Here is a 288,358-nt window from a genome sequence, read left to right as displayed (position 1 = left end):
CCACCAGACTGGGGGAGGCACATGGGGCCTCAGGACCCAGGCCCCAGGGTCCTGCCCGAGCAGCCCTCAGTACAAGCATAAGCCAGCCACGTTCAAACCGCCAGGCCTCACTCTTGGAGGGGGTGGTGGGTGGGCAGATGGTTTCTAGGGAATTCCACTCCATCTCTTTATCCCAGTGGGGTAAATTAGCTTATTTCTAACTGCTATTTAGTACTACAACTACATTATTTAGATTATTAATTTCAGTGTGAATGTTTTATTTCGTTTTTTCCACCAAGCGTTCTTCAAGATTATTGATTCTCTCTTCCAACGATTTCTTTAGTTCCATGAGCATCAAGAGGATTATTACTCTTAAGGAGTCCTTGGGCAACATAGTTTTGACATAGCTGAGGACTTTCCTGGACCTTGGTCCCCATATATTGATATCACTGAATTCCTTCACTTCTTTTTAGTTTTTCCTGGCACTTCTGGTTGCTAAAGTTGAAGCTCTGATTTCCAGCCAGCCAGAACAGTGATGCCTGAAACAACTCTATCATAAATAACTTTAAAACCACTCTCATAATTAAAATTGACTTAAAAAATAAATAAAAACAGAGATTCAAAGTAGATATATGATTTGACAGTTGTTTCAGGCATGTAATATTTCAATTCTAATCCCACCACCAGCGTCCCCTTCCCTCCCTCAAATATCCCTGGTTTCCTCCTACCCCCTACCCTGCTTTCTTGTTAGGCATATAGCAAATTGATTTCATATTACTTGCTCTAACAAAACTTAAAGGAATAGCAAGTAAAATTATCAGAAAATAGGGCTGGAACAATAGTCCAATGGGTAAGGTGTTTGCCTTGTATGCAGCTCACCTGGGTTTGATTCCCTGGCATTCCCTATGGTCCCTGAGCCAGCCAGAAATAATTCCCAAGTGCAGAGCAAGGAGTAACCACTGAACACCACCAGGTGTGTCCCCAACACAAACAAAACATTATCATAAAATAAAACAATAAAAGTCAATTTTTAATGATTGATAGATATTTGATTTTTTAAAGTATATAAATACAAAGTTTTTTATACTAAGAAAGGTAATATTTGTTTTATATTATAGGTTACTGCTTAAGTGTCTGCATTAATAAATAAAAGATTGTAATAAAAATCTCTGGATATAAAAACTGATGAGATAGAATAATCAATATCAATGAGATTTTTTTATTATTAAAAATGTATAAAATCTCTTAGCAAGTTAGGAGTAGACATACCTTTCTTAATCTACTAGAGGGCAAACATGTACAACATTAGTAAGTGTCATGCTCAATGTCCCATGTTGGGAAGTTTGTCATTTCCTTTAGATAACTTTTTTTTTTTGTTTTTTTGGGTCATACCCAGCGATACTCAGGGTTTACTAGTGGCTCTGCACTCAGGAATCACTCCTGGCTGTGCTCGGGGGACCATATGGGATACTGAGGATTGAACAGGGGTCAGCTGCATGCAAGGTAAGTGCCCTATCTGCTGTACTATTGCTCCGGCCCCTACGGAAGTTCTTTTAATGGTTCTTGCAAAACTGGCTTTAAGGTTATGCATTCCCTAAGCTGTTGCCTGTCCACAAAGCTCTCATTCCTTCAAAGCTGAATAGCAAGCTAGCTGGATAGAGTGATCTTGATGAGGTGTTTATTTTATTGAATTTTCGTTCTATATTCCTCCATTTTCTTCTGACTCATAGAGTCTCATTTGATAGATCTGCTATAATCATATGGGATTTCTTTTGCTTATAAGTTCTTTTTTGATCTTTCCACTTTCAATATTCTGTCTTTATCATTGACTTTTGTCATTTTGAGTACAATGTGTTTTGGAGTTTTCCTAGTTAAATCTATTTCACTGGGATTCTTCAGACCTCTTGGTGCGCTTGTATTCTTCAACTCTGAGAAATACTTATTGAGAATTTCTTCAACTATTGTTTCTTCATCCCCTTTGCCTTCCTATTCTTCAGGGACTCTGGTCACGATCACGATCACGAAATCCTGTTAATCACTGATTTCAGTAACCTTTCAGTTTGTCCTTTCCCTGAGATCTTAGAAGTCTCTCTCGACTCGGCCCTCCCAACGCTGTCACACTGGGATCTCTCAGGGTCAGGGGAATGAGATCCAGCTTGTTACTGGATTTAGCATATGAATACACCATGGGAAGCTTGCAAGGCTGTCCCACGTGGTCAGGAAACTCTCAGAAGATTGCCAATTTCTCCCAGAGGCAGAAGTAGCCTACAAGATATCGCGCGGCCGCTTTGCAGCTGCACACTTCTGAGAGCTTGCTTTTAAGTCTCTCTCTGGATGTTGGCTATTGGTGGGATTACACACACCTGGGTTCCTCTGACGGTACCTTCATGCATGAGGCCTGTCCGAACGTGTGGAGAGGGGCCTCGAGCATGGCTGTAGCTAGGTTCTGGTGGTCTTCGGCTGCTGGGAGCTCTGCTCAGGGTGGGGAGGGAAGCTGGAGCCCATCCCCTCCGAGGGGCTCCGGGGAAGACTCTCCAGCCCTAGAGACAAATAGATTGAAAAACTATTATGGATGATAATTCTGAGCTAAGACATTTATAGTTTACTTAGAAATAGGTAAATTCTACAAATGTAACATTTAATAGAGTGAAGAGAATTAAATAAATTTGAAGGGGTTTAAAAAAGTTAAAGGCTAAAATCTGAAGAGGCCTATGAAAGTATTAGTTGTGTTTTATACTATGAAAGGAAAGATTAGAAATTATTATATTGTAGATACTGTTTAGATCTAGAATAGGATTGGACCTAAAATTTAGGACTCGAGTGATAGCACAATGGGTAGGGTGTTTGCCTTGCACGCGGTGGACCCGGGTTTTCCTCCGTCCCTCTTGGAGAGCCTGCCAAGCATACTGAGAGAATCCTGCCTGCAGGGACTCTGGTATTTCTTATATTGTTTGTCTTAAATTCATCAATAGTTCTTTGGTATATTATTCATTTCTTTTCAGACTATTTTCCACCTTCTGTTGTTTCCTGGTAGTTTCTTCCTTCTTATCTTGGAGCTCCATGATCTTTTGCTCAGCTGCTATAATTATATTGCTCAGAGGTGTCTATTGAATTTTGTTATGTCACCTACATGCTCTTCATATTTCTGTCATTTCTGATTGTAGTATTTTTCTCATTTTGACTCTTGTGTATTTCCTGTGTTTTGCTGTCTATATATGCCATACTTTCTTTGACTTTCTTAAGTGCCCTTGCCATGGTATCACTAAAGTCATTGAGGATTTACTGAACTGGTTGGTGTTTGTGTCTTTCGTGATATTGTTTTTGTTCATTGAACTTGGTAGGCTTCTATGTGTGTTACTCATTGGTTTTCTGGTGTTCTTGCTGTGTTGATGGTGAGTTTTGTAGTTTGACCCCTGTAAGATGCTGTCAGATTAGGCTGGTGGCTGCTTTCTTTATTCTCTGCCTATCGTCACTGAATGACAAACAGCACGTAATTTGCTGTGTGGATCTGTTTCGTGGCCACATATATGGCCACGTGTTTTAGGAACTGTGAGTGGGCTGGTTAATCTGAATCTCTTTTTAACTTAAGCTTTGCAAGTAATAAAATAACATTAAGAGCCAATCCTATAATCTTTTCCCTTTTGCTCACTTGAAACTGCCTTTTCCCCACCCTTTCCTGTAATGTTCCTTTGACTGCATACGACATTTATCTCATGCTCCTCTTTCTGAACTTGATCTGCTGACTTGTTTGCTTATGTTTTGTGTCACATCTGGCAATGCTTAGGAATTACTCCAGGCTTTGTCCTCAGGGATCACTCCTGGCAGTGCTTTTTTGGGGGACATACTTGGTAACTGAAATCAAGCTGGGTTCGGCTTCTTGCATGCAAGTGCCTTACACACTGTACTATCTCTCTGTTCCTGACGCACTGAATTCTTTTCTGTTGTCTCAAAAATAGATTTGGTCCTTTCCCTTAACTACCTTCTCACCCTCTCTTATGGGGAATCTATACACATTTAAATTTTCATTCATTTTTATTTTAATACAAGTGGTTTTAGACTTTGTAGGTTTTACAATTCTCACATGAGGTGGTTGCTTCTAAAAGTCTTTCTGAGTGGGGCTGGAGTGATAGCACAGCGGGTAGGGCATTTGCCTTGCACGCGGCTGACCCAGGTTCAAATCCCAGCATCCCATATGGTCCCCTGAGCACCGCCAGGAGTAATTCCTGAGTGCAGAGCCAGGAGTAAACCCTGTGCATAGTCAGGTGTGACCCAAAAAGCAAAATAAATAAATCAATAAATAAATAAAAATAAAAGTCTTTCCAAGTGCCCGGAAAGAGGATGGATAATATTCTTGGATTCCAGCTAAAGTCCTAGTAATCCTTGGGACACTGAAATATTACTAAACATTGTCCTCATCCCTTTTGGTCAGTAGAAATATCCCTCTTCTAGCTGAATTCTATATCTTCTAAGAATCATTTCAGATTCCCACAGCCAGAAGTGATTTCCTCTATCCTGAAATCCAAGCGGGTATGCTTTCTAAACCACCTAAACATCCCTGTCACAGACCTATAAGGAATATTAGAGCTGCTGATAGGAGAAGTTGTGTATATGTGTTCAGAAAAGCATTAATTAGGCATAGGACCTTATAGGTCAGGGTCAGACATAGGGAAGAAAGAGATGATCAAAAAAAGGTTTTTTTCTTCATGAAGTATTATAGTATTGAACAGAAATCACACATTTAACTTAAAATCCCTGATTGAATTGGATGATTGGAAGTATTACTATTATGTAATTGGTCTTTTTGGGGTCATTATACCTAATTCCCAAATTACTCCATCTGATTCAGGGCCTTTGATAGGATAATGCGCACATAATAATTTAATCAGGATTTAATCACAATTTTTAGATTCATTCCTAGAAGCAATTGGTTTCATAGCATAATTTTTCATTGGTATATTTTCCTACATTCTTTTCTTAGTATTACAGGAAATATTAGATAACCACACAAAATCATACTAAATACATATTTAAGAAGAATGACAAATAATAAGCATTTTGCATTAAAAAATGCAAACCCATTAAACACCGAGAATTGAGTGACCCCAGATTAGCTTTCCTTACTAAAACACTACCCAAGGACTCATAACAAAGTCATTTACAAAACATCAGATTTTCAATTTTCTTAGCTTCCCTAATTCTATTATATTTGCTGATTTACATTCTATGCAAACCTGCTCTGGAAGCTGCTATTTTTGTTTAATGTTGTTGTGCCCACAAGAAACTCCAAATATTCAGGCTGAGCAGGAAGTAATCTCTAAGCTTATAAACACTATTTCTCTGTATCACCTAGATGTTACGAGCAGATTTTAAGATTTTTACTTTACCACAGAACTTCCTTTTTTTCTTTGTTCAGGCACCATTATTTATAATATTTACAATAATGTGCATATTAACAATAATGCTAATATTTAAATGTTCAGGAATACTATGTGGCTATATCACAAAAGTGTGGCCACCCGGGTCAAATCTCGGCGGAGTGTGCACTGGTATCGGCCCCGGCCCAAGACTGCCCAAGTGTCCCGCTGTTCCAAGTACATAATTTTTTTCCCCCTTCCTGCACCACCAAGTTTGTGCCTGCTTAAAAGACCTTATAATATGGCGGACACCATGCCACGTTTCTCCCCGAAAAGGGAAAAGAAGCGAGAAAGAAGAATATTTCCTCTCCTCAGCTGGCATGGGGCTATAGCTTAGTTCACAGTCTAGAAAAATGGCTGCTACTTGATTACCTTCAATATTTCAACAAAAAGCTCACTATTATTGTTTGGAGTTTCCCCCCAAAGTCAGACCTGCTAAAAAGGAACCATTTCACATTGCTGACAATTAAGAGATATTAGGTCGTGCGGCCCCTGTTGTGGCCACGCAGTTTTTGATTTCTGTATAAAGTCCAGGGAAAATTCTGCCAGAAATTGCATCACTGTAAGCTTTCACTTCCCTTTTGTGGTGCTCATAAGATGGAAAAGCCTGGAGAGAGAAACCCTTGCCCGCTGGCTGCACGCGTGTGACTGCTGCACTTAAATATCAGCAGGGGGCGGGGGTACCCGCATGCGTCCTGCTGCAGCCGGGCTGGTACCTCCATTTTGTGCTCAAAAAGCTGCGATCACCATGCTGTGCCCAGGAAGGACGGGTTGAGAGGGAGAAACCCTTGCCCACTGGCACCGCATGGGGCAGTGGCTCAGTTCACAGTCTGGAGGCATTTTTTCGAGCTGCTCGTGTCCAGAGTAGTTCAGTTGGCCTCGGGATCGTGCTCGTGCAGCAGCGGAGAGCCGTTTGGTTTTATCCTTTTCCTTGGACTGACTTAACTAGGCATAATACCCTCTACCAGACTATCCGTGGCGTATTTGATATGCCAAAAACAGTAACAAGTCTCAAAATGGAGACATTACTGGTGCCCGCTCAAGCAAATCCATGAGCTCAGGGACGGCAGTGAGACAGTGACAGTGCAATACCCTCTAACTCCATCCAAGTTGCAGCAAACCACAGAATTTCATCTTTCCTTTATGTTGAATAGCATTCTATTATATATATTTACCAATTTCCTTATCTACACATCTATCCCATGATACAGAGTCCTAATCTTGGCTATGGTGAACAGTACTACAACTAACATAGGAGTGCATATAACTTTTTGAATTAATGTTCTTGTGATCATGGCATAAGTTCCAAGAAGTGGAATCTCTGGATCATATGGAAGCTCAATTCTTAATTTTTGGGGTTGTCTCCATATTGTTTTTCATAGTGGCTGAACCAGACTGCATCTCCCCACCAACAGTGGATGAGAATTCCCTTTTCACCGCATTCACAACAGCACAGGTTTATGCCAAAAACAGAAGTCTCACAATGGAGACGTTACTGGTGCCCACTCTAGCAAATCGATGAACAACGGGACCACAGTGCTACAATGCAGTGCAGTGCTACCCTTTGGTTATTCAAACCATAAGAATTCAGCACTAGACAATCAACAGCCAAATGCTAGCTGCCCCAGAGACTGGTCATCTCCTTTGAATTCCTACCACTATCTTGTTCTTGTCCCTGTCCTCTCCTATTGGGAGCATAGTTAAAACTAGCTCCAAGTTTTCTCTCTGATGTACTAGGACAGGGGAAGTTCTTTCCACAAAAGGGTCTCAAAGACTCCCAGTTGTCACCTGAACGTAATCAAAATTCTTGCCCTGGCATTAAAGATCCTCTGTGATCTAAGTCTAGCTTCCAGCTTTTCTTCTCTTCCTCTCATAGAATCTGCATTTCCACTAAACCACATATAGGTCCAAAACATGCCTTGACTCTGCCATTCCAACTTCTGATGACTTGACTTTCTCTTAAAAAAACGTCTTCTAGCACCATGATTTAAAGCGTTATTCATACTGGGTTTTAGACACACTATGTTCCAGCACCAATAGCACTCCCAGTTTCTTCTTCCCTTCACCAGTCATCCCTTATATTCTTCCCCCCCACCCCCCGCCATCCCCACTAGCCTGCCACCTTGACTGGCACATTTTAAAATTTGGTTGTTGAAATTTCTTTCTATTTTTTTGTGTGTTGCTCGTTATGGATATAATAAGATTTTAACAATTATGGTCTGAAAAAATCGTGGCCGCAAGTTGCTCTGGTTCGAGATTCCTATGTGTGTCTCTGGATCCTGGTCACGTGGGAGCTGGTGTTTCTTGCTGGCTTCTAGAAAATGGTGACCGCTGGAACTCTTAGAGGTCACGTGGTGGGACGACTCCTGCCCCTATGTGGAGTGGCCCAGCAGAGAAGGCCTATTGCAAAGTCCCGGGCCATCTCTACCATAAGCTGCTCGGGTCCGAGATTTCTGTGTGTGTCGGTTGTTGAAATTTAATTCTATTGCTTTCAGTGTTGTTGACTCTGTAGTTTGGATACTTAGCAATAACACTCCTTTACACCACCAATGTACTTGGATCCCCTTGACCTCTGCTCCCTGTTGCTTCCCAACTATCTCTTCTCCATTCAATTTCTTTATTCTTCTCCCCACCTCCTTATACCTGGGACCAGGGGTGATCTAGATATCCCCACTTTAAAACATTGCATTCCCTAGACCAGTTATTCTCTATACCACCTATAAGTGAGATCATTGTGTGTTTGTCCTTCTTTGGGCTTACTTCATTTAACTCAATATATTTTGGTTTCATCCATGTTGCAATGAATTGCATGAAACCATTATTTCTTATAGCTATGTAGTAATCCACTGTGTATATCTATCACATCTTCATGATCCATTTATATATTATTGGGCACCTGCATTAATTCCATATCTTAAATATTTTACTAAGTGTGGCAATGAATAATGGTGTGCACATGTCCTTTTGAATGAGTGTTTTTGTGTACTGGAGGTAGATTCTGTAGCACTGTCACACTGTTGTCCCGTTGCTCATCGATTTTTTGTTATTCTTTTTGGCATGGGTAGCTTGCCAGGCTCTGCCATGTGGGCAGGATACTCTCGGTAGCTTGCCGGGCTCTCCGAGAGGGACAAAGGAATTGAAGCTGGGTTGGCTGCGTGCAAGGCAACTGCCCTACCCGCTGTGATATCTCCCAGTGATACACAGAAGTGGAATCACTGGTTCATGTGTCAATTCAATTCTTAGTTTACTTAGATATTCCATATGGTTTTCTATAAAGGTTGAACCAGACAACATACCTAGCAGTAGATGAGAGTTCCTTTTTCACAATACCCCCACCAACATAGATTGTTCCCAGTATTTTTGATATGTGCCATCCTCACTGGTGTGAGATAGCATATCATTGTCATCTTAATTTGTATTTCCTTGATAACAAATGGTGATGAGTGAGTTTTTCAATGAATGGTTTAAACTTTTTTTTTCTGTGTGTGTGTGTGTAAAAAACAACTCTATCATTCACTTGTGGTTCAAATGCCACATTCTTTTCCCTAGCTCCCCTGTAAGTCCTAAATTAATTTCCAGTGACACTGCTAGCTGCTGTTGGACTTTACACAGGTCATTACAGGTCAATTCCACTTAACATCTGTAGCACTATAACACTGTCATCCCATTGTTTATCGATTTGCTCGAGCGGGCACCAGTAGCATCTCCATTGTGAGACTTGTTACTGTTTTTGGCATATTGAATATGCCAAAAGATGTATTTAAGAATACATCTAATTCTTAAATATCTGGTTGCATCAGCCACACCTGCTGTTGGCTGTAATGATTTTTAGAGAGTGGTGGAGAAAGAATGGAGTGAGTGAGGCAGGGAATAGACATCTCTGAATTGGTGAAGTCCCCAGAAGAGGAAGGAAGTAAACTTTTATTTTTGTGGGTTTCAAAAGTGAACTTGGAGATTGAGAGGAAGGGAACAAGTGCAGGAGACAAATGATGAAAATTGAAAAAAAGAAAAATCTCCATTTCTTTCTTCTGGGTTCTAAACAGCACTGAATTTATTATATATACTGAGCACGTGGTGGGTGGTTGGACCCAGAAAAAATGAAAAATCTGCATCTCCAAAACTCCAGGACTTTGTCTGAGAAGTGACATGGAAAGCACTCTGGAGATCAGAAATTCAGCAGCCTGGGTAAAAGGCTTGACAAATACTTTACTCTGTTTCCTGACTTGTTGTCTTTAATTATTTTAGGTTAATGAGATTTTGTAATACAACCATATGTCAAGATTGTGTCCCAGATGTTCTGCTCTGGGAGAAAGAGCCCTATATGATTATATGTAATAGATGGTCCCGGCTGTGTAACAAAACCAGAAAATACTGTTCACATCGCCCCTTGCGTGGGATTCAGAAACTTTAGACAGTGCCATTTGTCCTCAAGTGGCACCGCCCTACCTTTCCCCACGCTTGAGTTTATTATATTAGTTCTGTACAGATCTAATTAATCTATTTGCTCTACAAAGACAGGCACCCCAGTGGGACCACTTTGGTGTTCACACAGAGAGTGCTTTTTCCACTCATTTCTGGGAGTTATTGTGGTGACTGTGCATGGTCTTTGTTTCAGCTTCCCCGTTATTAGTGGCTGGTTCTTATAGAGCTCTCACTGGGACAAAGCTGCCAGTTTGAGCCAGGTGTGAGGACATTGGCATCATGCTGCTCCAGGTAAAAATTTGGTGTGGTGATCAAATATTGGTATCAGAGCAAGGGGGTGGTGATGTACATGGTATCCAGGGAAGGCTCCCACTCAAGGATTGTAAAAACTCAAGTGTGGAAAACCTACTGAGTGTCTATGTAGGATTTGTCACATGGCAAGGTAGGTTTTCATAAGACCTGGTAGCTCAAGCTCCATTGAGTTACAAAAAGAGAATGGTGTCCATGGAATGTTCAAGTTGCGTGACAAAAGAAGTGGGATGTGTGGCAGTGAGGTTACAATTATAACTACAGTTATAAAAGTCCTCAGCTTGGGGGTAGAATTGGAAGAATTCCTCTTTTCATGGTGTGGGTAACAAGATCTGAACATGAACCCTGGAGGCTTGCTAGCTGGAGTGTGCAGCTCCATCTTATACATGTCAGGGAGGCCACTTTGATGACATTTCCAGTGAAGTCTTGTGTCTGCAGACTAGCTTTGCTACTCTGGTTTTGTGCCTCTGAGTAGTTCTTTAGTGACCATACTGTTTGCACATTGAAGGCACTTGATGGCCAAGTTTGGCTCTAAAACTTTTGATCTAGCACTATTATATTCTGGGCTGGAGCGATAGCACAGTGGGTAGGGTGTTTTCCTTGTATGCGGCCGACCTGGGTTCGATTCCTCTGCCCCTCTGGGAGAGCCCAGCAAGCTACTGAGAGTATCTCGCCCACACGGCAGAGCCTGGCAAGCTACCAGTGGTGTATTTTTATGCCAAAAAAACAGTAACAAGTCTTACAGTGGAGATGTTACTGGTGCCTGCTCAAGCAAATCAATGAGCAATGGGATGACAGTGACGGTGACAGTGACTATTATATTCTAGGTAGGAGGACCTTCCTAAACAATTCTCATCTGGGTAAATGATCGTGAATGTCTCAGTCAGTTCTTTTGGTCACTCGAACAGAGAGGCCACTTGTTAGAAAGGTAGATTTCCTTGGATGCACCAAAAGACACCTGAATTTAGCCTATATGTCCTCATTCAGCTCCATTCCTGAAATGCTCTTCCTTGACCACCCTGTGAAACTCATACTTTCATCTGCTGCTATAGATGCTTACTTTACTCTCAAAATGATAACTTTTATGCATTTGTATGTGCATGTATAACTTATTTATTAATACATTTATAAACTTCTTATTGTTAGAATCTAGTTTTTAGAACAATGCTGGGGAATAGTAAGTATTTACTAAATGCCTGTTTAATGAATACATTACTATGTATTCTGGTATAAGCATTGCAGAGAATGATTTGCCACAGTCTTGCACAAATAAGTAGAAGCATACTCTTCCAACTAGGACCACTCCATTCGTGTGCCTATTGTGTTCACCATCTTTTTATTCATTTTCTCCTTCTGGAGAGCATCCCCCTGTAAGGAGAATTTCTTGCTGGTCATAAGAATTCCCAAATAATGGGAGTCATTTCTCACCCTCCATTGCAAGCAGCTATGGCCCAGGTAATCTTTGGGCAATGGAATGGAAGTTAAAACATTTTCTACCATTGTTTAGGAACCATCTCCTGTGGGATCTGCACCTTCTTTTTCTTCATTCTCCCTTCACCTTTTGAGTGGAAATACAGAATGCCATCACTGAACTGTAGGAAACAAGGCTTACACAGGAGGAGCGGCATCAGATGCTGGGAAAATTCTGGGTCTCAAGGGACTTTGGAGTGCAGAAGCCTACTCTGGCATGTCACCTCTACCCCCATGTCACTTAGAGAGTGATCTTTTCTTGATTGTGGAGATGGTGACACCTACACCCCCCCCCCACACACAAGTATAGATAATGCTAAACCACTGAAATTCCACAAAATTTTAAATCAGTGATAAGTTGATTAAAATTAATTATGTTAATTAAAAATTAATAGTATGAATAAATCTATGCTGTATCACTGTATCACTGTCATCCCGTTGCTCATTGATTTGCTCGAGCGGGCACCAGTAACATCCCCACTGTGAGACTTGTTACTGTTTTTGGCATACCGAGTACATCACAGTTAGCTTGCCAGGCTCTGCCCTGCGGGCGGGATACTCTTGGTAGCTTGCCGGGCTCTCTGAGAGGGATGGAGGAATCGAACCCAGGTCGGCCACGTGAATAGCAAATGCCCTACCCGCTGTGCTATTGCTACAGCCCAAACATTTTAATATTTACATGAAATGGATAAATCCTACATATACATAATTTAGCCAGAGTGAGAAAAGAAAAATATTTTTAATTTAAGAAAATATGACTATGCCTATAAAAGTATGTGTCATCCTAAAAAGATAATGTTGGTTTTATGTTAGGAAATATTATAGTGTAGATAATGTGTAAGTGTCTGCATTAAGTAAAGATGAAAATCTCTGTAGATGAAAAAGAAATCACCAGAATAGGCATAGGAAGAATATTAACAATGAATTAAACACTAAATCATTGTGTAAAAAGAAAAAGTCTCTTTAGCTAGCTAGAAATAATCATTTCTTATTCTAGTAGAAGATAATCAGTCAACCTTAAGAAAATTCCATACTCAATAGTAAAATGCTGAAAAACATATCTTTTAAAGAAGCTCCTTTAATGTTTCTTATAAAATTGGCTTCAGGGTTATGAATTCCCCAAGCTGTTGCTTGTCTATGAAGCTTTGTTTGTTCCTTCACATTTGAGTGATAACCTACCTGGATAGAGTTTTCTTGGTGAGGTGTTTATGTCATTAAATTATATATTTTTTTGCATCACATCCAGCGATGCTCAGGGGTTACTCCTGCCTCTGCACTCAGGAATTACTCCTGGCAGTGCTTGGGGAACCCTAGGGGATGTCGGGGATTGAACTCAGAGCAGCATACATACGGTTCTCTGCACCAGAGTACCCTACCCACTGTACTATCGCTCTGGCCCCTGTCATTGGATTTTTTTTCACTCTGTGCCACCATTCTCTTCTGATTCATGGGGCCTCATCTGATAGACCTGCTGTAAATCTTATGGGCTTTTCTTTGTATGTAAGTTCCTTTTTTGATCTTGCTGCTTTCAATACTCCATATTCTTTGGCTCTTCTTGTTCTGATTATAGTTTGTCTCAGAGTTTTTCTGTTTGGGTCTCTAGGATGTTTTTGGTTTCTTGAATCTAGGTGCCTGCACTTCTGAGGTCTGAGAAATTCTTATGTATGATCTCCTTGACTAGAGTTTCATCATCAAATTCCTCTTCCTTTTCCTTAGGAACTCTGATGATTCTTATATTGTTCCTCTTGAACTAAACCTGTAGTTCTCCTGTGCGCTGTTCATTACTTCCCAGACATTACCCACATATGTTTTCTAGAGGGTTCCAGCATTTTCTTGAAGCTCACTGATCTTTTCCTCAATTGCTGTTATTTTTCTTCTCAGGCCTTCTCTTGAGTATGTTTCACCTATCATACTCTTTGGGCTGGAGCGATAGCACAGTGGGTAGAGCGTTTGTCTTGCCCACGGCTGACCCAGGTTCGGTTCCTTTGTCACTCTTGGAGAGCCCAGCAATCTATCAAAAGTTTCCCGTCTGCATGCAGAGCCTGGCAAGCTACCTGTGACGTATTTGATATGGCAAAAACAGTAACAACAAGTCTCACAATGGAGATGTTACTGGTGCCCACTCAAGCAAATCAATGAACAACAGGACAACAGTGCTACAGTGCTACTCTTTATCTTTGTCACTTCTGATTGTAGTTTTCTCTTTTTTTTTGCTTTCATACTTTCTTGTGCTCTTCTGGCTACCTGTATCACAATTTATTTTAGTTCAATTAAAAATCCTCGTCATGGTCTCTAGAGTCATTTTCTGTGAAGTTAGAGTTGGTTGGTACTGATAAGGTCTTCCATGCTATTATTTTATTTTTTATTTATTTTTGAAATTAACTAAAGAGATACAATTTACAAAGTTATTGATAGATGAGTCTTAGGTATATAATATTTCAACACCAATCCCATCACCAGTGTCAGTTTCTCTGCACCAGAGTTCCAATGCTCCCTCTTGCTCTTGACCCCCATCCTACTGCCAGTCACCTTGATAGGCACATGTCAAAATTGGGTGATTCCAGTTTAGGTTTCATGATTACAGTGTTGTTGAATCTGTGTTTACTCTCATCCACTTCTGGTAAGAATGTTTTCTGTCCAACCACCATGGAAAACAGTATGGTGAATTCTCAGCAATCTTAAAAATCAAGCTGTCCTGTGATCCAGCAATTCCACTTCTGGGCATCTATCCAAAAGACAAAAAAAACATTCAAAAAGACATATGAACATCATTATTTGTGGCAACACTTAGTATAACAGATAAGGTAGATGATCTACCTATGAATACAAAAGATGAATAAATTATGGAGATGTGGTAGGTATAACACATTGGAATGCTATGCAGTTGCAAGAGACAATAAAATCATGCAATTTGATGCAACCTGGTTGATCTTATAAACTGGAAAATATTATGTTGAGTGAAGTAAGCCAGAAGAAAGATAAACACAGGATGATCTTATTTGTAGTATATAGGGTAACTGGATGAGGAAATGTAATATAGTATAGGATATATCCCTAGATCATCCTTGACCCTAGAATATAGAAGGGGAAGAACAGACAAAGAAAGAAATCAAGTAGGGAAGCAGTAAGAGGAGAAAGGGAAATGATAAGGGAACAGAAGTCAGGGGTTTAGGGTCTATCAGCAATGTGGGAGACTGGTATTGCTATATATGCATGCTATTATTTTCAGTCATTGAGGTCTTCTTTGGCAGCCACACCCACAAACTGCCCCCAGTGCCATGTAATCCCACCCACAGCCAACATCCAGAGACTATAAGACCAAGCTCCTGGGCTTCTAATGGCCTTGTTCACACTCTTAGAGAACCTGATAAGCTTCCAAGAGTCTATTGCCCCACGGGAGAGCCTTGCAAGCTCTCCATGGCGAATTCATATTCCAAATACAGTAAAAGATATATACATACCTCTCTGAGAGCCCAGCAAGCTACCGAGAATAATCCGCCTGCACGGCAGAGCCTGGCAAGTTACCCGTGGCGTATTCGAAATGCCAAAAACAGTAACGATAGGTCTCATTCCCCTGACCCTGAAAGAGCCTCCAATCATTGGGAAAGACAAGTAAGGAGAGGCTGCTAAGTTCTCAGGGCTGAGTGTAATAGAGACGTTACTGGTGCCCACTTGAGTAAATCAACGAGCAACGGGATGGCAGTGATAACGTGATACAGTGAAATCTTCTTTACAGCTTCTCCATTGTCCTTGTTTTCCTCTGACGTTGAATCTTTGTAGCTTGTCCCACTGTAAGTTCCCAAGGGATTAGTCTGGATCTCACTATTTTCCTTTCCCTGCTGGTCTTTGCCCAGTGATATAAATGTGAGCAATGCGAGGAGTTATGAATAGAGCCGTCACACAGCCACATAAGGGACCTCGTGGTTCGGGGTACAAACAACGGTGAGTGGAGTATGGGCATGAGGTATGGACGTGGGCCTGGAACGTTGAATGAGCAAACAGAGTGTCTGATGTGAATGTGGGTCTGTTGAGATGGCAGAGGTTGGATGTGGAGGTTGCGGGGAGCCAGGTGGAAGGGATGAGTCCACTTCCTGTTCCAAAGAGAACCTGGGATGTCAGCCAACAGCACAATTTTTTCAAGTTTTTTTTTCCATTTAGTTATCATTGGTTGACAATATTATGGAATTGCAGCAATCTAGCTCCACACGTTTTTATGTGAGTAACTGTCTTCACTCGCACTACCAAAGTTTCAGCTCCTACTCTCATACTTTTCCACCCTTTTCTTCTGGGAGCCACCAGTTTCCACCAAGTCTAGGAGTTGGTTTCGTTGTTACCTGCCAGTTCATCAGTTTTAGTGATTCCTATTGCACGTATGGGAGAAACCGTGCAGCAACTGCCCTTCATATCAACTCTTATTTCACTTGCATGCTCAAGGAAGTACAGTAGCATAAGAAAAAGGAAATGATTAACACAAAATTCAGGAGTATGGCCATTTCTGGGTGGAGGAGGGTGTCCACTGGGTGGGGCCCATGGGGGATATGGGAGAGACTGGAATTCCTGTGAGACTCTGTCTGGGTACCTGGTATATGCGGTTTTTTTAATTACTCATTCAACTAGACAAGTCAATGTAATACACCTTTGAACTTAGTGTTTCTTCAAGAAAAAAATTATACTGTGCCTTCTTCATTTTTTCACCTTGCCTCTCCAGTGGAAGTTTCTAACTCCTAGGAAAACCATCCAGGATTGAAATAGAAAATATTTAATGTATTGATTGAGAATGGCAATTTCTAGAAAAAAGTAAATTTTTCAGAGAAAACAAATGCCAGATGAAATGAGCTATCTGACTCTTTTAACATTAATATTTATCAGTAAATCAAATTCTAGTTTTTTTAAATGCCTAAATCCTTTCTGTTTTCTGTTTGTTTTCTGGTTTTTGTTTATTTATTTAGGTTTTTGGTTTTAGGGTAACACACTTGGTAGTGCTCAGGACTTTCTCCTGACTCTGTGCTCAGGGATCACTCCTGGTGGGCTTAGGGGACCATATGAGATGCCAGGGATTGAGCCCAGGTTAGTGTGCAAAGAAGCAGCTCTATCCTATGCACTGTCTCTCCTGCCCCCAAAACTCCTTTCCAAGAGGAAACAGCATAATAAATTCAAATGTCCATGCCCACTGTGTGTTATTTACCTTGTTCTTGGCACCATGGACACCTGCATAAACAATATAGATTTGGTGCCTCAGATCAGAAGCTATTTATGTGGTGTCTGGCACCCAGTCAGCACTGGTGACAGTCAGATTATGATGAATTATGTTGCCAAATCTATTTTGTCTAAATGCTCTTGCAGTTTAGCATCAAATTTATCTGAGGTCATTTCCCCCCCTTTTAAGAGTTTAGTCCAGGATGTTATGTTAGTGAGACCATATTTAAGTCTATGAAATAACACCTCCCTTCCCCACTCCCTGGATGTTAGAGATTTTAGGAAGAAATCAACTTTTATTCAGATCCACTCTACATTGCCTTCTGTGACATAGACATAGACTTTCAGGCATTTTTAAATTTTTTATCTTATTTAATTACTGTGAGATAGATCCTTACAAAGCTATTCATGATTAGACTTCAATCACACAGTATTCCAAGACGCATCCCTCCTACAGTGTACATTTCCCAGCACTGGTGTCTCCAGGTCCCCTTCCATCAACCCCCATACCCTCAAGCCGGCCTCTACAGCAAGAGCTTTTCTTCTCTGTCTGTCTGCCTCTCTCTCTCTCCTCTCCTTTTGGGCATTGTGACTTGCAACATTGACACTGAGACTTTCAGGCATTTTGTACTAGGGGCATTTGATGTCAATGTTTATCCATTAGGGAGAGAAGTGGTGCTTGAGAGTCTTCCACCATATCTTCTTGGTTAAAGCAAATCCTATGGCTCTTTCTCCTTCTAAGGGGTGTAAGAGGAGGGAAGCTCTTGATTGGAAGGGGAAGTTAATAAGGATAGGTCAACAACACAGTCATAGCTAGCTTACTCTAGTTCAATTACAAAACATCCTGATTCCCTAATCTCCCTGATTAAACTCCAAGCAGTCCTATAAGAAAGTTATTTACAATTTTTTAATTAATTAAAAAGTTTTCAATTGAAGTGCCCTTGTATTATATATAATATTATCTAAGTTTTAGGTGTGAGTAATTTTTATGGTACTTAAATGTTTCTGATAATGAATATACACTATGTTTATGATAATGTTATGATAATGACAATTTATATATATGTATATCTCTACACATTCGTATACTGCGTCAAATACACCACCCAATCTTATTCTAATCTACTCCTACATTTGTCTCCTCTGTCCCAATTTACCACATCTCCTTCATTGATGTATCTATCTTATTTCTTCATGTAAGAAGGTACAGATGCTTGCTCACAATGGCTTTTTCTCTAAGAGTGCAGGAAGCATCTGTGCCCTGGACTGAGTTCAGTGATTGTTCCTCTCTCTGACAGTCTCTACAACTGTCATTCCCTTTCATCATTCTTTACTTAGTAACTTAATTTAGAACTTGGGGGTAAAAGAAATTTTGACTCACATTTGAAAGTGCTCTTTAATTAATTTTAGAAGAAGAAAGAATGTAAAGTTTGAATAAAGGTAGACATGGTATTAAAAAAGAATTCTGTTGGTTGGGAATCACACAGATTTGAACCTAAATGTGAGCACCTCCAGGTAACAGCCACACACGGCTACTGAGGACAGGATGTTCTATCTTCCCAAGTGTTTGTATCTTTATGTGTTGAAGTTCTGATCTTCAATGTGATGGTTTGGGGAGGAGGGAGACTTTGAGTGGAAATTTGGGTTGTATGAGATCATTATGGTATAAATGTCTTATAAGAAGAAGAAGAGACATATGATCTCACTGCCATGCAAAGGTAAATCACTTAGGAGAAAGGTATCTACCAGACATAAAATCTGATGGCACTTGATCTTGGACTCTCCAGATCAGGAATTGTGTGAAATCAATCTGAATCATTGTTCAAACCAGCGATTTCCAACTATCTGACGTTCTGTGGGCCCCCAGTATATTCCAAGAGGGCTCCAGTGAATAACTCATCAAAGGTGAAAGGATTCATGACTAGAGGTCAAGGAACAAGACCAAAACCAGAAGGACAGGGAGGCCACAACAAAGGAAGTCAGGAGAGGACTGTGTTTGGGAAAAGGGTGAGATCACTGGATAAAACACTCAGTGTAGAACCAGGTAAAGCAGAACTTTGTGATGTTGGACTCTAGATTCAATGGGACCTGGGAACAGAGATCGTCTGCCTGCTTCCCCCAATCTGCAGTGAAATTCTACTTCACAGAGTGGGGAGAAAGGGCTGCAAAGTTTAAGAAGAGAACTCCCAGAACAACTACCAACTGGGAGCTCTTTGGCACTATTGCAGCAATACGGGAAGATGCTGTCATTGGCCACATTGACAAGAAATACAATCGACTGGTTCAGAACCTCCATGATTGTGCAAGGAATGCAGAGAGAGACATGAAGCCACAAAAAGTCACCTGTCTTCGAAAACTCTTGAGCTCACTCGCCAACATGGTCTGGCGAGAGCCAAAGCAATCACAAGCTAAGATTCGAGCTCGCAAAGCTGTGCAGAGAAACAATAAAGGAAGGACTCAAAGAGAGAAGAGCAACAGTGTTGGCCAGTGCAGCAGAAACCTAGAAAAGTATTCACATCCCCCGCCTGTCCTTCACCAACTATAGGACTAAGATGATTGCCCTTCAGCGTCCTGATGGATCTGTCACATCTTTCAGAAGGGCAATGGAAAAGGTTATCCACGGCTTCTACTCGGATCTCTTTGATAGCCATGTCCACCTGCCACATACCAAATTCCTCAGGATGGATATGTCATTCCCAGCATTCTCCCTTCCAAAATCTGACATGCCATTTCGTCAGTAAAGAAGCATACAATACCGACACGAACGGCTCCTCTGCTCCTAAAAGACCACGATCTGGGAGGCCTACTAACTACTTTCGGCACCCAGCAGCTTCTTACAGAAATGCCTCTAGACTGTGAATTTAGCTATGACCCCATGTGCCCTGAGAAGGGAAAGGTTTTTTTCTCTCAGTCTTTTCTTTCTGTGGTGGTGGCGACAGCGGTGGCCGTGTGGCGACCGCCATCTTATAGAGTCCATTAACCGGAAGTACGAGCTTGCAGTGACGCAACTTCTGGCAGAAATTTCTCTGGACTTAATTACTAAAATACCAGAAATCCAAAACTGTGCAGCCGCTCATATACTCTTTATTCTCTGCAATGGAAAACAAATTATCAAATGATGCCTTTACAGCAGGTTTGATTGTTGGGGGAAAATTTCACATAACAATAGTGAGTTTTCTGTTGAAATATTGAATGTAATCAAAGTATAGAGAGAATAAAGTGAAGATTATTAGCTACATAGATGGGGAAGGGGGTGGGATGAGAGGTATACTGGGGTTCTTGGTGGTGGAATCTGTGCACTGGTGAAGGGATGGGGGTTTGATCATTGTATGACTGAGACTTAAGCCTGAAAGCTTTGCAACTTTTTTCATGGTGATTCGAGGGTGGCACTGAAGAGTTTCGGTAAAATAGTGTCACTCTGCCAAACCCCTCTCTTTATGCAATGATTACTTCCTTGTAGAATGGTGAGATCCTGGTGGTGAATCCATAATGCAGCTTGCACAAGATCTTGCTGTATTGAGTTTGAACGCCTTGTTTGGCTAGGGCTTCGATGACCGCTTCAGTCTCAACAGAACCAAAGGCTTTCTTTAAATTGATGAACTTTAGACAGAGAGGCATCTTGAGCTCTCGCGAAACTTCAATGAGCTTCGTCACTGTGTGGATATGGTTGATTGTGCTGAATCCTTGTTTGGAACCCAGCTTACTTGCATGGTTGTCCTTCATCTAGTGTTCTGCCTATTCTATTCAGGATGACTCGAGTGAATGAACAACTTGTAGAAGACAGACAACAGGCAGATTGGGCAATAGTTGCCAATGTCGTGGATATCTCTTCTTGTACAACAGAACGGTCCTGCTGGTTTTCCACTGGGATGGAATCTTGCATTCAGACAGGTAGCATGTGAAGAGCCAAGCCAGTGTATTGATGAGTACTGGTGGCAGATTCTTCAGGTGTTTGAGTCTGACCTTGTCTGGACCGGGTGCTGTATGCATCTTTACTGATGAAACGGTGTGTCAGATTTCGAAAGGGAGAACATTGGGAACAACATATCCATCCTGCAGAATTTGGTATGTGGGCAGGTGTATGTGGCTATCGAAGAGATCCGAGTAGAAGTTATTCATGAGGTTGCCTGAGGCTTGTACCAAACCATGTTGATGAATGAGCTCAAGACTTTCTGAAGACAGGCTTCTGTTTGTTGCTTTCCCACTGTCAGCATTCCTCGCGTGTCATGGAGGTGCTGAACCAGTCGATCGTATTCCTCGTCGATGTTGTCAACAATGGCATCTTCCCACATTGCTACAATAGTGCCAAAGAGCTCCCAGTTGGTGGTCATTCTGGGAGTTCTCTTCTTAAAGTTAAATTTTGCAGACCTTTCTCCCTGCTTTGTGAAGTAGAATTTTGCACGAAGAAGATGGTGGTCTGATCCCATTTGGAATTTTGGGACAACAGCGACATCGGTCAGAAAAAAACATTGATTGAATATGATGTGCTCAATTTCATTGTGGACCTGTTCACCGGGAGACTCCCATGTCCAACGTTTAGATTTGGCCTTCTGGAACTGTGAGTTACCATGGATGGTCTTGGTCAACATGATGAACTCAGACAGTCTCTCATCCTGTTCGTTCCATTAATCTAGGCTGTGGGTCCCAATGGAGAGTTCTTCGAGTGACAGTCTTGGTTCTATATTGGCATTAAAATCACTGACAGTGATCTTGTAGAAGGTGTGGTCTTCTTTATAGAACTTCCCCAGCTTCATGTAGAACTTCTCAATTTCTTCTTCATTATAGTTGGATTGGATGTTGGTACATAGACAATGAAGATAGAAACTACTGGCAGTGACCCACATCCATTCAAGCATAATCGTCTGATTTTGGTTGTTAGGCATTCAAATGAATCAATGTTCATGGCCAAGTTCGTGTTGACAGGGACACCAACGCCACCAAAGCCTCTATTTTCATGTGTTCAGAGGAACAGTTCTTCTCCAGTGTTGAAAATGGTGTGATGTGATGGATGCCTTCTTGGTCAGACCAATGATGTCGTACTTGATCTTCTGCGCTTGCGCCATCAGGTCCTCAATGGATGCTTCCAATGCCAGCGTATGTGCATTGAAAGTACAGTCATTTTTGTCCTTTTTCATTTTGGCAGTCTAGTTCATCCCTGAGATTTTATCAGCCTCTCCTTGTTCGTCCTTCTTAACGCTGCCATATTGGGGGCTCTTTCAGTTCAGGGAAATGAAGCCCATTGTTGTTACTGTTTTTGGCATATTCAATATGCCACGGGTAGCTTGCTAGACTCTGCTGTGCAGGCGGGGGACTCTCGGGGCTCTCCGAGAGAGATGGAGGCTTTAGGATGGCCTCTATCACCCTTACAGGTGTTCCCATGGTTCACACATATTTGAACCCCATCAAATATGGTGCGGTAATTATGGAAAATGGGTAGCAAGTGCCTTATGATGTCCGGAAAGTGGCCTGGAGGGTGGCAGTGACTGGGTAATGGAGGTAGTGGAGGTCAGCCAATGAGGTATTTATCTGGCACTAGTAGGGTGGGTCATCTGGGTGTGATTCCTGGGGCACCAGAGATTGGGGGAGGCAGACAGAGGATCTCTGTTTCCAGGTCTCGTTGAGCCTGGAGTCCAAGGTCACAAAGTTCAACCTTGTTCTGTGGGGCTTCACTCTTGCGTGAGGCTCGGCCCAAGTGTCCGGAAAGCTGCATGGAGCGTGGCGGTGGCTGGGTTGTGCAGGAACTACTTTATGAAAATTAAGTTTCATAAATAACTACTTTTTGAAAATAAAATATATTAAAATTGAAAAAAATTAAAGGGTACTTATGTAAAATGATGCGATCACTTAGAACATGACCCAACCCCAACATTATATCTCTAAGAAGAGATCAAGGCACAGAGGTTCAGAGGGAAGGCCATGTGAGGACCCAGAGTGAAGACAACTCTCTGGAAGCAAAGAGGACAGACCCCAGAAGACACCAAGCCAATCAAGAATTTATATTAAAATAGTAGCCTCTAGAATTAATTGTTAATGGATTCACTTCTGAGAGAATAGATTTCTGTTGTTATAAAAAATTTAGTCCTTGATACTTATTGCAGCCTTAGCAGTACAGTTAGAATTTGGAAGATAGAAATAAAACTGTGTCTATTTATTAAAGGACTGGAGCAATAGCACAGCAGATTGAGCGTTTGCCTTGCATGATGCAGCCAACCCGGGTTCGATTCTTTTGTCCCTCTCGGAGAGCCCAACAAGCTACCTAAGTATCCCGCCTGCACAGCAGAGCCTGGCAAGCTACCCATGGAGTATTTGATATGCCCAAAACAGTAACAACAAGTCTCACAATGGAGATGTTACTGGTGCCTGCTTGAGCAAATCGATGAACAACGGGACGACAGTGCTACAGTGCTACAGTACAGTGCTACTTATTAAAATTTAATAACAATTATGCTTAATTGCATGGTGAATTTCACTTCCATTTTTTAAATTTGTCAAAACAACACTACCTTGCAATTTTAAATGACGTGAATTTTGATGTAGTCTTTCTATTCTTTTTTTCCCCTTCTTTTTAGTATGGGGGGTAGCCCAAGTGGTGTTCAAAAGGCCTGAGGAGGGGCACTGCTGATTATTGGCCAACCAGAGCAACGGTTCAATTCAAGGATTCCTGAGTGTCATTTACTCAGTCCTCACAGTGCCAGTGCCACAGAGCCACCCCAGCAATGCTAGGCCCTCCCAGGCCACACCACACAGTGTTGGGGTCCTCCAGGGTGTACCTGGTGGTGCTTAGGGGATCATGTGCTGCCAGGAATTGAACCTGGTTTAGATGCACGCTAGTAAGGAAATCTTGCATTGTCATTGTGTTTTCTACTCTCTAACCCATTTTTCTTTTTCTTTTATTTTTTTTAATTTTATTGAATCACCGTGAGATAGTTACAAGCTTTCATGTTTGGGTGACAATCACACAATGATCAAACACCCATCCTTCCACCAGTGCACATTCCCCACCACCGATATCCCTGGTATACCCCCCCTTTCCTACCCTCCCCCTGCCTCCATGGCAAACAATACTCCCCATACTCTCTCTCTACTTTTGGGCATTATGGCTTGCAACACAGACACTGAGAGGTCATCATGTTTGGTCCATTATCTACTTTCGGCATGCATCTCCCATCCCAACTGATTCCTCCAGCCATCATTTTCTTAGTGATCCCTTCTCTATTCCATCTACCTTCTCCCTCTAACCCATTTTTCATACACTATCCCTCTACTCCCTCACAGCAGAGCCTGGAAAGCTACCCGTGGCATATTCGATATGCCAAAAACAGTAACAAGTCTCACAAATGGAGACATTACTGGTGCCTGCTCAAGCAAATCGATGAACAGCGAGATGACAGAGACAGTGATAGTGACCCCTCTACTATCCAACTTAAACAATCATTTGTTGTCTTTGAGTCTGTTTTAATATTACCGTGTATTTTTTTCAGCATCACCAGGGCCACACCTGGTTGGTACTTGGGGACACCATATGGAACTAAGGGATCAGACTCAGGGTCTAACATATATACAAAGCATGCACTTCAGACCTTCAAGCTATTTCTCTAGTAACTACACAAAGTTATTGTTTTTGGTTTTTGGATCATACCTGGTGGTGTGTGGTTCTGTGCTCAGCAGTAATAACCCCTGGTGGTGCTCAGGATATTTTAATGTGCTGCTGTAGATCCAAACCAGAGGTTCCAAGATGTGAAACAGAGCACCTTAACTCTGTGTTATCTCTCTGTTCTTCCTATTCAGTCTTTTGAGTTGAAAATAAAGCAGTTATTCCTTTGAGTATAGCTGAACATGAATAAATTAATTGGCATGTTGTGGCATCCCTTTTTTTTACAGACTTAAAAATCTCCAGTGCCCATTCTCCACCACCAATGTTCCCAGTGTGGCGTCCATTTTTACAATGGTATATGGTTGCATATACTATAGGTATGATTAACTTCATTCACTATATATACAATTGTTTTTTTTTTTAAATTTTTTATTGTGGAAAGTTACAAAGTTACAAAGTTTTCAGGTTTAAATCTCAGTTATACAATGCTCGATTACCCATCCCTTCACCAGTGCTCATATTCCACCACCAAGAATCCCAGTATAGCTCCACCCCGCCCCCTCACACCCCAAACACCCCCACGCCCCTAGCCCCCCCACCCTAAGCCCCCCCCCCGCCTGTGTAACTAATAAATTTCACTTTACTTTCACTTTGATTGCATACAATATTTCAACAAAACTCACTATTATTGTTTGGAGAGTCTCTCCCCTAAAGTCAGACCTGCTGAAAAGGAAGCATTAGGTAATTTGTTTTCCATTGCTGAGGATGAAGAAGTGTGAGGTCGAGTGACCACACTTAGCGGCCTCTCAGTTTTGGGTTTCTGTAATTTAGTATTTTAGTAACTAAGTCCAGAGAGATATCTGCCAGAAGTTGCATCATTGCCAACTTGTACTTCTCAGTTACATTATATTCCACATATGAGTGCAATCTTTCTATGTCTGTCTCTTTCTTTCTGACTCATTTCACTCAACATGATACTTTCCATGTTGATCCACTTGTATGCAAATTTCATGACTTCATGTTTCCTGACAGCTACATAGTATTCCATTGTGTAAATATACCAGAGTTTCTTTAGCCAATCATCTGTTTTCGGGCACTCTGGTTTTTTCCATATTGTGGCTATTGTGAACAGAGCGGCAATGAACATGGAAATGCAGATGTCATCTCTACTATACCTTTTTGTCTCTCCGGGATATATTCCCAGGAGTGGTATTGCTGGGTCAAATGGGAGCTCAATTTCTAACTTTTTGAGAATCGTCCATATTGTTTTCCAAAAGGGCTGAACCAGTCGGCATTCCCACCAGCAGTGAAGGAGAGTCCCTTTCTCCCCACATCCACGCCAACACCGGTTGCTTTTGTTTTTGGGGATGTGGGCCAGACTCTGTGGTGTGAGATGGTATCTCATTGTTGTTTTGATCTGCATTTCCCTGATGATTAGTGATGCTGAACATTTTCTCATGTGCCTCTGAGCCATTCGGATTTCTTCTTTGGAAAAGTTTCTGTTCATTTCATCAGCCCATTTTTTGATCGGGTTGGCAGTTTTCTTCTTGTGGAGTTCAACCAGTGCATTGTATATCCTTGTTATCAACCCTTTATCGGATGGGTACTGCATAAATATCCTTTCCCATTCTGTAGACTGTCTTTGTATTTTGGTCACTGTTTCTTTTGAGTTGCAGAAGCTTCTTAGTTTGAGATAGTCCCATTTATTTATCTTTGTTTTCACTAGCTTAGCCAGTGGCGTGTCAGCTTTGAAGATACCTTTGGCTTCAATGTCGTGGAGGGTTTTGCCGACCTTATCTTCAATGTACCTTAGGGATTCTGGTCTGATGTTGAGGTCTTTAATCCATTTTGATCTGATTTTTGTACATGGTGATAGATGGAGGTCTAAACCCATTTTTTTGCATGTAGCTGTCCAGTTTTGCCAGCACAATTTGTTAAACATGCTTTCCTTGCTCCACTTCACATTTCTTGCTCCCTTATCAAAGATTAGATGATCATATATTTGGGGGTGTATGTCAGAGTATTCAACCCTGTTCCATTGGTCTGCCACTCTGCCTTTGTTCCAGTACCATGCTGTTTTAATGACTACCGCTTTGTAGTAGAGTTGGAAGTTGGGGAGGTTGATTCCTCCCATTTTCTTTTTCCCAAGGATTGCTTTAGCTATTCGTGGGGGCTTATTGTTCCATATGAATTTCAGGAGCGCTTGCTCCATTTCTTTGAAGAATGTCAAGGGTATCCCTATAGGGATCGCATTGAATTTGTACAATGCTTTGGGGAGAATTGCCATTTTGACAATATTAATTCTTCCAATCCATGAGCAGGGGATGTCTTTCCATTTCCTCGTGTCCTCTTTTATTTCCTGAAGTAGTGTTTTATAGTTTTCATTATACAAGTCCTTTACCTCCTTTGTTAAGCTGATTCCGAGGTATTTGATTTTTTGAGGCGCAATTGTGAATGGGATTGCTTTTCTCAGGTCACTTTCTTCTCTCTCATTATTTGCATATAGGAAAGCCATGGACTTTTGGGTATTGATTCTATAGCCTGCAACTTTACTGTACGAGTCTATTGTTTCTAGGAGTTTTTTGGTAGAGGCTTTAGGGTTCTCTAAGTATAGTATCATATCATCTGCGAATAGTGAGAGCTTGATTTCTTCCTTTCCTACCTGAATGCCCTTAATGTCTTTTTCTTGCCTAATCGCTATTGCAAGTACTTCCAGTACTATATTGAACAGAAGTGGAGAGAGTGGGCATCCTTGTCTCGTCCCTGTTCTCAGAGGGAAGGCTCTTAGTTTTTCCCCATTGAGGACAATGCTTGCCATAGGCTTGTGATAAATGGCTTTGACTATATTGAGGAAGGTCCCTTCTATACCTATTTTGGCTAGTGTTTTCATCATAAACGGATGCTGGATCTTGTCAAATGCTTTCTCTGCATCTATTGATATGATTATATGATTTTTATCTTTTCTTTTGTTGATATGGTGGATTATGTTGATTGATTTCCGGATGTTAAACCATCCTTGCATCCCCGGGATGAATCCCACTTGGTCGTGGTGTATGATCTTTTTGATAAGTTGTTGAATTCTATTTGCTAATATTTTGTTGAGAATTTTTGCATCTGTGTTCATCAGGGATATTGGCCTGTAGTTTTCTTTTTTTGTGGTGTCTTTGTTTCCTTTTGGTATTAGGGAGATATGAGCCTCATAGAAACTGTTAGGGAGGGTTTCTGTTTCTTCAATTTCCTGGAAGAGCTTGAGAAGGACTGGCAAAAGGTCCTCTTTAAATGTTTGGAAGAACTCACAAGTGAATCCGTCTGGACCTGGGCTTTTGTTTTTGGGGAGACTTTTGATTACCATTTCAATTTCCTTGATGTTAATTGGACTATTCAGGTACTCCAGGTCTTCTTGGTTCAGCCTTGGGAGATTATAGGAGTCGAGGAATTTATCCATTTCTTCTAGATTCTCTTGTTTCGTGGCATAGAGATTTTCAAAGTAGTCTCTGATGATCTTTTGAATTTCATTGGTTTCTGTTGTGATGTCCCCCTTTTCATTTCTGATTCGGCTTATAAGGGTTCTCTCTCTCTCTTTCTTTGTGAGTCTTGCTAGTGGTTTATCAATCTTGTTTATTTTCTCGAAGAACCAGCTCTTGGTTTCATTGATCTTCCGGATTGTCTTTTGGGTTTCCATGTCATTAATTTCTGCTCTAAGTTTTATTATCTCTTTCCTTCTGCCTGGTTTTGGCTCCTTTTGTTGGTCCTTTTCTAAGGTCTTGAGCTGTGAAGTCAAGTTATTTATGTGGGCCCTTTCTTCCTTCCTGAGATATGCTTGCAGAGCTATAAATTTTCCCCTTAAAACGGCTTTAGCTGCGTCCCACAGGTTCTGGTAGCTCGTGTCTTCATTCTCATTTGTTTCTAGGTACCTTTTGATTTCTTCCTTGATTTCCTTCCTGACCCACTCATTGTTCAATATCGAGCTATTTAATTTCCAGGTGTTTGATTTGGTTTTCTGCATCTGTCCACAGTTAAGTTTTATCTTCAGTGCATCATGGTCTGAAAAGATAGCTGGTACAATGTCTATCTTGTTGATTCTGTTGAGGTATGTTGTGTGGCCCAGCGCATGGTCTATTCTGGAAAATGTTCCATGTGCACTGGAAAAGAATGTGTATTCCTTTTTTTGGGGATATAAAGCCCTGTATAGATCTATTAGCCCTCTCTCTTCTATTTCTTCCTTCAAAGCCAGTATTTCATTGGTGATTTTTAATCTTCTAGATCTGTCCAGAGGAGACAGTGCAGTGTTGAAGTCTCCAACTACTATTGTGTTGCTCGAGATGTCCTTCTCGAGGTCTCTTAGCAGCTGTTGTAGGTATTTAGCTGGTCCCTCATTGGGTGCGTAGACATTTAGGAGTGTGATTTCTTCCTGATGTACACATCCCTTGATTAATAAAAAGTGGCCTTCACTATCCCTTCTAATCTTTTTCAACCTGAAGTCTATGTTGTCCGATACTAGTAAAGCCACTCCGGCTTTCTTGAGGGAGTTGTTTGCTTGCAGGATTGTTTTCCATCCTTTGACTTTGAGTCTGTGTTTGTTCTGGCTATTCAGATGTGTTTCTTGCAGGCAACAGAAGGTTGGGTTGAGTCTCTGAATCCATTTTGCCAGTCTGTGTCTCTTAATTGGTGAATTCAGACCATTGACATTAAGGGAGATTATTGTTATGGGATTTTGTGCCGTCTTTGTGCAAGGGTTTGTTGTGCTTGTAGAGGTTGTTCTTGTCTTACAATAGCCCCTTTAGTGCTTCTTTTAGGTTTGGTTTTGAGTCTATGAAGTTCCTGAGCTGTTGTTTATCCCCAAAGTAGTGTATGATTCCTTCTAGTTTGAATGAGAGTTTAGCCGGATAAAGTATTCTTGGTGAAGCGTTGATTTCATTGAGTTTTTTCACTATATCCCACCATTGCCTTCGAGCTTGGAGGGTTTCCTCTGATAGATCTGCTGTGAGCCTAAGGGGTGCTCCTTTGTATGCGATTTCCTTCTTGGACCTTGCTGCTTGGAGTATTGTGTCTCTCTGGAAGATGTCCATCATTGTAACTATGATATGTCTTGGGGTTTTTCTGTTAGGATCTCTTTTAGCTGGCACTCTCCGGGCGCCTTGAATCTGGATGCCCGCATTATCCAGCTGTGGGAAGTTTTCCGCAATGATTTGTTTGACTGTGTCTTTTTCGTTGGGGTTGGTTCCCTGTGGTTCTGGTAGTCCAATGATTCTAATGTTGTTCCTCTTGAATTCATCCCCTAGGACTCTGATTCTGGCTAGAGCTATTTTGAGGTCTCTTGCCATGGTTTGATGTTGCCTGTAGGCCTCTTGCAGCTCATCTTCAAGCATACTGATTCTGTCTTCGGCTGCAGTCATCCTATTGTTGAGGGCAGTCAGAGAGTTTTTGATTTCATGTACGGAATCCTTCATTTCTTTTTGAAGGTTTTTTATTTCTGCTCTCATTTCTTCCCGTATTTTGTCGGCTGTCTGTTGTATTGTTTCCGCCAGGTCTTCCTTGAAGTTGTCCATCTTTGCATTGAGTTGATTGAACATGTTGAGGATTTCAAGTCTGAATTCTTTCTCAGAGAGGTCAAGTTTGTAGGAGGCGCCCATTGAGGTTTCCGGACTCCTTTGATCGTCCTCTGGTTGCAATGGGGATTTTCGCTGTTTCTTCATGTTGTTTGTGGTGATATGAAAGAGGGCTCTTGATGATGAGTGTCCCTGTTTCCTTTTGTTGCGAAAAAGGATTGTGGATAGGCTCAGTTAATAGTGGTTGGCTTTTTACTTTCCGGTGTAGAACCTGGTCTCCTACTGAGATGTTCTTATGTGAAGTCTTGTGTTTTATTGTCCTACTGCTTGCGAATAGCTAGGATGTTAGTCTTGGATAGGATGTTGAGAAAACTACTTTCCGCCGCGTGAGCTTTGGCCGCCGGCAATGAGGCCACGCCCACTTTTCTTAGGCCACGCCCCTTTCCCACAGACCTTTGCGGGAAGACAGGACGGCGGCGGCGCTTGGGGTCGGCGTGCCGGCCACTCGGCCGGCAGTCCGGAGGGGAGGGAAGCCCGGGGTGCTCAGGGCCGCACAATTGTTAATTACAATGTTTTAACCAAGTTAGCTAAACTACAGTTTAAAGTATGGTAATAATAATAACAAAAACAATAATAATAAAAGATCCAGGATTACTAGGCTAAGAGGAGCTGCTTCCTTCCTGTCCAGGTAAATTTTTAAAATTTATTATAATTAAGGAGACATGATTGCAGCAGTGCTACTTTTTATAGTTTTTATATACAGTTGCTTTATCTTGACCAGAACCAAAGTATCCAAGACACTCCATCACTGTCCCATCAGCTGCCGGGGCTGGGTCCCTGGGTTCTGGGGAGGGCACCAGAACCCAACCACCGCCATGCTCCAGGCAGCTTTCAACACACTCGGGCTGAGCTTCACATATGAGTGAACATATTCCTAAACCATCATAAGACACATCGTAAGACACTCCCTACTCGTTTTTCATAATGACCACACCATATTTAGTTGGAGGCAGGATGGCGCCAAGGCCTTCTTGAGTCCCTCGCGCTCTCCTGAACCCAGCTCACCATCTCGCCTTGGACAACGTGTGGTTCAGCACTCCAGGCGTGGAACTTTATGCATGATTCTTGCTGGAACTCTATGAGTTATTCCTGATGGACACAGCTGGCTGTTTTGCAAGATTTGAACAGAATGGTGTCTGGGGGCATGGAGAAATCACAGCGCCCATTGCAGCTTTGCTGCCTGCCTTGGCCGGGCCAAGTCGCAGGGCCGTGGGACATTGTGCTGTGGCAGCAGTGCGCACAGTGGCTCATACACTGTGGGGTGCTGTCAGCCAACCACCGGGTGACCTGGGACTCAGCACATGTGTTCGACCTGGCATAGACCCTCCGTGATAGGGTCCTGCTCTGCCAGCTGCTCAACAACCTCCGGGCTCACTCCATCAACCTCAAGGAGATCAACCTGAGGCTCAGATGTCCCAGGTGCTGCCCAGAGATGCAGGCAGGTGCGTGTTTGTCAGTGTGCAGATCCTAACAACATGCCAGGCGACCAAAAGCTTACATTCGGTAGACTGGGAACACCTTAAAGACGATTAGAGGGGCCGGAGCGATAGCACAGCGGGTAGGGTGTTTGCCTTGCACGCGGCCGACCTGGGTTCGATCCCCGGCATCCCATATGGTCCCCCAAGCACCGCCAGGAGTAATTCCTGAGTGCAGAGCCAGGAGTAACCGCTGAGCATCGCTGGGTGTGACCCAAAAAGAAAAAAAAAAGACGATTAGAGGCTGCCCCCAAAGCTTCTGTCCTACCGAGATTATCCTGCCCTCACAGCAGAGCCTGACAAGCTACCTGTGGTGTACTCGATATGCCAAAAACAGTAACAATGATGGTCCTCATTCCCCTGATCCTGAAAGAGCCCCCAATACGCCATCGAGCTACACTAGCACACAACAGGGATGAATGGAGATGTTATTGGCGCCCACTCGAGCAAATTGATGAACAACGGGATGACAGTGATGATGACAGTGATGACAACATAAATTAATTACATCACCAAGTATTTATCATTTTCTCCAGTGGTGTATTTTGTTTAACATGATATCCTCCAGTTCCATCCAAGTTACAACAAATTGCAATATTTCATCTTTTTTATAGCTTATTAGTGCAAATATGTGTGTGTGAGAGAGAGAGAAAGAGAGAGAGAGAGAACTGGATAAACTCTCTTTATCCAGTAATCAATTGTTACCTATTTAAAATATTTACAGGACAAGAGGGATAGTACAGCAGGTAGGGCGTTTGCCTTGCAAGTGGCTGACATAGGTTCGATCCCCAGCATCCCATATGGTCCCCCCCAGCACTGCCAGGAGTGATTCCTAAGTTCAGAGCCAGGAGTAACCCCTGAGCATCGCTGGGTGTGACCCAAAAAGATAAATAAATAAATAGATAACTAAATAAATAAACAAAGTCTGGAGTGATAGCACAGCGGTAGGTCATTCGCCTTTCACGTGGCCGACCCATGTTTGATTCCTCCGCCCCTCTTGGAGAGCCTGGCAAGCTACTGAGATTATCGCACCTGCACAGCAGAGCATGGCAAGCTACCCGTGGTGTATAGGATATGCCCAAAACAGTAACAATAAGTCTCACAATGAAAGATGTTACTGGTGCCCACTCGAACAAATCGATGAGCAACGGGATGACAGTGACAGTGACAGTGACAGCATGTTTGCATTTAGTGCTGCAATGAACACAGGTGTGAGTACATATTTTTAATTAAATTTGGTGTAAATGAGATATAGATATCAAGAAGAATCACTAGATCATATCACCCTCTATTCTTACTTTTAAAATTTTTTTGGACATGTCCAGCAGTGCCTGGGAGTTTCTCCTGGTTCTGTGCTCAGGGATTACGCCTTGTGAGCGACTACATGGAGTGGTGGGGATCCAACTCGGATCAGCCTCATGCAAGGCAGGTGGCTTATCCACTGTTCTATCACTCTGGCCCCATATTCTTACTTTAAAAAAATTATGAAATCACCATGAGATAAACAGTTACAAATTTGTCCATGATTGGGTTTCAGTCATACAATGTTCCAACAACTGTCCCGTCACCAGTGTGCATTTTCCACTACCAATATCCGCAATTACTCTACTTCCACCCCCCCACCCACACTCTCCTCCTTTCTCCTTTTGGTCATTATGACTTGCAGTACAGGTACTGAAGGGTTCTCATGTATACCCCTTTACCTCCTTTCAGCACTCAGTTCTTGTCCAGAGTGATCATTTCCAACAGTCATTGTCATAGCGGTTCCTTTTCTATCCTGATTGCCCTCTTCCCCTCCCCCCCACTTGTGACAAGCTTCCAACTGTGGACCAGTCCTCCTGGCCCTCATTTCTATTGTCCTTGGGTCATAGTCTCATACTGTGTTTTTAATATCCCACAAAAGAGTGCAATCATTCTATGTCTGTCCCTCTCCTGGCGCATTTCACACCGCATGATACTTTTCATGTCCATCCATTTATAAGCAAATTTAATGACTTTGTTTTTCCTGGTGGCTAGGTAGTATTCCATTGTGTAGATGCATTATTCTTTATCCAGTTGTCTGTTCTTGGGCACTCAGGTTGTTTTCAGACTCTGGCTGTTGTGAATAGTGCTACAATGAATATAGAAGTGCAGTTAGCTATTCTGCTGTGTATTTTTTGGGCCCTCAGGGTTTATTCCCAGAAGTGGTATTGCTAGGTCATATGCAAGCTCAATTTCTAGCTTTTTGAGGAATGCCCATATTGTTTTCCAAAAAGACTGGACCAGTTGGCATTCCCACTAACAATGAATGAGAGTCCCTTTTCCGCTGTACCCGCACCAGCACTTGTTCTTAGATGTTTTGTTGTTGTTGTTTTGTTTTGTTTTTGTTTTGTGATTTGTGCCAGATTTTATAGTGTGAGACAATAGCTCGTTGTTATTTTGATTTGCTTCTCCCTGATAATTAGTATGCGCAGCATCTTTTCATGTGCCTTTTGGCCATTTGTATTTCTTTGGGGAAGTTTCTGTTCATTTCTTCTCCCCATTTTTTGAGTTAGATTTTTTTTTCTTGTAATATTTTACCAGTGACTTATATTGATATTAACCCTTATCAGATGGGTATTGGGTAAATAGTTTTTCCCATTTTGTGGGCTCTCTTTGTATGTTGGTCACTGTTTCTTTTGAGGAGTTGCAGAAGCTTCTTAGTTTAATGTAGTCCCATTTGTTTATCTCTGCTTCCACTTTCTTCGTCAGTGGTATTTCATCTTTGAAGATACCTTTAGCTTCAATGTCATGTAGGGTTCTGCCAATGTTTTCCTCCATGAACCTTTTCGATTCAGGTCTGATATTGAGGTCTTTGATTCATTTTGATCTGAAACTTTTGTGCATGGAATAAGAAAGAGGTCTGAGTTCTTTTTTTTTTTCTTTTGCTAGCTAGCTGGCCAGTTTTCCCAGCAACACTTGTTGAAGAGGATTTTCTTTATTCACTTCATATTACATGCTCCTGTACCAAAGATTAAATTATCATATATTTGATGTCTGTGCCAGGATATTCAACTCTATTCCCTTGGTCTTTATTCCAATACAATGCTGTTTCAATTACTACTGCTTTGTAATACAATTTTAAGTTGGGGAAGGTGATGCCTCCCCTCCTCTTTCTCCCAAAGATTGCTTTAGCTATTCATGGGCCTAATGGACTGGAGCGATAGCACAGAGGGCAGGGCGTTTGCCTTGCACACAGCCAACCCGGGTTCGATCCCTCCGTCCTTCTCAGAGAGTTTGGCAAGTTATCGAGAATATCTTGCACACATGGCACAGCCTGGCAAGTTACCCGTGGCACATTCAATATGCCAAAAACAGTTACAAGTCTCGCAATGGAGATGTTACTGGTGCCCGCTCGAACAAATTGATGAGCAATGGGATGACAGTGATACAATGACAGTGATACATTGATATAATGATTCATGGGCCTTAATGTTCCATATGAATTCCGAGAGTGTCTGATCTATTTTGCTGGGAAAAAAAGTCATAGTACTTTGGGGAGAACTGCCATTTTGATGATGGTGATAATTCTCCTAATCTATGAGCAGGGGATGTGTCTCCACTTCCTTGTGTCCTCTTTTATTTCTTGAAGTAGTGTTTTGTGGGCTGGAGCGATAGCACAGCGGTAGGGCATTCGCCTTTCATGAAGCGGACCCGTGTTCCATTCCTCCACCCCTCTCGGAGAGCCCGGCAAGCTACAGAGAGTATTGCACCCGCACGGCAGAGCCTGGCAAGCTCCCCGTGGTGTATTCGATATGCCAAAAACAGTAACAATAATAAGATGAGAGATGTTACTGGTACCCGCTCGAACGAATCGATGAGCAATGGGATGACAGTGACAGTGTTTTGTAATTTTCTTTGAACAGATCCTTCACCTCCTAAGTTAAGCTGATTCTGAGATACTTGATTTTCTAAGGCATAATTGTAAATGAAACTTATTAAAAATATATATCTCTTTCTTCTCTTTCATTATTTGTATATAGGAAAACCATAGATTTGGGGGTGTTGATCCTGTATTCAGCTACTTTGCTATACAAATCTATTATTTCTAGGATCTTTTTTGTAGATTCTTTAGAATTTTTTAAGTATATTATCATGTCATCTGCAAATAGTGAAAGCTTGACTTCTTCCTTTACTATCTGGATGCCCTTGATATCCTTCTCTTACCTGATTGCTAGGGTAAACACTTCCAATACTCTATTTGAATAGGCATGGCAAGAGTGAGCAACCTTTTCTTGTCCCTGATCTTAGAGGGAAGGCTTTTAATTTTTCCCCATTGAGGATAATGCTTGCTGTGGGCTTGTGTGGTAGATGGCTTTGACTATATTATGGAAAATTCCTTCAGCTCCCATTTTGTTCAGAGTTTTTGTCATGAATGGGTGCTGGATCTTGTCAAATACTTTCTCTGCATCTGTTGATATTATCATATGGTTTTTATTTTTTATTTTATTGATATGATGCATTATATAGGTTGACTTGTGAATGTTAAACCATACTTGCATCCTTGGTGAATCCTACTTGGTCATAATGTAGTCTTTTTGATGGAGTTGTTAGATTCTAATTCTTAGTATTTTGTTAAAGATCTTTGCATATATGTTCAAGGGTTTGGACCTGTAATTTTCTTTCTTTTTTGTGTGTGTGATGTCTCTTTTGCTTTTGGTATCAGGATGATATTTGCCTCATAGAAACTGGGAATGTTTCTGTTTCTTCAATTTCTAGAAAACATTTATAAAGAATGGGAGTTTTGTTTTGGGGGACACTTTTGATCACCATTTCAGTTTCCTCAATAGTGATAGGTTTGTTCAGGTATTCCAAGTCTTCTTGGTTCAGCCTTGAGAGGTTATAGGAATCCAGGAATCCATCTATTTTTTTAAGTTTCTATTCTGTTTTCCTTAGAGATTGAACCAAATAACATTCCCACCTGTAGCCAATCAGAGTTCCCTTTTCACTTCCCTACCAATTCTGGCTGTTTCCAGTATTTTTGATACACTCAATTCTTACTTGTATAAGATGACATATGTTGTTATTTTTATTTACATAACAATGAATATGATGATACTCGACAATAAATACTTTTCCATACGACTACTGACGTCTGCATATCCTCTTTAAGGAAGTGTCTATTTATCTTCTCTCCATGTTTTGTGATGAGGCTATTTTTGTTCTTGGTTGAGAGCTCTGTTAGTGCTTTCTATATTTTGGATATTAGTCTTTGTATCAGATGTATGGTGTGCAAATATTTTATCGCATTCAATAGGTTCTCTTCTTATTTTAACCAGTTTCTTTTGCTTGCAAGAACTTTATAATTTGATGTAGTGCCATTATTTATTTTTGCTTCTATTTCCTTGGATAACAGAGTCAAATAATTAAAGATAGTTCTGATGTCCATATTCTAGAAATTTTTGTATGTTTGCTTTGATGTATTTTATGGATTCTGGACTAATCTCTACTTAATCTATATTGAATTGATATTTATATGCACTGCAAGGTAGAGATCTTGCTTCAATTTTTTTTTTAGTTTTTGTTATTTTACATGTGGCTATCCAGTTTTCCTAGTTTTCCCAGCATCCTTTGTTGAAGAGACTTTTTTTGATCCTCTTCATCAAATCAAGAAAAATTTTTCTTGATCCTCTTTTTTGCTGTAGTTTAGAGTCTGCCTTTATTCCAGAACTACACCATTTTAATTACTATATATATATATATATAACATAATTTAAGATCAGTAAATGAAATACTACCCATATTTTTCTCAGAATAGTTCTGGTGGTTTAGGATATTTTGTGGTTTCATATAAATTGTAATGTTTGTTCTAAGTCTTTGGTGCATAATATCAGAATTTTAATGGAGATTGCATTAAGCCTGTATTTGGGGAAGATGGTCTTTTTGATAATATTTTTTCTTCCAGTTCATGAGCAAGTAATATTTTTGCATTTTATATACTTTTCTATTTTTTTAGTAGCAACTTGCAGTTTCCATTGTGTACTTCTTCCATATCCTTTATTAAGTTAAATTCTCAATGTTTCAGACACTTTTAAGTGGGGCTGTATTGTTTATTTATTTATTTACTTCTAGTCTAATGCTTGCTTATAAAAGAAAAGCAACAGACTTTCTTTGGCCATAGCTTTGTAGACTGCTGCATTGCGTTATTGATTTATTTTGTTGTTCTTTCAAGTTTTTATTTTTGATTCCATATGGTCCCCCAAGCTCTGCCAGGAGTGATCCCCATCACAGAGCCAGGAGGAAGCCCTGAGCACCACCAGGTGTTCCCACGCCTCCAAAATTTACCATTTTAGTCACTTACTGCAGTAACAATCCAGTGGTATTGATATTCTTGTTTTATACTTGCAGTGCTATTATACTGCCCACCCCCGGTGTGTCTGGGTCCCATCACCATTGTCCCAGGGCCCCTCCTTGCCCCCCATACCCTCAGGTCCCAGCTCTGTGTCTATCTCAGAGCCTGGGCCCCTGTTTCTTTACACTCTGTACCTGACGAGACAATCCAGTGTTCGTTTCGTTCCTTCTGGCCCACCTCAGTCAGCACAGCACCCTCCAACCCCATGCATGCTGCAGTCGGCTGCAAGATTTCATTGTTTCTCATCACTGAGTTATAGTCCTTTATTTTAGCTTTGTTTCTGTGGTGCCGGGGATTGAACCTCACGCGTGCAAGGCCAGCGCTCTACCCCTGAGCCCCAGCACAGCAGGGCTGGCTCATCAGATGGGACTGGAGGCGTCTCAGAGCACGTGGGAAGTGGGGCGGGCGGCTGGCACTGCCCACTCGGGGTGGCTCTCCAGCCCTGCAAGCAGGTCACTCCTGGAGCTGCATGTCCTGGGCGAGTGCCCAAGGACCCCCGTCTGCACCCAGAGACATGGCGGCTTCGGGTTCCCTAGCTCAGTCCTAATCCCCCGAGGTGTGAGTGGGTAAGGTCTGAGGAAATTCATCTCCGCTCTCTCCCCCTTCAGAAGGTGTTAGTAAGCACTTCTCTGAGAGCGAGGGGAAGCAGGAAAGAAGAAGGGAGAAGAAAAATGAAACTATCACAAAATGCGGGGCTGGAGTGATAGCAGAGCGGGTAGGGCGTTTGCCTTGCAAGCAGCCGACCCGGGTTCGAATCCCAGCATCCCATATGATCCCCTGAGCACCGCCAGGGGTAATTCCTGAGTGCATGAACCAGGAATGACACCTGTGCATTGCCGGGTGTGACCCAAAAAGCAAAAAAAAATGCAACATTTCGGTTTGCCAATGCTTTCCCTGGTTCTGGTCCTGCTGGCTGGCCTTAGGCCCATATGTATAGAATAATCCGCAGCTTCTTTCACGTTCATAGTCACATTTGTCTGGTTGCTTGTGAATGTCTTAAGAAACAGTATCTCTGAGCTCCCTTTGCCATGAAGAACCAATGAGGCAGCACCTCCTTCATCAAAACTTTATCCAGCACCTTCTTAATTTCCTTTAGGGTCAGATTATTGTCCTAAATTGGTTATTCTGTATTGACTTGGGGTGGGGGTCACACCCAGCAGTGCTCTGGTTTTCTCCTGGCTCTGGGCTCAGGGATCTCTCCTGGCAGGGTCTGGGGAGTCTATGCCATGCCAGGGATTGAACCTGGGTGGGCCACGTGCAAGGCAAATGCTTTATGCCCTAGATTATCTTTCCGGCCCCTGAACTCTACTCTTGAGTAATTTTTAGGAATACTGAATGTGTCCTTGGAGAGCCCGGCAAGCTACTGAGAATATCTCGCCTGCAGGAAGAGTCTGGCAAGCTCCACATGGCTTATTTGATATGCAAATACAGTAACAATAACAGGTCTCATTTCCTTGACCCTGAAAAAAGCCTCCAATCATTGGGAAAGACGAGTAAGGAGAGGCTTATAACATCTCAGTCTGGGACGAATGGAGATGTTACTGGTGCCCGTTCAAGCAAATCAATGAACAACAGGATAGCAGTGATACAGTGATTTCTAAGAGGGTTTTTGTGTGTGGAATACTTAGGGTCTTCTATGCGTATTATCATTTTATATGCACATAGTGATAATTTAATTTACTTTTTTTGTGTGTTCGTTTTTTGACTACACCTGTCAGTGCTCCGGGTTTATTCCTGGATCTGACCCTGTGCTCAGGGATCGATAATTTCTGGTAGTGCCTAGGGGACTGTATATGGTGCTGGGAATCAGATTCAGGTTGATCATGTTGGTCGCATACAAAAGCAAGTACCTTAGCAATTGTACTATCTCGCCAGCCCTTAAATGTCCTTTAAAAAAATATATTAGTGAATCACGGTGAGGTACAGTTACAGACTTACAAACTTTCATGTTTACATTTCAGTCATATAGTGGTCGAGTGCCCATCCCTCCACCAGTGCCCATTTTCCACCACCAATGGTTCTAGCATCCCTTTCACCACCCTCACCTCATCCTCCCCCAACCCGGTCCCACCTCTGTGGCAGGGCATTCCCTTTTGCTTCCTCTCTCCTTTTGGGCGTTGTGGTTTGAAGTAGAGTAATTAAGTGGCCATCACGTTCGGTCTATAGTCTACTTTCAACTCGAATCTCCCATTCCAAACGGGCCCTCCTAGCACCCTTTACTTGGTGGTCCCTTCTCTATCTGAGATGCCTTTTCCCCCAGCATGCGAGGGAGGAACTTATATCTACTATTCTTGGGTCTCCCAATCTTTATATTCCACAAATGAGTGCAATCTTTCTATGTCAGTCCCTCTCTTACTCATTTCACTTAACATGATATTTTCTGTGTTGATCCACCTATATGCAAATTTCATGACTTCATCTTTTCTAACATCTACATAGTATTCCATTGTGTAGATGTACCAAAGTTTCTTTAACCAGTCATCTATTCTCGGGCACTTGGGTTTTCTTTTTCCAGATTCTGGCTATTGTAAACAGTGCTGCAATAACAACATAAATGCAGATGTCATTTCTACCATACTTTTTTGCATCTCCAGAGTATATTCCCAAAAGTGATATTGCTGGGTCAAATGGGAGCTCAATTTCTAATTTTTTGAGAAGTGTCCATACTGTTTTCAAAAAGGGCTGAATCAGTTGGTGTTCCCACCAACAGTGAAGGAGAGTCCCTTTCTCCCCACATCCACACCAACACCAGTTTCTTTTGTTCTTTTGGATGTGAGCCAGTCTCTCTAGTGTGAGATGGTATCTCATTATTGCTTAAACGTCCTTTTTTCCAATTTTTATCCCTTGGATTTTTTTGTCTTATTGTTGTAGCAAGGTCTTGCAAAAATTGTATTTACTATAAGTATAGAAAGTGGACATCCTTGCCTTGTGCTTGATCTCTAAGATGACACTTTCAGATTTTGGTGGGGTTTATTGGGGTTTTTTTCTTTTTTTGCTATGATAAGACAGTGAGTTTGTTATATTTGGCCATTATTATGTTGACATATATTCCTTCCATTTTGATCTTGTTGAGGTTTTAAAACTATGAATGGATGTTGATTCTGTCAAAAGCTGAATTGATATGATCGTATGATTTTTAAAATATTTCTTTTGTTGATACAATGTGTTACATTAATTGATTTACACATGCTTAACATCCTTGCATCCTTGGAATAAATCCTACTTGATCATTTTGCAGGTAAGGTCTTCAAAACACTGTAGAGTCATGTATCTTGCTACCCCATTTGCTAACTGAGTAAGAAGGGAATGTTTCCCTTTCCTTTGGGAAAATTATAATTACTTTCTCCCTCAAAGTAAGCACTAGAACTTACCAAGTATATACTAAGAAGTTTGACGACATACAAGCACTGGTATGATTTCGGTACCATAACTAGGTCAGGATCAATATGTCTGTTTTTCTTTCTTTCCACTTTTTTTTCCCTATGCTAATAAAGTGTGGGTGAGCAATAGCACAGCAGGTAGGGCATTTACTTTGCACGAGGCCGACCTGGGTTCTATTCCTCTGTCCCTCTGAGAGAGCCCGCAAACTACCAAAGAGTATTCTGCCCGCATGGCAGATCCTGACAAGCTACCCATGGCGTATTTGATATGCCAAAAACAGTAACAACGAGTCTCACAATGGAGATGTGACTGGTGCCCGCTCAAGCAAATTGATGAGCAATGGGACAACAGTGCTACAGTGTTACAGTGATACAGTTTATAAAGTGATTCCTCAGACTCCAGATTTTAAATCAATGCTCATGGCAATAAGATTGAGGGAATCTTTCATCTGATCTCATCACCTTCGTTGTTTCACTTCTTCAGTCCACCGTGTCTGGATTTCTCCTGAGCTGGGTTTCGTGCACACTATATTCTAATCTCACATCCTCCACCACTATTCCCAGCTCAATCCACACTACACCTCACACTGTTCTGTAAACTGGTTCTCAGGTTCTGTTGCCTTGGGAGCTCCATCCCTGATCTTCTTGCTACTTCTCTATTCTTGCCACACACATACTCATTTTCTCTCTCTTCTCATAGATTCTATAATCAGTCCCACGTGCTCCTAATGGATGATCTGTTTCTGACCTTTAGTCTCTTTTCTGTAACCGTCAACTATAAATAATTCTCTGGGATATCTCTTATACCTTTCAAAGGGATGCCATAAATCATAGTTCCTTATCTCTCCTTCATGTAACACCCCTGTAACTTATTTTCATGGTACACATTATTGCCTTCCTACTAAACTCCCATTCTAGACCTTTCCAGTGTCCGTTCACTGCTTTGCTTCCTCTGCTCTCCTCCACCTTCACCAGTATCTAATAGGAAACCACATCCTATCAGGTAACCTTAGAAGAGCCACAATCTCTTCTCAAACTAACCCCTTTAGTTTGGGTTCACATGAACAATTATATACACCCCCTCAAAACCTTCCCTTATCTCCACCTGAGATTAGATTCAGTGCTCTGGGGTGGGGCATCCCAGCAGAAAGCAGTTTCAGAGAAAGGAGGGTTCAAGCCCAAGTTCATGTCCTGGTTGGACCACATGACTTAGGGGAAAAGCTTTCTCTGCATCATTTTCTCACCTGAGAAATGGGGATTATATCACCTCCTTCTCAGGTAAAGTTATTGTGAAAAATTAAATTATTTTATGCAAAATATCTGGAGAGTACTATAATCCTATCTATCCAAGAGGCTCAAATTGTAGACTTTTTTTTGCTTCTTTTATCATGATAGACATGTATATGCAGTTTTTAGCATCATACTAAGCTCATGGTAAGAGCTTAGTAAATGTTTGTTACTATTATTTTTAACCGAAACCTGTCTTTGTGACACTACATTCAGGTTCCTGTTTAAGTCCTTCCTATCGTGTGTTTTAATATCTCTCTTAGCACCTGTCTCCCTCGGTCAACTCTCTGTTCTCTAAATCAGAATTAAAGCTGTGTTGCAGTCATCATGGTAAGGGCAGCACTTAGCACAGTGCTGGTCTAACGAGGACGTTGACATATGTTTGTCCATGAATAAGTATGAAAGGTAACAGTTCCCAGAGATCCTGGGGCTCACCAGCTCCTGACAGTACATGAGCTCTTGATCTAATTCTATCTTCTGCCAGGCCTCTGCCACTCTCCACTGGAACCCCCTTAATGGCAGGTGCCTCCCAGTGCTTCCAGAACATACTTCATCTAATTTCTCCTGCTTTTTTACCCTGTGTGGTAATGTTTCTTCTTTTCTCACTTGAGGGATTGTCCCCTATCTATCTACCACTCAAGAAAGAGTGTCTTCTTCAACACTATATACCTAGAAAACCAATGACAGTTACTATTTGGTGTAAAGTAATAGTTACATAGTATATATATATCTGTTGCATCATATATCAGGTATTTCACTAAATGTGTGCATTTATTAATTATATGTCTATAAGATAGATATTAGATGTAATTCGCTAAACAGTGGAAAAACACAGATTTAGTGAGCTAAAATATCTTCTCAAAAGTACAGGAACTGGGCTGGAGTGATAGTATAGCGGGTAGGTGCTGACTTGCATGTGGCTGACCCTTGTTCGATTCCCAGCATCCTACATGGTCCCTCAAGCGCCACCAGGAGTAATTCCTGAGTGCAAAGCCAGAGTAACCCCTGAGTATCGCCAGGTGTGACCCCCTAAAAATTGTACAGGAACAGAAAATTAGGTTGAAAACATACGGCATCCAGGTATTTATTGATGTGTAATTATTGATTTATAGCTGCACTGACAAAGTCTCAAAGTAATAGTGGCTAATGCGAGACAGAAATTTATCTGTTGTGAAAAGTCTTAACTGGAAAGACATCTCTGTTCATGAGATACTAATCTCATGATTAGGGATGATTAGATTTCTAATCTTATGATTAGAGATCCTGATGGCCTTTGGCTCTGCCATTCCTGAAATCTTCTTCAGATTGTGTGGTCTTAGATGGCTTATGCCGCCTTTGTAGTTATGGCAGTCCACCCCCTGAAGAATGTCCACTCTTTGAAGGGACAGTCTGTGACTTGCAGCAGTCACTCTCACTTGTATGTGGGTGTTATACTGGGCAGTCATCAGTCTGGTTTAAAACCCCATTCCTTTGAGGAAAAAGAGAAATAGTAATAATACCTCGTGGTCTCTTCCATGGTTATTAAGACGCTGTTTTCTTGACTGGAGAGAAGATGACCGAAAAGAGAAGATATTAATGATGCATCTTTTCTTTTCAGTATCATACCTGTTCTTCAGCATGTTAATTGTATGCAAAAGCTAGGGCAAGGAAACTCCTTTTGGTTAAAAAACAAAAGACAGTTGCATTACTTTACATTCCTAACAACTGTGTGGGAATGGGTTTTCTTCCCTCACGTACTGTGCAACACTTGTTTTTGCTTTCTGGATAATAACTTTTTTCACAGGTGTGAGTTAATATCACATTGTTGTTTTGATTGGCAATTCACAAACAATTGGAGATGACATATTTTTTATGTGCCTATTGACTGTATATATTTTATTTATTTATTTTTAAAGTTGTTCCTAATGATTTATTACATTCAATATTCAACACCAATCCCACCACCATTACACATTCCCACCGCCATTATTTAGAATTTTCCCATACACCACTCAAATCTGCTCCAATAGCCAGACCTAAGTAATTTATTATGTATTACTTGTTATGAACAATTTGCTAAAAATGATCAAAAAAAGTTTTCCTTAGAAGAAAGTGTGTGAAAATTGTTATATCTCATCCTGAAGCCATTAAGCCCTTATGTAAGAGATTGCTAACATGTTGCTACAGGTTAAGCCTTGTGTATTAATAATTTCTTAATTGAGATTGTTACCATCTACTTTACATCCCACCAACATGGTGTGCTATTCCTAGTATATCAGTGGTGTAAAGTTGGAGAAGTCGTGTGGATGTGAATGCAGCTGCACACCCCAGGAATTCTAAACTTTTGAATTTTGGATGGTGCCTTTGGAATCCAGAAGCATCTCTGCAGCTTGTTGATCTCTTTCAAGATTAATTTATGAATCTCTGGATTATGGCTGGCTAATAAGCTTTTGAGGCAGTTCATGGGCATGATTGCCAGGCTCCGGAAGAACAGGGAAGATGGGGGCGGGAGAGGTTGGAGAGTTTGCCCATCCCTGACTCTGTGAGAACCTGGAGATTTCAATCACAAACCCCGAATATTTGAGTTTTTCAACAGACTCTTTTCTGGATGAGGCTCATCTTGACACTATGGAGTCCAGCTATGAGCATGGTGGCAATTGGAGTATGGAGATTTTTGGCTGCTGAGGCTCTGTTTGGGTGGGTAATGTCCCAGATGAGGTTCAGCCCGGCGCAGGGTCCAAAAGCATTTCTGCACTCTCTCTCTTTCTGTGTTTCTTTTCTTCCTTCCTTTCTTTTTATTTTTTATTAATCTTTCTTTCTTTCTTTCTTTCTTTCTTTCTTTCTTTCTTTCTTTCTTTCTTTCTTTCTTTCTTTCTTTCTTTCTTTCTTTTGTAAAACAAATGTCTTCTTTGGAATCTTAGGTCCTTAGCTCATATTCTAATACTTGGTTCTTTATTTTTCTTTTTGAGTATTATAAGTCTTTGTGCATCTTTCAAACATTAATCCATTATTTTTAATTCTTTTTCACTTTTATGACAGTTTACTTTGCTCAGCATCAGCTTTGCAGTTTCGTGTAATCTCACTTGTCAAAGAAAGAAACATAAACACCAAGGATGGCTCAGTGGTAGAGCGTCTACTTTGCAGGCTGCAAGTTTTACGTGTAGCACCACCCCACAGGCTGAGTTCAATTCCAAGAGCACTGCCGTTGCGATCCCTGGCAACCTCCCAAAGTGTGTCTCAATAGGTGTGCTCTCTCCCTCTAACACAACACAACTGCAGTATGTGACCCTTTGTGAACACTGCAACAAAACAAACAAACACACAGTGGGTGAAAAGGCATGGTGATTCCACAGCATAGGAAGAGAGAAGGAAAATGAAAGAAACTTAAGGGACATACCACAAAGTATGTCCCTATTCAGATTCTGTTTCAAGTAATTGGAAAAGTTAAATGCACCTTGATTATTTTAGTATGATTCATGATACCCTACTTTGCATAACAGAGGAATATTGGGTTGGGTCTTTAGGATTGTGTGTTCAAGTATGTAGGCATGATGTCAGGAATTGGTCTTTAGATACTTGCACAAGAAAAGAGAGTAATGAAATGTGACTTAACCCTGCTTATTATTGAATGATCTTCCTTTGGATTTCCTTAAAAATTGTTCTCACATTGAGAAAATGAAAACAATCCAAGCAATCTTTGATGGTCAGCCCTGTTTGGAGAGGTCTTAGCCAAGAGACAGAGGTCATGAGTCAAAGCACTGCTCCTTGAGAAGTTCCAGATTGTTGAGAGTGGACAGCACAAAAACCGTCAGTCTTTCCATCTCAGGCTCCTTCCCACAGCTTCAGTGGGTGCTTAGGATTTTTGTTTTTATCAATCGAAAGATGTATAAAGCTATTTAGGGGAAAGAAAAATCACCCCACAAATACATAGTGTGCTGAATTTACTGCTGCATGGGGAGAGAAGATTAGCAAGACTCTGGCATGACCTCTTTCTCTCTCTCTCTCTCTTTCTCTCTCTCTCTCTCTCTGGAATGCTCTCTTCTCCTTTTTTCCTTCAAATATGGAAACTGTCTACAATCTAATCATAAAACAATATCCTTTGGAGAACTTTGGTCCACCCAATTCCTGACAACTGAGCTTTTTTTCCTGGAGGGAGATATCAAGATACTATTAGTTTCTGGGGCAGCCTGAGTTACTCCACCCCCAGCCAGCTCACAAGGATAATGGCAGACTCTGTTTTCAGAAACTGGGATGGACACTGAGAAGTTTCAGGGCAGGCCCAGCTAGAGGGGGAGAATTTCCGCATTGAGCAGGTCGCCCGTAAGTGGCTTTCAGCAGCAGGGCTGATTTTCTGTGATTACAGTGTTATTAGCTTTCAGATAAAATTAGAACCCAAAAGTATTAGATACTCTGTGTCACTGAAAAAAAACAGCTTTTTCTCCATGCAGTGTCAGAGATAAACTATGGTGAAATGTTTGTGGTAAGAATACAGGAAATGAAGGGGCTATAGTCATTCCCACATCGAAACCTACATGCACCCAAGAAGCCTTATGCTCACACATTAGCCAACTCATCTTGGGCACCGGCATTTGCTGGAGTTTCCCCCAAACAGTGGGAATGTAGATCTAATCCTATCCTTTTGGGATCTGAAAGGTCTAACTCCTATTCTTTGAGGGTCACCGCCATCAAATTTTGTAGAATGCAAGCTGACATTCATTTCCCCTGAGGGACTCAGGTGTCCTCCCTCTCTCCCCCCACATGGTTCTGTTTATTGGCATATATTACATTCCCCCACTCCTGTGTATGTTGGCAGGTGATCATAGTCCCGACCAATGTCAGTGTCAATCTGGAAGTTTTTCATTGTCTTTCACACAAGATCGGGTTTAAGACCTGATTTCTGAAAGCACTGTCTTGTTTAACACATACTAGCCTCTTCTCTTAAAAATCATGTCCCGCATGGAACTAAGCAATCAAGTAGAAACAGAGATCAACAAATGGGACTATATTAAACTAAAAAGCTTCTGCACCGCAAAAGACACAGTGACCAGAATTTGAAGGCAATCTACAGAATGGGAAAGGATATTCACCCAATACCCATCCGGTAAAGGCTTGATATCAAGGGTATAAAAAGCACTGGTTGAACTCTACAAGAAGAAAAGATCCAACCCATCAGAAAATGGGCCAAAGAAATGAACAGAAACTTTCCCAAGGAAGTGATACGAATGGCCAAAAGGCACATGAAAAAGTGCTCTACATCACTAATCATCAGGGAGATGCAAATCAAAACAACCATGAGATACCACCTCACACCACAGAGAATGGCACACATCCAAAAGAACAAAAGCAATCGCTGTTGGAGAGGATGTGGGGAGAAGGGGACCCTTCTCCACTGATGGTGGGAATACCGACTGGTCCAGCTCCTTTGGAAAACAATATGGACGCTTCTCAAAAAATTAGAAATTGAGCTTCCATTTGATCCAGCAATACCACTTCTGGGAATATATCCTGGAGAAACAAAAAGGTATAGTCGAAATGACATCTGCACTTATATGTTCATCGCATCACTGTTTACAATAGCCAGAATCTGGAAAAAACCCGAGTGCCCGAGAACAGATGACTGGTTAAAGAAACTTTAATACATCTATACAATGAAATACTATGCAGCTGTTAGAAAGGATGAAGTCATGAACTTTGCATATAAGTGGATCAACATGGAAAGTATCATGCCAAGTGAAATGAGTCAGAAAGAGAGGGACAGACATAGAAAGATTGCACTAATACCCAAGAATAGTAGTATATAATACCAGGAGGTTGGCTCCATAGCTTGGAAGCTGGCCTCACACGCTGGGGGAAAGTCATCCCAGATAGAGAAGGGAACACCAAGTAAAATGTGATTGGAAATCCAGCGCGGGGAGGGAGATGCATGCTCAAAGTAGACTAGAGACTGAACAGGATGACCACTCAATACCCCTATTGCAAACCACAACACCCAAAAGGAAAGAGAGATATCAAATTAGAATGCCCCGCTACAGAGGCAGGGTGGGATAGGGGGATGGGACTGGGGGGTGGGAGGGATACTGGGTTCATGCGTGGTGGAGAATGGACACTGGTGGAAGGATGGGCTCTTAAACATTGCATGAGGGAAAAACAAGCACAAAAATGTGTGAATCTGTAACTGTACCCTCACTGTGACTCACTAATTAAAAAATAAATAATTTTTTAAAAAGTTATGCACAAAAGCATCTTAAAATAAATAGAACTAAAGATAAAAAAATTATGTCCCGTATTGCTACACTCATGTCTCCTAGATTTTTAAATAAGGAAACCTAGCCCACCTAGTGCTTCCAAGACTTATTTATCCTCAGAATTCTTTACTAAGTAGCCCTTTTGTATTTCATGGAAGTTATTTGTGAACTGTCAATCTAAAAGCATCTTAGACCACTAGAATCAGTGACATTGGTCTAAGCTAGACAGAATATGAATATGTCACAGTAGGCACTATGTTTGTGGTTTATTTTGCTTTTGACTGATTTAAAACTAAAATATAAAAAAACTGAAAGTCCCTATCTTTTCTTTGGTTGTTTTTTGTTTGTTTGTTTGTCTGTTATTGGATCACACCAGTAAAGCTTAGGAGTTACTTCTGGCTCTGCACTCAGGAATCACTCCTGGCAGTGCACAGGGGACCATATGAGATTCCAAGGATTGAACTGGGGTCGGCCATATACAAGGCAAGCAACTTACCCACTGTACTGTCTCTGTGACCCCTGACTTTTAACTTGTTTTTAGTCTTTACAGAGAATTGAATTGTGATATAGAGAAAAAATGATTAAGATCTGAATTTTGTGCATGAAAAGCATTAACATCACATACCTGATCAAAACAATCTGGAGAGTCTGCCAGTGAATCCTCATTTCAAATCTGAATGGGGAAAAACAGTGGTCCTTCCCTCTGAATGAGGAAAGGAGACTAACAGGTCTTTTAATTTGTTCTCACGGAGAATGTCAGACTACACGATACATAGAAAAAAAATGTATTGATGCTTGGTAACCAGGAGAGATCACTGGTCGAGACAGACTGGCAGTCAGAGGGTCAAGAAAATCCTATCTTTTCTGAGAACATAAATATTGATCAGTCTAAATGAGTCCCAGTATCAATATTTTTTAAATAGCTTAGGTTAAATCAAACTTTTAAATGGTAGGAACTGACAGTGTTTGGAAAGTAATTTAATCAATTTCCACCAAGATTAGTTGCTGGGATTTTACTTTTTATTGTATTATTATTTTGTTGTACCTTAAGTGACATATTCATAATAGAATAGTCTTAACATTTATGAGCATTTATGGTTGTGGGCTTCTTATAATTTACCTTCTGTTAAGCTAAAGATGATCTTATATTTGGGTTACCAGAGATCTTTTAACAACAATAGCAAAAATCCCATTATTTAGTAGATTTCTAAAAGTGTCCAACAGGGTTGCTATGTCACACCATTCTTTGGATGGGAGGAAATTTATGTGGTGGTTACTATTCACATGTTCATAAGGTGAATACGCTCCCTAGATTTGTTTTACAAACATCCTGAAGATTTCCCACTGTTGAAAAAGCTGGAACCATGAGTGCAGCTTTAAGGAGAACCCTACTTATTCCCCTTTTCATCCATAGCATCTAATATAGTGCCCACTGCATTATATATAGGCACTTGGCAAATCAATGGAAAAGCAACCAACTCCACTCAACATCTGTTCTTTGGGTCTGAGAAGCAAAGGTCTGGCCAAGCAGGCTGTGGTGCTGGCCAAGCCACCAAAACAAGCCTCACTGCTTGTGATGGCAACAGGTAAGCCTTAGCACTCAGATGCTGAACTGGACAGGACTCAGGGACATACTAGCTTATACACTTTTTTCAGAAGAATCTCAGAGTAAACTTGAGAGTTTCGGTCAAGAAGGATGCTCAGAGCTGATCCAATCTTCTGATCCGTGACCACGTAGATGATGTTCTAGCTAACTCGAGCAAAGAGATAAAGGGAACGGGAGTGAGAGAAGGGAGGAGGGGAAAAAATCAAAGGCTGAGAAGGACCATTTGAGCATTAGAACTTTGGTCTCTGTTCAGAGCAATGTTTCCTGCAAGAATCAGAGGGGTGGAAAGAAAAACACGAAGTAAATTCCTACCTTTGAACTCAGTCATAGCACTGAGCCATCATCCTGTTCGTTGATTTGACCAAACAAACGTAGTGATGCTACAATCACAATCACAGTCAATGTCTACCAGTGATGTGGGACCTGTACATTTGAGACTATTTTGTACAACTTTCTCCTTGATGAAAAGTGGAGACTAAAGCATACTGAAGTAAAAAAAATTTGGGACCCTCATCTGACAGCTCATGACCTCACTAGGACGAGAAAATTTTTTATAGCTCAGCTTTGTAATTGGCTTTTATTCAGTATGACATCAACCCATTCCAGAAGTATGTTAAACTTTCTCTGACAAAGCACTGGTGGGCCATATCAATGGGCTCACCATAGCTCTTGATCTTCTGCTTGCTCTTCCATCATTTCAGGTGAGTTTGCCTCACGTTGATGCCGCTGAGCCTACTCTGGAATGAAGAGCAGAATCCCTCTTTTCTGGTTTGGTGCCAGCAGCCTCTACACCTGGCCTGTATTATATTATCAGGCCCACACCACAGCTCCTAAAGACAAATCTACTCGGGAGATTCCATTCTACTCACTGTGATACTTCTGTCATTCGGTCAAGACGGGAAAAAATGGAAGTGCACAATTCCCAGATTAATCTCTCTACATCTTCCAGGAAGTCTAACTACAATGACTGATGTGCAACAGAGCAAAAAAATTCTAAGACAGATGGAGAAAAGAAGCCCACCAAATTCAATGAGCAAAAATCCTATCACCAAAAGCACAAACAACACCCACACCCACCAGCTCAGTAAATCCTCAGACAATGACTTTAGTGGCACCGTGATGAGGATGTTTAACAGACTCAAAGAAACTATGGCCCAGGTAGTTAGCAAGTACAAAAAAATACAAGCTAAAATAAAAAATGACAAGACAACTGTAATAAAAATAACAGAAATGAAGAGCCTGGTAGGTGACTTTAAAAAAACACACACACAAACACTTCAACAGAAGCACTGAATAGTAGTATAACAGCAACTCAGCATTCAAGGAGCTCCAAAATGAGAAAGAGTAAACCACTAGGAAACAACAGAAAGTAGAAAGTAATCTGAAAAGAAATGAACAGAATACCAGGGATCTCTAAGGTGAGTTCAAGAGGGAAAATATAAATATCTAAAACAACTTAATCATAAAGAACTTTGTAAATCAAAGTGTCTTCATAAAAACAGAAAAAAACCCTAAAGCCCTGGTATATGACACTTGAAAAGTTCTTATCTGGCTGGAGAGGTAGAACAGCGGATAGGGCATTTGCCTTGCACACAGCTGACCCTGGTTCAATCCTCAGCATCCCAGATGGTCCCCCAAGCATTTCCAGGAGTAATTTTTGAGTGCAGAGCCAGGAGTATCCCATGGGAATCTCTGGGTGTGACCCAAAAAGCAAAAAAAAAAAAAAATAGGAAAGAAAAGTTCATATCAGACAGTAAAGTCTTTCAGTAGGGAAGGATTTTGTCAGTGGGACATTGCTGAAATTTGTAAGTATGGAAAATACATATACTGGAGTGATAGCAGAGTGGTTAGGGAGTTTGCCTTGCACGCGGCCAACCTAGGTTTGATTCCTCCGTCTGTAATCACAAAAAAGGGGGGCAGGCGCGGAGCTCTATCTCTCTCCCGCCGCCCACGTTCGGTAGTCTCACGCCGCTTCCCCCATCTTGGGGAGGTTGATGGCGAAGGGCAGGCAAAGGAAGGAATGAGGGCCAGGGTGGTTGGTCTCAGTTGCGGTTTATTCCATTCCCTTTTCCGTTCTCTGATTTTCCTCTTGCTTCTTCCTCCCCCGTGCTACTTCATTCTCCTTCTCCTCTGGATCTGGATCTCGATCTGGCTTCTCCAGATCTGGCCCTGGAACCCCCAACTCTCTCTTACAGCCTAGCTAAATCCCCAAGCATGAGGGGTTGGTGCTTACACATAGGTGTGGTAACAATCCTTTCCTTCAGGGGATGCTGCTTCTAGGACAGATTCTCATACAGCAAGATGACCCACCCAAGAGCAGAATCCCACGGGTATGTTTCTCCTCTCCTTGTACAACTAACATATAAGCATTCATAATATTAATCATTTTGTATGGACATAGTAAGAGATACATTAAGCTTATAGAACTGCTCTCCTGGGGCCACCTTGATCTCAGACTACAGTGCTCAGGCCAGATTAGTCTTTTCTATCCCTAGCAGGGTCCTAGTCTCGTCGTTGCTTTTGGATCATGACAGCATTTGTCCATGACCAAGCTCTTAACTTATAGTTAAGAATCGTGGCACTTTGACCTGGCCCATATCAATGCCAGTGTAGCTCACAGCTTGCCCTGGGTCCCTTCAGTCCCTCATTGGGACCCTGCTTTTGGGGTGCTAGAAACTAAGGGCAATTGACACTTAGGTTGAGAAAGCAGATGCCCAGGAATGAATAATATTGAAAGCCAATTAAATCCCAAGTTACAAAAACATAAAATTAACTGTCTTCCTGTATCCATACTAAAAGGACATTGCTTTAAACTAAACTATTCAGAAGACATAAGGAGAGGAAAAAGGCAATATTTCACTCATACAGATAAAATATATTTCTCAAGAATCTGAGCTACAAGTTAACAGAGTCTGATTAGGGGGAGAAGGTGATAGACCAGATGGGGAAGAAAGCATGGAGAGGAGTTTACAGATAAATGCAGTGGAATGGAAGTGCCTCGGGACCACTGTGATAAACCTAAGCTTCCTGTGGCAAGGGGAACAGGACATACCAATGTTGTCTTAAAATGTTTAGAGATTATTACCAGATAAACCTAAACTCTTTGTGGCAAGGGAGAGAGGACAAACCAATGATATCCTACATCGTCCCTCTCAGAGAGCCCGACAAGCTACCAAGAGTATCCCGCCCGCACGGCAGAGTCTGGCAAGCTACCCGTGGCTAACTCAATATGCCAAAAACAGTAACAACAAGTCTCACAATGGAGACGTTACTAGTGCCCGCTTAAGCAAATTGATGAACAACAGGACGACAGTGCTACAGTGCATGGAAAATACAATGATCAGTCCTTCTAAACAGCAAAGGTGAGGAAATGTATAAACGCAGAGAGTGAGCACAAGGACACCAAGTGAATATAATGACATGAGTAGTACAGGTGATGGACAGAAACCCGGAGTGCTTGGTATAACATCCCAGTGTGTCCAAAGTAGAATGGAACTTATTATCACGATCATGAAATCCCGTTAATCTTTGATTTCTCGAGCGGGCTCAGTAACCTCTCATTTCGTCCTTTCCCTGACATCTTAGAAGTCTATCTTGACTCGGCCCTCCCAACGATGTCGCACTGGGGGCTATTTCAGAGTCAGGGGAATGAGATCCAGCTTGTTACTGAATTTAGCATGTGAATACACATGGGAAGCTTGCAAGGCTCTTCCATGCGGGCAGGAAACTCTCAGAAGCTTGCCAGTTTCTCCCAGAGGGAGAAGTAGGCTACAGGATATTGCGCGGCCACGCGCTTCTGAGAGCTTGCTTTTAAGTCTCTGGATGTTGACCGTTGATGGGATTACACACACCTGGGTTCCTCTGCCAGTACCTTCATGCATGAGGCCTGTCCGAATGTATGGAGAGGGGCCTTGAGCATGGCTGTAGCTAGGTTCCGGTGGTCTTCAGCAGCTGGGAACTCTGCTTGGGATGGGGAGGGAAGCTGGATCTCATCCCCTCCGAGGGGCCCCAGGGAAGACAGCAAGGCGTGCGGGCAAGAGACTCATTATAGACTTTGGTATGTATGAAATACTGAACTTCATGGAATCAAGTGACTCATGACCTTTTTATCTGCAAGTTTGGGGATCAAATGCTGTCAATTAAACTTTGGCCAGTTGTCAATAATATATACCCAACTTCAAAGGTGTTAAAATGAAAAATTAATTAAAAATGAAAAGTTGCTGGAATAACTGAAACATGAAAGAATCTCCTTAATCACCCAGTTTAATTTAAATTAAATGTCCCAATTCATTCAGCCTAACTGGTTTAAAAAGACAAAAATAACAATAACAGCAGCAACAATAACAAAATACCTTACCCCCAGTCCTTGGAATTGTGAAGGGAAATAATTAAATATCGAATCTCCTGCCAGCTCAGTGACTCCTAAGCATTAAGCCAGAGTGCGATGCTTATCACAGGCAAGCTGCTAAGGAAATTGCCGAGAAAGAAATCCCATGTCTTTCTGTAGCCAGGCAGAGGCAATGCATTTCATACATGCTGAGCATCTTTATCAAAAGGAAAAATACAACTTGTCCTATCATAGGAGAAGCAAGAATTTACATCATGGAGCCAAGTGGTTGGTTTCAATTCCTGCAGAGACAGGCACCATGTTCCTTGATGTTCACATCGTCAGAGGTGGCCGGGAGGTCTCCAGGGAAGGTGTTCTTGGGATCCGAAACTTGCAGGTGGCTTAATTAAATACATCCCAAAAAGAGAGAAAAATCATGTGCTATCGAGATTCCCCTCCACGACCAGAAAGTAGGAAGTTCCTATTTGGTATGATGAAACAGGTTATTTTGACACCTGGAAATGTTGTGAGCATAACCCCATCATACCAAATAGGAATTTTCTATTTTCCAATACTGGTGGAATCCTACATCAAGCTTTCAAAAGAAAAGATTAAATTGAGAGGAAGTGGGAGAAAGTGATTCTTTTTTCCCCTGTTGGCTATACAAATCATTTTTAATTTAAATGCTTTTGGGGGGATTTTTATTTACCCCTAGATTTTTATTTACTTGTCACTGTCACCCCATTGCTCACCGATTTGTTTGAGCGTGCACCAGTAACGTCTCTCATTGAGAGATTTATTGTTACTGTTTTTGGAAATTTTACTGATTCTTATTTACTTTTATCTAGGCGTCTATTCACTTTTACTTTGATCGCTTCTGCTCTTGGAGCATATCACAAGCTCATATCTTTTTTGTGCTGTGTTGGTTGTTTTAGGGCAGACGGAATGATGTCTTCCTAACTGTCATTGTATCACTGTCATCCATTGCTCATCGATTTTTGCTCAAGAGGGCACCAGTAGCATCTCCATTGTGAGACTTGTTGTTACTGGTTCTGGCATATAGAATACGCCACGGGGAGCTTGCCATACTCTGCCCTGTGGGCGGGATACTCTCAGTAGCTTGTCAGGCTCTCCAAGAGGGGCAGAGGAATCGAACCCAGGTGGGCTGCATGCAAGGCAAATGCCCTACCCGCTGTGCTATCGCTCCAGCCCATCCCCCTGACTAGGAGCCTTAAAATAATAGATTTATTCGCTGGATGGCTCAATGGTCAAAGATGCTTTGCACAGATAAAAGCCTGAGTTTCATTCCAAGTTCACATGTTCCAGTTTGATGCCATTCACTCACATGTTCCAAGTGTGCTCCCAATGATCCTGGATCCCCAACACTGCCACCTGCGTGTGTAAAGCCTGGTGCACAGCCAGCCTCGTGCAAGCCCAGCTACCCATGGGGGCAGACCGAGGCGTGGGGGGGAGGGGCTGGGAGGAAACCTAGTGATATTGGTGGACGGAAGGGAGCACAAGTGGGGGGATTGGTGTTGAAACATTGTCTGCCTGGCGAAGCATACACAACTAAAGGCTTGAGAGCACTGCGCCAGCAGTGTGGGCCGCAGCGAGTCCATATGTAAGTACCACAGCACCCCCGGAGCGCGTACTGCCAACTGATGTGCTCAAGCACCAAACGCAAAATGTGCGCCCCCTGGCGAGCGCCGCAGGCAAGTGTGCGAGAGTTTCAGTTCGATTTCAGCCCCTCCGCCAGCACCCCAATCAAGTGTGTGACACTCCCCCCTTCCCTCCCAGCCACCATCAGAACAACAACAACGGCAATGAGAAGAGGGGAGTATCACTTAAAATTAAAATTAAGGAACTTAAAATTAATTAAGTCAGGACTGGAGTGATAGTACAGCGGGTAGAGCGTTTCCCTTGCACACGGCCCACTGGGGTTCCATCCCCAGCATCCCATATGGCCCCCCAAGCACCACCAGGAGAAATTCCTGAATGCAGAGCCAGGAGTAACCCTGAGCATCGCTGGATGTGACCCAAGAAGAAAATAATATAATTAAGGCAGTAAAATCCTTTTCATATTTTTTTTTAATTTTATTGAATCACCATGTGGAGGGTTACATAGTTCTCAGGATTATGTCAGTTATACAATACTCAAACACCCTTCCCTTCACCAGTGCCCATCTTCCATCACCAACCCCCCCAGTATACCTGCCGCCCCCTCCCACCTCCCCAGTCCCCACCCTTGTAAGTGATAAGTTTCACTTCGTTTACGCTTTATCTCGATTACATTCCATGTTTCAACACACAACTCACTACCGTTGTTGGGGTTTCCCCCCAAAAAAGAAAAAGACAGTCCTATTGCCAAGGAGGCATTTGATAGTTCTCCATTGCTAAGAATATAGAGATATTAAGTCCCGCTGTTTGTTACATAACTTTTCTTTTTCCCCCTTGCCCCGCGCCACCGAGTTCATGCCTGTTTAGTAATCGCCACGCTGCCTGACAAAGGGAAAAAAAAACCGAAAAGGATGGTTATTTCCCGTCATCAGCAGGCGTGGGGCTCTGGCTTAGTTGATAGTCTAGTAGAGTGTCTGCAAGCAGTTTCTGGAACCAAAGGTCTTGCGCTGGTATCGGCTCCGGCTCGAGATTCCACCAGCGTCCCACTGTTCCATGTACATAATTTTTCCCCTTATATCCCATTCCCACGCCACAAGGTCTGTTTGCTTAATGGACATCATACTATGGTTGACGCCATGCTGCGTTTCTTCCCGAGAAAGAAGAAAATTTCTTCTCAGCCAGCGTGGGGATATAGCTTAGTTCAGTCTAGAGAGATGGCTACCACTTTGATTGCCTTCAATATTTCAGCAACGGACTTAATATTCTTGTTAGGATCTCCCACAAAAGTCCGACCCATTAAAAAGGAACCATTACATATTGCTGATGCTAAGATGACATTAGGTCATGCGGCCGCAGCAGCGGCTGCGCGGTTTTGGGTTTCTGTATAAAGTCCAGGGAAAGTACAACCAGAAATAACATCACTACAAACTTTTACCCTTTTATGGTGCTCATAAGATGGAGAAACCTAGAGAGAGGCTCGGCGTCTCCATTTTGTGCTCAGAAAGCCGCAGACCCTGCGCTGTGCTCGGGAGGAAGGGGTTGAGAGAGAGAGGTTAAAAGAATTGGGGGATGCCCGGTTCCCACTGTTTCAGCCCGCCGTGGGTTCTCCGATCCCGTGCCGGAATTAGTTCACTGGGCTGCTTGGAGTCCAAGGGCGCTTCCTTGGGCTCTTCCATCATGCTTCTTCCGCAGCAGGGTCCAAAGGGCCCTTTTCATAATTTTTAAAATACTTTGTTCCAAAATTTTTATCTGCCTGCCAAGTTGGGGGGGTACGGGGGAGGTGAGAGGAAATTGGTGGAGGGAAGGGGACCCTGGTGGTGGGATTGGTGTTGGGACGTTGTATGCCTGAAACGACTTGATTATGGACAACTTGTAAACCGTGGTGTCTGAAAATTGAAATAAAACGGAGGAAAAATATTCCCTCGTGGTTCTTGATGCCTCAGCCCCAAATCATGATATTATTGGTGGGTTTACGGCCTTCGGAAGTTTCCAGGGCAGAATCCTTCTTCACCCCTACAGCTTAGGGTTGCCCCAGGCATTGTTTGGCTCACGGCCACGTTGGTGAAATCACCTCCTCTGATGTTTCATGGTGCTCCTCCCTCTGTGGTCCTGCTCTCTCTTCCTTCTCTAAGAACGCCCCCACAATAAAATAGGGGTCCCATCAGGAGCACATCTCAACCTGATTCCATCTGCAAAGACCCTAGTCCTAAATAAGGTGACATTCGCCGGTTGTGGGGATGAGGGGCATCTGCAACCCCGCTCTCGAGTCACAACACAACCTGGAACTAGTAGCAAGAATCTTCTGTCTCAAGAAGGCGGAGATAGCAACACCGGGGATCCAGACGGAGGAGGTACAGCTGGCACACCTTCTCCAGATGGAGCCCTGGCGACACTGAGCAGCAACTAACACGGCTCCGGCTTGCGGGACTGGGACACATCCGATACGCGCAGCCGCTAACGCGGCCGAGCAACCTTTTCTAAAAACTGAAAACATACAATCTTTTAATGGAAAACCAATTATCAAATGCTTCCTTAGTAGGGCTGTCTTTCTTGGGGGGAAACTCTAACAACAATAGTGAGTTTTGTGTTGCAATATGGAACGTAATCAAGGTAAAGAGAAAATGAAGTGAAATTCATCAGTTATACAGTTAGGGGGGGCGGGGGCGGGGGTATACTGGGGATTTTGGTGGTGGAATATGGGCACTGGTGAAGGGATGGTGTTTGAATATTGTGAGACATAAACCTGAAAACTTTGTAACTTTCCACATGGTGATAAAATAAAAATTAAAAAAAAAAAAGAAGGCGGAGATGCTTGGAATAACTGTGTCCTTCTAGAGACACACAGAGATTTGGTACCCCATTCAGAGTCAGTGGAAAGCTGCCAGGCAATATTTGGGACATGGCTTTACCCTACTGTCCAGGATCTGGAAGATGCCCATGATTCTAATCCTGCTTCCCCACATCTCCAGGTAGCCAGGAACCCTGGAAGGTACCTGTTCCACTATGTCTAGAAACCCCTGGTTCCAGGCATCCCATATGTCTCAGTCCTCACCTTCCTCTCCATCCTTTCTGGGATGTCTCTTTCCGGCCAGGAAAGAAGTCTTCCCTTCAGTGTTCTCTATGACCAAGGAGCACCCAGATTTTAGGGTGACCGCCAGAACTAACACAGAGAATCCCATCTTGCTTTGATGTCAGAGTACTGTCAGCCCTATTTAGACATCAGACTGGAGCTGGGAAGGAAACACAGGTTGTATACCTTCCTGGCTTCCATCCTAGCACCAAAGGGTCTCTCCTGAGCACCCTTGGGTGTAATCTAGAAAACCATTTATGGCTCTTGGCATTACAGGCCTTTCACGTTGAATCATGGCCAGATGAGCTGAGTACCAGTACCAGTACCAGTCTGGGATTGGCAGACTGGTCCCCTGAGCACTGCTCGGGAGTCACCCCACCGCCACCAAACTGTACCACAATTGCAAGAATGGAGGTGCTGGTAGGAAAAATGGCCTTTTGATGGAAAGGTAAAAGTAGCAATAACCATATGAGTCACCTGTCCCTCCCCTCTCACTTAGGATGAAACAATCTCCACCTGGCACTTGAGGCTGTGTGGGGAGGCCTCACAGGAACAGGCTCAAGCTGTCTCCCTTCACCACTTCTTCATTGCTGACCCCCAGGAGCCTCATCAGTGCTTTGTTTCTGCCTCACGACGTGCAAACCTGTTGGCGTCATGGCCATCCGTCTCTCTCGCATACAGCACCCAACTCTCCTTTGTCCAGAGCCTTCTCTTTCTCTTACCTAATTATATCATGAAACCCTCTCCAGACTTTATGTGAGCTCAAAAGTGGCCCTAATTGCAAATGATGGGCATAAGGGCACTCTAAGGACACACTTCTAAGCTAGGAAAAAGCGAGTTGGAAGCGTTTGGGGGAAATGAAGACGGACAGGATAATAACAGTGCCGTCGCATGCAAAGTCCTTCAGAGCTCTCAGAAGTCTCCTTCAGAAGCTCCTGGAAAGTTTCTCCCTACCACTCTATCTTTCTCTAATCAAGGCTGTCCTTCAAGTAGCGTTGTACAAGAGAAGCAAATTCCAGTTTCCTCCCTCTGTGTGATCAGGGAAAGAGCTATGGAGACCTTTCATAGGAGGACGTGAATGCTGGGAGGAGTGATGATCCTTGCTGAAGACCACATGGTTAACAGGGGAAGGAGACCAGAGTTAGCCACTCCCAGCACCCCAGAACTTGTCACTCTGACATGAGGACTATTTTTTAGTTGGAGGTTTTTCTAATCACTTGGGAGTCTGACCAGAGATGTGTTTCGTTGTAACAATGACCGCTCTCCAAGCGTATTTGTTGGAAGTCTCCCACAAGCTGACTTGGTAACCGGATTAGGGACACTAGATTATGCAGCGTGTGTAGGGGATCCCAGAAAGAGGAATAGGGATGGGAGATGTAAATTGGACCGAAGAGACCCAAGAGAGAGAAAGAGACCTAAGAGAGAGAAAGAAGGACATGCAATATAAATGGTGTGCCCATGCCAAGGGACTTGACCAAGCCAACCTCCGCTGTGGGCACCAGGATCTTAACACCCCAGGACACCTCCGGGAGCCTTTACAGCCTGTACCCCAGCTGAAATTTAGTTATGACCTGACAAGTGTGAATAAATAAGATCTCTAGTATACACACACACACACACACACACACACACGAACGCACGCGCACACACACACACACACACACACACAGTCTATACCCCAAATCCATTCCATTTGAGAAACCCAGATTGCCTGAACCCAGAACCTGACACCTCAGGAAACAGGCTTTTCCTGACACTTCAGGTCCAGCTCTGGGTGGCAAGGACCATTCTACCAGGCAGAGAGAGCGAGCCAGGAACAGGGTAAGCGGGATGAGATCTAGATAAGGACCAGGGCAACCGGTGGAGCACATGCAGGGCACGTATGGAGTCCCTGATGAGGCACCAAGTCCTGGCACATACTAGCCTGTTCATTTCTCACTAGCCCGACCGGTTATTCTTATGCTTATGTTACAGAGGAAGGAGGAGATAGGTAACTTATATGGGACTAGGATGCAGCAAGGTTCAAGGTCAACCTCCAGCCTGTCTCATCCCAAATCATCTTCCATTGTCGGACAGTGACACCAGTGGACGGTATGTGGTGGGACAGTGACACCAGTGGACGGCATGTGGTGGGTCTATAGGACTGGCGTGAGGGATGGGGTTGAGGACCAGGAATTTAGTGAGCAGTCTTGGGGACAGACGCAGGTGAGGTCGGGAGGACAGGACACGAACTTGTCCTTCACTGAGGTACTACAGAGGGCTAGCGGGGAGAAGGGATAGTGTTTATGAGCTCTGGGGGAGGCAATAGAGAGAAGGTGACTGCGAGGGGATCCGGAAGGTAGACCCGGGAGTGATGCTTGGTGTCCTCTCCTCCTCTGGGGACGTCCCTTCACCACAAGCCCCTCCACAGAGACAAGCTTGAGTGCAAAGAATGTTGTTGGGACCACGTAGGCTACAGACAGGAGTCTGCTGGAGGCACCTGTAGAATGAGATTTTCTGGGGGCTGGGATGGAAAAGAGCTGGTGGCCTGATCTCAGGGAAAGGGCCAGGTAGGGCCAGACTTTGTGCTTGGAAATTGTCCCCTGCCTTGAGGAGCCTCCAGCTCCCCTCCCCTGCTTCTCCTGGGCCTCCTGCTGATGAGAGCTGGTTTCAAGTGGCACCTGGGAGGCACCTGGTTTGCTCCCCCTCTGTGGCATGATTAGACAAACATATCAGCTTTGGGGTGCCAATGGCACTTTTTTTTACCCTGTGATGGTGCTTGTGAGCCCAAGGAGGATGAGGGTGAATCTAGACGCTGACATAGGAGTGGAGAATGGAGAGGCCTTTGGCAGGTGGGAGGTGGGAGTGGGGCGGGGTAAAAGGTGAAAGGTCAGCCTAATGCCAAATTACCCTGGGTCACCCGCTCACCCGGAACCCATTCCTGGCATAAAGGGCATCAGCCTGAGAAGATCTGGGCTTGAATCTGAGCTTGCTCCCTCACAGGCGGATTAGGTTGGAACCCCCCCCAATCCACCACCAACCCAAACCTATAAGGATTACATTATTGGGAAGTGGATTCTTTGCAGGACTAATGAGATCAAGATGCGGACAAGCTCGATCAGGACTGGAGTGGCCCGAGTGTGGACACAGGTGTCCTTAGCAGCAGAGAGAAACATGGACACAGAGAGGCCGAGGGGAGACGTTCACGGGGCAGCTGAGAGAGACACGGAGACTGCTCCCACGATATCAGGGGTTCCATCAGAGGTGGGGGTGCTTCACTCATCAGAGCCAAATGGGGACCGTGGGGGTCTTCCCTGCAGCTTTAGACAAGACGTGGCTCTGCTCCCACCTGCCTCTCAAACTCTCAGCTCCCAGACCTATGAGAAAATTAATTTCTCTTGCTTCCGACACCCAGTTTAACCAGTGTGTGGTCTTTTAATTATTTTTTTAACTAGTAATTTAAAATAAAAGTAATGAATCCACTCGCTATACATGTGATTAAAATGGCCTCTTCTGAAGCTCAATTCAGGCTTGGTTTCTTTCTCTAAGAAAAGGGGGATTTAAAAAAAAGCAGACACGTGTGTTTGGGGGTCTCTGAGCATCCCCCCCCTTTCAGGAACTGTGTACTTGCTTCTAGAAGGTCGGCTAGGGGCATGGTCTCTGCCCTGCAGGTGCTTTGTTTTTTTTGTCTCTGCACTGACGTGCTTTCTCGGGATTTATTTTTTTGGACCAGACAGACAAAATTATCGAGGGGCACCAATTGCTCGTGGGGGCCAGGCTGGCTGGCGCTGGTGCCTACGGGGGTTCCGCTGACTGACGTCAGGGCCGGCCGGGCACTCATTAACCGCTCCTGTGTTTACGGGAAGACGGGAGAGAAGTGTCAAGCCCGCCTGCCCGTTTCACAGGGTCAGGGCCAATTATGACACCTTTAATGCGAGCGCGCAGACCCCCGCGCCGGACCCCCCGACGCTGACCTGGCGGCCACCCGCCTGGTGTCCCGGGGAGACGGTCTCGCTCCCTCTGTTCTCGCAGCCCCTCCATAGTCTTCCCCGTTTGCATTGTGTTGTGCGGGGTGGGGGGAAGGGGTGGAAAGGGGGGAAAGCAGCAGAGAAAAGGCAGGGAAATTCTGCCTCGTTAATTGGAGCATTGATAAAGAAGCCACGATTCCAATCTCCAGCCAGCGGCCCACAATCTCTGCATTCCCGCCTTTGGTGTTTGGAGCTGATAAATCGTCTTTTCTAAACAGGTCCTAGGAGGCTTCCCGGATTTAGAGTTATGGGAAATAAAAGCCTTGGATGTGTGTGTGTGTGTGTGTGTGTGTGTGTGTGTGTATGTGTTGGGGGACCGGGGAGAGGGTCCTGTCAGCCTGCATCCCACTCTCTCTGCACCCACTGAGGCTGGGGTGGGACAAAAAAAAAAAAAGCAAGTGAAGAGCAGCGCAGGGAGAGCCGGAGATATTGGCTTTCGCCGGGTCCCCAAACCTCCAGCCAGCCTCAGCCAGGACCCGGCTGCCGTTTGGGAATTGATCACCCGGAGTGTAGGCGAAGCTGGCCGCAAATCAAGACCTCACACCGCTGCCAGCATCTTAGCCAGGAGTTTAATTAGCGAGAAGGGTTGAAAGGACTGATCCCCGCTCTGGAATCAATAGCTGTGCTCCCTAACTCGGAGCGCCTTCACAGAGTTCGGGCTCCCAGGGACAGGGGGGAAAAGAAGGTGCAGAGAGAAGCAAGGAAGAGTGGAAGGGGGTGCCCAGGGGTCTCGGGTGGAGGGGGGATTTTCTAGGGAAGGGATTCTGGCTGGGAAAGCAGTGAATTCAGCTGAAATGAATGGGGGTGGAAAATGGCAGAACCATTTTCCCCAAAGCCCCGCCGCCCGTTTTGAAGGCAACAGGGTGGGAATTCAGTGAGAATGAAAGTGACATCTGTTTTCGGAGTCAGCTATTAAGTGCTATTACCTGCTTGCATACAGTGCGCCTGCTCCTTCCAATAATACTGCGGTTGGATTTTAAAGTCTCCCCCTGCCCACACAGAAGTGTAAACTGAGGCTCAGAGATGCTAGTCCAGGTGGCGAAGATCATACCGTGCGTAAGAGCAAAAGGTAGAAATCAAATTCATCCCACCTCTGTGTTTCCTACCAAGAGCTCCCTAGCAAGCACCTCAAAAGCCAACCGCATGACACAAACACCTCTCTCCCGCCCATCGCTCCAGGTAAAGAGAGATTCAGGAGAACATGCTAAGGTGACTTGCCTCTGCTCCTCCCTCATGGGGTCTCAGCTGGGGGAACCCCAACCACAGGAGGTGGCTGGGAGACCTATGTAAGAGCCAGATGTTCGGGGTCTGTGGGTTCTCTGGGGGTTTCTGGGAATTTCTCCGCCTGGCCTGCACAGTTTGCTCTCTATCTGCCTGTGCCGAATGCCTTCCTCGGGCTTGGATGAGGACGGCTGGAGAAGCTTCTTTCTCTCACTTGCCCTCTCCGAGGGCTCCTTCCTGGCGTGGTGGTCTCATAGTCAGCCTTTTTCACCTGGTCCCTGGCCCCTCCATAGCAGATGGAAAGAGGCAGGAAACGGAGGCTGCCAGTTTTTTAAGTGTTAAGTTCAGAAAGTGGAACCGTGTGACTGTCACCGCAGCATATTGGCAACATGAGTCATGGAACCTGTCTGGACTCACTATGGCCTCATTAATGCTTCGGGAACACCATCTGGACCCCTTAGCAGAGGCCGAGCCTCGGAGGCACTCTTTCCCGTCAATTACCTGGTTTTGAACCATAATGATAATGCCTCAATTTTGTTTAGCTTTTGAGGTTTACAAAGAGCTCCTAACTCAATCTCGGATTTGCGCCTCGCAATAAGACTTTGAGGCAAGCAATGTGTTGTGCTACCCTCATTTTAAGAAAACTAGATTTGCAAAAATCAAAGAGACTCACCCAAGGGGTATGGAGGGTAAATGACCAGATCAAGTCCCCACAGTTCTTGCCACCCGCCCACCCCACCCCCACGGCAGTAGAGTTTTCCTGCCATATCCCCACACTGCTGATGTGATTTGCAATAATTTCTGTAATTAAAATAAAAAACCTTTCCAGAGGGCTTTGAAAATAATAGCCTTGTCACTAAATTATAGACCTGGAAATGATCACTCATTTTATTGATTTTATTAATGAAGAAAGATGTATGTTTTACCTTGACTAAAGTCAAACATTAGGTTTTTTTATTTTTTTTTATTGAGGTGAAATTCTCATAATGTGAAAACAATGATTTTAAAGGCGACAGCCCCATAACACATCAGCGCCACCTCGTACCACCACATTTCTATCTTCCAAGAGGCTCTTGTTGCCCTTGAAGCTTTTACAATAAACATTTACAGGATAATTTTCTCTTGACTTGGAATCCAAATGCTTTTGAGGTAATTATTGATGCTGAGTTTTGTTGAAATTTGAAGGACACTGTATTTGGACTCAGATTGACCGGGGTTTAAATCATAGCCTTTCAGCATGCTTAGCCTTGTGGATTTCAGAAAGGAGAGGAACCGTCCTGCTTCCTCCTTCCTTGTAAAAGGAAAGAGCAAGGTATGTGTTCAGAGGGAAAGGGGTGAGGCAGGCGAGATAAAGGGCTTTTGGTGCCTCCTTTCAGATCACGCTTCTTGTTGGTATATAAAAGATGGTTGAACTTATATAAAGTATCAATGAGGAGCCAGGGCCATAGCACAGTGGTTAGGGTACTTACCTTGCAGGAAAATGACATGGGTTCAATCCCTGGCAGCCCATATGGTTCCTTGGACCCACTAGGAGTGACCCCAAGCTTAGAACAACCAGGAATAAGCCCTGGGAACCACCGGGTCCGGTATGGCCACAAAATAAACAAAAATATATATCAAGTATCAATGAAAAGTTATAGAGTCATAGAACCAGCACAATCCTCTGGACTTCAGATTCCCAAATGAAAAAGTCTTGGGACCGGGGAAATACCGTTCAGGCTGTAAAACACTAACCATGTATGTGACTGTGCCAGCTCATGAACCCTGGTTCATGTTCCCGCCCAGAATCACACACAGTCTCCTAAGTACTACATCCGAAACTCTTGAGCACAGAGCCAGGAAGAGCCCCAGAGCAACAGCCATGAAGGACCCAAATCTCCCTGCAGTACACAGAAAAGGGAGGAAGGTGCGTCTAACCCTCGTGTGGTTTAAGCCCTTATATTTAAGGTAATAAAATACCTCCCAGGCCTACCTCCTGCCCTCTCTAAACACTCTCCTGCATTTTCCTTCTTTTATTCCTCTATACACACAGGCCTACTCACATCTCTCACACACACATGCAAAGCACACACAGAGTTACATGCCAGACACCACATACCAACCATTTACACATGCATATGCACATTACATGCATACATACATGCCACACACATCCTTTGTATACCACATACACAAAACACATAACATACACCCGCTCACACACATCCACAAATCTCATTTTTCTCTTCTAGAAACAGAACAACTTAATTCTGTAGCTTTACTTTTACGCTTCAATAAAAGGACGGCAGGCCCAAAGGACAGGAAAGGGACGGAGACACAAGACTCAAGCATTTGGTGGCCGAGATCCACCTCCCCAGGCCGCCGGGACGACGGGCAAAGGGACGGGAGAGGGAAATGGTAAAAGGGGAACCAGGCCCCCGGCTAGTCACCGGTGGATTTATTTCTCTCTCCTCCCTGGTATTGCCCAATCTCATCTCTCTCTCTCTCTCTCTCTCTCTCTCTCTCTCTCTCTCTCTCTCTCTCTCTCTCTCTTTCTCCCTCCCCCTCTCTCTCTCTCTCCCTTTAAATTTTATTGAATCACTGTGAGATAGTTGCAAGCTTTCATGTTTGGGTTACAATCACACAATGATCAAACACTCATCCCTCCACCAGTGCACATTCCCCACCACCAATATCCCGGGTATACCCCCCCTTTCCCACTCTCCCCTGGCTCGATGGCAGACAATATTCCCCATACTCTCTCTCTACTTTTGGGCATTATGGCTTGCAACACAGACACAGAGGTCATCATGCTTGGTCCATTATTTACTTTCGGCATGCATCTCCCCCTTTACTGCGCAGTTGTAGTCATCGTTTTGGCTGTAATCCCAGCAGCCATCAGAGTTCCATCATCCTAGTCTCCTCGAAGACCTCAAAGTCCAAAGTGTCAGTTCTCCTCCTCTTCTTCAACGTCTAGTCAACATCTAGTCCTCAACATCTAGTCTTCAGCATCTAGTCTTCACTATCTCCTCAGCATCTCCTTCCCAGAGTCCAGTCTACCTCCTACAAGTTCCTCTGCCAGCCACACGTCTTTTCTCCCACAAGTCTCTTCTCCTCTCCAGTCACAAGTTTTCATCCTCCTCCCCAGCCCCTTAGAGCATAGTTATATAGCAATCATGTAGTGTGGGCATACAAGGGTAGGGTTGAATATTATCATAACAACAAAGAGGGGTAAGGCCACTCCTTCAGGAGATTAACTCAAAGACAAATTCTCATCTAAAGAGATTACTCCAGATTACTAGGAGATCCACCTAAGGGCCGAATTCCATCCAGGGTGTGTTGTTTCCTCCTTTCTTCAGCTAGTAATTCATTTAAACAGTTATAGTAAATTTACTTCTTATAATATTTCTAGCAATATCATTTTATATTCTAAACCACTTATATATTCTAAACCACAGTCCTCAGGCCAGCTTAAGCCCTTTCTTAACCCCAGCAGGGTCCTTATTCAGTTACCTCTTTTTGGGTCATGACTGAGTTTGTCCATGATGGTGCTCTTAACTTATAGTTAAGTATCATGACTTGGCCTGGCCCATTTTGATGTCAGGGTAGTTCACAGCTTGCCTTGGGTCCATCAGTCCCTCGTCAGGATCCTGCTCTTGCACTGTTAGGAACTAAGGGCAACTGAGGCTTAAGTCAAGTAAATATGGATGCCCAGGAGTAAATATCATTTTGGAGTCAATTAACTCCCACTTTATGTAACATAGCATCAACTGTCTTCTGTGTCTATACAAAAAAGGACATTGATAAATAAACCATGCCAATGACATAAAGGAAAGAGAAAAGCAGTTTAGGTTTATTAGTGCCTGGTGGAATTGGGTGTGCCTCAGTTGCACAGTTGTGGAACTGGCTCAATAAACCTTAAGCTCCCTGCAGGAACAATAAGGACAACCCAGTGTTATCCAACATCTACTGAAGTAGTTGTACCTGTAATAAACTGTAAAGTGTATGATTTGCTTGGTTCTCTATGTTTGTTTGTTTATTTGTTTGGGGGTCACACCCAGTAGTGCTCGGGGCTTAGTCCTGACTCTCTATGCTCAGGAATCACTCCTGGCAGGGTTCAGCGCCCCATATGGGGTGCTAGGGGTATAACCTGGTTTGGCCACATATAAGGCAAATGCCCTACCTCTTGTACTATCACTCCGAACCCACAATTTTCTCAGTTCCGACTCACTCATATTCATGAACTCTTACCGAACCAATTGTCATTGGGTCATCATGCCCCCAAAGTTTCCCATTGCCCCTTTGTAAGCACCTCTCTCTGGGATGTTTGAGATGCCCCCGAGGTTGACATTTTTGTTGTCCAGTTTGTGTTAGATACACAGTTCTACCGGGCAGGGCCATGTGTGTTTTCGTATTATTGAATTGCCAGTAACTGGTAGAATACAGGGAAATAGGAGAGGCTCAGCAAATATTTGTTAGATGAATGAAAAGCCTCTTTGTCCCTTTCCTCCTGGTGCGGTGGTACTTAAATCAAGGCCCAGACTAGAGAGAGTTCCGGGGCTCTGAGTGGTTGGGAGCACTTCACAAAGGGAGGAAATGGCTTTGAGGCTCTGATGATGAAAAGGTTTGTTAAGGAAGGCAGAGCTAATGGCTCGAGCCCAGGACAGGAAGCACTCTGAGAAAGATGAGAAAGGCACAGAGGCTCGCAGTCAAAGTGGGGGCTAGCTGGACTGACAGGGACAAGAATTATGGCCCCCAGAACTACGGGAAATAGGACGCTTTGTGAATTAGAGAAGCAAAAGTGGAAACAAACAGGAGAGGCTGGGACTGATTGAGAGTGGGCGATGTCAGGAAGGACAGGGACATTCAAGGTTAGACAGAATGCCTCCTCGCGCAGTGGACTGACTGACTTATTTGTTTATTGTGGTCGAGGTAGCGTGGTTCCACGAGTGCTAGCCCTCAGCATTTGGGCCTGCGAAGGTGCCGCTCCTTTACCCCCACCAAAGTGCCTGATACCCTTCACCTTGGTCCTTAGTTCGCAGCTATTTCCACCTCTTTTCCACATTCCTAAGCCCTTTCTGCCTGCTGTTTGGTGCCCTCACTTCTGTAGCCAAAAACCAAGAGTTTGTTACCATGGGATATGAAACTCTATATCCTTGCTTTGTTTCATTATTAATCATATATATATAGTGATATATAACTATATCACTATATAAAAATATATACTGATATATAACTGCATGTCATTATATATTATTATATAACTATATACTATTTCTATATTATTATATATTACTCTATATATAAGTGATAGTACTGTAGCACTGTTGTCCCGTTGTTCATCGATTTGTTCAAGCAGGCACCAGTAATGTCTCCATTGTGAGACTTGTTATTACTGTTTTTGGCATATTGAATACACCATGGGTAGCTTGCCTGGCTCTGCTGTGCAGGTGGGATACACTCGGTAGCTTGCCAGTCTCTCTGAGAAAGATGGAGTAATCAAACCCGGGTCAGCCACGTGCAAGGAAAATGCCTACCCGCTGTGGTATCCCTTAGTGCTAGTATAGTGATATATAAGTGAAATAATTTATAACTTGTCCCACCTTTCACTTATTTCACTTAACACGATTCCCTCAAGCTCCATCCATTTTATAGCAAAAGGCAAGATTTCTTTTCTAATAGCTGAGTCAGATTCCACTGCAGGTAGATAGATAGATAGATAGATAGATAGATAGATAGATAGATAGATAGATAGATAGATAGATAGATAGATAAAGACATTGTGGCATGTAATATATCACTATCACGATCATGAAATCCTGTTAATCATCGATTTCTCGAGCAGGCTCAATAACCTTTCCATTCATCCTTTCCCTGAGATCTTAGAAGCCTCTCTCTTCTCGGCCCTCCCAAGGATGTCACACTGGAGGCTCTTTCAGGGTCAGGGGAATGAGATCCAGCTTGTTACTGGATTTAGCACATGAATACACCATGGGAAGCTTGCAAGGCTGTCCCATGAGGGCAGGAAACTCTCAGAAGCTTGCCAGTTTCTCCCAGAGGGAGAAGTAGGCTACAAGATATCTGGGAGCTTGCTTTTAAGTCTCTGGATGTTGGCTGTTGATGGAATTACACACACCTGGGTTCCTCTGCCGGTACCTTCATGTGTGAGGCCTGTCCGAACGTGTGGAGAGGGGCCTTGAGCATGGCTGTGGCTAGGTTCCAGTGGTCTTTGGCTGCCCGGAGCTCTGCTCGGGGTGGGGACGGAAGCTGGAGCCCATCCCCTCCGAGGGGCCCCAGGGAAGACAGCCAGGCATGCGGGCAAGAGACTCTCAAACATCCAACAACACATGTTATATATATATCCACTCATCTGTTGTTGGATGTTTGAGTTGTTTTCAACTCTTGGCTCTAGTACCTACTATAGTGAACATAGGTGTGCCTCTGTCTTTTCAAATTAGTTTTTGTGATCTTGGGATAGATGACGAGGAGGGGAATCACTTTGTCATATAAGAGGTTTGTCTTTAATTTGTTGAGAAGTCTCCATGCTACTGATTTCCATAGAGGCTGAACCATCCGGCATTCTCTCCAACAGAAAATGAAGGCTCCTTTTCCACCATATTTCCACAAACACTGGTTGTTTCTGGTCTTTTTGATACATGCCATTCTCCCAGATATAAAATAATACCTGTGTTATTTTATTTGTATTCCCTAGTAATAATAGTCATGAAGAGCACTTTTCCCATTGGAACATCTTCTTTGAGAAAATATCTACCTGTCTCTTCTCTCCATTTTTAATGTTTTATATTTTGGGGGGAATGGCATACCCAGTGATGCTCGGGGCTTACTCCTGGCTCTGTACTCAGGGTAACTCCTGGTGGTGCTTGGGGGACCAGATGGGGTGCTGGGAATCAAACTGGAGTCAGCTGAATGCAATGCAAGCACTTTACCCACTGTACTGTCTACCTAGGCTCTGATGAGGTTATTTGTTTTTTCTTGTTAATATTTTGGGTGTTTTACATGACCTTGGATGTTAACTAGACATTTATCTGATATATGCTGTGCAAAGAGAAAAAATATCTCATATTCAATAGGGTTCTTTGAACTGTTTATTATTTATTTTTTTGTTTGCGGACCACACCCAGCTGTGCTCAGGTCTTATTCCTAACTCTTTCCCCATGACCAATTCCTGATAGTGTCAGGAGACCACATGCAGTGTTGGGATCAAACATGGGTCAGTTGTGTAGAAGGGAAACACCCTACCATCTACCAGCCCTATGTCTTTTCATTTTAATTTAACCCAGGTTTCTTTCACTATGTAAAAACATTTTAATTTGATGGACTCCTTTTGCTTGGTTTTGTTTGTGTTGTCTTTGCCAAGTAAGTCAAATCACTGAAGACACCTCTAGGTCCGTATTCTGGAGATTTAAACCTGTATCTATCCCTGTATCTTCCTCTAGGCATTTTATGGATTCTGTTCTAATTTCCAGTTCCTTAACTCATTTTGAATTAACTTTTGCATATTATATGAGATATAGGTCCAATAAAATATTTTCTGCTTGTGCCTATTCAGTTTTTCAACAAGATTTGTTGAAGACGTTTTCCTTGCTCCACTTCATGCTCCTAGCTCTTGTCATAGATTAACTGTCCAATATCTGAAGGTTTATTTCAGGACTCTCAATTCTATTCCATTGATCTGACAGTCGACATTTATCTCAGTAACCACACAGTTTTGGTTGTCAGAGAATGTAAGGTCCCTGATTGTTTTGTTTTTGTTTTTGTTTTTGCTTTTCTGGAGGATGCTAGGGATAGAGGTTTGGGACCACACCCAGCAGTATTCAGTTGCTCTGGGTTTACTTCTGGCTATGTGCTCAGGAGTAACTGCTGTGGTCTCCAGTGTTTAGGAGACCAGATGCAGTGCCAGAACCCTGTATCGACCACATGCCAAGCAAGCATCTCAACCCCTCTGCTGTGTCTTCATTCTTTCCCATCATCTTGTTTCCCAGAATTTCTTTGGTTATTAGAGAGACAGAGACAGAGACGATTGCCCGCACCCTGGGAAGTGTTCCTTAATTTTGTGTTGAACTGCAACGATAAACCTATTAGGTGGAGCTGGCCTTCAGGATCGGTGTACCCAGTCATGGTCCACCGAGACTATTTATTTTTTTTTTTTAATTTTAAATTTATTTATTTTTAATTAGAGAATCACCGTGAGGGTACAGTTACAGATTTATACACTTTTGTGCTTATACTTCCCTCATACAAAGTTTGGGAACCCATCCCTTCACCAGTGCCCATTCTCCACCACCTGTAAACCCAGTGTCCCTCCCACCCTCCCCAATCCCATCTCCCCCCCACCCCACCCTGCCACTGTGGCAAGGCATTCCCTTCTGTTTTCTCTCTCTAATTAGCTGTTTCCACCGAGACTATTTAAAAGGTGAGTTTTAGATATTGGAGCAATAGTACAACCAGTAGAGCATTTGCCATGAATGCAGCCAGCCCGGCTTCAATTCCCAGAATTCCTTATAATCCCACATGCACCACCAAGGGTAATGCCTGAGTGCAGAACCAGGAGTAACCCCTGAGCATTGCCAGGTATGGCTCAAAACTTTTTTTTTAAAAGTCAAAAACAAGGGGCTGGAGCTATAGAAAGCGGGTAGGGCGTTTGCCTTGCACGTGGCCGACCCAGGTTCAATTCCCAGCATCCCATATGGTCCCCTGAGCACCGCCAGGAGTGGTTCTTGAGTGCAGAGCCAGGAATAACCCCTGTGCATCGCCGGATATGACCCAGAAAGCAAAAAATAAATAAATAAATAAATAAAATTAAAAAGTCAAAAACAAAACCAAAAGGTGAATTTTAGAAGAGAGAAATACATGTCTCCATCCCCCATGGTAAAATCATGGGAGACCCAGAAAGAACTCGAGTTCCTTATACTTTACCTGGCTTTATGTATCTCTCTTCCAATATTTCATCTATGGAATGTATCACAGGTTAGTGTTGCTAGAAATACCCTGGATCCACGATGCAGCTAAGTTTTAGTGAATTTTTGTTCACTTCAAATTCAGAAACTTTTTACAGGTGTCAATTTTTGATGACACCCGTATTTAGTACATGACTCCAGGTGGGGTTGGAACTCACATTTTAGAAACTAGTTGCCAAGTGAAATTAGTCAGACAACTAAAAGCACTGTACAGTCTTACTTGTATGTGGAATGAAAACAAACGCCTAACTCGTAAAGAAGAGATTGGTTGCTTCTCAGGACAGAGATCAGATGGAGGTGAGAAGGATTGTGTGTGAAATGTGTTAAGGAGGTTAAAGGTGAGAAAGTCCAGCTATAAAATGAACCAGTCTTGTGGAATGGCATGCTACAACACTGTAGTTCATCATACTTTGTTTCATATTTGAAAGTTACCAAGAGAAAATAAAAACTCCAGTGGCAGGCTTTGGAAGCTCAGTGAAAGCTGCTGAAGAGCAAATCAGTAGGCTCCATGATATTTGGTGAAAATTCTAGAAAACAAAAGATGAAAAAAGCCTAAAAATAAATGGACAGAAAACTGTGGGATAGGATCAAAAGGAATAATATGAATATCAAAGGAGTCCTCCAAGGCCATAAAGACAAGAAAACTGAATTATTGGTCAAAAAAAATCAAACCTAAGAACTTCCCAATTTGAAAGTATATGCACACATATTCAAGGAATTCAAAAGGGTCCCAGGCAAAATAAATCCAAAATTGAATAACACAAGACACATTGTAATCAGAGTGACAAAAGCTAACGACAGAGAAAGAGCAGCAAAATCAAAGAAGAAACTTACTTACAGAGTAGATTCATTTTCAAAGAAAAATTCAAGATTCATACAGTTGGGTGATATGAAGGAAGGGTGGAAGAAAGGGAGGAAGGGAGGGAGAGAGGGAGGGAGGGAGGGAGGGAGGGAGGATGGAAGGAAGGAAGGGAGGGAGGGAGGAAGGAAGGAAGGAAGGAAGGAAGGAAGGAAGGAAGGAAGGAAGGAAGGAAGGAAGGAAGGAAGGAAGGAAGGAAGGAAGGAAGGAAGGAAGGAAGGAAGGGGGAGGGAGGGAGGGAGGGAGGGAGGGAGGGAGGGAGGGAGGGAAGGAAGGAAAGATAGAGAAAAAGATATGGAGGGAGGGATGAAGGAAGAGAGGAAGAAGTGAGTGAGGGAACAGGGAAAGAAAATAGATAAAGGAAGGAGGGAGGGAGAGAGGGAGGGAGAAAAGGAAAGAGGGAAAGAGAAAAAGGAAGGAGGGACAGAAGAAAACTGGAGGAAGGAAAGGAGGGAGGGAGGAAGGAAGGAAAGAAAGAAGGAAGGAAGGAAGGAAGGAAGGAAGGAAGGAAGGAAGGAAGGAAGGAAGGAAGGAAGGAAGGAAGGAAGGAAGGAAGGAAGGAAGGAAGAGAGGGAGAAAGGAAAGTAGGGAGGGATAAAGGGAGGGAGAGATAAAGGGAGGGAGGGAGAGATAGAGGGAGAGAGGGAAGTCTTATGTTATCAACCTGACAAACATGATCCCTGGTTGAACCTTAACACTCATCTGTACGTTTCAATAAAAGATAAGAAAAAAAAGGGACAGTGGGCCCAAAGGACAGGCGAGGGACGGAGACACAGGACTCCAGTGTGAGGTGGCTGAGAACTGCCTCCCCAGGCTGGACTATGGGCGAAGAACAGGCGAGGGAAATGGCGAAACAAGACCCGGGCCCCGGGCTGGTCGGCAGTCAGTTTATTTCTCTCTCCTCCCCGGCGTCCTCCCATCTCTCCCTTTACAGCGCAGTTGTAGTCGTCACTGTGGCTGTAGCCCCGGTCATCAGAGTTCCATCATCCTAGTCTCCGCGCAGACCTCAGTCTCCAAAGCCTCAGTTCCCCTCCTCGTGTTCAACGTCTCACCACCGACCTTCTCAACCTCAACATCTAGTCCCAGCGTCTTGCCTTCATCTCCTTCCCCAACAACTAGTCTCGTTCTGTTCCTGTTCTCCTGTGCTGTTCTGTTCTTCCTCTCAACATCTCCTCCTCAGCATCTCCTTCCAGAGTCCAGTCTACCTCCTACAAACTCCTCTGCCAGCCACATGTCGTTGGCACACGTCTCTTCTCTCAAGTCTTCGCCCTCAGTCTCAAGTCTTTTCTCCCCCAAGTTTCGTCTCCACCCACAAGTCTCTCTGCCAGCCCCTTACAGCTTAGTTATATAGGAATCATGTAGGGCGGGGATACAAAGGTGGGGTTGGACATTATCATAGCAAGAAAGAGGGGTAAAGGCCACTCCTTCAGGAGATTAACTCAAAGACAAAATCTCATCTAAGAAAATTCCTCCAGATTACTAGGAGATCCACCAAAGGGTGGGATTCCATCCAGGGTGTATTGCTTTCTCCTTTCCTCGGCTAGTAATCCATTTAAACAGTTATAGTAAATTTACTTCTTATAATAGTTCTAGCAATGTCATTGGATATGAGCACAGTTAGAGATATATTAAGCTTGAAGTTTGGCTCTCCCTGGGAACATCTCTCTAGATATTCCAGACCACAGTTCTCAGGCCAGGTTAGTCTTTCCTAACCCCAGCAGGGTCCTTATTCAGTTACCTCTCTTTGGGTCATGTCCATGACAGTGCTCTTAACTTATTAAGTATTATGGCGCTTAACTATATTGATGCCAGGGTAGTTCACAGCTTGCCCTGGGCCCATCAGTGCCTTGTCGGGATCCTGTCTTTGGAGTGCTAGGAACTAAGGGCAAATGAGGCTTGTGTCATTTGTATCACTTGTCATCCCTTTGATCTTCAATTTGCTCAAGCGGGCGCCAGTTACATCTCTATTCATCCCTATCACATGATAGTGTAGCCCAATGATATCTGCTTGCTCCAGGAACACAAAGAACCTCAAACCCACAAATTCAGGGTTTTGACAAAGAAGTCTGGCCATCTCGTTGGTGGGCGACCACGTGGTCTTTTGACGTCCCTTGGAATCCAGTCTGTAACAGCTCTAGTTCAGTGGTCATCTCTGAATCACACTACATGTCCAGCCCATCTGATTTTTGATGCCTTGGCAAACGAGACAGCGTCCCTGAGTCTTGACGTTTACGCAGGTCGGAACTTGAGTGAAACGTAATACTCCTAGCATGGCTCTTTCGATTCTTCTTTGAGATACCCAAATAGCGTTCTTATCCTGTTTGCGTAGGGCCCAGGTCTCTGAGGCATATGTTAGTGCAGGAAGAATGGTGGAGTCAAAAAGATATGCCCAGAGCCAGAGGTTCTTTGTCCTCTTAACAACTTCTTTGACACTCTTGAAAGCATTTCATGCTACTCTCTTCCTCCTATGCAGTTCTGGTGCCAAGTCGTTCCTCATGTTGAGTTCTCAACCCAGGTACATATAGCTGCTGCATTCAGAGATGTTCGTTCCATTGAGAACAAATGGAACATCAGGGACTAGTTTGTTTTTGATGAACATTGTTTTGCTGAGAGTCAGCTGCAGTCTGACCTTTCCACACTCATGGTCGAAGTCGGGCAGAAGTTGTGTCGCTTGGCACACATCCAAAAGAACAAAAGCAGCCGCTGTTAGAGAGGATGTGGGGAGAAAGGGACTCTTTTACACTGCTGGTCCAGCCCCTTTGGAAAACAATATGGACGATTCTCAAAAAATTAGAAATTGAGCTTCCATTTGATCCAGCAATGCCACTTCTGGGAATATATCCTGGAGAAACAAAAAAGTATAGTCAAAATGACATCTGAACTTATATGTTCATCTCAGCACTGTTTACAATAGCCAGAATCTGGAAAAAACCCGAGTGCCTGAGAACAGATGACTGGTTAAAGAAACTTTGGTACATCTATACAATGGAATACTATGCAGCAGTTAGAAAGGATGAAGTCATGAACTTTGCATATAAGTGGATCAACATGGAAAGTATCATGCTAAATGAAATGAGCCAGAAAGAGTGGGACAGACATAGAAAGATTACACTCATCTGTGGAATATAGAACAACAGAGTAGGAGACTAATACCCAAGAATAGTAGTATATAATACCAAGAGGTTGGCTCCATAGCTTAGAAGCTGGCCTCACACACTGGGCTAAAGTCATCCCAGATAGAGATGGGAACACCAAGTAATATGTGATTGGAGATCCTGCGCAGGAAGGGAGATGCATGCTCAAAGTAGACTAGAGACTGAACAGAATGACCACTCAATACCTCTATTGCAAACCACAACACCCAAAAGGAAAGAGAGATATCAAATTGGAATACCCCGCCACAGAGGCAGGGTGGGTTGGGGGGATGGGATTGAGGGGGTGGGAGGGATACTGGGTTCATTGGTGGTGGAGAATGGACACTGGTGGAGGGATGGGCTCTTAAACATTGATGGGCTCATTGCATGAGGGAAAAACAAGCACAAAAATGTGTGAATCTATAACTGTACCCTCACTGTGACTCACTAATTAAAAAATAAATTAATTAAAAAAAAAGAAGTTGCACCGCTTGGATAATGTTTGGTGTTATGAGAACAATGTCATCAGTGAAGCGGAGGCGGTGTAGTTGCCAACCGTCTATCTTCACTCCCATGCCTTTCCATACCAGTCATCGCATGATGTTCTCGAGGGTGGCACTGAAGAGTTTTGGTGAAATGGTATTACCCTGCCGAACCCCTCTCTTTACGCCAATGATCACTTCCTTGTAGAATGGTGAGATCCTGGTGGTGAATAATTCGTAATACAGCTTGCAGAGGATCCTGGTGTATTGAGTTTGAACGCCCTGTTTGGCCAGGGTTTCGATGACCGCTTCAGTCTCAACAGAATTGAAGGCCTTCTTTAAGTCAATGAATGTTAGACAGAGCAGCATCTTGAACTCTCGAGAAACTTCAATGAGCTTGGTCACTGTGTGGATATGGTCGATGGTGCTGAATACTTTTCAGAACTTGGCTTGCTCGCATGGTTGTCCTTCATCTAGTGTTCTGCCTATTCTATTCAGGATGACTCGAGTGAACAACTTGTAGACAACGGATAACAGGCAGATTGAGCAATAGTTGCCGCTGTCGTGGATGTCTCCCTTCTTGTACAACAGAATGGTCCTGCTGGTTTTCCATTGGGATGGAACCTTGCATTCAGACCTCTTTGAGGCCTTCCTTTATGGCTTCTCTGCTCAGCTTTGCGAGCTCGGATGTTAGCTTGTGGTTGCCTGAGGCTTGTGCCAAACCACGTTGGTGAATGAGCTCGAGAGTTTCTGAAGACAGGCATTTGTTTGTGGCTTTCCCACTCTCGGCATTTTTCATGCAATCATGGAGGTGCTGAACCAGTCGATCATATTCCTCGTCGATGTTGTCTACTATAACATCTTCCCACATTGCCACAATAGTACCAAAGAGCTCCCAGTTGGTGGTCATTCTGGGAGTTCTCTTCTTAAATTTAAACTTTGCAGTCCTTTCTCCCCGCTCTGGAAGAAGTATTTTGCACAAAGGAATGGTGGTCCGATCCCATTTGGAATTTTGGGACAACAGCAACAAGTAAAGTAAATAAAGTAAGTAAAAGTAAAGTAAGTCAAGTAAATATGGGTGCCAAGGAGTAAATATTTTGGAGTCAATTAGCTCTATGTTATATAGCATTGTATCAGCTGTCTTCCTGTGTCTATACAAAAATGACATTGATGAAAAAAAACAACCATACAAATGACAGAAAGGAAACAGAAAAGCAGTTTAGGATTGTAAGTGCCTGGTGGAATTGGGTGTGTCTCAGTTGCACTGTTGTCGGAGAAGCTGAATAAACCTTAAACTCCCAGCGGGAGCAGCAAGGACAACCCAGTGTTATCCAACACTCACCTGTAAACTTTTTTCCTATTGAAGAAATCCATTCAGAAAGTTTTTAAAAAAATTTTTGTGATAAGCCCTGTGCTAATGAATGGGACACAACCTTTCCCTTTTCTTCCCTCTGTAGATGTTGTGGTTATGATGACCTGGAGACCCACACATGCTTGTTTGTGGTACTCACACATTTATGGTTGTGGTGCTCACTAGGGGTCACAATCTTTTAGGTGTGGCCCTCACACTCTTGCTTGTGCTACCCGTGGTATGTTCATCAACACACATAACATTAATGCAGTGTATAGTGTTTCAAGGTGGCATACATGAACAACCCCACAAAAGTAAAGGCATCAGGTACTTAATAACAGCATATGGATCTGCACACACAGAAGGGCATGAACATAACCACCTCTGTTTACCTCTCACACTTTTGGTTAAATGGTACTTCCGTGGTCTCTCCCTCAAAAAATCAAACCAAATACTAGCTGCCCTGCTTGTCTTCCGCAGTGAGACTGTGTCCCACTCCCTAGTTTGTAACTCTAAGTGACGGGTTCTGACCCTCCTTTGTTAGGCTTTGGGAACCATTTCTATGCTCACTTTGCCCTACCTGCTTGTACGGTACATTTCATGTCTGCCTCCTGGACCCCAGCTGCCTGTGGATCCCACAGTCCTTGGCAGATCCACCTCACCCACGGAAACTAGGGCTCTCTTTGTTGGAAACCCAACTGTGTTCTCCCCTGCTACCCAGTCCTCAACTGGAGATATTCCAGTTTCTGGACAATATGCAGATCATTTGAATAGTCCGATGACATCCTCCTGCAGCAACCAGGGGTCACCTCACCCTCTGTTTACTAAAAAATCTGGCCCACAGCCCATTTCACTCTGCTCCCAAATGCAAGTTCCTATGGTCCTGCCTGACTGTGCCTCCCCTCCCCTGGGCTGTGTGTGCACTTGTGTTGAATATCTACTACCAATTTCATAGGCACAGGGTTGGGTGTCCCTGCCCAGCGGGTATGGTGTTTGCCTTGCATGCGGCCAACCCGGGTTCGATTCTTCTGCTCCTCTCGGAGAGCCTGGCAAGCTACCGAGAGTATCTCACCCACACAGCTGAGCCTGGCAAGCTACCTGTGGAGTATTCAATATGCCAAAAACAGTAACAACAAGATCTCACAATGGAGACGTTACTGGTGCCCGCTCAAGCAAATCCACGATCAACAGGATGACAGTGATGACAGTGACAGTGATACAGAACCAAGGGGGGATTTTCTCCTCACCAGTAAAGTGAATAAATAACAAAACATCCATCTTTGCTTACAGCCCCCATGTTCACTGTCCTGTTATCACACTTGTATGCAGTCACCCCAATCACACAGGTATGCACACACAACTGCACACAGTCGTGGCGAATCACACACAGAGCAACACGCACATGCCACTCCTACATCCCTACTCCCAACCCACACAGTCCCATCCAGAGACACAGGATGCTCTACCCTTTACAAAATAGGCAATGATTTTTCTTACATTTATCTGGTCATCCAACACCACTCTCAGAGTTTTGAAAGGGACCGACTCTGTGCCCCACTCCACAGCCGCAGAGTGAGAACACCAGGGGTGAGGTCACGGAGTCCCACTGGTGCTAAAGGCAGACTCCACAGCTTGGTGACTCTGTGGTGGTTGTTCAACAACCCCCTGTTGACTGATGGGCCTGGGTGGCCTTCCTGTCATCCTGAAAGAAGCCGTAGAGACACTTAGCCAGGATGGACATTCAGCCCTGCATTCAATCCACCTTTTGCTCCTGATCCCTTGGCAAACACAAGAAATAGATCCTGAGCACTTTCCTGCTACACCTGGCTTTGGCCTCAGATTCTTTCTTAGCTGCAATTATCTGGGTCCCTTTAGGGGAGACCTAGTCTGTTTTGCCCTCTGCCCCAGTCATTCCCACTCTGTGACTGGACTCTCTCTGTCAGCCCTGCCCAGTGCAATGCCCTTGCCATTGCCAGGGTTTCTCCGAGGTGAAGGTGCTTTCTCTGGCCCTCTGATGGCCTGCCTATGACAGGGCAGATCCTCAGAGCCTTGGTCATTGGTCCTCCCGACTTTTCATACTTTCATGAGATCTCAGCATGTCAAGTTCCTCTGTGTTCCTCTCTGCTGGATCAAGTTTCTGAGCAAGATACACCGGAAAACAAATACAAGAGAATTATCTGGCATGGTAGCGATTGGGAATCACGGTAGGAATCTTTGACCCAGCCTTAGTGAGCTGGGTGCTTATAAGCAAATCATCTCTGTACTTGGTTTTTTCATTGCCAAGTGAAAACAGTAATTGTATCTCTCCTTCCCACATTATGCGCATTTACATATATAACATTAATGCCGTGTATAGTGTTACAAAATGAAAGCAATGAGCAACCCTGTAAAAGTTAAGACATCAGGTACTTAATAGAAGCATATGGATACACACATATATTCTGTAGACACACACACACACACACATATATATATATATATATATATATATATATATTCAAACATATTTTGCCTCTACAAGAAAAAAATATCCCTTTTTTCTCTCTGGGATGGTTGAATACATAGGGCAGTTTTTCCAGAGATGCAGCCACCGCCATAGTCATTCCATTATGCTAATGTGGATGCACGCAACTGAATGCAGAAGGTGAGCCAATAGCCTAGAAGGGTTAATGAGTTGCCACACAGAAGGGCCCCGGCAAGCGCGTTAAGTGTATACTGCAAAAAGCATCGGGGCTGCCAGTTCTCTGCCTGACAGATCATTGAGTTGCTCAGGTTAGCGCCCTCTGCGAGCTCACCCATCAATTTGGAAACACTCATGTTGTTTCTATCCATATGAATAAGACCTGTAACTTCCCTGCATGGGGATTAGGTCTTTTTTATTGGGGGTTGGGGGACAGGGAGCTCTCTAGTGGTGCTCAAGAGACCCCAGAGGCCCCTTCTAGTGATTCTTGGCCAACAGCACCAGTGGTTTGATGCAAGAATCCAAGGCCACAGTGCTGCTGGGGCTCTGTGAGTTGTGGATTACTTGGGCCACATCCAGAACTGTTGAAGGGCCTCCAGAGCTGCATCCAATTGGGGGACCATGTCAAGCCAGGGATCAAAATAAGGTTGGCTCCATAAAAGGTGTGTGCCTTAGCCCCTGTCTGACTCTTGGATATTAGACTCTTGACTTCCTGCTATGAAAGATGAACATTTAGGTCTCTTCTTTCTGGAAAAATATGCGCACGCGCGCATACACACACACACACACACACACACACACACACACCATAAATATTTCTTTTCCAGCCTCTTGAAATAGCCATATTATAGGACTTGGTACTTGATGACATCAAAATGACCAGGTACATTTTCTTCACAGTTGAGTCTTAAGGTAAGCACTTGCCTAACTCCAACCTAACTTGTGTTTGGTTTGCTCTCAGTCATCTCATCCATTTCACTTTTGCTCCCTGACATTCTAGAGTTTACTGTTCTGTTCAGGAACACACCTCATGAAATTAACAAGCTATTCTTACTTTCAGCCCATAATGTGTCTCCTTTGTCTCTGCAGATATTCATGAGAGCTCTTCTCTGTTTAACACTTCTCCCGCACCATCAGCTCCTTTTCCCATAACCCCTCCCTCTTCCTTTTGGTGTTAGTCTGGCATCTCTCTCATGTAGATTAGAGGCTTTATTCCATTTTCTTCTGCCAATCCTGGGTACTAGCACCTACTCAAAAATAGGATACTGCAAAGGTCATGTGAAGACTTGAAAGTGGGCGGGCTTCAGTACAATGCAGGAGTTTGACTCAGGACAGGTACAGAGGTTAAAGCTTTTGCCTTACATCCCATCAACCCCAGTTCCATATCTGGCACTGCACACAATCCTGAGCACAACCAGGGGTCACACCTAATACAGAGCTAGGATTGGCTCCTAGCTACGGTGCCAGGTGTTGTTCAAAAGGATATGTTTCTAGATTGGGCATCTTCCTTCAAAAAGGCTCTCTTGATTTCCACCTAGATGCCTGGCAACATTCTGTATTGTACTCTCTCCCTCTGACTAACTTCACTCAGCATGTTAATCTGATAACATAACAGCACATTGACACCACATAACAGCAAATTGCATGGTTTTATCTTTTTTATGGCTGAGTAGTATTCCATATTCTCTGTCTTCTAAAAACCAAGTGTGGTGGAGTTAAGGATATTCAGAATTCAATGGATGGACTTTATCAAGTTTTTCACCACTCTAGTTTTAATACCTTATCCTTGACTTTGATTCCAATGACCTCCCAGCCCAATATCCCTTTGATTCATTCTTTCCAGAAAGCTAAGTTTTGTCTTCTTCTGCTGTGAAAGGGGAAACTATCAGCTATGTGAAGTTTGTGAAGTAAGGAGGAGTGGGGGCATCTCAAATCTAACTCATTGTAAATTAATTTTCTACTAGTGTTCTAGTTTCCAGCTATCAATGCCACCCCAGGCGCACACAGAAACACATACACACAGACACAGACACACACGCACACGCATACACACACACACACACACACATTTCCATAGACCCCTGGTGTCACCAATTCTCAAACCACTCTCCTGCTTAGTGGTATATATCAGTTGGCTTCCACACTTTTCCTGTCCAGGTGAGAATTCCTGAAGCTGGCCGCATTAGTTGCCTTCTACCCATGTGTTTTCCAGCTTCCAACATTTTGCTTTCTTTTCTAATCCTGCTCTCTTTGTTCTTGGGGTTTCTTAGACTTGAAAAGAAATCCCCTTATTGCTTTTTACTTTTTATTACAGAGCTGAGGGACCGGGAAGTCTCCATGTGTTCACTCTCCCATCATGAGCCAAAAGAGAGCAGATGTCAACACAAAGACAGAGAACACGTACGCCGCCTGAGTCTTGGCTTGGCAAGATGATTCCACCAGGGATTCAGGTAAAACTCAGTATTTTTATGTCATCTTTTTTCCCTAAAGGTAATTCCACTAAGTCATGTTATTTTCCCATATGGATCCCTTCTAATAACACTTTGAAAATTCAGTCACCACTTGAATCACTTCACTTATCATCCTGTTGATCTTCGATTTGCTCGGGCAGGCGCCAGTAACGTCTCCATTCGTCCCTGTCACATGTTAGTGTAGCCCAATGATATCTGCTAGCTCCAGGAACATGAAGAACCTCAAACCATTCATTCAGGGTGTTGATAAAGAAGTCAAAGAAGTGCAGGAAGAACAGTGGAGTCGAAAAGATGTGCCCAGAATTGGAGGTTCTTCGTCCTTTTAACCACTTCTTCATGCTCTTGAAGGTGTTCCGCGCTGCTCTTTTCCTCCTGTGCAGTTCTGGCGCCAAGTCATTCCTCATGTTGAGTTCTCAACCCAGGTACACATAGCTGCTGCATTCAGAGATGTTCATTCCATTGAGAGCAAATGGAACATCAGGGACTTGTTCGTTTTCATGAGCATTGTTTTGCTGAGATTCAGCTGCAGTCAGACCCTTCCACACTCTCGGTCGAAGTTGGCCAGAAGTTGTGCCGCTTGGATGTTTGGTGTCATGATGTCATCAACGAAGTGGAGGTGGTGTAGTTGTGAACCATCTATCTTCACTCCCATTCCTTCCCATACCAGTCATTGCATGACGTTCTCAACAGTGGCACTGAAGAGTTTTGGTGAAATGGTATCACCCGGCCGAACCCCTCTCTTTACGCCAATGATCACTTCCTTGTAGAATGGTGAGATCCTGGTGGTGAATCCGTAATACAGCTCATGGAGGATCGTGATGTGCTGAGTTTGAACACCCTGTTTGGCTAGGGCTTTGATGACCGCTTCAGTCTCCACAGAATCGAAGGCCTTCTTTAAGTCAATGAACGTTAGACAGAGCGGCATCTTGAACTCTCCCGAAACTTCAATGAACTTGGTCACTGTGTGGATATGGTTGATCGTGCTGAATCCTTTTCAGAACCTGGCTTGCTCGCATGGTTGTCCTTCATCTAGTGTTCTGCCTATTCTATTCAGGATGACACGAGTGAACAATTGTAGACGACGAATTACAAGGTTATTCCTGTTTGGGTTTCAGTCATATGCTCCAGCACTGATCCCTTCACCAGAGTTCACTGCCCTCCACCAATGTTCCCAATTTTCCTTCCCACCCTCAATATGCCTCTATGATCACTATCACTGTCACTGTCATCCCGTTGCTCATCAATTTGTTTGAGCGGGCACCAGTAACATCTCTCATTGAGAGATTTATTGTTACTGTTCTTGGCATATCCAATACACACAGGTAGCTTGCCAGGCTCTGCTGCATAGGCTCGATACTCTCGGTAGCTTGCCGGGCTCTCCCAGGAATCAAACTTGGGTCGGCCTCGTGAAAGGTGAATGCCCAACCGCTGTGCTATCGCTCCAGCCCATGCCTCTATGATAGGTGCATTAATTATAAATTTTTTAGCACTGTGGTCTACACTACTGTTACTGATCAGGTTCCATGCTTCACCTCTTTTCACCACCCCTCTCCTCCAGAGTGACATATTCCCTCCACCACTGTTATAATGTTGTCTTCCCTAACCGATCTCTCACCCAAAGTGCCAAGTTTCTTACTGAAGACCAGTCACCATGTTCTTCATTTCTGTTGTCTTTGGGCATTTGTTCTATCTCTACTATGTTTCATTTTTTCTTTATGTGAATCTTTTTTATTAATGTCCCTTTCCTATTTTTTATTAATTAATGAATCACTGTGAGGGTACAGTTACAGATTTACACATTTTCGTGCTTGTGTTTCCCTCATACAATGTTTGAGCACCCATCCCTCCACCAGTGTCCATTCTCCATCACCAATGAACCCAGTATCCCTCCCATCCCCCAATCCCATCTTCCCCACCCCACCCCACTCTGTGGCAGGGTATTCCCTTTTCTCTCTCTCCCTTTCTGGGTGCTGTGGTTTGTGATAGGGGTATTGAGTGGCCATCGTGTTCAGTCTCTAGTCTACTTTCATCAAGCATCTCCCTTTCCGAATGGGATCTCCATCCACATTTTACTTGGTATTCCCTTCTCTATCTGAGCTACTTTTTCCCCCAGCATGTGAGGCCAGCTTCCAAGCCATGAAGCCAACTGCCTGGTACTTATTTCTACTATTCTTGGGTGTTACTCTATTATTTTATATTCCACAGATGAGTGCAATCTTTCTATGTCTATCTCTCTCTTTCTGACTAATTTTACTTAGCATGATATTTTCCATGTTGATCCATTTATATGTAAAGTTCATGACTTCATCTTTTCTAACAGCTTCGTAGTATTTCATTGTATAGATATACCAAGGTTTCTTTAACCAGTCGTCTGTTCTCGGGCACTCAGGTTTTTTCCAGATTCTGGCTATTGTAAACAGTGCTGCAATGAACATGCAAGTGCAGAACTCAACTATGTTTCTTTATATCGCTGATCATTCTCTCATCCTGAGATCATTCTGTGTTAGACTCTCTCCCTCTGACTAACTTCACTCAGCATGTTAATCTCTAGATCCATCCACATAATCGCAAGTTGCATGGTTTTATCTTTTTATGGCTGAGTAGTATTCCATTGTGTATATGCACCATTGTTTCTTTATTCAAGTCATAAGTTCTTAGGCATTTGTTTTCAAGTTTTGGCTATTGTAGATAGTGCTGAAACGAGCATAGGAGAGCAGATGTCTTTCCTACATTGTGTTTTGGTCTCTTGGAGTATATTGAAGAAGTGGAATTGCTAGGTCAAACAGAGGCTCCATTTCTAGATTTTTTAAAAATGTCAATATTGTTTTCCAGAAAGGCTAGGTGAGTTGACTCCCAGAAGCAGTGAATAAGGGTCTTTTCCCCCAGCATCCATGTCAATACTAGTTGTTTTTGTTCTTTTTGATTGTGTGACGGTCTCTATGGTGTGAGGTGATATCCCATTGTTTTGATTTGTATTTCTTTGAAGATTAGTGATGCAAAGCATTTTTATATCCTTTTGTTCATTTGTATATCTTCTTTGTGAATGGTTTTTTGGGGGGGGCTTTTTGGGTCACATACAGCAATGCACAGGGGTTACTCCTGGCTTTGCACTCAGGAATAACTCCTGACAGTGCTCAAGGGGCCATACGAGATGCTGGGAATCAAACCCAGGTTGGCCGAATTTAAGGCAAACTCCCTACCTGCTTTACTATTGCTCCAGCCCCTGTGAATGTTTCTGTTCATCTCTTATCCCCATTTTCTGATGGGTTTGGATGTTTTACTCTTGTAGAGTTCTACTAGTGCTTTATATATCTTAGATATTAACCCTTTGTCAGATGAGTTGTGGGAAAATATTTTCTACCAATCTGTGGTGTATATTTGTGTTTTGGTCATCACCTCCTTTGTGGTGTAGATGCTTCTTAATTCAATGTAATTCCATCTGTTTATGTTTCTGTTTGCTTGGCTGTTGATATTGATCCTCCAGAAATAATAATTAATCAGAATCAACACTATTATTGCCTACATAGCCAGATACTGATAGAGTTACCATAACAAGATACCATTAACTTGGGATTTAAATGGCAGAAGGTCATTTTCTCCTTATTCTGGAGGCTGGAAATCCAAGATTAAGGTATGGACAGTGTTGGGTCTTCTTTGAAGACTCTCCTCTTTGTTACCCTATTCTACTTTTAATTGTGTCCTCACAGACCTTGCTTCTAGTAGCTTCCCCCATCTTAGGACTTTTCCCCTACATTTGGTCACCTATTATGAGTCATAAAGGGTGTAGAAGATCCTACATTTGGTCCAGAGCTCCAAGCTCTGCTCTATTCACCTGACTTCTCTGCCTTTATCATCCCTCACACTAAACCCAGTTGAGCACTATTATTATTGTGAATTGTGGAAACTTGTTCAGAGAAATAACTTGCTCTAAAGCTAAGGCTGTGCAGCAAGAGAGGAGTTGCATTCATCTTCTGTTGGCACTGTAAGAAATGACCACACCCTAGGGAGTTTAGAACAGCACACACATGCATTTCTGAAGGACACCAGCCTCAAATGGGTCTCATGAGGCTGTAGTGAAAGAGTGGGCAGGCTGCATTCTTCTCTGGTGGCTCCAGGAGAGAATGTTTCCTGACTCCAGCTAGAGACTGACTGCATTCCTTACCTTACAGACCTGGTTTCCATCTCCAAAGCACTAACAGGTCAAATTCCTCTGATATTCCATCATTCAAATCTCTTCTTTCTCTTTTAAAATTTAAGGATGTGGTGATGATATTGAACCCACTCAGATAATATAAGGTCATCTATGATCTTAATGTCAGCATTGTTTTAAATCATCTCAGACTAGATCATGTCTTACTAAGGGTTGGAGGTTTGACCCAGTGGGAAGAGGACTGAAATCAAAGTTTGGGTATCTGTGCTCTTTGCAACTCTCTGCATCTCTGGGTTAGCTATATCATCAAAACTCTGTCTCTTTTGTGTGGCGTTCTATTATCACATGATAATTGAGTAACTGTGATGATTGTGCAATGTCTGAAGACATTTTCAGTTGTTACAACTGGTGAAGGAGGAAATATGTTTGCTTAGTGATTCCAAACGGTATTATTGTATGGTAGATAATTGCAGAGACTGCAACATTTTACATCATGTGTTTAAAAAAAGAAACTGCTAGAGAAGAAATGACTGCAGAAGAAAGCTTCCTACCTCAAAGAATGATCTGGTTCCAAATGCCATTAGCACTGAGATTGAAAACCTACCTGTTAAGTAAAATATGGATTGGAGAGCTGCAAGATGGAGGGAATGAGTTAAGAATTAAAGGTAGTGGGCTGAAGAGATAGTACAATGGATACAGCACTTGCTTTGCACATGGTCAACCTATGTTTAATCCCTGGCAGCCAATATGGTTTCTCGAATAATGCCAGGAGTAATTCCTAAGTGCAGAACCAGGAGTAACTCCTGAACATCACTGGGTGAAGCCTAAAAATGAACAGAAAAGAGTTTAAGGTGAAGAGGTGATGATTCGTTAGACTTACACTGTAGCAATGGAGATAGAGTGAGATGAAAGCAATGATGCTCTGAGATGAATGGAAGTGATGCTCTCATACTTTCTGGACAAACAGAACTGCATTTACTGAACCTGAGACTTCTAGGCAAAGAGTTATAGATCTTATCTTATGTTGGATCTCAATCCAGGCAAATATATGAATTCCTCCAATCCTCACAATGACCCAGGGAGATAAGTGCTATTAACATCCCTTTTTACAAACGACAATGGAAATATGAAAAGAAGTCAAGCCTTAGATGACCCCTGAATAGTCATGAAGTTTTGAATGCATGATGCCAAAGGTGGTTATCTCTGCACTTAACTACTATACAATAATACACTTTGGAAGAGGAGATCTGGGAAGAAAGATAAAAATCTCTCTCGACGCCGAGATGTGATCCCGGGGGCCGCACGCATGTGCGGCCTCTCCGCGGCTGCAAGAGCGTGAATCCAGACCCAGCAAAACCTCTTTCAGCATGGGCAACTCCTCGCAGAATGTCTCCAGCCTGAGAATTAAGCCTCGTCCCCATGCCCACCCAGGAGGGGAAAGGTATTTCTCTCTCTCGCCTCTTTCTCTCCGGGGATGAAGGGCACGGTGTCCGCCATATTATGACGACCACAGATTGGGTTTTCAAGCCTGCAATGATCCAATACCTGGAAGAAATCTCCCTGGACTTAGTTGTTAAAGTACAGAAATTCAAAACCGCGCGACCACAGTAGCGGCTGCGCGACCTCATTTGTCTTCACAGTAGGTCTGAATCTAGTGGGGTACTCCTAACAACTATAGTGAGGTTTGTGTTGAAATATTGAATGTAACCAAAGTAAACAGAAAGTAAAATGAAACTTATCAGTTACAAGGCGGTGGGTGGGGGGCGGGATGGGAGGTGTACTGTTTGTTTTTTTTTTTTTTGGTGGTGGTATATGGGCACTGGTGAAGGGATGGTTGTTTCAGCATTGTATAACTGAGACCTAAGCCTGAAAGCATTGTAATCTTCCACATGGTGATTTAATAAAATAAAATTTTTATTTAAAAAAAATATCTCTCTCAATGTCTTCGAGACTTTGCCCCTAAGATTAGAGAAAGTGGTCAATGACTCCAACTCTCTCCCTGTGGCTCTGTTCAACCTTTTTCTATGGTGCCTCCAGTGTATTTACAAGGCAGCACTCCCACCACCTGAATCAGTTCCTGGACACATTCTACTCATGTGTATAAGACGCAGGACATGGCTCAAATCTCCACAGAGATTTGAGAATTGTCGTCATTTCAAAGTCATTGCCTCCACAATCCACAGAACTCTCATGAGCAAATCACCCCTTTATTTTCTCCAGCAAGCTCTCTGCCCCTCTCCCCATATTACTCCCTCCAGCTTCACAGTGCTCAAGTACCCCTTCTCTTGCTCCCACCCAAACCCTGGAACCTGTTTACCAAGAAAATGCAAGCTCTCATTTGATGCTTCCTCATCCTCTAACCGACATCTGACCTGTAATCCCATCCCAATTCTCATCTATCCTAGCCTTTTTCATTACCAAATTAGTAGAAAATGTATCTGTCTTTTCAGTGGTTAAGTACCCGCCCTTCCCCATGTGTTCAGGACTTGGTCCCTCAGGATCTCTTTTACAAACCTTTCTGATCCTTTTCTTCCCACACTTTGACTTCTCTGACTTGTGCAGTACTTTCTTAGCATGTGAGGGTATTCACTGCTACAGACACAAAACACCCTTTTTATCACAGCTCTCACTCTGTCAACATCATATATGGGAGATTAATATCTACTACACAATAGCAAACTAGAATTCAAACATTTGAGTTCTCTTAGGAATAAGGAAATTCTGTACTTTAAACCCCATCTTGAAAACTGTTTCTACACCAATCACATTCTGCTTATCTCTTTTCAAAGCAGAATGATTATTCAAGTCAAATCTTTTAGAAAATATCCCATCATACTTCTTTCTCAGAAATAATAATTTTCATTACCATGAAAATGGTAGAAGAAATTTTGTTAGCATGCCACCAACCACAGCCTCGAACTTGATCTACCCAGAGTATCTCTAACCTACTTCCTTAGTCTCTGGTGACTTGTAGGTGTGTAGGAGATGTGACAGAGGCGGATCTGCTCAGTTAGTGAGCAGGACGATGTAGGGATCATTCCCATGGATCTTGGGGCAGTACTAATCTTCCTTCATTTCTTCAGTCACTCAAAAACTGTTACTGAGTGTTTGCTGCAAGCTGGGCAGTAATAAAAGTATAAGTTTGACTTTCTTATCCAATGGGTATGCAATGTCTTTGAAAGTCATCCTAGCAAAAAGTCCCTGTCCCTTAGCTGTGGTTCTAAACCCTGACAGCTTTTCCAGAAGCTTACCATGCTTCGCAGAAAACCTGACCAAACTTATGAAAACCACTGACGGACTTCAATTCAAGCACTTAAACCTATGCCATGCATTCAGAAATACCATCCAAGAATACTAAAATCTTACATTGAAAGTGTGCTGCTTTGGTGCCAGTGGGCATGTGGTGAGTAGAAAGGGTTTTTTTGTTTTTTTGGTTTTGTTTGTTTGCTTGTTTTGCTTTTGGGGTCACATATGGGAGATGCACAGGGGTTACTCCTGGATCATGCACTCAGGAATTACCCCTGGCTCTGCTCGGGGGATTATATGGGATGCTAGGAATTGAACTCGGGACGGCCGCATGCAAGACAAACACCCTATCTGCTGTGCTATCACTCCAACCCCACTCTCTGATGAGTAGAAAGTTTTTAATTCTGGAAGATTCCTCATTGCAGAGTTTCTAAGCATGGGTTACCAGCCTGTAGGAAGAACCTGAGAACAAAACATTGATTGTGTACTCCATGGGGTAGCCAACATAAATACCACCAGGGCACTTGGTAGGCCAGAATCTGACCTACAAACCGGGGTGCTTCAGAGAAGTTGGCATTGGCAACCCCCCACCCCCGACATTGTAGATCAAGTTCTCCACTTCTCTCTGATTTGAATGCATACCTGTTGGTGGATCCCTGCTGATTTCTGTCTCAGACCATACAGGCGTGACTTGGAGTAAAAACTGATTTGAACAGGTTTGGTCACTAACTCAGACTGTCTCAGAAAGGATGTGGAGAGAAGAGCCACCTGGATATCTACGCACATATGTTCACAGAGTACCCTAGAGAGACACGCAGACACGTACAGCTTCAGGGCCGTAGGGGCCCGCAGCAGCGAGAGGCACTGCGTTCACTCTCGAGGCTGTCATCTTGCATGTAAGCTGGAAAGCACGTTTAGTCTTCTCTGCTTGATGGACAACAGACTCTTGGAATGTTTTCCTAGCATCTGCTCTTAAGGGAGCCTCCCCGCGGGTTTCTCCTTATGGTGAGCCGTGTGTGGAGACTGGGTTGGGGCTGATGGTTGGTTATACAAGGGCTGCCCCCTCGCCCCCCTTGGGTTTGGAGTGGACCTCTGGGCATTAAGGCCTGCAGACTGGTGTGGCTGCCCAGATTTCACAGCCTGTCATGTAGACCACGAATCAAATAGTGCTGGGAATCCTATGGGATGTATTGTCCTTGAACAAGATGCTTCTTTATGTCCGGAGTTATCCATTGAGCTCTTTCTGTGTTTAAAAAGAATGAAACACTTTCTCTTGACTTTTGAGGACTCTTGGGGACTCCACAGGGTCTAACTTTCCATAGGACTTCAGAACACTTGCTTTTTACCACTGGGACAGGAGCCATGCCTCCAACATAGGCATGTTGGTTTACCAGTGACCTGGAGAGATAGTGCAATCAAAAGATTTGGTTGGTAATCTGGTGGAACATTGGTATATCTGTGTTGGGTGGCAGTGTGAGGGGATGGAGAAATGGTGTCATCTCTCTGCTAGGTGCTGAGATGCTTAATGAAGAAAGGGGAAAAACTAAGAAAAATCTTGACTAGATCAGACTCAGGCTTAATGACTGCTGAGAATTCAAAGGTGGTTCCCCTAGCTGGTTCAGCTCTCCAAGTGTTCCTATCCAGGGTTCTACATGCTGGAGACTGTAGGATAACATAGCCTCAGGTAGTTCAGGTTTATTGGGTTACTCCCGTTACAGTGCTCCTATTCCTCTTTGTTTATTTGTAGCTTCTTTCTTAGTGTTCTGTTGACTTGTAAATAATGTTTTTCTCTTCTCCTTGAAGTCCTTTGCATAGTTTATTCAGAGCAAGTCCTTTTTGTATGGACACAGGAAGACTTAACAAATGTTATGCTTTTGTAACCTGGGAGTCATTTGACTCTACATGATATTTTCCTCCAGGGCATCTGTTCTCTTGACCTAAGCCTCAGCTGCCCTTACTTCCTAGCATCCCCAAAGCAGGGTCCCTACGTGGGATGAGAAGGACCCAGGGCAAGCGGTGAGTTGTGTACTACCCTGGCATCGAGATGGGCCTGGCCAAAGTGCCTAATGCTTAACTATAAGTTAAGAGCTTGGTCATGGACAAATGCTGTCATGATCCAAACAGTGATAACTAGATTCGGACCCTGCTAGGGTGAGGAATGATTAATCTGGCCTGAGTGCTGTAGTCTGAGCCTGTGGCAAGATGTTGCCAGGAGAGCTGCCTTGCAAACCTCAATGTATCTCTTGCTATGTCCATACAAAAATAACTAGTATTAAGATGTTAATAAGTGTCTGGACTAAGGAAAAGAAAAAACCTTAAGAGTCAGGAAGGGCTTTGGAATGCCCTGCCCTCCGGAAGGTCTTTCTTATGTTGATTTTGCTACCTGTCTGGGTGTAGCCTAGAGGGCAAGGTGGGAGAGACAAGTAGGAGGAGAGATGAGAGAAGCCAGAAAGAAGCAGCAGTTGATCCAGAGAGAGGCCGGAGCTGGGAGTGCGGGAGATGAGAAAGATGGAAGATTGAATAAACGGTAACTAATCAGCAAGTAGCTTGGTCCTCGTTCTTCCTTCGCCTGTCCTTGACCGCCGGCCATCCCGATCCAGTCGACACGCTGCGGTTCCAGGGCACCGAATGCAGGCTGTGAGACAGAGCCGCCCGGATAGCCCGCGAGTGCACTCGCCCCTCGGCAAGCTTTAGTTTTTTACTGGAGACCAAGAAGGAGGCCATTCTCGATGAATCACTAGATCTCTGAGCTTCTTATTTTCTATCTGCTGGGGCAATGCATAAGATATAAGTTTTCTGGGGTCGGAGCAATAGTACAGTGGGTAGAGCGTTTGCCTTACATGTAGCTGATCAAAGTTTGACCCCTGGTACCTGAAATGATGACCTCCAGGCTCGCCAGGAGTGATCCCTGAGTGCAGAGCCAGGAGTAGGCCCTAAACACCACTGGGTGTGCCTCCAAAGCCAAAATAAAAAATATTTCAGTTTTCTTCTGAACCCATTTTTTTTCTCTAATGATTGTAAGATTTTAATTTCACACACTTGAAATATTTAAACTATATAGCCAAGGCCATCTATTTTATATACCTAGATATGGGTAGGTAAAAATATAGTTACCAAGACAATACACAGTCAGACACACATGCCGACTTTCAGACACATCTCCACAGGTAAGAATTTGAGTGCTGGCGCTAGAATGGGTAGCAGGAGAGGGACAGCACTTGTCTTGCACACAGCTGCCCCTGATTTGCAACTTGGCGCTGCCATGGTCCCCTGAGCACAACCAGGAGTGATCCCCAAACACTGGGTCAGGAATAAGTTCCTGAGCACAGTCGGGTGTGTCGCAAAATTAGAAACTAAAAACAAGAAATCCAAGTACTGGTGAACCTTGCCTTATGCAAGTTATTCGAACAGGGGAGAGCCAGCATCCTGCTCTATAAAACGGACCGTGCAAAGCCTCCTTCCCTAAGCTCGCTGCAGGCCTGAGATTTAAGCCTGCGATTTGCATGGGCCGCACACACCGCCTTTTTTACCCTGTAAGTGGGAGACACAGAGAGGCAGTTGGGAAGAGGGTTTGTCAAAAGGATCACCAAGTGTTATGCTGTGATCAGAGAGGAGAGGGTGGGAGTGTGTTGCCCACTGCTAGCCCTTGCTCCCGGCTGACCACTCTCTGGGCAGCAGCCCTAACCTGGAATTTAATAAGCCCACGCTGGGACATGCTTGTTCCATCTGCCAGGCTGGGGCAGAGTCAGCATTAGGTGTTGGCTGCCAGCCTGAGGATTATTATCGCCTGGGCTATTGGAGGTTGGCTTCACTGTGTCACCTGTAATGGAAAAATCACTAGGCTGTCTGGCTTCACAGCTGACACCCAGTAGAGCCTTGTCCCACCTCTGACTTCTCCCATTCTCACTCCAAGTCTGGACTGTCCAATAATAAATGCTGGTTAATCACGAGACCAGAGAGTCAGCATGGGATCTACACATTCTCTCTTTCAGGCCAAGGCTCTGCAAATGTACCATCCTCTTACACAAGTGAGTGCAGGGTATGATGGGAGATGAAATTGGAAAGTGACTCTCCAAGCAAATGAGTGTGTATCACTGCATCTAACACTTCATTCAATAATCCTAAAGCAGTGTCAATCATTCCACGCTAACTTAACTGCAGCGGTTGGGCGCTGTTTGATGCTATCACAGAAGTAGCCAGTGATGCAAAGAGCACCCTTTAAGGGTTATGTACGCATTTAGCAAGTATTTATGCATTCCTCGGGGACATGCCAACCTAGCTTTGCCCTCTACCCTCGGGGGTCTCATAGAGCTCAGAATTGTGGTTCTCTTCCTTCTCTTCCTCCCTTCTCATCAGCCACTGATACTCAGTCTTTCTTAGCAGACAAATTTGTAGGATCCTCTATCAAAATTCTCCATTAGTATCACAGGGCTGAAGGACACTCTTACTCCATCTTTAAGGCAACAGTACTGTGTTTTGCCACATTGAAACGTCTCTGTGACCCATTAGTCTGGGGAACTGTTGGAGAGACTAGTCCTACCTTGAGGTCTCTTAGCAAGGCTGCTCCCTTCGATTTGAAGCACTTCACACAGTGCTTTTTTTGGTTCTGTTTTTGTTGGGGGGACAACTCAGTGGTTTTCAGGGCTTACTCCTGGCTCTGCACTCAGGGTTCATTCCTGGTAGCTTCAGGGGAACAGATGTGATGCTGGGAATTGAACCAAGGTTGACTGTGTGCAAAGCCAGCACCCTACCCGCTATACTATCCACTCCACCCCTCCCATAGTGCTTTGATATCTCGGATGAGATATATTGTATACCAATATTTATTTATTTATTTATTTTTTACTTTTTGGGTCACGCCTAGTGATGCTTAGGAGTTATTCCTGGTTCTGCACTGAGGAATTACTCTTGGCGGTGCTTGGGGACCCTGTGAGATGTTGGAAATTGAACCCTGGACAGCCATGTGCAAGGCAAATGCAAACCCGTGGTACTATCGCTCAGGCCCCATGCCTATTTTTATTTTATTTATTCTCCCCCTTGCCTCCATTGATGCAGTTGGCTTCATGGTGAAAGGATGGCATCCGTGCTTGGCTGGGTGCTGTCGTACTCCTCCAGAGGCGGAATTTGCCTGCATGCTCACAGGGGGACACATGTTAGAGGTGCTGGGGTCTTGGTGCTCCCATATCATTCTGCTGTCATGCTTTCTGGGTTGCACACCTGAGCACCCCAGGACCCCAGAAAGCACAACATACGTCCTCCAGAGGGGCTTACACACACACACACACACACACACACACACACACACACACACACCCCAGCTGCAATGCCACCGGAAGTAACCTGTGACACAGGGACACGGGCAGCAGGGCTGACAGGCACAGTACGGAAGGTGACAGCCTTATGCTTGTCTGGCAGGTGCTTTAGCCGCTGATCTATGAGTATTATTAAAAAATAAATACGTGTTTTAGAGCTTTTAGTTTACTTTTTTAATACAGTAAATATCGACAGAAACACACTCCCCCCAAGCATATAGAAAACCTTGGGGGGAGTCCTCAATAACTTTAATATGATTTCCCACCAAAAGAGATTTGAAGACCGTTGCTCCGGCGAAATGGAGCCATCATTTATGATTTCTTTTCAATGAGTGTCTCGGTTTATTGTCCCAGACTCTCTCTTACCGGAATATCTTCCCAATCACAGAACCCCGCGGCCCCTCGCCTCGTCACCCCGTCTGCCCACCTCATTGCCCGTCTCCACCTCCCCGCCAGCACAGACAAAGAGGCCCCTTCACCTCTGCCGAGCAGCCTCGGGCTGCTCTTGTACTGAAGACTTTGTTTACACCAAGCACAGTCATAATCGCTTTACCTGGATTGCCTCTTTTTCTGACTGAGACGGAGACCAGGGCAGGAAGGACCAGGCGGCGGGGTGCTCGGACGGTCATGTCCCATCCAGTTTGGAAGCCAAACTTGGGGGGGTCCCCACAAACCCTCAGCCAAAGTGCTCGTTGATATCTGTAGTCTCTCTCCACTCTCAGTGGCCCTGCACCTGAGTGTGTGCTAGTGAACCACAACCCCAAACTCCCCAGAGGACCGGCCCTGAGGTGCGGTGCTTGACAGTGTCCCCGGTGTGACTATCCCATAGCGGCCAGTTTCAAACTATACTGGGATGTCACTGACTAGGCAGTTGGCGGTTTGCAGGCACACCGGTGACAGGACATATGCCCTCTGCAGATACAATAAATGCAAAAGCACTTGAGAGCAGGGACTGGAAAGGGAGTTGAAAGGGCTGTTGCACGTGCTTTGCATACATGAGATCCTGATTTGGTTCCTGGTGCCGCCTGCACCCCTGCCAGGAGTGACCCCTGAGCACTGAGCTGGGAGTAGCCCCTGAAAATTGCTGGGTGTGGCCCTCAAACACACACACACACACACACACATGCATATAACAAAAAAGCTGGAGCGCGTCAGTCACAGTCAAGTCTAGTGAACTAAGCGGGAACCATGGTGATGGATTTTGAGCATTTTGTGCTTGGTGTAACTGTAATTGCACACAATCTACTTAATTGTGGCTTTATGTAATCTGATTTTGTTGTGTTTAACAACCAGCTCACAGAATTCCTCGATAATGAACAACGGGCTCTTGTACCTCAGAAATTAATGGCTCCACATTTGAACATTTCCACACACCCGGGCTCTCCCCAAACCTGCTTCTCTGCTGTCTCTGCAGGCTGGGGCTGAGGAATATGGATCTTCCCCGAGTTCCTCAGACACTGTTGTCATCCCACACGGAGGCCCCTGCTGATTTTTCCTTCAAGGAGCGAGTCCAGTCGACTCTTGTCATGCGAGAAGATAATACCAAGCCAAACCGAAGAGTTTCTGCTCTCCAGGGGCTGCCATTTCAGTGGAGGGGATGGGACCCACGTGGGCTTTCCAGAGGCGCTGGAAGGACCACAGAAGAGCACTCGCAGAGGTGAAGAGGAGCACTGAGAGCGAAAGGAAGGCAGGAGTGAGTCGGGAGAGCCTGGGCTGGTAGCTGAGGCGTCGGGGTCCTGCCCTTTGTCAGTGCTCCTTCTACCAGCCCCATCCGCCCCCTCCTGCAAAGTCAGGGCTTCCTCTGGCTGTGTTCAAAGTACCCGCCCCAATGCCCACAACTGCTGCAGGGCAGAATCTGCTTCCTCCAGCAGCACCTGGCCCAGTGACTGACACACTTCACGAACGTTTGTGATGAGGGAAAAGCTCAAGAGGCTCCGGCTCCGTTTGAAGCTGCCCCGAGCCCAGGCTTAGAGAGGAGAAACGCTGAGAGCCAGGGCTTCGCTGTCAGAGACTCGAGTCTGCGTTTCACTCTCTGTGGACAACGCTGGTTTATTCCCTTCCACTCACTTCCTCTGGGGGTCCCTCCTCTAGTCCCTGCTGGAGCGGAGTCATGTCGGGGTGCCATGTCAGTCAGGGTCCTGGCCCTGTTATCTGAAAATACCCCTGCCCTCTTCATCCCCTTCATCCCCCTTCATTCCCTGTTCTGCTTCCTAATACGCATCACTGTCTGATATTTATGGATTGGTTTGTGAATTGTCTCCTCTCCCTAGCATGGACTATTAGAATATATGTTCATGACGACCAGGGCTCTGCCTGGCATTCATGTACCCATCGCATCTGAAATAGTCCCCACAATCTACCAGCTCCCCTAAAGAGCGACACTTTGTGTTGGTGCATGTGTTGGTAAATAAACAGGTGGCTAATTGGAGGATGGATACTTTGGAGAAGTTGATATATTTTTTTGCATCAGTAGACAGATAGGTGCTTGTGTAGACAACTCCATACATTTTGGTGGTTTTCTAATAACTTTATGCTTCGGCTAGTATCTAGGAGAGGAAGAGAGAAAGCATACCATAGTGGTTAAGAACTTCTGAACAGGACAACTGGATTCAAATACTGGCCTTGCCACTCACTGCCTTAACGAGTAGCAAAGCCAGTATTTAATCAGCATCCCCATCTGCATAATGCATAACAGTATTCCTTTCACTCCATAGCTGAATGAAGATGAAATGAAATGGCATAGAGCAATGCCATGTAAAAAAGATTAAATAAATGTGTGTTCTAATGTGACACAGAAATATCGGCTGTAGCTATGGACACATTTGCTATAATTTTAAACTATTCTTGTTCTTTTCTAAGCATTACTTGAAATGTTGAGAACATGTCCTTTCCTTTACAAAGAGATAGTATTGGTCACCTCGTAATCCCTTTGCTCAGCTCCAAAAACAACAATGAATGAATATATTTTCAAGGAGAATTCTCCTAGAAAACATACATGAGAGATTTTTTTTTTTTCAGAAATAGAGTTACTCCATTAGGGACTTTACATAAGGACTACTTAAAAAAAAGAAAAAAGAAAAAAAGAACAGAATGCACAAAAAGCAATTTAAAAGTATTTTAAAAAATGATTAAGAGTAATTGCTTTAAAAGTGAAGAGGAAAAATCTTATAAAACAAAAACATTTAAAAGGAGCCACTGAATGGATTTTTCTAAACTCAAAACTGTATACCAGTGAAATAAAGATTCAATTCCTTCTCCACAGTGCACCTTTTCCCCAAAATTAAGCTGCAAAAGTAGGAAATACATATATATATTTATTAAGAATAATTTTCAATAAGAATTTTGCAGGGCCAAGGCCAACAGGTGAAAAGCCTCCTCACTCCCCTCAAATTGGAAAAGGAAAAAGAAAAACAGAAACAGAAAAAAAAATCAGAAATTTTTTCAATAAGTATTTTATGGGGGAAAGAGCATTAGCTCCTCACTCCCCTCTAACTGGAAAAGAAAAAAAATGATAAGCAAACACTTCAAAGCCAGGACATCTGTATTTTTGTTATTTTTAAAGTGTGCTCAAATATATAATCTCTGGGTTCAAAGTATTTTGTATTCAAATATAAATCTAAAAAAATCATTTTTTAGTTTCTCATATTTCAAAAAATCTTTTCCTTTCTTACCTTCCACCCTGTCTCCCATTCCCTGTGGCCAGTATTTCTTTGAGGGAAGACTTTTGAGGAGATCTTCCTGTCCCCCTCTAAAACAGCAGCTGAGGGAGCATCAGCTTCACAAATGTCAGTATTTCTTCTCGGTGTCAGCTCAGCAAGGCACACGGAGCAGGATTGTAAAGACCCCTGTACTGCAAATCTGTATTGAAAGGACCCCTTTCTCCACACTGCATTGCAGACCTGTATCACAAGGACCCCTTCTCCTACATCCCCCTTTGCAGGTCTGTACTGCAAGACCCCCTTTCTCCATACTCCCCTCACAGATGTGTATTGCAAGGACCCCTTTCTCCATGGCCGCAGATCTGTAAGGACCCCTTTTTCCATGAAACCCCCCGATTTGTAAGGACCCCTTTCTCCATGCCCCCAGATATATAAAGACCCCTTTCTCCATGCTCCCCCCGATCTGTAGGGACCCCTTTCTCCATGACACCCCCAGATCTGTAAGGACCCCTTTCTCCATGCCCCCCTGATCTGTAAAGACCCCTTTCTCCATGACCCCAGATCTGTAAGGACCCCTTTCTCCATGCCCCCCAGATCTGTAAGGACCCCTTTCTCCATGACACCCCCAGATCTGTAAGGACCCCTTTCTCCATGCCCCCCATCTGTAAGAAACTCTTTCTCCATGACACCCCCAGATCTGTAAGGACCCCTTTCTCCCTGCCCCCACAGACCTATAAGGACCCCTTTCTCTATGCCCCCCCAGACCTGTAAGGACCCCTTTCTCCATGGCCCCTCGATCTGTAAGGACCCCTTTCTCCATGCCCCTTCATATCTGTAAGGACCCCTTTCTCCATGGCCCCCCCATCTGTAAGGACTCCTTTCTCCATGACACTCCCAGATCTGTAAGGACCCCTTTCTCCATGCCCCCCATCTGTAAGAAACCCTTTCTCCATGACACCCCCTGATCTGTAAGAACCCCTTTCTCCATGACACCCCCAGATCTGTAAGGACCCCTTTCCATGGCCCCCCAGAACTGTAAGGACCACTTTCTCCCTGCCCCCCAGGACCTATAAGGACCCCTTTCTCTATGCCCCCCCAGACCTGTAAGGACCCCTATCTCCATGGCCCCCCGATCTGTAAGGACCCCTTTCTCCATGCCCCTTCATATCTGTAAGGACCCCTTTCTCCATGGCCACCCATCTGTAAGGACTCCTTTCTCCATGACACCCCCAGATCTGTAAGGTCCCCTTTCTCCATGAAACCCCCCGATCTGTAAGGACCGCTTTCTCCATGCCCCCCCAGATCTGTGAGGACCCCTTTCTCCATGCCACCCCCGATCTGTAAGGACCCCTTTCTCCATGCCCCCCCAGATCTGTAAGGATCCCTTTCTCCATGCCCCCCAGATCTGTAAGGACCCCTTTCTCCAGGGCCCCTCAATCTGTAAGGACCCCTTTCTCCATGCCCCTTCATATCTGTAAGGACCCCTTTCTCCATGCCCCCCAGATATATAAAGACCCCTTTCTCCATGCTCCCCCCGATCTGTAAGGTCCCCTTTCTCCATGAAACCCCCCGATCTGTAAGGATCCCTTTCTCCATGCCCCCCCAGATCTGTAAGGACCCCTTTCTCCATGGCCCCCCAGATCTGTAAGGACCCCTTTCTCCATGCCCCCCCAGATCTGTAAGGACCCCTTTCTCCATGCTGCCCCCGATCTGTAAGGACCCCTTTCTCCATGCCCCCCCAGATCTGTAAGGACCCCTTTCTCCATGCTCCCCCCGATCTGTAAGGACCCCTTTCTCCATGCTCCCCCCGATCTGTAAGGACCCCTTTCTCCATGCCCCCAGATCTGTAAGGACCCCTTTCTCCATGCGCCCCCTGATCTGTAAAAACCCCTTTCTCCATGGCCCCCCAGATCTATAAGGACTCCTTTCTCCATGCCCCCCAGATCTGTAAGGACCCCTTTCTCCATGACACCCCCAGACCTGTAAGGACCCCTTTCTCCATGCTGCCCCGATCTGTAAGGACCCCTTTCTCCATGCCCCTTCATATCTGTAAGGACCCCTTTCTCCATGCTCCCCCCGATCTGTAAGGACCCCTTTCTCCATGACAACCGCAGATCTGTAAGGACCCCTTTCTCCATGCCCCCCAGATCTGTAAGGACCCCTTTCTCCATGCCCCCCCTGATCTGTAAAAACCCCTTTCTCCATGCCCCCCAGATCTGTAAGGACCCCTTTCTCCATGACACCCCCAGATCTGTAAGGACCCCTTTCTCCATGCCCCCCATCTGTAAGAAACCCTTTCCCCATGACACCCCCAGATCTGTAAGAACCCCTTTCCCCATGCCCCCCGATCTATAAGGACCCCTTTCTCCATGACACCCCCAGATCTGTAAGGACCCCTTTCTCCATGGCCCCCCAGACCTGTAAGGACCCCTTTCTCCCTGCCCCCCAGACCTATAAGGTCCCCTTTCTCTATGCCCCCCCAGACCTGTAAGGACCCCTTTCTCCATGGCCCCCCGATCTGTAAGGACCCCTTTCTCCATGCCCCTTCATATCTGTAAGGACCCCTTTCTCCATGGCCCCCCATCTGTAAGGACTCCTTTCTCCATGACACCCCCAGATCTGTAAGGACCCCTTTCTCCATGCCCCCCCGATCTGTAAGGACTCCTTTCTCCATGCCCCCCCAGATCTGTAAGGACCCCTTTCTCCATGCTCCCCCCATCTGTAAGGACTCCTTTCTCCATGCCCCCCCAGATCTGTAAGGACCCCTTTCTCCATGGCCCCCCCAGATCTGTAAGGACCCCTTTCTACATGCCCCCCAGATCTGTAAGGACCCCTTTCTCCATGCTGCCCCCATCTGTAAGGACCCCTTTCTCCATGGCCCCCCCAGATCTGTAAGGACCCCTTTCTCCATGCTCCCCCCGATCTGTAAGGACCCCTTTCTCCATGACACCCCCAGATCTGTAAGGACCCCTTTCTCCATGCCCCCCCAGATCTGTAAGGACCCCTTTCTCCATGCCCCCCCCATCTGTATTGCACGGACCCTTTTCTTTACAGCCCCTCCCCTTGCAGATTGCAGGGCCCCCTTTCTCCACGCCCCCCCTTGCAGGTTTGTATGATAAGCCCCCCTCTCACTCTCCCCATCATGGCTCTCATAGCAGGGACCCCTCCCATCCCACCCTTATATATTGCCAGGACCCCTTTTTCCTCCCCTAGTGTCACTCTGTCTCCTGTCCCCTCCCGCCCGACCCTGATGGGTGTGTACGTCAGGGACCCCTTTATCTTCCCCCCTTTGCAAATCTGTATTTGCTTTATTCCCCCCTCCCACCTTTAGGTCCTGTGAGGACCCTTTCTCCTTTATCTTCCCCCCTTTGCAAATCTGTATTTGCTTTATTCCCCCCTCCCACCTTTAGGTCCTGTGAGGACCTTTTCTCCTTTATCTTCCCCCCTTTGCAAATCTGTATTTGCTTTATTCCCCCCTCCCACCTTTAGGTCCTGTGAGGACCCTTTCTCTTCTGTATGTGTACTGCAAAGACCCCTTTATCCTCCCCACTTATGAATTTGTGTTATAAGGACCCCCTAGCTCCTCCCCCCGACCCCCACCATTGCCTAATTTCCAAGGGTCAGGATTATTCATGTGTGAATTTCTTCTTAGAACCTTTCACCAGATGTGGTTGACATTATATTCTAATGAGTGATAATTTTTTAATTTTTTTCTGGGGCTGGCGAGAAAAATTATTACAACTAATTGCATGCAGGAAAAGCTTTATTTTAGGAGTGTCACTTTTTTTTTTGCAATGAACACAGTGATTTTCACTTTTCACACTTCCCCGTCCCATCTCCAGTTCTCCATAACAGATTTTTCCCCCCCTTACAATCATTGGTCAGAGCTTTGGTTACAAAGACACATTTCTTAGCATACAGGTGATTTCCCAAACATTTGAAATGAGTACAGCAAGTCACAAGAAGGGAAAATGCCATCTCTCAGTTCTTTCTGGCACCTTCTCTAGAGTCCGTTCGAGTCACTTTCTTGAAACGCATCCCGCACAGTTTTCCCCCCCACCACCTCTCTGAGTCTCAATTTCAAATCTGATGGATCCCGTCTCGCTAGGGGACAAAGTTCTTAGCTGACTGGGGAGGGGGCCATTTCTGCCCATCTAACGGTTCCAGTCCAAACCATCACTAGTGTCCATCGCTAGTGTGACAGGTTACAGGGACGGGGTGGGGGTCATCAGTGGGGGTGGCGCGCGTTGCGCTGATCAGCTGGGGGGGAGGCCCCATCACTCGGGGCGGCCCCGGGGGCCGGCCTTGCCGTCGTCGTGGCCGTCACCCTTGGGGTCGCGGGGGCGGTGGGCTTTCTCGGGTGACTCAGCAGCAGCTCGGCCCTCGGCGCCGGGGCGCTGCCCCAGATTCTGGGGGCGCTCGCGGGCCCGGGCGGACTCGTCTCCAGCGGCGCGGGGTCCGTGCGCTCCCTCGCGGTCAGCAGCGGCGGCGGCGGCGGTGGTGGCGGTGGCGGCGGTGGCGGTGGCGGTGGGTCCCTGGAGCAGCAGCACGGCGTAGCGGTGGCACAGGTTGTGGCTCTGGATCTCTCGGATCAGGTCGCAGATGGGCTGCATGTCCTCCATGGTGGGCTGCTTGTTGGGCGCGTAGACCATGATGATCACCGGGGAGCGGGACAGCGGGAAGCTGAAGCGGTGGCCGCCCAGGAAGCAGCGGATGCCGCCCTGGCCGTTGGCGCGCTCGGGGTTGCGCGCGAAGGCGTCCACCAGGCGGTAGACGGCCTCCAGGCTGGGCAGGCGGGAGCCGTGGAAGTTGTCTCGGATCCACTTCTTCACCAGCGTGATGCGGCTGCTGCCGCCGGAGCCCAGCACGGCCACGCGGCAACTTTTGCCGGCGGCGCCCGGCAGGAAGACGCGCAGGACCAGCAGGATGGGCAGCGGGCGGTGGTCCTTGATGCCGAAGAAGCAGTTGCCCATGGTGGCGGGCGGCGGAGCGGCTCGGGCGAGCGGCGGCCGAAGTTCTCCTGGAGAGGGAGAGCGAGCCTCGCTGCGAGAGGAGGGCGCTCTGAGCCGGACCCCGCCGCCCGGCCTCTATTTGAGCACCCACTCCGGGGGCCAGGGGTCCGCCCTGCGACGCAAATGATGACGAACATGCAAAGAACCGCTCCGGGGCACAGTTAGGAGGGGGACAGGCGGGGGGAGACGGGTGTGGGTGGCGAGGGTGGGGGGAGGCGGGAGACAGACACGGGCGGGCGGGGTGGGTCAGTGTGGGCTGATGGGGCTGCGGCAGAGAGAGAGAGAGAGAGAGAGAGAGAGAGACAGAGACAGAGAGAGCCAGAGCGGCCCCAGCGGTTTGCAAGCGCAGCCCCGGGAGTTTCGGGGCTCAGAGATGCAGCTTTGGCAAGGAGCGCCTGCTGCCGCGTTGGGGTCCACAGGGGTCGGTCCTGGTGGTCCAAGTTCGGGCAGAGGGTCATTTTAACACAGAGGGTCGCTAAAGCGACCGAATCAAAAGCTGGAGGTACACAGCCTGCCGACCCCACACACGCGCGCGCGTGAATACACCGGCGCGCGTGCACACGCGTGCACACACACACACACACACACGTCTGGCACGGCTCAGAGGGAGAGTGCGTGTCTCACATGTAGGAGGACCTGGGTTCAACTGTGTGCTGCAAAACACACACGCGGACGCGCGTATGCACACACACACACACACACACACACACACACACACACACACACACACACACCCCATGTTACTAAACCTTTCCGTCCTAAAATAAGCCCCAGTCGCTCGCTCTCCTTCCGTATTAGAAATAAATGGTCAGAGTCTAGCGGACAGCTGGACAGCGAGCAGCCAGCACTGCGGCTGACGGCGGACACACAAATCTAATCCCGCTGAGAGACCCCCGTACCCCCCGCCTATGTCCCCGGGAGGTCCAGGGAGCGGTTCCGGCTTCACCCACACACTTCCCCAACCCTACAGGTTTCCGCCCCGGCTGGCTTTCAAATTCCAGACTCGCGGCACACACCCCGCCCGGCTCCAAGGCAACACACAACTTTTCTGATGGCTCTCCAAAGCAGGACCCCAGTTCACTCTCCTAGCGGGGACCCGGGTGGCCTTGCACGGGGCGCCAGCGATGGGGCGTGGGTAGCGCCCCGGGAACACACCAGGAGACCCGCAAAGACTAGCGGTGTCCGGCTGGATCAAAGCCGCGACAAGCCAACGGGCAAGAAGCACGGGACAAGGAGGTGCTGTCCAACATGGGCGAGGGGCGGCCTGAGCTTCCCTGACCCTCCCTGTCCTCCTCCCCGCGGTTGGCGAGCCGCATTCCACTCAGGGAGACACAAGAAACAGTCCACGTTCCCCCGCGCATGGGTTTGACATCCCTGTCATTCAAAGGCCACCCGATTAATACACAGGAACAGTGACATTTGTACGAGACATTAAGACAATTTTTTTTTCTTGTCACGGCTCCCTAAACAAAACAGTATAATAACCATCACATGGCGCTTTCATTGGGCTAGATGCTATATGTAATCTAGAGGTGATTAAATGTTTATGGGAAGATGTGTCATTTATATGCAAACACCATGCCGTATTAAATCAGGGACTTGCACATCTGGGATCTTTGAAGCAGCTTAGAAACAAGGAAATAGCTCTTGTCCCAACCTAGACTAGAGTGGGGGGGAGGCACTGCCTTATTAGTGGCGGGATAGACATCCTTCAATAGTACAGAACAGCAATAGTACCGGGAACTGATCCATACAAATATGTTCAACTGGCTGTTCACAGATGCCCAAAAGCAATTCCGAGCAGGAAGACCGGTCTATTCAATTAACGGGAAACAATTGGACAACCATTGTCAAAAATCATTTTAAAAAAAGTTAACCTAAACCTCACACCTTATATAGACACTAATTGGAAATGGAGAATGATCTTTAATGTAACATTATAAAATTGTTAGGAAAGCAAACAAAATCTGGGCGATTTAAGTCTAGGCAGAGAATTGGTAAAATCTGTCTTGTCTAAAATATCCCCACCGGCTTTTTTCAAAATGACCAGAGTAGGCTGACTCCAATCCATGTCATTTTGATATGTGGAAGAAAGATCTTTAGAGGGACTGTCTGTCTCGGGATAAAACTTTACCTTGACTTAGGAAAGGCAGATGGGGGTGGTGCTGGGTGGGGGGAGTGCTGCAGGTAGGACAGTTACCTTGCACACGGCCCTCCCCGGTTCAATCCCTGGCTCATATGGTCCACAAGTGCCACCAGGACTCATTCCTAGTGCAAGCTAAAGGGTAATCCCCGAGCATCTCAGGTTGTGGAAAAAAAAAAAAAAGAAAGAAAAGGCCTCATGCAGATTGGCTAGACTGCATAATAGCTCAGTATTAGAATATAAGTGTGAGGCCCTGGGTTTGATATCTGCTACTGCAAAAATAAATTTAAAAACTAAAAAAAAAAAGAGTGAAGATTAAAGGTGAAGAATGTGAGTGAGTCCATGGTAAAGCATCTACCTTGCATACTTTAGACCTGGACACAATCCTAGACCCTCCCCCCTCCCAAAAAAAAAAAACCCTGTAGATTAGGTAAATTTAGGGATATCTCCAGGAAAGGAAGGTTTTAAATCAGAGAACCAACCCTGGACAAACTAGAGACTTGGTGTTGTTTTTTTTTTTTAGGTTTTTTTTTTTTTTTTTTGCTTTTTTTGGGTCTCACCCGGCAATGCACAGGGGTTATTCCTGGCTCATGCCAGGAATTACTCAGGAATTACTCCTGGCGGTGCTCAGGGGACCATATGGGATGCTGGGAGAATCGAACCTGGGTTGGCCATGTGCAAGGAAAACGTGCTGTGCTCCAGCCCCAAGACTTGTTTTTTTGTTTTGTCCTCAGAAGAGGACCTTTGGCCTGGGGTGATAAGAGGCCCCACCCTCTTGATGGCCCTCTCCATTCCATTCTTTAGCAAAGGGAATTAAACCCAGATTTTCCTTTTATCTGCAAATTTACAGCCAAAGTGTTGCTTTGTTATTAAATTGAGACTTCTTAGTATAAACCCTGGGACTTTGTGTAAGGAACTGCAAAGTAGGGGTGGGGTAGGGATATGGCAGGTTGGGGGTGTGAGCAAAGAGGACTAGAAGTGACATAAGGCCCCTGGTGGAGTGTCCTTGGCACTTTGATGGTGGTGAAAGTGTAGTGATGATACCCCCAAAGCATAAACATTCACACTAGTGTAGTTGTCTTGTTCCCTCCACTACAACAAAGTGGGTCTTTTTCCTACCCTCCTCCCAAGCCTGAGACAGAGAAGTGAGGAAATATCCCACTCCACCCAGCCAGGTTCTTAGACATCTGTAGCAACATGTACCCAACATATTTTAATAAATTATACTTCACAAAAATTTTAAAACCGCTGTTATGTTCCCTGGTGAGTGTGGAACCCCGGCACACCTCAAGCAAGTGTGCAAGTCTCAGACTTTGTCACAACATAAAAGGGAAGTGGGGGAATGAATAGACATGTATTGATGAACAGCTATTAAAAAAAGAAAGGAATGGTTTCTAACTTCTTAAAAACACCTACACACAATCAAAATTATTTCTCTGTGGGTCATCCTATAAAATTACTGGTAGCAGGTATACACTGGGAGGAACATGTGCAAGTCACATATCTGGTATAGGGCTAGTATACATAATACAGAAAGAATATTTAGAATATAGCAATGATGGGGCTGGAGTGATAAGACAGTAGGGCACTTGCCTTGCATGCAGCCAACCTGGGGTTTGATTCCCAGTATCCCATATGGTCCCCCAAGCACCATCAGGAGTAATTCCTGAGTGCATGAGCCAGGAGAAACCCCTGTGCGTTGCTGGGTGTGACCCAAAAAAGCAAAATATGTATATATATATATATATATATGTGTGTGTGTGTGTGTGTGTGTGTGTGTGTGTGTGTGTGTGTGTGTGTGTGTGTGTGTGTATTATATATGTATATATAGCAATGGATACTGAGAAATAGTACAAGAACTAAAGGGGTAATTTAGCATGACAATGACCCAGTTCAATTCGTAGCACTACATGATCTCCCAGACACAACCAGAAACTACCTCTGAGAACCCAAGCAGGCTATAAATTTCCTCAGAAACCTCCCAAAAGTTAACAGTCAAAAGTCCAATTAGAGAGCATGAGCTTGCTTTCAAGCCTGTGTTCTCCCTCAAACACACGTCTCGCTTGCTCGTCTCCTGTTGGTGTGCTTGCTCATTTCCACTCTGAAGCTCAATAGTACTGCTTGAACCGTGTACTCTCCCTTTCTCTCCCCCTTGTGATTGGACTTTTTACTGATCAGAATTCTCTAGAGACTCAAATTGGTACATGATGAACAATTCTTTAAAACTTAAAAAAAATTAAAAAAAAAAAAACTTAAAAAAAAATTGTTTTAATTAAAATATAATGTTTCTAAGCCACACCTAGATGTGCTCAGGAATGACTCCTGGCTCTGTGCTTGCGATCACTGTTGGTGGTGGCCGGGGAGCATCTTCCTAAATAAATTTCAATAAAAAGTTTCAGGAAGGAAGCAAGGAAGCAAGGAAGGAAGGAAGGAAGGAAGGAAGGAAGGAAGGAAGGAAGGAAGGAAGGAAGGAAGGAAGGAAGGAAGGAAGGAAGGAAGGAAGGAAAGAAGGAAGGGAGGGAGGGAGGGAGGGAGGGAGGGAGGGGGAGGGGGAGAGAGGGGGGAGGAAAGGAAGAAAAAGAAAAAAAAAGAAAAGAAAGAGAAAGAGAGAGAAAATTAAAATGACATGAATTTGGGCTGGAGAGATAATACAGCAGGTGAGGCATTTGCCTTATAAGCAGCCAACCCATGATTGATCCCTGGCAGTACATATAATTCCCTGAGCCCCAGCAGAACAACCCCTGAGCATAGAGCCAGGAGCAAGCCCCGAGCACTTCATGGGGAGGCCTCACCCCACAGAAAGGAAAAATAAAAGTGACATTAATTCTGATAGTAGACCAGTATATAGGACATATAAAGAACATTTAAAATGTAACAATGAGGGACCAGAGAATTGGTACAGTGGTTGGCTGCTTGCCTTGCACATGGATGACCCAGGTTCAATCCCTCAGCGTCCCAAATGGTCCCTAAAACATTGTCAAAAGTAACTTCTGAGTGCAGAGCCAAGAGTAAGCCCTGAGCATCACTGACTGAGTGACCCCCACAAAAAGGTAACAATGAAAAAATCCTATTAAAAAAGCCTGTGAATAGATGCTTCACTGAAGGTATACAGCTAGTAAATAACCATCTGAAAAGCTTTTCAGCACCATTGGTCACTAGATAAATGCAAATGTAAGCATGGTAATAGTACTACATGCCTATCAAAATAGCTAAAATTAAATCCGATAAAGATGCAAAACTGAATCTTTGCTGGTGGTGTGTGAAATGCTTCACCCACTCTGGAAAATAGTTATAAAAGTAAAATAAAATCCAGCAATTGCACTTGACTATGTATCCCGAATAGATAAATAATAATAAAATAATAATAATGTTTCTCTCACACAACATCACATATGGCATTTATACAAAAATTATTGTAAACTGCTTAATTCATAGCAGCCAACAACTAAAAGCACAGCCATGCTTGAAAGGGAAGTGGTTCACCTGTGGTACGCCCTTACCAGAGAATACAACTTTAAAAAAGAATTATTGTGGGGTTATTGAGTTAGTATCGAGGTTAAGGCATTTCTTCTGCATGTTGTTGACCCAGGTTCAATACCCATCATCACATACCGTCCTCCGACCACCACCAACAGTGATCTCAAGCACAGAGCCGGGAGTCATTCCTGAGCACATCTAGGTGTGGCTTAGAAACATTTTATTTTAATTAAAACATTTTTTTAAGTTTTAAAGAATTGTTCATGATGTACCAATTTGAATCTCCAGAGAATTCTGATCAGTAAAAAAAAATCAATCACAAAAAAAACCCTTTACACTATGTAATTTCATTTATGTAAGTCTCAAAAAATTATGGACATGGTATGAGTAATGAGATTTTGGGTGGGGAGGACTTAGCAAGTTGTGAGTGCTTGTAACAGGTAACCTAAGCTATTTGTGGAGATGGAGCTGTACTGTATATTGACTGTGGTTATAAGATATAGAGAACTACACCCAGGATAAAAGTCCAAAGAATCAAATACACAAGTACAACTCGGAAATCTGAATAAGAGAACTGTGGGTTGTGTCACTGTGAATACTCTAGTTGTGATATCGATGATATGTTTGGAGCTATGCGCTGGAGCGATAGCACAGCAGGTAAGGTATTTGCCTTGCATGCAGCTGACTCAGGTTCAATTCCTCTGCCCCTCTTGGAGAGCCTGGCAAGCTACCTAGAGTATCCTGCCCACATAGCAGAGCCTGGCAAGCTACCCGTGGCGTATTCGATATGCCAAAAACAGTAACAACAAGTCTCACATGGAGATGTTACTGGTACCCGCTTGAGCAAATCAATGAGCAATGGGATGACAGTTTTGAGCTATATTATCATTGATGGAAACTGAGTTAAAGTTACTTTGGTTCTCTGTACCTTTACTTATAACTGCATGTGAATTTCCACAAATCTCCAAGATTTTGAAAAGTGTATCACTTTGAAGAAGTACTTGGAAAAAAAAAAAAAAAGGACAACCCAAGTCATACAACTTTCCTGATTTCTGCTCCCTACACAATTCAAGAGTTACTTCTTTTTTTTTTTTTTTTCATTTTCATCACTGGTCACACCCAGCGATGCTCAGGGGTTACTCCTGGCTTTGCACTCAGGAATTACTCCTGGTGGTGCTCGGGGAACCATATGGGATGCTGGGAACTGAATGCAGGTCGGCTGCAGGCAAGGCAAATGCCCTACCCGTTGTGCTATTGTGTTATCCAGCCCCAAGAGTTACTTCTTCAGAACTGTGTCCCTAGTTTTTTTACCCACAGACCCAAATTCCCTTTTGCACATACCTTTCACAAGTTTGCTGTGCACAAGGTGCCATAACTGAGCATTTCTGTGAATTTCCTTGTGTGTTTCTCCCCTAAGTATGCTGGACATCCCTGACCACATACCTTTACTCCCATTCCTGAGCCTATGGGTAGCTCTTCCAACACAGAGGAACCTTCCACTTTGTCTTTGCTTGCTCCTGAAAGCTCCTACATTGGAACCACCTGGGACACTCAATAAACATAATCAGAATTCATAGGTGGGACCTGGAGCACCAAATTTGAACATCCCCCTTCCCCTTCTCCCAGGTGACTCTGATGCAAAAGAAATCTTGACAACCTTTTCTTGTTCATCTCATTTCTAATCTATTTGATCTCTCACTTACCATTCGATTATTTTGATACATTCAAATCTTTTTTACCCTAGTAACAAAAATTCCAATATCACAGGGCTGTAGTGGTGGATAATATAGATTGTTACCTATTAGACATTGTCTGATTATTATTTTGTTGTTGCTGTTGCTGGTGCTGTTTGGGGACCACATTGGAGGGACTAGCAATGCTTAGGGAACCACAGGTGCGATCATTTTTCAGACCTGACTGAGATTTCCCTCTGACACTAGGATGTGCCCACAAGGCACTCGGGTGTACTCAGAAGTGCCAAGAATGGGGTGGAGGATGAGGGTGGGCTGCAATATGAAATGTAGATCCCTTCTGTGATGGGAGACCCCCAGTTCTGTGGCCAGCCTACCTTCTCCCCAGTTCTGGGTCTGATTATCACCTCCCTTTCATCTCCTTTGCAAACATCTTCCTGGCGTGTAGCAGATGGAGGCTAAAGATTTTGCTTTCTTTCCAGTTTGTTCCCACACTGAATAAACTTAGACTAACCACTCGTTTTCCTTGCACATCACTGGCTTCTTCTGTAACTGAGGGCAAAAGTCTCTAGTCTGTAGCAAGATTAGTCCACTTATGGTGGGATTGATGCTAGACTATTATATGACTATCACTCAACCATCAAAACAACATTGTACATCACAGTTTTTAAATAAAATTTTTAAACAGGTGAGTTGACTTATTTATGTAAAGCTGAAGCAGGGTGTTGCTCATGGAAGGTGAATGAGCTGACATTCATGGGGCGTGTTTGCCAGGAGCCAGGATTGTTCTTCTGATATTACAAAGTTCACTCAAGCCGATGACCCCATGAGTGAAGGGAGTGGTGACTGTAATCTTTCCATTTTACATTTAGATTAAGTCAACGAAGTGGCAGAGACAAGAAAGTCTGGCTGGCACCAGCATTTGTCCCCTCTCTACCAGGTTGGCAAAGTTCAGGACAAATACAGCTAGCATTTAGCAGCTGAGTTTCTTGCAGCTTTCTTTTAAGCACTCCCTTTCCTCCTTTCATCTCTAGAAAATCAATGGCAGCTGCGATTTCTTCCTGCCCATCTTCTTCATCACAATTTCTGATTTATAGGATCAGGGCTGCTTCAGAATTCCTTCCTTCAGCCCAGGTCAGCACCTTCTCCCATTATCACAGTTGTCCCCAACCTAATTTCTTGTAGCATCCTTTTATCAGCTGTTGACAGTGATATTTTCTCCTACCTCATAAAGAAAGGAGACCCGAAACTAGAAATCCACCATCTCCTGGCCCAAACACTCCTACAGCACCAGTTGTTTCCTGCCTCTACGGTTAATGTCCACTTTTAACCCACTGGCCTGAGGAACTCCTATGTTGGAATCACCTGGGATACTTGTTAAATATAATCAGAATTCATAGGTGGGACCCGGAGAATTTGATTTGAATACCCCTTGCCCCTTCTCCCAGGTGACTCTGATGCAGAGGAAATCTTGACACCTTTTTCTTGATCATCTCACTTCTAATCGATTTGATCTGCCACTTACCATTTGATGATTTTGACACATTCAAATCTTTTCTACCCTAGTAACAATAAACCCGATATCATAGGGTTGTAGTGGTGGATAATATAGATTGTTACCTATTAGAAGTTGTCTGATTATTGTTTTGTTGTTGCTGTTACTGGTGCTGTTTGGGGGCCACACTTGGTGGAACTAGCAATACTCAGGGCAACTCACTGCACCAGGGATTGAACCTGGATTACTGCATGGAAAGCATGTGGTCAGCCCTTTGAGATATTTCTCTGGCCCCAGAAATTGTCTGACTTTTAAAGTAGTAATAGTGTTCCGGGTTTGGGGGAAGAAGATTTCAATTGGTCAGTACCATTTTATCATATCTAGGGTACTTACTATCAACATAGTTTTGCCACATATTGTTGCCATACTTTTAATATGTACTCATGAGTATTTCATATATCCTAATATTGCACCAAAGACAACTTAGAAAAGAATTATAAGGAGTATTGGCACAATTCAAAGAAACTTTATGCAATGATTGCACCTCATTTTCTGTTTTGCAAAAGAACAGTTGGCATAAAACTTGCAGTAATTGTGTGGTGACATGTGGCTATTGTACCCACAATTAGCGAATTAAGGTTACTTAGGAGTTTTTATAAGTTATCCTCTAAGAGAATTTTGCTTTTGCATGTCATTTTATTTTTTAACCCTAATATTCAAGCTAGATTGCAATAAAGAAAAACAAATCAAACTCAAATTCAAATCATGTTCATAAATGCAAAATTCTTCAATAAAATATTAATATCTTAAACTCAATAACATATAAAAAGAACCACATATCACAATCATGTAGGATTTATTCCAGATATAAAAACATATAAAGAATATATGATGAATCATAGCTTATTAATTTTTTTTCTTCTCTAATATGGATGTTCCATGCAAATTTTCCTCTGAACACTGCTTTCACTCTATTTGGAGAAAAATGAATTATTAGGTCTCCGAATATTGTTTTTTAACCTATGATTTTGTTAACAAATTGAAGTTTATCCCATTGTAATCTGAAACATACCTTGCATAATTTTTTTGCCTTTTGTTTTCACTCACGTGTTTCAATGGCCACAAATGTGTTATATTGGTAAATGTTCCATGTGAATTGGAGAAGAGCATGGAGTTTTCTCTTGGTGGATGAAGTGCTTGCTGTCATTTCAATATTGGGGCTCATAGTTGCAGTGCAGAGGGTAACTTGGATCCCACCAGGCAAAGTTGGGGATGACATTTGGTTGTATAGGGCATTGTCAAGAAATTGAACCTGGGGCCTCTTGGAAACATGGCAGACCACTACCACTGAGCCATATCCCTGACCCAGATAAAAGTATTGTATACATATTAACTAGATTTAACTGTATCACTGTATCACTGTCATCCCGTTGCTCATCGATTTGCTCGAGCGGGCACCAATAACGTCTCCATTTTGAGACATGTTGTTACTGTTTTTGGCATATCAAATACACCAGAGCTTGCCAGGCTCTGCCATGCGGGCGAGATACTTTCGGTAGCTTGCCGGGCTCTCCGAGAGGGGTGGAAGAATCAAACCCGGGTCAGCCATGTGCAAGGCAAATGACCTGCCGCTGTGCTATCGCTCCAGCCCAACTAGACTTAGCAGATTAATACAGATTAATATTGCTATTGAGTTCAATTACATTATTACTAACTTTTGGGCTACTAGATATTTCAGTTACTGAAAGGATATTTAGATCTCCAATTATCATCATGCATTTGTTTATTTCTCATTGTGATTTCATTAGTTTTTGCCTCATGTGTCTTAATGTTCTAATCTGAAGTCCATACATACTTACATACTAGGGATTGCTATTATTTCTTGGAGAAATGACTCCTTTGTCATTATGTGAGGATCTATTTCTTCTGATAATTTCTCTTCTTCTGAAGTCTTATTTGTTCAAAATTAACAGAGCTACTCCAGTTTTCTCTTGATTACTGTTATTATAACCCCTCTCTTTCCACCACATAGTTTTTAGCTTATCTGTGTTTTTATATTTTAAATGGACCTCTTTTTTTAATAAGAATTTTATTTTATTGAATCACCATGTGGAAAATTACAATGCTTTCAGGCTTAAGTCTTAGTCATACAATGCTGAAACAACCATCCCTTCACCAGTGACCATATCCCACCACCAAAAAAAACCACAGTACACCTCCCATCTGCACCCCCGCACCCCCCCACCCCACCTTGTAACTAATAAACTTCACTTTACTTTCTATTTACTTTGGTTACATTCAATATTTCAACACAAACCTCACCATTATTGTTAGGCGTGCCCCACTAGAGTCAGACCTGTTGTGAAGAGAAATGAGGTCACGAGGCCACGGTAGCGGGCGCACAGTTTTGGATTTCTGTACTTTAAAACTAAGTTCAGGGAGATTTCTTCCGGATATTGGACCATTGCAAGCATGTAAACCCCATCTGTGGTCATCATAATATGGCGGTCCCCACACCCTTCATCCCCGGAAAGGGAGAGGCGAGAGAGAGAGAAATACCTTTCCCCTCCTGGGCGGGCATGGGGTCTCGGCTTAGTTCTCAGGCTGGAGACATTCTGCAAGTAGCTGCCCTTAAATGGACCTCTTATCTGATCAAACCACTAGGGAGACAGGGTAGTAGAGGAAGTAGAATGGAAGGGATGGTACTGAGAAGAAGGGATGTAGACACATCTGCGAGAGGATGTGGTGTTAGCATTTTGTACCCATATAGCCCTATCATTGCCAGTATTATAAATCATGGTGCCTAAAATAAAATCTTAAAAATAAAGGGGCAGAGAGATAGTATAGCAGGTAGGACACTTGGTTCGCATGGAGCCTACCTGGGTTCCATCGCCCATATGTCCCCTCAGTACTGCCAGGAGCAATCCCCTGAAAGCAGAGCCAGGAGTCAGCCTTGAGCACCACTGCGTCACTGTCACTGTCATCCCGTTGCTCATCGATTTGTTCAGGCGGGCACCAGTAGCGTCTCTCATTGAGAGACTTATTGTCACTGTTTTTGGCATATCGAATACGCCATGGGTAGCTTGCCAGGCTCTGCCGTGTGGGCGCGATACTCTCAGTAGCTTGCCAGGCTCTCCGAGAGGGGCAGAGGAATTGAACACGGGTCGGCCACGTGAAAGGCGACCGCCCTACCGCTGTGCTATCGCTCCAGCCCCACCACTGGGTATGGCCCCCAAATAAAAACAAATAGATATTTTTTAAAAGATTAATTTTAGAAATGGTTGTTTTGGGACTGGAGAGATAATCCAAAGATCTGACGTGCATGCTTTTCACATGTTTTGCTCAAATTTGATTTCCTGTACCCTAAGAACCCCCAAGAATGACCCCCAAACACAAAGCCAGGAGTAATTCCTGAGCACTGCTGAGTATGGCTCACACATCTAAAAATAAGTTTTTTATCAAGTACATTTATTTGGCTCTTTACTCTGCTAATCTTTGCCTTTTAGTTGGTGCATTTATACCATTCATATTTAATGTGATTTTCAGTCTCTTTGGTTTAATATCTACCATATTTGTAACTCTTTTCCATTTAGTTTTAATGTTTGGTATCTTTTCCTGCTTTCTATGCCTTTAATTGAGCCTTAAATTATAATTTCATTGTCTCTCTCTCCTCTCTTCGTATATCTACGGTACTTCACAAATTACTCAGTAGTTACCCTATAAGTTGCAATGCACATTTAGCACAAATTTAACTCCAATAGTTAAATTAGTACTATACCACTAATTTCAAATAGTATTAGACTACTGTCAATGCAGGTACCCCATGTATAATTGACTCAACTCATCTCTTCCATCCTTTTTAACATTAATACAATTCATTGTTGCTATTTGATTGAAAAAGAATGTATTAGATCAATTAATAAGAAAAACAAAAGATCTTCTCTGACTCATACCATCTCTAATCCTTTTCTTTCTTTGCTTAACCATAGGTGCTAAGAGAAAGCTTTCTAGAAAACATGTTATCTAAGAAGAACCTTAAAGAGAGAAGAGAACATTGTAGGGAAAGCACTGCTTTTCCTGAAAGTCATTGCTCATTGAATGATTTCCAAAATTCACAGTCAAGAAAATATCTAAGGATGAAACAATGGTTAACTTTAATTCTGTCCCAGAGTTCCAGAAATGATTGAGATAACTAATTTCCTAGGTGAATAATTTGTCCAAGATTATACTGCTAGAAAGTACAGAACTGGAAGTCAAACCTGGGAAAAAGCATCCTCAATACAGGCTAGTGTGATAGCACAGCGGGTAGGGCAATTGCTTTGCCTGTAGCCGACCTGCGTTCAGTTCCCAGCATCCCATATGGTTCCCCAAGCACCACCAGGAGTAATTCCTGAGTGCAGAGTCAGGAGTAAGCCCTGACAATCGCTGGGTGTGACTCAAAAAGAAAAGAAAACAAAGCAAAACAAAAATCATCTTCAATACTTGTAACCTTATTCTAACCACACAAAGAAGTTAGAACCTGTACAGGATGGCCCAGACAAGCACTGCTCGAACAAGGCCATCAGTCCCTGTTTCAGAATATTCCTCTGTTCTCTCACATGCACACATCCCTGAATCTTGACTAACAAACATTTTTGTGGGTTTTAAAGTTGGAGTTAATAGTATTCTGGGATGGGGGTGGGGGTGGGAGCATCCCACTGGAATAAAAAATGACACATAGAATCCCTCACCTAACAGCATCAAGGTATTCTTGATGAAACCACAATTTTAAGTGAAATGATATATAAAGAACAAAATTTTACCATAGAAACTTGTAAAAAATTACAAACGCGGCCCGCACGGGAGAGGGAGATGCAATGATGTGTTGTGTTGTTACTTCTAATATTTCTAGCAACGTCATTCTGTATGAGCACAGTAAGAGATATATCAGACTTAAAGTTTGGTTCTTCCTGAGGACATTTGGGGTGCTAGGAACTAAGGGCAACTGAGTGGAGAAAGCAGATGCCCAGGAGTAAATATTATTGGAGTCAATCAGCTCCAAGTTACAAAGCATATTATTAACTGTCTTCCTATGTCCATACAGAAAGGACATTGCTTTAAGGTAAACTAAGTTCCCTGCGGCAAGGCTAAAAAGGCAACCCCATGTTTTCCTACAGAAATTGATATGAGTTAAGCTCCTACATCATATTTTTGATCACAAAAAAGTAACATTACTCTTCTAAATACTCAAAACACTCCTAAGGTTGAACAGCAATTTACACATATTCATTCATTCTTCTTGCGGTCTGCTACTTCAATTCTGGGATGGGTAGTCAGAACTCATTCTGCAGTTCAAGGCTAGAATCAACCCTGGACAGGACACCATTTCATCACAAGGCACATTACTCACTCAACAGTCACTCAGAGTGGAACTAGTATATAGACACAATATAGACACACCAATTCACTTAACATGCACATCTTTGGAACAAGGAAGAAAATAAAGTATCTAAGAAAACCCTCAGAGACACAGTGGGTTTATGCCAAATAGACCACACTCCCTGCTGGGAACTGGTTTTATTTTTATTTTATTTTTTCCTCATCAACATTATAATGAAGCAATATTGAACAAAATGATGTTGTTGGAGGCTCTGCTGTATTCTCAGGAGGTGGAGCAGAATTGTAAAGTAGCTACATCAAAACTTTGATTAAGCTGCTAGAATAGTTTCTTAATGAAATGAGATGGATTTCTTTGGAAACTTTCCTAGAGATCAAATCAGTGTAAGTGAAGAGTTCTATTCTAGACACAAGGGAATTCTTCAGCCCACCTAAGAAGCAGGTGGTGGGCGGACAGTGAAAGTGCCACAGGAGTGTCTTTCTCCCAGGATTCTCACCTTGGAGAGTTACACAACAATTAGAAGTCAAAGACAAGATATTCACATGATAACACGAATTTTATTAAAAGTATCGTGTTTACTGAAAAACAGCAAGAAAACAGAATGAGGCAGCTGGAGAGAGTACAAGGGTTAAGGCACTTGCTTTGCAAGTAATAGATCCTGTTTTTATCCGCATTACTTCATGGTCCCCTGAGCACTACCAAAAGTGACCCTAGCCTTGCAGGGGATAGCCCCCAAACAAAATAGAAAAAATATATATACAGAATGAGAAGCAAAGAGATAGTATTGGGATTCAGGTGCATATCTTGCATGTGGCCAACCCTGGTTCAGTCCCTGGCATCACATGGTCCCCTGTACACCATCAGTTGTGGCCACTGAACACCACTGTTGGATCCAGTCCCATTGGAATAAAATCCATTTGCCATGAGGGACCTGTATGCCTATTGATGACCTCTTGGAAGGCCCAAGATAAAGAAACAGAATGAGATGCATGACTCCTCATCATTTGCTTACAGATAAATGCTCAGAAAGCAGTAATATCATCTTTTTTCAAGAACTGATACATATAAGATACCTGTTGAAAATAGGGAAGTTTCCTATGGGAAGTGAGGAAAGACAGTGAATTGTATGTACATAAGATGATTTGCATGTTCTCTTCATCACAATATGAATAATATAAACTTATTCAGAGAAATGTAGACATTTATCAGACATAAGTGTGTGTGTGTGTGTGTGTGTGTGTGTGTGTGTGTTACAAACCTGAACAACGGTGAGATGCTCAGGGCACCATCTGGGAAGGATTCACTCAGAAGGTCTTCACTCTTCCTGGTGTATAATACGTGATTCTGAATGAGTGGTTTCCCCTTCCTTAATGTTTGAACAAGACCTATTAAGCCAAAGACCTGCCTTCGCAATACCTTCTCTGCCTCTCTTTGCTCTTGAATGATTACTAAAATGCCAGGGTAAACCTTACTAAAAATAAGAGGAATAATTATTTTTAAAAGAAATAAAATTTCCCACTAAAAGCAGAAAGTTCATGGGTGCTGAGAGGTGATAGTATGCACCCAAACCACAACTGTCAATCAAAGAATGGGGCCAAGGATGGGAGGGAAGGAAGGTGGGGTGAGAGGTGAGGTAAGGAAAAGAGTATATTAACCTTGCACTATAAACTTGAACACTATTGTAACCTTATTACCGAAACTACAAAACAAATAGAAAAATAAGAAACACACTTTCTACTTCTTTAGGGGAGAGAGTTTAGTTTTCAAGTGTATTCCCTTTTGATTGTTTCCATAGGCATAATAAAATTTTCCATATGTTAGAGCACAAAATACTCATTGGGTCAACCAATGCATTGATACAAGTCAATAAAGAAAAACAATCTTTACCCCATTTCGTCTTTCCAGCATGATACTAGATGTTGATGTGAAACATAATAGAATCTCATTTCACTGTGTTAAAACAGACTCCTATTTCTGCCAGTAAACATCTCTACACGCCCACCTTTTTATTAAAACATTTGTAATAGGTTTGGGTTTACACATTTATTGGAAAGATTGTATAGAGAATTCTCTCATATCCCACAAGTTATTTTTTTCTATTAGTGAACCTGAATTGATATATGAATATAAACTCAGGTTCATACTTTATTCCAATTTCTGCTAAGAGGACCTTGGTCTTTTATCTTAAGATCTTTGACTGCTTGAGTGAGACCCACCCATGTCATAGAGGGTAATCACCTCAACTCAAAACCTATTGACTTAAATATTCCATCTAAAAAACACCTCCACGGCAGCATAGATACAACTAGGTAGCATGGTCTTGTCTAGCTGACACACAAGTCAACCAGTACAGATAATACACAGTCCTCAACTACCCCACCCAGATGTTTCTCCTATTAGTAATATCTTACATTATTATGGTATGTATGTTGCAATAAATAAACTACTATAAGCACGTGACTCACAGAGCGATAGTGCAGTGGGTATGGCATTTGCCTTGCACACGACCAACTTGAGTCCAATTTCCAGTATCCTGTATGGTCCCCCAAGTCCATCAGGAGTAATTCCTGGGTGCAGAGCCAGGAATAAGCCCTGAGTTTGTTCAGGTGTGGCACCCAATCCAAAATATAACATAAAATAAAATAGAAAAATAAAAACACATGACTCACTGAAATCCATTATTGTTCAGGTTTCCTCTTTTTAAGTCTCCCTATTTTTTAACCTCGGGACCCCATCCAGTTCTCTACAATACATATTTACACTTAGTTCTTGCATCCCTTTAGTCTCCTCTGGGAAACTGAAAAGTGACAGTTCTCAGATTTCTCCAGTTTCTGACACCTGGCTGTTTGGAGAAGAGCTGGTCAGATATATTGTAGAGTCTCTCTGTTAGAATGCATCTGCCCTTTCCTTCACAAGTTGTTTCAGGATAGTGTTTGCAGAGGAAGGTCCAGGACATACAGCCTCTCAGTACTGGTAACTGAGGACAAGACAAAGAGCACGGGGCAAGGCAGGGAGACATTATTATAAGAAACTCTGAAAGATTAGAAAATCAAGGCAGGGACAATGGAAACATAGAACAGAGACCATTGGCAAAGGCAGAATAGACAAACTCTAGCAAGAGCAGGACTTGCTAGAGTCTGTCCATTTCCCAGCATTCTTAGTATCTGACTGTGCACATGACTGAATTCCGGCTAAACAAAGTATTAAGAGAGAAAGTCACGGGGATGGAGAAACAGCAAAGCAGGTAGGGCGGGTAGGGCGTTTGCCTTGCACGCGGCCGACCCAGGTTCGATTCCCAGCATCCCATATGGTCCCCTGAGCACCGCCAGTGGGCAATTCCTGAGTGCAGAGCCATGAGTAATTCCTGTGCATCGCCGGGTGTGACTCAAAAATAAAAATTTAAAGAGAGAGAGAGAGAGAGAGAGAGAGAGAGAGAGAGAGAGAGAGAGAGAGAGAAAGTCACAGGTGACACTCCCAGTCCTATTCTTTAGACCAAAGCTTCTGAAGCTGTGAATCACAGCCCTCTGTAGTGCTGAGTCGATGGATGTGGGGGTCCTGGAAAAATCTGGCAGCAGTAAAAGTTTTCTGAAAGCACAGGGACTGAAAATTAATTCAAAGTAAAAGACACAGGGGGCTGGAGAGATAGCACAGCGGGTAGGGCGTTTGCCTTGCACGTGGCCGACCCGGGTTCAAATCCCAGCATCCCATATGGTCCCCTGAGCACGGCCAGAGGTAATTCCTGAGTGTAGAGCCAGGAGTGACCCCTGTGCATCGCCAGGTGTGACCCAAAAAGCAAAAAAAAAAAAAAAAAACAAAGTAAAAGACACAATGACTAAGATATTTCTAAGAAGCATGAGTTTGTGTTGCATCATGTGACTTCACCAGAACTTTGCTTCTGGACACACAACACGCCCGTTTTGCACTGTGTATGCCATCACACACCCGACTGGCCAATGAAAATTGCCAGAAACATCTCAGCTCAGAGTTAAGACTATTGTATGTTGCAAATGTTAGTGTTCTTACTGTTCAGTTTCTGCTCTTGTAGAAGCATAATCATTTGATTGTGAAAATAGACTTTTAATATTTTCCGACTGTCATCTCAGCATGTATCAAATTAGGATAGCTTCTAATTTTATTGCTGGAATGTTTGCATTTATAATTTGATGCCATCTTCTTTCACAGAAACATATGTAATTAGATGTAGCAAAATTAAAGCCCTTTCATAATATTTTTCCACGATTACCACTGTCTGTGTACCTGTGAACATTAATTTTCTAAATTAAACACAGACAAATCATTTCATAAATGATAGTATTTATTTGATATGTTATTAGCAATATTTATATGCTAGAACAAAAATATTTCTGTACTGGTAAGTGGCTACAGTTAGAGGAAATAAAAATGCTGATGGCTATGCAGTAACTTCTTTGCTACCAGATTGTGGTATATCTAAGTTCAAAAGGAAAGGAAAATATATTGTATCACTGTAGGATAACATGGGATTTGTCCTTTTAGCCTTGCTGCAGGGAACTTAGTTTACTTTAAAGCAATGCCCTTTCTGTATGGACACAGGAAGACAGTTAATAATATGCTTTGTAACTTGGGGGCTGATTGACTCCAATAATATTTACTCCCGGGCATCTGCTTTCTCCACTCAGTTGCCCTTAGTTCCTAGAACCCCAAAAGCAGGGTCCCGACGAGGAACGAAATGGACCCAGGGCAAGCTGTGAGCTACCCTGGCATCAAAATGGGCCAGGCCAAAGTGCCACAATACTCAACTATAAGTTGAGAGCATGGTCATAGACAAGTACTATCATGATCCAAAAGTAACGACGAGACTAGGACCCTGCTGGGGTTAGGAAGACTAACCTGGCCTGAGGACTGTGGTCTGGAATATATAGTGAATGTCCTCAGGAAGAACCAAACTTTAAGTCTGATATATCTCTTACTGTGCTCATACAGAATGACGTTGCTAGAAATATTAGAAGTAAATTTACTATAACTCTTTAAGCAGATTACTAGCTGAGGAAGGAAGAAAGAGACACACCCTGACATACCCTTGTTTGGACCCCACCCTTGAACAAATCTCCTAGTTGAGATCCTTAGATGAGATTTTGTTAAGTGATGGAGAAATGGTCTTACACTTCTATGTTGATTTGTTAATGTTCAACTCACCTTTGTGTCACCACCCTATGTGATTTGCTATATAAACTGAGACTGAAGGAGAAGAGGGGCACTGACGGGAGACAGAAGAAGAAGACAGAAGACTGAAGAAGGAGATGGGAGACAGAAGAAGGAGACAGGGGAGACAAAAGAAGACAGAAGAGACAAAGAAGGAGACACACACAAGAGGACACAGGAGAAGAACAGAGAAGACACAGAAGCAGAGAGAGAGAGGTCAGAAGAGACCAGAGATAGACTACAGAAACAGAGACAGAAAGACAGACAGACAGAAGAAGGCACAGTGGCACACACAGAAGCAGAGCACAAGGAGGAGCTGTCCCGATCCGGTCCTTACACAGAGGCTTGAGAACACCGAATGAGAGTGGTACATGCGAGAGAAAACTGCCCTGAGTGCCCGCGGACAAGAGAACAACACCACACGTCACATCATCTCCCCCTCCCGTGCATGCCGCCGTTGTAATTTTTTACATATGACTTTTGCAATATTGACTTACTTCTATTAATCATAATGATATGAAAAAGTCTTTGCCTAATTTATCATGAAGTTTTGGCTACAGAGTACCAGCCAAACTAAAATAACATCTTAATACCAAGTACGCAACATATTGCAATAAATCAAAGGAATCTTATGACTTTTCTAATCTTGAAGTTAAAAAAAAGTGTTTTAAGATGTTTGTTACTATGAATGAAAACTACTTGCATCTTCTGAAACATCTTATTTAATTGCAAAAGCTGACAAGTCCTGCAAGATAGAATATCTCATGTTACCTGCTACTATTAAAATGTCAGAAATAGTTAACGGGAAAAAAATACAGGGATAAAGTTCTTTTACGATGTTTCAAATAGAATTCATGAATTTAGTGATAACCAGTTCCAGCAGCTTTTACTAGGCTTAGGGGTAATTGAGAGTTTACAGTTTAATTAGTCAGATGACACAACTGATCTTTCTAACAAGGCACACTTGTTGCTTTATGCAAGATACTTAGGAAGGGAGCAGACAGAGGGGATTATCAGCCTTTGAGTAACCAGACAGCAGAGATACCGTACAGGAGTTACGATGCTCAACTTGAATGTGTATCACCCTGGTTTGATTCCCAGAATCATATCTCCCCCAGGCACCACCAGAAGTGATCCCTGAGCACAGAACTTGGAGTAACCCCTAACTCCGCCAGATATGGCCCAAACAACGACCCCGAAAAAAGAAAGAAATCTGCTGAAGGCCATCCAGGAGAGGAAGATTTATATCTTAAATTCTTTAAACTTTTCATAATTGAAGGTTTTCAGTGGGAAAAATCGTGTTGACGTCTATAAAGATGGTGCTAGAGCAATGGTGGGGGTGGAAGAGAAACTGGAGACATTGCTGGAGAGAAATGGACACTGGTGAAGGAGTTGGTGTTGGAGTATCGTAGACCTAGAACTGAATAATTTTGTAACTTTGTAATTCACAGTGATTTACTAATAAATAATATTTGTTAAGCCAAAAAATAAATAAATAAAATTCAGTGCACACTGGGGTTCTTCTGGACACTCTGAACGTTTAGAATAAAATTTTATTTTATAATGTTTATGGGCTGGAGTGATAGCACAGTGGGTAGGGCGTTTGCCTTGCACACGGCCGCCAGGATTAGATTTCTTTGCCCCTGTCGGAGAGCCTGGCAAGCTACCGAGAGTATCTCACCGGCATGGCAGAGCCTGGCAAGCTACCCATTTGTTTTTGATATGCCCAAAACAGTAACAACAAGTCTCACAATGGAAACGTTACTGGTGCCCGCTCGAGCAAATCAGTGAGCAATGGAATGACAGTGACAGTGACAGAATATTTATAACAAATGTTAAAAATGTGTATTTAATGTATATGTATATATAAATGTACATTTATAACAAAATACAAAATTTTAATTTTATATACAATTTTATTTTATTCTAAATTTAAAAAACGCTTGACAGTCGATGGTAAACCTTCAAAAAGACGTGGACTCCTATGACCAACGCTTGTTACGGCACGCAGAGGTAAGGTGGCTCTCAAAAGGGTTTAAAGTTGAAACAGGTGACTGAGAACTGAAAGATGATGTTGTTACATTTCGCGGGAGCAGATGTGCGACTCGGGGGTTGTTTTTGTCCCGATTAACACGGGCCAGAGACAGTCCAGTGAGGTGGCAGTGGCTCTGCACGAGGCTGACACGAGGGTCCCCCACAGGGGTCCCCCATCCCTGTGAGGAGTAAATCCTGAGCACGGCCAGAGGTGGTCCCTAAGCCCCCGGCACCCCCCAAACCATCCCCATACAGAAGACACCCGCTTCCCCGCGTCTGACACGTCAGTCCTCCCTCAGCAACTGTCCACGCGGGCTCTGCAGTCTAGAACCCGCCGGGCCGCTCCTCCCCTGCCTGCCACACGGTTCCATTCCCCATTTGGTGATGTTTGAATCGGAGCACTGGGGGGACTCCCGAGAGTCCATGAGCACCACAGGCCAGCGGCCACAGGGCCGAGGCGCTGAGGGGGTCATGGCCGGGCTGCTGTGGACCCTCCGGCTGCTCCTGCGGCGGCATTTGTGGGCCGCGACGCCGGCGCTGTCTGAGCTCTTGATGGACGTCCGAGGTCTCCCCGGCTTCTCCGGGGCGGGCCTGAGCTGAGGCGACTGTTGCCTGTCGGGGCCTCCCCGGCTTCCCCGGAACCCTCCTGGCGTGTGCTGAGGTGATGCCGGTGGTCCTGAGGAGACGGTCCATTCTGAGGCGCGTGAAGACGCTGTGGGGAAGGGATTCTCCTCCTGAGGAGGAAGGTGGACCCGTGACCGACGACGACGACTATGACTGTGTCTGTGATGATGACAATGACGACGACCACGACCACCTCCACAATGACCTCCAGCCAGTTGATGAGAAGCCAGACCCCCCGTGCTACGAGTCTTGCGCCTGAGAGAGATGAACGCCCTCACGGGCATGCCCGGTCGGCCCCTCAGGAAATGCACGACTTGCTGGACAGGCCACAGAAGACCCCATCTTCGGTCGCACCCGAGTCACCCGTGAGAAGGCCACGGGGCGCTCCAGAGACGCGCAGAAGAGTCTCTGGGCGCTCTGAGGCGTGAGGAAGAGATGGCGGTGAGGCGTTGCAGGCCCAGGTTGGCAGCCCACAGCCGGACGAGTCTCTGCCGCAGGATAAGGGCGCACCTGGCGGAGACGCACAGGCTGAGGGGCCGCTGTCTGTGGGGAACAGAGAGGCGGAGACAACGCGCCCAGGGGCGCTCCTGGGCCCCGGCTGAGGGGGAAACGCTCTTGGAGCGAGCCAGGAGAGAGCGTCTCCACAGAGACACCGGCGTCCAGGCCGCCCTTCAGAGCCGCGTCGTCTATAAGAAGATGGTGGAAGACCTGAGCGAGGAATGGTTGGGGAGTCACTACCAGGAGGCGACTGTGTCTGGCTCGAGAGGACGTTTCACGGGACGGGCAGGCCCACCGGGCTCGCCGAGGAGTGCTGAAGAGAGAGAGGAAGAGGACTGCAAGCAGACGCGGGCCTTCCGGGGTCCCTGGGCTCCAGCTTCTTTTTTTTTTTTTCTTTTTGGGTCACACCTGGCGATGCTCAGGAGTTATTCCTGGCTCATGCACTCAGGAATTACTCCTGGTGGTGCTCAGGGGACCATATGGGATGCTGGGAATCGAACCCGGGTTGGCCGCATGCAAGGCAAACGCCCTACCCACTGTGCTATCGCTCCAGCCCCAGGGCTCCAGCTTCTTTCTACCAAGGTCCAGGTAGGGCAGGAGATTTCCCGCTTTACAGGGCCACTTAGGAGTGGGGGGGAGGGGAGGAGGGGGGGCGTATTGGGCTGTGGGAGCCTAGAGATGCGAGCTTTGTGGCAGCCGCACTTGAAATCTGGTCACAGTAAACTTCACAGGTCGCCTCACACACAGTAATTGTGTTTCATCTCTTTTAACTAAACTTTCCATACAGAGCTGGAGCCATGGTGACCTGATTAGCGTTGCATTGTTTTATGGCATCAGCCTTTAACTATACGTTTGTTCATATAATGTTCTGAACACATCACTTTTTTTCCCCACCAAAATCTTCTTTAAAATGAATTATACTATGTATTGGACTGGGTTGAAGCTCAATGACCACGTTTTGCGACACTCCTAAGTTTTTGGTGGGTCATTGGAAAAAGATGAGCACCATAGAAGCTATGGCTCTTGTTACAAATGCACTGAATTCACTTACATTTGCCTGCATAATTTTCTTTTATTGTTTTAGAAAGAAAGGCAAAAAAAACTAGGAAAAAACTAAAACATATGTAACAAAGCAACACTTTATAACAACAGATATTTTAATTAGCTTAGTCCTAAATTCAAAACTCAGCCCTAACTTCATCGATCAGAAAACTTAAGGTCTTGTGACCGTTTACATGGTAGCAAACACATACTCACATCCAATAGTGTCTTGTAATCTGTGGTTTTTGTTGTGTGTTGAATAACAGAAAAAAAAATTTAATTATGCTTCAAAATTTAAAAAATTGACAAAAATTGATTTGCTACATGTAAGCTGTGTAAAGATGATTGCTAAATCATATGTGCACGGAGACTATCTCATCTTCAAGACCAGATCCCCACAAGGAATGGTCTGTGCAAACCACAGTGGGGGGCAGGGAGGAAGCAGCTGCAGGCTGTGTCCCGTGTGTGTGTGTGTGTGTGTGTGTGTGTGTGTGATGCGCAAGAAGGGGGAGGAAAAGGTCATGGAGGGGACTCTCAACCTAGGAGCTGGTTAGAAGAAAGAAGAAACAATGGGATCAACTACCCCCAATGCTGGAACATCACAGAAATGGGGAAAATTGTCCATCTTTTTGCTAAAGCCTAGGGAAGCCCCAGAAGCCCTGAGCCATGTGAACAAGGGGACTCAGTCTTGTGGATGGGGAAAGGGACAGAAGAATGTGGAGAAGGATCTCCCCAAAACACATATGTGTGCATACACACACACACACACACACACACACACATATTCTCCTTGACACCAAACATCTGTTCTCTAGATTCACGTCTTTTCCTAGCGAGCAGAGCGTGCCAAGGAGTCTTCAGCATGGATCAAAATGTGGGAGGAAACAGCCAGGGGGAACCCTATGTGCACACACTAGTGAAGGGCAAGGTTGGGGGGCAGAGGACAGACGTGGGAACAGACCGTCCCAATAGGGTGACAGAATAGGTGTTAGGCGGTGACGCACTGCTGAGTGGAGCATGAGAAGCACCGGGTTCAAAGAAGACTGTGCAGGCACGGAGGACAGGAACTTTCAAGACTGAAAATCGGGCTCCCAAGGCACAGAGAAGGGCAAAGAGGTGGGGACACAGAGGAGGACCCCCTCGCCGACACTTTGGGGCCAGGGGCACCAAGGGAGAGGGAAGAGAAAATGATGCTCACGCCTCCTGTTCTTCAGCTGCAGGACCCTAAAGCAAATTACTGCATTCAGGTTTTGTTCCTGCACACAAGGACTGCACTTTAAAATTTCAAAATGTCGGCTGCAGATCCCAGCTGAAAAAAAAAAATAATAAGACTAATCGTCCTTCCCATAGCAACGCTCTATTTAAATGTAGAGACATGGGTAATATATACAATCTCGAGTGGTTGATTAAAAGGCACTTAGAACCATCCATAAAGAGATAATGATACTGTGAGGCAGCATGCCCTGAGGCCAGGAGAGGAGTCTGTTCCAGCGAGATGAGATCTGGGCTTCCATGCGGAGGGCGGGGGGCTGCTGGGGTGGGGAGACAGACCAAGACCCCCAGCCCTGAAGGGGAACTTGCAACCCAGTGTCCTCACACTTGCCTTGTCCCACTGTCCCTCTGCAAGCTTGAGTCATCCCAGGGAGCTCCTCCCTGGGACCCACCAAGGCAAGCGCTGGGGCTTGGTTTCTCTCTAAAAGTCAAGTCGATCCAAACTCGGTTCTAGGATTGTTGGAAGGGGCAAGGGTCCCCATCCCGCCACCTGCTATCTGAATGGACCGGACCTTCCAGGGCAGGAAGGTTGGTATATATGGGCACTGCTCCTATGCCCACTCCAGAGGTGTGGGGACGTATCAGGCCGGTGGTCCCGCTGTCTGAGCTTGCAGCTGCTTGTAGGGGGGTTTCCAGCTCTAGTTGCCTGATGGCAGATCTGCCCCATGTGTTTTCACTCTGGTCAATTCTTCCTAATAGGCAGGGGCAGCTTTCAAACGCTGTGCCTGATTCCCTTTCAGGAAAATGCCCTCCAGGAAGGGTGACCCCTCGTTAATGGGCTCTTTAAAATAATCACATCTCGCACAATTGCATGAAAGTAGAGATTAAATAGAAAATGAAAGCCAGGGAGAGCTCCAACATTTGGACATTGAGCAATGCACTGTTCGCCAAAGACAAAGACGAAGATTAGGAGATTCGTTCTTTGTTTGCTGTTTTTTTGGTTGTTGTTGTTGTTTGTTTGGGGGCTACAACAAGCAGAGCTCAGGGCTTACTCCTGGCTCTGCACTTAGAAATCACTCCTGGGAGGGTGGGGGCAGGGGACTATATGGGGTGCCAGGGATCGAACTTGTGTCAGTCACACGCAAGGCAAATGCCCTATCCACTGTACTATTGCTCTGGACCATGAGATATAAGAGATTCTTGGAGGGATGGGGCTGGGGGAGGGATATAAGACAGGTGGAGGGAAGCTGACAGCGGTGTTGGGGTTGGAAGTTGATACTCGTGATGGGATTGGTGTAGAGACATGTATGCCTGAAACTCAACTATGAATAACTTTGTAAATCACAATGCCTTTAAAGAAAAAAACATTTGCTGCTCCGGACCCGAATTGGGGCCAACAACACCGGGGAGCCGGAAGGAGGAGGTGCAGCCACAACACCTTCTCCAGATGGAGCCCTGGCGACACTGAGCAGCAACTAACAAGGCTCCGGGATTCGGGACTGGGACACAACCTGAAAACATACAATCTTTGAATGGAAAACTAATTATCAAATGCCTCCTTATTAGGGTTATCTTGTTTGGGGGTATAACTCCCACAACAATAGTGAGTTTTGTGTTGAAATATGGAACGTAATCAAGGTGAAGAGAAAATGAAGTGAAATTCATCAGTTATACAGTTGGGGTGGGGGGCGGGGGGTATACCGGGGATTTTGGTGGTGGAATATGGGCACTGGTGAAGGGTGTTTGAATACGGTATAACTGAGACATAAACCTGAGAACTTTGTAACTTTACACATGGTGATAAAATAAAATTTAAAAAATAAATAAATAAAATTAAAAAAAATAAAAAAACATTTGCTTTTGATTCTTTAGGAAAAAAATGAGGACAGGGGCCAGAGAGAGTGTAGGAGATAAGGCCCTAACTAGCCTTGCACATGGCCTACTTGACCATGACCCTCGTTTGTATCCTCGGTACCACATATGGTCCCTTGAGCACTGCCAGGCATCACACTTAAACACAGAGCCAGGAATATTTCCTGAACCCTAGTGGATGTGGCTCTAAAACCAAAAAAGTAAAATTTAAAAAATGAAAGTGAGGACAGACTACCTGAGTCTATGGGAAATAGAAAAGACTGTACTAAGGGGCAAATTCATAGGAACATGGGCCTACTTAGGCAGCATTCTCAAGTTGTGAATCTAAACTCACAATCTGAGAAACTGAAAAAAAGAATATAAAATGAACCCCAAGGTAAGTAGAAATGCATAACTAAATTTAAAGTAGAAATAAGTGATATTAAAAATCCAGAAAATAATGAAAGCTTTAGCTAGACTGAGGTGAGGGGAAAAAAAAAAAGAAAATCCACAATAAATTGGTTGAGAAATGAAGTGGAGAACTTGCAACAAATATCTCAGGAATACAAATGATTGTAAGAGTTTTATATGAACAATTTTATACTCCAAAGTTGGAGAGCCTAGAAGAAATGTGGATGATATTCTAGAACCATATAACCACAGGATTGAATCAGGAGAGGAGAAAACAAAAAATCTTAATCAACGTGTCAGTCATGAGTAAGGAAATTAAAACAATAAGCAAATATCTCCCTAGGAACAAAATCCCAGTTCAGAAGGGTTCACTACTTAGTACACCAGATCTTCAGAGAAGAATTATCACCTATAACTCTCTATACTTCTCAGGGTCTTCCAAAATATTGAAGAAACAGGAATCATTGCTAACATTCTATGAAGCAACAGTACCCTAATGCCAAAAACAGAGATATGGGGCTGGAGCAATAGCACAGCGAGTAGGGAGTTTGCCATGCACACGGCCAACTTGGGTTCGATTCCCAGCATCCCATATGGTCCCCTGAGCACTGCCAGGAGTAATTCCTGAGTGCAGAGCCAGGAGTAACCCTTGTGCGTCGCCAGGTGTCACCCAAAAAGCTAGAAAGAAAAAAGTATCTACCAAAAGGAAAACTTTAATAAATTAACGACATTAATGTCATCAAAAGATTTTCTGCCCTTGAGTTAAAATGTTAAATATCTTGGTGGATAAATATTTGTAACAGATAGTAAGGAAATAATATCATGATTTTATATACATACATTAATTACACAAATAAATTAGCACAACCAACCCCCCCCCAAAAAAAAGTAGGGGAAGGGAGCAGGGGGAATAGGATGCAAACAGACATTCTTCAGAACAGACACAAATGGGAAATAAGCATATAAAATATATTTCATCTCATTCACAAACTCATTCACAGACCAATGAGATATTATTTCATATACACAGAACTGGGAATAGCAAGATAATAGCCTTGTTTCTGAGGAGGTGGTTTAATAAGAACTATTATACACTGCTAGCACAGGGACATTTGTACCACCCCTTTACAAAATGATCTGGTGTTATATTGTAAAACATGTGAAATATTCCTATCTCTGGAATCCAGCAACTCTGTTCCTCAGCACATACCTAGAGAAATGCTTGTGCCTGGGAGCTGGGAGACAGGATCACGAAGGTGAATATGAATAACCTCTGGTGTAGGTGCCAATTTGAAGGGATGCATCTGGCCAACAGGGTTTGTGATTGTTCTCACAATGTAGCTTACTCAGGGCACGATCTTTTTTTTTTTTACTCTTTACTAACTTTAAGACTTGTAACAGGGGCTGGTGCGATAGCACAGCGGGTAGGGCGTTTGCCTTGCACTCGGCCGACCCGGGTTCTAATCCCAGCATCCCATATGGTCCCCTGAGCACCGCCAGGGGTAATTCCTGAGTGAAGAGCCAGGAGTAACCTCTGTGCACCGCTGGGTGTGACCCAAAAAGCAAAAAAAAAAAAAAAAAAAAGACTTGTTGTAACAGTAACAAGTCTCACAATGGAGACGTTACTGGTGCCTGCTGGAGCAAATCCATGAACAACGGGAGGACAGTGCTGAGGTGCAGTGCTACTAACTTTAAGAAGTATTTTATCCCCTCCCCTTGCCCTGTTCCTGTTACTGTGCATGCAGTTTCGGTGATGCCTGGGATTGCACACATATCTGGCTGTGGTGTGTGCAATGTGGTGCCCACACATTGTTACCTGTGGTGCTCACAGTTGGGGAAGGGGGTGGCATATCCCACTGTGGTGCTCACACCCTCAGCTGCGGTGCTCACCGAGGTCTGTCCTCAGTAGTGCTTGCACGCAAGTGCTTGCGGGGGCTTGCGCTCTTGAGCTGCAGTGGGCAAATCATGGTGAACGCCTTCAAGGCTCCAAACCAGGGTGGGTGCAGTGATAACTCACGTGCTCACCAAAACTCACACTTCCTGACAGTAGGGCTCACGCATCCTTTGGGGTCACGGTGCTCGCTGGGGTTACTCCTGTTTGTGGCCTGAAATTCCTCGTTGCGCTGGGGATCCAACCATAGTCGGTGCCTGTGGACTCGGAACTCTGTGCTCTTGACTGAACATCGGCAAGGCAAGATGTTCTCAGCCCGGGCTGCTTCTCCAGGCCTCATCTACTGTGGGGCTCAAAACGAGCAAGATGAAGGGATGCCCTTTAAGAGCATGTAGATGTGATCCACATATATCAGTCAGATGAATTCGAAGAGGGGACCTGGGCAAGCCACAAAGTGGTGCGGTGCAGAGGATAAGGATGCAGACAGATGTCCACTGGTTCTTTCGAAAGCTTCTTCGGGTCCCAGGCTGTGATTCAGTCGTAGCTCAGAGCCTTGCATATGTTACCCCTGGCTTCCCTCCCAGCTCTGCCGAAAGACAGTCAAGGTTCATATTTCCATTCTTAAGTTGCTGGTGAGCTTGTTTGTTTGTTTGTTTGTTTGTTTGTTTAGCAAGGGGTGAGGGTGTGGGGTACACCCAGCTGTGTTCAGGTCTTATTCCTTGCTCCAAACTGGGTTATCACCCCAAATCCAGGCCAGCTGCGTGCACTAGTGTTTCGCTGCTATTCTCTCTCTCTCCAGACCCAATAAAGGGCTTTATCATTGCACAAGTTCATTAGTGATAACCATCTACTAGCACATATGCTATATATTAAATATTGCATATTAGCCTTCTAGGGAGGGGTTTTGGGTCACGGTGCTCAGGGCTTATTCCTAGCTCAGGGATCACTCCTCGCGGTGTTTAGGGAACCAGCTGGGATGCTGGGGCTCGAACCCAGGTCAGCTGCATGCCAGGCAAGCACTCTGCGGTACTATCCATCATCCTGACTCTATATGAACATGTTTAAGATGCTGGAAGAATAACGAAAGTTGGTATAACATTTATTTATTGGCTGCTATTTATTATGAGCTAGTTTAATGCAAGGAGCCCAGGAATCAATCAAGGCCCTCTCTGAATGCAATTTCTGGAGATGACAGTGCAGACTTGGAAAGCCCTGCCTGCCGACCAGCTCCCGGGTCAGGCTGGCCGCACAGAGACGGTGGCCAGGAGCCAGGGCCTCTGTCTAGCCTCCTGCAAGCGTGAGCTACACTGTCCACAGGGAGACGGGGCTGACCACTTGTCACTGTTGAACAGCTGGCTGGCAGGAGCTGCCAGCAATTGCCAGGAAGGTGGAGAAAGCTGTGAGTCATTGCTCAGTGGGAAGGAGAGAGAAGAGAGGGAGTGTGTGTGTGTGTGTGTGTGTGTGTGTGTGTGTGTGTGCGCGCGCGCACGCGCGTGTGTGTGCACAGGAGCAGATGTGTGAGGAGCACAAGGTCAGCCTGTATATCCAGCAATGAGGACAGCAATCGGGACCCCCCAGAGACCCTGTGGGTCAGGCCCCATTGAGAGACACAGTCATCTGTGCTCACAGGCGCCGCCCAGTGGCCAGACCCGACAGAGCGGTGTGATGGCTAAAAGGAACAGAATGTCACTTGCACTGGGGGACCTGGCATGGCCTTACTGCCCTGTGTTCTGGGTGCGCTTCCATCACAAGCCCAGAGACTGAGCTTGGGGGTGAAGGGGCCGGGTGTGGGCTGCTGGAGAAGTGGCTGAAGGCACAGTTAGTTGAGTGGACAGGTCTGCACTAATCTCTCTGCCCCAGCGCTCCAAGCTCTGTCCTGGTGAATTGTCCTTAAGGGAGGGGTTTAGTTTTTTGCCTTCTTCTTCTTTTTTTTTTTAATAATGTAGGAATACTGCTCTTTATTCAACCATTGATTAAGCTGATTGAATTGTGGCATGGAATGTGGCATGAACTCCACATTACTTTTTCTTTTATTCAGAATGTTAATTTTATTTTATTATTGGGCTGGAGCGAAAGCACAATGGGTAGGGCATTTGCCTTGCACGTGGTCAACCCAGGTTCAATTCCTCCGGCCCTCTCGGAGAGCCTGGCAAGCTACCGAGAGTATCCCACCTGCATGGCAAAGCTTGGCAAGCTCCCCGTGGCGTATTTGATATGCCAAAAACAGTAACAACAAGTCTTACAATGGAGACGTTACTGGTGCCCTCTCGAGCAAATCGATGAGCAAGGGATGACAGTGATTTTATTATTTCCCCCCTTTTTATTGATTCACCATGAGATAGTGGGATACAGTTACAAACTGTGAGATACAGAAAGCAAAGTTTTCATGTTTGAGCTTCAGTCATACAATCATTAAACACCGACCCCTTCACCAGTGCACATCTTCCACCACCCAAATCCCCAGTATCCCCCCTACCCTACCCCGTTCCAACGGGGAGAAATAGAAATAGTTCTATTTCTCCAGGGGAAACAAGCTCACTTGGAGGGCCTTTGACCCAGCTGGGGGACGCTGGGTTATAGCACAATAACCTGTGGGCCCGGACACCAAGACCCCCCCCCCTTCCTTGTCAACTGTGCTCCTCCTAAGAACCCCCCACCCCCACTGATTGCACATTTCCCTGTGGCACCCACACAGATAATATGCACCGTTGCACCCCGGAACTGGGCTCCTTTGCGTTACATGCGAGCGTCCACCCCGAGCCCCAGGGGCCAGCGGCCACTGCTCAGAGCTTCAGAGCCTTTACAGCTCAGGGACAGAGGCTCTGTTCTCCGGCTCTCCCAGTCTGGAACCGGAGTGTCGGGACTTCAGGAGGTTCGGTGGGATTGCATGAAGCGGACCCTGGCAGAAGCAGCACACTGGCTGGCTCCGGTTCTGACCGCATCCTCAGGCCAACTTTGCTGGCTTTGTCCTCCCTTACAAAGCTCAGCAGTGCCCTCCACTGGACACACAGGCAACGTGCAGGCCTGCTGCTCAGGCATGGTACTGGACAGCGGGACAGGGGGTGGCCTGAGCTCCCTGACCCCTCAGCAGCCAACCTGCTCTCAGGTCAGCTGTTCCTAAACTTCCACCACTTTCGGCCCCTTTAAGAGTGAGAAATTTTGACAGAACCCTATACATATATTACAGTGTGTGTGTGTGTGTATGTATGTATATATATATATATATCGATGAACAATGGGATGAGAGTGATACAGTGATATCCCATTGTTCATCGATTTACTTGATCGGGTGCCAGTAACATCTCCATTTGTTCCAGCCCTGAGATTTTAGCAACCTCTCCTTATTCATCTTTCCCAACGATGGGAGGCTTTTTTCAGGGTCAGGAGAATGGGACCCATTATTGTTACTGGTTTTGGCATATCGAATACGCCACGGGGAGCTTGCCAGGCTCTGCCGTGCATGTATATATATATATATATATGTATATGTATATGTATATGTATATATATATGATCATGCACGTGTATGTTGAAATAAAATAAGCATACAAATCAAACATTTACTGGTGATTAATGAAAAAGCTTATCTTAAAATGAATTGGTCAGAGGACTCACCAAGAGATGCTCAGAGCCTGCTCGTGGCTCCGTCCTCAGAAGAGTCTCCTGGCAGTGTTGGGGACGGGATCTAGAGCCCAGGATCGGATCAGGGTTATCCTCATGTAAGGCAGGTACCTTAACTCCATACAGTCTCTCTGGCCCCTTAAAACATGTTTTTTCTTATTTGGGTTTGGGGGCCACACCCAGCGATGCTCAGAGACATCCTGGCTCTGCACTCAGGAATTACTCCTGGTGGGGCTCAGGGAACCACGTAGGATGCTGGGGATAGAACCTGGGTCAACCAGGTTCTAACTGGGACCTGACTCCTCACCCCCTCGGCCCCACCACTGTGTGCTTTATTTATTTAGTTTGGTTTTAGGGTCCATACCAGCTGGCCTTGTGCTCAGGGATCACTCCCGGCCGGGCTCCTGGGACCGAATGTGGTGCTGGGGATCAGACCTGGGCTGGCTTTGTGCAAGGCAAGTGCCCTGTTTTTATTTGTTTTATTTTAGCACAGCAGGTAGGGCGTTTGCCTTGCACATGGCCGACCCAGGTTCGATTCCTCTGTCCCTCTTGGAGACCCTGGCAAGCTCCCGAGAGTATGGAGCCCGCGCGGCAGAGCCTGGCAAGCTCCCCGTGGCGTATTCCATATGCCAAAAACAGTCACAACAAGTCTCACAATGGAGACCTTACTGGTGCCCACTCAAGCAAATCCATGAACAATGGGACAACAGTGCTATAGTTTATTTACAGACACTATCTTAAAACTTCTTAAAACTAATTTTTAAGATTTAGCCCCTTACAAGGTGATTTCCAAGTTTGTGGCTTACTTTGTGATTTACAAGGTCATTGGTAAGTTGAGTTCCACGTGTAGGACTTCCTCCACACCTACCCCCTCACCAGTGTCAACGTCCCTCCACCAATGTCCCCACTTCCCCTCCCCCCCAGCCTGCTTCCTTGACAGTTTTAAGTTTGGTTTTAACTTTGGCACAGTTTTCAGTTGGGTTGTTGTAGTTTGGATTTCATGCTTTCAGCATTGCTTGCTCCACGGATCCATGGTTCTTTATCACTGTCTCTGTCATCCCGTTGCTCATCGATTTGCTCGAGTGGGCACCAGTAATGTCTCCATTGTGAGACTTGGTACTATTCTTGGCATATTGAGTACGCCATGGGTAGCTTGCCAGGCTCTGCTGTGCGGGTGAGATACTCTTGGTAGCTTACCGGGTTCTCCGAGAGGTACGAAGGAATAGAACCCAGGTTGACTGTGTGCAAGGCAAACGCCCTACCCGCTGTGCTATCACTCCAGCCCATGGTTCTTTATAGTCAATACTTTTAACATAGAAGCCAAGCTGTATGTGATGATATTTGAGGAGCCGTGGGGTGGGGGGTGGCCAGGACTTGAACCCAGGCCTCTGCTTTATCCCTTGGGCCACTTCTCCAGCCCTAATGGCATTTTCTTTTTTTTTTCTTTTGCTTTTCGGGTCACACCAGGTGATGCACAGGGCTTACTCCTGGCTCTTCACTCAGGAATTACTCCTGGTGGTGCTGGGGGACCATATGGGATGCTGGGAATTGAACCTGGGTCAGCTGCGTGCAAGGCCCTACCCGCTGTGCTATCACTCCAGCCCCCTGACAGCATTTTCTAATGAGATTTAGAAACTCCTTCTTGGGCTGGATTGATGGTACAGTGGGCGAGGCAATTGCCTTGCTGACTTGCTGACTGGGTTCAATTCCCAGCACGTCATATGGTCCCCTGAGCCCACCAGGAGTGACCCCTGAGTGCAGAGCCAGAGCGAGGCCTGGGCACTGCCAGGTGTCACCCTCTCCCCCCGACCCCGTGCCCCCACAAACAAACATAAATAGAAGCATCTTCTCTGTCCTGAGGGTCCTATTTTTGTATGAAGTTGGGCACACGTGACTAAGAAAACAAAGTAGAGCAAATTGCAGCCAGAGGCTTCTAAGACCCCTGAAACTGCCCCGTGGGTTGTCCCTAGATCCGCCCACCCCCCTGCCAGGAAATTGTCCTTTCCCCTGGGGGCGGCCCCGAGACTCCCCCTGGCTGGATGCTGCCCCTTTGCCCTGGAGGTCTCAGCCTTGGGGGCGGGCGGAAGGGGCGGGACCTTTGATCACTCCCTTCCTGGTTGCCCCTTGCTCTAGGCCGAGCCGGAGCAGCAGGAACCGCGAGGACTTGGGGAAGGACTTTTATGCACGAGGACAGAGATTGGGTCTCGGGAGGCTTCCAAAATCCAAAGCCAGCGTGGTAAGACGGAGGGGCCACTGTGGTGGGCTCCTCCTGTCCGCCTGGATTGCCAGCATTGTCTCCCCCCAAGTGCGGGGAGGCACGCCAGTTCCAGGCTGAGACCCTTGATTGGCTGAAACATACAAACACGTGTTATTATTATTATTTTTTTGCCTTTCCACCTAACAGCTGCTGGGGCCAGAGCCCTAGTATGGGGTAGGGTCCTTACACGGCACGTGGCTGCCCCAGGTTAGGTCCCCAGCATCTCAGATGGTCCCCATCGCCCCGTCAGGAGTGATTCCTGAGCACAGGGCTAGCAGTAAACCCTGCGCATCACTGAGTATGGTTCCCCACCTCTGAAAACACATAACTACTGCCGCTGCAGTCCAGCCAGTAAAGGAAAAGAACCCCAGACTTTGAAGCCAAACGGAATTCCACGAGCTTCAGTGACTTCCTAGCTGTGTGGCCTCAGGGAAACGGTCCACCCTCTCTGTGCACCCGTCTCCTTATCTGAAAATCCAGAGAAGCGATCAGAGCTAATTCACCGGACTACTTCGAGGAGGAAAACCGAGTTGATAACACCAGGCAATTAGAATGTAACTGGGTGTATACATCTAGCGATTCTATCCACCTTCTTCTAGCTGCTGGTGACAGATTAAGGGCCGTGCACGCGGGAGTCTGTGTCTTTGGCGAGCACTGAGTTTGAGCCTAGCTGCCCTGAGTCCACCTCCCCTGCACAAAGTTGCGTTGCGTGAATGAAGATTCCCGGGATCAGAGCAATTGGCTGCAGACGTGGCTCGTTGCCAGCAGAGGGCAGCAAAGAGCCGTGGCTGGCGCGGAGGCCGCCGTTGTTTCCCGACCCGCGAGGCCAGTGGGGGCGCTGAGCACTGGCCTTTGCCCTAAGGAGCTGCTCCCCTCTGTGCAGAAGGACGGGGCGGAGTCCCTGCTCCCAGCAAGCCCGGGGCCCGAGTTTCTCTCCCTCACAGGCCTAGTTTCTTCTTCACTTAAGGTTTTATTGTTTGCATTATGCATATAGGCGTGCACGGACCACCTATGCATGGGCTGCAGCGATAGCACAGCGGGGAGGGCGTTCGCCTTGCACGCCGTTGACCCGGGTTCGATTCCTCCGTCCCTCTCGCAGAGCCCGGCAAGCTACCTAGAATATTCTGCCTGGCAAGCCACCCGTGGGGTATTTGATATGCCAAAAACAGTAACAACAAGTCTCACAATGGAGACGTTACTGGTGCCCGCTCGAGCAAATCGATGAACAACGGGACAACAGTGCTACACATATGTATAGCAATTTATTTCCGAAATGGAAACATGCATGAATATAAATACCTCTGGATTTTTTCTAATGATTTTTATGTAAAATTCTGATAATAGATACATACATTTTTTTAATTGGATCGCGGTGAAATACAAAGTTGCTCATGGTGGAGTTTCAGTCATACAATGTTCCAACACCCGCTCCTTCACCAGGGTATATTTCCCACCACCAACGTCCCCAATTTCCCTCCTGCCACCTTCCCCCTCGCTGATAGCAGTTGATACATAAAAACATTAAGGTATTTGAAAAACCTATGCACAGCCGATTTTCAGTTCCTTCCCTTCTCCCCCTCCTTCCGCTTCCCTTTCCCTGGTTTTCTCTCTTACGTATACACTCACTGTCAAACACTCCCGCACTGTGTCAGTAGATTCACTAAGTACAGCGGTTTGTACTCCCAACCACAAAACCCAGGATTAAACTCCTCTTGCAGCATCCTTCCCAGTCACTAATGCAGGCTGCTAAACGCACTCTAGTGAAAAAGATCCTCTGACTTGTTAAACGAAGGCCCAGAGAGGTACAGTGACTTCAGTAAGAAGAGGAGCTGGAGCAATAGCACAACGGGTAGGGCATTTGCCTTGCACGCGATCGACCTGGATCGAAGGGTTCGATTCCCAGCATCCCATATGGTCCTCCGAGCACCGCCAGGAGTAACTCCTGAGTGAAGAGCCAGGAGTAACCCCTGTGCATCACCAGGTGTGGCCCAAAAAGAAAAATAAAAGACTCCGAAGTCCAAGGATGGTGGGTGGCGCCAGCTGGGGTCTTCTGCTCTGCCCTCTCATTCTTTCCTGCTTCCTCCCATACCCACCAAGGGGTACCCACCGAGGCAATGTCCTCAGCTTCTGGCCTTGATGCTGTGTGACTGGGCCCAGAGACAGTGGGCGGCAGCCGTGCTGACCCGTCCTTCTGCTCGCTGGCCCGACCTTGGGCTCTCAGGTGCCTGCGTCCCAGAATCCATTTTCCCTCTGGGATGCAGTCCTGTGGCTATCAGAGATGACACCCCAAAGTCCAAGGTGCATTGTGGGAGAGCCCCCGGGAGGCGCTGGGGCAGAGCCCCAAGCACTGACTTCTACCCTGTCCATTTCCAGACTGACTGATGGCCAGATGGTTCCACAAACCTAACTGAGTCTCATTCAGGGGCTGCCCATCCCCATGACTGCCCCAGTTTGCGTCCTTCCTAAAAGATCATCTGAAAAATCAAGCTGGGGTTTGACACAGGAAGCCTGGCTTGGATCCCCAGCAACACATGGACTCCCAGGCACGGTTAGGATTGGCTGGTAAGCACTCAGGAATAGTTCCTGAGCACCTCTGGATGAGTGAGTGAGAGAGAGAGAGAGAGAGAGAGAGAGAGAGAGAGAGAGAGAGAGAGAGAGAGAGAGAGACAGAGAGACAGAGAGACAGAGAGAGAGAGAGAGAGAGAGAGAGAAACAGACAGACAGAGACAGAGAGAGAAAGGAAAGAAGGGAGGGAGGGGAAGGGAGGGAGAAAGGAAGGAGTGGAGAAAGGAGGGAAGAGAGGAAGGGAAGGAGGGAGAGTGGGAGGAAGGAAGGAGGGGAGGAAGGAGGGAAGAGAGGAAGACGAAGGAAAGAAGGAAGGAAGGAAGGAAGGAAGGAAGGAAGGAAGGAAGGAAGGAAGGAAGGAAGGAAGGAAGGAAGGAAGGAAGGAAGGAAGGAAGGAAGGAAGGAAGGAATGCTTTGAAACTAAATTTTGAAACTAGGAAAATACGCATGACCTATTCTATTGCGTTAGATTAGGAAGAGTTCTTTTAGCATTACAGTGAAGACAGAAGCTCCAAAGAAAATATTCACGGATTTAATCCCATGCAGTGGAAAGCTCGAGGCCCCAGGACGGTGCTGCTCCGGCCGTAGCAGGAATCCTGCTTGTTCCCTGGGGCCACAGGCCGCCTCCCAGCACAGCTGGCTGCTCTGCCGGTGCCGACCCCATCAGCCTGTACTCTCCTGACACAGCAGAGGACAGCAGGGCAGAAAAAGGGACTCCCCCACCCCCCACTGGAGAGATAGGACAGTGGGGAGGGCGCTCGCCTTGCACACAGTGGACCTGGGTTCGATCCCTGGCATTCATATGCCCCCCTGAGCACTGCCAGGAGTGATTCCTGAGTGCAGAGTCAGGAGTAATTCCTGAGCATGGCTGTTGGCCTCAAAACAACAAACAAATTTTTTAAAAAGAAGGAAAGTAAAAAGGGACTACAACAGGATATGACTTTAATTTTAAAAATTGACTAAATAATGCCTATGTGCTTACACATAATAAAAAAAAAATCTCATTGCTCTTAAAATAAAAACTAAAAGTTTTGGGGCCAGAGAGCTCATACAGGGGTAAGGCACTTGCCTTGCACATGACTGATCCCAGATCATCTCTGGCAGTGACCTCTGAACCCGCAAGCACTACAGCCAGTGTGGTCCAAAAATTAGCATCTTCCTCCAAAAAAAAGTGATAGTTTTCTGGAGAACTTCTTCTTCATCATGATCATGATCATGATCATGATCATCATCATCATCATCCCATTGATTGTCAAATTTCTCAAATGGTCTCAGTAAAGTCTCCATTCGTCCTATCCCTGAGATTTTAGAACCCTCTCTCTACTTGTCCTTCCCAAGGATCCTGCATTGGAGGCTCTTTCAGGGTCAGGAGAATGAGACCCAGCTTGTTACTGTTTTTGGCATATGAATACACCACGGGGAGTTTGCGAGGCTCTACCATGAGGGCAGGAAACTCTCGGTAGCTTGCCAGTAGGCTATAAGATATCGCGTGGCTGCTAAGTGGCCGCACACTTCCGGGAGCTTGCTTTTAAGTCTCTGGATATTGGCTGTTGATGGGATTACAGGGCACCGGGGCAGTCCCTGCGTGTGACCGCCTAGCTACTGGGAAATGGGGAATCTGGCCAGAAGAGGCCCAGTCCTGATCCGAGCAGGCTTGGAGGTATCAGCTCCAGATCCCACACACCTGGGTTCCTCTGCTGGTTCCTTCATGCATGAGGCTCGTCCGAACATGAGAGTCTCTTGCCCGAGTGCCTGGCTGTCTTCCCCGGGGCCCCTCTGAGGGAAAGGGCTCCAGCTTCCCTCCCCACCCTGAGCAGAGCTCCCGGCGGCCAAAGGCCTCTGGAGCCTAGCCACAGCCATGCTCAAGGCCCCTCTGGAGAACTTCAACAGAAAAAAAATTCTATAAATAATGCGATGCTGACAGATACTAAGGTACTATGTGTAACGTAGTTATGATGAATATAACTCTCCATCTGCATTTGGTGTGTGCCTGCATAGTACATGTGTGTCCTGCACAGCTCTCATGTGTGCACATCCATGCACAGAGAAATCTGTGGACAGCCAGGGCCCTCCAGCTTCTCTCTGGGAGCTGTGTGTGACGTCACTATCTTTCGTCACTCCTTTCTGGGTGCTCACACCCATTTCACAATCAGCCTGTTTTGTTTTAGAGCTCAGTTAAGAAGTGGTGTTGCCTGCACGTTTGCCATGTGCATCCTTGCTGGGGCGGGGGTGGGGTGGGGGAAGGTGTCTCTAACCTGGTGATGCCGCCCTGGTGTCAGCGAACCCAGGCTCCAGGCTCAGTGGAGAGTCCTCTGCATCTGCGTCTATTCTGCACACGGGGTCCTTTCAGGGGTCCCCTTGCCCCAGCCTGATTCTTCCACGGACTCCCTTGCCTGGCTGGCACGGGCTGGCATGTACCCCTGGACTCAGAGCCTGCTTCCAAGCAGACCAGGGGTTGGCATTGGAAGATCGTGGCATAAGGGGCTTCCCTGGGTTCTGGAAGTATCTTTGCAGCTCGGACTCTTGGTGCTTTGGGTGTGGCCCTTGGTGAGAAGGGGGTCTTTTTGGGGCATGGTGTCCCGAGACTTGGAGAGGGCCCGCGGTGAAGACCCCCAAACCTTGGTCCCTTCAGGGAAAACACTTGCAGGGACACAGGGGCTCAGAGAGGCCAGGGTGAGGGCCTATTGGTTGCTTCACATGACCATCCCGACAGTGATGCCAGCACCTGGACCACCAAGAGTGTCCATCCAGTGCCCTGTGTTGGCACCCGATGTCCTTCACATACAGAGTTCCCAGTCTGGCTGGTAAAAGCCCCTGCGAGACTCACTTCAGGCCAGTGGGTGGGAGACAGCTGACCTGGGGGTCCCTGACTCAGTTAGGTAGCCAGCCTGGCCCTGAACTTGCTAAGCAGCAATGATAGAGACCACACACACACACACACACACACACACACACACACACACACACACACACACACACACACACACACACACACACACACACCCTCTGAAATTAATCTGCAGAAGCCCAGCAGTCACAGATGTCCTTCCCCCCATGGCCAGTAGGGGGCAGAGTCTGACCACAGATGGACCCACCGTAGCCCAGCACTGAAACATCTCCCAATAAGGGCATTTTGCTGGACCGGGATTGCAGCTCCAAACAAAATTCCTGACTCTTCCCAGACTTGAAGATTAAGATTGCTTTCTCTTCTTTTTTTGGTGCAGCAAGATTGTTGTTTATCAAAACTTGTTTCAAAAGATGTGAGGGGGAGGGAAAGGGGGAAGGGGAAAGTGCTTGTTTGAGAGGGAACACATGTTTCTCCAGAGCGGAAGTGGGCAAGCAAAGAAACACAGAGATAGGGAAGGGAGATACATGCATGTTCAAGGGAGAACACGGGTTCGAAGAGCAAATCTAAGATTGCTTCTTCTTCTTTTTTTTCTTTTTGGGTCACACCTGGCGATGCTCAGGGGTTCCTCCTGGCTCTGTACTCACCCTGGTGGTGCTCAGTGGACCATATGGGATGCTGGGAATCAAACCCGGGTCGGCCGCGTGCAAGGCAAATGCCCTACCCGCTGTGCTGTTGCTCCAACCCCTAAGATTGCTTCTTAAGGACGGCATTCACTTTGCTCTCCGTTCTGTGAAGCAGGATGTGCAGAGGTGGTGAGGGGGAAATGGAGCCCCAGTAAACACAACAGTGGGGGGAGGAGCATCTCTGCTTTAAGGTGAATATTTGGGACAACTCATTTGTATATACTTGGAAAGAACTTACTATTTGGGTGGGGAGTAGGGGTTGGGTCTCACCTGACAGTGCTCGAGGCTTACTCATGGCTCTGTGCTCAGATATCACTCCTGGTGGGGCTCAGGAGACTGTATGCAGTGCTGAATTTGAACCCAGGCTGGTTGTGTTCAAGGCAAGCATCCTACTTACTGTACTAGGTCTGGTCTCAGCATGTGACTGCTTTTACCCCAGACCTCCAACGGTGCTTACTTAAAAGCTGAAGAAATGGGGCTGGAGAGATAGCACAGTGCGTAGGGCATTTGCCTTGCACGCGGCCGACCTGGGTTCGATCCCCAGCATCCCATATGGTCCCCCAAGCACTGCCAGGAGTAATTCCTGAGTGTAGAGCCAGGAGTAACCTCTGAGCATAGCTGGGTGTAATCCAAAAAGAAAAAAATTGCTGAAGAAATGCTGAGTGGAGTGAGAAGGAAAGATATAGACACAGAATAATCACTCATATGTGGGACGTAAAGATACAAGGCAAGGTAGCAACAGTGGGCCAAAACAACAAGAGAACTGGTTCGTAAAACTATAAAACTTGAGTTTGGGGGGCTGGAGTGATAGCACAGCAGGTAGGGCGTTTGCCTTGTGCGTGGCTGACCCGGGTTCGATTCCCAGCATCCCATATGGTCCCCTGAACACCGCCAGGGGTAATTCCTGAGTGCAGAGCCAGGAGTGACCCCTGAGCATCACCGGGTGTGACCCAAAAAGAAAAACAAAACTTGAGTTTTGGTGATGGTGGTGGGTTGTGTGGATGGGGGGGGGGCGGAGGGGGCTGAAAGGGAGGGGCATTAGATCCTTAGAGAAGGAAGGTGGGTGAGGGGTGTTGGAATTATGTTCACAGGGAATTATCATCAACCGTATTGTAAATCACAGTACCCCAACTGATAAAAAGTTAATTAAAAAGCAAATTTTAAATTCTATTCAAAAAAGCTACAGTGCCATTTTCTTATTTATTTATTTATTTATTTATTCTTTTGGGGTCACACCCAGCGACGCTCAGGGGTCACTCCTGGCTCTACACTCAGGAATTACCCCCGGCCGTGCTCAGGGGACCATATGGGATGCTGGGAATCGAACCCAGGTTGGCTGCGTGCAAGGCAAACGCCCTACCCGCTGTGCTATCACTCCAGCCCCATGCAGTGTCATTGTCTTAGGCTGTTGAGCAAGTTGTGCTATTTTCACCCGAGCCTGCCTGAACGACCTGCTGGAGAAGGAGGACACGGGTGCCGTGAGCAGGAGACGCGTCTGGCGTCAGGCTGAGAGGCTCCGGGCCTGTAGGGAGTTCGGTTAGAGGTCAAGGGTCAACGCCCCACAGGGGTCTGGTCATCGCCCTCAAGGGATTTCTGGACGATGATAGCTCAGTGCCTCACGTAGAGAGAGGCCGTGCCAGGCACTTGCTGGCTCCGGGGAGTAACCGGGAAGACTCCTGTGGTATCAGGAGCGAAGACTGCTGAAGCTGTCTCAGGCGTCCCGGAACCAGCCACCGTGTCGAGTGTGGAGGTGAGAGCAAGCTCCTGGGAGTGTGAATGAGGGGCCCCAGGGAGGACGGGCAGGAGTTAAGTCAGCTGCATCAAGGTGTGGGAGGGTGGGTCTTCTGGGTCCGAGGAGACCTATTCACGGGCTCTGAGCATGGGTCCAGTGTTGTGGGAGTGGCCCCCGAAAGTTCCTGGACAGCCTTCCTTCGCCCCTCCCCCACCAAAGAAAAAGAAAGGAAAGAAGGGGAATCCCAAAGGATGTAGGATTCGCCCCAGTCGCTAACCATTGGGATTAGCTGAGGTGTCCACACGCCGACTCGATCCCTGCCTCACTCCTACACTCGGCTCCTTTCTAGAGGAGCAGGGAGATGGTCCTAGTTGTTGGAGGCTTCATCCTGGGTGAGTTTCCTCAGCTCGCCCAGTCAGACTCTCAGAGCTCAGTGCAAGAAAGAGTTTCTGGAACTGGCAAGATGAGGATGAAACCTGAGGCCATTTCCCCACGAGTTTTTTTTTTAACCTTCTCGCCTTTCCGAGCCCCAGGAGGTGGCTTCCCAGGTTCCCTCAGCTCTGAGAGTTGGACCGAGTGCTCCGGTATCAAAATTGTGAGGGAAAGCCATTGTTTCGCCAATAACGACACTTGTCCCCTTAAGGGGAAGATAGAGGAGTAACACCCAGTGTTAAATGAATGAACGAAAAACAGATTTGGTTGAATGGATTTCTTTTAAGGCAGATATTGGGGAATCTTACACTTTCTTTTAATACTCTTTCGAATGACTTGAACAGAATTTTCAGGACAACTTGGAAAAACGAGTCCCTTGGCTAATGATCATTTCTCTCTCAAGGTTGATCTTTTTCCCCTGTTGCTTCTGGAAGAGTTCCCTAAAATTTCCACAGGATGAACATGTTTGTGGTTATGCTGAGAGCTTTAGGGCCCCAACATCCACATCTGTAAGCTGGAGTCTGGGGGGAGGGGGGCATGTAGGAGAGTGGGCGGGAGGATGGTTTCCAACCATCTTCTTTTGACCTTGTTTGTCCTTCAGTATCCACTTTCTCTCCTGCATCAGGACGAAAGTCCATTTATTCTTTCCAAACTACATCATCAACTCTCTAACTTGCCTTGGGGCTTTTTAAAGGCTTGGCCTGAGCCACCTTCCCACTGGGAAGGTTACTGCATTACTGTCATGAGGCTGCCTCTCACCTCTCAGGTCACAGTCTAGTTTTCTGCCCAGAGAAAACTCTGTGCTCAGTGCTCTCTCTTTCTCTCCCTCTGTGTCTGTCTCTGACTCTTTCTGTCTCTCTGTCTGTCTTTCTGTGTCTCTGTCTGAATGTCTCTCTCTGTCTCCGTGTGTGTCTGTGTCTATGTCTGTCTGTCTGTCTGTCTGTCTGTCTGTCTGTCTGTCTCTCTCTCTCTCTCTCTCTCTCTCTCTCTCTCTCTCGTCTTGGTCTTCATGGACGCCCATCCTGCTCTCTCTCTCTCCCCACACCCCCAGGTGGGCTCGACTGCTCTCCCCATCTATCTCCCTACGCCGCCAGGGAGGTCCTACACGTTCAGACTCAGTAGGCTTTTGTCCATCCTGAAATGCTGTTTAAACTCTTAGGAAAGCCGCTGCCGTTTTCCTTCCCCACAGACCTAGTGTTTTCTGTGGCACCTGGGTCTTTGCTCTGAGTCACCGACCTCATCTTCCTCCTCTCACCTTTTGACTGAGGTCATGACTGACTCATGATGTGGCTTTGATGTTCTCCTCCTCCTTGTTGATGGCTGCCAGTCTCCTGCCATGGAGAGTCAGTTTCTTTGTGTTTCCTTTTTGGATCAAAACCGACAATGCTCAGAGGTTACTCCTGGCTCTGCACTTTGGAATCACTTCTCCCAGGGCTGGAGGGACCATCTGGGATACCGGGGATGGAACCAGGGTCAGCCGCATGCAAGGCAAACCCCCTGCCCGCTGTACTATGGCTCCGGCCCCACCACCTCTCATTTCTAACCATTAGACTGCTAGTAGCCCCAGAGGATGGCATATTTTCTCTGACGGTCTGTCAGTGCAAAAGGGATTCTCGGGTTTGTCTTTGAAAACTGAAACAATACACAGGGTAAGCCATGAAAGGCCACCCAGCTTGATGTCCTGATCGCTAATGCTGTCCCAGTTTGGCAGTGAGAGAGACAGCGGTGTGGGGAGCTGGGATCAGCACTGCTCGCTCAGGAAAAGGTTCACGGAAACATTCCTGGGACCGAGACATCTTACAGCTGTTCTTACTGCCCAGACTTTCTTCGGGTAGACTTCCATTCTTTCATGGATCCTTGAGTTACTCTGGGAAAGTTCTAGACAAGTCCCTCTTTCGGTTAAGCTTGTCGGAGATGGTTTTTGCTCCGTAGAGACCTTCAGATAACTGACCCACACTGATGCTTTGCCAAGAACCTCTCCCAGGCTGGGCTCAAAATTTGAGTACTCTTCCTCGGTGAGGAGGCCCGCATGCAGGATGCTTCCACCTTCCTCTTCCAACACCAGAGAAGAGCTCTGCTCTTCCTCCTGTACTGTCCCCTTGGGCTGAGCCTTGTCCTGTCTTTGCTGGGCTAGTCCAGCCCGACCAAGCTCCAGTGGTAATTTGGGTGACATGGCTTATCTGCCCTACAACCTTAAGCTTTCAGTTCTTACCAGAGCATTAAAAACCCTTTAATCCATTTATTAGGGCATGAGGAATCTCCTGTTATTTCCATCCCTGTATCCCAGCCCTGCCCAATGATTAGTTTTCTTCACTGTCTCTCTGATTTTTGTTCTTTTGTCCATGCAGCCAATCCGGGTTCGATTCCTCCGTCCCTCTCGGAGAGCCCAGCAAGCTACCGAGAGTACCCCGCCTGGACAGCAGAGCCTGGCAAGCTTCCGGCGGCATATTTGATATGCCAAAAACAGTAACAACAAGTCTTACAATGGAGACGTTACTGGTGCCCGCTTGAGCAAATCGATAAACAATGGGACGGGATGACAGTGATACAGTGCTACCGTGCATAGTTTTAAACATCAGGGAACAGAAAAGGTGGGGGTAGGTGAGTGGAGGGGGAGTATAGGAGTGGATGAATCCAAGACGCTGTGCCCCGGCTCAGGGCACTCACAAAGCTGTTGATAGACTCTAGAAGGACTATTTCCATGGTGTTTTAGAGTTTACAAAGCGTCTCCAGCACTACGATGAACGGACTTCACTGGCACCACGACCTGTGAGGAGCTGAGGTGTAGGACGGGCAGACTGGGGTTGAGGGCAGCCCAGATTAGGCAGTTTAAACAAGGTCACGCTAGGAGGCGCTGGACCTCAGCGAGGAAGCCAGTGTTCACAATCTTTGCTCACTGGGTGGGTCTTGCCGGATGGTACAGGTGAAAGACAGCCCAGAGGGCTATGTGGGGAGTGGAACTCAGGTGGGCGTAGACAGCTGCTTCTTTTTATTTAATTTTTGCTTTTTGGGGTCACACCGGGCGATGCTCAGGGGTTACTCCTGGCTCTGCACTCAGGAATTACTCCTGGCGGTGCTCGGGGAACCCTATGGGATGCTGGGAATTGAACCCGAGTTGGCCACGTACAAGGCAAACGCCCTCCCCGCTGTGCTATTGCTCCAGCCCAGACAGCTACACCATAACTCTTCCCTCTGTTGCCATCCTCACCAACCCGGAGGAAGCCCAAATAGCCAGGAGAGAAAACGTTATCCCGGTTCCAGAAACAGAGAAGATACCACCTCTACTACACATTCTGATATGATGGCAAAATATTTTCACTTTTCCAAAAATCGCCTCCCTGCTCTCTCTTCACCCCATGGGCCTGATCTCGGAAGAATCCACACGCGCTGGGCTGGGCAGAAGGCTGAGGCAGCCTCTGCATATTGGCAGAGACAGGTTGATTTGAATGATCGGATAAACTCCGGAGGCTGTTTGAAGAGTCTTATCAAAAGAAAACACATTTTAAGCAAGAGGTTAAAAAAAAGCTTTTCAGACCCAAAGGCCATTTAATACAATAAATCCTACTCGGGAGTTTAGCAAATAATTTTTTTTTTTTTAAACCCACATCCAACAGACTGGTTAGTATCGGATACACAGATTTGGTTTCAAAGCTGAAATGCCCCTGGTGTACGAGACCGACTCAAGAAATTCGGTTACTTCATTTCGGGTTGTAAGAAAAGGAGGGGCACAGATGTATGGACAACTTAAATATTACTGCAATAGGCTACTTGGTGATATAAATAGGAGAACAAAGACTCGGTCACGAACTCAAGTGAGAAGCCCGTGACGTTGAGTCTTTCTTGGGCTGCAAAGGATGTTAAAATCTATCCTAGAATCTAAAAACAGGAAAATGAGTCAAATATTCCACTCTGTAGAAATCCCATCTGGCCCCGACCACCCCCAACACATTTGGTTTCCTAACCACCTGCTACAGATGTTACTATGTCACTAATTAACAACAGCACAGAGAACAGTGTCCAACCGGAGACTTCGCTATGATACACGATTCGTCAGTGGCTGCAGGACTCTTGCTCCGAACGCCCCGGGCGGGAGGCAAACTGACAAGGCTCCATCCCTGGTCCAAGCCACCGCAGCTAAGAGACGGGAGTGGTCGTTTGCACGGGGGGAAGCTCACTCCGGAACCGGCCGCCCCTCTGATGGGAGGGGCTGGGGGCGGGGTCCGGCAGCCCCCTACTCCTGGGCCTCCTTGCGCGTCAACTTGTAGATCTCGGTGGGTCCGTCCACGTGGGTGATCGTGGTGGTGAGCTGTAGTTCCTCCCCGCTGTGCACAGCCAGGTCGCCTGAAACAAGGGCTGGGGGTTAGACGTGAACGCAGCGGGAGCTGGGAGCTGGACCACTCCGGGGGCAGCCGACCTCTTCCACATCCTGACCCCGGAAGGAGAAAACCTACACCCATCCCACGTAAAACTAGGGCTTAATTCAACCTTTCACCCAGAGGCTGGGCGTGATTTCATGGCATGATTGTTTTACCTCCCCTGGAAGAGATGCTCACGGGAGAAAGAAGTGTCAGTTCACCTGTATATTATTTGTAGCAATTATTAACATTTAATGAGGGCTTCCTTTGTGCCCGACACTATCCAGGGCTTCTAGGAGATGCCATCTTTTTTTTTTAAGATTTGTTTTTTTAATTGACTTACTGTGAAATAGACCCTTACACAGCTGTTTATGATTGGGTTTCAGTCACACAGTGTTCCAACACCCATCCCTCCACCAGGGCACATTTCCCAGGGCCGGTGTCCCCAGGGTCCCTCCCATCACCCCCACCCCCACCACACCCTGCCTCTATGGCAGGCACCTCTCTGTCTCTCTTTCTGTCTCGCCCCCCCCACCACACACACACACACACACACACACACACACGCACACACACGCACACACACACACACACACACGCACGCACGCGCACACACACACACGCGCGTGCGCACGTGCACACACACATGCACACACACACATGCACGCACACACACACACGCACGCACACGCACGCACGCACACACACACGCACGCACACGCACGCACGCACGCGCACACACACACACGCGCGTGCGCACGTGCACACACACATGCACACACACACATGCACGCACACACACACACGCACGCACGCGCACGCACACACGCACACACACACACATGCACACACGCGCACACACGCACGCGCACACATGCACACACACACACACACGCACACACCTTTTGGGCACTGTGTTTTGCAAGACAGATACCGCAGATACGGAAAGGTTATCATGTCTATCCCTTTACCTACTTTTTAACACTCAGTTCTTATCCAGAGTGATCGTTTCCAACTACTAGTGTCATACTGGTCCCTTCTCTATCTTATCTACCCTCCGCGCCACACATACTTGTGAGAGATTCCAACCACTGACCAGTCCTCCTGGCCCCTCTTTTCCCTGGCCTTGGATATACATAGTCTTCTACTATGTATATATTTTTATATGCCACAAATGAATGCCGTTATGCTCTATCTGTTCCTCTCCTTCTGACGCATTTCACTCATAGGTGACTGCATTTAATTCTCGGAGGAGCCGTCTGGGGCAGGCACACTTTCATTCAGCGGGATCCACAGAGAAATCTGGGTCCTGGCCCAGGTGAGGGGGCAGGTACAGGACACGGCAGGAAGTGGCCAGAGTAAGGCTGGTTTAACTCCATCGACTCCCAGGCCAATGCCGGGGTCCGAACCAGCACCCCAGCCCCCTCACACACAGAGAGATGTGATAGGAGGGGAAGGCATGCATACACAGATACACACTTGCTGTGCAGTCTGCAAAGGACCTCTGCCCTGTCAAGGTGGACAAGACCTATCTCTATTTACCAGAAAGATTCCTCACTGGAATACACCTAGGAGCAATGAGGGCCGTTCTCTTGAGAAAGAAAAATACCAGGCATGCATTCTGGAATTTTCTCTGTCCCCATGAGTCTGGACATAATGCCAGTGTTTTGAAACCCAGGGGCAGAGATGGTCCTCCCCTCAAATGAAATAAGATGACCTTTTCTCAATGGGCAGGGGGAAAAAGAACTTTCTGCTACTGCCTAAAGTTATTTCAAGTCTCAGTAACGAAGAAAGGGAAAATGGGCAATGCGGAGACCCGGTGGTGTTCAGAGACTGCGTGGACACGAGTGGCTACATGCCCAGCTGAAGGCGAGCCCATGGACATGGAATATTGGTGGGCATGCACTTGCACACGTCTATCTGTGCATTGGGGTGTCCACGGTAAAAGGCTCCAGTTACATTTGGTTACTTTTATACTGTGCTCATATGACTTCCTGTCTTCCTGCGGTCAAAATATTCACAACACCCAGTTAAATAAGCAAGCACTATTTTTTACTGGGAGTCCAAACTAGAATTTAAAACTTCAAGCATCACTCTGGCCCTTCCCTTGGGACGAATATCCTGTCACTAGTTTAAGAATCCCTCCTGACGTCAATGAATCTGATGGTTTTTGAACCCCAGTGCCTCCAACCCTCTCCCCATCCATACATCCTGGACGCTGCTTGGCCGGTGTCCAAGCCTGCCACCCAGGGGGAGTTTTTCCTTGAAGACTCATTTCTGGTGCTCTGTGCTTCGAGTCAATCTTATCATAAACGCTGGCCTGCAATTCTCTCCTCAGACGCGGTCATGGTTAGAGCAGGGCTGTGAACGGCTACTGAGGACATCTAAGAACGGGCAGGTGTTAGGACCCGCTGAGTCGGAGCACTGCCATGACAGGCTCCGGGGCCTCTGAGTGACGAGGCCTCTCCCAGGAGCAAGAAACTAGCTCATTTCTGGTAAACACGGGTGGAGGGTCACAAAGTGTTAAAGCAGAAAAACCAGATGCTTTTGGTCAGAGATTAGGTCCCCGGAATGAGATTAGGTCTCCGGAACAAAACTGTCAGGAAGTAGGCTGGATGTTTCGGGCCAAAACAACAACAAAAATATGTACTCTATAGGTAATAGAAAATTGTTGAGTAATGCCTGCTTGCTCAAAGGAAAGGATAAGAACTTGCTGGAGCTAGTGCTCGGGGTTCTTGTGGAAACCCGCTGCACCCGGGGCGGATACTTGGACCCCAGCGAGCTGGAACAATAAAGCTCGCTGTGTCATTTGCATTATCGGCTCTGTTCTCTGTCCTCGAGGGGGGGCGGGGTGACTCCAGACCCTAACACAGGCTCTTACTCATTTATTGAGTATGGTCTGGGGGGACCACTTCCGCCTGGCTCTGTGCTCACTCTCTGGTCTGTGCTGGGGGTCAAGCCACGGACGCAGGATTGGTGGAATGTCAGGCCGGGAGGCTTATACTATCACTCGGATCTGGGTTCGACAATTCCTCTTCGTCCAAGCCACAGTCCCAGGGCAGAGAAGATACGAAGGAGAACGAGGGCTTCATCCATCCTGGGGTCAGGGTGGAGGGCGGTTAAGGGCACAGAGTGAGGCTGGGGGGTTTCCCCTGGGATGCTGGACCTGGATACTGAGCCCGTCTCCCAGTGACGGACTGCACATCCTTTGAACTGTGACTTCTAGTACACTTCTCAGTCAAGCAAGAGGTCTCAAGTTTCCGAGTCAACCCTGGTTTGGGATTTGGATAACTCTCTTGCCACCCAAATTTCCAAGCCACTTTCAGGATCTGCGTGCCCTTGTTAGTCCTCACAGTTTCAAAGAGAATCCTGGCTACCCCAAAAAACTCACTGATCCCTCCAAAAGTGTTTGCCTAAGGAAATCCTTTCACCAGGACTCTTAGAATAGATACCAGAATGGAAAACCTACTTTTTGTTTTGTGTTGAGCCAGATGCTAATTCCTGCAAGAGGCAGGTCCTTGCAAAGGTGTGTGTAATCCTACCAATCTCTTGAAGAAACAGCCTGCATTATTTTGGATTCTTTATTTTCACAAGGAGCCTATCCTATGGTGCTTCCAATGTACCTGACACCATTCCCAACACCTCACAGATGCTAATGCATTCCTTCCTCACACCAGTCCTCTGCCAGAGGTGCAATTTGCATCATTCCCATCCTATTAGGAAGAAAGGGGTCACAGAGAGATTAGAGTAACGTGCCCAAGGCCCAAGGTGGTAAGTTCTGACATTGGAATCAGTCTTCAACCTTCAGGCTATGCAGACTCATAGTAAACAGTCACATTTCTAATAGCCGATCAGACTGTTAACCATCCTACATAGAGACATGCAACCACTCTGTAGGAACTGCCCAGAGATTAATTGCTCAGCATCGGCTGGCTTTTTATTTTTATCTGATGAGGGATAATTTGAGAATTCACAACAGCAGTGTGTCGATATTAAGAGGATTCCTGAGAGGCATTATCACATTCATTGGAGGGGCTAAGCGTGCCCTGTACTTCCTCCTCGGATGTGAAGAAACTGAGGCGTGGAGAGGCAATTAATTTCTGTAATGTGATCCAGCTTCCCGTGGCAGAGCTGGGATAAGGATCCAGATCAATGGGACCCAGGCTAGGGAAAATCTAAGATTCCCATGTGGTTTTATTGGAATGACAGCCAACTTTTCCCCTTTAGGGAATGAATGTGGGAACCAGGCAACAGCTTCGCAAGAGGGGGGACCCCTCCATATGCCTCCGATTCCATCAACTCCTACTTCTGCCAAGGTCTTGCTCCATCTGTTCTTCTCACCACTCCGAGCTCCTGCTCAAAACACAAACAGCTCCAAGTCTCCTCCCCTCCAAGATGGGGGCGGAAGGGAAACCTCTCCTTCCAACATGTGATGGTTCTTATTTGGGGGGAATGGAGGCTAAAGGGGGAAAGCAAATTTTAGGGAAGAGAGAATTCTCTAGTTGACAATAAGGCTTTCCTGGGTCAAGACCAGCTCAGACCAGCTCAGCTCATCAGCCATCAACGAAATGCTGATTTCTAACGATGAAACACCCAGCTCCAGTGCAGATAAAAAGAGCCAGCTCCAGCCTCAGATCTAATCTCAGAGGACTGTCAACAGGCCCATGTCTACATGCATACCCACAGGAGTGTAGTTATTCTAACCATCTTAACCATTCTGGCAACCCAGGAAGTTGCACCATGGGAGGTAAGGGAAAACATCGATTCCTAGGGCTGACAGCATAACAATGGCAGTCACCAGAAGTTCTGTGCCTACCTTAGGAGAAAGAAGAATTGCTCAGGGGTCGGACTGGAGCAATAGCACAGCAGGTAGGGCATTTGCCTTGCACGAAGTCAACCCGGGATTGATTCCTCTGTACCTCTTGGAGAGCCCGGCAAGCTACCAAAAGTATCTTGCCCGCATGGCAGAGCCTAGCAAGCTACCCATGGTGTATTTGATATGCCAAAAACAGTAACAACAAGTCTCATAATGGAGACGTTACTGGTGCCCACTCTAGCAAATTGATGAACAACGGGATGACAGTGCTATAGTGCTCAGGGGTCACTTTTGAGCAGAACTAGGAATGACCCCTAAGCACTTCTGGGTATGGTCCTAAAGGAAAGGGGAGGGATAGGAACTGAGAGAGGGAAAGGAAGAAGAATGAGAGAAGGGGGTGGGGCGGGGTGGGAGGAAGAGTGAGAAATTAAATTGCTATGGCAACGTTGAGACTGTTCCACAGAATCTGGGAGAGAATGGAGCTTGCGGTGTATGATGGTTGCCTAACTCTGTCCTTGCAACACCTCATACCAGATGTGACTTCAGAGAGTTTCCGTGACTTTACAGGATGCCTTGGGGCCCTACGTAGGGTACTGACGTCAAGATCCCAAACCATCTGAGTCTACCTCCAAAGTTTATGGTCTTTCTATAACATTCTTGACTTCGTTCTGTTTCAGAGGAACTTTTTCTACTTCCTCATGTACTTCCCATTCTATGTGCCTGCAAAGCTAAGCTCAAAATAAGTAAGCTCATAACTCTGCACTTAAGTCCCTCACTTGGATGAGAAAAACAAGGAGAGTGAGTGATATTTGTAAAGCTCAATTATTTTCATGCGAAGAACTCATGTTGTTTACTCCTTCCTATATTAGTGATATTAAAAAAATTAAGAACAATGATTTTGGGGGGTATTCATGACTGATTGTTTCCTTGTCTAAGGATAACCTAATATCTCATTTTGTTGTAAATGCTCATTAACACACCCAGTGAGAGTTGCCTGGTACAGGGCCGACTCAGGTACCCCCTGCTCATAGCTGGGTTCAGGCCCACACAACAGCCTTGGTAGCCCCAGTGGTGTTCAGGGACAAACCCGTTGGTAGCAAACAGGTGCACCCTGGCATGGGTGAGCTTTGGGGGATTCTTTTCTGTAAGGGTGGATGGAGCCTTGAGGAAACAGGATTCAGGAATCTTCAATCCTGCCTTCTCCTGTTCTCCTCCATATCCCACTGAAATGGTTTAAGCCAGTCTTGAGGTAGGCCTTAATCTAATAAGACCCGAGTCCCTGTTAAGGAGTGATCAGGACACAGATACACCCAGAGCTCCGGAGACTGTGGGAGAAGATGGATGTCCACAGGACATGGAGTGAGGCTCCGGGAGAAACTAATCCTGCGGATTTGGGGATCTTGGACTCCGAGCCTCTAGAATGCAAAGAAGAAATATTCTGGGGTTAAGGCCTCCCCAGGTGTCAAAACAAACACTTAGGAAGCAGAAGGATCTTTCCAAGAAGGTCCTGGGAAGTCAGGAAAATAGCTCAAAAGGCTGGAGCGCATGTGGGAACCCCAGCACCCACTGGTGGTGACCACGGAGCATGAGGGTGTGGTTCAAAGCAAACACCAAAAAGAATGTGATGGTGGCTCCAGAGGGGACTGGAGGGAGGAAGTGCATGAAAGCCAAGAGCAGAACAGGAAGTGCCAGAGACACGAGGACACAGGGCAGGCTGAGAGACCCCTTCTGTATCTGGCTCCAGCCCTGGTGGGAAGACCCTCGATCCCGACTCTGGAATACCCCGTTGAAGTCAACCCAGCCATGGGGAGCAGGGCTGTGGGGACCCAAACACCAACCCTGGGAATCACCTCAATGAAACAAGCCACTGTCCTGTGCCTGGGGCCCAAACCAAACTCTGGCAGTGTCAACACCTTCCCAGAGACACAAGCAACAGGAGACACAGAAGCTTCTGGAAACAGCCCCACAGAGTGAACAGCTACCGAGACAGGCCCTCGGGCTTGCTGTTGTGGCTTCCAGTAGAATGCGTGGGTCAGACAGAAGACATTTTGTGTGAATAGCAATAGAAAGACACACCAGTGGGCAATTAGACCCTCTGTCCCCTTCGTCACTTCCAGTCAGGAATTCCATCTCTCACCTATTTTCCTAAGGCCCGGCACGCATCCCAGAGACCAAAGACCACAGAAGGAAAAGCTTGGATGGAGAACTGTCTGCCTTTCAAGATACCCTCGCTGCTGAACCCATGTGATCTGGTGAGTGACTAATGGGTTCTGGAAGGTTCTCATGTGTGCATGGTGGGGCGGCTGCTCCCCTTTACGGGGCCTGTGCTCTGAGTGAAGGCTGTCGCTCCTCAGCCACTGCACTTTCCTCCCTGCCTGGGCAACCTCCAGAGTGACTCGTGGGTCGAAGAGGGTAAGAGAGGCAAGCAGAAAAGGGGCTGGGCATGAAACATCTTTGCTAAATTAAAAACAGGTTGAAACGGGGCCAGAGAGATGGTTCAATGGGCAGAGCATATGCTTCACATACACAGGGCAGGGTTCCATCTCCAGGTCGCCCTGGTCCCCTTGAGAACCTCCAGGTATAAGCCCTGTTCCCCCGCCCAAATTCTATGCTATGTCTGACATACGCACACACGCACATAACATTATTTTATCTACATATGCACATATATGCATAAGATATGTACGAGATGTGAATCACTAAATTCTTGGTTTTGAACATTAAGTCAAGGTGGAAGGAGTCCAAACCAGCTTCACATAGATACATGTATGTACATGTATGCACACAATGCAGAGCGGTTTGCACTTACATGTACACGAATAAATGAGCATGCGCACATCCACGGGCCATGGATGCTGCAAATGTGCATGTAAAATGACTGATGTATCTGTGGCATTGCTGCGATTACAGAGTCAGAACCCCGAGTTCCTGCAGTGCCCGTCTCTGAAAACGCACAGGCATGGGGTTGTCCTGTACGTGTTACTTCACCGGCCTTTCAGGAGAAAGAGGATGAAATCTTGTCTCCTGAACCAGCCTACCAGCTCCCTAGTGCAAGGTTCACACAACACACTTCTTGGGTAACACATAATTTGCTATGCGGGTGCAGGACTAAGTACCCACATTCTGTGGTGCCTTCTTAAGGGTCACTTCTGGTCCACACAATCAAAGAGCAGCAGACACACGGACAAAGAATGCTCTTCGGAAATGAGTCCTCTCTAGGACTGGCTTCCTCCTGCCTTCTCTCCAATCCGGTGTCAGAAAGGAAAGGTCTGGGCCGGAGCGATAGTACAGTGAGGAGGGTATTTGCCTTGCACACGGCCAACCTGGGTTCAATCCCTGGCATCCTGTAGGGTCCCCCAAGAACCGCCAGAACTTAATTTCTGAGTGCAGAGCCAGGAGTACCCCCTAGCATTGCTGGGTGTAAACCCAAAAGCCAAAATAAGTAAGTTAATTAAATTTTTTTTTTAAAAAAAAAAAAAGAAGAAGAAAGGAGGGGCTGGAGTGATAGCACAGCAGTAGGGCTTTTGCCTTGCACTTGGCTGACCCGGGTTCGATTCCCAGCATCCCATATGGTCCCCCGAGCACCACCAGGGGTGGTTCCTGAGTGCAGAGCCAGGATGACCCCTGTGCATGGCTGGGTGTGACCCAAAAAGCAAAAACAAAACAAAACAAAAAAACAAGAAAGGAAAGATTTTTGCTTCCACTGGCCATGCCTTCCTGCCATTTCTCTTCGCCCTCCCTGCACCCTTCTCTGCCTCCCCACATGAACCCATCCCCCCAGGAATCCCTCTTGCTCCTTAGCTCCTTCGGCTTCAGCAATCTCAGAAAATGCCTGCAAAGACACGTTGCCCGGAATTCGTGCAGGATCGGCCTCCTGAAGGCCGGTACCGCCACGCACCTGGGACTCATTCTGCAGAGCCAGAGATCTACATTCTTGGCTCCGGCCCTTAGAAGTGAGGGAGAGAGGGATCGAAGCCAATTTAAAAATAAAAACTTTCCACGGGAAGGGAAAAGGAGTACGGGAAGGCTGGGGGAGGAGAGGGAATGCCAGCCAGAGACCTGGAGAATTTAAAAACATCGTGTGGCCCCGAGCATTCATTTGCCAGGTTTCCATATGACATTCCAAAAGCTCTCTCCCCAGGGAGCTTTGAAATCCTGGCCAGGGCTCCATCATGCCTAGGACCCAGGGTTAGGGCCCCGGGGTCCAGGGAGAGACATGAAACAAAAGGGCGGAGAAGGAAAGTGATCAGAGAACCCAGCAAGGAGGCAGCCTGTCCATGCCATGTCGGGACAACCCACGGGAAAGCACGGGACACAGGGAGCTGCCAGGCTCTCATGACTGTAGGGGCATCACCACTGGGCACATGGACCCGCCTCCCTCCTAAGTCATGAGGGTCCATGTTTAGGGGCAGCACAGGCTTCCTCGATAGTCTGTCCCACACACTCAACCAGCTACATGAGTGTTTCCCAGGGGCCAGAGAGATAGCTCAGTGGGTAAGGAGCTTGTTTGCGGTCTATCTCTACTGCCACATGTGGTCCCCCATGCACTGAAGGAGTGAACCCTGGGCACAGAGCCAGGAGTAAGCCCTGAATACCACTGCGTGTTGTACCAACAAGAGTGTTTTTCAAGGCGGGATGGGCAGGATTGATAGCGCAGCAGCTAATGCATTTTCCTTGCACATGGCCAACCTGGGTCCAATCTCTAGTACCCTGTGTGGTCTTCGGAGCTAGCTAGGGGTGAAACCTGAACTCAGAGGCAGGAATAAGACCTGAGTACTGCTGGGTTTGGCCAAAACCCCAAAATTAAAAAAAAAAAACCCTGAACAAAACTAAACAAACAAAAAAAACCCAATGAGATCTCAACAAACCTCACTTCTAAGGTCTGGAGCCAAGAATGTAGATCTCTGGCTCTGAAGGATGAGTCCCAGGTGCGAGGCGGTACCAGCCTTCAGGGGGCAGATCTTGCACGAACTCCGGGAAATGTGTCTTTGCAGGCACAAAACCAACAAGAGCTCAACAAACCCAACAAAGAGCAATTGGAAGAAGACGGTTCTCTACTAGTCAGGGCTGCCCAGCTCTCTGCAGGATATTTGCACATCACTGGACGCTAAATGCCAGGGCACAACCTTGCCACAGTAACAATCCATAAGCATCACCTCCACTTTCAAGTGCTGCTTGACAAGGGAGCTGGAGAATATGTCCTGTGGTTGCCTACGGGATGACAATTCCGTGTCTTCAACAGCCACAGAATTCCGATGGGGACTGGACTGAAGGTCGCTCTCAACTGCCAGGTTTCTGGTGTCTGAGGGAGGCGGTGGTGCGGGAGTCCGGAGCTGCCTACCTCCTACAAATTGGGCCTTATAATTTGGAAGAGAGGCTGTCTCTCTGTCTTTATACTGCGGGCTATGACGCTGGCCTCCTACTGTCCACAAAAGCTGGGTATGGGTGACTGTGAAAATCAGTGACAGAATGCTCCCTGCTCCTCTCGACTACCACCATGGGACAGAAGGTGTCCTTTGCTGAAGAGACCATGGGGCTGGAGTGATAGCACAGCGGGGAGGGCATTTGCCTTGCACGCAGCCAACACGAGTTCGATTTCCAGCATTTCATATGGTCCCCCGAGCAACACCGGGGGCAATTCCTGAGTGCATGAGAGGAGTAACCTCTGTGCATTGCTGGGTGTGGCTCAAAAGAGAGAGAGAGAGAGAGAGAGAGAGAGAGAGAGAGAGAGAGAGAGAGAGAACCATGGTTGAAAGGACCTTTGAAGAAATCATGGGGCCGGAGGGATAGTACAGCCTGTAGGGCACTTGTCTTGCACCCGGCCAACCTGGGTTGGATCCCCAGTGTCCCATATGGTTCCCCAAGCACCACTGGGACTAATTCCTGAGCACAGAGCCAGGAGTAACCCCTGAGCAATGCTGGGTATGACCCTCCCCCAACCTCCACATAAAAGGATCACTTAAAGTAGGAACGATAGAGATGAGAGGGTTGCCACTGGTCACGTAGTATAAGCAACCAGGACACTGACACCCATTATGTGGACACAACACAGCACATATAATGATACAGACGCTGGGGCCAGTCTGGGCCAGTCTCGGGTCACCATGAGCATAATCATTCCAACATTTCAGCCAGGCAAGTCACTGATCTATGGTGGTATTTCCTGGGAAGGCAGAAACTACACAGTTACTTCTTAATCCACTCGAAGACAGAGTGGGCCATGTGGTTTCAGTCAATGTCCAACAAGACAGCCATGACATGAAGTGAAGATTTTTGTTTGCAAAGCCAGAACTCTCTCCTGCCGGTGTGCTGGAAGGGCCGCTGGAGACCCCGCATTCTCCAGGCAGAGCCAAAGACTGAGCAGAGGGAAGGAGAAGGGTGGCTCCCAAGCTCTCCAGAGAGGAAGTCAGACAGGGCAAGGTCTGGCCTTGCGAGCAGATGAAGCAGAAGTCGGCTCTTGCCTAGAGCTCGAGGCCGGAGATGAACCTGAAACTGGCATGAAATCTTTCCCCTATATGTGCTGGAGCAGGAAGGCAGAAAGCCATTGTCCAAAAGCTCTGGCTCCGAAGGGGCAGATGTGGTACCAGACATCCAGTTTCCAAAACCATCTCTGTACCCCTGACGCCCATCGCAGACCCCCTTCCCCGACCTGCTCCAGTGCCCTTGCCATCCTCCTCCTCCTGACCACTCCCCACAGCGTAATGCCTGTCTGAAAAATACAAGAGCTAACTGAAAGCTCATATTTCCATTTTTGAGCAATAGCACAGTGGGTAGGGCATTTGCCTTGCACACGGCTGACCCGGGTTCGATTCCTCCGTCCCTCTCGGAGAGCCCGGCAAGCTATGGAGAGTATATTGCCCGCACGCCAGAGCCTGGCGAGCTACCCATGGTGTATTCTATATGCCAAAAACAGTAACAAGTCTCACAATGGAGATGGTACTAGTGCTCGCTTGAGCAAATAGATGAACAATGGGATGACAGTGCTACAGTGTTGATTCAACACTTTAAAAAACACCTTTAGGAACCAACACGGGGACCAGAAAACTAGGACAAGGATTAAAGCATGGCTGACCCTATTCAACGCCTGCACTGCATATGGCTCCCCAACTATCACCACCAGGCATCACTCCTGAACGCAGGTACAGAATCCTGCCCACACGGCAGAGCCTGGCAAGCTCCCAGGGGCGTATTCAATACGCCAAAAACACTAACAACTAGTCTTACAATGGAGATGTTACTGGTGCCCACTCGAACAAATCGATGAACAACGGGTACTACCATGCAGTGCTACTGCTGACTCCCTTCCATTCAAAAACTGTAAAAACCCTTCCTTGCCCTGAAGAAGGTGAGTCTTCCAGCAAGAGTGGAGGAACAGGCAAACTTTCCCAAAACTCCATCACATGAAAATGTAATCATATTCCTCCGTACATATTCTTTAGCACTAGTTCCGAAAGATACACAGCCAGGAAAATGGTGTTAGGGCCAAATGGTTTAATACATTTGGGAAAGGCTGTTACACCCACCTGTTCTAGAAGATGTACACTAGAAATAAATACACTAAAAACATTAAAAAGTTTTCCCCATCTCTGGGCTGTCTTTGTATTCGGATCACTCTGTGGAAAGTACCATGCTGAGTGGCATGGTACTCAGAGGGCAAGAGACAGGCACAGAATGGTCTCATATGTATGTGGGACATGAAGAAACTTTGTAAGGGAATAACGAAATTCCAAAGGCAGAAAAGACTAGCAGGAGAACTGTGCTTCATTAGGAGGCTTGCCATGAGACAGGAGGTGGGAGTTGAGTGGGGAGATAAATTAGAGAAGGAAACACGACTTAGGCAATGGTGTGGTGGGGGGAAAGTACCTTCTCTAGACACAGACAGGAGGATCAGGAGGGAAACGGGACATTGGTGGAGGGAAGTGGACCCTGATGAAGGGATTGATGTTAGAAATTGTATGCCTGAAATTTAATGAATAACTTTGTAGCTCTGTAATCCCTGGCGATTAAAAATTTAAAAAATATTAAAAAATAAAGACATTAAAAGGTCCTGCCATAGAAACCTCATTGATGCCAACTAACCCAACGTTAATTGAACCCTAACAACATCTTGTGGCACCTCTACTGCGTGCAATTTGCTAGACTCCAGAAGATCAAGAGCAGGTTCCAAGGGGAAGGAAGCACTTATTAAAGAGCTCATAGGCAGGCAGAGTTTCACCAGACCCAGATGGGGGCAGACTCTGCAATTCACTCATTCATCTCCTACTTACTGAGCACTTCCTATAAGCAAGGCTAACCCTTGACAGCCAGTCCTCCTGGCCTTCAACTCTATTCTGAGGTGGAGTGAAGGGCACGGGCTTTGGAGAAAGAACGTCATGTATGGGGGCTGGGGGTGGAGGAGCCGTATCGATGTGTGCAGTAAGGATAAAGCAAGTATGAAAAAGAGAAGGACGAGTACAGAACTGAACAGCAAGCACTCCAAGAATAAGGCACGATGAGACTGTTGGGGTCTCAGCAGCCAGCCTGAGACTTTGATCAACTGCCCCGCCACTGGAAGCAAAGAGCTGGCCCTGTTTACGAGAGCCCAGGGGCTTGCTCCAGCCCTCCACACACGTAGGCACTCTGGTTGAGGATGAGGGACCTGACAATTACCAATTGCCTGAGCTGATACACCCGGTCCTGAGAACAGGAGATATAAATCATTAAATAACATCTGTACTGAGCCTGAGGAGGTAAAAGTGATCCATGTGGATTGCCTCCTGAAATGTATGTATAAAACTCCCTGTGTGAGAACTAATAAATGTGGGCTGCTGACTGACCACCAGCTTTCCCCCCTCTGGTGGTTCTTTCTCAGCGGCTGGAGTCTGCGGTGCGTGGAGGGTCAGGGCACAGGCTTCTCTCCTGCCCACTCCCTATCCTATAGCGAGTAAGTCCAGTGACTTTGGGGGATCATGCTCCAGTGTGCCTGGGGCCACTGGCCAGGACCCCGACAGAGACCAGTCTACTCATGTTAGAATACTGGCCAGGGTGGTGGTATCCATTTCCCCCTGCCACTAGAGAAGAAAGGGCTTCCCAGGCAATTTTTCCTCTTCTTTGAGCCTCAGTTTCTTCGTCTTTACAATAACCAGACTGGTCATGCTCTTTCTGCAGCATCCCCATGGAAGACAGCATAGAGGACCACTCAAGGACAGGAAGGAGACGAGCCAGGGAGAGCTGCTGATTTGTATAGCTGTCAACAAACATCCTTACGGAAAAATAAAGCAGTGCCCTTTCTAAGTCCTAGGGCCCAGTCCCACTCCTCTTGATATGCGGCATATTTTCCATCAATCATTTTGTTCAAAACAACTGAGGTGTGAAACATGATCTGTGTATTTAAACTGGAGCATCAGACTTAAGTGTAATAGTTCTCAATGGATTGCAAAAGTTAAAGAATGATGTTTTCTTTAAGAATTGCCTTTTGGGGGGCTTGAGTGATAGCATAGCGGGTAGGGCATTTGCCTTGCACGCGGCCAACCCAGGTTCAAATCCCAGCATCCCATATGGTCCCCTGAGCACCACCAGGAGTAATTCCTGAGTGCAGAGCCAGGAATAACCCCTGTGCATTGCCAGGTGTGATCCAAAAAGAAAAACTCAAAACAAAACAAGAATTGCCTTTTTGTCCTAGAGTTTCACTGCCCCAAGGGGTGCTCATCTGCTAACTCCTGGTCTTAGGAAACACTCATAGGAAAATTTCTGGTGAACCCAGAACTTTCGCTACTGAAATCTGATATAGACCAATGCCTACTTCTATTTCTCCTGCATTGTCGTGCTAATGCGATTAGAACTCACCATTAGACTGATCGTCTCCATAGTTCTTATGTGATGGAGCATACAAGAACATCAAAGCGAAGACGTACAGGTTCCACATCCCATAAATGCCTGTGAAAAAGGCACTGTTGACTTGCACCGTGACACCGCCCCACTTCCAATGGCCTTCAGTCACCTGTGGAGAAAGGACAGAGACATCCAGTGAGATTAGAGGGAGAAATAAAAGCACGAGGTACCAACTACCCAAGGCAAAGGGTAGTTTTTGCCTCTATATGAGGGGAAAGGACAGGGTGCTGGAATACTGCATCTCTTAGTATGAATCACTCAGGAATAAACCACAGTTCAGCAAGGGCTTGCTATGAGCCAGCCCCAAAGTCAGTGTTTCTCGCCTTGACTACACATGAGCATCAACCGCCTCTTCCTAGAAAGGTAACACACTAGTATCCCCTGTCACTCTGTCACTATCATCATGTTGCTCATCGATTTGCTCGAGCGGGCACCAGTAACGTCTCCATTGTGAAACTTGTTGTTACTGTTTTTGGCATATCTAATGAGCCACGGGGAGCTTGCCAGGCTCTGCCGTGTGGACGAGATACTCTCGGTAGCTTGCTGGGCTCTCCGAGAGGGACGGAGGAATCAAACCTGGGTTGGCCACATGCAAGGCAAATGCCCTACCCGCTGTGCTATAGCTGCAGCCCTAGTATCCTCTAAATTAAAGAATAGTGTTTGGGGCCTAATGTCTATTCACAATTATCCACAATAATTCACCTCTACCAGTTTTCCATTCCAGTGTAAGTAGGCAGAGACCAGTCCCATTTTGTTGGCTGGCATTTCTCCCAGATCATCTGAACCCAGGGACTCCATGAAAACAGGATGACTAAATACACACAAGAACCCTTAAAGTGAGCGCTTTCCTCAGTGGGAGACAATGTGGGAAGGCAAACAGCTCCAAGTTAGAGGTTCAAATCCAGGTTCTAACACTGTCTAATAATGTCAAGTAGATGTAGACACTGAATTTCAGCTTTTCTCAGTAAAAAACAAGACTTTCAGAGTTACTATTTTATTAAGTAACAAAAAAAATAGGTAACTATTTCATTAAGTAAAAAAGCATTTTATTAAGAACTATTTTATTACGTTACAAATTTCCTGGCATAGAGGAAACACTTAAAAAATCATATTGCTATCAAGTCATTTCATGTTAATCATTCACGAAGGTAACTGCATGCTTTCCAATTCTTCAAGAATGTTTCAAAGCCGCTTTTGTCTATATTTATAACTTGGTAATTGTTTTAGTGGCTGTCTCATGACATATGGATAATGCAAGGAACCTTCAACAGAACTTTTGAGCCGAGTGACTAGTGACTTGTATCTTGTGTGATATCAGTAGAAGTATTTTGGCCACTTCTGCTTGCTACTGGATATTTTAAGTGGGAGTAAAACCGAACATTGGTGATGACTTCATCCAGTTGGGTTATGGAATACATCTATAGAAACCCTCTCTAAGGCTTAAGGTGGCAAATGGTGTAGAAATGCTAATTCTTTCACTCAGAGGTTGATGTCACCTCCATAGTTAGAAGGAAGTCTGTCTGTCTCCACTTGGAGTCCTCCTTTTGACCCACGATCCCCTGGGGTTCCACTACTAAGTTCATCAGTACAGGTACTGTCTTTCGACAGACCCAGCCTGTCGTTAGACAAAGGAACCGATTACAGACTTAAGAGTTTTCAATTGCCCATCGTGATACATAAGTTTTCTTTCTATGATTCACAAACCAATCACCACATGGACTCATTCATTCTGGAAAGTAATTTACTTTCTATGACACACTCAGGAATGCTTCTAGCACAGAAGAATTTCATTATCTTGACTGATCTTAGAATTACGTACCATTACTCAAGCCACTTAGAACTGACTTTATAGAAATGTTTCCTTCTGAGAATGGAGTTCTTCTTATTTTGAAGAACAGAAATATCCTGACCTTATAAAAGTGACAGCATTTAGAGTATCTTGTTTTGGGCCCAGAGAAGAGCGATTTATACTTTCTCCTACCCTTGAGGGGACAGTATCTCTCAGAGGAACTCTAAGAACCTCTATTTCCTGTGCTATGAGCTGGGACAACTGGGTATTGACAAAGCTTCTGAAATTAAATCACACTGGGACTGGAAGGTCAAATCCATCAAAGAAAACTGCCAGTGTAGTCCCGCTACAAAATGGTGCTTGATACATCATTGTTTGTTGAATGACTATGAGAAAATGTATAGCATGTGGGGAACATCAGCACAAACACACAAAAATAGAAAGAGGGAGTAAGAGCAGTCAACTTGAAAAAGCAAAGAAAGGAGCTGAAGAGATAGTACAGAGGATAAAGCACTCAACTTGTCCACAGCAAACCTGGGTTTAATCTCCAGCAGGGCATGTGGTCCCCCAAGCACACCCAGGTATAACCCCTGAGCACAGAGCCAGAAGTAAGTCCTGATCACGCCTGGGTATGGCCCCACAGCCACAAATAATTATGATGAATTAAGTATGGTGAGCCATGATAGGTCACAATAATTTTACTTGAAAGGGGGGGGTTAATTATTGATATTCGGTTTAAATATTGTACTCTAATGTTTTCCTTTAGTAACACTTAGAATAAGTTAGTACAGACAGATATTATAAAGTTAGATTCTTTTGTAAGCATAACAATGATAAGGATGGTTAATATTTGTTCAACACTAATGGTGTACAAGGCACCACCCTAGGAAATTTACGTGAGAGATAATATGCAGTGTTTAAAAACAAATGAAGTCAGTAGATAATTATTTCCACTTAAGACATAGGTAAATAACAGAGAAAGGCAAGACTGCTCACCCAGAAAGTCTCCCTGACTCCAAAAGCAGCTCTTAGCTATTATACAATAAAAGGATCCAATATCAGCAGAAAGGGCCAGTGTCTGAAATTAGCATATGTGGCAATGATTTGGGTGCAGTGGAATTTCCTTTGAAAATTTACTTAACTGTCCATAACGTAAATGATTTACACAGTACACACACCTAGTTTTATGTGTTCAAATCAACATTGTGCCATGCAAATGCCCTCTATCCCACTCATGGTAATAAATGGCATCTGAGAAATCGGCTCTGCACGCGATACATCATTGTACAGTAGAACAGAGGATCTATGGCTGAGAAGGCAGATCCGAGCCCATCTCAGGTTTACTGAGACACCAGCTCACTGCTTAGAAAGGAGCGGCAGAATTCCTCACACTGTGGAATCCGTAATCTCTCCATGTCTGACTTCCTGCTGAGAACAAAGTGTGGCATTTGCATAAACGAACCATGTACACAGTGTCATGCTAGTGTTTGGAGACTTGGTTTTGTTGCCGGCCCCCTTGCTCAATTATTCATGCCCGAGACATCCTGGGCTCTAAGCAGAGTCCCACCAAAGGTCCCACACATTAAGTGGCCTCCACAGAAGAGACTTATACATTCACAGTCTAATTCACACCCACACAGAGAGATGGGAGAGTCACCCTCTTTGATGTTTAGAAAGAAAAATCAGGTAATCCCACCCCAGGCAGGAAAAAAAAAAAAAGTCATCTCTCTTTTGCCCAAGTCTCATTTCTGAAACTCCCTGTTTTTTCCTGATTTCACATTTGAACAATTTACTTTTGTGTGAAACCACCCAATTATACCTCTGCAGCCAATTGAAGGTCAAATCCCTTTACACCCAGTAGTCTTGACAACCAACATTCCACTTAACAAGACTTCCAGATCTCAGAGACAGGCTCACATTTCCCTCTGGAAGGAATGGAATGAAGTGGTCACACACACACACACACACACACACACACACACACACACTAAAATAAAATAAAATAAAATAAAATAAAATAAAATAAAAAAGACTTGAAGTCACGCTGTCTGTGAGTCTGTGGCCTATGGATTGACCCAGAAGCCAGGCACCTGGAAGCCTCCTCGATAAAGCTCAGAGAAGTGCTCCCTTGCTTTTAGCTTCTGTCCTCTACCCCTACCTCTAAAGGGATACATCTTTCTTTTCCTGGGGGAGAGGGGCTGAAATACCAGACCGAGATGTACCATCTCTCGGTTGCTATGACCGAGGCCATTAAAACAGCAGGCATGAACGGACTGCACCTCAGGACAGAGTCACAAAGCCTCAAGGTCACCGCCTTCCCCAGCTTCCCACCCGCCTTTCATTCCTGGCTTCGGCGCTTCAATATCCTGGCGAGATCCCCTTGCATTATATTTCATGGGGCTTAAATGCAAGCTCTCCCAGCAAGCCCGCGAGTATAATGGGAGTTTTAATACATTCCTTTTACCTAAGGCTGGGATCTATGTCAAAAAGTTACCCAATAGGTTTGCTTTCTGATGAGCTCATTGCGGAGACCTTCCAAAATGACATTAAAAAAAATAATAATAAATCCTCTGACGACTCTATTAATACAGTACCTGGGACAGTGAGAGTTAGGCCTGAAAACGTCTTAGATAGCTATAAATAAACCTTTAAAAAAAAATAGCCCAGCAGGGAAGAATGTGAGGAGCTAAAGGAATCCAAAAGACCTCATTGCTTATCCCTTCGGAGTTGAAATCCACTCGGGCCGGCTGCCGCCGCAGATATAAAAAGTCAGCCACAGGCTGAAGCTGTGTTCGAAGAGACTGGGCCAGTGGAATATTAATCTTTTTCTCATAAACACAGCCACAAATGGTGTCCCTTGGAAGGCTGGCTTCCTTTGCATTTAAGAAGGCGCATTCATTAAACACGGGAGAGGAAAAAATCTGCCTTCAAGAGCAGCCCGGATGAGTTGGTCTCAACTTCAAGGGGCTTGCACCTTCACCGAGGGCAGGAGAGGAGGCGGGATGGAATGTGGGAAACGTTGCAAATTTATTTAGCCATAGCGCTGCAGGTAGGGCATTCATCTTGCACGCAGCTGACCCGGGTTCGATTCCTCCGCCCCTCGTGGAGAGCCCGGCAAGCTGCCGAGAGTATCTCACCCACACGGCAGAGCCTGGCAAGCTACCCGTGGTGTATCTGATATGCAAAAAACAGTAACAGCAAGTTTTACAATGGAGACGTTACTGGTGCCTGCTTGAGCAAATCGATGAGCAATGGGATGACAGTGATTTCTTCCTTCCTTCCTTCCTTCCTTCCTTCCTTCCTTCCTTCCTTCCTTCCTTCCTTCCTTCCTTCCTTCCTTCCTTCCTCCCTCCCTCCCTCCCTCCCTCCCTCCCTCCCTCCCTCCGTTCTTTCTTTCTTTCTTTCTTTCTTTCTTTCTTTCTTTCTTTCTTTCTTTCTTTCTTTCTTTCTTTCTTTCTTTCTTTCTTTCTTTCTTTCTTTCTTTCTTTCTTTCTTTCTTTCTTTCTTTCTTTCTTTCTTTTCCTTTGCTTTAGAAGTGTGCGGAGGGAGGGGAACATCCCACAGTGTCCAGGTCTATTCCTGGCTCTGTGCTCCAAGGTCACTCCTGACTTGAGGAAGCATAGGCAGTGCTGGGGTTTGCAACAGCCTTCACTGCAAGCAAGGCAAGCACCTTATTCCCCATACTAATCTGTCTGGCTCAGGATGTGCAACACTGTTTACAGCTTTCCAAGGTGGCAGGAGGGCCAAGCACCATGTGCGTTCTGACTCTTTTCCCTGCCAGGAACCACAGCTTGGTTGCTGCCTTTCAGCCCTCAGTCCACCTTCCCTTGTGATGGAATCTCCAAGCTGTGCTGCCTGGCAGAATTGGCGAGACTGGAAGCCACGTTGCATTCCGGAAGAAAGAAAAGCATTTTGGTCACTAGAGGAATCAGCCTGGGAAGAAGTCGAGCTTCAGGAGCTCTTGTTGGAGCCTCCACTGGTTGGATGCAAAATTCATCCAGAATTTGAGACTGTTTTTCACTGTGTTTGGAGGGGAGAGTGAAGTTTCCAAGGTTTTATACATAAACAGTCGGATACAAGCACGGCACTGTTGTAGGGCAAAGCAGAGGTGGCGAGCAGAACTGGGGAGATCAACCTGCATATTTGTTTTAATTTTCCACGTTCACTGCAGCCTTCAGTAGCAGCACTAACATGCGCCGGGAGAAGGTCGTGGCCAATAGAGCTCTACAGCTTCCATAGGGGGGTGGATGCACCACTGGGCATTCTTGGGTGGAACTCAAGCTCTCCATGAACTGCAGAAGGGGGAAATTATTTTCACCAGTTCCCACATTGACAATGATGCGTTTCTTTAAGCTATGAGTGTAGAAAACTAATCTCAGTAGAAAACAACATTAGTACTGTCTGCCATTTTGCCTGCAATAGCAATCAGGTTTCTTGTGCCGCTATTCACAAAAGCCAGGATCTGGAAACAACCTGAGTGCCCAAGAAAGACGACTGGATAAAGAAGCTATGGCACATCTACACAGTGGAATACTATGCTGCTGTTAGGAAAAATGAAATCATGAAATGTGCTTTTAAATGGATGGACATGGAGAGTAACACTCTGAGTGAAATGAGTCATTAAGGATAGGGACAAACATAGAATGATTGCACTCATTTGTGGAATATAAAAAACATGTATGAGACTATTACCTATGGATAATAGAAATGAGGGACAGGAGAACTGGCCATGGTTGGAAACTTGTGACAAGTGGCAGGGGGAGGGAAAGAGGGCAAATAGGATAGAGCAGGGACCACTATGACAATGTCAGTTAGAAATGATCACTCTGGACAAGAATTGAGTGTTAAAACTACATAAAGGAATATATATGATAAGCTTATAGTACCTGTATCACAATCCACAATGACAGAGAGATAGAGAGATAGGAATAAAGAGAAGGAGAGAGAGAGAGAGAGAGAGAGAGAGAGAGAGAGAGAGAGAGAGAGAGAGAAAACGCGTCTTCAGTAGAGGCAGACTAGGAGAGGCAGTGTGGAAGGAGAGAAATTGGGGACATTGGTGGTGGGAAATTGGGGACACTGGTGAAGGGATGAGTGTTGGAACACTGTATGACTGACACCCAATAAAGGACAGCACTGTAACTGTTTATATCATGATGATTTGGAAAGAAAATTATGTTTCACCATCATTTAGTTATGGATCTATCTATAATATGTGTCTTATGTACAATAGGGAATACATGGCATCCATGTACATGATTGCCTTTAAAATCCAAGGCATTTTCCCAAGACTCATTTTCATGTGTCCCAAGAAAAGGTGTAGCACCTTTATCCAAAGCCTTAAAATGTCCATGGTGCAAAAAGAAATCTTCAGAGTCTTATAGCAGGAGGAAATCTGCTCGTTGAATGGAGCCGATGTTGTCCCGAAGATCGCTCTAGACACTAACAATCTCTAATCTGGCTAAATATAGGGATGACAGAGCAGCTGGCAGGAATCAAAAGGCCTAAGTTCTGGTCCATAACTCACTGTGTCCTTTGGCACAGCTTTCTCCTGTTTGCAATTCAAAGAGCACAGACTATTCATGCCCAGTCACCATGCGCCAGGCACTCTGCAAACCACTTTGTAAGCATTCCATCATGGGACTCTCACAGCCACCTTCTCCCTTGTGGACTCGTGGCTCCAGACACTTTACAGATAAGAAAATCAAACCTGAGAACTGGTAATGGACCACCCAGATAAGAGTCCCACCCAACGGAACACAGCACAGTGGAAAATGTCTTAAAGAACCTTTGATTTCCTATTTGAAAACTGGGATAAATTGACAGACAACTTGATAAGTGTTTTGTAAAGCTCTTTGGGGCTGGAGTGATAGCACACTGGGTAGGGTGTTTGCCTTGCACATGTCTGATCCAGGTTCGATTCCCAGCATCCCGTATGGTCCCCTGAGCACCGCCAGGAGTAATTCCTGAGTGCATGAGCCAGGAGTAACCCCTGAGCATCACTAGGTGTGACCCAAAAAGAAGAAAGAAAAAAAGCTCAACAGAATGGTAGAAACAAACACGGTGAAGCGTAGCATCCACTTTACGAGATACCAACATTTTCCAAGTATTCTAATTTTTGCTATTCAGATCTTCAGGTAAATAAAGTTTTAATTTTGGAAAATAACAATGGAAACATAAGGTTCTATTTGCAGGTTTTGGAAACACATTTTATGTTTCATTGGCCATAGAAGTACTATGGTGGCCAGAGAGATAGTAAGCAGGTAAGTCATGTGCCTTGAAGGCAATTCACCCAGGTTCAATCTCTAGCACCATGTATGGTCCCCCAATCTCTCAAGGAGTGATCCCTGAGCACAGAGTCAGGAGTAAGTGCTGGGTATAGCTGACAAGCACCAATGACCCCCACCCCACTAGGAAAGAAAGAAAGAAAGAAAGAAAGAAAGAAAGAAAGAAAGAAAGAAAGAAAGAAAGAAAGAAAGAAAGAAAGGAAGGAAGGAAGGAAGGAAGGAAGGAAGGAAGGAAGGAAGGAAGGAAGGAAGGAAGGAAGGAAGAGGGAGGGAGGGAGGCAGGGAGGGAGGGAGGGAGGGAGGCAGGGAGGGAGGGAGGGAGGGAGGAAAAGAAAGAGAGAGGGAGAGGGAAGGAGAGAGAGGGAGAGGGAAGGAAGAAGGAAGGAAGAAAAGAAAGAGGGAAGAAAGGAAGAAGAGGGAAAGAAAAAGGAAGGAAGGAAGGAAGGAAGGAAGGAAGGAAGGAAGGAAGGAAGGAAGGAAGGAAGGAAGGAAGGAAGGAAGGAAAGAAAAAGGGAAGGAAGGAAGGAGGGAAGGAGGGAAGGAAGGAAGGAGGGAAGGAGGGAAGGAGGGAAGGAAGGAAGGAAGGAAGGAAGGAAGAGAAACCAAACCAAAACAATATATGTATTATAAAGAATGAGGAAGGGGCATGGTGAGGAATCTCTGTTAATGCTAGATAAGAATCAAATAACATTCATGCTTGCTGGTGTTCTGATATTGGACCAAAAAAAGTTGATTCTCTTAAGTAAATGAAACCAATACTCTTTAATTTAGCTCTTTAATTGGCTGTGAGCTTTTCATTTAAGTTAGCAACTTTTTCTTTCTACAAGGCTGTCCTGGAAGAGAAAAAAATCTAATGTATCTCTGGCTGGGTGATAACAATCCCCAGAGTAGAAGTGTCTTAAAAAATTATCACTTGGGGGCTGGAGTGATAGCACAGCAGGTAGGGTGTTTGCCTTGCACGCGGCCTTGCACCAGGGAGCACTGGTGTTTGCCTTGCACCAGGGAGCACTGGTTCTATCCCTGGTGGTACTGAGAGAAGCACCAGAGCAATGCCAGGTGTGGGGGGTAAAAAAATCTAGCACGGCCAGTTGTCCAACAGTATAACCCACGCTTCCTGCCACCCCTTTTCTTGGCAGCTCTCTAGGATTGTCTGTGTAGAGTAAAGGCACGTGGGTCCAAGGATGCCCTCACCTTGACTTCTGGTCCCACATACCTGGCTAACGATGAAGAAGATCACTGTCATGGCAGCGCAGGCTAAGGTGATAAGCATGAGGAACTTGAACCTGAAAATCAGCCCCTATTAGAAAAGAGAAAGAGTTTAATATTCCACCAGGTCCCGCCAATTCTCCCCGCCATCCACAACGCTATCAAAAGCTCCTTTGAACGCAATCTCTCAAACCAAAGCCCCGAGTGACGGGAACATAATTTCATTTAGTAGCATTTCTCCTGCAGAGGTAGATGTGGCTGAAAAATATTTCTCAGGCCACATATTACCTATGGGCTTATCTCTCGTGAAACAGTGATGCGGGGCCTGGGACATTTTATTCACAGCACGTTTCCCTGCTAATTTCCCGGCTCAGCTGGTTATGCGGCTCTGCAAGGGTTTAAAGTGACCAAATCCAAGTTTTCTGTGGTTGTAATAAAATTCTGCTCCAGCGAACAAGAAGAAATGTGCATGTTAATCAACATGAAGTGAATCTGGTGGAATTTTTTCATGTGTCACTCCAGCCTTGGGGACAGCCTAGTTTTGGGAAGGAGGTGGGACTTCCGGACAGCAGAACTTATAGGAACCTGCATTTTAGCTGCATATAAAGCCCTCTGGCTCTACATTTCTGTGTCTCTGCACAGGAGAATTCTTGCATGTCTTCAAGCAGCCCAGGGCACCCTGTTTGCACGAGAGAAATGAGGATGTTCCATATTTCTCTCGAATGTGGCACCTGATATAAAGGTAGAAACGATTTCTGGGCTTTCCCTGCGCACCTGTTGTCTATTTTAGGGGAAATGTGGCACACTGGTGACTAGAAAATAGATCAGCAGGGCTAAACCCTAGTCTTCAGGTTAATTTGCAAAAGGGAACTCAAGCCAAATCCCACTTCTAGCCCAGTGAATCTCCCATTGAAGCACCCACATTCCAACTCAAAGCTGAATAACCAGTCAAACAGGTTTGCTCCTCCTGGGGCTCAGATTATTTATTTATTTACTTATTTATTTATGGTCCTAGTAGAACTTATGGTCTCTCCATTATCTGTATTTTGATAAATTATGTTCTCTCTCTCTCTCTCTCTCTCTTTTAGTTTAAGTAACACAGTTACAATCTGGGCTGGAGCAATAGTACAGGGGGCAAGGCATTTGCCTTGCACTCAGCTGAGTGGGGTTTGATCCCTGGCATCCCATTGGGTCCCCCAAGCCCACCAGGAGTGATCTCCAAGCACAGAGCCAGGAATAAGCCCTGAGCATCACTTGGTGTGATCCAAAAACAAGCAAGCAAACAAACAAACAAAAAACACACCATAGTTAGAATTATGTTTAGGTTCATTCTGGTGAAGCACAAATTTATGGCTCCTCTAGCAACACCAGAGCCCCTAAGAGCTTCCACCACTGTCCTGGTGTTACTTCTAGTTTGCCTGCTACAAAGCACAGAAAACACCAAGGACTGAGGGAGAGAGAGAGAGAGAGAGAGAGAGAGAGAGAGAGAGAGAGAGAGAGAGAGAGAGAGAGAGAGAGAGATGGTTCTCAGAGTAGGGTTTGCCTATTGTTTTGACCAAGGAGCCTAATATGCCTGAGACTAAATGTATGCTTGTAAGTGAAGTCTTCCAATCAATGTGCATACGTGTGTGTGTGTGTGTGTGTGTGTGTGTGTGTGTGTGTGTGTGTATTCATGCGGACACCAAAACCAGGAGATATAACGCATCCCTTCCTGCATGAGCCTACTGATGTCACCTCATAGTGCAGCCGTCGGACTTTGCTCATGGCCGGCAGGCTGGATTGCTTCCCGCTGATGTTCCGGAACACCTGGAACACCATGAAGCACAGGAACAGGAAGTAGAGGCAGAGGCAGATCCCAGCCACGATGATGAAGGCCATCTGGAGGCGTCCAGTGAAGGAAACTGCAGGCTCACACCAAATACAGACAGAGCACTCCCCTCCCCACTGCTCTCCTCCCCATACTCTGTCTCACACGTCTCAGGCAATTTTCAGGAGAGTAGAATTTTAGAAACGGGCATTGCCGGGCTGGAGAAACAGTGCCGGAGTTTAGGTTTGCCTTCCACGTGGATCACCTTGGTTCGATCTCTGGCACCAGGCATGGTCCCCTGAGCACAGCCAGGAGTGATCCCTGCGCATCAAGTCAGGAGTCAGCCCTGAGCACAGCTGGCTGTGACTCCTGTTTTAGTGAGCAATCTTTAGTGCAGTTTCTTCTTTGCTCCCAAACCCAACAGCACAGTCTGGAAATATGGACTATTGGCTACAGGAACTGAGGCTTGGCTGGTCTCCCTACAGGTCCATCATCTCTAAGGAACGAAAAGGAGGTGAAGTAGAGTAAACACTCTAAATAGCTCCCAGTGGTGCGCAGCTAATACATTGGGGTTGGAAGTGCGGGGGCGGGGACAGGGAGAGAGGGAAGATCGCTGCTCTCTCTTTGGCAAATGAAGAGGCTGCTGTTAAGTGAGTGGACTCAGTCCCTGTGATACTAAGTAGTATCGACACCAAGTCTAGACAAAGCACGTTTATCAGCCCATGACAAGATATGAACCAACAAGAAACACAACTCAAGGGCTGGAGGGAGAGTGACACAGCAGGTAGGGCGCTTGTCTTGCACAGCCCACCTAGGTTCAATCCTCAGCACCCCATATGGTCCCCTGAGCTCTGCGAAGTGTGATCGCTGACCACAGAACCAAAAGTAAGTCCTGAGCACTGCTGGGTGTGGCCCTCAAACAAAAATAAACCAACTCATGCTCCCAAATTAAAAATAATTTTAATTTGACGGTGCAAGCCTTGCTCCCTGCTCCAGGACTGTTTTTCTCCCCTTGCAGGAAGCATTTAACCAATTAATTCAGGTAGCACTGTAGCACTGCAGCACTGTCGTCCCATTGTTCATCGATTTGCTCGAGTGGGCACCAGTAACGTCTCCATCGTGAGGCATGTTGTTACTGTTTTTGGCATACTGGAATACGCCAAAGCTAGCTTGCCAGGCTCTGCTGTGTGGGCGAGATACTCTTGGTAGCTTGCCGGGCTCTCCGAGAGGGATGAGGAATTGAACCCGGGTCAGCCACGTGTAAGGCAAACGCCCTACCCACTGTGCTATCATTCCAGTCCATGCAGCACCCTGAAAGGGATAAGCTCAGACTGTGGCTGTAGTGTTAGGGAGATGACTCAGCACCACTGACCACTGACCACAAGACTAGGAGACTCTTCTGGAGCTAACCCCCTTAGTCTTCTTGCCACAGGGGTCTTGAAATGAAGCAGCTCAGAGGCAGCACCCCAAGGTCACCATCAGAGGCCATAGAAGTCTCAGAAATAGGCTCTCCTTTGGGAGCCCAGAAATGAGACACCGGGGCTCCAGGGACCAGGAGTCAATCAGCCCCGGGGCCATAGGAGCCACGCAACTCTGACCCCACCCCCAAGACCGTGAGCACCTCCTCCTCCTCCTCGTGCCCCCTCTCACCCAAGCTTGCAAGCAAGATTTCATTCTTCCCATGTGTGCCTTCATGGTAAGTTCGGGGGGCAAAGCTTGGGGGGGGGGGAGCCCATATGGAGAACATAAGCAGGGCTTAGAAAAATGATCTCGGGGAGGGAGCAGCTGTGGGAAGAAATAAAACCCTGAACGCATCAAGGAAGGATACGGCCAGCTCTGTTCCAACATCTGTAGTCCAGATACTGTAGAAAGGATTCGTGAGCTGTACTCCTCTACAAAGAGAAAGGAGAAGGGGAGGCAAGACCCAATCAGTACAAAGGAGAACTTTCAGACCTGCTCTGCAATGCTTAGATAGAGGAATATGGTGCTATCTAGCCTAAGACAAGGCACCGAGGGGCTAGAGAGATAGTCCAGCGGGTAGGGTGCTTTTGCTTTGTGGGTGCTCAACTGGGCTCGATCCCTGGTACCCCATATGGTCCCCCAGACACTGCCAGGATTGATTCCTGAGTGCAGAGCCCAGAGTAACCTCTCAGCACCACTGTGTGTGGCTCCCAAAACAAATCAAAACAAAAAACACAAATAGTTGCAGAGAGCTTAAGGAGAGATGGAAGAATGCATGCAGCCCTGTCGTCTGACAGCAATAAAGAGCTTCAGTTTTGATCTGATGGCGAGTCTACCCATTGCTGTGCCTTCTGCCCGAGTCTCCTGACCACCCCTGTCCTTTAGAATAGCTGGTGACGTGCATCCCAGCCCGAGCCCCGGTGACCCTGCTCACCTCTCACACATGTCAAATATAAAGAGGCAGAAAGAGCCAACGGCTATTGGTCCCACTTGCTTCCAATACCCTGCGATGTGATTCCGTTCGTGCTGATCCTGCAGGAGACCAAATTGGGAAATGAGAGAGAGGAGTTAGTCCAGGAAAACTATCTGACTGGCCCCACCATGTGCCAATATTGCACTGAGTTCCAGGCACAGAACGATGAGAAGAAAAATCTTGATTTTCGTGGCTGAAGGAACTCGTACCAGCCCATCCCTGAGGACTATCAGAGCAACAAGCCCAGGATGCACGGGAAACACAAAGAAAGATCTTGTACACTAGGCAGGAAAAAATTTGGCCTACAATGTAACCCATTCAGCATTAGATTCCTCTGTGAACTTGCATCCTGTAAAAATTGGGTAGTCCCTCGACAGTCCTTCAAAAACTAGAAATTGAGCTTCCATATGACCCCACAATACCACTTCCGGGAATATATCCCAAGGATGCAAAAGAGCACAGTAGAAATGACATCTGTACCTATATATTTATTGCAGCCCTGTTCACAATAGCCAAAATTTGGAAACAACTCACGTGCCCTAAAACAGATGACTGGTTAAAGAAATTTTGGTACATCTACACAATGGAATACTCTGCAGCTGTTAGGAAAGATCAAGTCATGAAATTTGCTTATAAATGGATAAACATGGAGAGTATCATGCTAAGTGAAATGAGTCAGAAAGAGAGGGACAGGCATAGAGGGACTACACTGTGGAGTGTAGGGTAGCATCACATGAGGCTGACACCCAAGGACGGTAGACACAAGGGCCAGGGGGATTGCCCCATAGTTGGGAGACTGCTTCATGAGCGGAGGGGAGAAGGCAGATGGAATAGAGAAGGGATAAGAAAATGACTGGAGGAACCAATTGGGATGGGAGATGCATGCCGAAAGTAGATAATGGACCCAACATGATGACCTCTCAGTGTCTGTGTTGCAAGCTATAATGCCCCAAAGTAGAGAGAGAGTATGGGGAATATTGTCTGCCATGGAGGCAGGGGGAGGGTGGGAAAGGGGGGGTATATCCAGGATATTGGTGGTGGGGAATGTGCACTGGTGGAGGGATGGGTGTTTGATCATTGTGAGATTGTAACCCAAACATAGGAAAGCTTGTAACTATCTCACAGTGATTCAATAAAATTTAAAAAAAATTTTTTTAAAATGGGGTAGTCCCGGGGCTGGAGAGATAGCACAGCGGGTAGGGCGTTTGCCTTGCACGCGGCCGACCCGGGTTCAAATCCCAGCATCCCATATGGTCCCCTGAGCACAGCCAGGGGTAATTCCTGAGTGCAGAGCCAGGAGCAACCCCTGTGCATTGCCAGGTGTGACCCAAAAAGCAAAAAAAAAAAAAAAAAAAAAAAAAAAAAAAAAATGGGGTAGTCCCCAGAAAGCAAAATAAAGATTCTATGGCATTAAAATATTTCGGGGGTTGGGAGACAGGGTGGGAAGATAGTAAAAGGTAAAGCAGTTGCTTTACATAGAGCCAGCTTGATCTGATCCCTGACATCCACTGTGGTTTCTTTAAGACAGCCAGGAGTGATCGTTGAACACGGAGTGAAGAGCGGCCCACCTGGGTTCGATTCCCAGCATCCCCTATGGTCCCCTGAGCATTGCCAGGAGAAATTCCTGAGTGCAGACCCAGGAGTAACCCCGAACATTGCCCAATGTGACCCAAAAAGCCAAAAAAGAAAGAAATAAACAGAGGCCCTGAGCACAACCTGGTGTGACCCCCCCAACAAAACAAAAACAAAAGAAATTATTAGCCTTGCAAGTGGCCGATCCTGGTTCGATCCTCACCACCACATATGGTTCCCCAAGCATTGCCAGGAGTGATCCCTTAGCGTTGTGAAATGTGATCCCCCAACCACCAACAAACAAACAAAACATGTCCTGGTGGTGGTAGAGACATACTGAGATCAGTAAGGTCCTGAGTTCCATCCCTGGTACCACACGACAACTCGCTAATGCTGCCTTGTGCGACCCAGTTGGCCCCCCAACACTTCTGGTGTGGGCCCTATTAAAAATTGAATAAAATATGAAGTGTAAGTGGTCTCTTCTGGTTAGGGCACTGGAGATGTGTTCTTTGCATCTCCATTAAGAGCTATAATGAAGCCTCTTGATAAACATACAAGAGACAGAGAAATAAAGGGCTGAGAAAACCAGGGAAGACAAGAGACATAGATCTCAGGACCAGGCTGGCTCCTGGGGGTACTGACCGCTCTGGACAATCCACCCCAGTGGCCTGTGAGATGCTGCACCTGACGCCCTTGACTCCCAGTCCTGCTGCCCAGGGCAAATCCTCTCTGCTGGAACCGCCCTCATGCCAACCCAGCAAGCAAACAAGAGCCTTACTCCGCTCCCCACTCTTCTGGAGGGCTGCAATGACCAAACCGTGGTTGAATTTAAGAACCATCCACTCTGCCAGGAAATGCAGGTCCCAGCATAAGGCCCCGACTCCAGTTGGCGTATCCACTGGGCTACTGAGATTGTAGCCATATATCTATTCCTATCCATAATGTCCTTAAGCCCTTCTTGAAATACGATTTGGTGTCCATGCAAACTCAGGAATCTGGGATGGTTAGTATTTCAGGGCACATGGGGATAGGGGGGTGGTTCTTAGGCCACCTGGACAGATGGCCAACTGGAATAAGCAGACCTTCATGAGGGTAGGGGCATGCGGGAGGCACCAAGGCCTGGAGACCAGACCAAGTCAGAAATAATGACCATCCCTAAGCTGTGCGTAAACTGTCTGAAAAGTGGGTGCAGGGTCTCTCTGGACTCCCACAGAAACCTTCTGTGGCCCTAAGGCCTTCCCTTCCGTTTTGTCCCTGAGGCTCAGAACATTGAAGCTTTGGACTCGAGTGCCCGCCCCCAGTTACTTAGTAAGTGATGGAGCAGCCATGAATCGAGACTTTGACCCCAGAGCTCTGCCTTTCTGTTCCCTGCATCCCACAACCCTCCCCCTCCCCACTTCCACCTTCTTGGGCTCGGCCCTCACCCCGGAGCCTCCCCTGAGCCCCTCACCATCATGTGCTCGCCACAGAAGATGATCCAGAAGGACAGCAGCATGGCGTAGAAGATGCCCTGCCGGATGTCCCCGAATAAGAGCATCCAGGTCCAGTCGAAGCCGATGGAGAACCACTCCACAGGGATGTTGATGAAGGTCATGGAAATCCCCAGGGCGAAGATGACTCTGCGGGCGGGAGATACCAGGAAAAACACATTACTCCTGGTTGGGGGGAGGGGAGGGGCAGTTTCCAAAGCCCAGACACAGGACTAGGGAGCAGAGAGGCTCTTTACAGGGGAAGGGGAGATGCTATTTATTTGGTGAGACCAGGGGGGCGTGGGAGGATGTCCTGAAGCCAGATGTTTGTTGCTTAGCTTCACGGTATATGTCTACACAAAGTTGCAAGGGTAGTTGAGTTTCATGGCCACCACATGGGGTGTGACCTGACCTCTCCAGGTAATGAACCTCACCAGCTCAGTGCTCTGAAGCTCAGGTGAGCGCCTCCCTAGAGTGTGTCCTTCTTGCTCCCTAAGCAAATCTTATTGACTCGAATTGTCCTTTCTTCCTTGTCACTGATCCCTTGGTCATTGTTCCTATTCGATTCACGCTCATTATTATTACAATATCCACAGCAACTATGAATTACATTGTCTATTTGTTCCCATAGCAAATGACTCTTAACAATATCCAATGCCCATTTTTTTAGTTGCTTCTTTTTGTTTGTTTGTTTTTGTTTCAGGGCTACATCTCGAGATGCTCAGGGGTTACTCCTGGCTGCTCAGGGGATCGTATGGGATGCCAGGGATTTAACCCTGGTTGGCTATGTGCAAGACAAGTGTCTCACCCACTGTACTATCTCTCCAGCCCTGTTTATTTCATTTTTATGTTGTTTTTCTCCATATCACTATTCATAACTATCACAATCACTGTATCACTGTCATCCCGTTGCTCATTGATTTGCTTGAGTGGGCACCAGTAACATCTCCATGGTGAGATTTGTCATTACTGCTTTTGGCATATTGAATATGCCATGGGTAGCTTGCCAGGCTCTGCCATGCAGGCAGGATACTCTCAGTAGCTTGCCGGGCTATCTCTATTGCAATTTTTATTTGTTTCTGTTCTTTTGTTTTTGTTTTGGAGCTACACCTGGCTGTGCTTAGGGTCCCCCTTCTGATGTGTTACTTACAGAATTGTGCAGTGGCGGGGACCAAACCCAGTATTCTTGCAGAGAAAGCATTTGCACTACCCTCTGAGCTATCTTCCCAGCTCCTGTCAAATTATCCATTTGTCACAGATTTACTCATACTTCCATTGACAGCCATGTGCTATGTACAGGCTATTCCGTTTGTTTGGGATTTGGGGAAGGGTCACACCTGGCTGTGCTTCGGGCCTACTCCAGGCTCTGTGTTCAGGGACCACTCCTGGTGGTGCTCAGAGGACCACATGGGGTACCAGAGATTAAATGTGGGTCAGGAGTTAGCCAGGCAAGCACCTTACTTACTGTGCTATCTCTCCAGCACTGACATATGAGTTATGAACCACAGATCATGGATCGCAAATCTGGCACCTAAATGAACATGACTGATTCTTTCCCTCGGTGAGCAGTATGGACTGTGGCTGATGGGGCCAAGCCAGAGGAAGAAGCAGGAAGAAAGGGATCAAGTAGAAGAAACAAACTTATAGTGTATGTGTAAATTTTGAGCCAAACGTCCAACACGGACACGATGAACCAAACCAAGGTGTGAGTCACAGTTGGGGGCTGGAAGGGCACTCCGAGCAGAGGGAAGAGACTGGATGATGAAGACAGAGAAGCCTGCAGCCCTCAGGAAGTGGCATGGAGTGTGTACCCCAGAACATGGTAGAGAGCAGGAAGGGGACGAGTGAGGCAGAGAGCACAGGAAGTAACTTCCTTAGAGAACTTTGAACTCTACTGTGAAAGGACAGAGGAGCAATAAAATAAAAGTGACATCACTCATTCATTCAATGCGTTCACATTACTGAGTGCCCATTGTGTGCCAGTCTCTGGTCTGGGTGCTTGGGGGTGCACGGATAAAAGAGGCAAAGAATTTGCTCCAACTGGCACTCAGATGGGGTGGGAGGGGAGGTGCAGGAGGAAAGATGATAAATAAATACAAAATGGGTACCATGAAGTGCATCAACGCAGGCAAGAGAATGGATTTTGACGGAAAAGTCTTCTAAGATGCTTGAAAGAGCCTGAAGGACATGAAGAATCAAATGCAGAGATACCTGGGATGAACAGTTTGGACTAGAGAACCAGCGTATGGTTGGAGCGATATTACAGCGGGTAGGACACAGGCCTTGCATGTGGCTGATCCAGGTTCAATCCCTTACACCCCATACTGTCCCTAAACACCACAGGGGTGATTCCTGAGCACAGGGCCAGGAGTAAGCCTTGGGTACAAATGGGTGTGGCCTCCTGAGGAAAGTCACTAGGGTGAAGCACGGTGGGCCAATTTAAGGGGGTGATTGGTTGCATGACAGCAGTGGGTAGCACTGGGGAAGATGGGTTAGGTCAGTGAGGGGTAGGTACAATGGGGGAGGTGGGAAGAAATGGGGAACAGTGGTAGCACTGTAGCACTGTCGTCCTGTTGTTCATCGATTTGCTCGAGTGGGGACCAGTAACATCTCCATTGTGAGACTTATTGTTACTGTTTTTGGCATATCGGATACGCCAAGGGTAGCTTGCCAGGCTCTGCCGTGTGGGCGGGACACTTGGTAGCTTGCTTGGCTCTCCGAGAGGGATGGAGGAATAGAACCCGGGTCGGCCTCGTGCAAGGCAAACACCCTACCCACTGAGAGTGGTAGGTAAGAGTTAATGAGGTGGGTGGAGAGCGGTGGTGGGGGGAGCTAAGAGAAGGGTGAGTGGAAGTCAGGGATGGGGGTGAAGCTAAAAGAACTGTGGCTTGAAATCAGGTGATGGAACCAAAAAGAAATAAAGTCAGGGGCCAGAGGGACAGTATAGAGGGTGGGGCACTCACCCTGTGCTGACGCAGGTTTGATCCCTAGCATCCCAGATGGTCCCCTGAGCTCCACCAGGAGTAACCTCTGAATGCAGAGCCAGGAGTAATCCCTGAGCACTGCTGGGTGTGGCCCCCAAACGAAACAAAACAAATCAGGGGTGGTCAAGGTCCAGAAGCAAGGAGAGGGCCTGACAAAGAAGATGGAGATGAAAGGCCAGACAGAAGTTTAAGCCCAAGTGGTGTGAGCTATCTGATTTCCACTTCAAAGGGAAGCTGCAGGTGGAGGGCTTGTAGGGAGGAATCCAGAAGCCAGGCGGGCTGAGAGAGGCTATCTGCAGTAAGGAGGAACAGATGGTCCTGCCTTAGATGAAAGGGTGTGTTACTCATTTGTATAATATAAAATAACAAAATATGAGACCCACACCCAAGGACGGTAGAGAAAAGGGCTAGGAAGAGAGCTCCATGGTTGGCAGCCTGCCTCATGAGCTGGGGGAGAAGGCAACTGGGATAGAGAAGGGATCACTAAGTCAATGATCGCTGGAGGGATCACTCGGGATGGGAGATGTATGCTGAAAGAAGACAAAGGACCAAACGTGATGGCCTCTCACTGTCTGTATTGCAAACCATAATACCCCAAAGTAGAGAGAGAGTAAGAAGGAAATTGTCTGCCATGGAGGCAGGGGAAGGGAGGGGTGAGGGTGGCGGGAGGGATACAGGGGACATTGGTGGTGGAAAATGTGCACTGGTGGATGGATGGGTGTTTGATCATTGAATGACTGAAACCCAAACATGAAAGCTTTGTAACTGAATCTCACGGTGATAAAATTTAAAAAAAAAAGGTGTATTAGATGAGGGTGGTTGGATCAGAGCTCCTGGTGGCTGGGAGAGGGTGTGAAGGAAGTCTCCACATGTCCAGTCTGAGCAGCTCAAAGGATGGAGCTGCTGTTTCCTAAAATAAGGATGCCCGGGAGAGAAGCAGATGAAAAGGGGAGCCAACAGATATGACTCCAGAGGTAGTGCGAGGCCCTTGGCCCAGTTCTTCCTCCCCCACCATCTTCCCCCTCAAGTGTGGCTGGTTATGGCTCCCACACAGCTAAAAAACTGAAAGTAGGAAGAAGTCAAGCATCATTCTCTGCACACCCTATTTTTAGGCACTTCAATGAAACATTGGGATATTTGGCTCGAGTGTTGGGGGAGACTGAGGGAGGTTAAGGATACAAGTTAAGAGTCATCAGGGGGCTGGAGCAATAGCACAGCGGGTAGGGCATTTGCCTTGCACGAGGCCGACCCGGGTTCGATTCCCAGCATCCCATATGGTCCCCTGAGCACCGCCAGGGGTGATTTCTGAGTGCAGAGCCAGGAGTAACCCCTGAGCGTTTCTGGGTGTGACACACACAAAAAAAAAATTTAAAAAAAAAGAGTCATCAGACTAAGATGAGTTTTAGTCCATGAGACCAGATTGAGACCAGATAGATACACCCAGGAAACAAATGTCGAAACAAAGAGAAATAAAGAGAAAGACTGCAGGGACAGGAATCTGTGTGGTGGTTAGTGTGGTGGGTGGAGCTAGCATGTGCCCCATCCTATCCATCCCGGATGGCACATGGTCTCTCTAGCATTCGGGGTGCAGCCTTGGAGCTCCTCTACTGCACCCCAGTGTCTCCTGGGTGTGCCCGGTACAACATGGCTCACGAGACACTATATCTTTGGGCTCTCACATTGAATCCTCCTGCTCCCTAATCGCCAGGTATGGCCCCTTACGTACCCTGAATAGTTTGGGAACAATTTGCATCCCTAACACCCTGAACAAAAAAAGAAAGAAAAGAAAGAAGAAAAAGAAGAAAAGTCTAAAAAGATGAGCCCTAGACTGAAAATTTATGAGGTTAGAAAGCAGGGCCAGAGCAAGAGTACAATGGGGAGAGCATCTGCCTTACATGTGGCTGATCCGGTTCAATCTCTGGCATCCCATATGGTCCCCTGAGCACTACCTGGAGTAATTCCTCAGTGCTGAGCCAGGAGTAACCCCTGAGCATCACCAGGTGTGACCCAAAAAACTAAAAAAAAAAAAATGGATGGTGGAGGCTAGCAAAGAAAGAAGGTTCTCAGGACAAGTGAGGGACATTCTGGAAGAAAAGGGAGTGGCCAACTGTATCCAATGCAGGAGATGAGGCAAGAAAAGTGATGTCAGTTGGACCCAGAGCAACAACAATACAGCATCTACTGCTGTTAGAAAAGAGGAAATCATGAAATTTGCATACAAGTGGATAGATGTAAAGTAAGTAAAATGAGTCAGAAAGAGAGGTACAGACATAGAATCATTGCACTCATTTGTGGAATATAAAGAAACATAACAGGAGACTAATATCTAAGGATAGTAGAGATAAGCACCAGGAGGATCGTTCCACAGCTTAGAAGCCGATCTCATGTGCTGGGGAAAAAAGGCAGCTGGGATAGAGAAATAGAGAAAAGGACCACTAAGTAAATGACGGTTGGAGGGCTCGCTTGGGACGGGAGATGCATGTTGAAAGCTGACTATGCACCAAACATGATGGCCAATTAGTACTTGTATTACAAACCATAACACCAAGAAGGAGAGAGAAAGTAAGAGGGAATGTGCCTGCCACAGAGGTGGGGGGGGGGGGGGGAGAAGGAAGAGGTGTGGGTGGCAGGAGGGATACTGGGAATACTAGTGGTGGAGAACGGGCACTGGTGGAGGAATAGGTACTTGAACATTGTATGATCAAAACGTAATCATGCAATTTGTAAGTCTGTAACTGTATCTCACAGTGATTCATTAAAATAAAATAATAATAATTTTTAAGAAACCAACAATATAGCACCTAGGGCACATGCCTTGCATGTGGCCTACTCAGGTTTGGTTCCCAGCACCCCATATGGTCCCCTGAGCCCTCCAGGAGTGATCCCTGAGCACAGAGCCAGAAGTAAGCCCTGAGCACTGCTGGGTATGGCCCCCAAACAAAACACAACAACAAAAGAGAAAAGTGAAACCCAAGAAACAACTGCTGGGCTTGGCAGGCAGAGGTCCCTGGTAACTATCATTGGTCTTAGAGTGGGGAGTCTGGGGTGGCTCTGGGGCAGAGCACCTGCCCTGCAGGCAGCAGCTGTGGGTTCTATCCCCAGCACCACCCACCCCACCAGTGATGCTTGGGGCCTGCGACCCAGTGTGTGATAACCACAAGAGCGTGTGATCACTGGTGCATGTGCCAGCAGCCAACTGTGTAAACACCCACACTGCAGAGCAAGGGCGACCCTGGGCCACTGCTCCGGCAGCAGCAGGCAAACGAGATTTGGGGGGCAGGCCATGCCCTGGGTGACTGTCGTGTCATTTTCAAGAAGGGTGCCCTGGAGAGGGGAGAGCAGCAATGCAGGCACAGTTCTTTGAGTTTTGCAAAAAAGAGGTGGGTGGGTTCATGGAAAAGTGGACAAGGTCTTGCTAAGAATGGGGGATAGTCAAGCGTGTTGTCCAGTCGCTGGAGGACCAGCAGGAAAGGAAAAGACAATAACGCAGGTTTGTTTTGCTTTGGTTGTTCTTGGGGGATACCAGAGCTTGCCAGTGACCTCGGGGCTGGGGGTGACTCCCAGCATTTCCCAGGAGACTAAATGGGGGGGGGCCCTCCCACATACAGAGCACATGCTCCAGTCCTTTGAGCCACCTCCCCAGGAAATGGCATTTCTGCAGAAGCATTGTCTTCCGGAAGCAAAGCACTTCATCTGCTGACACAGGAGAGAAGTTTCTGAATACCAGCATGGGGTGAAGAACAAAGAGGGTAAGAGCTGGAAATAGGCGAGCCGGAGAGATTCAGAGTTTTATAACAATTTGCCTGGTGAGCCGAGGGAGAAAAGGAGTCCAAGTGATGCTGGCCCAACCAGCCCACACCACACAGTGACCGCCTGAGGGTCAGAGTGACCAGCAGGACGGGAGCGGCAGGAAGGCATTCCGGAAGCGTGTCCTGCCATCAGCTCTTACTTTTCCAGAAGCACCGGGGGTCGGGACATCATGTTGATCCTCCTCCAATACCACACCATGATGATGAAGATGCTGGGCGTGAGGAAGGTCTTCATGGCAAACCATACTTTGGTGAAGCCCCCATTTTGGTGAATTCCCTAGAAAAAAAAAATCAGAATTTTTGTTGTTGTTGTTGCTTTTTGGGTCACACCCAGCGATGCTCAGGGGTTACTCCTGGTTCTGCACTCAGGAATTAGTCCTGGTCGTGCTGGGGGGAACACTATGGGATGCCGGGAATCAAGCCCAGGTCTGCCTTGTGCAAGACTCGCTGTACTATCGCTCTGGTTCCAGAAATCAGAATTTTGAAGGTGAGTGAACCCCCATGTCATTTTCCTACCATGCAGCACCATTAGGGGAGAGGTCCAAAGCGACCTGGTTTGCTGATCTTTCAAGATCAAGAGCTTTTACACTGAAATTGCCCTACAGAAATCAAAGGGTTCAAGAGTGCATCCACTCTACCCTATGAGTCCCAGCGGCCACAAACTTCCAGAATCCAATGAAAAACCCAGGTACGTGGGACCAGTGACTGCAAACTCCAGGCTTCAAGAGATTGGGATGGCCGCTCCTTCCTTTCTTCCCACCCCTACGGGGCCCTAGCTGTCACACTCATGAACCACCTCTGGGTGGCATTTAAGTGCATGAACGGCATGATCCAGAGACTTACAAATGAATCTCGGAAGAGGGCAGCGAGCTGCAATGATTTCTCCGGACCCTAATTATTTAAAATTTTAGAATTCCAGGAGCGTGCAGCCACAAGACATCTCATGCTATTCATAACAAGCAATATAAAATACATTATCTAGCATCTGCCTGTGGGGTAGGTTTGAGTGGTGGTGGGAAAATTCTAAATAATGGTGGTGGGAAGGTGTAATGGTGGTGGGATTGGTGTTGAAATATTGAGTGTAATCCATTATTATGAACAACTTTGTGAAAATAAAAAAAAATTTTAAGTGCACCCACTCTAAGCCCAGGAAATGACTAAGAACATGATCAAAGATGTTTCTGTAAGGTTTTCATTGAAAATTGGATGATAGCCTACATGCCCTCACATGCGAGACTGAGAAACCCATTAGGATAAATTCACAGAGTGGAAAACTAGGTGGTATTATATGATATTGCAGCATGCTTGTGTATATGCATATGTTGTGTTAAATCAATAAAAGCAGGAAGCTAAAGATTTCCACTTTTGAGGAGGGACCTTTCATAAATGAAGGGTTATGGATGTATAGAACATATCCGGAATCAAATCTCCATAGCAGTTTCTAACAAGATCTTATGAAAGATTTTTTTATGTGTTTCTGTATCTATAGAGACCTTATAATCTATGATGGTTGATAAATCAGTTGATCCTGAAACAATGTGGGAGATGAGACCACCAATGTATATAGTGAAAAAAAAAAATCTGTGTGTAACTTTGAACATTGCCTGACTAGTGACCAAAAGCCTTTCTTTCCAATTGCATTAACACAAATAGTTTTCTATGTGCCATATATACTATAATATAAACTTTGACAATAAACCAAGCTAAAGGGAAGAAAATAAAATGAAGAAACGATAAAAGTAAATTTATAGTACTACACCAAACTTATTGACACTCTAAGTTGACATCACTGATTTATAAGAAAACAAGAATATGTGGGGCTTCTGAGTTCATACCTATGTTCAAATGTCAAACATCTTTCTTGAGTGTTTTCTGTTTAGGTCCTTTAATAATTGTCTCCTGTTCTCATGTTTCATTCCTTTTCCTTTGCTCATAAAATAAAATGGAAAAGAAAAACCAAAAAAACCCCACTATTCCCTTGAACATTTGTGCATGCAAGGTGGTACAGGTGGGGTTATCCACTCAACAATTATGAGTGGAACAATGCAAACTTAAAAGGGCTCTGTGCTGGCCTGGTTTGCAATCTTTGTAATCTCCCCAGAAATAGATGAGCTGGGGTGTTGTGGTAGTACCATAATTCTTGTTTCTCAGATCAAACCAGTGAGGCCTGACCACGGATACCAAGAGGGAAACAGATTTCCAATTCACTTCCTTAGGAACTAGACCTCTGCTTGCACATCTCAGGTGGCCTAGACCCATTCCACCTACTTACCACCAACCGGATATCCTTGATCTCCCCAATCCCAACGTTGATTTTCTTCTTCTCATTCACCGGCAGCCGGATGTTAAGAAGGTAGTACTTGTGAGCCACGGACCCGATTTCCATGAAAGGAAGGACATCACACTCATAGTAACGGCCCTCGTGCTCCGGGGTCTGAAAAAATGAGGGTTAAAGGTAAGCCCACCAACTCTGAAAGACACGCTAGCATTCTCTTACTTTTGCATCATCAATTTTTAAAAAGCGAATGCTTTGGGGTTGGAGAGATGGTACGGTGGTAAGGCGATTGCCTTGCACAGGGCCAGCCTGGGTTCAATCCCCGGCACCCCATGTCATCCCTAAGCTCCCCTAAATGCAGAGCCAGGATTAAGCGCTGAGTATTTTTGGGTGGGACCTGAGCATAAATAAACAAGAAAAACCTAATGTGGGGCTGGAGGATCTTACAATGGGTAGGGACTTGCCTTGCGTGAGGTTGACCAGGACTTGGCCCCGGGCCCCATATATGATCCCTTGAGTCCTGCCAAGGGCGATGCCTGAGTGTGGAGCCAGGAGAAACTCTTTAGCACCACCAGGTGTGACCCAAACTAAACAAACAAACAAACCCCCTAATGTTTAAAGGTATACCTTAGAGGCACAGATAAAGCATCCTTTGGGGTTGTTGTGGGGTCCACTGACAACTACCCTCCCCCTCTAACCCCCAACCCCTACCTGTGTGGGACGTACTGATATTTTAAGCAAAAGAGCAAACATCTCTCTCTTTTTCTCTCAACAATGTTTTCACCTTTTGAACCCTCATTCCAACCTTGCATTTTATTAATCTGATCCACTGTGGCTATAAAGGCTCAAGATCTGCAACTTAATCCTGGAGGCCTCTGTGCTCAGACAGCTTCCTAAGGTTCAGGAGCATCTCTGGCTGATTGCTAATGATTTGTATGGTTTGACACTGCAAGAGAAGCTACCAGAAGCTGGAAATGCCTTCCTCGGATGGATTCCACATGGGGGGAGAAAAGCAACTCAAAGAGCCCTCGGGATTCAGACAGAAAGGGAGGACAGGGGCAAGGAGAAGAGTTTGCCAGACAGAGTCATCCACAGGGACTTTTCTGACTCCAAACAAGTGGGGGGGAGAAGATTCTAGAGACGTCTTTTAAACTTCTGGTCAGGTGAAAGAAGAGGTCAGGGGAAAGAAAAGGCTTGGGTACCTTTTTTTTTTTTTCCTGGTGACTATTTTTACTAACCTTACATTTTATTTCTATTTTAGTGTCTGCAGAATATTGAGTCATACAACTTAAAATCATATCTTTTGGGATGCAATTATTAATGCTCTGACCAATTCTCCCTGCCCTTGTATAGTAATCACCTTGCTTAGGAGTGTTTGTTGGTTTTGAGTAAAATTATTATTATTATTATTATTTACAAACTTATGAACTTTCATGTTTGCATTTTGTTTACATCCCTCCACCAGTGCCCATTCTCCTCCACCAATGTTCCCAGTATCCCGGTAGGTACCTTTTACATAAGAAAGGGAGATTGTAGTCAAAACTCAGTTTGTTTTTGAAAGCAAAATTCTGCTTTCCCCCCAGGACTCCTACTGTGCTTCTCTGTTGGGTGGAAGAAACTCCAGTATGTGGCACGCAAAGCTTTGAGCTGTTGTAGGCAGAAACTTGACCCTGATAAAGTTAAGGAGTGTCTGCCATGGATGTTTGGGTTTTGTTACAACTTCCACATTTTCTTGGCTCAACCTGATCCATGGATACAGGAGACCTAACTTGTTGTTCCTTAATTCTCTGGATCTCCATCTCTCTCTCTCTCTCTCTTTTTTTTTTTTGGTTTGCTTTGGTTTGGGGGCCATAACCTGCAGTTATGCTCAAGCTTACTCCTGGTGAGACTTGGAGGACCAATGGGCTGCCAGGGATCAAACTCAGGCCAGCTGCATGTGAGACAAGTGCCCTGCCTGCTGAACTATTGCTTTGGCCCCATCTCCATCTTTTAAAAACAAAAAAAAATCTTCAGAGCCAGCAAGATAGTACAGCAGGAAGAGCGTTTGCGGTTCCCCCAAGCTCTGCCAGAAGTAATTCCTGAGTGCAGAGCCAGGAATAATCCTTAAGCATTGCCAGGTGTGCGCTCCCCACCTTTCCCCCCCCCCCCAAAAAAAAAGAAAGAAAAAGAAAATGAAAAAACCCTTCAGAGTTAAAAGCTCAAATAGCTGGAAGATGGCTTACTGGCTCAAATACCTGCCTTGCAAGCGTGAGGGTGGGAACTAGATCCCCAGTACCGATGCCAGCATCCAGTGAAATCCTGGCAGCTCTGCAACCCGAGAGTCCCAGCACAGCAAGTGCAGAATGTCTGAAAACTACCAAGGCATCAGGCCGAAGCAAACACTAAGGAGGAGCACGAGAGCTCCACAACCAGATATGCAAGCCCCAGAGAACACCATAATGCAAATGTGTGAACACCACAGTCAAATCTGTGGTCAACCTCGTGGCATCTCAGCAAGAACGCAAGAAGAGGAACAAGAAGGTGAGAACAAATTTAGGAGCTGAGAACAAATCTAAGTGTGCAAAGCCTCCTGTGGTCTTGGGGAAGTCTTTATTGGACAGGCGAGCTCCCCATGCATGAACAGACCTCCAGATTGAAACATACAAGACAAGTTTCAGGGACCGATTGTGCATTCCCCCTAGGTTAAACGCAGCTTCTCGTCCTGTCTCCACTCACTGCAGACATTACTAATCAATCATGGAGGTCTCCAGGCTTTGCACTGACAGTTCTCATCTTGCAAAATTCAGAAACTTCTGTCGAAAGAATCCTGCTTCTTTCCCCAAAGCTCAGCTGCCAGGTTGGACGACTTCCCCTAGTCTAGAGTCATCTGCCGCTTCCCTTTCCTTCTCCTTTTCACTTACACATCGGGGCTGGTATTAAGACACCGTGGGAACTACCGAAAATATCCCGGCTCTGTCTCCATTTCAGATTAAATTGCACTGACAGGGCAGGCTGCTCTGTGGGGTCACAGCAAGAAATAGGTTTCCAGATGGGTTTCTAGTCGGGGTCTTATTTTCTTTCTGGAAATCCAGAGTTTGAAGGGGAAACAAAGTAAAAGGACTTAGTCTAATGCTATGTTGCTGACTAAGTTCTGCATTTCTCCCAAGCTCCCCAAAGTCGTGGCTGGGACTGTGTGGAGGAGGTCTTCCTCTGCCTCCCCACAGGGCCATCTCCAGCCCTGCTGGGGACAGGGGCAGGAAGGACAGACTGAGACTGAGAGGCGCTGAATTCCCGGGCAGGAAGTGCAAACTCTAACCCTGACCTTGACAAGCAGTCAGAGGCATGGTGGAGTCTGGGATTCTGGGCTTGCCTGCCTGGCTCTGAGAGAAATCTATTGTGACCCATGTGTGGGGACATTTCCTTATGCCCTGAGATTTTGCTTCTGTCATAGTTCAGGTATTTAGGAAGAAAGATTCCTTCCTCCCTTACCTCTGCTACTGTCCTCCCCCCTCCTCTCCCACCCTCCCCTCAATTCTGACTTGAGACTAGCTAATTAGGACAAATTACAGCAGGTGGCAACTGAACTTAAAAAAAAAAAAGGCGTCATAATCCACCAGGGACTGAGAAAGCTTTCAAGCAATTTCTCATTTAATCTTCACACGTAAGACTAAATTTCATGGCAATCAGAAAGTATACATGTGATGATTCATTTCCTTCCTTTTTTTCAGGGTTTAATATCTTTTTAGAAGGGAGTGAGCACATCCTAAAGATAATTAAGCAAGCATCATTAAAAGGCAACTGCAGGCTTGCTACCCCCCTTCCCCCATTCTGTACCTCCTGCTCTCCAAGGGCGAGAGGAAGGTGAGAGTCAGGCTCTTTAGAGGAGAAAAACAGAATTCAGGCTTTATCCCAAAGCCTCGGTCCTTTAGCTGAGATCGCCAGTCACATCTCAGCGATGCAAGCCCCCCATGCAGTTTTTAATTAATTTCTTCCACTGCATCCAAAGATTTGGAAATGAGAGTCATTCCTTTTTCTGGCTCCTTCCAGTCTCGCTCTAACATTCATTATACCTCCAGCTTCCCCTAAGGGCAGACCCCAAAACAACTCCAGATGGCTTTTTGCTTTGAGTGTGGAGGGGCAAACCAGGCATGGGGAACAAAGCATCGACCTTTAGCAGACTGGAGAGAAGCAGTGAGATCCTGTGAATGGGGTAGGGAGATAGCAGTGAAGGAGGCTTGCCTAGCATGCACCAGATTTAAATATGCCCAGTATCACAGGACTGGAGCGATAGCACAGTGGGCAGGGCATTTGCCTTGCACACGGCTGACCTGGGTTCGATTGCTCCATTCCTCTCGGAGAGCCCGGCAAACTATTGAAAGCATCCTGCCTGCACGGCAGAGCCTGGCAAGCTCCCGGTGGCGTATTTGATATGCCCAAACCAGGAACAACAAATCTCACCATGGAGACGTCTCTGGTGCCCGCTCGAGCAAATAGATGAACAACGGGACACCAGTGCTACATACAGTGCTCTGCCCAGCATCACAGGATCCCCCAAGCATCATTCAGTGGCGCCCTGGAGGGTACCACTGGGAGTGGCCTCCAGGCGCTAGTAGGGGTTTTGACTCTGTGGGTTGTAGCTGTGTGCTGGGGACCCTCGTCTCCATGAGCCCCCAGGTGAGGCTGATGCTGCTGTTCCTCCTCGGGCTACACTTGCTGTGATTCTGGTGTTGGGAAGGAGGGAGGAAGGAGACTTCCTCCGTGCCACGAAGGGCGCTGGTGTGGACGGGTTGGTTCCCCCTACACAGCCCAGGTGGACATCCAGCTAGCTCACTTCCTCTTCCATTTTCAAACGTATCTCAGACTAGATGTGCCATGCATAGTCACTGCATGTGTGTCCTCTACCACCTCCTCGGTCCTCAGAGAGACCCCCCAAGGCACGTTCCCATCCTGCAGATGAGGTAAGCTTGCTGCACAGTGAGAGGCCGAGGGCAGAGGCCACAGTCTGTTTGGCTCCAACTTCATGCTCTGAACAATGCTGGCACTGTGCACCCTGCCCTCCCTCTGTCGCGCTTGGCAGAGAGGACAGACCGTGCTGGGTCTGGCCCTCCGGGGCTCCAGCCTGCCTTGCCGTTTGATGGAGAGTCCTAACCCTGAGGTTATGGGCAAAAACCAAGCTGGGCAAGACCAGCCCTAGGCAGGGGTGCAGAGGAGAGGGTCCAATCTGTGGAGTGGGCACTACAGAGTTATCCAAGTCCTTGTGGAGAGACTCAGATGAAGGTGTCCCGTGACAGAATGAGACATCAAACATGTGTTTGGGTCCCTCACATTCTTCACAGCAAGAAAATAGGAACATTTCTGTATCCAGCAGGACATCAAAGACCACCCGCCTTGTAAAGATCCAGGCCAGCTCCCTGAAGGAACATGAGTGACCAATAGCAACAGTCAGTTTGGTTCTAGTTTTCTTTTTTTTTTTTTTTTTTTTTTGGTTTTTGGGTCACACCTGGCGATGCACAGGGGTTACTCCTGGCTCTGCACTCAGGAATCACCCCCGGCGGTGCTCAGGGGACCATATGGGATGCTGGGATTTGAACCCGGGTTGGCCGCGTGCAAGGCAAACGCCCTACCCGCTATGCTATCACTCCAGCCCCTGGTTCTAGTTTTCATCTTCACAGAGACTTTCAAGAAAGTCTGGGGGACCTGAACCTTCGGGAAATGTACGTGTGCATGAAGGGTACCCTGCATTTGAAAAGGGCCCCCAGCTGGTCCTGATCCCATCAAGTTCCATGATTCTTCTAGGGTGGGGGATGTCATCTCTGCTTTTGTTTTTGTTTTTTGTTTTTTCTTTTTGGGTCACACCGAGCGAAGCTCAGGGTTACTCCTGGCTTTGACTCAGGAATCATTCTGGCGGTGCTCAGGAGACCATATGGGATACCAGGAATCGAATCCGGGTTGACCACGTGCAAGGCAAACGCCCTACCCGCTGTGCTATCACTCCAGCCCCTCTGCTTTTGGTTTTATGACGACTCTCAGACCTTTGTCCCAAAGGAAACATCTTCTTACTCTTCATGCTCGCCAATAACCTTCTTAGGAAGGTAGGCGTTAGTGAATTATAAGTGTTTTCCTGGAAGAATCAGAGAAGCAAAAGCCCTCTACAACTGAAAAGACCTTAAGGTGTGAGAAGTCACAAATGAATTAAGATTTCCTCCCGGGGGTTCTTCCACTAGGTTGTACAGGCATTCACTGGGACTGTCTGTCCACAGGAACTTGGGCACAGAATTGACCCAAGACACAGACAAAAGCACTGACCTAAGATAAACTGAGTTTGAGGGCCGGAGCGATAGTACAGCGGGTAGGGTGTCTGCCTTGCACACGGGTGACCCAGACTTGATCCTCCACATCTCATAAGTCCTCAGAGCACCTACCTCTAAGAATAATTCTTGAGCGCAGAGTCAGGAGTAACCCCTGTGCATTGGTGGGCGTGATCCAAAAAAAAAACACCCTCTAAATTAATTAATTAGTTAATTAATTAATTAATTAACAGGATGAAGAGAGTCTCAAGACTCTTCATGTGAATACCTTAGCCACACTGTCCACACACTTTCAATCATTAACCAAAACCAAAAAAAAAAACCAAGAGCTGTTTGATGGAACTTTTCCAGAAAAACAATTCAGTCATTTCAAACATTCTTTCTTCTGCTCTTATGCCCTTGGCAAGAATATGACCTACAGCTTCATTGCCCTGTTCTCGGCTGAGAATTCTGGCCAATGTCTTCGGATCACACACGCTGAGGAACATATTCTCTAAACTATGAGGCAAATCTCTCCCTGCCCCCCTTCTCCCACCTGGAAACCCATTAACCTCTCACGTAGACAAGCAGCTCTCGTACCTTGGGGGATGTGAAGGTACATTTGAGCTTTCGGGGTACTCTCTCGTGGGCCATTTCCGTCCACTCAGCCAATGAGTCATCACGGTAAGCCAGAGATACATCCATGGACACTTCCGCATTTTCTCCTGGAAGAGAGGGATGCACAGTTAGGCAATGGCTTCTAGGAAGATGTTTGGGAGTCAGGTTTTAACGATTATGGATACTGACAGCCCAGTCTAACTTTTGTCTCTCTCCAACCTGAAGTTCTAAACCTAAGCACTGAAAACTCAGAGGATGAACAGTCTATGCTGCTTGCTGGGTCTCTGTCTGTCACCCTCCAGGACTCAGTTTCCCTCCATGATCAGCACTTTGCATGCTGCTTGGCACCTTCAGTCCTACCTCTGGCCCATATGAGTTACCCCCAAGCTGAAAGCATTTTCCCCAGAAAGCACCATAGGGCCTTGAACTCCATCCCTCATCATTCCACACCTTCTTGCGTCTTTTAACTACAGGTGTAAGTCTGTAAGTAGCATCTGTTAAATGATCATCTAGAATAATTTCCCAAATAGGCAATACCAATGCCCTGGAGGGGTAGAGGTTGTAGGAAAAACCCAGTGGGGGCAGAAGAGCTTTGGGTGCAATTGAGTCAGGGTGTCAACAGGGCTCTATTTGTTTGCTGAAGGAAGGTAGGTTTTCAGAGGCGTACTGAGTGATTTTATTTCTGAAAAAGGAGCAGTAGACCAAGTACTGGGAGAGCCTCGCAAAGTCCCCATGGTGTATTAATATGCCAAAACCAGTAACAAGCTGGGTCTCATTCCCCTGACCCTGAAAGAGCCTCCAATGCAGCATCGTTGAGAAGGATGAGTAGAGAGAGGCTTCTAAAATCTCAGGGCTAGGAGGAATGGAGACGTTACTGAGACCACTTGAGAAATTAGACAATCAATGGGATGATGATGATGATGATGATGATGATGATGATGATGATGATGAGACCAAGTAAGTTTGAGTACCTCTGCTCTCTAAGCTTTTCCAGTACATGATCTTTATTTCTCTAAAACCCCAAAGCCCCTCTAATATGAACAAACAGTATCTATATTGCAAACCATAATGCCCAAAAGTAGAGAGAGAGTATGGGGGAAATTGTCTGTCACAGAGGCAGGCAGGGGGAGGAGTGGGGTAGGGAAAATGAATACTGGGGATATTTGTGGTGGAAAATGTGCACTGGTGGAGGGGTGGGTGTTCGGTCATTGTATGAGTGAAACACAAACACGAAAGCTTTGTAACTGTATCTCACAGTGATTCAATAATAAATAAATAAAAATTTTGAAAGTCAGTTCTTCATTTCTCATATAGGCACTAGAATGAGAACTTGGAACTCCCTTGAAGGGCACTTGTCAAATTCTAAGAAGCAGAAATACAAATTCTGGAAGTTCTAATGGGTCTAAGGTCTCCATTTACAGGTTATGCTTCTACTGTTCAGAGCTGGGCTGGTCTTAGAACACGGGTTGGGGGTGGAGAGCTAGCACAGTGGGGAGGGCGCTTGCCTTGCATGCAGCCGACCCAGGTTTGATCGCCGGCATTCCATATGGTCTTCTGAGCCTATCAGGGTGATTCCTGAGTGTAGAACCAGGAGTAACCCCTGAGCATCACTGGGTGTGGCCCCAAAATAAATAAAAATAAATTAAATAATAAATAAAAAGAAGAAAAAGAACACAGGTGGGAGTGGGCACTTAATCTGTCTGCTGCATGTTTATTTATGACCAGAGATAAATCTTATTTTAAAATGTAGAGAATTCTCCTTAATTATGCATGAGCAAATCTATTTCAGCATGATATCAATGAAAAGAAAATACGCCTCCAAGGATTTATGACAAGAACAGGAGATAGATTGATAATTTTAAAAAGGGCATGAAAACAACTGATCTGATTAATAAGACAAAGGAGAAAAAGTTTGCCATCTCCACAGATGCCCAAACACGATAACCTCTGAGCTGATCAAAATTCTTAGCTTGATATTAATAGGAATCTTCTTAGTAAGATGTAGGAAAATCTTTCTAAGCCAGTTGCAAAAAAAGCCATGCTTCTTGGTGGCAACCTGGAGTGTCTGTGGCTTAGTGTGTGTGTGTTTGTGTTTGTGTGCGTGTGTTATTTGTCTTGGGGCCACACCTAGCAGTGCTAGAAGCTACCTCCAGTGCAGTGTTCTGGGGTCATTTCCAACAGCGCTCGATGGAGCACAGTGCCAAATATTGCACCCAGGGTTCCCCTATGCAGAGCAAATGCTCTCTGATCCCCACCCACGGCTGCTTCCAGTGGAGTGGGAATTACACCAGCACCTGATAAAATATTGATTATGAGGCTGCATAAACTCTAGGATTTCTATTCAGACTTACAGCTGTATTTTGAGAACTATTGTCTGCAAGACATTATCAAAAAAAGGTAAGAGCAAGGTCAGTGGTCTTTGAATACCGTCATGACTTAGCACTAGTGTCCCCCCAACCATCCCCCCAAAAAAAACAGAAAAAATGTTCTTTTATTTCTCTTAAGGACATTAAAGAAAAATGTTAGTGGATGGGACATCTGAGGCCCAAAGGAATGGGCCAGTGGCTTAGAACACCTGCCCTGCAATCATTAATTCTCAAGTTCAGTCTCCAGTGCCAATACCTAGTCCAGCTCTGCGCTCTGCACAATTTCCAGTCACACTGCAACCTGATACACATAAGCACCACCACAAAGGGGTAGGAATTCCCAGGAAGCACCTAAACAATAACACAACTTGGAAGTGAGAGAATGCATGCAAGCACAACAGCTAAAGAGCAAGAGAGCTGAGGTTAGTGCGTGTGCAAGTATCACAACCCAACAACACACCAGGCAAGCACAGCCCAGTGCGCAGGCACCACAGCCAGGCATATGTGGGACCCGTCATCACAACGACATCAACAATGTGAAGGAAAGGGAAGGGTAAAAAGGTAAAATTAAAACAAAAAAAAATCAGACCTGAGAAATAAGACAGCAGGCCGGGTGATTGACTTGCAGACAGACATGGGTTCGATCCCTGGCCCCAGTATGATTCTCTGAGCCCCACCAGGAGTGATCCCTGAGCACCGAGCCAGGAGGAAGCCCTGCATACTGTCAGGTGTGCCCCCCGAAAAAACAAAACGTACGAAAAAAGTGGGGAGATGTGTTATGTTTTTAAATAAAAAGGGGGAAAGATTCAATGTTTTAAAGGATGTCAGTGGTTGAACCCCACACTTTTAAAGAGTTTGGTCTCTTTCAGTCGGGCCCACCACAGGATAAGTCGCCCACCCAGAGTTTAACCCCTTCTCTACCAACTTCTGAAACCTGCTCCAGAAGCCCGGGGCCTCTTACAACTCTACCCTACTCAGCTCTGTGTTTCCTTCCCCTCTCTGGGACCTGGCCTCTGGGGAACCACACAAGTACACTTGCACCCTTGGTGTTGGGGGTTTCAAAAGCTGCTCTAGGTAGGGCAATGGGTCCTCTGGGAGCCCCCCTTCCCTTTTCAGCCACATTTGGACACAGAATTCCAAGGATCCCGAGAATTCTAAATTCCAACTCCAACTCATCCTTCAGGTAGATGCAGTACAAGCAGCAGCGAGAACTTAGCTGGCTTCACGGCCTATTGGCCTGGGTGCTAGTTTGTCTCCTAGGCAGCCCTGGGCACGGCGCCTTTCCTGGTTCCCTCCTCTGGGCTCTGCAAACACTGGAGTGAGCCTGGGTCAGGGCAGGTACCTCAAGACACCAGCTGCAGCTCTACTCGGGATCCCTCCCTGTCTTCTGGGAGTCCCCAGAATCAAAGAATTTTTGAGATCGTTATTCAAAGCAAACAAACTCTTCAAACAAGTTTTGTTTGTTTGTTTTAGGTACAAATACTCTGTAACCCCCTGTGGCTTCCATGCCTTTGTCTTTGAGTTGGTGTCCTGACACCCCTCTGAAGAGGGCCTGGATCTTTCCTGTCAGTCAATTGATAAACTGAGGTCCTCACATAGTAGGTCCTCACATTGCCTGAAGCCATGTCATTGGTTACGGTAGTAGAAGCAAGTATTTCGAAGTGTCTTAAGACCATCTATTTATTTTTATACACTTAAAAAGAAATTTTTATTTGGCTTTTGGGGTCACACCCAGCGATGCGCAGGGGTTATTTCTGGCTCATGCACTTAGGAATTAACTCCTGGCGGTGCTCAGAGGACCATATAGGATGTTGGGAATTGAACCCGGGACAGCCGCGTGCAAGGCAAATGCCCTACCCACTGTGCTATCGCTCCAGCCCCTTAAAAAGAATTTTTTTAAGGGAGAGTCAGTGAGATGGTACAGGGGGTTATAGGTACGTGTTTTGCATGCACTGACTCTGGTTTGATACCTGGTGCTGTGTGTGGTTCCCCAGGCATACCTGCTAGTGACCCCCTAATCCAGGAGTGATCCGTGCTCGGTGAGTACTGCTCAGCATTCCTACCTTCCCCCCAATAAATAGAACTGGGAAGACAGCTCCAAGGACGAGCGCACACACTTTGCATGAAGTCTGGATTCTATCCTTGACATCATAGGGTCCTACGAGACCAAGAGTGATTCCCCGAGCACTGGGGCAGAGGTGGGGGTGGCTGGGGGCACAGTAGCTCCCCAAACACTGCCAGGTGTGTTCCAAAAACAAAATTTTAAAAATACCTTTCTACCTCTTCCGATTAAAGCTACATCTGCCACAGTCTCTATCAGTGACAAAGCATGAAGATGTGAGTCTTTATAAAAGGACTGGGGGAGGCGGGCGGGGGCGGAGAGCACAGTGCACGGGGGTTGGGGAGCAGATTAACTCCTGCCTTGGCTCCAGATCTGTCCCCGCAGGTTCTGCACTCTGCCAGTAAGCGAGAGGAGCCCGGGGGATCCTGGAACCACTAAGTCTGCAGCCCCAGAGCCTCGGACCTGAGATTGGATGGCGGAGTATCACCAGGTGTGGTCCCGAAGCCCCAGCTTGCTTGGGAGGCCCCCTGTCCCCCCAAAATGCTGCATGCAAACCTCTCTCCTTGGTCCCCACACGTATACTTTGAGAAAGACGGAGTAGAGGTGTCCTAGCCCCAAAACATGAGACTAGGAAAAGGAAGAACGGGGGTGCCCCTCCCCTGAGCCCCGGCTTTGGAAACCACCAGAATTCCAAAGACCCTGAAGCCGTGTGGCAGGCCAGTCACCCCTGACTCCGCAGCGGGAGAGGACAGGGCAGGCTTGAAATAGGCAGGGAGAAATATGTCTGGAATTCTCCAATCTGAGCCTTGTGGGAAGAACGGCTGGAACCTGCACAACCACATTTCCAAAACTGACTGCAGACACGAGACATGACCCAAACAACGAGGAGCTGGAAGGCACCAGGGTCCATGCTGCGGTTCTGTTCCGACCACGGGTCCTGTTGCAGACATGTGGGTTTGGCTGGGGGGTGAAGCTGGGGTGTCTATATTACCTAATCTTCTCCCTTCCGCAAGAGAAGACAAAATTTTGGTTGCTCTGAAGCATTCATTTCTCGATTTTTAAATTTCAGTGATGAAATCCCCTTATGAGTAAGAGCAATTCAAATCCATTCAAAATGGCAGAAAATCTGCTCAGGTCAGAGGATTCATCTCCCTGAGTCGCCCTGGAGGGAACTGTGTTTCAAAACGGTCCCCACATCACCGTTCCCTTTCCCCATTTAACTATCCAGTGGAGTTATTTCTAAGGCTTCTGTTACTGTTCATGAATTTTAACACCTGTTCTGCCTGGTCTCACGCATCACCTACTTACTTCCCATATGGGCTGGGGCTGGGTTTCATGCTTTCTATTTATGAGCTAAGTCTGACTTCAGAAAGCACCTCTGTCATACTGTTGTTCATCGATTTTCTTGAACGGGTACTAGTAATGTCTCCATTGTGAAACTTGATGTTATTGTTTTTGGCATATTGAATATGTACGGGGAGCTTGCCAGGCTCTGCCGTGTGGGTGGGATACTCTCGGTAGCTTGCTGGGCTCTCTGAGAGGGATGGAGGAATCGAAGCCGGGTCGGCCATGTGCAAAGCAAACGCCCTACCCGCTGTGCTATCGCTCCAGTCCAGAAATTACTTCTGCAGTCAGAAAGCACCTCTACAACTCAAAATAGCAGATTTAAACATTGAGTGCAACATGGATTCTTGCTGTTATTCAACGTGCATCTTAAAAAACTAACCAACCAACCAACCAACCAACCAAATTGAGTACAGCAGGCAAAGTATTTACCTTACATGAGGTGATGAGACTGTCAAGCTTACAAACTGTCAGGTTTGATACCTGACATCCCATTATGATCCCATGAGCCCCATTAAGGAGCAATCCCAGAGCTAGGAATAAGCCCTGAGTACCTCCAGATGTAGTCCCCAAACAAAATCAAACAATAAAGCCCATCCCAAGACCTTGGTCAAGAGAGATAGCACAGCAGGTAAGGAGCTGGTCATGCACAGTGCTGGGGTTTGATCCCACCACCACATAATAGGACCCCCGAGGCCCATCAGGAGTGCTCCCTGAGCGTCGCTGGGTGTAGCTCCAAGACAAAATCAAACAAACATACAAAATCCAAAACAAACAGGAAAACCACCCCAAACTCCCCTGGAAACCTGACTTCTCCAAGGCCTCTTCACCAGATGTCATGGTGACCTCCTACCCGGAGACTCTCTGATTTCTTACTTCTTGGGGTAGAATTTACTTCTAGGATTGTGAGACTAAAGTGTCAATGAATCGACAAAAGAGTTGATCAGAATAGCACAGAAAACATGGAGGGCTGCCTCTTGTGATTGGGTCAGGGGCGTGAGACTCTTCTACCTCTCTTCTACTGAAAATAATGACCAGGTTTCAAGAGCGGGCACTTCCCTCTGTGAACCCCCATGCTAACTGCAGCGCACGGGCCCAAGAAGCCGCCGGGCGCGGAGGTCAGCTGTCTGAATCATGCTCTCTTCTGACTCCAATGGACTCGGAAATAAAGTTCAGCTTTGATGACTGTGTTGCATGTAATAAAACGCTGGTTTCGTGACTCCTGCGTGGGCAATAGCCCCCAACCTCCTACCCCCGCTTCCTGGAGATAATGAAGGGGAAGAATCCAATTTGAACCCCATGGGAGAATAGCAGGAAGACCAACGTTACCTCTGGCTCCTGGAGAACTTTCCCTATAAAAAACCAAGACACTGGTTCTACCAGTTCCGTGGAGGAAAGTTGTCGGGTATGGGCTCAGGGCTCTAATGCATTTAAAATGGTTTTCCGCATCTACATTAGCCCAGCCATTTTGCCATCCTAGCTGCTCTGGCTTTAAAAACACACCCTGAATTGGATGGAAAATTCCCTAAGAGGACCAGGAAGGGGGAGGCGGTGTGGAAGGTTCCTTACCCTTACTCTTGCCATCTTGTTACAGGGCAGTGCCTGGATGTGAGGCAACCCACATGCCAGGATTCTGCTGGAGAAATCCCAGACAGGAGAGTGGTAGAAAGAGCAGCGTCTGTCCACATTGGGACGCTCGGACCAATCCTATCTGGAGAAAGGCTTTGACCCCTCACTTTCCCAAAGATCCAGGGGAAATCAGAAAGAACAAGCATTTCACAGAAACCCCAAAAGGGGAGAGGGACAAAGAGCTAGAAACGACTAAGTCCTCCTTAAGAAGCCCAGGGAAGCTCTTTGATATAATAATGGCCTTGGCGGGGCTGGAGCAATAGCACAGCGGGTAGGGCGTTTGCCTTGCACTCGGCCAAGTGGGATGATTCCCAGCATCCCATATGGAACCCTGAGCACTTCCAGGAGTAATTCCTGAGTGTACAGCTAGGAGTAACCCCTGTGCATCACCGGTGTGACCCAAAAAGCAAAAAAAAAAAAAAAAAAAAAAAAAAAGAACGGCCTTGGCAGAAAAGGGAACATTAGGACAGTAAACGTTGAAAGGGATCACTCTGGATGTTGTGAGATGTGTGCTGAAAGTGAGAAAACAACTGAACAGGACAGCCTTTCAGTATCTACATTGCAAATGAGAATGCCCAAAAGGAGAGAGAGGGGCTAGAGCAATATCAGAGCGGGTAGGGCATTTGCCTTGCATGTGGCCGACCTGGGTTTGATTCCCAGCATCCATGATTCCCTGAGTTTCACCACGAGTAATTCCTGAGTGCAGAGTCAGGAGTAACCCCTGAGCACTTCCAGGTGTGACCCAAAAAGCAAAAGAGAGAGAGAGAGAGAGAGAGAGAGAGAGAGAGAGAGAGAGAGAGAGAGAGAGAGAGAGAGAGAGAGAGAGAGAGAGAGAAATGCCTGCCATAGAAGCTAGAGCAGGCTGTGGGGCAGGTAGCAGGAGGCAGGAGGGGTTTGGGGGATGATACAAGGGATATTGGTAGTGGGAAATATACATTGGTGGAGGGATGGGTGTTGGACCATTATATGACTGAAACTCAATCATGAAAACATTGTAATTGTATCTCACAGTGACACAGTACTTCAATTTAAAAAAATGTAAAAAATAAAATGGTCTTGGGGCAGGGATGCTGGTGGTGAAATGGTGAACCCATGAGATATCTAAACATTTTCCACCTAATACTTTCTTAGATGGGTAAGTGCCAGCCACAACAGTGCCAAGAGTCTGGGGCCAAACAGACCGGAGTTCAAATTCTTTCTTGATTCCATTCTGGCTACAGAACCTGAAACAAGTCTCAGTGAGGTCCTTTTCCAAGACTGCTGACAGGAGCACTGGGAACAGAGGCACCTCCAAAAGCATCGATTCCCTTTTTCCAGTCAGTCCTCCATCTTCGGATGATATATTTACTCTTTGGGTCACACACAGCAATGCAGAGGTTACTCCTGGCTCATGCACTCAGGAATTACTCCTGGCAGTGTTCGGGGGACCCTATGGGATGCTGGGAATCGAACCCGGGTTGGCCACGTGCAAGGCAAACGCCCTACCTGCTGTGCTATTGCTCCAGCCCCTTGGATGAGATTTTTGACCAATTAAGTAGAAATAAAGCGGGGAAAGCAGAAGGCAAGCTGCTTTGGAGAAAAGAAAGAATTATTTTATGGTTGTCAAAAGCTCTGAGGTTCCCCGAGAAACCTGGATTTTCCTGGGCCCTGGCCCCCAGGAGGGGAAACAGAAAAATGAAAGATTTCCAAATGTTTCTCTGTGTTCCCACATTCCGTGGGGGGGCTGCCAGTGCCCAGGGTTTGTTTGGGTAACCTCAGAAGGAGGCCTTACAGCCAACCTCCAGCCCGCCGCTGGCAGACGGATAATGGGAGGTTATTTATGCCCGCGTTCCTTCCCCATCAAAACCTCTGTGACCTGGTTTGTATTTTCTTGATGCTTTCAATTAAGGAAATAACAAAACCAACCCTGTCCTTGGTTAGGTCTGGCAAAAAAGGAAAAAAAAGAAAGAATGAAAGAAAACGAGCTAATTATAAATGTGGCCTCGGCTGTTTTCTTACGATGCCTTGCAGGGCTGGGAGTGAGCAGTTACATAAATGAAGGAGTCAAATGATTTTGCAAACCAGCCTAACAGTTTAATTCCTCTTCCCTCTCTCCAGTCTCCCCTCTCATGTGAAGCCTGTGCTTTGTGGAGAAATAGTTTCCCAAAGTTTCCCTGGATAAGAAGGCATTTTTCTTGGCAACATAAAAAATGGTCCAGAGCTATCCAGGGAAGCAATGCCTCCTGGTTGAGGTAACTGACAAGGAAACATGAAGAGGGCGAGAGAGACAATGCCTCAGATCAGGCCCTTTGCAAATTCACTGCATCACTGTCATCCTGTTGCTCATTGATGTGCTCGAGCACGCACCAGTAACGTCTCCATTGTGAGACTTGTTACTGTGTTTGATATATCAAATATGCCACGGGGAGCTTGCCAGGCTCTGCCGTGCAGGCGGGATACTCTCAGTAGCTTGCCAGGCTCTGCGAGAGGGACGGAGGAATCAAACCCGGGTCGGCCGTGTGCAAGGCAAATGCCCTACCTGCTGTGCTATTGCTCCAGTCCATTAATTAATTTTAATTTTAATTTTTAATTAAAAAATTTTAGTTAAAAATCGGCTCCTACCTATGCCTTCTATCGCCCGTCTCTTCATCTCTTCAAGGTGAGCTGTGTTAACTGTTCTGCTAAGCAAATGAATCTGAAGTCACATGGACTCTGAAAAGGTTACCACTGGATGCTCAGCAGGGGACCACGCAGACTCCTTCCTCCCTTCCGGTATACTTGTCCCCACGGGTTTCAACTGCTTCCTCTGGGACGCCCATCACTGGTCAGTCCCTATTTCTGTCCTGCCTGCCTGCCTGATCTGGTCACTCACCTCCTACTGCTCATCTCTCCTCCAGGGGCTCAGGAAGAAAAGTGGCCTGACCCAAGCCTCAATGGGCCCCCACTGCTGGGGGAATATCCCTGGGCACAGCCCCAGGCCCCCCAGGCATTGCCAGGGATGCTGTCCTTCCCCCCCCAGAGAAGTGAAGAAAAGGAAAGCGCAATGACCCCGTGAGTCCTCCCCGCTCAGTAGGCTGGTGGATTTCACACCTACCCCCACGGCCCACCCCAGCCCGCCTCCCTGCCAGGGACAGAGGCCCCCAGCAGCCGAGGCTGGAAGATGCGAATCCAGGCTCATCCCATCCATTCTGCACCCAGAGAGGCTACTCGGCATTCGTCTGCCGCGGAAACTCCTTCCTTCCAAAGCTAATCTCCGGGCTGTGTTTGCACCCGGGCTCCAGCCTCAGCCTCCCAGCCTCAGCCTCCCAACCTCTATCCTCCCCATCCTTCCAGGCTGGTCCTCTCAAAGGTGGTCCGTCTCCACTCCACTTCTGCTCTGCAGGGGGAGAAGCACTGGGCTCGGGCTCAGGGGACAGGCAGCCGGGGACAGTGGCCTGCTGGCCTGTGAACTGAGCACTGTGGAGAAGCTGAGGACATCGGCAGACCCGTCCCCAAGGCCAAACTTCAACACTGGACACTAGGGACAGCCAGGGCCTGGAACCCCTCAGGCCTCCAACCAGCAATGCCGAACGCCATTGCATAGTTGCTACTTGGGGTGACTTGCTGGACTCATCTCGGCTGGCACACCCCATCTGTAAAGGGGTCCCCCCTTCTAAATGACAGTAAAGCTTCCTTTTGCTCTGGGGCTGTACATAGTTCCTGGGACTAACCTCTTCTCATCTTCTAGAATTCTCTGGGCTGAGGTCTGCCTTCTTTCTTTTTTCTTTTCTTTTTGGGTCTCACCTGGCAATACTCAGGGGTTACTCCTGGCTCATGCACTCAGGAATTACTCCCGGTAGTGCTCAGGGGACCATATGGGATGCCGGGAATCAAACCCGGGTCGACCGTGTGCAAGGCAAACGCCCTACCCGCTGTGCTCAGCCCCCGGTTGGCCTTCTTTAACCCACAAGACCTCCATAAAAATGAAACACAAACAAAACAGGACGATGTTCTCCCCATGTCACTCCATTCCCACAGTCTCTGGCATGTCTAGATCCTGGCCTGGATCTTCCTCCCCACTTCCTGTTCAGACCGTTGGGTCTATGTACCGGTCTGGCCCCCAGTCCTAGACTTGTCTTCCTACAACAGCTATTCGTCACCTGTGCCAGAGTCCTGGGTAGCATCCTTCTTTCTCCATAGACTCCCACCACCCCCAAATTCTCCGTCACTCCCTGCCACATCTCTCTGAGTTTGCATGGATACTCTGGCCCACTCCCCTGCCCTCACCCTCAGAGACCTCCGGAAAAGGGCCCCCTTCACATTGATCCCTGCTTGCTTCCAATACAGGGGGCCTATTTCCAGAACAGGGGAAAAGGGGAGTTTTGAAGGGGCTGCTCCAGGGGAAGTGTTGTCCCCACTCGATTCTGTCTGAATCGTAAGGTGGGTGGCCCTAGTGCCCGGCTCATGAGGCCTGCTGGGGGCAGCTGGGGAGACAGGGTGAAACCACAGCAGCAAGAAGGCAGCGTACTGACAAGGTCTAGTCTTTCAGGATGAAGAAAAGCAATGAAAGGTCAGGATGAAGAAAAGCAATAAAAGGGAGGGCCTTTGAGGTGTGCATGAGGTTGGCCCGTGCCTATAGGGAGAGCCTAGAGGAAACTAGAGACAAGAATGTGCAGAGATGAAAGACGGTGCAAAGGTCCTGGGGCTTGTGTCAAGAGTCTACCCATCTACTCGAACCTACTTTACCAAGAGCTGAAAACCCAGAGAACCTAGTGCTACTGCTGAGGTGGAGCCACCAGTTCCCAGAATGCTGCATACCCCGTTCAGTCCCACTCATTCTGTTTCCCCTTATACTAAATATCATTTTGTAGGAGTCCGTCCCCTGTTGTATTGAGGGGGCCCAGAGTGACCTCTGAAGACTGAGGTGGGGTGGAGGTGGGGCTGCACCGGGCTGGGGACTGAACTCATGGCTTTACATGAGTTGGATGATCTCCCCGGCAACCTTGGGCAAATAATTTTAAGGACCTGCTAGCTTTCATACACAACAGCTGTCACTGTCACTGTTACCGTTATCCTGTTGTTCCTCAACTTACTCGAGTGGCACCAGTGACATCTCCATTCCTCCCAGCCCTGAGATTTTAGCAGCCTCTCCTTACTCGTCTTTCCCAACGATTGGAGGCTCTTACACAACAGCATGAAGCCAAAACCTCAATCCATGGCAGTCCTTGCGTATCCTCAATTGTTCTCAAGGAAGTGAAAAAGGCAGGTATGGAGGTGCACATTAACCCATATGGTACAACATGGGAAGTTCATATAAGTACATGTCACACCCAAAGCTCAGGCGAGGGTATCACAAGGATGAATAGACAAGGCAGAACCTCAGGTAGTCCCACCCATCAGAAGGAATTCCTGGCCAGCCGCAGGCTGAGGATGCAAGTGCTCACCAGGTAAACCCAAGTAGAAGGAATGACAGGCAGAGGGAGCCCTTCTAGCCACCCTACCTCATGGAAAATGCAAAGAAGCTCAAACTTATCCAATATGGGGGGGGAGGGGGAAGGGGAAGGAGCAGCAGGGAGGGAACCAGCTGGGCTGGAGAGCAAAGGAGATGTATCATAGAGGTTGGGGGTGTAACCTAGCACTGCCCGCCAACAGCGTGGCATCCTATGGGGAGGGAGATTGGGAGATGGCAATGTGGCCCTGTGTGACGTGGGTTCAAGGGGACCTGCAGGTGGCTCAGGCTCATGGCACTGGCTCGGCCCTCTCAGGAGGCATGTGACCGTATGACTAGCCACCGTCCAAGCAAACAGCACCAGAGGGCATCAGTCCCTTCACCCAAGAAATCTGAGCTCAACTATGATGCCATCTTTACTGACGGAGGCAGAGACATCAGAAAAGGGCTGGAGCGAGAGCACAGTGGGTGGGGAGGGAGCTTGCCTTGCATAAGGTGCAAGGTTTAGACTGCTGGCACCTCATATGGTGGTCCGTGCCCACCAGAAGTGGACCCTGAGTGCAGAGCCTGGAGTAAGCCCTGAGAACTACTGGGTGTAGCCAAAAAAAAAAAAAATTAGTGAGTGAGAGAGAAACAGAGAGAGAGAGACACACACACACAGAGAGATAGATAGATAGATAGATAGATAGATAGATATATATATATAGAGAGAGAGAGAGAGAGAGAGAGTGCACTCAGAGGAGCCCTTAAGCACTGGAGGGATATTGTGGCAAAAGCACTTTCCAGCTGCACCAGTCAGACAGAGAGAAAACAAACTTGACAAGGGGCAGGAAGACGACCTGGTCTCCATCTCTGCCTTCTCCCTAGGAACCCAGTGCAGGGAGCACTTGGAGAAACCAATTTGATGGTGAGGACCGCCCCCCTCCCTCCGTCCCAGCCCCTCCCCTCCCCCACCCCCTCTCTCTCACACTCTCTCTCTCTGCAATTAGAGCAGAGAGCTCCATTCACACTGAATCTAAAAATAGATGATGGCAGGGTTCAGACTGACAGCCGCATTCTCACACTGCAGCCAGGGAAGGAACGGGCTGGCTAATTTCACGTAATAACTTCCCCAACCCGGAGCTAGGCAGAGCCCCGGTTGGAGAGAACACACAGGTCACAAAGAGCCGGAGGAGGCGAGGGCCTGGTTCACGGTGTGTTTAGTGCTCCCCAATCCTGGGGAGACCCCCAATCTGGCCTGATTCTTGCCAACAAGGGTGCTGGCCACCACGGCTGCCCACCAGGGGGTCCAAGTCAGAGCATTCCAGGGGCAGGATGTGCCCTTTGAACTTCACTCCGGAAGGCTCCGAATGAAAGTCACTGCATTTTCTAGATAAGATAAATGTGCATTATTTTTCCCTCCCCCTCCCCAGACCTAAATTACACTCTCTCGCCTGGGGCAGGAAAGAAAGTTTTCCAGGAAATAAACAGTGATGGCTTGGGTGGGGAGGCGGGGACTGCCAGGCAGCTAAGAGGAACAAACCGTGTGTCTTTTCCTGGGTCCCCAACCGGTGGCCTCCTGGGCCTGCCCTGGGCCGGGAGGGATTTGTGGGGCCCCTTTCCCAGAGACAAGGACCTGCTTGTGGGCTGCCGGGAAGCAGCTCCCCTCCGAGTGCGTTGCTCGCCCCCAGATCTGGGTCGCCCCTTGCCAGGCTGCCAGCCCGCTGAATGTCAGCTGCCCGCGTCCGCAGCGTTCCCACGCACGCCACCTCCATCGCCCTGGTGACTGAGCTGTTTCAACAGCTGGAGTCCCGCCAGGGTTATTCAGCCCAAAGATTCGTGTGTGGGGAGTGAGCGCATTCGGGACGGGGGTAGGGGGTGGGGTGGAGTGGGGGGTCCTCTCCTTGATGCCCCAGCCAGGGTGTTCCCGGAACGTGAGCTCCCAGACCATTATAGGCGACCACCCATGCTTCTGGGACAGCATGAAGAGTCTGAACAGCCCCAAGAAAAGTGAGCGGGGGTGTCGGGAGAGAGAAGGATGCAGAATGAGGACTCCAGCTCCAGGGGGAGCTGGTCCGGGTTGGACCCCTGAGTGCAGAGCCAGGAGCACGGCTGGGTATGGCCCCCAAACAAAAAACAAAATACAGAGTGAGCCCCGGAGACCGCCACAGCTCCCTGGCCCTCCAGTGAAAGTCACCACCTCTGTTCCTTCCCTTTCTCTGTCTCTCCCTGGGAATCTCCTCTTTCTCTCCAGGAGCGCCTCTGAGCTGCAGCACCTCAGGGTGTTGCCCCAGAAGCTAATAATGCCCCCCCCCCCCACACACACTCCCCATCCTCCCATCCATCACTTAGGGTCACCTATGCTCAGACTGCTTTGAAGTGGGTGAAGTCACCCTCTCATTCCTGCATCCCAGAGCTGACATCTCTAGTCCCTTACTCAGTCCCTCGGACTGGAGCAATAATAGCACAACAGGTAGGGTGTTTACTGGGTTCGATTCCTCCGTAACCTCACAGAGAGCCCAGCAAGCTACCGAGAGTATCCCGCCCGCACGGCAGAGCCTGGCAAGCTCCCCGTGGTGTATTCGATATGCCAAAAACAGTAACAAGTCTCACAATGGAGACATTACTGGTGCCCGCTCAAGCAAATCGATGAAAACGGGTCCACAGTGCTACAGACAGTGCTACTCAGTCCCTGACTAACCAGTGAACAAATCAACCAATGACTGAACAAGTCAAGCAACCACGGAACGAATCCATCTGTTCTTCTCTCTTACCTTGAGATAAGAGAGGACCAGGTAAAGGGTCAGCCCGGTGACCTCACTACCTGTGGGCAGGACCCATGTCCATTTCTAGTTCGTTCTAGTTCCACCTAAAAGCCAGCTCTGCCTTTTGAGTGCTCATCAAGAGTCATCTTGAGACATTCTCTAATACCAAAGCGTGCACGGTCTGGTAGAACGGGAAGTTTGCTGGGCTGATGGAGAAAGGGACAGAGCTCAATGGGGAGGACCTTAGTCAATCCCTGGCACCGTACAGAGTCCAGAGCACAGCCAAGAGCCCACCCCAGGCACTGATGAGTTTGACCCCCAAACTTAGCAACCCCCAAGAATACAGTCGGCTGGCCTGTGCACGGCTCCCACCTGGGAGGGCTGGGTATCACGCAGAGTCAGATGCCCTCCTAAGAGGCAATACTCGTCTCCCAGTCCCCACCGGGAAACTGAGGCCCAGGGTCAGGTAACAGGGGCAGTGAGGGCAGGATGGTCTGCTTTCCCTGCAGAACCGGTCTGCTAGGAGTGAGGGCCCATTTCGTGCTGGAGAAACAGACCCCTGAGAATCTGAACAACTGGAGCGAGAGTTCTCTCACCCTCTTTCTGTATCTGTCTGTCTCTCTCCCCTCCACCCCTCCAACACTGAAACAGAATCCTTTAATCCTCTGCCCACTGAAATCCTTTTAGCTTAAAGGCAGAAATCTAACCACCACCCTCAACCACCATCCCACAGCCCTGCCCTAGGAAGAATTCATCAGCGGCAAATCCAGAGGTGCAGGGCAGTCCGGGAGAATTCTGGCATAACCATAAGATGATGCATTGCAGACATGCTGCCGTCCCCTCCCCCCCCCGCCCCACTCCAACTCTCCCCTCCCCCCACCCTACCCCCAAATTCTTGGTGCTGCTGGCAGGCACCCAGATACCAGAAGGGATGCCCTGGGCTTCTCAGGCCAGCTTTTGTTTCTGTCAAGTTTTCGGAAAAGGAAAAAGTAGGCTAGCAGCAGCCTTTTTTATTTCCAAGCCACCTTTTCTTCGTTCCCATGAATGAGGAGGGGGACGGACGAGAGCAGGCAGTCAGGGAGAAAAATAATGTGGCTGGTAGAGCCTGACCTCACGGATTCCTGCCGGCAGAGAAGCCGGAGAGGCAACATTTAATTGTGGAAAAACCTGCCTTGCTCTCCTCTTATCTTTTTTCCTCTGTGACTTAAACCCACAATTACTGGCAACCCCTAGATTCGGAGTCGCTCAGCTGGTGGCGGCGGCGACGGCGGGTGACTGTAGCCGCACAGCCGAGGGGCGTCCAATTCCACCAGCCTCCGAAGCTGAGCCCTCACCCAGCTCCGGGGCTTCTGCCATTAAACAGTTCACAGATGCCCTCCTGGCGAGAGTGCCACTGCGAGGAGTTTCGGATGAGGAAGGAGAAAAAAAAAAATTTTTTTTTTAAGCCATGTGATTTCTAGCAACTGTTTAATTCAAAGGACCAGCTCTGACTCTCAAATCCTGAATTCCACGTTTCCTTTCTTTTCAAGGCCTTTTCTTATGGATCAAACTCCCAATTTCTTAGTCTGGCCATCAAGGCAACTCAGCGACTGGCCCTTCTGTCTTCTCTCTCTCTCTCTTAGACAGCCTAACAAACAGGCTTCCTGTCCATCTGTCATTCTGGAGCATTCCACTGAGAAAGAATAAAGGGCTTAGTCTTAACTGATTTTACCTGCTCAACAGGTAACTTGAAGAAGGGATTTGGTGTTCATAATTATAGCTTGAAGAGATATCTTCCCTCCTCTTCATTTATTGATAATTTTATTCCAAATACTTTAGGCATGTGCCCCTGCTTATGGTTACTAGATCAAGCCTGTGCACCCACTGCAAGGATGCTGAGAATTTCCTACAGCTTCTGTCCTAGGCTAGGATGCTCTGGATCTCTCTCTCTCTCTCTCTCTCTCTCTCTCTCTCTCTCTCTCTCTCTCTCTCTCTCTCTCTCTCTCTCTCTATTTTTGGGTCACACCCAGCAATGCTCAGGGGTTACTCCTAGCTCTGCACTCAGGAATTACTGCTGGGGGACCAAATGGGATTCTGGGGATCGAATTCGGATTGGCCATGTGCAAAGCAAATGCCCTACCTGCGGTGCTATCGCTCCAGCCCTGCTCTTGGATCTCTTAAGTCTGGTCAACATGCACTTTGGCCCTGGCAGGCACTACCTATAAACTCTGGAGCTTGAGTTCTTACCTTGAGATCTATAAACATCTGAATTCCAAGAATGACCTTCAGGGAGTTAGAGCGATAGTGCAGCTGGTAGGGTGTTTGCCTTGCATGCGACCAACCTGGGTTTGATTCCCAGCATCCCATATACTGAGCATATATATATACTGAGCACCGCCAAGAGTAAATCCTGAGTGCAGAGCCAGGAGTAACCCCTGTGCATCACCAAATGTGACCCAAAAAGCAAAAAAAAAAAAAAAAAAAGAATGATCTTCAGGACTTGGGTGGCTATGGGAATGTGAAATATATGCCTGGAGCTTAGGCACACTTTCCACCCAGGTAAAGATCCGGAGACCCAATGTTAACTTGGAATGACAGCCTGGGGCCAGCATCACTGTTTTTATGAGCCTGGCTGTGCTGCCTCTCTGTCTAGGTCCTGCCTCTCCCCAAAGCTCACAGTCCTCCTTTCCACTCAAATAATAAGGAATAATAAGAATTCTCCTTCATTGAGCATTTACTCTATACATTTACTCTATAAAACTTCGTCTGTATTTTTTCAGTTTCGTGCTGAAAGCTACCCTATTAGGAAGATACTATGATTATCAATTTTATGAACGAAGAAAATATAATACAAGGTAGTTTAGAAACGTACCCAACGTCACGTCATTGGTAAGTGCTAGGTTGGGGATTCAACCTCAACGTTTTGGCTTCCCAGCACAGAAGAAGGCTGCCCTTGTCCCTTTCTTTGCCTCGAGATGGGACAGAGTCACCAATTTCGCCAACTCCTTTATATCTCCACCTTTCCAGGCTAAGTTAAAAAATAATAATAAGATAACTATGGCTGCCCCACCCCTGTTCATGGAACACTCTGGACACAGAGCACTGAGTGCATTGTTGTAATTTTTCCGTTTCTCCTGGATCAGACTGTGAGCTCCCAACTAATTATTTTGACTCCATGCCGAGTATTTCCTGTGCCTGGGGCTGTGCTAAGTATGGGGATACAGAGATGAACAAGAAATACAGTCTGCCGTCCCTGGCCTCAAAACTCAGTTTGACGGGAGAAAGAAAGAAGTAAATGAAAAAGTAAAGGAGGAAGGTATTTTTTTGGTTTTGTTTTTGTTTTTGCTTATGTTTTTGTTTTTGGAATTGTATTATAATTTATCTTAAATCCAGAACACATGCCAGCAGAAGATGGAAGGCCAATAAATATGCGATGAATGAAAGAAAGAAGTTGGGAAGGGGGCCTTAGAAGCTGGACTCTTAAATTAAAGACCTACCAGCCCGTCATGAAAAGTCTTTGAGGTTATTTATATACTGACTCACCTAAAAAATGTTTCCTGTGTTGGGTGTCTATGATACATTTTTTAATGTCAGACTAAAAATACACTTCCAGTACACCAACCCTGTCTGCCTACCCAAAGACTAGAAATGAACACAAGGTATCATGCAGCAAAATAAAATACTAGAAAATGCACTCAACACTAAGTTAACTTAACAAAGGGCATCCACCTCAATTGGAGGGTATCCTCCAAAAAGGATTAACACTGGGGGTTATCTATTTACAAAGATGAAGAGAATTTAGGAGATTTGTATAGAGCTAAAGAATTTTGCGGGTTTCTGGGCAAAAGGGTTAGAGAAGACGGAGCCTTCAGGAACCATGGAGTCTCCCCGAGAATAAGAAGTGAGTCTGTAAAGAGCTCATGGATTCTAGGGAAAGAAGATCATGGAATTCCCAAGACCATTCACTCCGTGCTCCCCACCCAGGCCCCAGCTGAGAGACTTTGGACCTCTCTTCCTCAGTTTCCTCATTATGGAGAATTGTTGAGATGGCCAGGTGAAAGAAGAGTCAAGTTGTCCTAATCAGAGATGATTTGGGCTTGAGTCACAGGATTTCAACCAAACTAGCAGCAGGACATAGGATATCTCAGGAAACTCAGGGCAGAAAATGCAGACAAGCTTGGGACCTTGGAAGGTACAGGAGAACACACGGGGAAGAAAGTCATTGCTTGTAGTCAATAATAATTACACCCTATGGCTTCACCTCTACTTTTCTTTTTGCCTCTGGTTGTTGACACCTTTCTCTGCTTCTGCATGCATGATGGATGGATGAGTCATTCATCCACCTAAGGATGGCTTCTTCGTAAGGTGCCCTGACAATCTTTCAGGTAAGTGCTCATGGAAGTGTTCCCAGGATCCTAGAAGCCCAGTTTCCTAGGCATTTCCCCCTAACTACCACTGAATCCAATCCAAAAGGGATGGGCGTTGCAGACCTTGTGGCCAGCTGCCCACTCAGCAGACAGGCTGGAAGCCCATATTTGGGGTGGGGGGGAGGGGGTGAGAAGAAAGATATGTTCTACAAGGAAGTAGTATGAGATCAAAGCACATGACTGACTACAAAAACAGCTAGCATCTCTGCCAGCATTTCTGCCAATATCAATGTACAAGAGCTTATTACAAAATTGCCATCCATAGGTCAAGAGATAGTACAGGGGGGATGGTGCTTGCTTGGCATGCTCTTGACTCAAGATCAAGCCAGGAGTATCCCCTCTCCCCCGAGCACTGTCAGGGAGGGTGAGCATCTGTACATGTCACCCTGTCCCCAGCCCCACCCCGGGATCCCTGGTAGACACCACAACTATAACTTACAGCTCAACTACAGCCAGCTGTTTGTGCCACCACCACAACTAAAGGAGCACTAATGTCACCAAGTGCTGTGGCCAAATGAATGAGCATGGCAGGGTGACGGGAGACCCAGAGCCAGGGGTGTATACAGCCCCCAGTTATCAACAACAACATCAACAACAAAGAAGGGAAAGTGGGAGAAGTAACATATAAATACTTCCCAATGAGCTACTCTTCCGATGAGTAATAGGTGATGTGGATAATGGGAATAATGGCTCAAGCAGCAAAGACAGATTTGTGTGACAATTATTTTAGGAGACAGCCACAATGAAGAAAAATACAAAACCTCAGAACTTCTTCCTTTTCTCTCTTTTTTTTTTTTTTTTTTTTTTGCTTTTTTTGGGTCACACCCGGTGATGTGCACAGGGATTACTCCTAGCTTTGCACTCAGGAATTACCCCTGGTGGTGCTCAGGGAACCATATGGGATGCTGGGAATCGAACCCAGGTTGGCCACGTGGAAGGCAAACGCCCTACCTGCTCCAGCCCCAGAACTTTTTCCTTAAAGAATTCCTCGGCTTTTCGTCCTAATGTCTTTACCACTCCTGGCTAAGGTCCTGGCAGAACTTTGGCATGAGTCCCAAAGTCCAAACAGAGACAAGAGGTTGATATTAAGGAAAGGACCTTTTCTACATTGTCTCCCGAAACTTCTGCAAGTAGAATTCCATCTACCTTTCCTTTTCCATCAAATTTCCCTTGGCTTTCAGAAAATAATTTTGCTTCGTGCTTTCTGAGGTTACCCAAAATAAATAACCTCACATTAGCTTCATGATGACTGACTGGCATTTAAATACTGTCAAGAAAACCCATAGCTGGAGCAGGAGGTGAAAAACAAAAACACCTTATCCGAGTTGGGGTGCGCTGTCCAGGAATCTGCTGGCTGCTCTGCCATGCGCCTCCGCTTTGATGACACAGGGCTTTTATTTTAGGAACCAGGATCTACTTGTTATGGATGCAAAGAGAATCTCTTCATTTACATTCTAAACTTGGAGCAGGAAACGAGACACGTGGGGCAGCGCAGCTGTGGCTCTATAAACAGGACCAGCCTACCTCTGCGTCTCCGTTCTAGACCACATGCTCCAAAATACAGATAGGGGGATTTTTTTTTAACAACGGGAAGAGACACCATTCTAGAAAGACCAGTGCAACTTCTATCCAGGAATATCAGTGGCTGCTGTTTGGGTGAAGGTTTGTGGAGCTCTATCAGGTTACATGTACACCTAGTTGGTGTCCCACTAGTCATATGAACCTTACAGTCCCTGGCCAGTGGTGCTTACGTGAGCAAAGAGAGCTAGTGTTAAAGTTTCTTCTTTTGGTAAAGCAAAGAGTTAGTTCTTTGACAGTTTTCGGGGGGGGGTAAATTTCTCACTTGAAAACCTGAACAACAGCAACAAAATTCTCAACCCTCTTACTCTGAACATGCACAGAGGTATGACTTAAATTTTATGCAGAAAAATGAGAAATTATTTGGTCCTTAAATTAAATACACAGATGCTTCACGTAGAGAGCAGCACTCTTCCAGGACTCTTCAATCCCATGGTTGCTGTTCACTCACAGTGGCTGCAAATTATTCAACGAGATGGATGACGAGTTTGATTCCCACTCTTTGAGACCAGCCCAGTGCAATCTACTTTCCAAAGTGAAATTACTGGGGGAAAGAAGTGGGTGAAAATGGGTAGAACACAGCATACATGCTTATTTTAAAAAAGTATATTAGGAAGGTTTTGGAGAAACCCAGAGTTTTCTATTAGATTTTTCTATAGACCAGAAAACCAGCAAGTCCGACATGTAATTGAAAGAACACAGCATAACAATTACTATCTCCAAATAATAGAAATACGGGTTTCCACATTCCAGCTAATGAAAACCTGTTCACAATGGCTACCCCCAACATGAGGCCTGAGACCCTCTCAAGGGCAGAAATAATTCAGGAATAAGAGTGAATAAGACGACCCTAATATTTGTTATCCTTGACTTCTTTCACCAAAAACAGTCTTTTCCCACGATTTAAGTGTTTTCTATGCCTAGTAAAAGAGTGATTCATGCTAGTAAATTCTAGGCTTTCATCTGCACTTGAAGGGGGCTCGTGACTCCATAAGGAGAAGAGAACTGACCACGTGAATCCATTTAGCATACTAGCAATCTTCCTGCCTTGAATTTGCCTCTACAAAATTCCAATTTCATCTAAATCTCTCAGATCTTTCTGGTAAATTTTGAGCTTTCAGATTTTCGGTTTATTTATTGTTTTGTTTTTTTTTGTTCTGTGAGGTTGGAGGCAACAGGCAGAGAAGTACTTTGAACTTTTTATTTCTACACATTAACTCTGATTGAGGAAGGTGGAAAGAAATATCAAAGGTAACTTTAAACATCTTCATACCAGCCTTCAATAAGAAGGCTCCAATCAGGGCTGGAGCGATAGCACAGCAGGCAGGGTGTTTGCCTTGCGCGAGGCTGACCTGGGTTTGATTCCCAGCATCCCATAGGGTCCCGGAGCATCGCCAGGAGCGATTCCTGAGTGCAGAGCCAGGAGTAACCCCTGAGCATCGCTGGGTGTGACCCAAAAAGCAAAAACAAACAAACAAAAAAAGAAGGCTCCAATTAGCAATATTTCACACAAATACAGGCCATAAGGTCCTGAATCAAAGGCCCCCTGTGGTGGCAGGGAGTAGAGGTGACTGGCATTAAGGGGGATCTGAAGATCTTTATTTTTTCTGGTGCTCCTTAATATTGATTACGAATGGAAGTTTGGCTGTGTGACCACTAACTTAACAGCCTGTTTTATCCCAGGATCTATGATTTTTATGGCATATGAACTGACCTACCTCACTAACCAATCAATAGAACTTGCCTGAGTGGTTAAAACTATGTCGGGAGAAGGCCCAGGGATGGGGGCGGCTCAGTGGGAGAACAGTTGCCTCTCAAGTCTTGTCCCACTGCTGTCTCACATCATCATTCACAATCCCTGGCACCACCTTGGGTCTCTGGTGCCACAAGTGCAACCTCTAAACCAAGTGTATGGGAGCACCACAGTCAAATGCAGAAACACCGAAGCCAAGTATGCAACCCTTGGAACGCACCATAAGCCAATATCCCAGACATGAAACAACCACAAAGGGAAGACAGGAAGGCAATAAAAGAACACAACTCTTGTTTACAGCCAACAGTAAATTCACAAAAGGGTCCCCTAACTACTTTCAGCACATTCGCTGCTAATCACTCCGGATAATGGGACAGTCTGGTTTTTACAGCAAACAGATTGTTCCTTCACTCTGGTTGCCTTTATGTAGTGTCTATTTGACATTCTATAGCAGATACACAAACGGAAGACAACAAGCATGTCATTAAAAGTTAGGAAAATGGACCAGAAAAATAGCTCAATGGACTGGAAGTGCAAGATTTGCCAGATCTTGCAAGATCCTTTCAAATCATGTTAATTTTCCTGGCATGGTACTCTAAGCACCTCCAGGAGTGACCCCCCCAAGCACAGACCATAAGGAATTCCTGAGCAGCCTCAGGTGTGGCATGAAAACAAACAAACAAATGGCCGGAGATATAGTACAGCAGGTAAGATGCTTGTCTTGATTACAGCCAACCTGGTTTGAGCCCTGGCATCTCATGTGGTCCCCCAATCTCCACCAGAAAGTGGTCCCTGAGCACAGAACCAGGAGTAAACCCTGAGCACAGCTTAAGTGTGGCCCCAAATTCTCCCTTAAATTTTTAAAAAATGGTTCGGTATCACTCCTGGGCCCTTGAGCCATCCAACTTAAGGTTAGGTAATAAATTATCAGTACCATTATAATCATTTTTGTGTGTGAAGTGTGCTTTGCAGAAATAATTCGAGTTTGAGAGAAGGAAGATCACTCCATCATGAATCCATCACATAGTTGCATGTGGCTCTTGCCATAAAAAAACAAGCAATGCTAGAGAATAGTCCAGGGTTAAAGGCAAAATATAACTAATATACCTAAGAACAGAACAGTCTAGATCCAGGTTTTCCGCACCCATACCATGTACGCATTTTCTAGTATTTTTTTCCATGTGAAAAGTCTTTAGATCCATAAAAATTTTATATACGCAACTCAAGACAGAAAAAACTCATCCTGGGATTTTTCTGCCAATGACTCTCAGCGTTTTTTTCTCTTTCCACAGCCTGTAAATTTGAAAGATGGGCAGAGACAAGTCAAAAAAACCAAAAACCAAATACAACACTCCTTCTTTGATCTCTGTCCCGAGATTCCTCAGAAGCAGACCCAGGGAGAGTCTGAGGTCATGGGAAGTATGTAACGGGCAACTGTAATTAACAAAAGGATAGTCCATCACTAATGGGTACTGTTTCAGCCACCCAAACTATATTTCACTGTAGATTCACTGAATCGCGAATTACAGTACACTTCTAAAAAACCGAGTGGTGCCCACTTTAAAGTATAAAATACAGAACTTGTTCTAAATCAGAATTTTTAATTGGGGCCATATGGCCCCCAGGATCCCCCCCACCCCCGGTATTCCCCGGAGGGCCCAGGTGAAAATGGAGTAAACTGAGGGTGGGGTTAACTGTTAGGATGGGAGGACCACAGGAAGGACACAATCAGAAAGAAGACTGAGACAGTAATTTTTTTTTCAATGACAATATATCCAGACACCAATTTAATCTTGTTTCTTTCTCATACTCTTTTGATCAGTCACCTCTCCCATTTCCCAACTCTTTGCAATAAACACTGAAGCCTGAATCTTTCCAACACTTCAGAAGCACCAGCCTTCCCTAAGTCTCTTGAGTCTTTTCAGTTGACCTTCCCTCCCCAGTGCTTACAGGCTGCTGTTTTAAAACTATCTCCATTTAGTCTGCCACAGAGGCAGAGGGAGGGTCGGGATGGGGGTGGGAATACTGGGAACATCGGTGGTGGAAAATGTGCATTGGTGGAGGGATGGGTGTTTGATCGTTGTGTGGCTGAAACTCAAACACGAACGGTTTGTAACTGTATCTCACAGTGATTCAAGTTAAAAAAAAAACACCCTATTTCCATTTAAAGTGGAACTGGCACTATTTTTCAGATTTATCTCTGGGTGACAGTTGTAGGTTTCAAAAATATTTATGTCACGGGCGATAAGTAGGGGTTCTACACAAAATTACTTTTTCAGAGGTAGATTTCTCTTTGGCTTAATTCACATGAAATGCGTTCTTGCTCAATAATAAAATATAATATTAACCAACTGAACTGTATATAATTCCTTTTAGTACTATTTTTAAAAAGCCCTCTCATCACTTTAATTATCATAGACTACCCTACCGTGTCATCCCTGCCTCCAAAGGCATCAGTCGGATTAAACCTCAGCATTGATGAAATAATGATCAGATTTATTTAAATGCCCATCCTAATAAATTCTTCTAGTATCCAAAGATTTGTCAACATATTAAAACCCGGGCTGAAGAGATAGTACGGGGTTAAGCATATGGGGTTTGCATATGTATGGCGTTTGCATATGGCTAACCAGTAATCATTCCCTGGCACCACACAGAATACCACCAGACACAACCCCAAGCATAGAGCCAGGAGCAACCTTGAGTACTTCCTGGTGTGACCGAACCTTCTCCACAAAGAAGTTTAAAAGATACTAAAATCTATAAAACCTATGTTAGACAGGCCAGAGAAATAATAGAGGATGATAATACAGGTTGCTCGTGGTCAACACCAACAGGAGTGGCCCCAGGGTAGAGTTCCTGTGTACTGCTGGATGTGACCCAAACTCTTGCCCTTTACATTAAAAAGCATAGATAAAACTGGGGCTGGAGAGATAGTACAGTGGGTACGGCTCAAACTCAGCAGACCTGGGTTTGATCCCTGGCATCCATCCCTTGATTACCAAAAGGAGTAATTTCTGAGTGCAGACCGAGGAGTAACCCCTTAGCATCTTCAAGTGTGATGGCTCCCAAACAAACAAATAAAACAAAAGCCTGTATTTTTCAATTGAAAAATTTGAAAAGAAAAATCATTTAGCCACAATGGGTAGGCTAAGTTCAGCGGGTAGGGTGTTTGCCTTGCACGCGGCTGACCCGGGTTCGATTCCTCCATCCCTCTCAGAGAGCCTGGCAAGCTACCGAGAGTATCTCTCCCGCACAGAAGAGCCTGGCAAGCTACCCATGGCGTATTCGATATGCCCAAAACAGTAACAAGTCTCACAATGGAAACGTTACTAGTGCCCACTCAAGCAAATCGATGAACAACAGGACGACAGTGCTACAGTTCTACAGAGTTCACTGTGATTTAGATTATTTTAACAGCTAAACTCTTCAAACTGAGGTGAAACTCTGACTCTAGGCATATACTGGAAACTCCCACTTTAATTTCATATTCCAATGTAAAATCTCTTCTCATTATCTGAAATCTGAAACCCATTACAGAGACTTCTTATAACTTCAAAGAAAAAACAGGGTTCATTGCACTTCCAATTCCATTTCTCATGTTCGTTTATTGCTTTTGAAAGACATCTTAACTAGCAATATGATATAAATTGTGGAAAAGAGCACTTATGTATAAGCAACTGATATAAGGATCAGAGGATAAACTACGACCTACAGATATGCATATGACCATATTAACATATGTAGATGGATGTATAGATTCATATCCACTAATGAACAAAGAAAAACTATCTGCTATTGAGGTCTTTAATCCACTTTGATCTGACTTTTGTTCTAGGCCTTAGACAGAGGTCAGAGTTTATTTTTTTTGCAGGCAGAGCTGTCCAGTTTTCCCAACACCACTTGTTGAAGAGGCTTTCCTTGTTCCACTTCACATTTCTTGCTTCTTTATCAAAGATTAAGTGATCCTGTATTTGAGAGTCTGGGATAGAATATTTAACTCTATTCCATTGGTCTGTGGGTCTGTTTCTAGCCCAATACCATACTGTTTTAATAACTTTGAAGGGAGAAATTATTTGCCATAGAGGCAGGGGGGGAGGGTTGGGGTGGGGGAAGGGAGGATACTGGGGACATTGGTCGTGGAGAATGTGCACTGGTAGAGGGATGGGTGTTCGATCATTGTGTGACTGAAACTCAAACATGAAAGCTTTGTAACTGTATCTCATGGTGATTCTGTAGCAGTGTCATCCCATTGTTCATCGATTTACTCGAGTGGTCACCAGTAATGTCTCCATAGTGAGACTTGTTACTGTTTTTAGCATATCAAATATGCCACAGGTTAAAAAAATAAAGAGAGAGAGAGAGAGAAAAAAAAGAAAAACTATCATTCTTAATTGACACCTAAACTCATGGAGCCAGGAACAACCCTTGGGCACCACCAGGTGTGGCCCCAAATCAAACAAAAAATTCAACCAGGACTAAAGAGACCACATAGATCTGAGTTCAGGCTTTACATGTGAAAGGGACCTGGTCCAAGGCCCACAACCACATGATTCCCCAAGCACTCCTAGGTGTAACCCTGAGTTCTGAGCCAGGAATAGACCCAGATCTCCTCTGGCTATGCCCCCCTACCCCAATTTAAAAAAACAATATTTACTAAATATACTTAAGAATTTTCTGAGAGATTATAGAATAATTTAGTTTAGAAATATATAATTATCTTCTAAAACTTCGCATGAACTCACCTGAGGCACCGTGTAAGACAGCTAAACAATTTTGATGCCAGATCCAAAAACCTACTGCAATAGGCAAATGGTAAGAGAATTAAACCCTTTCCTTACCACCTGGAAACAAAAATTGTAGGACTACACACTAAACAACAGCCCATCATACTAACAGGCTACTTTCTGAAAAATGGACCTATTAGTCCACTTAGTTTTAATCATCTGAACCCCAATTTAGTCAAGGAAAGCAATAGATGAGTATAGCAGCCATGGCTGGTTTGGTTTAATTTAAAATTAAATTAAATAGATTGAAATTATATTCAGAACCAGAGAGATAGTACAGTCTATAAGATTGGCCTTGGGGGCTGGAGCAATAGTACATCGGGCAGGGTGTTTGCCTTGCATGCAGCTGACCCGGGTTCGATTCCCAGCATCCCATATGGTCCCCCAAGCACCACCAGGAGTAATTCCTGAGTGCGGAGCCAGGAGTAACCCCTGAGCATTGCTGGGTGTGACCCAAAAAGCAAAAAAAATAAATTAAAAAGATTGGCCTTGTACTAGGCCAATATGGGTTCAATCCCGAGCACCCTTTAGAAGTGACCTCTGAGCAGAGAGCCAGAAATAAGCAGTGAGCACCACTGGGTGTGGCCCCCAAACCAACATAAGTAAAATAAAATAGAGTTACTTAACAAAAGACTTATTTGAAGGGCCAGGGAGATAGTTCAAGTGGTAGAGCACATGCCGAATACGTATAGAACCCCAAGTTTAATCCTTGGCACTTCATGGTCCCGAGCACCTGCCAAACATAGTCCTGTTGATCTCTGAGCACCAACCCAACACTGAACTGCCAGGTCCACACAACAGGATTGAGAATCACCCAGAATGACCCCTATTAAAAAAATTGTTTGAGGGAAGGATAAGGTGGGGACCGCAATCTGTTGCCTGACATTCCTCTTTTCCCCACAGGAGAACGACGCAATCCAAAAACTATTTTCATGGACAGCTTCCTACATGCAAAGTTGCCCCCTGGGCGCTCATTAACTCTCCAGGTGCCTTAGCAATGTTTCATCTAGGTAGATGGCAGGGAGAATCCCCTCAACACTGCAAAGACAGTTGCCCCAAATAATAGCACTGGGCATGTGGATCGCTCAAAGCTGCAGGCATTTAGGGCCCAAAAAACTCAGGAAGAACCTTGGAGTTTCCCCTTAGCTGTCTAAATAGTGCACCATCTCCATCAGCTACTATGATATAGTAGGAGTTTGTTTGGGACACCATTTAAACGCCACACATGTCCCCGTCCAGGACCCCATGTCTCTGTGGGCTTTTCATACATACAAACTCGAATTCCTTTTTCTCATCAGCTTCATGTCTTTTTAATTATTTGGGCAGCCAATGAACCTGAAAAGCTGGCAGGAATTTCTTTCCCCTCCGTGAAATCGGTCACAAAGGAAAGATGTTCACAGGAGCACCAATTTTATTCCGTAGGAAAAGTGTATGGGACTCCTTCAAGGTTCTGGGTGCATGTCACAAGAGGGAAAGCATAGGACATGTCACAAGTGAGGGTCATGTGACTGGTTTTGTAGGATGTGAAGGTTTTTAAGGAACAGCTCTGGGGCTGGAGTACAGGTGAAGGCACCCCAGTCCGGTCCCCAGCACCTTAACCAGGAGTGACACTCAAGGGCAGAGCCAGGAGTAGTACCCCAGTCCCCCAGTGCTGGTTAAGTGTGGCCTCAAACCCAGAAGAAGCCCCGTCTTCTTTTAGAGAAGGGGGAAAGGAAAAGGAAGAGGATCATTCTGGGTAAAGGTACAAAGGGAGAGGACACCCCATGGATATCTTTGTGGAGGAGGACAGGATGTGAATACGTAGATTGAAAATGTAGACTCCGAGAATCTATATAGGCATGAGCCAAGATAGGTAACAACTCAAATGGAAAGGCCTCAGAATACACACCTCATCTGTGCATTCTGAGTAAGGAGAATGAACAGATTACAGAAGTAACTCCTCGTAATTTCGTTCCTGCCTCTTCTCAAGTGGAGTTACTGGTTTAATTCTCACCTATAGGATAGGTGAGACCAGCAGAGGACACAGAATGGCTCTTCTTGCTTTTGTCTCAAGTTTTCATGCTGGTCAGTGGGAGCCCAGAGGTGAAACACTGGTCACAGAGGATGCAGGCCTGCCAATCTGGTGGCCTTGGGAAACAGATCCCCTCCACCTCCCCTCTGCCCTCCCCAATAACTGCACTTGAAAAGAGGGAGGGATGGAATGAGGAGTTACTTCTATAATCTGTTCATTATCCTGCTCAGAATGTACAGATGAGGTGTGCGTTCTGAGCCTTTCCATTGGAGTTCTTACTTTGCATGGCTGACCTGCCTATATAGATTCATATATCCTACCTATTCAGTCCGCATATATACGTCTTTTCTGTCCGCATATACACGTCCTTTCTTGACATTATAGTCAAGTGGTGGTGGATCTCCTGGAAAGGAAAGCAACAGGGGATCCACCACCACTTGACTATAATGTCAAGAAGGTACAATCAGACTGTAGCCAGGATACCCCCAATCTGGGCCCCTAAGAAGAGATGATTTGTGGATCACCTGTTTGTGGATTTCACCTGCTCAATTTTGGGCTTACTTATTCCCTAGCCTGAATACAGGCAGCAGTCCGTGATTATTTCACATTGACCACAAGAGTCCAGCTCTTCCTTCGTACTTGGAGTTCAGAGACACAGCTCAGCTAACTGGCCCTGAGAATAGATTGCAGTGAGCTTGATCTTCACCCGCAAGTCTCAGGAGTTCAGTTCACCTGTTCCTCATCTCCACCCAGGCTTCAATGCACAGACGACTCCCAAGTACATATTTCTTTGCCCCCTTTGCCCTTGAGCCTGCTGCAGCAGTAAAGAAATAATCACTTCCTTCTCAAGCTAAGATGTCCTCGACTGGACCTAGAGGGTCCAGGTGGCTCAGAAAGACCCCATCATCTCACAGCATGTTGAAATGTCCTGTGTCCTGAAAGCCTGGATCACTACTGGCAAGCTAAAGAACAGAACATAGCTTTGTGGGCCAAGAGCAGAGAGACACCAGAGACACCACTGGTTCTCACTTGATAGGGATTTTTTTCGAAGGTGATCATTTTTTTCATAGTCCAGATGGAAAAGACATTTTGAACCCTAGACCTATGTAGTAATCCTCACATCATTGTACAGGCAGAGGGTCCTATGACCTGAGAGAGGTGATGGTGCTTGGTGATTTGGGCAAGACTTCACTGAGATCACTGTCATCCCGTTGCTCATCAATTTGCTCGAGCGGGCACCAGTAACATCTCCATTGTGAGACTTGTTGCTACTGCTTTTGGCATATTGAATATGCCACAGGTAGCTTGCCAGGCTCTGCCGTGCGGGTGAGATGCTCTTGGTAGCTTGCCGGGCTCTCCGAGAGGGGCAGAGGAATTGAACCCAGGGCGGCTGTGTGGAAGGCAAATGCCCTACCCTCTGTGCTGTCGCTCCAGCCCTGGGCAAGACTTATAGAAGTCAAACTGCCTGAATTTGAATCCTGGTTCTCTCTCTAGGTGTTTGATCTTGGGCAGCCTTCCTGATGTCTAAGATTTCCCGGTGTAAAATGAAACAAGATCTACCTGCAGAGAATGCGTGGAAAGAGAAAACCTGCCAAACATGTAAAGTCCTCACGAAAATACCATCAATGACTGTCTTACTGGTCCAACGAGTATCAGTTACTGTTACCATAACTGGCTCTGCACGAATCCCCCTAAGAGAAATGTCACCCTGCCCTCCCCAAGGTAGGAGGAAAGGGAGGAGTGGGTTATGCACTTACTGATTTGGTTGTTCAGCCTGAAGGCGATGTCTAGCTGCAGGATAAACAGCATGAACTGAAACCAAGGACTCATCTCCATTTTGGGGAGTGGAATGTGGACAGAAAACACAATGTCGTTGGCTTCGATTTGCCTCTTAAAAGCCTCATCGATGTCTCGGATCTTGTTGCACTGGTTGGGTCCCCAAGGCATGAACCATTTTGTCTTGTGATGGTTCTTGAGGACATCCACACATTTGACAGACATGTATGACACGGCAGATGTTGGCCCGGGAGCTGAAAAGAGAAGGAAAGGTTTTCAGTTTTAGAAAAGTCATCTACTGAAAAGTGCTCCTCCCTGGATAATAATCTTTCCACCTCTCTGTTTTCTATTTCCAGACTGATTTTATAACCCACGAGAGGCAATAGTTAGGGGTCTTCCCACATGCAGGTGAGGTACCCATGGTGACCTCTGTAAGTACCAAAATGCATCCTCAGGAGCCTTCCTTCTCCTTTGGGTTACTGTGATGTACTGAACTAGTATTATTTGTAACTAGTTTGGTTCAGCTACCTCTTCATTCCGAACAAACAGCATAACAATCAATCTACTGTACTTCAGTCCCATCTCCCAAAGGGTTTGGATATACCAGTCCGTTGGAGAACAGTGTTTGCAGTCAAGACCTACAATCAAATTACTGTGGCCTCATCTTCTGTAAACTGGTTAAATCTACAAAAGCACCAGGATCCTCATTTGAGACACTGGCTAACTGCTAAGATTCAACCATGATGGCTCATTTCTATGGTTCATAACTCTCAAATTCTACAGCATTACTTTCAAGTGAGAGAAAACAATATAGCGTCTGCAGGGTCCTACTGGGTGAAGTATTCATCAGAGGGAGAGAATCCAAACACCGATACTTCAAAAGGACCTTCCAGTGTGACCCATGATTTCCAAGGGGATCCAAAGGGGTTTCCCAACTTGAAATACAGATTAGGAAAACTGCTCTTTTGCAATTATAAAATGGTGGCATGATTCATTAGAAAAGCAGAAATTCTAAAGTTCAAACACTTATCCAAAGTCCCACTAGAGGGAAGTAACTACTATCAGAACTGTATCAGATTTCTGTTTTTTCTCTGTGTCTAATTAGATAAAAAAAAAATTATATTTAAATTGCACAGTTCAAAAATACTTATTATATTAGCACAGACTTTGAGAAAAGGTACCACCATATACATAGTCTTACAGCTGTTTTTCTTCTTATTCTCTTCAAGAAACAGAGGTGTACAGATTCTGTCCATCGGCCTGGTCTAGAGTCAAATTCTGGCTCTCTCATTCCTAATTGTCTCTTCTCTAGCCCACGCAAGCAAAGTTTGGGGTGAATTATTAAACCTGCGTGTGTATTAGCTTTATTGTCTCTTAAATGGACATAATAATAGTATCTACTTCTCTGAGTCACTGTTTACATTAAACAAGTTAGCATATGAAAAGTGCTCAGAATAGTGATTGTGCATATGAAAAATAGAAAGTTAATATTAGGTACCATATTATAAATGGCACCTAATATAAAATTTCTATATAATCAAAATCTTTTTCAACTACTAACTGAAAGTACTAACACACTAAATTTACAGGGGTATACAAAATGAAATTTACCTACACTACATTGGTTTTATTTTTTTGTTTGTTTGTTTTTGGGTCACACCCGGCGATGCACAGGGGTTACTCCTGGCTCTTCACTCAGGAATTACCCCTGGCGGTGCTCAGGGGACCATATGGGATGCTGGGATTAGAACCGGGGTCGGCCGCGTGCAAGGCAAACGCCCTACCCGCTGTGCTATCGCTCCAGCCCCTACACTATGTTGGTTTTAGAACTCTAGAAATTTGTGTAAGGCACATTTTAATATAGAAAGGTGCTAGATTTTATAGAAGCATTTTTTATTCATGTTTTTTCATATTTTTGGTAAATCTAACAGTCACCTTTATTGTGCTCTTAGATATTTTTCATAATTTAATGATGAAATATTTAAGTATTTAATCCATCCATTTTATCTATTAAGTATTTAATCCATTCAGTTTGCAGAGCTTGGCAAGCTACCTGTGGCATATTCGATATGCCAGAAACAGTAACAGTAACAGTCCTCATTACTCTGACCCTGAAAGAGCCCCCAGTACGCCATTGGGCTACACTAGCATGTGACAAGGATGAATGGAGATGTTACTAGTGCCCACTTGAGCAAACTGATGAACAAAAGGATGATAGTGACACAGTGATACAGTGAATCCATCTATCTGGTATTTATTTTGATATAAAAAATGAGGTGAGGTTTTACTTTGTTATTTTATTCCTCCTAAATTTTGTTTTGCTTTGTTTTGGGGGGATATACCCAATGATGCTCAAGGTTTATTCCTGACTCTGCACTCAGGAATTACTCAGCTCACAGTAACTGAACTCTGGTCAGCCGCGTGCAAGGCAAGTACCCTGCCGGCTCTCCAGCCTCCACTTTGTTAAAAATTAAAATATCTTTTTTTCTTTTTTTGGTTTTTTATGGTCACACCCGGCAATGCACAGGGCTTACTCCTGACTCTGCACTCAGGAATCACCCCTGGCGGTGCTCAGGGGACCATATGGGATGCTGGGAATCGAACCCGGGTCGGCTGCGTGCAAGGCAAACCCCCAGCCGCTGTGCTATCGCTCCAGCCCCCAAAATTAAAATATCTTGTACTAAATGAAATGTCCTTGTTTTTGCTATAGGTAGGACATCACCTTTGACTTATATGTACCAATAGAATTTTCTGGAAGATCTTTCTATTCTGTGATGTAGATTGCCAATTGAAGCCCCCAACACACTGTTTTAAATATGGTAAAGTGATGGTGTGTATAGAGTAATAGGATAAATATCCCCGACTCACTTCAAATTTAAATTTTTTGCTGTAATTTTCACTGGAATTACTTTATTTTTTTTTATTACTTTATAAACACAAATTGACACGAGCCAGTCAGAATCCCTTCCCAAATTTTCATTTCCTCATCCACCAAGAACAATGATTTGGGCTTCCCTTCATTGAAGCACACTATCACAGTCCACTGAAATTTTCCCATTTATTTCATGGGAACCCCTTAGTAGCACAAAAATATATTTTGAAATGTATTCATAAATTTTTTACTCTAAAAGTAGTTAAAGGAAAACTACAAATTATAGTTTATGTGTATGTGTATATGGTTTAAAATTTTTAATTCTGTGCGCAAAACACACAACATACTGTGCTTTCAGACCTTTTATGAGCAGAAATAATTTTTTTTATTTTTGGGTCACAGCCTGCGGTGCACAGGGGCTACTCCAGGCTCTGCACTCAGGAATTACTCCTGGCGGTGCTCAGGAGACCGTATGGGATGCTGGGAATTGAACCCGGGTCGGCCGCATGCAAGGCAAACGCCCTACCTGCTGTGCTATAGTTCAGCCCCAGAATTGATCTCTTTGTATAACAAAAGTCACAAAGCAACTAGAGGAATATATATATATAAAGAACTTCATTTTGGAGGCTCAAGTGTGTATTATTAATATTTGGCACCATTTTCAAGGCTTCAGTGCACATTTTCATATACATCCTAATGATAAATTCCAAGTGACAACATGTTACATTAGCAGAAAATGGTCAGTGTTTAATGTCACCAGAATACACAGCACAAACTACACTCTAGCCGAAAGTCTCTTGAACACTGCAACTCTGAATCATCACTAATCCATGGCGTGGTCCAGGGGGAAGCCAGAAAGTTTTTCTCTAAAACTCAAAATGGGATCGCCAAGACTTTTACAATGAAGTCATCTAAAATCAGACCCCTGGCTTATTATTAGAAATGTGCATCAATCAAACTTTGGTTATCTTGATTCAGCTGACATTTGAAAAGTTAAATGACACATTCAACTAAACCCTTTTTAATGTGGTCGGACAAATAAACAGAGAGACAAAAGTCATGAATTCTATTTTTGGTCAACACCCTCAAACTGACTATTTGCTGCAGAAAATAGTTATGACATTTTAAAACTTCTATTCTTTCTACACGAATGTAACCTTTTTCTGTATTTCTTTTCTTTTCCTTTTTCTTTTGAAAAACAAATTTTTCCCTCCGTAGACCAAAATGAAACATAACGAGCTGAGTTCTTCAGCTAAGCTCCAAAACCACATTCCAAACTTAATAACAGAGAAGCCGAGCACTTTATGGGCACAAAGGCTGCATTTTTAATGGACACAGTGAACGTTCTGTCTTTGTAGAGGCCTGAGTTATTTTCATTCTTTCATTAGTCTTGTGTTTTTGACATAAAGAAAAAAAATCCCAGGAATACTAATATTTTCATAAAGATCATGGCAACAGACTTGGAGAAGCCACGAGTACATCTCAGGCTTTGCTATGAGAATCACAAATGATTTCCCTCACTTGAATAAATTAGTCCTCCAGTCCCCAAAACCTTTTGCGTAACTTAAAAACATCAAGATAATTCAACATTTTCAATTCTTCTAGTAGTGCTCAAGGAACACAACACTTGTATTGTTTGAAAAGTAAACAGATGTTTTGATTTTCTTTCAGAATGGGCAGTTAGTGCATCGTGGGCGGTGGGGTGGGGGTGGGGGGTCATGTTTTTACAATGCATGTCAACTTCCTACTCCAACTAACAATGAATCCACAGGTGTTTCTTTATGTAAAAACAGCGTATCAAAGTAAATTGAAAACAAAGCTTGGAGCAAGGGGGAGAAGCACTTATATTGGTTGCAGTCAATTCTAAGTACAACCTAGACTTCTTGGTTTACAAAACAGTGTCTAAAATCAAAAGAGACCTGATTTTTGTCTTTAAATTTTGAGAAAAGAGGAGCTGGAGCAATAGCACAGCGGGTAGGACATTGGCCTTGCACGTGGCCAACCTGGGTTCGATTCCCAGCATCTCATATGTTCCCCCGAGCACTGCCAGGAGTAATTCCTGAGTGCTATGAGCCAGGAGTAACCCCTGTGCATCGCCAGGTGTGACTCAAAAAGAAAAAAATAATTAAGAAAAGGGAGCATGAAAGATGGTCTTCTAAGAGAAAGACACAAATGGAAAAATCAAAAATCATCTGCCACCGCTCAGATAGAGAAGGGAACACCAAATAAAGTGTGGTTGGAGGACCCGCTTGGGATGGGAGATGCGTGCTGAAAGTAGACTATAGATTGAACACAATGGCCACCCAATTCCTCTATTGCAAACCACAACACCCGAAAGGAGAGAGAGAACAAAAGGGAATGGCCTGCAACAGAGGCGGGGTGGGGTTGGGGGGATGGGATTGGGGGTGGGAGGGATACTGGGATCATCGTGGTGGAGAATGGGCACTGGTGGAGGGATGAGTACTCGAGCCTTGTATGACTGAAACAAAAGCACGAAAATATGTAAATCTGTAACTGTACCTTCACGGTGATTCACTAATAAAAAATAATAAATTTTAAAATAATAAAATAAAATAAAAGTCATTTGCCACCTTTGAAACAGCTATAATCAGCTAAGAAGTCCATGTGACTTTACTTAGAGACCGGTGTGGTTCTAAGGATTAATAGAGTTTGTGTATTCAAGAAGGGGCTGAATTCAGGTCAACAAACTAAGTGTTTGCTCAGGTGAAAGCTAAAAATAGCTGCTTCTGAGTATTGCTCAGTTACAATATCACCCAGCTGCTTCAGCAAACATAAATGTCCCCATTTCCCATCTGCATCACCTACCTGGAAACAGGTGTCCTAACACTACTTCCACAGCAGTGCGATTGAGTGGAGAGAGCAGTGTGACCCAAAATGAGTATATCGGGTCACCGAAGACTGTTTTATTTCAAAGACTGCATTTCAAATATGCCCAGAAGTCTAAAATCAGGAGCCAGGAGCCAGAGAGACACCCTGGGTAGGATGCTTGCCCTGCACATGGCCGACCTGGGTACTGCCTGTGGTCCCCTGAGCACAAAGCCAGGAGTTAGCCCTGAGCACAAAGCCAGGAGTCAGCCCTAAGCACCACCACACGTGTTCAATAAATAAATTAAATAAATAAATATGAATAAACCAGGAACTACACCCTGAAACACTGGCACCTTAAGTTCAGTTCTCTTGACTCCGCCTCTCCACTGTAGGAAGAAACTGTGAATAGGTCCTACATAATATTCCGTTTTAAAGTGGTAGGAAGTCAGGAAGATGTATTTGTGTTGGATGGGGGCAAGTGGTTCCCACACCTACTGGTGGTCAAGGGACTATGTGGTACAAAGGATCAGATGTGGACCTCCCACATGCAAAGCACGCACTCAGCCTGTTGACTGTCTCTAGGTCAAGTCAGACTCCCAATGCAAGGCTATGAAGACCTCTACAGGGGCCTGGATGGTGCTGAAAACATTTGCCTGCAAAGTTCAAGGCCCTGAGTTCAAATGTTGGTGCCACATGAAACACGAGGTCTTGTGCTTTATCCCTTTATCCCTGGTGCCCTGCATTCAGGCTCTAAAAATACAGAGATCTGCTTGGAGAGATGATTGCTCAAAGTACTTTATGAATGTAGGCCTGGTTCAATCTCTGGCAACACATGATCCCCCCGCATGATCTTCCAAGCACCTCTAGAGGTAACTCCCAAGCATGGGCCCAGGGATTAACTCCTGAGCACTGCTGGGTATGCCCCCCCCCACGCCACCCTCCGCTCCAAAAAACAAAAACAAAAACAAAAACAAACAACTTTCAGAAGCTCCTCAGTGACATGCATTACTAAGACTTAAACTACATTTCCCAAGCCCACCTTGAGTTCTATGTTCTTAACCGATACTGTACAGGACAGGAGTGACTGACAAATAGGTCAGCCCCTAAGAAATGTACACAAAATGAGGAAAATAGACAATAAATCCATAATTACAGGGGAGAAAGTGAGTTGTAATTGCGGTGGATGCTATATTTATCCTGACATTACACGGGGAAGGTAGGAGAAATACATTCACTGGAATGAGGCAAGAATTCCAGTCAACATCACAGGGTAGCCTTGAATTAAAATGTAAGTGAACAATGACTAAACCTGTACTCCTTTCTGGAAGAATATTCATTGACTCCAGTCAGCTTCCTGTTAGGGCTTCTTAAAGGGCTGCTCCATGTACAAATTACTATGCAGTCAACCACCGCTGCTATCATGCTCAAAGTTGAGTCAACATCAAATCATTAGCCCCTACTCCCTCTGGAACATGTCATTAGAGAGTTGGACGGAGATGCAAGTCTCAGGTGCCTCCCAGGAAGGTTAGAATAGAATGAGAACTGCATGCTGGCCTGATGCAGTCTCTATTTAAGCCAATACTGTTGCTTCTTTGCTTTATCAAGAATCCTTGAGCAGGGGCTGGAGCGATAGCACAGCGGGTAGGGCGTTTGCCTTGCATGCAGCTGACCCAGGTTTGATTCTCAGCATCCCATATGGTCCCCCAAGCACCGCCAGGAGTAATTCCTGAGTGCAGGAGCCAGGAGTAACCCCAGTGCAATGCCGGGTGTGACCCTCCCCACCAACCAAAAAAAAAAAAAAGGAATCCTTGAGCAATTTGTGTTCTCATTATGCAGACAACCTGCTAACTAAAGATTGGGACAAGCGATGTCCCAGTTGCTCACCAAGCAATGTGGGAGGCAGAAGCTGGCAAAGAAGCACATCCTCCTAGAAACTTGCTCTGAAAGATGTCTGCCATGAGGCATGGATCGTAGAGAGATTTGGTGCGGGGTTGGGAGGGTTCGGAGAGACAGTTTGCAGGTGTTGGGGACAGAGGGAAAGGGAAAGACAATGAAGAAAGCCTGTTCTAGGTCATAGGATTTTGAGAAAAATCACAGTATGTTCTGCCGATGTTTTTGTCACAGCTTGAAAGGAAGTCCTTCAGCAGGGAAAATGCAGCCTCACACCTAACTGGGTCTCAGCCCTTTCTGCTTTGGCTGCCCCGTGGGGCGGTTCCGCCAGGGTGCCCTGGCACAGTCTCTGCTTCAGAAAGCAGACTCACAGCAGGAATTTGAAAGAGACTCACAAATAACCAAGGACGCTTATTTGGACAGCATCTTTTGCTCCACCTAATTCTTGGCCTGGAAGTAGCCACCAGGACGTGGGGGGGGGGGAGAGGAGGAGGAGGAGCACGGGGGGGGGGGGGAGAAGGAGACGCACAAGGGGGGCAATAGGACCAGGCAGCTTAGTCTCCTACTCAGCAACTCAGCCTCAAAAAAAGCCCCTGAGCTCTCTATCATCACTTAAAAAGCCTGTCCTGCTAAAGGAAGAAAGTTGGCTGTGTCAGAAGCTGATACTGAGAGATTCATCTTCAGTGGGCTACACGCAGGACTGTGAGGAACAGATCCACTAACAGGGTAATGCATGTCTATGAGCATCAATGATCAGAACACCTTGATCTGAACAAAAGTAATGACTTGAAGTACATATGGTCAAATGATTCAGAGGTATTTGGGAGAATTTGGGTTTTACAATTGCACCCCAACTCAAAACTTACTGTCCACTTCATTTCTAAGGAAGGGCAATCTCCCTTGTCTGGCATTCCTGAGAAATTCAGAGAAAGCTAAATATTAAAACTGGTTCAAGCTTTGCTTACCCCAATATGGGAACTTGAGCTATAATGACAAGTCGTATGAAATACATTGTGGCCTCAGGCCTTTCGATCATTGTAAAGTCTGCTTAAGATCTGGGGAATGTACGACAGAAGGGAACAGGCAAAGAACATACGTGACAAAAAGCAAGGGGACCAGACGAAATCCCATTATTTACGTAACTATGATTTTTATTCAATGGTCCCCCAAACTACTCATTTAAACATAAAAGAACCTTCAACTAAATTTAGAAATGCACTTTGAAACATGTTTAATTGAGTTCCCAAAGATTCTCCCTGCCTTTCTGGGGCTCTCAAATGTCCTATTGTAATTCTGGTTGAAAGCGAAGGTGCCAGAGAGGGGATATCCTTAATAGCACTAGGTCATCTCACTGAGCTTTCAGAAGCAGAGCATTTCTCCAAGCCATGGAAATTCCTCAGCATTTCCCTCACCATTCCCTCTGGGACAGGTCCTAAAGTGATTTCTTACTATCTGTCCCAGCAGGCATCAAGTCCCGAAATGACTCATTATCTTGCCAGTTGTCATGCCTGATGCAGTAAGTGTAAATAGGCATGTTCAACTTGGTCCTTTTAGACTCAACCAATTCAGTCATTTTTTTTTCTTTTTCTCTTTTGGATGGGATGAAGGTTGGGTCACAGCTGGAAATCCTCAGGAGCTCCTCCCAGCTCAGGGGTCACTGTTGGGGTGCTAAGGGATGGCACCTCAGGGCAAACATGTGGTGCCAAGTTGGGATGGGAGATGCATGCCGAAAGTAGATAATGGACCCAACATGATGACCTCTCAGTGTCTGTGTTGCAAGCTATAATGCCCAAAAGTAGAGAGAGAGTCTGGGGAATATTTTCTGCCTTAGAGGCAGGGGGAGGGTGGGAAAGAGGGGGTATACCCGGGATATTGGTGGTGGGGAATGTGCACTGGTGGAGGGATGGATGTTTGATCATTGTGAGATTGTAACCCAAACATGAAAGCTTGTAACTATCTCACGGTGATTCAATAAAATTTTTAAAATTAAAAAAAATAAACATGTGGTGCCAGCGATAGAACTCCAGACATCCTGCATGCAAAGCATGCGGCCTGGTCCTCTGAGCATCTCTCCTGCCTGGGTCTGTTCATTCCTTAACCGAAGGGCTCTGCAGCAATCATGGCCACTCAACCCACTGCCCATGAGGTAGATGAAATTCTCTATTTCAGCTGTGCCAAACAGTGACCTAGTGTTTCACAGTTCAATCTCAACTGCCAGAGACCTAAAGTGGAGCTGTGGGGCCAAGACCAGGAGCAGAGACTGGGGGATTCCTTTAGTTCTGCCCTGTAGGTTACACTGAGAGGTGATTGATCCCTTGCCCATAATTTTTCAGTTTTGTAGTTAATTATACTAACATCTGTTCTAGGGAAGCTAAATCTTTAAATCTTTCAGCACAGCAGAGCATTCTTCTACACTATCTTGCTGTTACCAACACACACACACACACACACACACACACACACACACACACTCCAATTAGCAGAATCAAATGCAATATAATTTGAACTATACACATGAAAATGAAGTGCTAATTTAAAACCATTTCCTATACCATGTACTTCAGAGTAAATGATGGACGTTTCAGCAGCAAAGTTTCAGATGTTGTAGCAAACACGTGTGTTATGCATTCTATCGATTCAAGTACATTGGATAGTATTATATGCTTACACCATAGGCAGATGGGGATTGTAAATGTCCAATCTGCCATCTCAAGTGTTCTGTAGCCAAATACGTCACAGCTCTAAAGAATAGAAGAATGGAGGAAGTAGTGGAGAGGGATGATAACATAAGAACATTGGTTAAGAGTCTTGGTCACTTTGGTGGAATAGAGGTGAGATAACTGTGTATAGGAAGAGCCAACACTATTGTGGCCCGAACTATAATGATTAAATGTGTTAAGGTGGAGGGGGACGTTGGGACCTTGGTGGGGGGACAGTGACACTGGTAATGGGGTTTGGTATTGGAACCCACATGCCTGAAACTATTATTAACAGCACTATGAATCATGGTGACTAAATTAAGATTGAAAAAGAAAAATATAAAAGAATTGGAAAATGACCCTCTGCTCAAAATTTATGTGGCACATGAGGAGAACCACTGGGCTCACATTAACCAAGTGACTTAGGCCCCGTGCAAAGAAGTCACACTGGAAAAACAGCAGAGTTCTAGGCTGAAGAGGTAAGACAGGAGTCAGGAGCTTGCCTTTATTTGGCCAATACTAATTCAAATCCCAGGTATCACATATGGCTGGCCCTTGAACACTGCCAGGGGTCACTTCTAACGACAGAGCTGATAATAACCCTCCAAAGTTATTCATTTATTCCAATATTTATGGTGTAGGGAACAATTTTAAATTGGTACTTCAGGTTTGACCCAATGCTCACTAGGTAACAGAGTGACACTTAGGGACATCCAGTCAAATTCTTACAATTCTTCAATCAAACTATAAAAGGCCAATGACAGGCCAAATCTGAGGACCACCATCCACATCCCTTCAGAAACAAATAGCTCTGAATTCCTCACATCACCTGATCTACACCTTTATCACAGCATTCTGTTTTATTGCCAACATACAAACTCTAGAAAAGTAGAAGATCCTCAGGGAAGGGACCACATTTTCCTCCTTAGAGAGCTGAGCACAGAGATTTGAGCATGGTAAGTCTTTCAAGCCTGAATTGAGCAATTAACATGAAAGGGTGTCTAATGTCATAATAAACGTTAAATTATGGTTGATGTACCTAACAAACTTTCATCAAACACCCATTAGACGTCATTTGAAAAAATACCATAGTGGATTAAATCTATGGTCTGCCTATAGCAGAGTACAGACAAGTGAGATCAGCATTCAGAGAGAGAGTTTGGGAAAATGCCAAGGCAGTTATACTTGATGACCCACCTCCCAACCACCAAATCTACAAATCCCTGGCACTGCCGAGAGTGATCCCTAAGCACAGAGCCAGGTGAAATGCCTGAATACCACCAGGTGTGATCCACTGTAGCACTGTAGCACTGGTGTCCCATTGTTCATCGATTTGCTCGAGCGGGCACCAGTAACGTCTCCATTGTGAGACTTCTTGTTACTGTTTTTGGCATATCAAATACGCCACGGGTAAACAAAAAATAAAATCAAATCTACTTTTCAATTTAGCCTCATTTCTATGACAATGTTGGAATCTCGGCACCACATAGCAACCTGAGGGTGACACAATAACTGAATTTATAATTTTCATTTTATTTTTTTTAAATACGGAACCAAACTCAGGTTTCACACAATGCAATTCATGTGCTTTACTATTGGGCCACATCCCAGTTTATGAATATTAACTGTTAAAGATCAAATAGACTTGTCCTAAACTTGACCAATATCACCCCATTCCACAGGGAGAAAAGCAAATTTACACGTAAACTTGCACACAACAATAGACAAGCAGAAACATGGTAATGTTTAACATTTTTCTCCTTATGTCCATTTTTCTCATTTAGAAACTCTAAATGAATTTTTCTCTCTAGTATGATGAACTGCACATGAAAGTTCTCAAAATACTAGTAAATAATGAAAAACTTCTGGTGTTGGAGTGTGGAGCAAGGGATGGGTTTTGACATGACCCACTTTGCTTCTGAATGGTGACACACAGATGCAACTGTGTTTGAAGAGTCACTTTACAGGAAGAATTTGCAGATCCTCCGCCTTTGAGTGGGATGTGATGGAGAGAAAGGAGTCAAGGAAGACTCCCGAGATTCTAGCCTGGACAGCAGAGAGATGCAAATGCCGCTGGATCCAAGGAGAGGATCTTGTGTCCTCTCACAGGGAGACCACAGGACCTGGACATGTACAGTGTATTATAGAAAAGAGCCGGGGTGGGTAATAGTTAAATGGCCAGAGAGTCAGTACAGAGATTCAGGCCTTGCCTTGCATTTGCATGAATGTGACAATGGTTGGAATCTCCGTATCACATATGTTCCTCTGAACACTGCCAAGGGCGGCCCCTGAGTATCACTGGATTTACTCTCCCCTCCCCGCCAAACAAAGAATGACAACAAATAGTTAGGGGCCAGAGAGATAGTACAGGGGTTAAGGTACTTGCACACAGCCAACTCTGATTCCATCCCAACACCACTTATGGTTCTTTGAGCAACAATAGGTTTGATCCTCAACAACAGAGCCGGGAATGGGAATAAGCCTTTTGCATTGCTGGGGGTAGCCCCCCAAACAAGACAAAGGTCAAATACATAAATAAGATGTAGAAGAGGATTAGATTTATTTTGTAGGTTGCAAGTTACAAAGACGGAAACTGGTTGATAAATCAAAGTTAACCCTGACAGGGGAAAATATTGAGCAGCACAGTTGTGCATGCACGGAAGGGGACCTGCAGGGGGTACCGGGTCAGCACAGAGCACAGAGGGCGTTTCTGAGCTCTGGGCAGGGACAGGAGGGTCTTCAGAGCTTTCTCCATTATTAATATGCTATGGGCAATCTTCGAACATTGAGAATTTCAGTTCTGGACCACGAATCCATCTGGCATTCCTGAACTACTGCAAATTTGAGGATAAGAATCTTAATGGAATAAATTATCCTAGGAATCAGGATTGCTGAGTTCCAATACTGCATATGCCACTAGCCAGGCAAATTATTCCATCAATCTTAGGTCCCAGTTCTCTCAACTGTAAAAGCCTGCGTTTGAACTGTTGGACACTTCAGATTAGGAAATTCAAAGACCCTAAAAGGAATTTAGCATACTCTATATTATGGTGAAAGTCATTCTTCCAAACTTAAAAATATCCTTTTAAATTAGGCTCAGTTTATATGCCAAGAACAGCGACTGCCAAGACTCGCCCATCTCCTCCTCCTCCCCTTGCCCCCACCCCCCAGCTTCCTTCTATTTTCACATGTGTCAGAGGAAGAGGCTGAACCGCCCTACTCTCATCTGTTGCTGTTAAGAGTTGGAATGGATGCTGGGTGTTGTCTATTTCACAACTGGTAAGATGAGAGAACCATTCTAGGAACTAAAGCAAACTATAAGCAAGAGTCGAACTTCAGAGTTAGGTATTCAGCATGATGAAATAGACTCTCAAAATAAATATTATGGGAAGGTGGGTCTAACTCAAACCTAATGAAAATATTCAGGCAGAAAAACAAACTACATTCCAGCTTCCAGCAAATGGCCCTTACATTCACTGCCTAATACACACAAAGACATTCCAATACAATGAAATAATTTGGAGAATATCCAACCTCTATTTTTCAGGATGACAGGAATAAGCTCAACCGAGCTGAGTCTATTATTCAGAAGAAATGAAAGTTGTAGCATCCACTTCCCTAAGCCAAAGGATTGTTGACAAAAATCTGCTAATGAGACATCAATTGCTCACAACATTTATTCACTCAGAGTTTCATTTTTAAACTGCTTGATTCCTGAGGCTGGAGTGATAGTACAATGGGGAAGGTACTTGCTTTGCAAACAGCTGACTCAGCTCTGATCTCCAGTCCCCTTAAGTTTCCCTGAGCCCCACCAGAAGTGACCTCTGCGCACAGAGCCAAGAGTAAACCCTGAGAACACGTAGGTGTGCCCCCAAACAAAACAAGGACTTCTTGATTCTTCATATACTTTGAAAATTACCCAGGACGGAAAGACCTTCCACGAGAGAAAACAACAATGACAGTGTAGCAAAGGAGCTGGTTTCATAGGAAGGATTATGCGGCTGAAGCCAGCAACAAAAACAAAGCAAGAATAAAATAGACTTAGAAAAACTTGAGTTCCGATCCCAGCTCTATTACTTTCTAGTAACTTAGGTGGGCAACCCCCACTAAGTGTGTGACATTACAGCACTGCAACCAGAATGTGGTGCAACTAACATAAGCAAGAGAACACGACTCCCAGCAAGTACCACTTGGGTGATCCCAGGAGCCAGATGAGCTGCACAACCGAATAGGTGATCTAGGTCTGTCCCCGTCAGCACAACAATCGATTGTAAAGGGAAGTGTGAGTGTGTGTGTGTGTGTGTGTGTGTGTGTGTGTGTGTGTGGTGGAGGGGGAGCAAGGGGAGCACTCATCTCAATGATTGTTGACTGTTAATTTCTTTGACAGAATCATGCCTGTTAAATTGAACCAATGTGTCTTTAACAGGGGCAGATAAAAAAAAAGTGGGATTACCAGGGCAAAAACTTTACACAGACCATTGTCAGGATCTATTTAGCTAGCACATGACACTCGGAAGATGGCAAAGCCTGGCCCTTAGAAACACACATTAGAAAGTTGGGTTATGGGGCCAAACTGTGAGACTAGGGTGTAGCTGTCCTAGTCCTCTGCATCTCCAGGGTTTTTCCATCTCAGTCAGAGAACCACATTCCACAGTATAAAGTACTTACTACTTAGTACTGCTGGCTGCCCTGTTATCAACCCACCACCCCAGAGTTTCTCATCCATGACCCTGCAGGCACACGGAGGATGATGCTATGTGAGACTGTCTGTGGCACTATTTAGCAGAGTCCAAGCTTCTACCTCCTGATGGCCAGTGGCATCTTTCCTTCTCTTCCAGGAAGCAGCAAAAATCCCAAATGTCTCCAGACATAGCTACACATCCCCCAGGAACAGCAAAATTGCTCCTGGTTGAGAACCTCGGGTTCTTCCCAACCATCCAGCCTTAGGGAAAAAATTCAGATCCCAGTAAGGCATTATGCAGCATTGTCTTTTTCGGACAGGGATTCTAAGTTCTCTACAACCCATAACGATATAGTTGTAGTAACATAGGTATTCTGAACTGGCTGCATCAAGTTGTTATCTACAAATGACAAATGTGACAACAGTTGCATTATCTGTGTATTTCTTACGTGCCAGGATTGATTTTCATTTCTACACAGCTGCATGCTGCAGATATTAATGTCTTTTTTTTAGATACAACAAAAATGAGGCTCTGAATATGTGAATAATTCATCCAAGATCTCAGCCAATAAGAGGAGGAACTGGAGTCTCAACCAAAAAACACACCTGAGTCCAGAGTCTATCCAAGATCCTCCTAGTGAGAATACCCAACGCGGAGATATACAGGAAATGTGTTTAGGAAGGGCCCAAGAGATAGTATAGGGTTAAGATGCTTGTTATACACTTGTTGTACATGTGGCCAACCAGTTTGTTCCCTGGCACCACTTATGCACACAGAGCCAGAAGTAAGTCCTGCGCACCACTGGGTATGGCCCCCAAACAAGCAAACTAAATGTATTTAGCATAAGTTGTAAGTTAAAATGGCAAGGCCCTTGGATAGGCATGTATAAGACTCAACATTCTCCGTACTCAGCCATCAGTAATAAAGACGTTTTTGTTTTAAGGACACCAATGAATTGATATTTGAGTTTATAGTTTTCTGCTGAAAACAAAATACATAGCAGTTTCTCCAAAGTAGAAGGCCAGCAGTAGCTGGATGCCATGGTAGCAACGGTAAACTTCAGCTTGACTAGAAATGTAATCACCAAATAGAGATAACAAATAGAGCAAGGTTTATCCCTAAACAAGAGTAGGATGTTTTCACATGGAAAAGGAAAGTCGAAGGAGAGAACAGATAATCATCTTCAATTATTTGAAAGGCCATATCTAACAGTAGGGAAGCACATGGTCTAGATTATTCCAAAAAGGAAATGTGGGCCATCATGAGTGGAAACTGCTATGTGGTCATGGAAGCCGGTTTCCCACTGAATGATAAGAATATTTCACCATCATACTGTTTCATCGGGCTGAAAATTAAACAAGCTGTCTAGAGAGCAACTCATCACTGGAACAAAGAGGTGCTGGCAGGGAGATCCTCTGTGTTGGCTGACCCCAGCGGGGCTGAGTTTTTACCAAATTCCCAGGCCCTTTACAAGATGAGAATCTGTTTAATGAATTGGAAAATTATCGATTCCCACTGAAAACAGACAAACAGTGGATAAAGGAGACCAGAAACTCCAGTAAGGAGAAAGTACCACTAGCACCACTTCACCATATAGACGCTGATATTGCCTTGAAAGAATCATTCAGGTGAGACCAGACACAAGAAGGTAAGGCATCGAGTGAATTATTTGCTTGGTTTAGAAAACATGATCAAGGATAAGGGTTTGGAAGAAAATAGATTTAAAAAAAAAAAGAAAGTAATTTTGTCTTTCAATCTTAAAATGCAGTGCTGGCTTTTTCTTGGAGTTTAAACTACCTCTCACTGTTTGTCTTCAAAACGTCATTGGCTATTTTAACTAACCCAAATGATCAAGAACAAATGACTAGATAAAAACCAAACAAGCAAACACACAAAACTATGGCCCATATACACAATGCAATGCTGCTTGGCTACAAGAAAAGATGAGATTATGCAATTTGTTGCTGCATGTTGGATCGGAAGAGTACCATGCTGAATGAAGTTTGTCAGAAGGAGAGAGACACAGAATGATCTCTCTCTTATGTGGGATATAAAAAAAGGGAGGGGTATAACAAATACCCAAAGGCACAAAGGCTAAGAATTGGTCTTCAGTAATACCAGGAGGAGGGACAGGGAGTGGGGACATTAGGATGGGGGGAAATGGGACAATGGTGGATGAAAAGTGAACATGCTGAGGGCTTGTGTTATGGATAAAACTCTGTCATTAACAGTATTATAAACCATAATTTTTCTTCCAAAGCACCATTTACTATTTTAGGGGGTGCAGCGATTGATAATAGCAGGCAGGGTGCTTGCCCTTGCATGTGGTTAACCTAGTTTCAATCCTAGACATCCCCTATGGTCCCCTGAGCACTTCCCAAATATGATTCCTGAGTTGAGCCAGGAGTGAGCCCTGAGCATCTCCAGGTGCGGCCCCCAAACAAAAAAAATCATTTACTATTTTCAAGTAAAGAGGAACACATTCAAAGTAGGAGAGAGGTAGGGGGATGGTTAGTTAGCTGTCCTCAAGGCTAATGATGCCGAAGGTGTCACACCCTTCCTTATAAAACATCTCACCACTAGATTCAGGGAATGGAGAGGACAGGACTAACCTCAAACTTTCCTCTTGGAAAACTAACCACATCGTAAATTTTCAAGCCTTGTCTTAGAAATTAAAATTGCTACAAAGTCAACCCCTGCTTAGGCACTCAACCTCCCTTCAGGGAGGTGCTGAAAGAATAATAGGTTTTCCAAAAATACAAAATAAACTCTATACTGATTCATCTCTCCATATTAAATGTAAATAATGCCCAGGAGAATTCCCCCTATCTCTTCATCTCACCAGGGCACTCAAAGCATTTACAGTCTCATTATTTTACACAACACCTGTTAAGTGGATACCAAAGATTATTATCCTCCTTTGATTTCTAAGAAAGCAACTACAGAAAGATTAAACAAGTAAACTCTCCAAGCTCGCCCAGTAAATTGAGATGCTTGGATTTTTTTCATCCAGCTCTTGTTGTAGGGATTTAACATGACAAAATGACTCACTCCTCCCCATCTCTCATATACATCACAGAAATTTCTATCCTGGAAAAGATCTTGGACCCGGTGGCCTATGCAGACCAGTGCCATGCCTGCAAGAAGCCAGCCATCACCTCTGATTCCATTTTCCACACAGGGTCAACCCAATCCTTTACCAAGTGCACTTGGTGCTGCCTGGCCACGTCTGGGAAATTTTTAACTCTCGATTAACTGTTAACAATTGGTTCAACTCAGACAAGACAGAGGACAGAATAATAGTGGTTGAAAAAAAAATGCCTCCACCATTCTGATTACAAAGGAGGCCGTGATTAACGGGGCCCCCTTTGTGTCTAAGCTCCATTCTAGGAGTCAGAGAAAGAGTTTTCAGCCCCCCTAGCCTTCGTCTTTTTATTGCACCGTCTTTTCCCTCTTGTCTCCTCACCCACACAATCTGTTCCCCATGCGAGGAGACAATCTCGCCAGTCTGTGGAGAGTTCCTAAAACAGTCATGTGATGAAAGCACCAGGAGGAGCGGGGCCTCCTCTCCACAGAGGATGATGGCACATTCGGCAAAGGAGTTCACAAAGGGACGGAGGGATGAAGGGCCCAGGGTGGAACGGATCTGCCCACAATGACTAACAGTGTCTAAGTTCTTTGGGTGTTTGTAAACCTTCTGGTGAGTTTATAGCCACGCCTCAAATTTTTGTCTTCCAGACTGCATTCCTTTTTCCTTTTCCCCCTTTTGTTGTGGTAGTAGCGATGACGGCAGTGCCATACACCTTTGGGTTGTAGCGCATTGGCAGTTATACACTTTCGCTGTGACACTGGGAAATCCCAAGAAAGCGTTTCTCAGCATGGGGCTCTAGGGATCAAATTCAAGGTCTCACGTCTACATGGCAGACACAATCCCCACCACCACGGAAGCAATATCCTTAAGCTCCCCAAACTCCATTATTTTTAGAACAGAGAATTTTTTTTTAAAAGAAAAGATAGCTCACGATTTAAGATCAAAGAAGTCAGAGCTTTAAGCTTCCTTTAAACACGAAAACAGCAATTTAGACTGATTCTACTTCCAACTCAACAGGCTGAGATAATGTACATCAAACATTCAGGCACATAGTAGTAAATGCTTACTTTTGCACAAGATTTTGTCATATGCTGTTGCTGTATTAATGATATTTTAATGTATGTCCTGCATTTCTACTCAGCTAAAGCAGCGTCATTTCGTCTTTGGTGCAGTCAAGCACATCATCCGAGTTAAGTTCACAGAACTATGGAAGGTTACAGATGACGTACTCAAAGCAGGGTGGAAGGCAGATTGCTTGTGATCTTATTCATTTCACCTCCTGCTGTGCTTTCTTGCCATGACACTGAAGATGGGAAGGTCATCGTGGGTTGTGCTCGTGTTTGCAGGCTTTAGCAAAGTGTTAAGATATATCCTAATCACCATCTAACGTACCGAGTGCCTTCAATGGAAGGAACAGAAATGGGCAGAAAGGGCCAACGTGTTGGGCTTTGAGAGAGACATGCCTCTGTTTTCATTTGCCAAGGGAAAGCATTACCAGGTCCACTTAGCACATAGCCAAGGCAAGAAGCAGCATGAAGGATGGAATGATACATCTAAGGAGGTAAACGGGGCCAGAGCCAGATTCTTGGTATTCTGCTCATGGCTTTTTTAATTAAGCTCATTTTCAATTTGGTGTCTTCACTGAGGTGAAACTGGCCTGGGATTATGCACTTCAAATGACCGCCCCATACTTCAAAGGCCTAGGTCAAACTCCCTGATTCTTCTTTTTCAATCTTTTCATCTAAGCTACGAAATGCCTAGAACACTTAAGTCTATTTCACCCAGCTTTGACCTGAACAACAAACTGTCTGATTTTATTGATCTTATCTCCCTAATCAAATTTAAGTAGCTCCGAGGCAAGAGCCACAGGAGTGATCCTACCGTATCCCATGACTAACCCAGTTCAGGGGTGGGAGGAACCTGTGCGGGCTCATTCCTGGTTCTTCTGCCTTGTGGTCTCTTGGTGTCCCAAGGAAACCTTGGGTGCTCATAAAAAAATCTACTGAAGTTTTCCAGCCAGCCCCAGAAATAGTGCTCTACGTAGGCAGTCATTTAAGCTTCTCCTGGGCCTTCAAGAACTTCATGTTAGCTGCTGGGACATCCTGTTGCCATCCATTTCACACAGCCCAGCAGGAGCACGTGTTACAATGAGCTTTGCTTCAAAGCCAACAACCTGGCCGAGTTCCAAGAATTGTCACTAATGATCTTCACCAGCCACTTGGTGCTCCAATAGTAAAACAACACACACACACACACACACACACACACACACACACACACACACACACACACCATTTCAATTACTGTTATAGTTGAAAGAGCTATGCCGAACAGATGTTGGTCCCACACCTGATTTTACTATGTAATTTTTAACCAAAGACTTAGACCATCCAACAGAAGCAAGAACTCTACCAATATACCTTCTGCAATAGAATAAGGGTCTCTCTCAACTAATCTTTAAATCAAAGTCACAATAAATGTATCCGTCTGGGCCCTTTGATGGTAAGAGAAAGAAAATCTTACACAAAGTTGTTTGGAAAAAAAATTAATCAATTAAAAAGCAAAGCTGAAAAAATGTCTTTAGACAAATTATTTTTTTTAATTTATTTTTAATTTTGAGTCACTGTGAGATAGTTACAAGCTTTCATGTTTGGGTTACAATCTCACGATGATCAAACACCCATCCTTTCACCAGCGCACATTTCGCCCCACCAATATTCCCGGTATACCCCCCCTTTCCCACCCTTCCCCTGCCTCCATGGCAGATAATATTCCCCATACTCCCTCTCTACTTTTGGGCATTATGGCTTGCAACACAGACATCTAGAGGTCATCATGTTTGGTCCATTATCTACTTTCGGCACGAATCTCCCATCCCAACTAATTCCTCCAGCCATCACTTTCTTAGTGATCCCTTCATTATTCCATCTGCCTTCTCCCCTCTGCTTATGAATCAGACTTCAAGCTATGGGGCAATCCTCCTGGCCCTTGTATCTACTGTCCTTGGGTGTCAGCCTCATGTGATGTTATTCTATACTCCACAAATGAGTGCAGTCCTTCTATGTCTATCCCTCTCTTTCTGACTCATTTCACTTAGCATGATACTCTCCATGTCTATCCATTTATAAGCAAATTTCATGACTTCATCTCTCCTAACAGCTGCATAGTATTCCATTGTGTAGATGTACCAAAATTTCTTTAACCAGTCATCTATCCTAGGGCACTTGGGTTGTTTCCAGATTTTGGTTATTGTGAATAGTGCTGCAATGAACATAAAGATACATATGTCATTTCTACTGTGCTTTTTTGCATCCTCAGGATATATTTCCAGAAGTGGTATTGTGGGGTCATATGAAAGCTCAATTTATAGGACTGTCCATATTGTTTTCCAGAAAGGCTGGACCAGTCTGCATTCCCACCAACAGTGAAAGAGTGTCACTCTTTCCCCACATCCACACCAGCACTGATTGCTTTTGTTCTTTTGAATGTGTGCCAGTCTCTGTGGTGTGAGATGATATCTCATTGTTGTTTTGATTTGCTTCTCCCTGATGACCAGCGATGTGGAGCATTTTTTCATGTGCCTTTTGGCCATTTGTATTTCTTTTTTGAGAAAACTTCTGTTCATTTCTTCTCCCCATTTTTTGATGGGGTTGGAGGTTTTTTTCTTATACAATTTTACTAGTGTCTTGTATATCCTGGATATTAATCCCTTATAAAATGGGTATTGGGTAAATATTCTTTCCCATTCTGTGTGCTCTGTCTGTATTTTGGCCATTGTTTCTTCTGAAGTGCAGAAGCTTAGTTTGATGTAGTCCCATTTGTTTATGTTTGCTTCCACTTGCATGGTCAGTGCTGTTTCATCCTTAAAGATGCTTTTAGTTTCAATGTCATGGAGAATTCTGCCTACATTTTCTTCTATGAACCTTATAGACTCATGTCTGGTATTGAGGTCTCTAATCCACTTTGATCTGACTTTTGTGCCTGGCATTAGACAGAGGTCAGAGTTTATTTTTTTTGCAGGTAGCTATCCAGTTTTCCCAGCACCACTTGTTGAAGAGGCTTTTCTTGTTCCACTTCACATTTCTTGCTCCTTTGTCAAAGATTAAGTGGCCATATATTTGGGGGTCTGTGACAGAATATTCAACTCTGTTCCATTGATCTGCAGGTCTGTTTTTAGCCCAATACCATGCTGTTTTAATTACTACTGCTTTGTAGTAGAGTTTGAAGTTGGGGAAGGTGACACCACCATCTTCTTTTTCCCAAGGATTGCTTCAGCTATCCGTGGGGGGGGGGAGGTATTGTTCCATAGGAATCTCAGGAGTGTTTTGTCTGTTTCTTTGAAAAATGTCCTGTGAATCCTGAAAAGGACTGTATTAAATTTGTATAGTGCTTTGGGCAGTATTGCCATTTTGATAATGTTAATTCTCCCTATCCATAAGGAGGGGATGTGTCTCCATTTACTCTTTAGATGGTAGTTGGTTTGAGAAATCTAAGTGTATCAAAAGAAGGGCACTTCTCTACAATCACTGATTCCTACCTTATAAGTTATTAGCTTTGTTTTCATGCTTTATTGAAGGAGTCTAGGTTCACATTATCTAGACTAAAGTTTAGAAAGAACAGGACAAGAGACAGAGAACAGCACTTCCCTTGCGTATGGCCAACATGGGTTCAATCCCCTGAACTTTATATGATCTCCTGAATGCTGCTGTGAGTGATCCATGAGAACAGAACCAGGAAGCACTGCTATGTGTGGCCCGAAACAAATTAATAATAACAATGATAATATAATAGTAATAATAATGATAGTAATCAAAGTCACTACGAAATAGAGAGGACAACACTTCCTGGAAACCTCCACACAAGCTTTAAAATGCACTTTGAGGGGGCTGGAGTATAGTACAGTGGGTAGGGTTGTTTGCCTTGCACGAGGCTGACCCGGGTTCCATTCTCAGCATCCCATATGGTCCCCTGAGCACCATCAGGAGTAATTCCTGAGCGCAGAGCCAGAAGTAACCCCTGTGCATTGCCAGTTGTGACCAACAATAAATAAATAAATAGATAAATAAATAATAAAATGCATCTTGATTACACTAGCTTGTCCCATGGGGCTTGGTCATAATACACATCACTGGAGTCAGAGATAAAGATCTACTTATACCACATGGACTGAGAGTGAGGAGAGGAAACGACACAGAGTTTGGTGATCAACAGAAACAGGTTGAACCATTCTCCAGGTTACAGCCTCCCTCTTTCTCTGTCTTTGAGAAGTTTTTACAGGAGTGAATTAAAGGAAGGAACAAGGTGAGTCATGCAAGAATATAGAGTAAGAATAGGTTCACTCTCACCAGCAACCAAACAAAACTTAAGTTAAAATAAAAATTTGATCTTGGCATAGGAACTCATATAAGAATAATATTCCTGGGGCTGGAGTGATAGTACAGTGGGGAGGGCATTTTGCCTTGCACGCAGCCAACCCAGGTTCGATTCCCAGAATCCCATAGGGTCCCCTGAGCACCACCAGGGGAAATTCCTGAGTGTAGAGCCAGGAGCAACCCCTGAGCATCGCTGGGTGTGACCCAAAAAGCAATAAATAAATAAATAATATTCCTAAGACAAAACAAATCCTAATACTGACCAGGATGCAGGGAGAGAGACACGTCCAGACTTATGGGGTGTACAGTTTGATGGGCAAGTTGGCATTTATTACCCAGATCTTTTGAAATGGACATGCCTTTTGACATAAGTTAAATTCACACCAGTGAAAGTGCTATGGAAATAATTAAGGGTATGAATAAGAATTTAATTATGAAAAAGTTTTCCTGGTAACTGCTAATATAGAACCAACACCTGGAAATATTATCAATGTTCAGCAATAATGGATGGGGTGATTTAATTACAGTATAGCCACGATCCGGAATGGTATAATGAGTATCTGACATGCCCGCCTATTTTACTGTGCTGTTGATGAGATCAAATGAGTTGATTTCTATGCAAGTGTTTTGAAGAGGATGAAAGTGCTGTACAGATGTGAAAGTCAGGAGTCTGGACTCATCCCTGGATTTAATGAACACTCACCAAAGCATCAGAGCCCAGGTCCAGCCTTTGGCTCATCCATAACCTCAGGTTCTTTTCCAAAAGTCACTTCTGAAAACCCAATGTTTGTTCAGAGGACAGGGCCCTCTCTCCTTTCCACATACTGGCCAAAAGGTGTGGTATTTCTAGCTGTTGGAACTTAGGGAATTAAATAGTGGGAGGGAACGCGAAAGATAGTCCAGCCATGCCTAGGACAGAGAAAAGCCTGAAGTGGAAGTGACCTCAGCAAACACAAGTAGAAGCATTAGTGTTTTCACATGCTCTCATGGAAACTAGGACAATTAAAACTCCTAGAAGTTGTCAACTTCCGGGTAAGAATTATTTTACATAATTTTTGCTTATCAGCAAAGCCTGGCAAGCTACCTGTGGTGTATTTCAATATGCCAAAAACAGTAAGAACAAGTCTCATCATGACAGAGACGTTACTGGTGCCTGCTCGAGCAAATTGATGAACAATGGGACAACAGTGCAACAGTGCTACAATTTTTTGCTTGCGGGGGGAGAGGAGGGCACTTGGGATAAGTGGGGCTACTTGCAGCTCTGTGCTGGAAGTTGCTCCTGGCAGGGAGGGCTTAGGGGACCGTGTGGAGTACAGGGGCTCAACGAGGGCTCAACCACATGCAAGGCAAGTGCCTTTACCCCTGTACTATCTTTCCAACTTCCTGCGAATTCTCTCAGAACTAGTCAACTAAATTATTTATTATTAGCAATATTGTATAGTCTCCAATAGCTTCCCAAAGAAAGTCACAATTTTAAAAAGAAAAGTCGTTTCTTGGTAGCTTGAAAAGGTTATGCTTCTGTATTGCAGACTTACAATAACCGATTCTTCTGCCTTCTCATTCTCCTTTTGGAGAACAGTAAAAGTCGAAGCAAAATATGGATGAATCAATAAGTAGGCTGAAATTCCTAAAAATGCCCTTCTGTAAAAACCCCCAGCCCAATTACATCCCTTCCTTGAGGATATTGACAATCTTCCATGACACATGCTCTGTACCTTCTTGGTTCAAGGAAAACACACCTACAGCATTTCAAATTAACTACTGACCCTTACTCTCACACTATAAACAAACCCCTTTCAGCATCTCAATTGCATTGTGTCCACATTGATTAAAGCTCGAAGCCTGGTGACCTCATGTGGTGTTAACTTCTCCCATGCACCAACAGCATTCTGCCTTTCTACTCAATTACCCCCTTTGGTGCCAGAGGATCGCTACCCAATGAACACACACAATAGACTTCTGCTTCATTACACTAACCAACAGCAGGATAGAAATAAGCAGAAGAGGAATAAACAAGCTAATTTATCATGAGGACAGAGCAAGCTTTCACCGGTCTCACCATGGAAAACTTCAGTGGTTAATGGGAATATCAATGGTTGGGGCAGGGGGCGGGTGGAGGGTGTTTATGATTTTTACAGGGTATGGAGAGACACAACAGAACCTCAGTGATGAAGGAATTCTGCAGATTAGCAGGTGCGAATGCACATCCACAAAACCCAGGCCTTCAATAAAGTGCCGAGGCCCGACATAAAGCCACACTGGATAATTATTTGGGGAAAGCACAACCCCGGGCTTTGGATAATGTGGCCTGACACCCTGGTCCTTTGCCCCAAGTGTCCAACCTAATTGTGGGGCCCCTCTTATTCATCTCTGACGAGGTGGCCAAATAGGGCCCCGCTTCTTTGTGAGTGGGGCGTGATGCCTTCCCTTGACTAGGCGTGGCAAGGGCACGGCAGCCAATTGAAAGAACCACTTTGGAAGGCTTCGGCCCGGGTTCCCAGACACTCGCGCCTTCATCCAACTCTCCCGGCAATTAAGCAGATTTTGAAGATGAATTTCCCAGGGTTCAATGACGCGCTAGGAAATCTGAAGTATTGGGAAGAGTTGAAAGAAAAGAGCTAGCTGCTGGATTTTTCAAAGAAAATATACCACGGACAGAGGCGTAAAAACAACGCCTGAGCCTCTGCGAAGCGGGCATTCCTATGTCACGTTGATAAAATCAAAAGTACTGTCAAAAAATGTACAAGAACTTGGGGCTGGAGCAATAGCACAGCGGGTAGGGCGTTTGCCTTGCACTCGGCAGGCCCGGGTTCGATTCCCAGCATCCCATATGGACCCCTGAGCACCGCCGGGAGTGATTCAGAGCCAGGAGTAACCCCCGTGCTTCGCTAGGTGTGACCCCCCAAAAAATGTACAAGAACAATTAGCAGATTTCTATTAGAGTATTAAGATGTTGGACTTTGAGGGCCAGAGCAATCGTACAGCAGCAGGTAGGGCATTTACTTTACACAAGGCTGACCTGGCTTCCATCCCCAGCATCCCATATGGTCCCCTGAGCACCGCCAGGAGTAATTCCTGAGTGTAGACCAGGAATAAGTCCTGAACACCACTACTTGTGACCCCAATCCCCAAAATAAACTAAATTCGAAAAATAAAATGTGGGACTTAGACAGTTCTCCTTTTCCTCCCTACTTTGGGTTGAGTTCCTTTGACATCATCGCATTCTTGTTCAAACCTATCAATCCAAGTGGGGAGGGGATCAAAAGGCAGGCTTCCTGTCACCAGATTGTAAGCCTGCATGATCCACACCTGATTCTAGAACCATGCCTGAACCAGCGTGGCAGGTTCAGAGCAGACAGAGTTCCCAATCTTCTAGCCTTGCACAGAGCCCCAGGGACTCACTTTGGGGTTGAAAGAATAATTAAACAGCAGCTACCAATTTCTGCCGTGTTTTCTACTGTCCAGGCAGACACAGATGATCTCGTTTAACCTTTTCACCTATTTCCTATAAGCCTCGTGACGATGCTAGAAGGAGCATTACTCTTCATTTTATCCGTTTGAAAAAGGAGGAAAACTGCAAGCTCTGAGATTAACCAATTTTATTCAAAGCCACAGAGCCAGTTAAGGGGTAGGCCCAGGATTTATCCAGTCTGCCCACCCCAAAGCTCTTGCTTACACATTCAGAACAGCAAACTCCCATTGCCCGTGGGACCTTTCCTGGAGTTTAAAGCTATGGAAGGGTCGCTAGCAAAATGAACAAATAAATAGAGGGACAGATATAATTATGTGGTGCGCCGGTTCAGGGTAGCTCCTGCCCTCTTCCTTTTAAGCTCATTTTCTCCCTCATCTTCATCCCTCTATTTCCCCATCCCATTTCCAGCTTCTCTACTGGAGGTTCTGGCAACATGAGTTCCAAGTCCAGTGTTTATGTGGTTTTTTTTTTTTTTCTCCCTGGCTCTCACTTCCTTCCCTTCAGCTTCCAGCAGTTTCTGAGATCTCTGTTCCCGCATTTCCACCTGGCTCTCCTCAGGAGAGAGAATGGGACCAGGTTCCTCCTTGCCTGCAGGCGCATATTCAGCACAGCCTGTTTCAGCCCCTTCAGGAACCTGGAAGGATGTGTGGATGAATTCATTCCCACCCACCGGATCAACAGCTGAACGCAAAGGAGTGCAGAGGTGGTTATTTGAATGTATTATGCTTTCTTGTCAAGGGCAATTATAAAATCTGACATCATAAATAGATCTCTAAGAAGGATTGTAAATACATCTGTGGTATTCTTAGAAGGGAAACTGCCAAAGACAAATCTCCCTAACTGAAAGCAGTCATAGAAAATGAAACAAATGATGTGGCTTTCATACAAGGAGGCCCCCAAATCTAGCCGCTCTAAAAGGAGTGGTACTTATAGCTATGCCTCACAGGCTTATGGCCCTGGGTTCAATCCAAACAAATAACGGAATCAAGGGAGCAAAGAAATACATCTACTTCTTAAAAGAAAAAAAAAAATCACGGTTCCATTGCTGGTCAACAATCTCATTTGAATGAATATACAAGGAAATATATGTGGGTGTGTTTCTCCCAGCAAACTATCAACCAATATAGACAACCAGTCACAGGGCATTCTCTGCTTGATGTCCAAGATGGAGGACATGCATCAGATATCATTGTGATCAGACTGAACCATAAGCACAAGCAATGAGCATTCTACTAATGGTCAGGAAATTCGCTCCAATCTTATTCTCTCTGTGTCTTCTCTGAGCTTTGGAGATGATTCCTTTCCTAAGTTCTAAAAATTACAGAATTTTATAGGTTTATATTGAAGCATCCAAAGCAGGAAGGTGGTATAGACTTCTCATAAGTTCAAGTTAGCGGTAAGAAAGCCCCTGTCACTTCAATTGATAAAGATGGCCCATCTTCTAGGAATATGCCTCAAGTGGTGGTGTACATATTTTGTATGTATGGGAAAGTGAGTTTGATCCCTGGTACCGCATGGGCCACCCTCCAAGCTCAATTAGGTGTAGGCCCAGTGGCCCTCAAATACCACTGGGATAAGCATTTCTGGGTGTGACCCTGATACAAAAAAGATGATAATAGCTCAGAGGGCCAAAAGATGGCTTACGGGCTGAAGCACAAGCTTTGTATGTGGTAAACCTGGGTTCCCGTAACGAACAAAGAAAAAATATTAGAAAAAAAAATCTATAGCCAGGAATCTTTGTGCAGACCTTGATGATTGAAACATTTTGTCTATATTTGCAGATGCTCCCCAAAGTAAGAAGCTTTTACAAGAATGCTGAGGCACCCCACTGTGCCCCTCATTACAGAGGCAGGTGAGCAAATTCGACTCTGCTTCTTCTCAAAGAACTTGAAGTCTTAGAGAGATTATACTTTATTTTTCTTTATAATTCCTTATAGCATAGCACTATAATTCTAACTAATGTTTTAGCATTATTTGGGGGCCACACCCAGTGGTGCTCAGGGCTTACTCTTGGCTCTAAGCTCAAACATCACTTTTGGCAGTGCTCAGGGATATATGCAGTACTAGGGATTGAGCCGGGGTTGACTGTGTGCAAGGCCTTACCTGCTGTACTCTCCCCCCAGCCCCTAGAAATGGTTAGCATTTTATGTTAAAAAATAATTTCTTCCTCAAAACCTGTTATCAGATGCAAAAGAAAACTCCCCAGTGAAGGATGACTTCAATTTCACAATGTAAAACAAGAACAACGGGATTTGCTTTGCAGTGAGCACAGTGGAATAATATATCTCTTCCACCTACTGATCGATATCCATTTTAAAGTCTTGCTACCTGGGCCTCTAAATAGCCTTAAGATGGGGCCCAGTATTCTAAAAGGGAAAAAAAAAAACCACATAAGATTCAAATTAAACCTTGATGAAAAACGGTCACTAACTAGATCGAAAGCAAGTTAATCACTCCAATTCACCCCATGTGTGAATTCTCTGCTTCCCATGCATTTATGTTATCTGGCATGGATTATATATGCCCAATAGGAATATCAAGGGGGTGGAGAGATAGTACAGTTGGTAAGGCCCTTTCCTTACACGTGGCTGACCCATGATTCCATTCCTGGCACCCCATATAATTGCTTGAGCCGTGTCAGGAGTAATCCCTGAATGCAGAGCCAGGAGTTAAATCCTGAGCAGAGCTGAATATATGTGTGTGTGTGTGTGTGTGTGTGTGTGTGTGTGTGTGTGTGTGTGTACACACACACACATATATGTACATATCAAACAGAGTTGCTGGATTTTTTTTATTTTATAATACACATTAAGAAACAGAAATAAACTTTCATGAGCCTAACCAGATGCAAGATGGTTAAAAAAATAAAAGCCAAAAGTCTGGACTGGAGAGATGGTACAGGATTTAAGGCCTTTATTTCTATCTCTTAATATGCATAATAAAATGAGAAACCGAGCAACCCTGCTCAAGGGTTGTTCCTGGCATAAGGAACAACCTTCAATCCCCTGGTTGAACATGAAAAAAACACATGTGTTTTCCCTACCCCCACCTCCGGTACCACTAGGAGTGACCCCTGAGCACTTCTGGGTGCAGCTCAGAACAACAACAATAACAACAACAAATAAATTTCTGGAGTCAGAGAAACAACTCAACGGACTGAGCTTGGGCTTTGCATAAAGAGACCCTGGTTCGCATCCTGGCCCCACATGGTCTCCCAAGCACTACCAGGAATGATCCGCCGAGAGGCAAGCAGCCCCTGACACCACCAGGTGGGATCCCCAGGCCAAACACCAACCAACAAACCAACCTTAAAATAACCCTAATGAAAATCTCCACTTCCGGGCAATGGCTCCCACATATCGATTGATTGGGACACAGTGTACACATGACATGCTCTCTAGGTGACTCTACAACCTCTGGGAGGGAGGAACTTTCAGATGAGGAAACAGGCTCACTGGGTGTAAGCCCAGGTGAAAGCAAGATTGCTAACAAATCAGGTCACACCTACTGGTCAACCAGAAAGCCACATGCCATGAGTTTGATGGCTTTGAATGGAAGGGTCTGTGAGCTCAGCAGCAAGCAAAATAGACAAGGACAGCAAGAGGCCCATCCATGGAAGGGTCATTTTCAAGGCACCTGCCAGGTAACCCGGTCACCAGGGGCAGTTTTCAGCTTCACTCCAAGCCAAAGTGTTCCTCTCCCAGAGATGTAGTCAGTAACTGATTTTCCTGGACAGAGCCGCTATCAGAACCTGCCCTGGAACTACCTCACCTCTAACAAAATCTAATATTGACTTCCAAAATACACTTCTGAGAACCACTTGCTCCAAATTCCATCTTTTTCCTCCCTCCTGCTCTCTCTCTTTCTCTCTTTCTCCCCCTCTCCCTCTCTCTATCCCCTTCCCCCCCCCAACTCTCTGCCACACCTAGTGATGCATAGGGATTAGTCCTGGTTCTGCACCCAGGAATTTTTTCTTGGTGGGTTTAGGGGACCATATGGGATGCTGAGGATCTAATCCAGGTTTGTTGTGTGCAAGGCAAATGCACTTTTACCTGATGCACTATTGCTCTAACCCTCCCTCCCTCCCTCTCTCTCCTTCCCTCCCTCCCTCCCTCTCTCTCCTTCTTCCCTCCCTTCCTCCCTCCCTCCCTCCCTCCCTCCCTCCCTTCCTTCCTTCCTTCCTTCCTCCTTCCCTCCCTCCCTCCCTCCCTCTCTTCTTTCCTTCCTTCCTTTTATGGGGTCTTGAGGCCTCACCCAGAAGTGCTTGGGGCTTACTCCTGGCTCTATTCTCAGGGAAAATTCCTGGTGGGCCACAGGGGACCATATGCGGTTCTGCGGCTGGAACCCACATCTTTCCCAGGCAAGGCAAGCACCTTACCCATTGTACTATCTCTCTTGCTCCCTGCTTTCTCTTTTTTAATAAACGAACTGAGTCCAGGAGGAGAGGAGTACGCTTTGAGAAACACAGGGGTTGTTTTCTGCTTTTTGTGTTTTTAATGCTAACTGAAAGCTGACCTTGAAAACTCAGAAATCTTATGTGCCTACAAATTATGCTGTCTTTTTCTCTCCCTTCACGGTATCCAGAAATACCGTGTTCCCACAGAGCAGAGCGCTGCCCTGTTGGGGCATGTTCAAAGAATGGGGCCTGGGACGGAACACGGCCTGCAAGTTCGCTAAAAGGAGGAGGAAGTGCGATGAAAAGATGTCTGGGTGCCTGGGCCCCCACCTCCCCTCTCGAGCTGAGTCTCTGGAAGCAGGGTGTGGGGCTCCGCCGGTGGCGCAACGCCTTCCAAGCCGCGGTGCAAATCTTATCTTCCCTCGGGCCAGGCACGCAGGGGCCACGTAAGTCAGGGCTGGCTGCACACAAGCCAGGACTGGCCCCACAGCGGAGAGAAAAGAAAGGAATGTGGGGACGTGTAGTTTCCCCATTTGAGGCATTCCATTCTCAGGCGAGCTGCCCTCGCAATGAGGCCAGAGACAACACCGGCGGTCCCGGGGCGGAAGGAACCAAGCCGGACCCTGGCCTGATGGGTCTGGGGAGAAGAAGCCGAGCAAATCCGCCCGGGACCCGATTCTGGGAGGGGCGCAACGAAAGGCAGATCTAAGCAGACTCAGAAGTTGGTGCTCACCCTGGCTTGATCAGAGGGGACCGGAGAAGGTGCTCCGGCTTAAGGGGGGAAAAAAGTGGTGGTCCCAAGCACTCGGCCTAAGGGGCTGCTCCTTGCCACCTTAGATGCCCGTCCCCAGAAAGATTTCCTTCCAGAACAGCAGGGAAAGTGCAAGGGGCTGGATGGAGCACACGTTTTTTTTTTTTTGGATCCAGTCCTAGTAGAGCATGGTCCCTGAGCCACCAGGAGTCACCCCGTAGTGCAAAATCAGCCCAGTGTGGCCCCAAAACAAAACATTACAGTGGGAAGGGAGGGGCTGGAGCGACAGCACAGCGATAGGGCGTTTCCTTGCACCGGGGTTGGGTTCCCAGCATCCCATATGGTCTCCCGAGTACCCCCAGGAGTTATTCCTGAGTGCATGAGTTAGGTGTAACCCCTGTGCATTGCGGAGTATGACCAAAGAAAGGTAAAAAAGAAAGAAAGTGGGAAGGGAAGGAGGGAGAAAAGAACTTGTGTGTTGGGACTCACACCTCAGTTCACTCTACAGCTCTGAGCTATGCTGAACCCTGTACTGGCCATCTGAGTTTACTGCTTGCCATTTTCCTTCAAAATAAGGAAATGGCAGAGAAGAAAAGCAGGAACCATTCCGTTATATCTTCTGAATACAAATCAGACCCCCCAAAAGACAGCATCTGCCACACTCCGAAACTCACTACAAATTGGGAATTCAGTTTGCCTCCGGCCTCCGAGGCGAGCCCAAAGTCGGGCCCAGCATTTCAGTCAGAGATGCATCTGACGGAGGAAGCTGATTAGGTATAGAGTCGGGATTTATACAGATCAGGGGCTTTTTATTCCCTCGATGTTTTCAATTCACATTTTCTCTGGCAGGAGAAACATGCCCCGCCCTCCACAAGCAAGGCATTTGGCTGTGTGTGTTTTGCTTTCTTATTTTTTTTTTCAATTCTGTGAAAAAATTCTGAGGTGCTCTTAAAAACAGCAAACAGCCAAGCACAGTATATAATTCTCCCACTTCAGAAACAATTAGACAATACTACATCACGGTATCAAATGCTAACATTCATCACTGTATCACTGTATCACTGTCATCCCATTGTTCATCGATTTGCTTGAGTGGGCACCAGTAACGTCTCCATTTATCCCAACCCTGAGATTTTAGCAGCCTCTCCTTACTCGTCCTTCCCAAAGGTGCCACATTGGAAGCTCTTCCAGGGTCAGGGAAATGAGACCCATTATTGTTACTGATTTTGGTATATTGAACACGTCATGGGGAGCTTGCCAGGCTCTGCCATGGCTAATACTAATATAAATGCTAATATACAAAGGCAAAATGGAGAAGGCATTTGGGTTCCTGCTCTCTAGTTTTCAAGTAACAGCAAGACAAGAGAGACAAAAGAACTGGGAAAAAAAAAGCCCAAGCGGGAAACTTCCTGCACAGGGATGCAATGGCCGCTGACAGAGTGAGAGACTCTCCACGCAAAGGACATTTCTGGGTAGTGTTGCTTTGTACTAGAATTTTCACTGGGCTCTATCTCTGCAGTAGAATTTGAGTTGGGCTCTAACAGTGGAAACTGAGGCCCTCGTCTTTCCTGGGACTCTGGGTCCTTCTCAAAAGCAAGATGGTCTCCATGGCCCTTTCATCTTCACAATGTAAAGTCACCCAGGCGTCACAGCTTCCATTAGAACCACCCAAGGATACTCCCTTAAAGCTGTACTGGTGGCAAGCAGTAAGCTCATAGCCTTAGAGTTGATTCACAGACCAATCTGGACTCGAATGCAGCTCCCAAGGAAAGGACTGGCCTGTAAATCCCCAGAATCCATTCTTTGCTTTGTCCTCACTGAACGAATGCACCCCGACACCTCTCTGCTGCCTGTGTCTTTTAAAATTGGCATACGATGGGGCTGGAGTGATAGCACAGCGGGTAGGACATTTGCCTTGCACGCGGCCGATCCGGGTTCAAATCCCAGCATCCCATATGGTCCCCTGGGCACCGCCAGGGGTGATTCCTGAGTGCATGAGCCAGGAGTGACCCCTGTGCATTGCTGGGTGTGACCCAAAAAGCAATAAATAAATAAATAAAAATGGCATACGCAGTGGGCTGAAATTGTGCACAAAACAACAAGAGCTCCACCTCAGGTGAAAGCACTCCGGATTCTCTGGGGCGCAAGAACGCCTGTTCAGTGAGAACGGATTCCAAAGTGTGCTCCTGGCCCCTACGTCACCGCAACAGGAAGATTTAGGGAAGACTCATTCCCAGTTTCCCATGGGAATGAAGTCTGGCAAGCAGGCTGATCAGTCTGTGGGGTCATCCCAACCCAATTCGATGATTGCTTGGCTCGTTCCCATTCCTTCTGCCTCAATAAATCCACGAATCTGGAGGTGTTTCATCACCAAGTCGTAGGGACTTGAGGGGGAAAAACGGAATAGGAAATAAAGAATGTTGATGTGTCTCCCACCCCACTCTCCAATCTAACAAAGAAAGAATCTGGGGTGAAGCAAAGTAATTTTCTCAGCAAGTCCTCTGGGAATCACTGCCTTGGTATGTCCACTTCATCACATCCTCTTAGGCACCCGTCTCAGACATAGTACTCTTGACAGTATGTTTGGAGCAGGATGTTGTCCTACTTGCCAGGCGAAGGGGACAGACAAGGACTCCTGGTGTCTTATCTGTGATCACTAAGACCCAGGTCTCTGGCAATCAACTTCTTTCCATCCAAAACTTGTTGCACGCCCTGCAAGAGTGTTCTCTCTCTCTCTCTCTCTCTCTCTCTCTCTCTCTCTCTCTCTCTCTCTCTCTCTCTCTCTCTCTCTCTCTCTCTCTGGCTTGCTCACTCTCTCTCCCTCTCTCCTTCCTTCTCTTCTCTTGGGGAAGAGAAGGACAGAGCTGCAGTTTTCTGGCCCCCAACCAGCTCACAGGAGCTTAGCCTTATTAATCTGGGGCTTGGAAAAAAAGAACAAACCCTGAGCCAATCATTTGCAGACCTGTTACCTTCTTTCTAAAGAAAGACCATAACGTCGTGCCAAAAAAAATGTAATAACTGGGACTCTTCTTTCAATTACCTCTGCTTTCTTGGAAATTTGCTTCATGAATAAAGCCTCTGAGTTAACCCTGGGAATTAACCAGAAATTTAAGAAGGCCCTGTCATTCCTGAGGACTAACAAAGGATAAACGCCTTTTCACCAGGAATATTAAGAGAATAGAGTGGGAAAGAACAAAACAGGAGCAGAAAAATGTCTTTTGAATACCTGGAATTTAATTACAAAAATTTTTTTGGATGATGCAGGTGGAGTTTTGGGTCACATTTGGCAATGTTCAGGGGCTATTACTGAACATCTGTGTTCAAGGCTGACTTCTGGATGTGTTGGGGAGAGTGGAAGGAGGCATGGGAATCAGATGTGGTACTTGGAATTTGACCTAGAGTTGGCAGAGTGCAAGGCAAATGCCTTACTTCCTGTACTATCTTTCTACTCCTTAAAAGGCTGGTGTTTAAATAAGCTTAACAATAGTCTAGAGGGGGGCTGGAGCAATAGCACAGCGGGTAGGGCGTTTGTCTTGCACGTGGCCGACCCAGGTTCGATTCCCAGCATCCCATATGGTCCCCTGAGCACCGCCAGGAGTGATTCCTGAGTGCAGAGCCAGGAGTAACCCCTGTGCATCGCCAGGTGTGACCCAAAAAGCAAAAAAAAAAAAAAAAAAAAAACCAATAGTCTGGAGGGGAGGGGGGCAGAGAAATGGTACAATGGGTAGGGGGCTTGCCTTTCATGCGGCTACCCAATTGGATCCTCAGCATCCCATAGGGTGCCCTGAGCATTATCAGGAGTAATTCCTGTGTGCAAAGTCAGGGATAGTTGATAACAGCTCCTTAGCATCGCTGGGTGTTGCCCCAAAACAAAAGCAAAACAAAACAAAACAAAAAACCCAAATCGTCTGGACAAGTGTGGGTGGCATTAGAAGTAGGTTTAAAAGTCCAGATACAAGCTCAGTCCCAAAGAGAGGGTCTCGTATGTTTACAAAGGCCTTGCTTTCTCTTGACTGACTCTTTATCTCCTCTCTCTTTTTTCTCCACACCCACATAGTCTGTGTCTGTTCTATTCCACGACTCCATTCAGAATGGCCATATCATCGGGCAACCTTCAAGAAGTCCGCTGTTGTGACCAATTTTCAATTATATGTCTTGGTCACTTTTTGCTGTGTGTAATCCTTTCTCTTTGTTCGGATCTGGGGTATACATTTTGCTGCTGTTGTTCAGTCTTCCCTAGCATGGCCTACAAGCACTGGTCAATATTTATGATGGTGTATGAGGCTAATTTGTATTTAGCATTGAGATTACTTGCACGAGAAAGAAATAGAAGAGGAGGGGCTGGAGTGATAGCACAGAGGGTAGGGCATTTGCCTTGCACGCGGCCGACCCGGGTTCGAATCCCAGCATCCCATATGGTCCCCTGAGCACCGCCAGGGGTAATTCCTGAGCGCGTGAGCCAGGAATGACCCCTGTGCATTGCCGGATGTGACCCAAAAAGAAAAAAAGAAAAAGAAATAGAAGAGGAGAAGAAGCCACACGTGGATGGGAGTGTGTAGTTTGGGTAAAGAGTAGAAGCAGAAAAAGGGGAGAAAAGCTTTCTACTACTGATTTCATGTAGAACCAGTTTTATTACACTGGACCATTTGTTTCCCATAGGAATTATAGACAGGGGCCAGAGAGATGGTATGGGAGTTAAGATGGTTGCCTTGCCCGTCACAACAGATTCTGAGCACTGCCAGGAGTGACCCCTGAGCACCGAGTCAGGGATAGGTCCTGTGCATCACCAGGTATGGCCCCCAGAGAAAGATAGAAATTAAAGAGATTCAAGGCAATAATTCAAAGGGCTGGAGCACGTGACTTATAAGCACATGACCCCGAGAGTCACCTAAAACCTCTGATGGTCAGAATCATTAAAAAAAAAAATCAGCACCTATGAAATTATCACTATAGTTACCCAGTAAATCTTCCAAGAGCAGTCAAATTTCTTGCCTAGGATAAAATAACCTGAGTATTGAGAAGACAAAAAAATCCAAGTATTGTTTTTGTAGCCCTATGAAATTAAATTAGAGGTGGAACATGACCGGGTGGGAAGGAAAGGTACAGGCTATAAGCTCCTTAGTATTTCCGTACCCCAGAGATGAATTGCCCATTTCTGTTGCTTAGTGATTCATTTAGATTGGCCCTACCATGAAAAGGGGGGAGAATTTCTGTGACCCGGATTCCTCTTCTCCATGCCCATCCCTACCCAGCTACTGACCGTGGGAACTACCCATCTCTGATGTATCTGTCCACTGGCCACTATTACGACACCCCAGAGAAGACAGAAGATCTGAAACATACATGATCCTTTCATGTCTCAGCGCCTGTCTCATCCCCAAGTCTCTATCAATGTTGAGAGCAGCCAATCTTCCCATGGAGAAAAATCAAGCAGCCTTTTCCCAAAGAATAAAATGCACCTGTTCACAGTGTCAGCACCAGAGCCTCAAATCTGGACGCCCTCATTATCATGAATGAGTGTATACAGGCACAGACAGAAAATTATTCTCTGCAGAACAGAATTTTCTCCTTGAGTAAGTGGCTATTGGTTCAACCTCTTCTCTATGAGTGTGGATCCATATCCTCTTAAATCTTCTCCATCCTCAGTAACTCCCTTCCCCCATCTTCTTTGCAAAAGGCTTGGATTTGTAACATGGTAGAAAAATGTTAAGACCACCAACTGTCACTGTCACTGTATCACTGTCATCCCGTTGCTCATCGGTTTGCTCGAGCGGGCACCAGTAACGTCTCCATGTGACTTGTTGTTACTGTTTTTGGCATATCGAATACGCCACGGGGAGCTTGCCAGGCTCTGCCATGAGAGCAGGATACTCTCCGTAGCTTGCCGGGCTCTCCGAGAGAAGCGAAGGAATCGAACCCGGGTCGGCCGCGTGCAAGGCGAACGCCCTACCCGCTGCGCTGGATGGCTGAGTGGTCTAAGGTGCCAGACTCAAGACCACCAACTAGAGAAAATAAAATCGAGTAGTCATCCTTAAAGTAACAGCGCTCAAACCCGTCATGGTTAATGAACTTGGTTGCTCAACAGGGTGCGTCATCCGGTGATGGGAACTGGTTAGAGCTTGTAGGTAAAGAATTCTCCTGGCACATGCAAACTTCCCATAAGGGGTCCTCCTTAGTCTTGGCACAGCACTGCTCTAGTATGTAAAGCTAGGCTCCATTTCATAGAGTTGCTATTTCTTTGCTTTTGCTGTATTACCCAGGGATTCAATGGGAGAAGTCAGGGGCCTGATTAGAACAACTCATTATGTCTTTCTGCTTGCAAACTGTGTTTATTCCATCTTAAAAGTCAGGAGCGAGAGGTGAGGGGAAGAGAACCACCTCATGATTGGTCACACTGGCTTTGAAGTCGCACTGACTGAAGTTCAATCCAAGCTTTGACCCTGCCTCGCTAGGTAATCTTGAGCAATTTACTTCACCTTTCTGTACCCTGGTATACTTACATGTTAAATGAGTACAACAGCAACCACTAGGTGTGCCAGGATTTGCCCGGATTAAATTAGGCAAAGGCCTGGTATTTGATAGACATTTGACATATTAAAAGGATTGGGGGGGGGGGGGTAGGGAGAGTGGATAGAGAGGTAGTTCAATGGGCTGGAGCACATATTTGCATGGTAGAGTCCTGGGTTTGATCCACAGATGCCATATATTTTTTTGGAGCCACAACTGGCAGTGCACTGGAGTTACTCCTGGCTCAGTGCTCAGTGGTCAATCCTGGCTGTGATGAGGGAACTACGTGATGTCTGGGATTGAACCTGGGCTTTGCGCATGCAAAGTATGCACGACAGTCCTTTGAGCTGTCTCCCAGGCCTTCACACATTGCGTTTTTTAATATTATCTTATTAATCTAGAATTTTAAGATGATACTAGGGTTGGGGCTGGAGTGATAGCACAGCGGGTAGGGCATTTGCCTTGCACTCGGCCAACCCAGGTTCAAATCCCAGCATCCCATATGGTCCCCTGAGCACCGCCAGGAGTAATTCCTGAGTGAAGAGCCAGGAGTAATCCCTGAGCATCGCCGGGTGTGACCCAAAAAGAAAAAAAAAAAAAGATGATACTAGAGTTATCTGCACAGTGTAATTCACAGTATTTCTGATTTTGCATGTTTATGACTTTCCAGAAAGTGAGAACTATCTTGATATCAGAGACTCTCATAGCAGGAAAATTTTTGCCTGTAAACTTTTTCTGGGATGAAGAGGGCCTCTCATCTACATACAACTCTCCAATTTACTCCCACTTTGAGTCCCATTTTTTTTTCTGACCCCCAGTCCCATATGGGGGAGAGCCTGGCAAGCTCCCTGTGGCGTATTCATATGCCAAATACAGTAACAATGAGGGGTCTCATTCCCCTGACCCTGAAGAGCCTCTAATGCGGAGTCATTGGGAAGGACAAGTAAAGAGAAACTGCTAAAATCTCAGGGCTAGGATGAATGGAGACGTTACTGGGCCTGCTCGAGCAAACTGAGGATCAATGGGATGACAGTGATACAGTGACCCCCAGTCAGCCACAGTGCAGTGGGGTCCACAGTAGGATCTTACAAGTGTCCATGTTATGTGGGTAAACACTGAGGAGCTTGAACCAAGACACTTCCTACAACTGCAACAAATTTTGAATTTCCATAGGAGCGCCCACATGAGAACAATAAGGTAAGAATATTTTCCCCATTTAAATGAATATTTTTAGGCCAAATTTTTGTAAAATATCAATTAGGTGGAGAGGCGGAGTCTAGACCTGGGATCCATGCAGGAGTCTTAAAACTCCCCTCAAAGCCATGCATCACACTATTTTCTCAAGGATCTGTCTCTCACTTTTAATAGGGGGAGGAGAAGACTCCAAGAGGGAGGTAAGCCGCCGAGATGAAGGATGAGCTGAAAGTATCCGTAGCCACTGTTACCACACATCTAATTTTTTCACAGTAACCAAGGAGAGTTTCTCTTTTAGAAAGTGAAATATTCTAATTTCTATGATTAAACATTTCCCACCCTCAGGCCAGGAAGATGGCACCGGATCCAGAACTGGCACCCCTGTAAGCCTCCTTCCACTACCACCAAGAGGGGCACAGCCCTTAGAGCATCTAGCATTGCCAGGCCAGCACTGCATTGCATCTTGGCCCAGGCTCCAAGTCAGCAGTCACCACTGGGCCAGGTGTCACCGGAAGTGGTCCCTGGGCCCCCAAAGGTTGCTGGGGAAGCCCCCAACCCTCCAAATTTCCCACCACTTAAAAGAAAAAATTGGGGGGGGGGGAGTAGGAATTGGGTCACACCTTGTGCCACTCTCTCTTCAGTACAATCACACCTGAACCTCCTGCATGCAAAGCATGTGTCCAGCCCTTTGAACAATCTTTCTGGCCCCCTACAAGAAGCATTTTTGAGGTTACACTGTACTCTACAACCATTTTAGATCCTCCGGTAGCGAAGACCAAGGAAAACTTATGTTTAATCAGATTTAATCAGATATGAAATGTTATGAAATAGAAAGCAGAACCAAAGAGAAAAAGCATAGGCTAAAATAAACCCAAGGCCCACTCATGCCTACCTTTCAACATCCTCAGCTCCTCAGGCCCGCAGGATTAAAACTACTGCATTATTAATGCATGTTAAAATATAATAAATACCACAGCGAGCTACAAACCTAATGTGGTCGGAAGCAAATCCTTCTATACTCTGCAGGACTGTGATTATATTTAATTTATCTCAACTCTGCAACTTCCAAATAAATGATAAGGTCAGAAACAAAGATTCATATTCCCAATCAAGACCAACATAAGCTCCCATTTAACTAAATGGCCCCAGAGATGAGCTAGTGTTTAAAGGCAGTAGGTTAATCCATGTTAAAATTGAGAAGCTTGATTACATATGCATTCATATGTGCTCCATTCACATAAGTTCTCAGCATTAAAAATAGAGTCAGAGACATAGTCGAGGTTTTCTGTTGTTTGTATAGATCCAACAATGCTCAGGGGCTACTCCTGGCTCTGCTGCATTTAGGAATGAATCCTGGCGGTGCTGGGGAACCTTATGGGGGCCAGGGATCAAACCTGGGTCAGTCACATGCAAGGCAAGTGTCTCACCCACTGTACTGTCTCTCCAGCCTAAAATAGAAAAGACTTGAAGGAACTTGCTTACATGCTTTAGTTCATGCCCTGGAATAACAATATGGTTTCTTGAGCACCACCACGAGCCCAGAGTCAGAACTAGCTCCTGAGCACTGCCAGGTGTGGCCCAGAAACCCAAATAATAAAGTCATAATAAAAATAACAAAATTAAGTGTTCATTTACTTGTTTTTTGGGCCACACCCAGCAATGATCAAGGGTGACTCCTGTTTCTGCATTTAGAAATTACTCCTGGTGATGCTAGGGGACCACGTGGGACACCAGGGATCAACCCTGGGTCGGCTGCAAGCAAGACAAGTGCCCTCCTTGCTGTACTCTCTCCAGCCCTTGAAGTAAATTTTTTCAAATCCAATCTTTGGAATGAAATAGCAATCTTTCCCCAAGTAATCCTTCTTAAAGAAATCATAATTGGTAATTTACTAATACTTATGTAGATCTTTGTGTTAGGAAAATTCTCACTTATGAACATCTTTATAACAACGCAATCATCTTCCACTCATCCACTTCTAATTTTCACTCTTGGTAATTTTAACACAGGTGGGAACAGTGACCTGCTTTTTCAACCATTATTCCCCAGACATGACTAATTTGAAGCTCAGCAAATTGTAGCTAATGGGTGAGGGATTCCCATTCATGTTCATGATTTTTAGTCAGCTTCCTCTTGTTTCAGCATGTACGGTCAGTTTTCTGCCCTCTTAACCACAATCCCTACAGCTGCCTCTGTATGAATCAAATTCACCATCTCAAAGGAAGATTATTTTGCAAACTCACCAAACCAAATAAAATCAGCAGACTTATTTATAAATATCAAAACATGAGAAGTCGATCAATATTTTTTAAATATTTTTCTATTTTGTTTGGGGTTCTTAATTTGGGGAGGAAGGAGGTGGGGCTTGGGGGCTAGGCTAAGTTATGCTCAGGAAACTGAATTGCCAGGGATCTAACTGGGGTCAAACACATGCAAGGCAAGTGCCTTCTCCCCTGAATTATCTCTCTGGGCCTGTTAATTTTTTGAAATGAATTCTAAATATGAAAACAGCTAGTCTCTTTAGACACCTCAATCGGTAAGAAAACAACCTGATGCAGAATTTTACAAGGGCTCAAATTTTTTCACAAAAGCATGGCATAATTCAGTGAAAACTGACTGCTATAAAAAGCTCCACTATATGAGCCTTTAAATATATGTGTAGAATATTAAATATATATTATATATATAATCTCATTAAATGTTTAGCCTGTAGACATGAACACAAGAAAAACAAACAAACAAAAAAACTAACAAAAATGCTTACTTCAAAAAAGACTATGGTATGGCGGAGTATTTAAGATAAAAACAGGAAATCCCTATTTGTCTTGGTATCTGATGTTTAAATGTTCATCAGTGAACAGAATCTTAAATTGTGAGCTACTGAAGGCTCTCTCTTAACTGACTTGCTGGTCACTTTTAGACACACATTTTGTGTGTGTGTGTGTGTGTGTGTGTGTGTGTGAGATGTGGGGTGGGGTGAGGTGGGGTATTATGTGTGTGTGTGTATGTATGTGTGTGATGTGGGGTGGGGTGAGGTGGGGTAGTGTGTGTGTGTGTGTGTGTGTGTGTGTGTGTGACTCATGATCTGACAGAAACTTGACCATTCAGACCTCCTTTTTCTAGACTGCCATGTTTTCTTTCATGGGTGTCGAGTGTGGGGAGTGGAGAGAGGGCTGCTAATAATGATAATAGATTAACTGTAGCACTGTGTATATTACTCAATTACTATGACAGTGAAAATAAATTACTATAGATTATTGCTGGTTTCCAGCAAAGATTTCACTTTCTCCCAGACGCTCCAGCAGGCATCCTGGACAGACACTCTCCACTCAGGGGACCTGGCTTCCCAGCTAGCAGGGAATTGAGCAAGTGGGTCTCTCTTCACAGGGACAAGTGGAGATTTCTGAACTCAGACTTTTCCATCTACAGAAAGCTCCTTCAACAACTGCTTCCACCTATTTCCAGGGAGTTCTAGTCTTTGCTCAATCTCATCGGCTTTCCGGAATAAATCTGGTGAGAAAACCTACCGCTTACCTTGGGCTATTTATTTCCCGTGTACACACGTCTTGTCGCCGACCCAAATTCCTAAGTGTGTTCGACAATAAAAATAATGACTCTAAATGGAGGGGATGCTGGCTGCATCTAAAAGTCCCACCTGGACCTGAGTTTTTCAGTCCTCCTGTCAAAACTGAGGGACAGAACCTTCACAAAGGAGGGAGGAGGGCAAAACACGAAACTTAGCTTCCCCCACTCTTTCACACAGAGATTTCTCCTTTACAAGGAAATGTGGAACTGAAACAGTTTATTTATTCAGAGGAACCTAGTTACAGTTAGGGCCTGACCAGACACTAACTTTTGGAACTTTGATCAAGACCGGCACTAACCAAGTTCTCTGAGGGGGGTGGGGGTGGGGGGAAGAAACAAGCCTTACAGAGAAGCCCCTCTTAGAACACACAATTGTTGTGAACTGAATACCCTCTTCGGAAAGCTCCCCAATCCTAAAATTCCCACAATGAAACAAGTGCCACAAGTCGCCAAAGAAACGCACCCTCAGAAATCCACCGCGGGGTACACGGGGCTATGGGTCGCTTAAAGGCTGCATCAGCTTTAGAGAAAGAGAAAGAAATACACACCAGCAAACACCCGGGAACTATGTGTAATGGTTCACTGCTCGTGCAAAAACCTCAAAGAGGATGAAGGTCAGACAGGGATAATAGGCCAATTTAATTCTGAAAGCACAAGGTGCAAGAAATTTTAATTATGGTCTGCCACTGAAATCACACAAGATCCAATGGCATCTAACTGCAACTGCTCATCAGGGGAGACAAGAGGTGTAATTGTAACCGCTGCATAATCACTGTGAGGGCACAGGGAAAGCTGCCTTCAGCGCCCAGCTGAGAAAAAAAAAAAATAATCCAATACAGGGAAACATGGAGACTGCACGTAGCCAAACTGGAGCAAACCTCTGTGCGTGTGTGTCTGTGTGGATCTGGGTGTCGTATTGTGTGCGGGGAGGGATGAGGGCTTCGCGAATCAAAGGATTCCGCTGTGTGGCCCAAATTGCGAATCTGGACGTGAGCCCCTTTCTGCTTTGTGGACAGACACCGAGAGAAGAAGCGTGAGCTCCAGAAATTTCCCTCCTCGCGAAGCTTCACCCACTCTCCTTTGTTTAAAACAATTAGCTCGGATGGCACCGTGATTTACGGAACCGGCAAACTCCCTCCCGTTTGCTCTCCTCCCACCCCGATCTGCAGAACCACGCCGGGTACACGGACGCCAAGTGGCTCGGTCCGTGCGGTTCTCTGGGTCGCGAGACCCCGACGCCCAAGGCCGAGCGCTGACCCCCAGCAAAGCAGTGCACTGGCCCCCTCCACCCCCGCGCCCCGCGCGCCCCCAGGCCCCGCCGCTCCGGGTGAAGTTTTCCGAAGCGTCAAGTCCAGGCGCAAAGGCTCCTTCCCATCCGCGCCCGGTGCGAAGTTGGCGCTGAAGTTTGTGCCCGGCGGTCCCGCAACACCGGGGGGGTAGGAGGGCGCGGGGAGAGGCGTGGGGTGGCGGGGGTGGGGGTGGATCCGCGTCGGGACGCGGGGAGCGTTTCCCCGTGCAAGGTCCGTGCGACCGTCTGCGGCCCCCGGAAACCCGACGGGCTGGAGGCGGAGCGGGCGGTGCGCCCCGGGAGGTCTCCGGGCCAGCGGCGCGGCCCCGGCGGGGACTTTGCAGGGTCGCTGTCACCTGCGGGGCCGAAGGCGGCGGTGGTGGTCGGGGACCGGGGGTCGCCCGCCTAGGCGTCGCGGGGAAAACCAGGGACTCCGCCTCCCGGGGCTCTTGGGGTCTTAAGAAGGGGGTCGAGGGGTGGTGGGGGGATACGCGCGCGGGCTGGAGGCCCAAAGCTACACCTTTCGGATAACGCGGTTCCCCCCTCCCCCTGCGACCTTTTCAACTTCCCGCCGCGCGGGCCCAGGACTGCCAGTCCCCTCCCCCCTCCCCACACACACACCCATCCCGCCGCCTCCACGCGCGGGGGAGGAAGCGGCAGGAGATGGATCGGACCCCCAGAATGCAAACTCGCACGGCTTCCCCGCTTCCCGCCCGGTGCAAACGCCCCGATGCGTTTCACACACGCAAAAAGAAAAAAAAAAAGAAAAAAAAAGCTCGGGAACAGGGTTGGGAGAGGAGTTGGGGGGCGGGGGGGGGGGAGGAGGTGAAACGAGGGTGGGGGCGCGCGCCCGGCGCTTGTTCCCCCCCGACTTTCCGCGGCTCCCGATCAAGTCGGTGACGGCGCCCTCCCGGAGCCGGCTGGAAAGGCCCACGGAGCGGGCCAGGGTGGGCGGCGGCGGGGGGGAACGCGGGAAAAAAAAAAAAGCCGCGGGGTGTGTGTGGGGGGGGGGGGACCGCAGAGCCCAACTTTGCAGGGCAGCGCTGCCCCGCGCGGCCCGTCGCCATGCTTCGGCTGGCCACCCCCGCCCCCCGCCTGCCTTTCAAGTGGATACTGAAACTAGGCCAAAACTTTTCCCCTCCTTTTCTCCGGGCCACTAGACTGCACGGTGCCCCATGGAGCTCGGCTTTCGGGCGCACAATAGGCCGACTAATTAGATCATACAAGCCGGCCAGTGATACTGTAACAAGTAGCCGGGGCGGCCGGGCGCGAGAGGGGCCCGAGACCGCAGCCAAAGGGGCCAAAGTTTGCAGCGCTCGCACTTACCGATCAAGCCTCCCACCAGAAAGGCGACGACCTGGAAGGCCAGCAGGACGCCCCCGACGATGCACAGCTTCTTGGTGCTCATGTTCTCGATAATCGCCCCGGCCATTTTTGCGGGACCCCCACCGCCACCCCCCACCACCACCACCGGGACACCACCCCCCCCAACCTCCCGCCTCCTTCTCTCCCGAACCCTCTTCTCCCGGGCGATCGAGCTTTGGGACGGGGCTGCTGCGGGCTCCCTTCTCGTCCCCCGGCTCCCTCCTCCCTCGCCCTCCTCGCGCCGGGGCGCTGGGAAACTTTCGGGGTGCGGCCGCGCAGGCGGGCGCGGGACAGGGGCGGACGGCAACCCGCGCGGATTCCCCCGGCGCCGCCGGCTCGGGCTCCCCCAGTGCCCGGAGCTGTGATTGTGGCCGCTCCGCCGCCTGTGGACGCTTAAAGGAGCAGAGAAGCGGATCACATGACGCGCCTCCCTCCCTTTCTTCCTCCCTCCCTCCTCCTCCCTCCCTCCCTCCCTCCCTCCCTTCCTCTCCCCTCGCCCGCCCGTGCCCGGCTCCCGGCTCCTCCGGGTGTCGGCGCCCGGCTCCCGGCTCCCAGCCGTCCCGCCGGGGGCGCGTGTCACGTTCGCCGGGGCTGGGGGAGGGGGCGGGGAGAGGATGCGGTGCCCGGGGGCTTCCCGCCTGGTACCCCCCGCCTCGCCCACGTTTCCTTTCCCGGATCGCCGAGTGCGCGGTTGGAGAACCCCCGCGGGCAGCTTTGCAGACCTTTAACTTCATGCATGGACTTGAGAAGGGTCCAGCCCCGAGTGCAACCGTCGAGGAAAGAGGAGGATTTATTTTATTTTATTTTATTTTATCTTATTTTAGGGACCCCATAGGTGTTGGAGTCACGGGGTAGGATGCCGAATCAAAAAAAAAATTTTTAATTAAAAAAGATCCCAGCTTGGCTTATCTCCTGCCTGATACCACCCCAGGTTAGAGGGCACCTCACCTCGCCCCCCGCGCCCCTAGAGACAGCTCCCCCCACACGACCCCCTCCCCCCATCCCCCGGGAAGCCTCCAACCAAGTCAGACCATCCTTTATCAGCCCGAGGAGCCCTCACGTCGTGCGGTTCCAGAGCCTGCACGATCGTTCTTCCCTGAAAAGGAAATATGTTCTAAGTCTTAGAGAAGTAAATAAACCTCCTTAAAAAAAAAAAATCCTGCTGAGCTGTAAAACCCTCCCGATTTTCCAAATCACGTCTGGGAAATAACCCCTGGGAACCCAGCCCCTACAACCCCTTGATCTTTTCCGTCTCCCACTGTAAAAAAGGCTTGTGGGTAACTTTTGTCTCCACCCCTGAACTGTGAGCTTCTGGGGGGCGGGGTGTGTGGGGGGAGGGGGGATAGGGACCAAGTTTTATTCATCCTAGTCTCCCCCGTGGTGCCTAACAAAATTCTCACTCGGGAAGGGCCACACAAACTTTTGTGGCCTGAATAGGAAAGTGAATGGGACACCGGCCCCAGATTGCATTTCAAAAGCCTACTGGAGACCTTATTTGATTTCGATGGGACAGGCGTTAAGTTACAATGTTTGTTTGTTGTCTCTTCGGGAGGATAGATTTATATTTATCCTTAACTTCCAGGGGGGAAGGAGGGTGGGGACTCAAGAGATTTCCTGTTCTCTCAAGCCTAAATTCCAGGGCCTGGAGCTTCTCTTTCAGGTTCTTTATCAACCCTGCAGACTCTTAGTTTAGTGTCAAACATGTGTGTGTGCGTGCATGCTACACACACACACACACACACACACACACACACACACACACACACACACACACACACACACTCGGATCCTTCTCCACTTTTCCTCCCTCTTTATGCCAAACCAGGAGCTCTCCCAATTCCAGTCACCCCTTTTCTTCTGTTCCCCAAACTCTTACTTACACTGCCTTTACAGAAGGTGCCAGGCCGCTCATACATTGGAGGATGAATAGACCTGTTCATTTTTAGTATCCAATTAGACCAGACACTCCTTTAAAGACAGCACTGCGCTTGATGGATATGCAACACCACCTCCTTGGAGTGGAGTCTTTACCAGTTCTAAGGATAAAGCTGCGCTAGGGGGGAGGGGGTGGGGGAGTGGGGGGGGGGAGCTGTGGAGCCATAGTACAACAGGTAGGGCGTTTACCTTGCACAAGGCCGACCCAGGTTGGATCCCCGGCATCCTATATGGTCCCCCAAGCACCGCCAGGAGTGATTCCTGAATGCAAAGCCAGGAGTAACCCCTGAGCATCACTGGGTGTGACCCAAAAATTAAAAAAAAAAAAAGCTGCCATACGTTGGTTCTTTCCTTTCACCCTTTTATAAAATTAATTAATTAATTAATTTGTTTATTTATTTATTTATGCTTTTTGGATCACACCCGGCGATGCGCAGGGGTCACTCTTGGCTCTGCACTCAGGAATTACCCTTAGCGGTACTCAGGGGACCATATGGGATGCTGGGAATCGAACCAGGGTCAGCCGCATGCAAGGCAAACGCCCTACCCACTGTGCTATTGCTCCAGCCCCTCCTTTCACCCTTTAAACACATAGCTATGGAGTGAGCCCTTAACCAGTTTCGGGCTTTCTTTTCTAGCCCTTGAGACCACCAGGACATGAAGACACTCACCCTCCTCCTGAAGGAGCTGCAGTGCAGTTTGAGTCTCTGCCTGGAGATCCCACTGAATCTGTTACTTCCTAAGGCAAAGAGCAGCGAGAAATGTCAACCAGAGTGGGTAAAAGTGTTTGGTAGGTAGAGTGAGACCGGTCGGGTGATTAGCTTTCTTTATCTTTTCAAAAGTTTACATTATTTTTTTAAATGACAGAAGTAACTTCCAGGGCCTTCTGAAAATAATTAAGAATGAGGAGGTTTGGGGATGCAAGTCGGAGGTAGAGAACATCAGTGGTATAGATGAGGCTCTGGATTCCATCCCCAGAACCCAAAAGCAAGAGACAAAGAAGGAGGAAGAGGGAAAGGGTAGGAGAGAAGAAGGAAATACCTTTTTCACCTCTGCTACTAATTAACTCCACATTCCAAGTTCTCATCTCAGCTAGCTGCAGCCTTCCACACATCTGAACAGTAATGATGACTGTGGGTTCAGATTTCTTTTTTTTAATACAAATAGATTTTTTTTAAACTCAGGTTGATAAGAGCCTGTACCAAAATTTGTTCTCTATTTGATACTGTATTTCACTCTTTTAGAAAGACTGATGTTTCCAAATATTAGTTGGATACAAAAAATAAACCTTGTCTAATTGAATTGGCTTATATGTTCAAGAAAAGCAAGCAACTAAACCCATCTTTCTAGCAACTTCTATAATATACTCCACCCTTCAGCTCCCAAATGCATCTCTTCAGATCAATTGGCTTAACTTTTAGGTTCCAAATCTTCTGAGTGCACACCCACTGAAGTGATTCTCTATCTAGGAAGAGCACTTGTTTTGGAGTCACTTTAATGAAACAGATATTTCTCATAGCTAATCCATGCATTGAGCTGACCAATATTGCATCCAGATTACCAACATTATGGTAATTACCAACAAAGTAGGGGGAAGACAAATCATTACCGTAACTGCCTCAAATTCTTGCGGTGTCCATTGTCTTTTCAAATACTTAACATGGGCAGAAGGGGAAGGCAGGAGATATAGCACAGGATTGAAGACTCTATTTTTTTTTTCTTTTTGAGTCACACCCAGTCATGCACAGGGGTTACTCCTGGCTCATGCACTCAGGAATTATTCCTGGTGGTGCTTGGGGGGCCACATGGGATGCTGGGAATTGAACCCGGGTAGGCCATGTGCAAGGCAAACGCCCTCCCCGCTGTGCTATCTCTCCAGCCCCAAGGATTGAAGACTCTTGACTTGCATACATGTGGTGGTGACTGTTCCATTGTTAGGACCAGAAGATCTTCCAGCCTCTGCCAGGAGCAACCCCAGGCACAGAGCCAGGAATAGCCCCAGAACACCACTGGGTGGGGCCCCCCAAATAAGATAAATAGATCTATCTAAAGTGTCCACTGGGTCCTTTCTCAAGAGCTGTCACGAATGCATGGAAAAGAACTCATGAGTGTTTGAATCTGCCCCATGGAACTTTTAGCACCTCCCAAGTTAAGCTGGTGTTTTTTTTACAGGTGATCAGACGTCATTTCATAGTCACTCAGCTGCTTTGGGGTTTAGTTTTCTAGTACTTACCTCATGGTATTCTTGTTAAGTGGTTGGGATTTTTTTCCCCCCAATCCTGGGATGATTCTGGGGCATGAGGAACCATAGGGTGACAGGGATTGAACCCAATGCTCCTGTGTGTAAAACTTGCACTCTAGCTTCTTGAACATCTCTCCGTCCCCTATTCAGGACATCTTAAAGAAAGCCTATAATTTTGGTTAAAATATTAGCAAAATTGGGGCTGGAGAGATAGCACAGTGGGTAGGGCGTTTGCCTTGCACGAGGCCGACCCGGGTTCGATTCCCAGCATCCCATGTGGTCCCCTGAGCACCGCCAGGGGTGATTCCTGGGTGTAGAGCCAGGAGTGGCCCCTGTGCATCGCCAGGTGTGACCCAAAAAGCAAAAAAAAAAAAAATTAGCAAAATTGATCATTCCTTGGTTGACCCTCAGTTCTTATTATCATTTTTGTAGTTTTTTTTTCATTTTTATAGTTTTGAAGTATAGCACTGTAGCACTGTCGTCCTGTTGTTCATCGATTTGCTTGAGTGGGCGCCAGTAAGATCTCCATTATGAGACTTGTTGTTACTGTTTTTGGCATATAGGATATGCCACGGGTAGCTTGCCAGGCTCTGCCAAGTGGGAGTGATACTCTCAGTAGCTTGCCGGCTCTCTCCCAGAGGGACAGAAGTATCAAACCCGGGCCGTGTGCAAGGTAAACGCCCTACTGCTGTGATATTTTTAGGAAATGTCTAGGGAATTAACGATTTGATATACGTGCTAACCAAGTCAATGTCATTGAACTCTGAACATTACTCAGTGAACATTACATGTAGAAATGTTCTGTTTGTGGGGCTGGAGCTATAGCACAGTGGGTAGGGTGTTTGCCTTGCATACGGTCGACGGGGGTTTGATTCCCAGCATCCCATATGGTCCCCCAAGCACTGCTAGGAGAAATTCCTGGGTGCAGAGCTAGGAGTAACCCCTGTGCATTGCCAGGGGGGGGACCCAAAAAACAAATAAAAAAGAAATACTTGGTTTGAGAAACTGTTCCCAGCCACCAAGAGAATGTTTTGTTTTGTTTTGTTTTTGCATCCTTAGGCAGATTATCTTGTAGACGAGGCTAATTCAAGGGTGTACAAAAATGGTTCGTTCCAACTCCATTTCACTAGGCTTTGTGTTGGAGAAGAACACATCCACATTTTTCATTTGAGTGTTTAGCATATGGAAGGTCCTAATGAAGTACAATGTGCATTTATTGAACGGGTGTATGAATGAATGTATGTGTAAATAAATATCCAATCAAGGCAGATTAAGAGCAACTCTCCCCCTGGTTCTAATGCCTGAATTGTGTTCACTGATTAATGTCTCTCTGAAAACAGATAACCTGGACTGTCTCTTCTGCCTGTCTACCCACGCGCTGGATTGTGATCCCTGCCTGGGCAGCAAGATAGGGATTGTGGGGCTGGAGCAATAGCGCACAGCGGGTAGGGCGTTTGCCTTGCACGTAGCCAACCCAGGTTCGATTCCCAGCATTCCATATGGTCCCCTGAGCACCCCAATCGCCAGGAGTGATTCCTGAGTGCAGAGCCAGGAGTAACCCCTGTGCATCGCCAGGTGTGACCCAAAAAGCAAAAAAAAAAAAAAGGGGGGGGGATTGTGACCTGAGCTTTTGTCACACAGCTCTAGTGCTGCAAGTGTGCCTGGACTTGAGAACTGCCCCCTTCGAAGCCAAGGGCAAGCCTAGCATTCTTGTCACTGTGGCACAAGTAACGGAGAGAGGGTGGCAAATCATGTGTACCTCCTCCAACAACTCATTTACTTCCCAGAGGAACTGAACAAGAGGAACAATCCCCCTTGGCGGCTTCTTGCTTCCTAAATAGCTTTAGTCCAGAAATGGCCTCCCTGTGGCTCGGCCATTGTTGGGATTTTCTCTCGTACTTAGTGCCGGAGAACGTTAGCACGTGGGGCTCACACCCTATTATTCAGTGCCACTTTTCACTCATCATTTTTTCCAGAGAGAGAATGTATATATAGAAAACAGTCACAGCTTCTTTTAAGACGAACACACCGTCAAATAAAGCCCCCTTCCCTTCTTTCTCCACCACCCCCATATCTCATTGTATTTATTTACGTATTTGGGGGCGGGCACTGCTTTAGGGTCACACTCAACGGCAACTCTGTGCTCAGGGGACCCTGAGGTCCTGGGAACCGGCTCTGTGCAAAACAGGCAACTTAACTCTGACAGGATCTCCCTGGCACCCCCGGCTCGTTTTATATTCAAATTCTTCCTAATACATTCTTTCCTATAATAACCTTCTGTAAGAACTTCCCAGAGCCAGAGACTCGGAGATCAGTGCTCCAAGTCTATCTCCAGCTGACACTTGACTAACCCGCCCTTGCGCCTTTTCCCAAACGCGCATCAGCGCCCTCTGCAGGTCTCCACGTCACCTTTAGATCGGCTTGGCGGCAAATCTTCCAAGAAACCAATAAACTTGATAAAGGGCCCAGAGAGATAGATAGTGCAGATGGTAAGGTCCTGCGTACACGCTGCCAACCCTAGCTCAACCCCCAGGACCCCATACAGTCCCCCGAGCCCCTGCCAGGAGTGATCCCTGAGTGCAGCAGAGCCCGGAGTAAACCCTGAGCGACGCAGGGTGTGGCCCCCAGACAAATAAACAGAGAGACTTGATAAAAGGGCTTCCCTTTATCCTGACACAGCCCAGCACCAAGTGGGCGGCCTGGCGCTCGGGAGTTTCTGTTCCCAGAGAGCAGAAGCAGGAAGAGAGAAAGAACCGTAAAACTCCTAATAATTATCTCCTAAGAAATTACCTCTTTGAAATTGCAACCTGGAAGGGCAAGTAAGAGACCTGACATGTTTCCAGAGGCCCGGGGGTGGCCCTGGGGAGTGTTCCCAGCGTGTCCAGGACTCTGCGAGGCTGCAGAGGAGCCAAGACCCCTGGGCCGGGTCAGTTTCTGGAGCGCTGGCTGCAGGGTGGCAGGCGGGGAAAGTCTTCTTATCTGGACTCTTTTCCTTCCCCTTGTGTCACTGGGGAAAGGGGAGGGGCACACCCAGCAGTTATCTGGGCGGGCGTTTTCCTGTCTCCAAGCTCAGGGATCACTCCTGTATGCCCCTGGGGGACCATCTGGGGTGATGGGGTGCAAGGCAAGCATCTTAGCCTCTGCACTATCCTCCCGTTGACTCTTTTCCATGGAAACCTCATGGGTCTGGGCTGACAGCGCCTCCCCTCCCCCTTGCCCATCTGTCTGCCCTTTCCCATCTCACCTCCACCCTGGTCATGCTTACAGGCTCCTTCCTCTCCACCAGTTCCCACCCACGGGAGCATGGGAGCGGGAGGAAAGCCTGAGCCAGTCAGGACTCACCTCCCCGAGGTGGAGCCCCCCCACCCCCAGAGGGAAACCACATACAATCCCGGGGGCACTGGCACACAACCTTGGTTCAATGGGCGAATGACCAGGTCTCAATGTCTGGCTCTTCAGACCTTGGGGAGATGCCAACCGTACACCGGGGTAGGAGAAGATCAGGCTTCACCTCAACGTTAGATCATCACAGAGGCCCTGACTTGGGAGGAAGCCCAATCCTGCCCCGTGCTAATTGCAAATTATCTCAGCATCGCTGCTCCACGCCAGAGCTCAGCCCGAAGGACAATTTCCAATAAAAATAGCTTCGGGCATCTCTACGTCATGTGGAAAACATAGGTTGTCTGAGGACAAAGCACATGAAAGCCACAAGGGCCTCTTCCGCCAAGTTCAACCTGGCCCTCATGGCAGCAAACTGGGAACAGCTGGGCGTGAGAGAAGGCAGGACGTGTCCTGAAAGCCAGAGCCGATGGCCACTAATACTCACTGACCACAGTGCCAGTCATTCTCACAATAACCAAAACCAACAGCGATGGTTTCCCGGGGGGGACCCAATGCCAGGACAAGTTTTCCATCACTGTTATTTTCACGAATGCACACACCCATCCGGTTAAAGGCTTACTGTCATTTTTTCAAAGTTGATGCCATGAAATTCATTCATTTGTCACCGAGTACTGACTGAGCCCTTGTAAGAGAGAGCTCAGATATGGAAACGGGAGAGCAGAGCAGCAGGCCCTACAAAGGCCTGTTCCCGGGGTGCCTCTATTAAAAGCCTCCATCCATGTACTGGGCAGATGGCGCTGACCATTGGAGCTTGTGCATTGCGGAGTTCAGCCGAGTTCTCTTCGGTCCTCTGAGCACCATACAGAGATAGCTCCCCTCATCTTTCCCTCTGCCCCAGTACCAGCAGGTGTGCACCCCCCTCCAAAAAACAGGAAAAAAGGGAAAAGGAAGACAAAAGAAAAAAGGGGCTGAAGAGATAGTATAGAGGCACTCTCCTGGCAAATAGCAGTTCAATACCTGAATTGCATATGACTCCCTGAGCACACCAGGGGTCAGTTCTGAGCATAGAGTCAGTAAGAAACCCTGAGCATTGATGGGTGTCGCAGAAGAAAGGAAGAAGGGAGGGAGGGAGGAAGGTAGGAAGGAAGGAAGGAAGGAAGGAAGGAAGGAAGGAAGGAAGGAAGGAAGGAAGGAAGGAAGGGAGGAAGGAGGAGAGGGAGGGAGGGAGGGAGGAAGGAAGGAAGGAAGGAAGGAAGGAAGGAAGGAAGGAAGGAAGGAAGGAAGGAAGGAAGGAAGGAAGAAGGGAGGAGGCAGGGAGGGAGGGAGGAAGGAAGGAAGGAAGAAGGAAGGAAGGAAGGAAGGAAGGAAGGAAGGAAGGAAGGAAGGAAGGAAGGAAGGAAGGAAAGAAGAAGGAGGAGGAGGGAGGAGGGAGGGAGGGAGGGAGAGGAAGGAAGGAAGGAAGGAAGGAAGGAAGGAGGGAGGAGGGAGGGAAGGAAGGAAGGAAGGAAGGAAGGAAGGAAGGAAGGAAGGAAGGAAGGAAGGAAGGAGGAGGAGGAGAAGGAAGGAGGGAGGGAGGGAAGGGAAGGAAGGAAGGGAGGAGGAGGGTGGGAGGGAAGGAAGGAAGGAAGGAAGGAAGGAAGAAGGAAGGAAGGGAAGGAAGGAAGGAAGAAGAAGGAAGGGAGGGAGGGAGGGAGGGAGGGGAGGAAGGAAGGAAGGAGGGAGGGAGGAGGAGGGAGGGAGGGAGGAGGAAGAAGGAGGGAAGGAAGGAGGAAGGAAGGGAGGGAGGAGAAGGAGAGGGAGGGAGGGAAGGAAGGAAGGAAGGAGGAAGGAGGGAGGGGAGGGAGGAGAGGGTGAGGGAGGTGAGGGAGGGAGGGAGGGAAGGAAGGAAGGATGAAGGAAGGAAGGAAGGAAGGAAGGAAGGATGGAAGGAAGGAAGGAAGGAAGGAAGGAAGGAAGGAAGGAAGCTCCTTATGTCTCATTTCCTTACTGCAGTGATGCCTTTGATTTTGTTTTGGAGCCACACTCAGTAATGCTCAGGGTCTACCACCAGGCTACTCAGCCATGCTGGGGATGGGGACCCATGAGGTGCCAGGGATCGAACCCAGGGCTTCTGTATGAGCTCCAGCCCTTGGAGTCGTCCCCCTGGCCCAGGGATGCTCTTTGAACTCAGGGAGAGAAAGAACCCCATAAGGCTGTGAGAGGGTAGCAATGCTCAGTGTGCTTGGGGGCCATCCTGCTTTCCCCTTGAGCTCTCAGGAGACAGTCATTCAGAAACCCCTTTTCCTGCCAGCTCCAAGGCTCGCATTGTTTCAGTGATTTCCGCCTGCTCCTTTGTTCCCACATTCAACTCTGTTCGCTTCCCAGCGCCTGGACCCTGCACACATCGAACTCTCTCTAATTAAGCCTTCAACTCTCGGCAAATCTGTCTTTGCCTGCATTTGCCATTAAAGCTTTTCCAAGTTGAAGATCAATTTTCAAGTCAAACGAGTCATGGAAGTCATTGTTAAGCCTCCATCTGAGGGTTTTGAGGACAATTCTTGCAGAATTTATGTTAGCAAAAGACTCTCGGTGCACGAAATTAATTTTGGCTTAGCTAACTTGCTCTATTTTGTGGCCATGGTAAGTATGAAAGACTCTCTTTGCCAAAGATTTCATGTTTGGTATTTATTTTTATTTGCCTCCCAAGTTGTGTGCAG

General features: G+C 45.8%; 1 protein-coding gene across 1 annotated transcript; it reads right to left on the bottom strand.

Moving 5' to 3' along the window:
• Nucleotides 1–152,249: 152,249 nt before the first annotated feature.
• WLS (Wnt ligand secretion mediator) lies at nucleotides 152,250–278,258 on the bottom strand. The gene is made up of 12 exons (XM_055140493.1): nucleotides 278,105–278,258; nucleotides 232,134–232,406; nucleotides 200,272–200,396; nucleotides 193,403–193,564; nucleotides 191,271–191,407; nucleotides 184,319–184,487; nucleotides 181,258–181,355; nucleotides 180,691–180,754; nucleotides 178,790–178,933; nucleotides 177,063–177,146; nucleotides 167,732–167,885; nucleotides 152,250–153,076 (listed from the first exon to the last, which is right to left on the bottom strand). The coding sequence occupies exons 1-12, from the start codon at nucleotides 278,208–278,210 to the stop codon at nucleotides 152,967–152,969; spliced, it is 1,626 nt and encodes a 541-aa protein (XP_054996468.1). The 5' UTR covers nucleotides 278,211–278,258; the 3' UTR covers nucleotides 152,250–152,966.
• Between the last annotated feature and the right edge of the window lie 10,100 nt (nucleotides 278,259–288,358).

The sequence above is a fragment of the Sorex araneus genome, chromosome 5 (assembly GCF_027595985.1).
Source record: "Sorex araneus isolate mSorAra2 chromosome 5, mSorAra2.pri, whole genome shotgun sequence".
Lineage (NCBI taxonomy): Eukaryota > Metazoa > Chordata > Mammalia > Eulipotyphla > Soricidae > Sorex > Sorex araneus.
The sequence above is the reverse complement of the archived record's forward strand: the minus strand, read 5'-3'. Positions and strand labels throughout refer to the sequence as shown.

What these genes read in the sequence shown, in the direction of transcription:
- WLS (XM_055140493.1), bottom strand. Translation starts at nt 278,210, where the DNA reads ATGGCCGGGGCGATTATCGAGAACATGAGCACCAAGAAGCTGTGCATC. An exon ending in TCAAGGATATCCGGTTGGTG is followed by an intron (nt 191,408 to 193,402) that starts GTAAGTAGGTGG and finishes TTTTTTTTCTAG; the next exon opens with GGAATTCACCAAAATGGGGG. An exon ending in TGGAGACGATCAGTCTAATG is followed by an intron (nt 153,077 to 167,731) that starts GTGAGTTCTAAT and finishes CCCTTGTTTCAG; the next exon opens with GCGACCTGGCTGTGCACAGC.